This window comes from Rhipicephalus microplus, chromosome 3 (genome assembly GCF_043290135.1).
Source record: "Rhipicephalus microplus isolate Deutch F79 chromosome 3, USDA_Rmic, whole genome shotgun sequence".
Lineage (NCBI taxonomy): Eukaryota > Metazoa > Arthropoda > Arachnida > Ixodida > Ixodidae > Rhipicephalus > Rhipicephalus microplus.
In genome coordinates, this window is record NC_134702.1 from 71775588 (window position 1) to 72019380 (window position 243793).

Genomic DNA, 243793 nt, shown 5'->3' on the forward strand with positions numbered 1-243793 from the left:
CTCTCGTCCAACCTAGAGTTGAAAGCAGCGAACGGGAAGATCATGGTTTCCGCTTGAACCCAAGCAAGTTGCTCGTACCGTTTGATGAAAGGAAGGATGACCTTGACGCGTACCTTCACAGATTTGAGACGATTGCAAGGAGCCCGAATTGGCCGGAACATAAATGGGCAACTGCTTTGAGTACTTGCTTGAGTGGTGAAGCGCTCAGTCTGTACGGTAGGCTGACGCCGACCGATGCAGCCAACTATGCAAAGGTGAAAGCTGCTTTGCTGAAGCGATTTAGATTTACTGTGGAAGGATTCCGGGACAGATTTCGGACAGGAAAGCCAGCTGATGGTGAGACGGCTGCGCAGTATGCCACCCGACTTTGACATTATTTCGACAGATGGATTGAACTGTCAGGGACAGCGCAGGAGTACGATGAGCTTAGAGAGCTCCTAATTAGAGAACAATTTCTTACTAGTTGCCACCCAAGCCTGTCGCTGTACTTGAAAGAGAGGAGAGCTAAGTCACTTGAAGACATGCTTGAATTAGCTGATCAATTCTTGGAAGCGCAAGGTGGCACTAATTTGGCCAAGGTCAAGAAGGAGTGGCTCGAAGATTCTAAGAAATCGGCTCCCGAAGAAAAGAAGCGTGCACCGGAGAGTGTTCCGTGATGTTTTCTGTGTAACCGAGTGGGTCATCGCGCGAACAACTGTCGTACTAACTTTACGAGCCCTACGGTATTAAATTGTTTCAAGTGTAGTCAGACTGGGCACAAAGCAGACGCATGTCGAAACGGAGCGAGTCAAACTCACCAGGTATCCTGTGTGTTAGCAGCACCGAAATCCGATGATAATGCCGTCACCGATGGATTCATAGAGTTGAAAAATGGGGAGAAAATTTCTATTGTGGGTGCTGTAATGACAAAACAGCCAACCGGTGTCACGAAGGGAATGCCAACGCTGCCTGGAAAAGTTGCGGACAAGAAGATTACGGTGTTAAGAGACACCGGTAGCTCCACGGTTATCGTGCGAAAAAATTTGGTACGGGAAAGTGAGTTGACAGGCAGAACGAAACCGGTTTGCCTAATTGACCATACGGTTCGGATGCTTCCCGAAGCAGAGATTGAGGTTGAAACCCTGTACTTCAGCGGGAAGGTTACGGCTCTATGCATGACGACCCCCCTGTACGACCTCGTCATCGGAAACATCGACGGGGCGCGAGGGCCGAATGATCCAGAATGTTTGGGGGAAGACCCGAAGATGGAGCCCCCGCCGACACAGGGACCGCGAGATACAGCGGAGAACAATCCCGCGAAGGATTTCACTCGAGCCCAAGGTGAAGCCTGGGCGCAAGAGACAGTGAATGAGAACATCATCGTATCGAATGAGTTCACGTGCTGGGCAGCTGGGCTTACTTCGGCTCGACCTCAACTGACCGACAATGTAAAGATGACGGAGTCGGCCAGCCAGGCCAAATGTCGGGACATGAACAAGCGGGTGAATAACTGGACAGGATCGGTTGAGCGTCATCACCCGCTAGCGGTGTCGGAAGTGACAACGATGGCCGAGACGCCGCCTCAGATACCGTCGTTGGGAGGGGCTCGCCGGAACAAAACGAGCAGAAACAATAAAAAGAGATTGAGAGAGCACCGCAAAAAAGGGCGCAAGCGCCGCTCGAAATGCACCGGATAGGTGTCGATGTCGATTTGGAATGTGTTTGACAGTGCTATATGTTAAGTTAATGTGATTGTTTCCCTGTGCCACAACTGTATGTCGAGTGAGTCAAAATGTTTGTTACGCTGATGTGATGTATAGTAATGATGTGAGTATAGTAATTGTTGTAATAAGAGAACTTTGTGAAGCATGGAACACCGAGAAGTGGTAAACCCCTTTTACCTTTCCACTCAGCTCATTCAAAATCGGTGAAAAGGGGTATCATTAAAGGTTGCCTGGTAAACGCTCTCAAGAGGTCATGCCCGCACTCGATGCAATACAGTTTCAAAGCACAGATAGAGCGCCTCTTAGGCGCCGGTTACTCGATCGCCCTGATTTCTGCTGTTGCGGAAAAACTTTTGAAACAAATTAAAAATCAACGAGGGCGATCTCAGCCTCAAAGCGTGTCTGTTCCCATGAAATATGTTGCACTTCCGTATCTGCATAACGTGTCGCATCGGCTGAAAAAAATCGGTAAACGCGCTGATGTCACTGTTATTTTTTCCGCCCCAGAAAAGCTTACAAAGCTTTGTAAGCTGGTGAATAATCCAGCTGCTATTAAAAGAAGATGCACTGTGAAACACAGAACCCGCTTTGTACCTTGTGTTATTGGTGTCGTATATCTCATTCCGCTTTCGTGTGGAATGGTATACATAGGGCAAACCGGAAAGTGCCTTAATGACCGTCTAAGAGAGCACAATAACAATGTATACAACGTAGTTCGACACCTCGGAATCCACTGCAGAGACTGCGGCTGCGTGCCGGTTTTTGAGCGTTGCGAGGTATTAAGCAAGCACAACTCGCAGGCCACGCGTGAGATAATTGAAGCTTATCAAATAAACATGTTTGGCGCTAAATGTGTAAGTTGCCCATCGGTTGCGTTGTTGCAAAAGGAAATTGCCTATCTCGATCTTTTTTAAGTTACATATGCATTTGTTTTCTCAGCCCATTCAACAAGAGATAAGAGTTTTGCTGACTTTGTATCGCAGTAGTTGTTCCTGCACCCTTCTACGCATGCCCAATTTTCTCAATTTTCGCCTATATATGTACACCACTCCGATATTAAATCTGTTGAAAGTCAGCGCTCTTTTCTGTCCTTGTTTTTTCGCTTCCGTAGTTACGAAGTAACTACTTGTAGGTTGCGCTGTTCCTTCATTCAGAGAGAACTTTGTACCTTTGTATTGTCTGGAATATGTGATGGAGTGTTGTACTCATGCACCTGTGGTTATATTTCATGTGTTGTGAGATTGAATTGCAATGTACATTTGTATTGAGTGATCTACTGTGAATGTGACGTGCCATGAGCAACGGACTATGTTACAGTATTTAAGTGTGTGGTGACTGTTCGCGCTCGTTTGTGTGGTTTTGAATATTATGAGATAATATTCTTAAAGTGGGGGGCAGTGTCACAAAACGAGCGCTCAAAAAGGGCGCGCCGCCAAATTCTCGCGACGAACCGCCAGAGTGACGCCGCGAGGTCAACCATAAAAAAAGAAAACAAACATCCGACGACTCCCCGGGCGCGCGCCTCTCCTCTCGGAAGCGTAGGTTCGCCAACGAACCTCCTCACCCCACATCGGCGGCTGAGCAAGCTCTGGAAATTTCTAGATGGAAAGGGGCGTGGTGATGCCGGGTTGAGTCATTCGTCGCGAACAGCCTTCAAACCGTCTCGCCCTCTCTCCAGCCTTCGCTGCGCATCGCGCCGACGAAATGATGAGAACTTTCTGGAATCTCGCGCGGAAGGTATTTAATCGAGCAGGCGAGACGAGAAATCAGAAGACGGAAGTTAGCGCAAGAGCGCGTAGGGATTCCGCCGTGTAGTCGGCGAAGGTTTTGTCCGTAGAGACAAAGTAGGAGAAGAAGATGATTTCCACCTGAGGGGTGACGACTCGAGCTACAGGCAAGAGTGTGTGTTTACCGCTATCGAGCGAAGACGCGTGGCAACAGCTGCGTGTGTGAGGCCGACGTGTTTCCGGCGAAGAAGTTTGAAGCTTGGAGAGTGGCCAATTGAAGACGCGAGGTTTCCTGGAAGAGAAACTTCGGCGAGGTTTCCTGGAAGAGAAACTTCGGGGGCAGCGGAACCACAACAACGCTGGACTTTGAGTGAGTGATTCTCGGAAGAGTATCATCCAGACTTTTGTTCCATGAACTTTGGACTGAGTAGGCTTTCTATCTCTTTAGTCTTTAGGTGTCTCGGTTGTTCAATGCATGCGACTACATTGTAGTGCGTATTGTTGTCTGTGTCCGTTGTTTCGAGTGTGGCTGATTGAATTGTGTAGTACGTTGTTTGATTAGCGACATATTGTATTAAACTATTGTGGAGTGTGCATACTTGTGTATTGTTTTGATCTGCCAATATTGAGAATATAATTTTGTTTTGTTTATCAACTCTCGGCTCTGACTTGTTCTTTGGGCCACAGCCGGCGTCCGCTGGCGCGTCAAAAAGGACCACTTCTAAATTGTCCACGCTTTGGTGGTGCGGTTCGGGGGGCCGATACTTCGGCCCTTGGAATTAGCCCGGCGATCGCCACCCTAATTAACGGGACCTGTGACAATATGTGCCCTGATATATGTGCCCTGCGTGCCATGTGTAACCATTCACTCCGACGAAGGCAGGCCCACCTGCCGAAACGTTAGTAAAACTAGTGTGTTTTCGCACGTTTGTCGACCTCTTTTTCTACTATATATATATATAAATATATATATATATATATATATATATATATACATACATATATATATATATAGTTTCAAAAATGCGTTGGCTGGCTTCGTTATCGAGCTCAAGAAAACAACGTCGAGGTTTCGCCTATCCAGTGACATCTAAATTTCTGGCAATTGTTTGATCATATACGGTTAACTGAAAATTACAAAAATGCATAATATTTCTTCATTCTAGCTCTAAGCAAGCCATCTTGAAGAAAAGGGGCACATTATACGAACAGCCTACGGAAATTTCAACACCGTTATGGCGGTACGGAGAAAAGGCCGACAGCTGCAGGCCAACGCAGACTACCGCAGTAATGGCGGTGTGGACGGGGGCTGACCTTTGCCAACGAGGCGTTAGTGTGTTGCATCTCCACAAATATTGTAGGCAATGGTAATTCTACGTACTTGGCAATCTTATATTTATAAAAGGGTACGATATTGTGTGTTGCATAGTTTGAAGTTAACAACAGCATATAAAGCAACGACGAAGGGGGAACGAATGACAAGTCGGCGCTCGTTTTGTAGTTCTTCCTGCCTTCGTTTTTGTTTTACGCACTGTCGTTCACTCATATTGATGTTAAGAAATCAGCGAGACAGTAAACAAAATTATCTTATTTGAGTAATGGTGTTAACCTCATTTAGTTTTGGCATAGTTGGGTGCAAATATCAACATGTGTGAATACAAGACGCAAACGAATAAGGTAAAACACTGTCTTTGAATATCGTTTTGCCGCTGGGTTACCGTACTCTTGATGGTCGCATCGTCTCACCGGAAAAAGACGAACTTTCGTTCCAACTACCAAATGGGCACTATATACGGCACTGATGTGCACAAAACGACGATATGTTAAAAAGATTCACTTGCAGATGTCGTATGCTCGAATTTAATGAACGAATATTATGCATTCTCATGTCGGACGCAACCAGCATCTTTTGTGGAGACTTTCTGTACCACTTCTTTCGTTTTGCGAGTACTCGCTTCAGGCTGCTATAGTCAAGTCTAGGCAACCTGACTTGTTCCTTGCTGCTCTTTGAAAGTACACAATTTGCATATCTTCGTACGCGGCACTCGATCAAGTCGTGCCTAATCTTTGTGCCACTCTGTAAAGCAGCTGAATAGGTTCGCGTAAACATATTTAGACATTTGTCTTGCTTGCGTGCACGTACCACGCCTAGGTCTTGTTTCATCGACAAGCATCGCATACAACCCCGCCATCACACCTACAGTTGTGAGCATAAGGCGCCTGTCTGTGCTCGCGTTAACAATCGCAGTTGGTACTTCGCTACCTCAGTAAGTATTCGTATCGGTTAAATTCAAAGATGACGTAAAGTGCCGTTGCTTTCTTTTCTTTCACTTGCCCGGTGTTTCTAAACACACCTATGTGCCAAACAAGTCCGTGACCGCCGCAACAGGTTCAAGAAGTGCATTGTACATTTACTGCATATTTTTTAATAAGTTTTGAGTCATTGGTATGTAAATCTTATTGCACAGGACGCCGCTGCCTAATACGTGAAGGTGGCTAACCTACATTTACACATGTGTTTAGAAAACGTTTTCGACGACTCAGAGCCTAAGGTACTCAACTATGGGAATGCATTAGGCTGCCCCGTTAGACCTATTTAACCAGGATAATTAACAATAAAGTAAAGTACAATGCAATGACAGGTATAGCCATGCAGCGTTGCTTTCAAAAAGGAGCAGCTATGGTAATTCTGCCCCGCCGCGGTGGTATAGTGGCTAAGGCACTCGGCTGCTGACCCGCAGGTCGCGGGATCAAATCCTGGCTGTGGCAGCTGCATTTCTGATGGAGGCGGAAATGTTGTAGGCCCGTGTGCTCAGATGTGGGTGCACGTTAAAGAATGCTAGGTGGTGGAAATTTCCGGAGCCCTCCAATATGGCGTCTCTTGTAATCATATGGTGGTTTTGGGACGTTAAAGCCAACTTATCAATCAATCAATCAGCCGTGGAAAGTCTACCGCGAGTACAAGATTTTGTCGCTGTTATCACGGCCTTACAAGCAATAACTACTTGAGTATTCACCCAGGCTTCTAAATGAATTTATTTCAAATAAAATTAGCATAAAAATATTACTTGAAAATAAACAAAAGATCATATGGCATTTGCCACTGCATAATACATAACACATAAAATTCCTGAGTGACATACGTGAATGAATTCATCGAAGCGAGCTGCATAAATTACACTCGCGTGTATCTCTCCAATTCTCTAACGTGCCGCAAAGGGAATTATTTGAAGTGCAAGTTCGCAAAAGTGAAAATGGATGAAAGCAGCCCAGTGTTTGCATCCCATGAACTGAATGAACGTTCTTAGCCCAACATTGGTATACATGGCTGCATCGGCTTTGAGAATATTCTTCGATAATCAATTCAAATGAACCAACTTGCACTCGCGTAATTGTTTTCAACATCTAACTTTTAATTCGTTACCAAGTCGGCAAAGGAGCGTGAATGTTGCATTTCAGCACATGTACTTGACACGTGGTTAGAGGCCACCTTTTATCAGTGCATTCAGATGAATTATATTTATCACGTGTGTACGGCGCGTCGTTCACAAGGCTATGTCAGACTATCTCACTAAGGAATATATTTATCGGCTGAGATGGGAAAGATTCTGGGCAACAATACGTGATAACGGCTGCATTGACCTGAAGCTATGTGCAACGTCGACTCAAATACCGATTGTATGATTCGTCAGCCGTACAAGATGAGATACGTGTGCCGTAGAATAGACACCGTTTCTCCCACCTAATTTCGGTCTCGCAATGCAGCGCTCAAGACACGGCCCAAGGCCAGATTGCAATAAGTCAATACACAGACTAACAGGACCCAGGTGTGCTTACGGATATCCGGAATATCGTGCGTCCTTCAAAATCCTACACACCTTGGCGTTCTTACAGCGATGTCAGACTCTATCGCGCAACACTCTTCATATTTACATTTGGTACAAACCTCACACAAGAACTTATGCGGCGTGGCCAAATGTAGGCAATAATGTTCACTGCTTAATGTTTCATCTGTACGACTCAAATCCAAGTCACCCCACCGCGGTGGTCTAATGGCTAACGTACTCGGCTGCTGACCCGTAGGTCGCGGGTCAACAGAGTTAAAACAGAGTTAAAAGCGAGCCCAAACGAATGGAACTACCCGGTCCGCACATATTCGCGTGTTTAGCGAGTTTGCCCAAGGCAAGCCGGTGCGGTTCATTCTGTTATTGTTTGCGTTAAAGAAAATGAAAACATGAGCATCTACTAATCGCCGAAAAAGCGTCCACCATACGTCGCTCTTGCATCGTCGTCCATCACTCCTCTTGACGTTCGCTTTTTTTTTTCATTAAGCACATCACGTGAGATTGAGGTCTGTAGTTGGTAATTTCACAGCTTCTCATTCGCCACTGTGCAGTGTTTGTGAACGCAGCGACGGATAAAACACGCAACACTTCTTAGCCGTTCCAATGGATGCGGCCATGCAGTTCAAGAAGACGCACACAATCCACAGCGGCGACGATGAAAAGGTGAAAGGTGGCTCAGATTCCGTCCACGGTTCCGCCTTTCCTGAAGTCGGAGTTTGCGTACAGGCGTCCATTGTGTTTGTTGACGCCCATCATGATCGAAAATCTTCCTTTTGGGTACGTGACCATGTGACCAAGTCTTCGCAGTTCTTTCACGTAAGCCTGCAATGGAAATAGAACATTCATTGTGTGACACATTACCGTGCGCTGTAGAGCAGCAATAAACAAGTGACAGCTGTATCAAGAATCTGGTGTCAGTTGGTCCATGATTTTGAGTGGCTTTCTTTCAGCTCAAAGCACACCAGAACAGAATAACGAGACAGAAAGAGAGACGGATGAGCGCTGTGTATGTATCTCTTTGTTTTTAGATCTTTCATATTTGTCCGTCTCACGCTGAAATAAAATTGCTCAATAGATTCATCGCTTTGTCGAACGTTCCGTATCGTAAAGTTGTGTAGCTTTCTTTTATATCATGGACTGTCTAACTTCAAAAATGCCCATCATATACTTCACTGCCGAATGCATATTTGGTTCTGTAGACTTCTGGCACCCTAAATGTGTTTCTCATTAACACTGAACATTAAGATATATATGTTATAGTTTGCTCAAAAAGCAGCTAAGTATTGCTGACAATGTCCATATCTAAAGGAAATACAGTCTATGGTAACTAATTAGCATTGCAATAGTTAGTATACATTATTAGACCTGCAATTTTTTCACGTACGTCGATGTATTTAGTATTTCCGTGATGTTGTGTGTATATATCTGCATACTAGAAAATTCTTATATTAACATCAAATAATAAAAAATGTGTACCTTGGGGAAGAATGACTCGACCATAAGATGATTTGGTATCAGCTGATGATGGAGCCTTGGATAATCAATGGCCGCTTTGATACTGTTTCTTTGCCACAGTGTCCGCATGACAACCTAATAGATAACGGGACAAAACCAATACCACATCAAGATAACAGAAACCAAAGAAAAGTGTTCCTAGGGGCAGCTAAATTTTTAAGAATGACCAAATAAGACTTCAAGAAGTCTTCTAGGTCTAAAAAGATCTATGAAAAAATTTCAGGCTAGAGGGAAAAGTGATGAATTTCTTTGAATACATTCATGTACAAAAAAGTAGAAAAAATATTGACACAGATCTACGATTGAAAAAACAACATTATCAAGCTCCCAGTCTCTATTGAGGCTGCAAGCTTACTTTTTTAGGTTCTATGTGTCTTTTAGTGTATTTTTAAGTGCTATGAAACATAAATGATGATCCAGATAATATACCCTCTCTTTCCAGCGTAAAGATCGCAACTTCCTAGTTTTCAAAAAGGCCCAAACGAGTGCTCAGTGAATCACAAGCATAAACGACAGCTCTCAATGACACCTAATTATATTTTATTTATTTATTTATTCATACTGTAAGCTTTAACTCGAGCCTTAGCAGGCTCTTACAGGAGTGGGTCCAAAAGAATACAGAATGGTTACTACATATGACACATTTGCCGAAGAAAAAAAATCAGTAATGGCAACAAAAGGTAATGAAAATCAAAACCAGAAAGGAAAACTACACAGACGTCTAGACTGCTTCATTTTTTCCTGTTTTCGTTTATTTCTATGATAAAGTATTATTGCGAAAAAAGAAATGAGAGCAAGCTCGAAAACACGAAGTCACTTCTGAGGCGCATAACTTCGGTGAGTGTGAAAACGAATGGATTTCGATTACGTTTACTAGTACTACAATTTAGTTTACGAATCTAAAGCTGTACAAACTAACAAGGGCACCTTATATATTTTTTTTACTGTAGTGTTGGCTTACTGGTGAAATCTGTCTGCAAGTCGTATCATATGTTGCTTAAATCATGGTAACCGCTGGGTAGTATGAGTGAAAGTAGGCAACATTTATTATGTGTGGTTGAAAGTCTCCAAACCACCATATGAGTATGAGAGACATCGTAGTGGTGGTGTGCTCCGGTAATTTGGACCACCTGGTGTTCCTTTACGTGCAATAACATCCTACAACATGCGATAAATGCCACGACACCCTATATCTTGCTCACACGATCTGGCGTTGCTCCACGTTACGCAGCGACAAGGAAAATACTGAAGAACGCTGGGACGCAGCTTTGCGCAGTACTACATTAGATGGATAGTTATGGGCATTCCAATGGTCTCATGAAGCGGCTGAAAGGCTAGGTCTTTCACTCCCAACGTGGGAGTGGCCCACTTCTGGCTTGGACTCAAGCACAACCTATAGGACCTTAATACAGTTCTTTCATCGATTCATCTATCGCAACGTACACGAAATTCTACTATATCACCTCCATCTAAATGCGACCGCCGTTACCAGAATCAAACCCACGACCTTGGGGCCAGCAGCCGAGCGACCAAGCCACTGATCCACCGAGAGGGACAGCGCAGGCCACACTGTTCTCAATAAATGCCACTGTAGTGATGCTTCCGCGTATGTATAAATGACATCAGGTGGTCCTGCTTTTTTTTTTCGCGTTCTTGTTCTTTGCGATCGAGAATTCAGCACTCACAAGCGCCACGCCTGAAGTGATCTTCGCACCACCTGTACCACCCAGAGCAAGCTGCACGTCGCCGTTTTCGTCGACGACCACCACTGGTGCCATAGAGGACATGGGCCGCTTCCCGGGGACGATGAAATTAGCTGCAGAGGGCGCCACGCCATAGAAGTTTTTCACGCCTGGCGTCGAGAAGTCGTCCATCTGGTTGTTCATCACCACTCCCGCCGAGGTCCGCAACATGCTGCCAAAGCTGTGTAAAGGAAAAACGCAAATGACGAGTTCGGAGTTTCTATACCTATAGGTGTGCAACTTCTGGTCCCACATATTCAAAGTCAAGGTTGGTGACTGTGAGGTCTACAACCTTGATCGTGTGAAGAAGATTTCAATCGGCAGTACTTTCTGAAGGGCGACTTTTTCGTATACTGGTCCTGTTAGGTATCAAACGACATTTCTGTAGTGTTTATATGAAATCTATATATTATTGATTTATCTCTCTTTCTATCGATCAATCCACTTTATGGGGTATATATGTGGAGAGCGGGGATAGCCGCCGTGGTATCTCAGTTGGTAGATCCTCTAATGCGTCATTTGAAGGTCGCAGGTCCGGTCCCTGCCCACGGCAAGTTATCTTTTCTTCTACATTTTTTCTTCACGTTTACATTGCAATTACTTCTATTAACGTCTTTCAAACTTTATTTGGCATTGTCATATGTTTGACCTCATTAATATTGTACCCATCGTAACATCAGACATCTTGTGTAAAGCAGTTTGGCCTTGTTTGTTGAAACCTCTACTCCTTCTAGAGGTGAGGCAAAGCGAGATAACGAGCGCAACCGATTACGTCATTAGTTTTTAGCAGTTGTTCATGACATTTAACTCGGCACTCTACCGTTTGGATGTGCCGTTACGTTAGGTGTAACGTGGATCGCTCAACCACTAGGTGAATTCTTTTATCAGACAACCAGGTGACAGGTACTTAAAGCACCCGACGAGGAAGCTACCAAGGCGGTGCTTTTTCCGTTTTGAGTTGGGAAAAATAACCATTCGTTTCGGTTTAGCTAACAAGCTAATTGTGTGCTACAGTTAAGCGTTGAATACTTGAGCCGTTTTTAACTAGGAACACAGACCGTGGACTACACTGAGTCACCGATGAAAATACAGCAACACTGAAGAGTCAGATTGTTTTGATTGAGCTTGCATGATTACAGAAGGAGAAAGAAAAGTTGGGGCCTCACTAGTAGTTGACAGTGCTGGAGACGGCGAGTACGTCCCCGTCCGCACCCCAGAAAGTGGCGTGCGCTGTGCCCTTGTCTGGTTTGGAGACCTCGTCCACGAAGCCATAGTAGTGGGGGTCCGAGAAGGTTTGCTCGTCGTCAATCTTGTATCTCGCATTAGCAGCGAAGTGCCTCGAACTCATGTTGCGGACGAGCTGCGGTGCAAGAGGGCACAAAGTGCTATATTTAGCCGTGAGTGTGTGTTTGTGCGGCTAAGTGCATCTTCGCATGTTTGTAGCATGCCTGTGCGTGCGTGCGCGATGCTTCAAACAACGCAACAACGTTGTACACACCTGCCCACAATTCACAAAGTTGAGGTCTCCTAGCAGAGCTCTCTTGGCATAAGCAAACTTGCAAGCTTCAGCAAACCTGCGGCCAAAATAGCATGGACAAAGCTTGAATTTCACTAAAGCATGCCAACCTCTTAAACATACCATTAAAAGCGTAATATAAGGTCAAATAATTGTCTTTAAGAGTGAATAGTTCTGCACATAAATAGCAATTTATCATGCAGTGTAATTAGGCATGTGATTTCACTGCTTTATGAAATATGAATCAGCTCATCAAACAAATGATACAAATTTAACTCGTATTTATAACCTCTCGAAGTGATCAAGAAGAAAGTTGTACGTGAGGGGAAAGGACTGTCTCAGCCCACTGATATCCCATAGACGCTGGTAGATAAAGAACTGTTTCCAACTGCGCAGGTCTTTCCCGAAACCGCGAAATCGGACACTAGTGGTGCGTGTCCACGATTACAACCCGATCAATTTCCGAAGGGTCTCGAAAGAAATTGTCTGGCGTTTCTCGAATTGATGTCAGTTTTTACGTGGCTTATTGAAGATGCATTTGAAATCACTTCTCATCGGCGTTCTATATTCATGTCATTACTTGCCTTCCTTTTCTGAAGTTTATGCCCCGCCGCGCTGGTCTAATGGCTAAGATACTCGGCTGCTGACCCGCAAGTCGGGGGTTCAAATCCCGGCTGCGGCTGCTGCATTTCCGATGGAGGCAGAAATGCTGTAGGCCCGTGTGCTAAGATTTGAGTGCACGTTAAAGAACTCCAAGAGGTCGGAATTTCCGGAACCCTCCACTATGGCGTCTGTCATAATCATATGGTAGTTTTGGGACGTTAAAGCTCATATATCAATTGATTTCCTGCAGCTTAGTGCCTATACCCCTACCTTCATAAACAGTAAACGCCACTGTGTGCTTCGAATGTGCACGTCAACAGATTTGGGTGCACATTAAGGAACCCCAGGTGGTCAAAATTTCTGGAGCCCTTCATTACGGTGTCTCTCATAATCATATGGTGGTTTTGGGACGTTAAACCCCACTAATCAATCAATCAATCAATCAAATGTGCATGTCAAGTGCTTGCGTACGCCTTTACAAACAGATGCTGAAGAATCACCCAGAGAAACTGTTTCACTTGTCACATTCAATGCGTTACATCAGGATGCAAGTTAACCATTCTGTGCACTGGATTATTTATGCGGTGCAGTGGTCTCGCATGTTGATACCTGTGAAGAGTGGTCACAGTGTCGTCCAGGACTGAACCCGACGATGGCCGGAAGGCGTCCATTATGCCCAAGATGTACGCTAGGACGGCGCCACTCGCTGGTGGTGGTGCCGAGTACATGGTCATGCCGCCCTTGAAACGCGCCGTCACGGGCTTCTCCCACTGGACACTGTAGTTCCTCAGGTCCTGCATCGTCAGCACGCCACCTGAAAAAAGGATGATGAACAGATGTCATTCAAATGAAAGTGGGGAGCCACGAGAAAGAATTCTATGGCAGCATTTAGGGTTCCACGTCCCAAAACCACGATAATATTACGAGGAACGCTGCAGTGCTGGGCTCAGGATAGTTCGACCATCTGGCGTTCTTCAACGTGCCCTTACATCGCGCAGTATGCGGGACCCTATAGCATTTCGCCGCCATCCAGATGTGACCCCACGGCTGGAAACGAACCCGTTGCCTTCAGTTCAGTAGCCGACCGCCGCAAGCACTGTTTGAAACTCAAAAAATAAAGTTGGCTATGACGTAAGTACTTATTAAGAAGCCATTAGCACTGACTGTGCCATGAGGATTTTTTTACGCGATTTTAACGAAGGTTTTTGTTTATTTTGGCTAATCATACAACTTTCAGTAGCTCCGACAGCATCTTCGACACAGTACCTTCGACATCTTCGAGCCGTCTTTTAATTTATTTATTTATTTATTTATTTATTTATTTATTTATTTATTTATTTATTTATTTATTTATTTATTTATTTATTTATTTATACCTAGGTGCTGAAGCCGACAAGCGAGAGCACATTGCGTATAGTTCTGTAGAGTTTTCAATCAGTCAATCAATCAATAAATCGATCACTCAATCAATGGACATGGTCTCCATCCCGGCGGGCGCAGAGTGTCCACACCAACGCCTCCTAGAAAAATTATGACTGGAACGTGAGCCGCGGACGCACCACCCTACCCTCAAATTTTACCCTTCCCCTCCGGTACGGAGGTGACCGCCTGTGGCGTTCGCCCCCTGCGAGTGGAGGCAACTGTGAGGCAATGCTCTCACAGTTGCCTCCGAGCAGCTGTGATGTCATGTGACAGCAGCGGTACAGTAATGTCACGGGACAATGCGGTACGGAGGCGAGCAATCCCACGCGGCGGATGGTCGCAACACGCGGTAGTAGGCATGGCCTTCAAGATTTTGTGCTGGCAGCAAGCTCTCAATTGAAGAGAGAGCCACGTTCCAAGCATAGTTTTTCTAGGAGGCGTTGGTCCACACATATACTATTTTTCTTACACCGTGTAAAATTTATACGTTGGAAGAACGACAACGATGACGAAGTCTTCAAAGCATACGAAGCAGCAAGGGTGTGTGTTCGCAAGGTTCTAGAGAGATCGAAGCACGAGCAACTATCCGAAAAGAATGAAGAAGCCGAGCGGGCTGAGATTGTCTGCAGGGGAGGACTCGGCAAGAGTAAGTCGCATCGCCAGCTAAGTACGCGCGAAGGGTGCGACGGACGTTCGGGCCTGATGCCTGAGACGCGGGCGTGCCAATGTAGCTGGCGAAATTGACGGTGGTCGAAAGGAGGCTGACGCAGCAGTCGTGCCCAGAAAGGCCGATCATTTCGGTGATAGCAAGACCCGTTCCAGGCGCCCCGAATTCATTGTATTCAATATGAATTCGGAATATTCATGCTGCCAAAACCACAATATGGTTATGTCTCACGGCACACTCCATGTTGTAGACCTACGAATTAATGTGAATTCCCCGGGATTAATTAACGTGCATTTAAATATAAGCACACACATGTCTTTCGCATCTCACCCCCATCGCAATGTGCCCGCCGCGACAGGGGATTGAACCGCTCTCCACGCTGTTAGTAGCACTACCTGTATGCCACTAAGAAGCCACGGCGAGTAAAAAAGCTGCAGCAACGATACATTTAAATAAATAATGTATCAAGTTCCATGCTTTCATGTACTGCAATTTACACACTGTTAGGTTACTGTGACAGTTTGCTGTCAATGTTGCAGCCGTGTGTATTAGTATGGTGCACCAGTCACTACATTTTTTTTTTGATACTGTCCCAAACTCTTCCTCTTTCATTTTTGTGCACCCCTTTTCTTCTTTTCTCAAGTACAGAATAGCAAACTGGAGCCTTGCTCTTGTAAACATCCATCTTTCTTTTATTTCTTAGTTAGATTCCAGCTAAAATGCTAGTTATAGCTGGAAAACTAAACAAAAAGGGTGTAAAGTCATGGCTATATCCATCTCTTCACGCAGGGCATGATTAACAGAATACTGTACGCTATCGGTGATTTTTGCTTTCGAGTGAGCGTACGACCGCTGTTCTGCACACCGTTCATCATTTAGTTGCACGTGCCTTAATGCCCACAATCAACAAACTCATTAATCCTGTAACCAATCAAGTTGGAAGCATGAGTGTTTACAAACATTCGAAGTTAACAAAAGAAGCAAACTTGCCATTCTCCTGGACTTCTCTGACGAGTCTCTCGGCGAACTCTCCTTCGTAAAAGTAGTCCGGCCCATTTTCGGCTATCATTTCAAGCGTATCAGCAAGATCCTTGAGTGTCACGAGCTCCCCTTCGGCCAACAGTTCTCCGGTCTCGGGATTTGTGAAGGTTTTCCTAAGACCAGAAAAAATGTAAACGTCTTAGCCAGCAGGAGCATGAGCTTCCTTGCTGTTTCACTGCGTTGCTCGGCTGGAAGACGCTGGATCGATTTCGCGGTGGTTGGCTTTTAAATGTCGCCCGAATACGAGCGTCACAAGGCAAGAGTGTTCGATGTCATTTACGTACCCACTGGCGTTCCAAATCTCCTGCGTTGTCACACCTCTGGGATGTCATAGAACAAAATGCCTCACAATTATAGCATCGTAACCGTAACCTGTATATCGGGTTGAACTCCCAATGCGAGCAAGTTAATCTTGCACACAATGTTCATCTCATGTCACGCATTAGTATGTTCATTCTTTGTTAGTGGAAATTAGGTCACGGACAACGCTGCTCTTGTGTACGCAGGGCCTACGTAACATGTCGGCTTATTCAGTTCAACATGTGTCTTCCTATTGGTGGAATAAATGCTACATATGTAATTAAGCTCACTCTCGCTTCTATGCAGAAAGTCAATCAATGCACCCCAGTAACCCGTACAAACACGTAGAGGCCATAGTGCGATTAGGTCCAGCTCTTCACAAAGCACAGTTTGGACTAGGGGAACTGCGGACTGTCATCAAATTAAATGCCTACACACTCGTTATTGGGCCTATAGTGATCATTCGTTTTCGAAACAAGTACATCATCATACCTTGATACGTTCAAACGTTAACTCACAACACTAGATCTGCTCACGTCTCTCATCGAGCACTAGTAATCTTATTATTCTTGTCGAGAGCACATTGTCATTTTTTTATTTTGTGCTCTCGTTTGCTGCTCCCCCAGATTAAGTTATACTACCTATCACAAACAGTAGTTGTATTACCAATGATTAACAGGTAATTGTATTTGTTCTGGCAGTGGTCTTTAAGATTACCACTGCGAATGTATTGAATACTTATAAACAGAGAAAACTCATGATGTGGTTTTAATGAATACGAGGACTGTTTTCAATATTGCATGACTTGTCTCTATATACTCTCGTGTCAACTGTTGTTTTTTGCATTATTTCCATGTTGCTATAAATCAGGGAAACATGGTTTTATCTCCCTGTCCTTTAAATTTAGGCTTACCTTTTATTCCGCACGCAGTTTTTGCGTCGCCTAATCCCTTGCATTCTCAAATACAAGACACGTTCAACTGCCCTCGAGCCCTACGAATTAAGGAGCCCATCGAAACAGTCTTGAAGTTTCAGCCGCAGAACAACGTATTTGTGACAATGAGGGATAAGAACTCGCTGGAAGACAGACCTAATTTGGCGCCGCACTATACTTCAGCGTCTAGACCCCTACCTGATGTTTTCTTTCAAGACAGGATCCGCTTTCTGCGATTCTCGCAGAGCGTTGGCCAGGTGGGCGCCCATGGGGTAACCATGCCTTGCTAGCCGGATGGCGTCCGTGAACAACTCCTTCCAGGGCAGCACGCCCTTCAGGCGCTGATGCAGTTCGTAGTACCCTCGAAGCTCTCCCGGAACTGCGACGGCGAGGCCTCCTGCTCGTACAATAAAAAGTGTCAGTCTGAATTATTCGTAATTACAGACTAACCCGCTAAACAACGGAATTCATTTCAACATATCGTATCGATATGAGTATGTTGAATAGTTTACAATTTTTTCTCAAGGCAATTTCTAGGGGCATTCGATGACTAAAATTTAGAGCAGAATCTGGGACGAAATTGAAGGGAGTCCAATACTACTCTAAAAGCTTTTGAATAGTAATGCAATCATATTACATGCAGCCATAAAGTTAAACAACTGTTTATTTCAAACCAGCGTTCTCAAACGCTAGCACATCAGCATGCCCATTGACTACACCGAGAAAAGATACGACAATTACTTAAACCGAGCGAAGCCCGTATACAGTATAGTGACTAGAGCCTTCGAGGCTTATTTAAACTGCAGGACCGATACAGCGTTACTTCAGAGCTCAATATGGTACTTGAACTTGAACACTGAACTTTTAACACCGGCTTTAAAACTTGAAGATAAATATTCTCTCGCAGATGAGCATCACGAGTCTCACGATAATACGATAGTGACGTGAGGGCGCATTCACTTCGGCGACACCGGAGTTTAAAGCAAAAATTCCATCCAGTGACGACGAGTAAAGCTTCGACAGGCACGTAAAAGTTTCAACCGCATGCATCTTGCCAATTCACCGATTAGGACAAAAAAATATCATCCTTCGCTCTTCCAGCGCGTTGTTTCATAAGAGTTTTACCGTGGATGCTGACTATTCAAAAAGTATTCCATTCAATCTTAAAGAACGACTTCGCGGAAGTGCGTATTTCTTCAGGACATATGTAATCACGGTAGAACAGTTCTCTATTGCTGTGAAACCACCATTTTGATGAGTTGCATTATAATTTGGTTTTGAATACTTCGAAGTTTACAATGTATTAAATCGAATCGAAGCAATAATATTTGTTCTAATATTTGAAGTGCTTGAATATGTGCAGAGGTCTACAGCTAGGTTCTTCCATTTTGTGGCACAATTCGCTCGCAGGATTTCAAGCTGGACGGTTGGGCCCTCGCGATCTCCGACTTCAGCGTAGCTCCCGCCGACTGGTTCGCCCTCCGCGGTCTCCTGAAGCCGTGCAGCTCTCGCATTGTGGCACCCCGCCCTTGGACTGCTTCGACCGGATCCCCACTTTCCTATCTCCTTCTTTTTCCCTCTCGTTGGCTGGCTTCTTCTCCGTCTATTTTCCTTCTATTCTTTTATCCCTCCTTCTTTTTCCCTATATCTTTTATTCCCCATATCCCATTCCTCTGCTGACCTGTTGAGGTGTCCTCGTAAGGAGAGACAGTTACGGGTCGGCACCTTTCTTTTCTTTTCTTCTGATATAACCACTTATATATATATATATATATATTGTGGCAGCCATTGTGTTGGCGAAGGGAGAAGAGAAGAAAGCGGTTCCCTTCTATAAAAAGTTCCCTTCCATCGGCATAAGCTAAGGCTTTATCAGGGAAAGCAAACTTCTTGAAGCGTATCGTACTGCCCGACGTTTGATGTAGCCGTAAGTTTACCTCTACGTAGATGTTGAGGCATTGCCAAGTACAAGAATAGTAAGATAAAAAGTGTAATTCTACTTTCCCGACATAACCCGATTCGTCTGTATGAAGATCTCTTCATCTCGGCATAGTTCTCAGTTCGCCCTCTCTGCTTGTGTGCTGCTCCCAGGACATCAATTGAACTACCACTTGAATGAATGAAATGAATGAATGAATGATTGAATGAATGAATGAATGAATGAATGAATGAATGAATGAATGAATGAATGAATGAATGAATGAATGAATGAATGAATGAATGAGTCATTAAGCCATAGGAATATCCCAGCCGTTTTCTTTGGGTGCAGTAGTAAAAAAGGGATTCACCCCAGCCCCGTCCCACCCTCCGTCGATTATGATAGTGGTGCCTCAGGTGACGGCTCGAAGTCCCAGCACCCGGGAGGCATCTCCAGCTTGCCAGACGGCCCAAAGCTGGTCGGAGCTGATCACTAGTGGGTGAACTCAGTCGAAATCTCGAAAACAAGCTTTGTCCATCCCCCACTATAACAAAAAAGAAACAAGGTCGCCGCCCAAGCAGTCCGTACAGATGGTTAACCAGTGAAGCTGAAACATGCGGTCACAGTTGCAGACGTGACACGTTGAAGCCAAAAAGAAAGTGCTTCTCAAGAAACTCAGAAGAAACGAGCGTTGGGTGAGTTGGAATTGCATTGTGGGTGGGAATTTGCGCAATAAAGAACACGAACAAGAACACAGAGAGCATGGACGGGCAGCTCTCTCTTTTTGTTTGTGTTTTTTTTTCGCTAATATTTATCCTCAAGATACTCCCTCCGAAAGCGGGTTTGGGCATCGGTGAACTTGTTTCCACCATTTCCACGTTGACGCTGTTCTGCCTGCAACGCCACTCCCTCAGCTCGCCGTTTTCGCTTGCTTGGCTCGAAAGGCTGCCGATGCTCGGTGCACAGTTGCTGCTTGCACTTCACCTCCCGGGCCTGTTGTTGTACCCGGAGTACTCCATCGGCCCGGCGAATAAGAATTCTCTCGCAGATCAGCAGTCAGCGCTCTTGAAAAGTGGTCGTACGATCCATACCCTCCCCATGTGGAAGTTTTAAGTTGAAACTGCTGTGCGCGGGTTCAGAAGCATGACGGCGAAAGTACGAACGATTTCAGTGACGATGCAGCCAATGGCACACGTGTGAGCATTTGGGTGTGACTTGAAAAACGACGTACCTGATGGCGCAGCCATTGGATGCCCTTATCATTTCTCATGGTGAGCGGTTTTTCGTTGGGCCTAGCCATATACTGCATTCGCTTTCATATACTGCTTTCACCTAGCTGGTCCTGGCTTTGCTATAAGCTTTTACCCCCTCACTTGTCTGTTTCGCAGCCCATACGTCACTTTGTTTCGGGATACTGGAATAGTTATACTATACAGTGCTGTCCTTACTCTCTTTCCTGTAGGGCGCATTTGCCATAAATATTGGGCACATCCCACTACTCATTGATGCTCTGGGCCAGTAAAAATTAAGGGAACATGAAGAGGGGGATACCAATGAAGAACTGCACGTTTCAGCTTTTCATGTTGACCGTATACCGAGTGCTTGGGTCGTCATCGAGCGAGTGCCAGTTTATGATGATCCTTTTCTACCTAAGACACACGGCAAACCTCCACCGTAACAGGTCTGTAACAGCCTTATATCCACTGCCAGGTGAAGGCTTCTTCTGAAACTATTGCCCATTTACCCTGTCATGCGCTAGCCGATTTCACGCCCACGAGCGTACAACTGCATCACGAGAGTTAATTTTATGTAGACCTCAGCTGTGCTTCTAGTCTCTTCGCACCTAATCCGTTGTTCTAGATGGTCAACAGCTATCTGCACTATGCATTACACGGCTTTCCAAAGTTCATATTTTTTCTTTTCACCTCAAGTAGAATACCGTCTACACCTGTTGGCCCTTTTATTCTCTCTGTGGTCTTCCTGATTGTTAGTGAATGCATTGAGAGCAGGTCGGCCTGACTTACCAAATAAGCTTCCCTTTTTGTTGTTCACATACATGTCCGTTGAAGCTCCCGCAGGAGCCACTTCTCGGGCAACCAGCACCTGGGCTTCTTTCTGGGACCTGAGAAAAATGAACGTTTTCTCAATTGGAGTGGATAAGCGTTTGTATAGTATGAATAAGGTGGGTGGCTGTGTGTGTGTGTGTGCATGTTTATATATATATATATATATATATATATATATATATATATATATATATATATATATATATATATATATATATATATATATATATATATATATATTTATAGGCAGGCATGGTGGTTGAGTGGCCGTAGCGTTGCATATAGTCTAGTAGATCCTCCGTGAGCGGTCACAACGTGGTTTATTTCGACGTTTCGGCCTAGAGTCTGGCCTTCATCAGGAATAAAGATACAGTTTGTCGGTGCTCAACTTTATACAATCTCAAATCAGAGGGCAAGGTAAGAGGAGAAAGAAAAAAAAAGAAAAGAAAAGGAAGGAAAAAAAGAAAAAAGATAAAAATAATATACGGTGAACGCCCCTCGGGTGCCCCCCTTCCACTTTTCCCTCCACTCCCCCCCAACTCTCTCCCCCCTCTCCCCTTCACCTTTCTGATGTCAGCGGTCTGTGTATGTTTCCGTTCACTAGCGCATTCCTCCCGATCAGACGGTCCCTCCTGGCACTGACGGTTCGGTGTGGGGCAAAAAAGAGCTTTTCAGGAAGTCCTAAGCCTTTAACTGCTCGGGGTCCCGTAAACAATTCGTCGTAGAAGGACGGGGGCCGCGTATTGTGGCAGAGGCTGGTCAGCGGGCATTTTAGGAAGTTCTAAGCCTCTAACTACTCCGCGCCCTGTCAACATTTCGTCGTAAAAATAGGGGTGCCCCGTATTGCGGTAGGCTGTGCAAGCGCGTACAATGCGAATTCCTGGCCCGCTTCTAAATTACGCGTGTCGTGGGGGCCTCCCGGCTGTGCACATGGTTGCTGTTGGGCATGTCGTGCATGGCACAATTGATTGGGTAGTAAAATAAAACAGAAAACAGACGACAGCTGCACTTAGGAAGAGTAGTTACACTTGGAATTGTTTTAGGTTGTCCAGTGCCCTTCGCAGCTGCAGTGCCGTGAACTCAGTTACTATTTTCATCGTTGCCGTTATTGTTTTCTAATGCTTTAATTGCTGCAAGTGTACCAGGATTCTCATTTATTCCTCTATCGAGGGTGTTAAATCGGTGGATAAGGTATGACTCTCGTTGTTCACGTTCTCGATTTGATTTAAATCCCGTCTCTAAGAGCGTTACTGATAGTTTGTCGAATGCATGGTCGGGAAGATTGAGATGTTTTGATAGAGGTAGACTTGGAGCTGATTTCGCATGGGCTCTGTGATTATTGAAGCGAATCCTAAATGGTGTTTCTGTTTGTCCGATGTACTGCATACCACACACGTTGCATTCGAGTAGGTACACCACATTAGAAGAATCGCATGTTAGGTTTCCTCGTATGTTAATCGAAAACTTGGATTGCGTGCTGGTTGCTTTGTCTGTTTCTCGCATCACCTTACATACAAGACATCGTGGCTTTAAGCAAGGGTGGCATGAATTATTGGGGGGTGATGTGTTAATTTGGGAGTGGACAAGGGTGTCTTTGAGGTTACGTGGTCGTCGGTAAACGACGCCTGGAGCGGATGGGAATGCGCGTTTCAGACGTTCACTTTGTTCCAGAATGTTGTAAACCACGTTGTGACCGCTCACGGAGGATCTACTAGACTATATTTATTTATATATATATATATATATATATATATATATTTCCCCAATGCTATTTACCGCGTGCTTACACGAGGTTTTCAGAAGCCTAGAATGGGAGCAGTTAGGGATAAGAGTCAATGGAGAATACCTTAGTAACCTGCGCTTCGCCGATGACATTGCATTGCTGAGTAACTCGGGGGACGAATTGCAACTCATGATTACGGAGTTAGACAAGGAGAGCAGAAAGGTGGGTCTTAAAATTAATCTGCAGAAAACGAAAGTAATGTACAACAACCTCGGCAAGGAGCAGCGCTTCGAGATAGGTAATAGTGCACTTGAAGTTGTAAAAGACTATGTCTACTTAGGGCAGGTAATAACCGCAGAGCCGAACCACGAGATTGAAGTAACTAGAAGAATAAGAATGGGGTGGAGCACATTCGGCAAGCACTCTCAAATTATGACAGGTAGATTGCCACTATCCCTCAAGAGGAAGGTATATAACAGCTGTATCTTGCCGGTACTTAGCTACGGAGCAGAAACCTGGAGACTTACAAAGAGGGTTCAGCTTAAATTGAGGACGACGCAGCGAGCAATGGAAAGAAAAATGGTAGGTGTAACCTTAAGAGACAAGAAGAGAGCAGAGTGGATTAGGGAACAAATGGGGGTTAAGGATATCATAGCTGAAATCAAGATGAAGAAATGGACATGGGCAGGGCATGTAGCGCGTAGACAGGATAACCGCTGGTCATTAAGGGTAACTGACTGGAGTCCCAGAGAAGGGAAGCGGGTTAGGGGGAGACAGAAGGTTAGGTGGGCAGATGAGATTAAGAAGTTTGCGGGTATAAATTGGCAGCAGCAAGCACAGGACCGGGTTAACTGGCGGAACATGGGAGAGGCCTTTGTCCTGCAGTGGACGTAGTCAGGCTGATGATGATGATGATATATATATATATATATATATATATATATATATATATATATATATATATATATATATATATATATATATATATATATATATATATATATATATATATATATATATATATATATATATATACTGGTGACTGGGACGGGTATCGAAACCATGTTTGTTCTAGCCACCAGCAGAGCACCGTAACCAACGATCCTCCGCGGAAGTGGTGGTGGAAGCGCGCACGTGTATGCGTGTGTTGTGGACGATTCTTTGAAATACGTCACTTACCGTGAATAGACGGTCGCTATGAAGCCTCCACCGATTCCCATAGAGTGAGGTATGACCACACCCATACAAAGCAGGGTTGCGATGGCAGCGTCCACTGTCTTGCCGCCTTTTTGGAATATCCGTCTGGGAAGAGAAAAATGGGCGGTTGGGGGGTTGCACCCACCTAAGACTTCCACTACCCTTCACAATGAAAGCATTTCTCTTAATCAATGCAGACAAAATGAAGTAAATTCTTTTTCACATCTTGATCCCTAACATGATCCTTGCAAAAGGATTGCAGAAGGAAGTAATTTCTTCACGTGTGACCTTGGTGGGCCTTAAAAGAGATGATTGCCCAAAGGGGAAATGTTGAATCTGCCTTTCGTTAATATTTTTTTGCATAGTACACTTTAGGAATGTAATCCTTGAATGGTTGCGGGTGACTATATAGAAAACGACGCCAGTCTTGAGACCACCAGCTGCATCCTATAATATGCCTGAAAATTTTCTTATCTATCTGAAGCCCCATATTTTTGTGCTCGGTCAGACAATTTCTCTTTCATCATTACAGAGACTTTTCCCTAAAATACACCCACAACTATACCATAGATCAAACCATCTACAACGATGTCTTTTTTCATGTCAGATATAATATAAGGCACATGGGTTCTCTCATTACATCGGTCACGCCCCCATCATCAGGCCCCTCAAAAGTTCTCGTGCCTTTATTTTTTCTGTTTTTTGTTTTGTCAAGAATTTCGACGTCCACATCTCTACGAATATGTTACTGTTCCACAAATTCGAGCTACCCCGTCTCCGAATATAAATGAAGAAAATTGTCTGTTTAACCCTCTATCATACAAAGCAAATTAAATGCTTATTTTGACTTTAGTTATTCGGCAGACACACCCTGGAAGCAAGCGCACGAACCGTATGTCCATATGTGTTTTGGTCGACATCAGCCTTGCATTACGCCGCTTCGCACTTCGTGATTGTATACTTCAACATCTTTCCCTACGTCACTTGCGGCCGATTCCTATACTTCTGATACGACTTTTTAGATTTGGTTAAAATGTCACGCACTCATTCCGATTATATGGCATACCAACTGAAACAATTCACATATCAGCATGGCAGCGATCCCTTTGATGGAGTCCCTTACCTGGCGACTGGCGTGCATGGTGCGGCGTCTGTAGAGACGGCCCACTGGCTGAAGTTGCCGAGTGCCGACGCCGAAGGGGTGACCTCGACTTGTACGGGGCCCGGAAGGCAGCGGATGCGTAGATTGTCTTTCGCGTAGAGTGTCACCAACACACTGGTGGCGCTCACCACGGCCACGACCACGAGGAAGATGCAGCATAGCAGAATAGGCCTCGCTGTCAAGGTAGTGCTGTGAAGAAAGAAGGGGGAAGAAAGGTTAGGATATCGGCTGTACATGAAACGCTATATCGCCAATGACAGGATCGCGCTTACCGTCGACATCGATAAGTAAATTTCTTCTGGCAGCAATGACAGCATCAGTGATGACACTTCCCTGCGTTTAGCGATACCTAATGGGTTCGTATGTGAAGAAAGTTACCGCTTCAGCGTTCGTATATTCGTGAAAGAGAAGCGATACTAGTAATATGATGTTATTTTCATATCGACAAGCATCCAAACGCCTTCACTGTAAAAAGAACGTAATGATATATCTTACAATCCCTACTTTAGTATTAGTATGATGGGTTCTCACATGTGTGAACCATGGTACCATTTCGAAGCACCATACTAGACGGAACTCCAATTTAAACCATCTGGGTGGGGTTCTTTACGCGCACCTTAATCAAACCACAACGTTCTTACATTTCGCTCTCATTCAATTGTGGCCGGTATTACAGGAAATCAAATCTGCGTTAAAAGCTTAGAAATGCGACACCTAACTCACTAAGCTGCCAGGGATGATAGATATTTTCCACGATGGTAACATATATATCGCATATTTCGGTTGCGCGAATCATGACGCAGAGCAAGGAGTAATTAATATACAAGTTCGTCAAGGTGTTTCATTTCAAACCTACCAAAATAACTGTTAATGTTTCACTTTTCAAAACCATGGCATGATAATGAGAGTCACCGTAATGGCAAACTTCGGAAATGTCTACCACCTGAGAATTCTCTTACGTGCTCTCTTACGTGCACCTGGGCCTCCAGTATATCGCTTCCGTCTAAATGCAGCCGTAACGGCCGAGATTCGATCCCGCGACCTTTTAATCACAGGTATTTCGAACAGTCGGCATCTTCCTGAGCGACGGTGTGACGGCCAGATTCTGTACATACAGCCATTAGCAAAAGCTTAGAGAGTGCTGGAGGCCACGCCGAAATCGCCGCCTGCGCTGCCCGAGCCATCTACTGTCACTGTTCTGACGGAATCGCTATCAAAAGCGTTGCTCTGACGAAACTTGTCAAAAAAATGATCTCGACGTTAGCTGGCTTGCCAGACGGTTCGAAGTGACTTTGAAAAGATGGAAAAATGAAGAAATAAGCGCAGTTTCATTACTGGCTCTCTTGATGGAGGGCACCTCCACAGCTCTGCGCAGGGAATGGGGGAAGGGGAATTAAAGAAGCAGAAGGAAGGGGTGAGAGAAGGGTGGTAAAAAGCATTCGATCGCTTGCATCACGCACGCGCGTAAGAAACCAAACGCACCACACGCAATCCAGCCAGACGGTTCAAACGGCACAATTGCACGGATGGCAGTGGTTTGCTGATGGGTGAAGGGGGCCCGCCTTTTGAACAACCGATAGCGACGAGACAGTTGTACACCTGAGGCACACCCCAACCGTATGTTGACGTAGAGTTTCCGAAGCTCTACAGGGCTGCCTGTGCCATGTGGGAACACGTAACATATGGTTGCACTGCCGCCGCAGCGCATTTTTTTGTAGCGTTAGCTACACTGGCCTCGCCAAGCCAATTTTGCGTAGCACTGGTCTGCGCATGCGCAATGATACTCCGCCGCCACCGCACGCGGCTCGCCGCCGGTGTGCGCGTGATTCGATGCGCTGCGCAGACGATCAGTGGTGTCACGCACCGGAGCCCGCACCTCCCTCGCACTCGGCCGCGGCCGCGCGTGACTCGCCGCCGCCGGTGTGCGCTTTCCAGAGGAGTGCCGTCATAGCCTTGGTAGACATATGGACACCGATGCGCGCGCCTTCCCTGTGCAGTCGCCATCTGACACTGCGCTGGAGCCGCTTGATAGCACCTCTGACTGGCGTTTGCCACTGTGGTATAGCCATGGAGAAGGAAAGTGCAAATGCCGCTCAACGGTGCAGTAGTGCGGAGAAGCTTAACTCATCGGATCCCGAAGTAGTTGCCCGGCAAACTAAATATACATGTGCCACATAATACGTATACCGTGTGTGTGTCATTGGAACAGCTGTAAGCATGATATCTGGAAAGCTAAGAATAATCAGCTGAACCTTTGCTAACGTTACGTATATCCTGGCATAGCTAAGCTAAGCCACTGCCATTATTTTGTATAGCCTTCACCCGTCTGTCCTTGTGACGCCGGTTCACGTGATGTATGGCTCGGCTGACGCACGTGTATTATAAGTGTGCCTCCGTCAGCATAATGACAGATTTTATGAGCGCTAAAACACGGAACACCTATAGATTGAGACACATCATGCAAGACGGTTATCTCACCCCTGATTTATTATTTCAAACGCATGGTCTCTTAAAGACGATAGTCTTTCTTGGGGACCTTCGGCGCAAAAATTTTGCTGTGCCTGTCTGTCTGTACATTTGTCTGTTTGTCCACTCTTAACAACATCGGGTACTTGAAACGGCCTACACCATCTGCTGCGCCCACCAATATAGCTCACGATTCAGCGTTCATACTTGTGTGATTTTCAACTAAAAAGCCAATATTACGCTTATCTGAGGCACAATAACAACACGCCAATATTTTGTATGTTTGTCTTTTACTAGAAAAGACATACATAAGTAATTCTAAGGACCGTAGTGTTTATTACGCTGCGCTGACCAAGCAACGCTTGCACGAACAGGAGAATGTTTCCAACACTTTGCTAAAACGAGACGGTAGTTGCACCTACCCGTCGCCTTGCGTTCTACACCTTATCACCTCTGAGACAGGCGCGCACACCCGTCTTAGAGCCACGCGCTTTGTTTTCCAAGAAAACTGCCAGATGGCGCACATGTTTCACGTTTGACGTCATTTGATGCGCTCGTTCGCCTCCACTGCACGCTCGAGGCCCTCTAACGCCGGGTTTCTTGAATACCATTCACCGATTTTCTTGCGCAGAACATCAAATAAATGTTACATTCACTCTCTCCATACGCAAGACTCGTCTTTCGACGACATTTGCAGATTACCATGCAGATACCGGGCCATTTTTTTAGGAGCACATCAAGGCAATGGAAAGATTATACTAGATGAGATGAAACGATTAAAATGCGTCGTGAGAACAGGTTCTTGAAAAGACATTCAAGGAATGGTTACAGCAAAGCTCTTTAAAAACCAAGCGCGCCACTGATATACGAAACGAAAGTAAAAAAATACAATTAAACCTAAAACCATCCTGTAAACACGATAAAGCGAAACAAGCCATAGAAGTTAGACGAAACAAATCTTTCACCAAGAATTTGAGCTACCTGTGAAATTTCTCCAACAAATCGGTGGACAATGCTTCTGCGATCCCCTCCCCAAGAAGAAAATACACTACGTACAGCGCATACCTGTTCAATGTATTCGTGTTCTCCTGTTTTTTAAGCTTTTTTATCTTTGTTTTATGTTATTGTCTCGGCTTGTCTGACTGTTTGTCGGTCAGTTTTAGGTTTGATATATAAAGGGCGTGCTTAATATTTTAAGAATTTCGACTGTGCTGTCACCATTGATTGAATGTCTTTTACGGCAATCTGTTGTCAAGGGACATTTTTATCCCTTCCTTTCATCCAGTAATTTTTTTCTTTGCCTTGATGCGCACTATAAAAATAACCTTGTGTTCAAATAAATCAGTTGTGGGATCTACGTTGCACGAGTATTTTTCTATATCTTGGAGTTTCGACTTTTTGCAATGATAAAACCTGTCACATACATGAAACAATTAAATCGCCCAAGCAACAGTTTCAGCACATGTGAACTCTCACTTGAGTGAACTTCAAGGGTCCCAAGCGAACAGTACATTTAACTGAGAGCTCACTAAACCGAATAATCACTGAAATACGGAACAGCATTGTGCACAAAAGATTTCAAATAAAAGATGTGAAGTACTATTTCTTTTGGAAACAATTTTGTAATTCTGATTTGGACTGGCGCCCTTAACTACATATCTGCGCACTGACTCGGGCACAGCTTGCTGCTGCAACACGACATCTCACAACTTTCTAATATATTATACAGCATCGGCTATAGAAATACCCGATGTGAGCCTGAAACTTCTTCGTCACACTCTTCCGCTTTCGATTTCTGACGAACAATGCAAACAATTTTCCCAACTGATATTTCTGCGCAGGTGCTGAAGAGCACACGGTTCTTTTTGATCTGTCGCGCAACCTCTTAGCTTCGATGGCTACGCATTCACAAGCGATGTTGCACCAGCACGTAATGGACGGGCGAATAAAGGGCGGGACGCAGCAGTGGCTGTGCTTGTGCTGCTGAGTGCGATACTTCATTGAATCGACCTCAAAAATGAGCCCGTGTCCTCATATCAAGTTTGTTCAACTGAAATATTTTTTGCATATAATTATGAGAAGACCACCGGGGATTCTTTAGAAGTTCCTTATTCTGAAATATTCAATGAGCCGACGTTCACACAAGTAAGAGTTAAATGATTAGCCTACTCACTGTAGTCAGTTGCTAATGTATATGCGGCGCAAGACGGAACTCGGGCCAGCTGGTAATGATTGATCGTTGAGTACGAAACAGCTCAGAAGACAAACAAGCAAGCATGAAGAGCAAAAAAAAAAAGTTCACAGCATACAGTGTTGCCATCAGTGGCATATAACTTGTTAGGTGGAGAGGAGGGTTCGATTTCCCTCTCACCACCTACATTTCTCACTTTTGTGCACATGATACCCGCGAAAAGATACACGCACGCACGAACGTGCATAAAGTGAAGTGGAACCCCACCATGAAAACAAAAAATCCAGCTATGCCCAGTTTGCCAAGTTTGTTTCTGTTGGTCGTGTATCACCTCTGCGGTTGCGCTGTTTCATACTGCACGTTGAATATAGACGGTTGTAGGGGCGAAGCTCTTTATAGCGGCACCCGTTCCTCCCCCGTAGTATGTAACAAGTATAACATTGTGACCTCCAAGGTGGTGCCGGTGAGAGACTTCTTCTGTGCAATGTTGAACAATAAAAAATAGTGCTCAATGTACATGTCAATGGCTGCTAATGGGGAATGAGAGACAGGAGCATTCGGCTTTTAGTTAACGCGCAGGCTGAGATCACCATTAGCAGCCATTGGCATGTACATTAAGCACTATCTGACAAGAAAGGGTTGCTACGTTATACTCGCTGGGTGTAACCTCCTTAGCTTTAGAAAGGTTTAGCGAGCGTTGAGCCGCAGTGCCATGAATACAATGAACTTGTATATACCATGAATGAACTCGAGGTGGTTAAAAATGAGAAGTAGATACGAAGCGTAAGCCGTAAGAAAGTAAAAGCCGAATTCTCCGCCTCTCATTTCCCATTAGCAGCCATTGGCATGTTCATATAGCACTATCTGATTGAAAAAGTTTGCTACATCATACTCGCTGGGCGTAACCTCCTTGGTTTTCGAAAGGTTTAGCGAGCGTTCGGCCGCAGTGCCATGAATACAGTGACTAGTGCATACCATGAACTCGGGGTGGTTAAAGGTGGGAAGTGGACCCGAAGCGCAAGCCGTAAGAAAGTGTGCGTGTGCCACCTCTCGTTTAGTCCTTGGAATGTCCACTGAATGGCGGTGCTTCTATATGGGGAATATATAAAAAGATGCGAGATAGTGGGACTAGGAGTGTTGAATAGATGGACGAACGGACACACAGACAGATGCATGGATGGACGCATGAACGGACGCAGGGGCGGATGCATCAACGAACGCAGGGACGGGCACACGAACAGACGCATGGATGGTCACACAGACGGACGCATGGACGGACGTCTCCAATTGGCGACGCTATTTCACCCTCCGGAGCCTCGCCAGTTGGCTTATTTGTCCCCCGCTTGCGTGCGGCAGGGGTCCCGGCACGTGCGTTGCGGCAGTGCGGGAAGCGCGTGGAACGGCCCTTACGGTGGTGGTAGAGGTCAAAAGAAGGCGCACGGCGCAGCGCGTGAGGGGATAACAGCTTTTCTGTCTGGTCACAGCGGCTTCTTGTTTTTTTTTTTTCTACGCTTGTGTTTTCTTTGTCCTGGTGGATTGTCCGGTCGCTCAGTGATCCACTTTTGCGAGCCGGTTTCCTTTCTTAAAGGTCTGCTCTAGCTTTTCCTTCCTTGCCACCCATCCTCCGGGATAGCCGTGATCATAGCCGCAATAACCCAGGTTCGAATCCTGGTCGCGGCAGATTTTTTTGTTTCCATTTGAATGCTTAGTTTTTAGCGGGAATGAGAGAATGGCTTGCGTGTATGTGTGTCACAGTTTCCGACTGACTCCTAGCCGAACATTATAGCCGCTTTCATGTATGTATTTTTATTATGCAGCCGTATTAACTGAGATATTTATTATTTTTCTGCTTTTTATTTTTTGCGTTCATTTTTTGCTGCCATGGCATTTTTGTTGCGCTCCTTTCGAGAACGCCCCGCCCCGCAGGTCATGGGATCGAATCCCGGTGGCGGTGACTGCATTTTCGATGGAGGCGAAAATTCTGTCGGCCCGTGTGCTCAGATTTGGGTGAGCGTTAAAGAATTCCAGGTGGTCCGCGTTTCCTGAGCCCTCCCCTACGGCGTGACTCATAAACATATGGTTGTTTTGGGACGTTAAAACCCACACATCGATCCCTTCGACAACATCAGTCACGTAAATCATGTTGGATGGCGTACTTTGTATAACCGGAAAGCCGTGATCACTATCTGACAGTGGTTCGTTACGTTTTCACGGTACATAATGTTGTTAAGATGTTTCACCTATTTATGTCCTTCACAGAACACTTTGCTCCGCACGAATCTGCATTGACAGGCAGCTGATTTTTGTTTGGCACTTCTTCTGACGTTTGCAGCATTCTACTAATTCACCACACCATGCTTACTTTCGTTTTACTTTCATGTACTTACTCAGAACTGCATTCAGTGCAGCGCGTATACCGTGAGCTCCAATCGAAAGTATTCATGACGGTGATCATGATTTATGCTGGTCACGGCAGACCTTTTCCAACACTCGCAGTAAGAAATTATAGAAGCACATTCATGAACGCCGGTGAGCAATGAATGAAACGCCGGAGAGAAATGAGCGCCGGCGAGCACGCGCACGGCGTCACGTCGAAGTGCATTGGCGCCTTGACTGTGGCATGTAGTCATGTTCTCACATGAAACGCATCTCATGATCATCATGTTTCCACCAGTCACATACCTTCGTCGTCCATTGGCGTCACGTAATACCAAATTTGGCATATGTCAAGCTAGCGAAACGGCTGCGAGCGCATCATGAGCGTAGCATGTAGTCATGTTACATGACGCGCATCTCATGTTTATCAAGTTTGCACCAGTCACATACCTTAGTCATTCATTCATGCACTGTAATACCACATTCGGTATATGTGACGCTAGCGAAACGGGCGCGGACGTATCATTAGCGTGGCATGTAGCCATGTTGTTACATGACACGAATGTCATGATTTTCATGTTAGGGTTTGTCGCTTGTGCTTGCCATGCAATCATGTCATACCATTCCAGTTTTGAAACGTGCCATGTGAACGAAACCACCGCAAGAGCTGAAGGACCATGAAATGTAAATGATTATATTCGTGACATACATGTCATGGTTTTCATGTTATGACTAGTCAAATATGGTCTTCATACAGTCATATTATGCAATACCAAGTTTGGTATCGATACCATGATCGAAACGGCCAGGAGAGCTAAAAGTCGTAGGGCGGCTAGATAGATAGATAGATAGATAGATAGATAGATAGATAGATAGATAGATAGATAGATAGATAGATAGATAGATAGATAGATAGATAGATAGATAGATAGATAGATAGATAGATAGATAGATAGATAGATAGATAGATAGATAGATAGATAGATAGATAGATAGATAGATAGATAGATAGATAGATAGATAGATAGATAGATAGATAGATAGATAGATAGATAGATAGATAGATAGATAGATAGATAGATAGATAGATAGATAGATAGATAGATAGATAGATAGATAGATAGATAGATAGATAGATAGATAGATAGATAGATAGATAGATAGATAGATAGATACGCTCAAAATCGCCGAAGACCGCTAAGAAACGCTTCGCATTTAAAACAAGACATTTCAGTGATTAGAAAATATGCGTAATCAACAGGAGGTACAACATGAGGACCCACGCGGAGTGTGAATGCCAGAATAAACAACACGGAATGTATAGAAATCTTTTCCTAACAATTTTGTGTGTCTGTGCATGTTGTGTTCCGCAGAAATGTTCTCTACAAGAGTAATTGATGTCCACTATTTGTGAGTTTTCTGAGAACACACACGCTCGTTAAATATGCGAATGGGGTGAACTGACCCAATAAGAAAAAAGTTATCTAAGATCAGAGGAGCGGCACAGAAGAAGACCCGGAAGTTCACACCGCAGATTTGAGAAGGCAGTAATTTCCATTTTTCAAACCCGTTCTGGACGGTGACACATCAGGCGGCAGTGAAAAATGAAAGCGTTGGTTAGCTATAATGAACACCAGCTCTTTATCACGAGTTTGTGTGCGTCCGAAACTGTGAGTGACGTGCAAATTAATACGTACCTAGATCATGGCCTAGGATATGTCTGAAATCACTCTTGAAGCTTCTGTCACTGAAGAATTTTGCGTTGAGTGTGATCATTCATTCATTTGGTCGAGCGTGATTGAAAGCTGCCTGTGCTAAAAACATTGCGACATGGCGTTGCTGATGTCGCAAGGGTTTCACGGCGCACAGTGGCAATGCACGCAAGGTGCGAGCATTCCGAAGCCTCGAACGTGTGTATTTGTACTGACGGCTGGCACGGTGCCGAGGTTCAGCCGTTTTGCCTGGCACAGTCAGCCAAAGCCACGAGTGTTAGAACGTATCGGTTAGGCAAGAAAGAAAAAGAAAGAAAAAGAAAGAAAGAATAAGAAAGAAAAAGAAAGAAAGAATAAGAAAGTAAGGAAAAGTAAGAAGGAAAGAAAAAGAAAGAGAGAAACAAAGAAAGAAAGAAACGAAAAGAAAGAAGGAAATAAAGAAAGAAAAAGAAAGAAAGGAAGAAAGAAAGAAGTGGGGGACAGAAGGGAGAGACAGAGACGGCAGGTGGGAGGAACGCGGTGCGTGAAGTAAAAGAATAGCTTGAATGAATCTTCCGGCGACTGGCAGCAGAGTATGCCACGAGCACGTGTCCACTTTCAGCTGACAGGGGAACTGCTGATATTAATTTTGGGATCTCTGCGAGTCCGACGGGATGGCTTTATGCTATCCCATAACAGAGTACCTGGCACTCTGAATTGTTACCTACGCTTTTTTTTTTTAAGTACACAATTACTCACCACCGATAAATACCGCCCGGCTAGCTCAGTCGGTAGAGCATGAGACTCTTAATCTCAGGGTCGTGGGTTCGAGCCCCACGTTGGGCGCATTTTTTTTGTTCACATTAACTTTTCTTTTTTTTTCTTAAAGAATGTTCAAAAGCACAGAACACGCAATCATTGGTGCAGTAACGGTTTGATCGCCCTTGTTTTCTTCTGGCAAACAATTCGTGTTCGTCCCCCCCCCCACGGCATTTCTTATCACCATGCTAGTTCATAATCAACATCATCATCATCATAATCAACAACAACAACAACCACGACGACGACGACGTCAACATAATAATAATAATAATAATAATAATAATAATAATAATAATTTGACCTTTAGCCCATCGTAAACGCTCGCGTCAGCAGAGGGGTAAGAAGGCGGGGTGCCAACTTTCCTCGAACCAAGCCTCCACCACCACTTTCCCCTGACCCATGGCGCACGAGGTACGATAAATCAAGCGATCCAGGATACGGACTAAAGCTATCATTGCTTACACTGCATGTAAAGCATATACCGACATATGAACAAAAAAAAAAGTTGACAAAAAAATTTGCCGTGACCAGGATTCGAACCTGGGTTATTGCGGCCACAACGCAAGGTACTAACCACTATACGATCACGGCTGCCCGGCTGGACGGCTCTTCGAGTAGAAAAAAAGTGACACGTTCCTCGGAGCAACACCACCGATGTAAAACTAGATCACCGTGAATGTGTGCCAGGGAGAGAAAGGAGAGAGAGAGGGAGAGAGAGAGAGAGAGAGAAAAGCAACTGACGAAAACTCTCCGAGCAAAGGACACACTGTGTTGGCATTGTGCACCCGTTTCGTCTATTCGAACGTTGCGGCTCCGCTGCCTCTGAGCTATCTACGGGTAATTTTCATGCGTATTTTTCAAACGAGAGCCTAGTTCTGTGTACGCGATCGCATTTGTAGTTTGCTCTCATCAAAACGTTGGCGTTGTCGCGTGAAACGAACCCACCACTTCCAGGACAGTGAAAAACTCACGGGCTTCGCACGACTCAAAGGAAGGCAGTAAGGCGAAATGGGCTTGCTGGTTTATGTTGCCTTCGCGATGCGCTACCGGCAGGAAGACTTAGAAGTGTGGCAGCTCGGGCTAGTTGGTATTACATCACGATAGTTATAGCGCGAGAACAGAACGACGACACAGAGACAAGAAGTGTGTCCTTCTTGTCTCTGTGTCCTTCTTGTCCTTCGTGTCCTTCTTGTCTCTGTGTCGTCGTTCTGTTCTCGCGCTATAACTATCACCAGGTAGGAAGACGTTACGAAAGTCTGGTTACCAAAAAAGAAAAAGAACACTCGCTCTGTGTTTTGTGTACCCTGTAATCAGTCCTTCGCGAAGCCTAGCCGACTAAAACGTGAAAGCCAACTTCTTTTAGGGGCGAAGCTCCTTATGGCGTGGCTTGTGCGTCCCTCGTAGTACGTAGCCACCAGTGGCACATACCCGAAATAGGTATAACATTTGACCTCCAAGGTGGTGCCGGGGAGAGATTTCTTCTGTGCGTTGTTTAACAATAAAAAATAGTGCTCAATGTACATGCCAATGGCTGCTAATGGGGAATGAGAGACAGGAGCATTCGGTTTTTAATCAACGCGCACGCTGCGATCCCCATTAGCAGCCATTGGCATGTACATTGAGCACTATCAGACAAGAAAGGGTTGCTACATTATACTCGCTGGGTGTAACCTCCTTAGTTTTAGAAAGGTTTAGCGAGCGTTGACCCGCAGGGCCATGAATACAATGAACTAGTATATACCATGAATGAATTCGAGGTGGTTAAAGGGGGGAAGCAGATACGAAGCGCAAGCAGTAAGAAATTAAAAGCTGAATCCTCCTGTCTCTTATTTCACATTAGCAGCCACTGGCATGTACATTGAGCACTATCTGACAGGAAAAGGTCGCTACGTTATACTCGCTGGGCGTAACCTCCTTGGTTTTAGAAAGGTTTAGCGAGCATTGGGCCGCAGTGCCATGAATACAGTGAACTACTATATACCATGAACTCAAGGTGGTTGAAGGTGGGAAGTAGACCCGAAGCGCAAGCCGTAAGAAAGTGTGCGTGTGCCACCTCTCGTTTAGTCCTTGGAATGTCCGCTGGATGGCGGTGCTTCTATATGGGGAATATATGATGAAAAGATGCGAGATGGTGGTACTTGGAGTGTTGAATAGATGGACGAACGGACACATAGACAGATGCATTGATGGACGCATGAACGGACGCAGGGGCGGCTGCATGGACAAACGCAGGGACGGACGCACGAAAAGACGCACGCACGGACGGGCTGATGGACGCATGGACGGTCACACTGACGGACGCATGGACGGACGGAAACAAGAACGAATGAACGGACGAAGTCTTCGCCCCGCTCTCGATCATTCACTCCGTGGATATTCTGCCATTTTTTTTTTCGCAGCGGTGAACGGGTGCTGTCACGTTTGAACGCGTGTTCTAATGGCCTTCTTTCCACTTCTTCACCGTCGCCGCCAATGGCCGGCCGATTTGCCCCCGCCATTCCTGGGTTGATGGCCAGCAAAGTGGGCACAGTGCATAGTCCGTGCTGCCCGTTTCTCTCTTTTAAAGGGGATAGTCTTTCTTGGGGACCTACGACGCAAAAATTTTGGTCTATCTGTCTGCCTGTAGATTAGTCTGTTTGTCCACCCTTATTAACAATACCCCAAACGGCCAACCCCATTCGCAGCGCCCACCAATATTGCTCAAGTTTCTGCGTTTATACATTTGCGATTGTCAATTAAAAAGCAATCGTTACGCATATCTGAGGCACCATAACAACACGTCAATATTCTGTATGTGTACTTTTATACTGAAAAAAGCATACATAAGTAATTCTAAGAACAGTAGCGTTTATCACGCTGCGCTGAAAATGCAATGCTTGCACCAAAAGGGAAGTATTTTCAACGCTTTGTTAACACTAGAGTTACTTTATATGCTACCTTTAGGTAGCAGAGTTACGCTACTGTTTTCTGGGCACCGCTCACCCGGCTTTTGGAGATTCCAACAACGCTATTGGTCGCGCGCCATCACGTGCTCATGGGTGGTTCCAATGCGCTGCGGAGAAGCCAACACTACGCAAATGACACCGTTGCTTCTCAGTGTTATGAGCGTGCAAGTGCCCTTCGCACACACACCGAGTGCGTCCATCACGAACACTGGGTGCGTCCTTTACAGGCACTGGGCGCGTCCCACAGAAACGGTGGACGTGTCTCAATGGTGGTGCTGCCCCCTCCTCTTTCAGCATATCGCCGCCTGTAAAGGCCGGCGCCTCTAGCGTCGGAGGCTTCCTCGTCCACGTTCTGCACACACCACATTGTAAATGTATTTTTTTAGGGGGGGGGGGGGGGTTCCTTTAGTTTTCTATTGCCTTTCCACAGCCTAGATGCTTCCTGCCGGTGTAGGCCCTCAGGAAAAACAAAAAAGCGAAAAAATAAAAACGACACCGTATCTGCATGTTACACTGCAAAGATCGTCGAAAGACGATAGTCTTGCATCTATAGAGAGTGGACATAACATTTATTTGATGTTCTGCGCAAAAAAAAAATCGGTGAGTGATATTCTGGAGGTGCTATGTTAGAGTGCCTCGAGCGTGCAGCGGAGGCGAACGAGCGCATCAAGCCGCGTCACACGTGATACATGAGCGCGATCTGGCAGTTATCTTCGAAAACGAAGCGTGCGCGCCCGTCTCGGTTATGATAAGGTATAGAACGTAAGGCGACGGATAGGTGTCACCGCCGGGTCGTCTTAGTAAAGCGTTGAAAACACTTGTTTCGTGCAAGCGTTGCATGGTCAGCGCAGCGTAATAAACACTACGGTCCTTAAAATTACTTATGTATGTCTTTTCTAGTAAAAGACAAACATACAAAATATTGGCGTGTTGTTATTGTGCCTCAGATAAGCGTAATAATGGCTTTTTAATTGAAAGTCACACAAGTATGAACGCTGAATCGTGAGCAATATTGGTGGCCGCTGCGGATGGGGTAGGCCGTTTGGAACGTCGTCTGGTGACGTTTGGTGAACCGGTAAGGGCGGACAAACATACAAATGTACAGACCGAAAGACAGACCAAAAGTTTTGCGTCGAAGTTCCCTAAGAAAGACTTTCGTGTTTAAAAAAGCGACGTTTGTACTGTGAAGCACGAGCGCTGCTTCCACGCGGGTCGTGAGTGGCTTTCCCGCAGGACATTTGAACCCAAGATAACGTACCTTGGCGGAACTCTGCTACCTAAAGGTAGCCTATACAGTAACTTTAGCTAAGACGACACGTTGGTGGCATCTGCCCGTCGCCTTGCATTCTACACTTTATCACCTCTGAGACGGGCGCACACGCCACGCGCTTCCTTTTACCAAGATGACTGCCAGATGGCGCTCATGTCTCACGTGTGACGTGATTCGATAGGCTCGTTCGCCTCTGCTGTAAACTTGAGGCACTCTAACGCAGCGCCTCCAGAATAGCATTCACCGATTTTCTTGCGCAGAACATCAAATAAACGTTTTTTTTTTTTTTCACTATCTCCACACAAAAGACTACCGTCTTTCGACGACATTTGCAGTGTAACATGCAGATACGAGGTCATTTTTTTTTTCTCTTAGGCACTGCGCCGTGTCGCCTTATGGCTGACAGAAATTAGGTGTCTTTCCCTTCTTCAAGAATCAGTACCACCACCGTTTCACGCCGTAGGCTGCAGGGCAACGTCCACCACACGCCACATCACGGCCGCACCGCCGAGAAGGCCATGGCGCTTCCGTGCGGTGGCGCCATCTCGTTTTGCAAAGACAAACTAGCTGCTAAAAACTGTCTATAAGAGCACCGTATCCGCAAGGCATTGTCCTTAGCATAAACATATTGTTTGTAGTTTTCCGCATAGTTGCTACCGCTTTCGTTTCATTGCTTGAATACTTGAATACTTATATAAACCCGTCTTACTAACTTCGGGACTATAAACACCTTTAAACCTCGTACTGTGAATGCATGTTTCTAAGAGCCGAGTGAGGCACCTCAAGTGCTTTGAAGGGCGAACTTCAGCACGAAAGGCTCACAGGGTAGCGCTTTCGAGCAGTTGCAACGCGTTTTAATGTGATTGTAGTCGCCACTTGTCATAATGACAATATTTCAACGCGGCACAATACGCCCATCATTACTGCAGGTGGAGTATTCGGTACATCTTCATCATATATGATGCCTCCGCATATAATTTGCGATTGCGCTTTTAGTATGCTTGACAGCTAAGTAAAAGAATCAATGATCAGCTTGTTTCCATGAGTAGTGGGGTTGTTTTTTTTTTCTTAACAAGAACTAGACAATGGGCTGGTCAATTACACAATATGAACCTTTGTTGCGCAAGCTTTACGAAAAAACCAAAAATAACTCAGACCAGCAAAGAAAGACATACGAAACACATCAGCCCAAACTAACAACACACTTGTTAGCAGTTTGCGGTCATGTGCTTTGTACGTCTTTCACCACTGTCTTGAGCACTCTATAACGTGTATGTGTGTGTACGCTAATTTTGCACAAAGAACATTGATCTTTTCTCTATGCTTACAAACTTCGCTGAGATATCACATCAACCCTTTCAAACAAAGCTACTTCTGGGCCCAAGAAAAATATTACAAATTTGAATTGAAACTCAGACCGATTGATTGGTGGGACTTCGTGATTCATATCGAATGCACACATTAGTTCGACCGTTTGTGTCCTCCATGGGTTATCAGCTGACAGACGTCGCTTATCTATAATCCGCACCAGTGCTTCGTGGCCCTCTGCACCATTGATAATCACTCAGCGTATTGTATATTTTTATGCTTCAGAAGCAACCACGACATGCGCGGACTCCTATAGTGACAGCGTAGATACAACACTATAGGTTATCGAGTTCGTGAAATATATACTTGGGCGTAGGTCTCCCTGTCTTGTCATCCTCGGGGAAAAGTGGCTCGTAAGTCGTTTCCTGGTCACCGCGATACCTTGGAAGGAACATGGTAGACCACTGTCTCCACCAGAGGAAAGAAGAAACAAAAGTTATGGGTGCTCTCAGTCAAAGCGCGCTATATACCTCACAGCAGGACTATAATGCACGACGTTGAAAAAAGTAAATGAGAAAATATACCATGGCAAGCAAATAAAATTAGAACCTCCGTTTCGACGCCAGAGAATGGCAAAAAAACTGCGAATTGCCAGCACTATATGCCCTGGAGTGGTAATAACGAGGCTATTCCTCAAGTTCCTATCACGATTTCGCTGAAAAAAAGCAACAGAATTCTGACTAATATCCACGCTATCTGTGATAAGCCAGGCAGTCCTGTAAAGGTATACTAGTGGATATAGTGCTTGAATACCAACGCACCTTTGAAAGTTCAGCATCTTAGGCATTCAGAAATTTTAAAAATGTCATGCAGTAGTAAAAATTCACACATACCACACCATCAGTAGTTCACAGAATATTCTGTGGTCAAACTATTTATGGTGTAACCTGTAATTACGTTCGGCTTTGATCATTTCTAACTGTGCAATAAACCAAGATGGTATACCAGCTATTTACAGCTGCGACTTTATAACACGTCCTAAGTTTGATGTAAATAAATGTGCAGTGCCCTGTTTAACCGCACAAACCCGCCAAAATGGTCTATTGGTTATGGTTATAGTGTACCAGAATATAGTTATGGTGTTCGACTGCTGACCCGAAACGTCGCCAGATCGAATTCTCGCCGTGGCAGCCGTATTTCGAAAGATCCGGAATCCTAAAGGCCTGCGTATTTACATTAAGGTCCACGTTAAAGAACACCAAATCATCAAAATATCTGGAGCCCTCCACTTCGTCCTCTCTCATAAATTAATATAACGGGCTGTTCACCCATGAAAGCGATCCCGTTGCTTTTACCGTGTTCAGTGCCAGCACAATTATCACTTGTGAGTTGACCCTACATAAGCGTGCTATTTTATTTTTTTATTGCATCTATCTCTCTCTCTCTCTCATTTTTCACACATGCGGTGCGTCATAGGCAAACTTTGTAAACCTTTTTCCAGCGTAAAGCAGCATTTCATAGCCGGTGCTCTTTGACCGGACCTTTGGGCATTCATTTGGTTGCGCGGATAGCCGCGTCGCACAACTTTTCAGTGCCTTCCGAGAAGTTGCACGACTCGTTCCACCAGCCACGATTGAGCTTATACGTAAATCTGCCTTCGGCAAGTTTCAACGGCATTACGTGAGTTCGCAGCTTTTATAATGCTTTCAGTAGAGGTGAAAATATCTCAAGACAGGGTCAGTGCATCGGCCCCTCCAAAACTTTGGCAGGTCGTATTGCACATATAGCGTCGAACAGCGTACCTAAACTATTTAGGCATTTCGCAATGATCTGTGTTTTAGAGGACGAAATAAAAGTTTATTCAATGCAATATCATAGCTTGCGAGAGTGCTGCATTGCATGCATGAAAGTGTTTGGCTGTTCTGTTTTAAAAGCGGTGCGTTTCTTAGTTGCACGATGTCACACGTCGTGCGCCGGCGGCAATGTCCACACCCCCATTGCCCATGCTCGGGCCTCGCGTATACTGTGCCGTATGCTTGCGTCTCGTGCCAGCTGTTTGCATCCCCCCCTCTCTCGCGCCTCGCAAGGCCAACGCAGGCAGAGTCTGCTTGTAAAAACCGACTGCGCGACCTGCGCAACCATTCACTGGCCACCCCGTACATGAAGGCACTGGATCGCACATCAGCATTTCACCACTCATTGAAGGCAACGCTTCCCCTTCATTCAATAAATAAGAAAAATTAACACAAAACAACGACTACGCATTCCTTTAAGCCACACCTAATTACGCAACATTCACATGATACCCCCACCACTCTGCGACGCATTTATTTGCTGGAGTTCCCCTCCGTAGAAGATGAAGGCGGCATTTTTTTTCCTGGACTGGAGCGCGACTTGCCACATGAAACTGCCTGAACTCTTCCGTTCTTCGAGCGTCATTCGAGTGACACACCTTTGACCGTGCGATGCTTTCCTGTGATGATGCCGTCCCTTGACGCCACTATGAAGTGATGTGACATCATAGCGAAGTGATAAATTTTGCTAATATGTGAAATCACGAGATTTAATCATCAAGCCGTGATCTCTGATTGTACAGATGCACCACTAGTGTTGATGCCATCACCGAGGGTCACTTTTCTCGTTTGATCAGTCGTCTAATATGTAAATATCCCCTTGAACTAGAGCCATTCGTTTCGTTCCCGTTCGCGGAAACGCATCTCAGATGCCACGTGGAAAGAATTGCGTGGTTAAGGTTAGCTCCGCCAGGTGTCACGCGCAATGATCCCACTAGCTCATAATCTTACAGCGCACAGATTCTATTAACTTTTTTTTATCTTGGCAGTTAATTAGTCTTTACCTTAAGTATGCCCATGCTCTGATATCATATGTGTCCAATACAACTGTTAACTGGAAGCAGAACCAGCGGCTGCCATTTTGTGATGACTTTTTATAAACAATTGGAAAACCATAAGTAAATGCCCGACAGGATAGGCTTGAAACATAATCAATGGTGTGGCCAGTACTCATGCCACAAAAACCTAGTGAGTATGCAGCTTGTTGATACATAGTGTCACGCGGTCTCTGATGCATCTGCCTAAAATATGATTCGAAGGAGAAAGCCACATTTTTCTTCCCATTCCATCATACTAATCTCCCCCTCCCCCAAAATGCAACTTTAGCTTTGCTCTACCTCCGCGATTAGTGGAGTTGGGAGCTTCCTGTATCTCAAGTAGTTTTTAAAAGCCTCCGGGATCAACCCTACTTTAACAAACCGATATATCATGTGACGACGTAATCATGTGGCTTCGCGTTAGGTGGCATCAGAGTGACGTGATTGTGACGCAACAAATTTTCGGTGAGCTGTGACGTCATGATAATGTCATCACATGATAATTTTCATCATCAATCGTACCGACGCTGACGGTCACTTTTCGCGTTTGAGGAGGCATCTAAGATTTTTGTCATAATTAAATCACTATCAATACGAAGCACTGATCCTTCTGTTTGTACGGTCATTAGTTGCTCAGATTCGTCGTAATTCATAGACAACCTCCTTGGTCATGTATATACCAAGATTATGTACAGCTTTTCATACAAGCACCTCACCGCAACCTAACTCCGCAAACTGAACAACCTCCTTCGAGCCATCACGCGTGTAACCCTTCGGGTGACAATCTATACACCAAGTGCTTTCGTGGATGCGATAGCTATATCGAACGACTTGAGCGAAAGACTTAGTTATGCACCAAGAAAGTCAAACACATCACCTGACAACTTCCAACCAAGGCCGGAGCTTACTGGAACTTCTGGGGCCAAGTACCACCAGTGTGACCCCTGTACCACCACTAGCTCCTCCATGGGACTCAATTCCTTATATTGACGCTGTACCAATACCGAAGCAAATGCACATTGAAAGATCTGTTGCAAGACGCCAATCACGCTGCCGACCACTGCAAACTGATCCAACCTCCTACCACGCCGACGCCAGCTTTTTAGCCGGAAACACAGTCACAGCAATAATGGACCCACGTAGTCAAAATATACTCGCCACAACACAAGCCATCACTCAGCATGAGCACGTCTTTCAAAAACTCATGATCAGAACACACTCGCAGACAACCTTACTCCAGAACTAACTACCGACAAGAATACTAGCTGAGCTAGCTACTCATGGACATCATAACCTCGCTATACTAGTCCACCTATCGTGGACGCCAGGTCACTCTTCTTCCTTGGGGAACTCCCGGACTCACGATGAGGCCTTGATATCTTGGTGTTCACATACTTCCCAGGGTTCACCTGATAGTTATCTGCCGACAATGGACTACGCAGAAAGCCATAAGAAAAAAGGGCCCGCTCGAAATCTCTCCGGATAGCCCGAAGAGAGCTCCCTAGACTGTCCGAGGCTATGGAAAAGAAACCGTGCTCTTGATGCAAGCACAAGCACATACCCTGCTGAAATATTTTACACTGCGCAAAATACAACAGGCCCCGATTACAGTTCATTGCCAAGTGTGAGGTTCAGTACAAACACTATTCCAACCATACTGGCACTGTTCTTGAGCCAATACATCACAACGCCAATCACTTTACTCTAACATACTTACATGAAAGGCCTGGGTCGCGAATCTGGGCGAAACAACCTTCTCGTAGACAAATCTTAGGGGAGGTCAGTAAAGCGTTTGTAAAGCCTCACCTTAGAGCTCTGACCCGGACTTGGGTTTCAAAATAGAAGTTTTTTCTCTCTCTCTCTTTCCTTGGTCACAAACAAGCTCTATGGTGCACCAGAGGGTGACTAGTGGTCGCTAGGAAAGAACACCGTTCAGCTCTTGAAGATAGCTTCAAGCCAGACAATGATACAATGCTCGTTGAAATTTCGAGTGCTAAGTTCAATGTAGGATAAAAGCGCCATAGTCGCATCTTAATATTATTTATCCTCATAAACGATATGATGTGTTTATGTGAATAAATTAAACTTTTTTAAATTTAACTACTGAAAAGTGTGAGCTGGGTTGCGGGACATGTGAGAACATTAAAGCCCCTACGATACGCTGCGTTAAGTTTCAATAACGGTACCCCTTCAACTGTCTGATCGGTTGCTCTGTTACTGATGAGAAAAACAGAGATGAAGGCCCAGCAAGTGGAAGATTTGGCAAAACAACCACGTACCCGAACTCGTTATATAATTTGATTGGCTGCAGCGGTGGGACGCGTTGCCCATTTGTCGGAAACTATCACAGTGAGGCGTCGTTCCTAGGGTGACCTAGTCGTTCCCAATAATCACTGCCCTAACTGCGGCAAAAAAGAAACGATCCGCCATACGAAGTTTGAATGCGTGGCTGCCAAAGGCATGTGGTAGGCACGTCGTGCGTCGTCAATTCGGAGTCTCAGTTCCTTCGGGCGGACAGCGCAGAAGGGGGCTTATTCGAGCAACTCGTACTTTACGTCGCGATGTTGGTCTTGTGGCGTCGGCGCTGTATGCACGTCGACGACCCCAACGAGCTTCATACCCAGCGTTACATATATAAGATTACACTGACCATGGCTCGGTACCTTACCGAACAGATTGAAACACGGGGTGAAGAAGCTGTCACCAAAAGATGCACACACGTTTTTTTTTTTTTTTAGGGGCGAAGCTTTTGTTCGTCTCTCATAGCCGTTTTAGTATGTAACAAGTATAACATTTGACCTCCAAGGTGGTGCCGGTGAGAGGTTTCTTCTGTGCGTTGTTGAACAATAAAAAATAGTGCTCACTGTACATGCCAATGGCTGCTAATGGGGAATCAGAGAAAGGAGCATCCGGCTTTTAGTTAACGCGCACGCTGCGATCCCCATTAGCAGCCATTGGCATGTACATTCAGCACTATCTGACAAGAAAGGGTTGCTACGTTATACTCGCTGAGTGTAACCTCCTTAGTTTTAGAAAGGTTTAGCGAGCGCTGAGCCACAGTGCCACGAATACAATGAACTAGTATATACCATGAATGAACTCGATGTGGTTAAAGGTGGGAAATAGATACGAAGCGCAAGCTGGAAGAAAGTAAAAGCCAAATTCTCCTGTCTCTCATTTCCCATTAGCAGCCATTTTCATGTACATTGAGCACTATCTGACAGGAAAAATGTTGCTACGTTATACTCGCTGGGCGTAACCTCCTTGGTTTTAGAAAAGTTTAGCGAGCACTGGGCCACAGTGCCATGAATACAGTGAACTAGTATATACCATGAACTCGAGGGGGTTAAAGGTGGGAAGTAGACCCGAAGCGCAAGCCGTAACGAAGTGTGCGTGTGCCACCTCTTGTTTAGTCCTTGGAATGTCCGCTGGATAGCGGTGCTTCTGTATGGGCAATATATGATGAAAAGATGCGAGATGGTGGTACTTAGAGTGTTGAATAGATGGACGAACAGACACACAGACAGATGCATGGATGGATGCATGAACGGACGCAGGGGCGGATGCATGAACGAACGCGGGGACGGACGCACGAACAGACGCACGCACGGACGGGCAGATGGACGAAGGAATGGTCACACAGACGGACGCATGAACGGACGGAATCAAGAACGAATGGACGGACGAATGCTTCTACCCACTCTCCATCATTCACTCCATCGATATGCTGCCATTTTTTTTTTTGAGTGCGGAATGGTAATATTAAATTTCCTTTACTGTCGTTTTAGAACTTACTGGCAGCCCCGCCGCGGTGGTCTAGTGGCTATGGTACTCGGCTGCTGACCCGCAGGGCGCGGGTTCAAATACCGGCTGCGGCGGCTGCATTTCCGATGGAGGCGGAAATGTTGTAGGCCCGTGTGCTTAGATTTAGGTGCACGTTAAAGAACCCCAGGTGGTCGAAATTTCCGGAGCCCTCCACTACGGCGTCTCTCATAATCATGTAGTGGTTTTGGGACGTTAAACCCCATATATCAATCAGAACTTACTGGCAAGGACAAAAAAATATGGCTTCTCGTCACAATATTATGTGACTCTCTTCAAACTTAGTGCTTGTTGTGTTTACTTTTCTCTTTGTTTTCTTTAGTGATTCGTGATCTGTGAGAGTATTGCAGTGCTGTAAGTTGAATCGTGTGATTGTTATTTTGTTTCTGCGTGCCACTCAAGTGGTTTTGTTACACAAGGCGGTTGCACTCGCCTGAAGTGCTGTTACTATAGTATGCAATAAACTTTCCTATTTCTATCTATGCAAGCATATATTTGCGCGCTTCTTTCAGCAGTAACAGTTTGTGAGCTGAACGCTGCTATTCTTGTGCTCTTTCGGAGCCCTAATTTTTGTCGATACGGCCTCGCCAAGTGCGAGGATCACGGGTCGGCTTTCAGCTCTCCCATAGTATAGTACGAAGTACTCCGAATCTCTAAACACTTTTTTAAACAAACAAGTGGTATTCATGTCTGTGAAAATAAATTGCTTAGTCGCACGATATCACGCATGATGCGTTTCCGGCGATGTGTGCCCACCCACTGTGCATGCTCGCGCCTCGCGTATCGTGCCTGATTCAGTCTTCAAAAAAAGAATTGTAATCGTAGAATATTCTCGCTACCAAAAGAGCCTCTCCGAAATATTCATTATCATGCATATGTCCGTAAGCTCTCCTCCTAATTCCACCGAGGCATTCAATTAGTGGTGGGCGAAAAGATCGTTGTCGCAATGCGCACGTGGTTGTAATGTCCCACTCCGAGTATAAACAGCGAGATTCAAAGTAGGGCATTTACTTCTAACTGAGTTCAGGCACAAAGATGAACTGCACGCCTTCTACATGCCACGAAACTATGCATAACGAATCACGTGATTAACGTCTTGGCTAGCTGAAAGAGAACGAGTGCCAATTTTATACGAAAATAGAGCGTGATGTGTGCACCCGAAGCATGGTCACGTGCGCGTGCATTTGCGAGAACGTTCTTCTGCACAGAATAAAGCGTAAACTAGATAACCATCATGAAGGATATTTGCATCTACCATGCTCTCGCTATAAGCTTTATCTGCATGCCGAGTAAAGGTGCATGCAACTACAGCTGTTCGCAACCACGTACATGACTTCGACCTTTGATCTTTGAGACAGGTGGGTAGTACCATTCAGACGCACAAATTATCTTATGCAGTTACTACGACATAGCCTACCTTCGTTTTTAAATAAAGTGGAAGGAGAAAGATTTATTCCAAATACTTTGACTCGCAAACAAAGGAGAGAATACTTTTGTAAATCGGAATGAACGTATAAAAGACATCGTTATTACATTTTTGCATTTTCCGTTGTATTATCTACTTCGCGCTCAATGTTTCAATATATAAAGTATCATCATATTGTGCATCATGGTCATATTTATAGCAGTGATTTTCTTAGTGTTGTAAATACTATTGTTTCTGATGTATCACAATGTATTGTCACATCTCACATATGTATTACAATTCTATGTTCTTTAACACTAGGAAATAACTAGTGTTATTTAACAAGTTGCAAATTCCTTGTTTCAATTAAAATGGTGTATTGTATTTGGATATATGCTGAAAATCTGTATTTATGTTGGTTTTAGTATTACTGCTGCCATGCGAGGGCCTTCAGGCATATTTAAGATGTACTATGCAGCTTTTCGCCTAAAGGACTCCCAACAATTTCATTGGAAAATAGAAGCATTTCTGAAAAGCATTTCATCTTCGAACTTGTACCCGGTAAATTTCGTTGCTGCGCTTCGTGGCGGTGTTTGTTATTCGAAGTAAGATTGGAAACCCAATGTAATCTTGCTGGAAGTTTTCGTTTTAACACGCCTGCGGCTTCGAATGCCCACTAGTTGATTTTATATTAGGCATGCCTATATTGTAAGTCTAACGCATTCGTGCTGCTTATTTGAGCCGCACACACAGCATAGTCTGTTGTTTTCGTGTTAATATACGCAAGTGAAACCAAACGCCTGTTTCCCGGAGCCGATCTCTTATCTCTTGTGTTTAGACGTGAACGGCATTGTATCATCGACGCATGCATCCTTGTAGGGCATAAATTTAATTTACGACACCTACAAAATCTGCCAAGCCGTCCCTCGGCAGTACTGAGCTGACAAGCAATAATTGCCTTCTAGAAAGTACCCTCCGAAACAGCTGTCCAAGTTCTTGAGACCACAGAAGCCATGTTATAATATCAGCTATGAATTATCTCTCAAGAAGGTCTATCATAGTCCTTACTGAATACTCCACTACAGCTCGACAATATTTGAGTTGTCGTCGCTGCCACAAGCAACACCAAAATTTTTTTATATCGGAAACACTAACTCCTGCGTACCCTCGAAAACAAGCGGTTGTCTAAGGCAAATGAATAAATAAAAATGTGCAGCCAATAGCATGTTACTGCGGTGGTTGGTGTTGTAATAAAGTGTCATGGAGTCACCAAAGACATGACTATATAAATGTCAGCAATTAAATCTCCAAGAACTAACCCTCTCATGCCCGTTTTGTTTCTTTCGATCCCTAACACAGTTCGGAAATCCAGCACAGTCTAAATCATGCAATGAACCTCATTGAACTTTGTATTTATTACAATTGAAAGTAGTCGCACATTCTTCTAGTCTGAATTATTAATAATGCCATAGCAATCGCCTGATCTCGCTTTTACCAGCTTCTGCAGCATAACTTTTTCTTAGTTAGTGGTGTTTTTATCCATTATCTTGTGTTCCCCTCGGCCCCCTTCTCCTAGCACAGGGCACCCAGCCTGTCTAAGAACTAGCTAACGTCTCTGTTTTTGCATTAATTCCCTCTTTCCCTTGTGCTGTCTGTAATTTTATGCACGCACAAACCACTTCATTCAACGTCAATTCCCCGCTTCTTCCATGGTGCAAAATATCACCGTCATACGCATGCGTAATCATTTCTATAGCATGAGTCATCGTTTGCAGTCACAACTGCACAACAACATCCAGAAAAGCCCTCGTTTATCTACAGCAACACGGCACATAAAATATCATACTTAATAAAGAGAAGAAAATAAAAAGCAAGCAATGCGTCCCGACGTCCACGACAACTGGGCTTCCCTTGTGAGCAACTGGCGCGTCTGTTCAGGAACATGCAGCAAACGAACATCCGCCCTTCGACTGCATTTAATTGCATCCTCAGTGCTAAAGCGGATGGCTATCAGTGTGTTTTTTTTTTTTTTTCAATAAACCTGCGCAGATATCAGGCACCGACATTCTTTCATCTTCTTGTGTGCCCCCCCCCCCCCTTTTTTTTTCTACACAGCAGTATGCCTAAAGCCGTTGTCGACGGTTAGCTCAGCCTTGGAGATTTATTGAGAATCCACTGCCGACCTTAATTCCGCAGTGCCCTTAATACCGTAGTTTAAAGCCGAATTGTACTTTGCAGTAATAGGTTGAAAAACTAAAGGGTACCCTGAACCGAGCCTCCGCTGGTTTGTGAGGCTCCGTGTGCATTGTCAAGCGCAGCCGCTTTTCGCTCTTGATCATCGCTCACAAGCCGTGCAGTACCCATCGCTGCATATCAAGTGGCGTTTCGTCCTCAGTGTGCGTTAGTTTTGTGTAGCCTGGGTCAAGGATACTCGAAAGCAGCGTCACGAAATAGGACGAGAACAGTGAATAACACACAAACTCCATACCGTCTCCCTCGTTTCGAACTAATCAATCACAACCAGCTCTACCAATAGTGAGTTACACTGAGAGCACATCCACATAGCCCCTTTTACTAAAAACCAGAACCTTAGGGCAGCCTACAGAGATTTGTGCTCGAGGCAGGCATTATATCCACTCTTGTTCTGTTTGTCTGAAGATGTATTATATGCTGTCACTGACAGAGTCAAAATGAAAAAAATCACGTGTCAGGACCTATACGGGTTCTTTGTTCACACAAGAAGCAAAGAGCCGAACGTCGGTTTTTTATGCTCATAAAAATCGACATACGGCTTTCGCCGGCTTAGTGTGAACAAGAAACCCGTATGGGTCCCGACACGTTGCTGTGTGTGTGTTCTTTTGTTTTTTGCTTTTTACCTCGGCTTGGTCAGTGACCGCCTCTACATCATGATGGTGACTGACCAGACAAACTTTCGTAGAACTTTTGACGGCATATGCGTCTGTTTCCGCGAGCGCAACGAAAGGGCGAAGCCGGCGGAGTCCAAATCCAAGCTGGTATGCTTGCATAGCACAGGGGCAGCTGCCAGGCTGTATCAAAAGCACGAGCAGAGCTCGAGCCCTGATGAGCGAGAAAGGAAGATGAAAATGGAAGGACTCCATCTACTTACGAGCACTCGACTGCCGATAACGCGACCGCCGTGAGCAAAAGGACGGCTCCGCGTGCGACAGTACAGCGACGCTAACTGGCCTGGCGTCTGTTGTTGCGCCCTCGTCCTGTCACGTGGCCGGCTTCGAAGCTCGGCTGCAACTCGTGCCACTTGGGCAGCTGCTCGACAGAAATACGAGGAGCGAAAAAGGACAAGCCGCTGTTTCGAAAAGGCCACATGCTGTGAACTGCGAGCGCGTGTGGGCAGTCTTTACTTTTTACACGCGCCCTATACTTTTTTTTTCGCTGCGGTATGCACATATACTTGAAACCTAAGCCGCTTGAAATTTTGTTCTCTCTGTGTCGTAGAAAGCATAATATTGGTCCTAACTGACAATATCAAATATCATACTTTACATTTTACGTTCTTCTCGTTCTTCCATCAACCTTCGCTGTTGTCTGTGTAATAAATATCGCTCGCGTTTCGCGTTGTGCGTCGGTTCAATTTGGGCATTTTCTATTTCTTGTGACTCAACTGATACATCTGAATTTGTATGCCATGCATATCACCAGGTTAACGTGTAATGCCGTCCTTTGGGAAGGTAAGCAAGTGTAAATTGAAGGGATCGTTTCTTTTCTTGCACACGATATTAATGGCAACTAACAGACAATAATGCCCAAGATAGCATAGGAGGTTTTGTTAGAGAGAGAGAGATATATATATAGAGAGAGAGAAAAGGGGAAGGCCGGGAGGTTAACCAGATATTGGCATCTGGTTTGCTACCCAGCACTGGGGGCGGGGAAATAGGGGCAAAAAAGAGGGGGTAGATGAAAAAAAAAACGCACGCGCACTCATGTGAAAACGAAAACACACACAGGAAGGGCGTCCTAGCTACAACCGTTCAGTAAGGCCGGTCGATCGCAAAAAGTGTAGTAGCGCTTTCAGAGCCTTCTTCTGTGAAGTTGCATCTTGTCGATATTATAAAATTCCTTGCTCTGACAGAGGTTGATTATCTAATTTGCTGAGTTCCGTGCGAAGGCATAGTCGTTGTTTAATATACTCTAGGCAGTCACAAAGAATATGTAGGATCGTTTCTTCTTTGCCACAGTGGCCACAGGCTGCGGTGTCGGCCACCCTAATGCGGAAAGCGTAGGCGTTGGTAAACGCAACGCCCAACCACAGCCTAAATAACAGGGTCTGGTCTGCTCAGCAAAGCCTTTACGGGACTTGAAGACCTAGCGTAGGGTCAAGCGAGTACAGTCGTGCATGCTTGAAGTGTGGCTGTTTCCATTTTGATGTGGTTTGCCGGCGAGCAAGCCTGCGGAGCTTTCGTGCAGCATCTGTCCTAGAAAGTGGTAGTCGTAGTTTATTATCTTCTGTGTGGGCTGAGCGGGCAGCTTGATCGGCCCGTTAATTGCCGATGATTCCGCAGTGATTGGGTAACCACTGAAATGTAATTGGGTGCTCTTTCTCAGTCAGGTGGTGTATAACCTCTGCTATCTCTAGTACCAGCTGCTCGTGTGGTCCACGGCGTAAGGCTGATAGTAGAGACTGCAGTGCCGCCTTCGAGTCGCAGAAAATAGTCAACTTGCGTGTAGGTTGATCAACGACACATTGCAGCGCGGCACGAAGTGCTGCCAATTCTGCTGCCGTTGATGTTGTTGCGTGAGATGTCTTGAATTCAATTGTCGTAGCCAACCTTGGTATCACTATTGCTCCTATAGAGCTGTCCGGCTGAACCGATCCGTCAGTGTATATATGTGTGGAGTCTTGGTATTTCTTATACAAGAGAAGTAGTGTGAGCTGTTTAAGAGCCGGTTACGACAAATTGGCCTTTTTCTGGACACCAGGTATGTTAATATTAATCATTGATTGAGCGAGACACCATGGCGGGTCACAGGTCTAGCGGCAGGAGAGAACGAAGTTGGGATCGACTCACCATGTGCGGTCACTGTTTTGCAGTATAAGATGTGCATGGTCGGTCTACTGTTAAAAATGGTAGGCGATGTCGAGGAGATCGAGCAAGGTGTCGTATAAGTGTCCTCAGCACTTCAACATTAATGTGGGTCTTGATGAGGTAGTTCCTTGTGATGGCGATAGTTGCCGCTGTTGATGCACTTTGGGGCAAGCCTAAACAAATCCGGAGTGCTTGAGCCTGGACACTTTGAAGCATTTGTATGCTTGTTTTACTTGCGTTGGTTAACGCAGGTGTCACAAAACGAGCGCTCAAAAAGGGCGCGCCACCAAATTCTCGCGACGAAGCGCCAGAGAGACGCCTCGAGGTCAACGGTAAATAAAGAAAACAAGCATTCAAAGACTCCCCGGGCGCTCGTTCCTCTCCCCTCTCGGAAGCGTGGGTTGGCCGACGAACCTCCTCACATCGGCGGCCGAGCAAGCCTTGGAAATTTGTCGATGGAAAGGGGCGTGGTGATGCCGGGTTGCGTCATCTGTCGTGGACGGCCGTCGAACCGTCTCGCGCTTTCCCCCAGCCTTCGCGGTGCATCGCGCCGACGAAATGATGAGAATTTTCTGGAATCTCGCGCGGAAGGTATTTAACCGAGCAGCAGAGATGGGATATCAGGAGAAGAAGAAAGTTAGCGCCAGTGTGCGTGGGGTTATTCCGCCGTGTCTTCGGCGAAGGTTTGGCGAAGCCTTTTGTCCTCAGTGACAAAGGAGGAGAAGAAGAGGATTTCCACCTGAGGGGTGAAGACTCGAGCTACAGGCAAGAGTGTGTGTCGACCGCCAGCGAGCGAAGACGCGTGGCAACAGCTGCGTGTGGGAAGCCGACGCGTTACCGGCGAAGAAGTTTGGAGCCTGGAGAGCGGTTAATTGAAGACGCGAGGTTTCCTGGAAGAGAAACTTCGGGGGCAGCGGAACGACAACAACACTGGACTTTGAGTGAGTGTTCTCGGAAGAGTATCATTCAGACTTTTGTTCTAAGAACTTTGGACTGAATAAGTTTTCTAACTCTTTAGTCTTTAAGTGTCTTGGTTGTTCGATGCATGCGACTGCATTGTAGTGCGTATTGTTGTCTGTGTCCGTTGTTTCGAGTGTAGCTGATTGTACTGTGTAGTACATTGTTTGATTGGTGACACATTGTAATCAACTATTGTCGAGTGTGCATACTTGTGTATCGTTTTGATCTGCCATAATTGAGAATATAATTTTGTTTTGTTTATCAACTCTCGGCTCTGACTTGTTCTTTGGGCCACAGCCGGCGTCCGCTGGCGCGCCAAATAGGACCACTTCTAAATTGTCCACGCTTTCGTGGTGCGGTTCGGGGGGCCGATACTTCGGCCCTTGGAATTAGCCCGGCGATCACCTCCCTAATTAACGGGACTCGTGACAGCAGGTATAGGCTGTACCGAAGGAATCCAAGGAAAAGAATCCTATATAGTCGCCACATAGCAGTTGTGGACATTCCCCAGTTCCTTCCAGCGAAGAACTTGAATAAATGACAGATGCCTGCCAATCGCCTTTTCATGTATGATACATGTGGACTCTATGAGAGGTCTCTGTCAATGATAACACCTAGGAACTTGTATGATCGGGGGTGACGTATCCTTTCGCTGTTTATCAGAATGCTGTACTTCTGCATTGGTTTGCGCGTAAATGCCACAAGCGCACATTTCTCAGAGGAAATTTCCAGACCTCGTTGACGGAGGTAAATAGCAACTTGAGTGGCAGCTCTCTGAATTCGCGCTCGCAGCTGTAGACGTGTTACTGCAGACGTCCAAACGCAGATGTCGTCCGCGTACATTGACAATCTGACAGTACTTGGCAGATGCTCATTAAGCGCTATTAGCGTCAGGTTGAATAGTACAGGGCTAAGTATGCCACCCTGGGGAATACAAAAAAGGATTGCTCAGAGAGATAGCTGCGTAGCCACTGAAACATTCGACCGCCCACTCCTACCTCGTTGAGAGTGGTGAGGACAGCTTCATGTGTGACGTTATCGTACGCCCCTTTAACATCAAGAAATAAAGAAGCGCAGAGACACTTACGCCCGATTGTACTGGCTAGTTGCTTGGGCAAAGTGACGGAGAGGATGGTACTAGGACGGCTAGAATGGTTCCTGGAGCATCACAACATCTACCCGGACTATATGACGGGTTTTTGCCGTGGCCGGTCATCAATGGATAGCGTCATAGACCTAGTCAGCTACGTGCGACACGAAAAAGGTTTTGTTAGAAATAATTGTATTGTAAATGTGAAGAAAGAGAAATGGATGAGAAGATAACTTGCCAACGGAAGGATCCCAACCTGCGACCTTCGATTAACACGTCTGATGCTCTACCAACTGTGCTCCCACGCCAGCTATATCTTAGGGTACGTATGTGGAATAATGTTTTGGTATGTGGGGTTTAACGTCTCAAAACCACCATATGAGAGACGCCGTAGTGGAGGGCTCCGGAAATTTCGATCACCTGGGGTTCTTTAACGTGCACCCAAATCTGAGCACACGGGCCTACAACATTTCCGCCTCCATCAGAAATGCAGCCGGGATTCGAACCCGCGACCTGCGGGTCAGCAGCCGAGTACCTAGGCCACTAAACCACTATGGTGGGGCATGTATGTGAATTAAACGGAGAAGTAGAGAGCCTTCATGTGCGCACGCACATGAAGGCTTCCTGGCTTGAAACATATTCATACATGACCTTCCTAACATAAACATACATGACCTTCCTGGCTTGAAACATATTCGTAGGCAGGATCCCCGACAGATTGGACACTGTCCGCACAAAACGCTCTTTTTCGTATACCTGTGAGGTGCCCATTTACGTTGCATCGAAAACTGGTTTTACGTTCGAGTGTACTACCAAGTTTTCAAAACGGTTCATCTTTTTTTCTACCATCGCTTTCGTTTTATTTCTCGGATTCATATATATGCGCGGGTTTGTCGATGATTTACGTGAAAGTTTATGGCGTTCCAGATATCCGCCTTATCTCCCCGTTTGGACTAGGTATTTCGTTCGAAAACAACCTTTATCTCAAAGACGGGCGCCACACACTTTATGGAAACTTCCGGGTTGACAACCTTTTCTCACGGCTTACCTCTCCCTCATTAGCATACTTATCTCAAGCGGATACAATGACCCTCCGACTAAAAGCAAACAGCTATACTGTGTGCCAATAGCATGCCGATGAACTTGATTACTAAAGAACTGTTATCGTTGTTGCTGGACGTGGTTTGCAACAACATTATAAAAACCGTATGTGTGTTTATATGACCAAGCATTTCCTACCGTATATTTCCTTGGCCAGGCAGTTTTTTAAACTTCTTTTTTGACTATCTTTATGGCTTATGACTCGCCAAGTATATTACTTTGTTTGAAGGCACACGTTACGTCAATTTTGAAATCATTGTACTTTCGTTGGAGGGTCATTTAACTCAAGAGAGAGTTGACGTGTATCTTTAAAAAGAGTCATATACTGGGCGAGGTAGGACTAACCAAAAAACATTAGAGATACCCCTTTTTTTCCTGTTTGAGTGCAATGACGTGAAGTGCAACTTTCTCAGAAAGCCCGTTCTCGTAGTCACATTTCACCTTCTGTGGGACGGTTTTGCGCTCTCCCATAGCAGAGTACACAGTGCCCTAAAGCGTTTAACACTTGTCCTATACACATCACTTAACTTTAGTTGGTTTATGCGAACACAAGGTAGACACACGTCGAGAATTAGAACAGTAGGCACGGATGCAACACGGATGCAGCGTTGGGCCGCAGTGCCATGAATACAGTGAACTAGTATATAACATGAACTCTAGATGGTTAAAGGTCGGAAGTATACCCGAAGCGCAAGCAATAAGAAAGTGTGCGTGTGCCACCTCTCATTTAGTTCTTGGAATGTCCGCTGGATGGCGGTGCTTCTATATGGGGAATATGCGATGAAAAAATGCGAGATGGTGGTACTTGGAGTGTTGAATAGATGGACGAACGGACACACAGACATATGAATGGATGGACGCATGAACGGACGCAGGGGCGGATGCATGGACGAACGCAGGGACGGATGCAAGAACAGACGCACGAACGGACGGGCGGATGGACGCATGGACGGTCACACAGACGGACGCATGGACGGACGGAAGCAAAAACGAATCGACGGACGAATGCTTCGCCCCACTCTCCATCATTCACTCCATGGATATGCTGCCATTTTTTTTTCATAGCATTTGACAGCAAATGGATTGTCCACTAATTTTCAAATTGGTTGTTTGTGTGCATCAATATATTTAAATGGGAAGAATTTCTTAGCGAGCTTCGGCGACTTTGAGCGTATCTATCTATCTATCTATCTATCTATCTATCTATCTATCTATCTATCTATCTATCTATCATCTATCTATCTATATATCTATCTATCTATCTATCTAGCTATCTATCTATCTATCTAGCCACCTACGACATGTCGCACTTCGCGCCGGTTGCCGTCGGGCCGCGCCGACGGACGCTCGTTGCGCCTGGCGTCAGACTATAGAGTTCTCGCGTTTTGCTAACGTCCGTCACTGTGCCCAGTGTGTGCGCGCGCCAACGCTGCAATGCAGTACATTGGGCCCTTCATGATGTTTTCGCGGTCATTTCTCTAGCTCCACATATACAAAATTTGGTGTTACGTGATGTCAGTGGATGACGAAATATATTACTACTGCAAAGATAATAATTCTGACGCGCGTGTCTTGTAAGAACGTGACAATATGCCATGCTCATAGCGGGCTCGCGGCCGTTTCACTAGCTCCACATATTTTCTATTTCTGTTAGTAGTACGAAAGGTGTGCTGATGCGAGATTGTTCACTTTCGTCGATTGCGATGTCTTCTGAAAGTTCACGCGTTAGCTTCTCTTTGTCGTTTACTAAAATCTGCATGTCGTGCAGCTTGACGGTGCACTTACGTTGGCGAATGTGTGAATATTCACACGTGATCACTTACTTTCGTTGTTTTTTTTTAAGTGTGAATACACTATATAAGCGACCCCAAACCATCCACCGTCGTCGGCGGCGTCCGCAGTCTTCTCTCTATCTTTAAAGGAAAGAGGACTTGGCGGGCCACAGCGCGACGCTCTACCGAATAAGCCACGGACGCGATGCTGATAGTCCCCTTCCCCCTTCGCTCGCTCCTCCGCTCTCCTCGCTCGCTGCAGCTGCGCGCGCAACCCTCTCTCTCGCGCGCCCGCCTTCTCTCTCAGTCTCCCGTCGGGAGCGGGTAGTGCGATGGATGTCCCGGAGGCAACGCTACCATCTGGATATAAGGCGCGTTACTGACACCGATATCAGCGTCGCCAACGAATTTTAACTTTACTCCCCCTCATAGCATCACCCCGTGCATTCGCACTTAACCATGTTCACCCTCGGGGAAATGCTTGGGAGTTTTTTCCGCTAGTACTCTCGATGTCATCATCGTTTCGGCTTGCTTGCTTTAAGTGAGGCTGAACAATCGTTCACGACCACACAGTTCACGGCCCGAAACAGTGCTCTATATTCCTTGCGGAAACTGTTGTTGCTTCATCTGTCTATAACGGTACCTCCTAATTGTATTCTCTGAACGTCCCTTAGCTTAAAATAAGTCTGCACGTGCACACCAGAAATCCGGTCTGGCATAAAGTCTTACACGAGGAAGCGCGATGCTTTTCCAGTGTTCGTAAATGTAAAGATATAAGGAGGGAACGAGCCCTAAGGAGGCCAAGAACTTCTCTTCATCCGTAAAGCAGCTGAAGAGCTTGCCTAATCTCTACGCTTACTCAGTAACGATCATTCGCCACTAGATCACTGATCAGTGATCGCTATCAGACCAATGATCGACTGAATGATCAACTGTTGCATTTGCTTAGTTGTGAACTAGCGCAATAAAGTGGATTCGATTTCCGGCCCCCAACGACACGTGCCGATTGCGGCGGAATGCGATAAACATTTATGTAGAGCGCTTAACAAAAACACTGAATTCTGATCAATATTAAAACGGAGCCCTTCACCACCGGTTTTGCATTATAACAGTACAATTTACGCCCCCCAAATTTACTTCTCTCATAATCATATGGTGGTTTTCGGACGTTAAACCCCGCATATCAATCATCATACCCCAAATTGAACGTATAGATGGAATACTTAAGCATCGGAGCGGCGTAATGTCCCATCTGCTCTTCTTTTTCGGTGTGCCGCACAGCGTTACCCAATCTTTCGTTCGCTCTGCGCCGTCGGATTGCCCGTTGTCGCATCACTGAACAATAAAAAGCGGCCAGCCGATGGTCATGTTGAATTCGTGAGCTTCTATCCGCTGTTCAGAGGGGCAAAAAAAAGCAATAATATTCAAATACGCAGCATGTCGCATATGCCGCTTAGTTTTTTGATCGTGCGTGCGTGTTACGTGTCAAACAGATAGCAGAGGTATTGAAATAAAGAAAGCGCTGCCTACAAGGACACTACTTCGCAGCTTGCAGTATTATATGCATCGCAGCTGCGCCTTTGTTATATGGTAACGCAGCTGACAAAACAAACTAAGATCAACGACCTGCACTGTCACGTTTTTTTTTTTTAACGTTTCGTTAAGTGGGAAGTCCGCAAAGAGTTCAGTTAAACATGACGCAAATTAGCGTAAAAATAAAAAAATAGCTGAGGTAATAAGTGTAACGATAAAGAAAGATGAAAAACAAGAACCTGCCTCTGCAGAAGTTAGTCAACAGCAAAGGTGAAGGGTGAAATAAAGGACAGACGGGACGCAAAAGAATCACACTTTCCCCCAATGGTGAAGCTACTAAAGCAACACTAACGAATAGACTGGAATATTCTACAATGAAAGACTAGCATTTAACTTCTTTTGATGCCGTCTCGCGTAACTCTGGAAAGCGATTGCTTAAGCCAATACTATCACTCCAGGGAGCGAAACAGCTTTGATCTCAAGCGGAAGCATGCATGGACTGAACATCACACATTCGGACATGATGACTGTCAATTGAGCATCCGTGACAGCACTCGCGAACACGCCCTTATACGATCAAAGTTCGAAGTTTATACTCGAGCAACGCAACCCCCCCCCCCAACCTCCTCCTTTCTCTCTCCCCATTCAGTGGGGAGGGGGTGAGGGTTCTTCGCAACGTCCCTTCTTCCTATTAAGTCAATTTATAGGGCAGACATTACACCCCCACCCTGTCTGTAACAAGTGCAAGCTGTTGCCCTCCTGCCCCCCCCCCCCTTACTCCTTTGCTCACGACTACGGTTATGGCGTTGCTAGTTGCTACTAAAGAATTCGCACAACATCAAGACACAAACACAGTATACATGCCACCTTTCATAGCTCATAACTATTGTTTCAGGTACAGTATCATTCCTAGGACAATTCAAAAGTCGAATTCATTGCCTGATCCGGTTGTGAAAACTAAATTATTTTCTCAGTTTTTAGAAGCCACAAGCCCCACGGTGTTTTCTGATTTCATGCATTAAATTGAAATGGCTTGTGTAAATTATATGCCTTGTAATCAAGCTATGATATTTAATATGTGTTTTGATAAGTTGTATAATATATGTTTCAGCACTGATACTCACTTTCCTTGTTTTACTGGGGAGCTTATAATTATAATACTTTTATTATATCAATTTCGATTCATGCCATGAAGGAATATATATTTCAGTAACAAATATTTTTCCGTGTTTCTTTTATACACATTTCTGTTTAAATGTGATTTTTTTCCACTCCTGTGATCACCCTACAGAAAGGGCTGACACTTTCAATAAATGAAATGAAATGAAATGTCCTTCCTATGCATCCATCCTAATTTGCGTCAACTATTTTATAGCCGCCTTAAAAAACAGTCCCCTACGAGGTATACTTCTGCGTACTAATTAACGTAAGCATATCTTCCATTGCGATATCCGGCCAACGTCCCAAGTCTGCGTCGGTGTCAGCACGAGTGATCGAAAAGTATATTCACATGATGGCGTCACAATATCGTTACACATTGCCAAAATTTGTGATGTCATGTGTCAAGACGTCTCATGCTAAAGTCATCAAATGCATCGGTCAACGGTGTGCCGATCACGGAGGCAGTGCAAAACCGCGTCGAGTGTACAGAGCTTTCAGAGCGGGGTGGTGCAAGAACAATAGATCAACCGAGAACAAAAAGAAGTTGGCTTTCACCTTTTAGTCGGCTAGGCTTCGCGAAGGGCTGTTTATAAGGAACACAAAACACAGAGTTCACAGAATGAGTGTTCGTTTTCTTTTTTGGTAATCAGATATTCGTAACGTCTTCCTACCTGATGATAGTTATAGCGCGAGAACAGAACGACGACACAGGCACAAGAAAGACACGAAGGACAAGAAGGACACAGAGACAAGAAGGACACACTTCTTGTCTCTGTGTCGTCGTTCTGTTCTCGCGCTATAACTATCGTGATGTCATACCAACTAGCCCGAGCTGCCACACTTCTAAGTCTTCCTACCGGTAGCACATCGCGAAGGCAACATAAACCAGCAAGCCCATTTCACCTTACTGCCTTCCTTTGAGTCGTGCGAAGCCCGTGAGTTTTTTGCTGTGCTGGAAGTGGTGGGTTCGTTTCACGCGACAACGCCAACGTTTTGATGAGAGCAAACTACAAGTGCGATCGCGTACACAGACATAGGTTCTCGTTTGAAAAATACGCATAAAAATTACCCGTAGATAGCTCAGAGGCAGCGGAGCCGCAATGTTCGAATAGACGAAACGGGCGCGCAATGCCAACACAGTGGTCCTTTGCTCGGAGAGTTTTCTTCAGTTGATTTTCTCTCTCTCTCTCTCTCTCTCTCTCTCTCCTTTCTCTCCCTGGCACACATTCACGGTGATCTAATTTTACATCGGTGGTGTTGCTCCGAGGAACGTGTCACTTTTTTTCTACTCGAACAGCCGTCCTCCCGGATAGCCGTGATCGTATAGTGGTTAGTACCTTGCGTTGTGGCCGCAATAACCCAGGTTCGAATCCTGGTCACGGCAAATTCTTTTGTCAACTTTTTTTTTGTTCATATGTCGGTATATTGTAGCGATGCTGACGCCGACAGGTTAAAAAAACAAGCGACTTTATTAGGGCGAACTTGTGCCCACGATTCTAAAAACTATGGTCGTCAAGTTCGAGTAGCCGAGTGGCACAGATCTGACTAACTTCCTCTTCCTCGTTGTTGAACGTCCGAACGCGTGGCGCATGCCAGCCGAGCCGGGTCTTGCTGGTGCTGGTGACGATGATTGTGGCGGGCTACTTGAATGTGGCGAACCTGTCGCAGCATTGCCCCCCTCCTCAGACGCATCGTCCCGATGCTTAAGACAGTGAAAAGATACACGCGCACTCTCACTCGTTTTTCGGCGATCTGTCATGATAGGGCTTCATGCGGACTACGTGGACCACTTCCGTGGGATTGCGGCTTCTTGAACTCACGTGTCCAGCGGATCTAACTTCATAAGTGACGTTGCTGATACGGTTGAGTACTTCATAAGGGCCGAAGTATCGGCAAAGAAGCTTTTCAGAGAGTCCGCGGTGGCGCACTGGTATCCATATCCACACTTTGTCACCGGGATGATAAAGTGTGTCACTGCGTCGCTTGTTGTAGCGACTAGAATCGACGTGCTGTTGGTGGCGTATTCGGTATCTTGCCATTTGCCGTGCTTCTTCGGCTTTTTGCAAGAAGTCATCTAAGTCAGGTGGATAGCTGCTTTCGTCCTGTAGTGGTAACATGGCATCCAGCGGGGTGGTCACTCTTCGGCCGAATACTAGTTCGAAAGGGGCAACGTGGGTTGTTTCTTGAACGGCTGTATTATATGCGAATGTTACGTAGGGTAATATTTCGTCCCACTGTTTATGTTCAACATCAACATACATTGATAGCATGTCGGTCAGAGTTCTGTTGAGGCGTTCGGTTAAGCCATTTGACTGAGGGTGATACGCCGTTGTTCTTCTGTGATCGGTATTTGTCATGCGCATCAGGCATTGCATTAGGTCTGCAGTAAATGCGGTGCCCCGATCCGTAATAACGACGATTGGCACACCATGTCTGAGCACTATGTTGTTCACAAAGAACTTGGCGACTTCGGCAGCTGTCGCACTGTATAGAGAGTCAGTTTCAGCATAACGGGTGAGATAGTCTGTGGCTACGACTATCCATTTCTTGCCTGCACGCGATGTCGGCAAAGGTCCTAGGAAGCCCATGCCGACTTGTTGGAATGGGGCATCTGGAGGGTCTATTGGCTGGAGAAGGCCGGCTGGTTTTACGGGTGGAGTTTTGCGCCGTTGACATTGACGACAAGTTTTCACGTAGCGCTGCACTGATGCGAGCAACTTAGGCCAATAGTATTTCAGGCGAATCCTGGCGAATGTTCGGCTCACACCCATGTGTCCAGATGTTGGCTCGTCGTGGCATGCGTGCAGAATTTCCTCTCGCATGGCTGTGGGCACGACTAGTAAAAACGTTTCACCATTAGGTTCGAAGTTCCTCCTGTAAAGGACACTTCCTCGAAGGCAGAACGCGGAGAGCCCTCTGGAGAATATGCGAGGGACTTGAACGTCGAGACCCTGCAGGTGTTGTATAAGTGCCAGCAAATCCGGGTCATCTCGTTGTAGTTGAGCGATTTTGGATGTGTCGACAACGCCTAGAAACGGAAAGTCTTCCTCTTCAGGTACACTTGGATCGACAGGAGAGCGTGACAGGCAGTCGGCATCGCTGTGTTTCCTTCCCGATTTGTACACAACCGTAATATCATACTCCTGCAGCCTAAGGCTCCATCTTGCTAGTCGACCTGACGGGTCCTTGAGATTTGCCAGCCAGCATAGAGCATGGTGGTCACTGACAGCTCTGAACGGTCTACCATAAAGGTAGGGTCGAAACTTGTTTATGGCCCAGATGACTGCGAGGCACTCTTTTCAGTTGCAGAGTAGTTTGCCTCAGCTTTTGATAGTTTGTGGCTGGCATAGGCTAACACTTTCTCTTGACCATTTTGCCACTGGACAAGGATGGCGCCGAGGCCGACATTGCTGGCATCGGTATGGACTTCTGTGTCGGCTGTCTCATCAAAATGGGCAAGTATTGGTGAACCCTGTAGTCGTTTCCTTAATTCGTCAAAAGCTTTCTGTTGTTCGCTTTCCCACGTGAAGGGCACGTCCTCTTTTGTCAGTTTTGTAAGAGGTTCCGCAATCTTTGAGAAGTTTTCCACAAATCGTCTATAATAGGCACATAAACCCAAAAATCGACGCACTGACTTTTTGTCTCTGGGTGTAGGGAACCTCTGAACAGCGGCTGTCTTTTCGGGATCGGGGCGAACACCCTCGGAACTAATGACATGTCCAAGGAATCGCAGCTCTTCGAAGCCGAAGTGGCATTTTTCGGGTTTGATCGTCAATTTCGCTGACCGGATGGCTTCCAATACTGTGCGTAGTCGCTCTAGATGTTTGTCGAACGTTGCAGAAAATACCACCACGTCATCCAAATACACTAGGCATGACTGCCATTTCAGTCCGGCGAGGACAGTGTCCATCATTCGCTGGAACGTCGCTGGTGCGGAACAGAGGCCGAATGGAAGCGCTTTGAATTCGTAGAGGCCATCTGGTGTTACGAATGCCGTTTTTTCACGGTCCCGCTCGTCGGCCTCTATTTGCCAATATCCGCTTTTCAGATCTAAGGAGGAGAAAAACTTTGCGGATCGCAACCGATCTAGTGTATCGTCGATACGTGGCAAGGGGTAGACATCTCGTTTAGTCACACTGTTCAGTTTTCTGTAGTCGACGCAGAATCTAAGTGTGTTGTCTTTCTTCTTAACGAGCACTACGGGAGACGCCCATGGACTATTCGAAGGCTGGATGACATCATCAGAAAGCATCTCCTCCACTTGCTTCTTGATAATTTCCCGTTCTTTCTGTGACAACCGATATGGATGCTGGCATATAGGCCTCGTGTCGTCTTGCGTTATAATTCTGTGTTTCGTGATTGACGTGCGCTGGACCTTCGAGGTACTTGAAAAGCAATCAGAGAATTCTTTTACCAAGGCGTAAATATGTTTCTTCTGACTGTCCGGAAGGCTCTGATTGACGGTCACGGATGTGTCGATGTTGCAGGCCACTGGTCGAGTGGTTGATGTCGTTAAGCTGCATAGTTCGGTCGCCATACAGAAGTCGTGTAAATAGGCGATAGCCGTGCCTTGAGCGATGTGTTGAAGCTCATTGGAGAAATTTGTGAGTAAGACATCTGCACGGCCATTCGTCAAGTGAACAAGACCCCTAGCTACGCAGACACCTTTGTTCAAAAACAGTCCTACATTTGTATCCGCTATGCCTTCGCGGTTGTACAATGCATCATTTTCTACGAGCACCATTATACTGCAGCGTGGCGGCACAGTTACGTCATCATGAACAACGCGTAGAGCAGTTAGGCGTCGTTCCTCAGATTCCTCCACAGGTATAGCTCGTTCAGTCGAAAACGACACGCTGGACCTACGCAGGTTTATTACGGCGCCATTAGCTCGCAAAAAATCCATTCCTATAATGAGTTCTCTTGAACATTCTGGCAGCACAATGAAATCGGCCACGTAAATAAAGCCCCGTATTTCAAGTCTTGCGGTGCATCTGCCAAGGGGCGTAATAATGTGACCGCCTGCCGTGCGTACCTGCGATCCACTCCACTGTGTCACAACTTTGTTTAGCTTTTTCACCATCTTGTGACTTATCACTGAATAATCAGCACCGGTGTCGACTAAGGCATTCAGCTCCCATCCTTCCATTCTCAACCGCAAATCTGAAGTAACGTTTTCGTTGCTGCACCCATCTACCGGAAATACACCGTCATCACCCTCAAACCAAATTGGAGGATCTTTGTAACTGACGTTATCAGCGGCCTCACCTCCACAGGTCGCTTGCTTCAGTTTTCCGGGTGTGGACTTGGAGAGCGATGACCAGGCAGCCTTGAAGGTGTACGTGGGCTGGATGACCGGTAGCGCATAGGCGATGGTGACCGTGACCGGTGTTGGCGTAGAGTTGGCGAGTTCTGGCGCGTCGACAAGTACTCCTCAATCTCCGCTGGTCGTTCGCCGTTTCGGGGGCACGGTGCATATGACGGGAAGCCTCTTAATCCAGCCTGTCGGTAAGGACAGAATCTGTACAGATGACCCGCTTCCCCACAATGAAAACACAGAGGCCTGCGCTCGTGATCACGCCAGACGTCGCTTTTCCTGGGCCTACGCTCCACATAGTGATGTGTGCTACGTGCTCCTGGGGGCAGATAGGTAGCTGTCGGTTCCCGTGGACGAGGTGCGCTGCGTGCCGCAGGTGGGAGAGGAGTCGTTGCCATCGCAACTGCTGCATTGCTGTGTACCGTGGGTTGTCTGACAACCTCAGAGTATGTTCGGATAGGTCGAACCGGCTGCAGCTCACGCTCTGGCTCTCGTATCACCTGCCTCAGTTCGTCACGAACAACGTCCATAACAGATAGTGCAGTTGAAGTCTGGGGCATATGCAGTCTGCTCAGTTCTTCTCTGATAACTGATCTAATTAGCTCTCGCAGGGCTTCAACGTCGTTTCGCACGCCTCCGGGAAATACCTGTGCAGATGCGCAGTTAAGATTCCGGTTGTACTGCCGAGCCCGCTGTTCCAGTGTTTTTTTCGATGGCCGTCGCTTCCGAGTAAAACTCAGCAACCGTGCTCGGAGGGTTGCGGACGAGAACGGCGAACAGCTCTTGCTTCACTCCGCGCATTAGATGGCGCACCTTCTTATCCTCAGCCATGTTGTAATCCGCACGCTTGAACAGGCGGACCATGTCCTCAATGTACATAGCAGCACTCTCGTTTGTTAGCTGGTTTCTCGATTGAAGAGCTGCCTCCGCCTTTTCTTTCCTGTCTATGTTCGCGAACGTAGCCACCGCTTGTCGTCGAAATACCTCCCAGGTAGACAACGAGGTTTCATGGTTCTCAAACCATGTCTTCGCGAAGTCTTCCAGGGCGAAGTATACGCGACGGAGCTTCTCTCTTTCGTCCCATCCATTCAAGCTCGCTACTCTCTCGAACAGGTCCAACCAATCTTCAACATCCTCGTACGAGTCGCCGTGGAAAACTGGCGGCTGGTGCGGTTGGCTAATGAACACTTCTGCCGGTGTTACCTGGCTAGTCATAGTGGTGGCATCTATCGTTTGAATTCCCCTTGGTATGAAGTGAAGAGGACCGAACTCAGGTGAGTCACCTCGAAGACGGCGACTTGCCCTCTGGTGTACAGGAGTCACTTCCACGGGGTTGATACGCTGGTCGTCGGGGCTACGCTGTCTTGAGCTCGTGGGGCTTCGATTCAATACCCAGCACCTCCACCAGAAATGTAGCGATGCTGACGCCGACAGGTTAAAAAAACAAGCGACTTTATTAGGGCGAACTTGTGCCCACGATTCTAAAAACTATGGTCGTCAAGTTCGAGTAGCCGAGTGGCACAGATCTGACTAACTTCCTCTTCCTCGTTGTTGAACGTCCGAACGCGTGGCGCATGCCAGCCGAGCCGGGTCTTGCTGGTGCTGGTGACGATGATTGTGGCGGGCTACTTGAATGTGGCGAACCTGTCGCAGCAATATGCTTTACATGCAGTGTAAGCAATGATAGCTTTAGTCCGTATCCTGGATCGCTTGATTTATTGTACCTCGTGCGCCATGGGTCAGGGGAAAGTGGTGGTGGAGGCTTGGTTCGAGGAAAGTTGGCACCCCGCCATTGTACCCCTCTGCTGACGCGAGCGTTTACGATGTGCTAAAGGTCAAATTATTATTTTTATTATTATTATTATTATTATTATTATTATTTTTATTATTATTATTATTATTATTATTATTATTATTATTATTATTATTATTATTATTATTATTATTATTATTATGTTGACGTCATCGTCGTCGTGGTTGTTGTTGTTGATTATGATGATGATGATGTTGATGATGAACTAGCATGGTGATAAAAAAATACCGTGCGGGGGGGGGGGGGGAATGAACACGAATTCTTTGCCAGAAGAAGAAAAGGGCGATCAAACCGCTACTGGACCAATGATTGTGTGTTCTGTGCTTTTGAACATTTTTTAAGAAAAAAAGAGAATTTACAGTGAACAAAAATATGCGCCCAACGTGGGGCTCGAACCCACGACCCTGAGATTAAGAGTCTCATGCTCTACCGACTGAGCTAGCCGGGCGGTATTGACTGCTGGTGAGTAACTGTGCACTTAAAAAAAAACGTAGGTAACAATCCAGCGTGCCAGGTACTCTGTTAAGGGATAGCATAAAGCCATCCCGTGGGACTCGCAGAGATCCCAAAATTAATTTCAGCAGTTCCCCTGTCAGCTGAAAGTGGACACATGCTCGTGGCATACTGTGCTGCCAGTCGCCGGAGGCATTCATTCAAGCTATTCTACTTCACGCACCGCATTCCTTCCACCTGCAGTCTCTGTCTCTCCCTTCTGTCCCCCAATTCTTACTTTCTTTCTTTCGTCTTCTTTTCTTTCTTTTTCTTTCACTCTTTCCTTCTTTAGTTTCCTTTCTTTCTTTCTTCCTTTCTTTCTTCCTTTCTTTCTTTTTTTCTCTCTTTCCTTCTTTCTTTCCCTTTCTTTCTTTCTTTCTTTCTCTTTCTTTTTCTTTCTTTCCTTCTTTCTTTTCCTTTCTTTCTATCTTTCTTTCTGTTTCTTTCTTTTTCTTTGTTACTTCTTTCTTTCTGTTTCTTTCTTTTTCATTCTTTCTTTCTTTCTTGCCTAACCGATCCGTTCTAACACTCGTGGCTTTGGCTGACAGTGCCAGCCAAAACGGCTGCACCTCGGCACCGTGCCAGCCGCCAGTACAAATACACGCGTTCGAGGCTTCGTAATGCTCGTGCCTTGCTGTGCGCCCTGAAACCATTGCGACATCAGCAACGCCATATCGCAATATTTTTAGCACAGGCAGCTTTCAATCACACTAGACCAAATGAATGAATGATCACACTCAACGCGAAATTCTTCAGTGACAGAAGTTTCAAGAGCGATTTCAGACATATCCTAGGCCACTATCTACGTACGTATTAATTTGCACGTCACTCACATTTTCGTACGCACACTAACTTGTAATACAGAGCTGATGTTCAATATATCTAACCAATGCTTTCATTTTTCGCTGGCGTCTGAAGTGGCACCATCCAGAACAGGTTTGAAAAATGGAAATTACTGCCTTCTCAAATCTGCGGTGTGAACTTCCGGGTCTTCTTCCGTGCCGCTCCACGGATGCTTAGATAACTTTTTTTTTCTTATTGGGCCAGTTCACCTCATTCGCATTTTTAACGACCCTGTGTGTTCTCAGAAAACTCACAAATAGTGCACTTCAATTACTACTGTACAGAACATTTCTGCGGAGCACAACATGCACAGACACACAAAATTGCTACGAAAAGATTTCTATACATTCCGTGTTGTTTATTCTCGCATTCACACTCCGCCTAGGTCCTCATGTTGTACCTCCTATTGATTACGCACATTTTCTAATCACTAAATTGTCTAAAATACTAAATGTCTTTTAAATGCGAAGATTTTGAGCGTATCTATCTATCTATCTATCTATCTATCTATCTATCTATCTATCTATCTATCTATCTATCTATCCGCTTATGACTTTTAGCTCTCCGGGTCGTTTAGATATTGGTATCGATACGAAACTTACTATGGCATAGCATGAGTGTATGAAAAACTTATTTGACTAGTCATAACATGAAGAGCGTGATATGAATGTCATGATTGTCATGATTTGCATTTCATGGTTCTGCAAATCTTGCGGCGGTTTCGTTCACATCGCATGTTTCAAAACTAGAAGGGTTTGACATGATTGCATGGCAAGCACAAGCGACAAACCCTAATATGAAAATCACGACACGCGTGTCATATAACAACATGACTGCACACTACGCTAATAATACGTTCGCGCCCGTTTCACTAGCGTCACATATACCAAATGCTTTATTACAGTACATGAATGAATGACGAGGGTATGTGACTGGTGCAAACATGATGAACATGAGATGCACGTCATGTAACATGACTACATGCTACGCTCATGATGCGCTCGCGGCCGTTTTGCTAGCTCCACATATTCAAAATTCGGTGTTACGTGTTGTCAATGGATGATGAAATATATGACTGCTGCAAACATGATAATCCTGACACGCGTGTCATGTAGGAACACGACAATATACCACGCTCATAGCGTACACGCGGCCGTTTCACTAGCTCCACATATACTAAATTTGGTATCACGTGACGTGAATAGAAGGTGAAGGTAAACGACTCATCCAAACATGATAATCATGACATGGAAGTCATGTACAGCATCATTCATCTCCACCTCGTAACGTTGTGCTGATTTTGAAGTGACATGTCAACATGTTTCATTCGTGCTTCGCATATCATCGATTCCCACTGTACGTGGAATCTGCCTTTTTTTTTTTTAGACGCGTCCTCGGCACGCAATGGCGAGGCGCTCTACATACTAAGCTACACTGAAAATGAGGCAGTGACGCTTGTCCCTATCTATCAACGTAAATGGGGAGACTCTACAATTCATTTGCAGCGAAGGCAACAGCGACGACCATTTATTTCTGCGAAGTTTTCCCTTCATCACCCCAGAGAATCAAGTGGCATCAGGAATTTATATGTTCGTACAGGGGGTAGTGGTTAGGAATAGAGTAGCGAAGCTTCCAGTCGCATGGCTTTTCGAGAATAGCTGGGAATGCATCGACGTTACACGTACGAAGCACGTGGAGCTATAAATAAACAAATTCAAGAGAGCGACGAAAGTTTTTCTAAGGTCTTACACACAGCGCGTCATGCAAACGTGGCCATCTTTTTTCCCACTGTCGACAGCAAAGATAAAATGGTGCTCCGCCGATGCTAGCGCAGCGGAACTACCGCGAATATTGCCATTCCACGTACAAAGTCCTCTCCGTCTTTGCATTTCAAAATACGGCGGCATGAATGTGCTTCTATAATTTCTTACCGCGACCGTTGGAAAAAATCTGCCGTGACCAGCATAAATGTACTTATTCAGTATGCAGTTCAGAATAAGTACATGAAAGTAACATGAAATTAAGCATGGTGCGGTGAATAAGTAGAATGTTGCAAACGTCTGGAGAAGTGCAAACAAAAATCAGTTGCCCGTCAATGCAGATTCGTGCGGAGCAGAGTGTTCTGCAAAGGACATAAGTAGGAGCGACATCCTAACAACAATATGTACCGTGAAAACGTAACGAACCACTGCACGATCACGGCTTTTCGGTTATACAAAGTAACGCCATCCAACATGATTTACGTGACTGATGTTGTCGATGGGATTGATGTGTGGGTTTTAACGTCCCAAAACCACCAAATATTTATGAGAGACGCCGTAGGGGAGGGCTCCGGAAATTCGGACCACCTGGAATTATTTAACGCTCACCCAAATCTGAGCACACGGGCGTACAGCATTTTCGCCTCCATCGAAAATGCAGTCGCCGCTGCCGGGATTCGACCCCGTGACCTCCAGGGCGGAGCGTTCTCGAAAGGAGTGCAACAAAAATGCCATGGCAGTGTAAAACGAACACAAAAATTAAAAAGCAGAAAAGTAATAAATATCTCAGTTTGTACGGCTGCATAATAAGAAGGCATAAATGAAAGCGACTATAATGTCTGGCTAGGAGTCAGTCGGAAACTTTTCACACACATACACGCAAGCCATTCTCTCATTCCCGCAAAAAACTAAGCACGGAAATTGAAAAAAAAAATTTGCCGTGACCAGGATTCGAACCTGGGTTATTGCGGCCACAACGCAAGGTACTAACCACTATACGATCACGGCTATCCCGGAGGACGGGTGACGTGGAAGTAAAAGCCAGAGCAGAGCTCTTAGAAAGAAACCGGTTCGCAAAAGTGGATCACTGAGTGACGGGACAATCCACCAGCACAAAGAAAAGGCAAAAGTAGAAAAAAAAAACTGCTCTTCCCAGACGGAGCAGCTATGTTCCTCTCAGCCCCCCATAACAGAGAGAGAGTGAGAGAATTGGGAAGGAGAATACTGCGCTAGAGGGATTAAAAAAGTGCACCTTTTTGAACCTTTCCCTGCTGAATGAATTTCATGGTTTTGGCATTGAACTCTGCCGTGCAGAAAAAGAGTTTAAAAAAAAACAACTATGCATCAGCCTTTAAAGATCACCTTTTTTTTTCAGTTTTAAGGAATTGTTCGAATGGTTTTTTGTTCTTGTTGTTGTTGTTGAAGTTGTTAGACGCACCTAATGAAACCGACAACCATGAAAAGCATATGAGACGTGATTCATAACTTGAAATGGCGGTATCCTAATTATCTAAAGCAAGATTGAAAGTAATTACACCCACACTTAAAAAAACTTCTTTCGGTCAAGGTTTAAATCATTGCGGTGCTTTTAGAAAGCATTAAATAGCGTCCACTGTGATATATGTGGTTTATTTGAGGGTCCTTTCTCTTTTGAGAATGTACGCAAGTTGCCATGTGAAAACGGCACAGGCAATCTCGTGTTCATCTCACTCCTCGTCGGTTCTTCCACATCTCCACAACCTCCACTACCACACACATTATCATTTTTTTCCTACATTTCATACTTTACTTTGGCTGATAATCATTTTTCGTGGCGTAAATGCAGCTCAAATATCGCTTTGCATCGATGACAAGTGCTTCTGATAACGTATCGCTGCACGATAAAAGCGCTTCCTGCATTGATAATGAGAAAAAACTTAAATGGTACGTGCTCATATATTGGCGCTATCGCAACGATAAAACACTTTATCTATCTGGATGTGTGTTTAACGTACAAAGCAGCAAACCTACTGTAAGTACTACATACCCACTAAAACCATTCATCCTCATCCAAAGTTGTTGGTCACTGATTGACGCACGAATATCGCATTTCTTTTTGTCCCTTTATGAAGCATTATTAACTGATATTGATAATCTTCAGAATCTCTACTTTTGACGGTTTCCATCGGCAGGATGCAAGCTAGATAAATTGGTGGCTTTCCAGATTTGCTATCCTAATGAATTGGTAGGTGGGGTACTGCCCATCATTTTTTCGTGGTTATACGCTTCCCCTAATGCTTTGACTTTATAGTTGTTGCTGTGGTTCACCTCCAACTGCGGCTCACACCCACTGGGGGGGGGGGGGGGAGGGAATTATCTGAGAGTTGAGTGAACGCTGCAGCCCGTGTGTGTAGATTTAGGTGAACGTTAAAGAACCTCAGGTGGCCGAAATTTGCGGAGCCATTTATTACGGCCTCTCTCATAATCATACGACGAATTGGGATGTTAAAACCACCCCGCCACAGTGGTCTAGTCGCTAAGGCACTCGGCTGCTGACCCGCAGGTCGCAGGATTGAATTTCGTTTGTGGAGGCTGCATTTTCGATGGAGGCAAAAATTATGTATAAGCCCGTGTGCTCAGATTTGGGTGCACGTCAAAGAACCCCCGTGGTCGAAATTCCCGGAGCTCTCCCCTACGGCAGTTCTGGTGGTATTGGGATGGTAAAGCCCAAATATCAATCAAATGAATTGAAATGTTAAATCCCACCCATAATTAATTATTATTATGAATTGATTGATTGTATAAAACGGTATACAAATTTACGACAAGGTAAGCTGTAGAACAGAAACATAAATTATACAGGTGATTTAGGTGCTTGGCCTAACGTATAAAAAACGGAGCTGTCTCTTTTACACTAGTATTTTAGAAAATCTATTTATTCAATACCATAATTCATTGTTTAAAACACCTTGTTCTCGTTTAATTTGTTGCTCTGAACGGTACCCGCTACGGGAAAACGGACCAAGAAGTAGCCGGTGTTGCGGTTTACAATCGTTCGTATCGTCGTACTCATACGGAAATTTTCTACCCAAGTATTATATATGCGTAAGCAAGATGAAGGTTGCCACTACTTTTGCTGTTAAATAGCAATCGTAATTAATCATACAAATAAATAATATCTTATTTCTCTTAATTTATCAAGTAGTCTCCTTTGACTCTGATAATGTTGCAAATAAGACTCACTTGATAGATATTGTGACGAAATTTCATTCGCGATGTCCCAGGTGAAAAAACGATCGTTGAAGACAGCGCCAGTTTGGTTTGATGGAATGAAATTTCTCAAATTCAGCTGCATTGTCAATTAGTACGATTGAGGCCTCTAGGGCCTGTGCACTTAGGCCTAGGTGCGTGTAAAAGAACTCCAGATAGTCGAAATTTGCGGAGCCTTCTATGCGCATCCCTTATAATGATACTAAAGTTTCGGAACGTTAAAAACCATCCATTTTGATATCCATTTCACCCAATGAAATAAATAAAAATTTAAAATGGTCATTTTTCTCAGGCACGCTATACCGAGTTATAGAGGCTACAAAAGCAAAATAATAGGGGCTTCTCATGTCCGTCCGTCTTTGCGATACTTTCCGATTTGTACAAGGCTCCTTCATCCCATTCTTTTTCATTGTCCTTCTAGCAAGATAAACATTTGAAGATAATATCGTTCTTGAGATACTTGAACGCAGAAATTTTAGTAAATGTGTCTTTTAATCTGTCTGTCTGTCTGTCATCGATACTTGTGAACATAGTCGATCAAAAAGCAAATAACACGCTTATCGGAGGCGTAACATCAATACGTAAGTATTAAGTGTTCCTTTAGTAGAAAATAGGTATTTACGTAATTTTATAGGACATAGTGTTTCTTAGGCTGCACTGAAAATGTGACGCTATGTACGAATGAAGGCCAGCAGAACACTACCGTCTTTAGACGACATTTGCAGCGAAGCACGCAAATACATGGCTATTTTTTTTTTACCTATTTTTCCACGCGAAGCACATTTTCTCGTAAGGCTGCTGACCTATCTCGAGTGACGTTCAAGGGTCTGAAAAGGAGGTCGTGGCTTCACGCTAGACCGACAACACCGTAAAAGAGATACACTACAGTGCCAGTAACTGAAGAGAGAATTTCAAAGTGCAGATGTACTCAACTAGCGGTCTTAACGTCGGCTATGTAACACATCTATCAGATGAACGCGAGTAGCAGTTGGTGCGGGGACATCATTTTCACAGTAGCCGGACTCTTGCTATGGTTCGCCTAAAACTGCCGTAATAACGTGTTATAAGGTCACTTTGTTTACCGCACCTCATGTGCCTCATAAAGGTGGTGAAAAAGCACTGGTGAGGCTTGTTGGGAGTGAAGGGAGAGGAAGTTTGCATCTCCCTTTCGTACCACCCGCCGACGCTTATTATTACAGAGGGTTAAGCCTAATATTAGTCTTAATGAATGAATGAATGAATGAATGAATGAATGAATGAATGAATGAATGAATGAATGAATGAGACCTTTGTTAAAGGAAAGGGCGATTCTTGGCAGCTGTAGTAGATGAGGTGGGAAAGGGGCAAGGAAAAGGGGCATAAAGGGTGAGTAGGAGCTCCACGTCACGCCTTCGCATGGGTCAGGTGACCTGTCGTATACACTGCTCGAAGCAGGCCACTTTGACTACCGTAGACCGCGAGAGCTTTCTGTGCTTCGTGGTCTGACTTTATTAAATTCCGTGCAGTGGTCACGTCGTCTGGCAACCATTGTTGAATGGGCCGTCTGCCTTTTGAGAATGTTGCGCATGTCCTAATCAGGTAAATTGCCCCAATCTGCTCGGCAGTGTCTGACAGTGTTTACCGCGTAGAAGTATTCACACTCGAAGGTCTGTTATCGTGCTGCCATTCGTCTAGTGTGTGTGGTGAGTATGCAAACCTGGTCATCACTTTGTTCAAACATTTTTCTTGCTGACGCGTAAACCCACCTTTGTATATATATCATACACGCTGGTGTAGCTTCCAAGAGCCGATTTTTCGCTGTCCTATTTAATTTTAGTGCGAATGTAATTCATCAGTGCTCTGCTAGTCAAATCCGCCCAATTGAGCGTAGCCTACATAAGTGCCCCAGTTTGCCCCTTCCAAGCCAGTGTGCCCTGGTGTCCCGAGAAATTCAACATTTGTCCCGGTGTCTTGAAATCTTTTGATTGTTTGATTGATTGATTGATTGATTGATTGATTGATTGATAAGTGGGGTTTAACGTCCCAAAACCACTATATGATTATGAGAGACGCCGTAGTGGAGGGCTCCGGAAATTTAGACCACCCGGGGTTCTTTAACGTGCACCCAAGTCTGGGCACACGGGCCTACAACATTTCCGCCTCCATTGGAAATGCAGCCGCTGCAGCCGGGATTCGATCCAGCGCCCTGCGGGTCAGCAGCCGAGTACCTTAGCCACTAGACCACCGCGGCGGGGCTTGAAATCTTTAGAATAAAATGAAATATTGCGATGATAAAGCAATACCAGGATGAACGGAACACGTGTTGCTTAACAGTGAACAACATGGGCGACAAAACCAATGCTGCACAGATAATTGTGTGCTCTGTGCCCATCAACAGAGAGTTTTGATATTTAAAAAACTGGCAGATTCCACGTACAATGAAAATCAATGATATGCGAAGTATGAATGACGAAGTTTCATATGTCACTTTAAAATCAGAACAGCATTACGAGGTGGACGTAAATTATGCCTTACATGACCTCCATGTCATGATGATCCTGTTCGCGCTAGGCATTTGTGTTTGTCGTCCTTTCACGTCACATGATACCAAATTTCGTATATGCTAAGCTAGCGAAACGGCTGTAAGCGCACTATGAGCGTAGCATGATGATGATGATGAACAAACTTTATTCAATTAGCAGAAAGGTCCACTTCCCCTCTCAGGTGCGAGAGGAGAAGGGAGGATCAAACCTAGACGACGGCCATGATCCCATGGGCCCTGGCGGCGTCTTCGGCCTGCCGTATTAAGCGGGCTTGTGTAGAAATATTTTACATGACACGCATGTTGTTTATGTGTCTCGACTTGTCTTATGCCTTCGTGGTCTCTTTATGTCACGTTATACCAAATTTATTATGTGAAGCTAGGGAAACGGCAGCGAGTGCATCATCAGCGTGGCATGTAGTCATGTTTTGTCGTACGAATTTTGGTATATATACTATTATCGAAATGGCAGGAGAGCTATAGCTCGTAGGCGGCAAGACAGATAAAGAGATAGATAGACAGATGCGGTGAAAGTCGCCTATGTGCCCAAGAAAATGCTTCGCATTTAAAAAAAAAAGAGTTGTTGTGCCGAAAAAAATAAAGCGCCCAACGTGGGGCTCGAACCCACGACCCTGAGATTAAGAGTCTCATGCTCTACCGACTGAGCTAGCCGGGCGACACGAAGAGCGAGCTACCTATAGATAGATGTTGTGTCAGACCTTACTGCCAGTAACCGGGAGCATTTATTCACACTTTTTCCCGCTCTCAATAACCGCATTCCTTCCACCTTCCGTTTGTTACTCTCTGTCTGTCTGTCTGTCTGTCTGTCCCTTTTGCCCCAAACACTTCTTCTTCTTCTTCTTCTTCTTCTTCTTCTTCTTCTTCTTCTTCTTCTTCTTCTTCTTCTTCTTCTTCTTCTTCTTCTTCTTCTTCTACTTCTTCATCTTCTTCTACTTCTTCTTTTTCTTCTTCTGCTTCTTCTTCTTCTTCTGCTTCTTCTTCTTCTTCTTCTCCTTCTTCTTCTTCTTCTTCTTCTTCTTCTTCTTCTTCTTCTTCTTCTTCTTCTTCTACTACTTCTTCATCTTCTTCTACTTCTTCTTTTTCTTCATCTTCTTCTACTTCTTCTTTTTCTTCTTCTGCTTCTTCTTCTTCTTCTGCTTCTTCTTCTTCTGCTCCTTCTTTTTCTTCTTCTTCTGCTTCTTCTTCTTCTTCTTTTGCTTCTTCTTCTTCTTCTTCTTCTTCTTCTTCTTCTTCTTCTTCTTCTTCTTCTTCTTCTTCTTCTTCTTCTTCTTCTTCTTCTTCTTCTTCTGCTTCTTCTTCTTCTTCTTCTCTCTCCTTTCATTCTTTTTTTTTTCTTTCTCCCTCCTTCAATGGTTCCTTTCTTTTTCCTTTCTATTTCTCTCTCTCCTTCCTTCATTCTTTTTTTCTTTCTCCTTCCTTCAATGCTTCCTTTCTTCTTTCTTTTTTTTCTTTTTCTTTTCTTGTTTTCTTTTTTCGTTCTTTCCTTTCTTTTCTTCTCGCTTTCATTTTTCTCTATTTTTTATTTCTTTTTTTTGTTTCTTTCTTTCATACCCAGTACATTCTGGCAAGCTTTGTTTCGGCTGACAACGATAGCGGAAGCGGTTGCATTTTGGCATACTGCCAATCGTCAGCCACTAATACACACGTGCAGGCCTTTTGGATACTCGAGCCTTGCGGGCATTCCTACTATGCGCCGAGTGACCATCACGACAGTACCAATCTCACATCGCAATATTTTTCGCTTAGACAAATATCAATCACGCTATTCTAATGAATAAATAAATGAATGAATGAAGACATTCATCATGAAATTCTCTCGTGAAAGAAGCTTCCAGAGCTAATTCAGATATGTCCTTACAACAATGTAGGTACGTATTATATTGCACATCAATCACAGCTTGAACGCACGCCAACTCGTGTTACCAGGCTGATCTATTATACTATCTACGTGCCTCGATATTCGTTTGCGTCTGAAGTGGCACCATACAGCATGGTCTTGAAAAATGAATAGTACTACCTTCTCAAATCGCGGCCTAGACATCTGGGTCTTCTTTGATCACGCTCCTCTGATTCCAAAATAACTTTTCTCGTTCGGTCAGCTCGCACCATTCGCATTTTTAAGGATCTTGTTTGTGTTTCTGCGTTTTTTATTCTCGTATTTCTACTCCGCGTGGATGCTTCTGCCGTATCTCCCACTGAGTACAGACATTTCCTCATCGCTTCACGGTCTAGTTATTTCATTTTTTTTTTCTTGTCACGCAAAAGTGGCGTGATATACACACTAAAGCTACACTGAAAGTGTGGCAGTGACACTTGTCCCTATTTGAAAGAGTGAACAACTTCAATAACCGTAAAGGCGACAGCCATGCATATCCACTTCAGCAAAGTTTTTCTTTACCACGCCAGAGACTCGATAAGCATCGCGGAAGAGTTGTACAAGGGTGGAATGGTTGGGAATAGAGTAGAGAATACCTGGAAATTGGGGTGGGAATAGAAAGGAAAAGGGAAGAGAGTAGAGAATAGATGAGAATGCATCGAAGTTATTTGGCGTTAACCCCCAAATATCATCATCGAAGTTACGCATACGAATCTCATGGATCTCAAAATAAACAAATTTACAAGCGCGATATCGCTCGGCAAAAGTTTTTCAAGAAGTTAAACACAGCGCGTCATGCAAACGTGCCCAACTATTTCCCACTGCCGACACAAGAGATAGAACAGCACTCCACAAATGCTGACGCAGAGAAACCACCGTGATAATTGTCGTTTCGCGTGCAAAGTCCTGTGCCACCATTACATTTCAAGATTCTCAAGGCAACGGCAGCATGAATGTGCCTCTATAATTTCTTACCGCTGTAGTGGTGAAAAAGGTATTACGTGACCAGCACAAATAATGATCACCGCCACGGATATTGTAAATTCGAGCGCACGCCATACGCACCGCTCTGAATAAGTACATAATAGTACATGATAGTAAAACAAAGTTAAATATGCTCTTTTTAATTAATTGAATGTTGCGAACGTCCGGAGAGCTGCAAATAAAAGTCAGTTACTCATCAACGCTGATTCGTGCGATGCAGCCTGAATGTTCTGGGAAGACTGTAAATAGGCGCTGCAATGTTTAAAAATGTGTATTGCGAAAAGGTAGCGAACCGCTGCACGACGATGGCTTTTCGGTTAGACAGGCATGCCATCCAACCTGATTTCCGCTAGTTATTTCTTCGAAGGGAACGCAAGAAAAAAAAATGCCATGATGCCGAAAAACCAACACAAAGAATGAAATGCTGAAAAATAAGCATACTCTATTTAATATGGAACCGTAATTAAAAAAAACGGTCCAAATTGAAGCGACTATAATGGACGGCCAGGAGTCAGCCAAAAACTCTTCACACAGGCACACGCAAGTCACTCTAATTCTCACTAAAAATTTAAAAAATTTGATTTAAAAAAAGAAATTGCCGTGACCAGCATTCGAACCTGGGTTATTGCGGCCACAACGCAAGGTACTAACCACCATACGATGACGGCTATTTCGAAGGACGGGTGACGAAGAAGCAAAAGCTGAAGCATACCTCGAAGAAAAACAAAACTGGCTCGCAAAAGAGGATGACTGAGTGACGGGACGAACCACCAGGACAAAGAAAAGGCAAACGTAGAAAAAAAAACCTATCTACCCAGACGGAGCAGCGATAGATAGATAGATAGATAGATAGATAGATAGATAGATAGATAGATAGATAGATAGATAGGTAGATAGATAGATAGATAGATAGATAGATAGATAGATGCGGTGAAAGTCGCGGAAGTTCGTTAGAAAATTATAAAAAAGAAAAGTTACTGTAAAGAAAAATATTCGCCCAACGTGGGGCTCGAACCCACGACCCTGAGATTAAGAGTCTCATGCTCTACCGACTGAGCTAGCCGGGCGTTACGGCAGAGCCAGTCAGACCTCGCTGTCAACAACTGGGAGCTTTCATTCACACTTCTCTCCGCTTTCACGAACCGCCTTCCTTCCACCTGCCTTTTCTTATTCTCTGTCTGTCCCTAGTGTCCCCCACTTTTTCATTCATTCATTCATTCATTCATTCTTTCTTCCCTTCTTTCTTTCTTTTTTTCTTTCTTTCTTTCAGTCATTCTTTTTTCATTCTTTCTTTCTTTCTTTCATTCTTTCTTTCATGCTTTCTTTCCTGCTTTCTTTCCTGCTTTCTTTCATTCATTCTTCATTCATTCTTTCAATAGTTCTTTCAATACTTCTTTCTTTCATTCATTTTTTATTTCATTATTTTTTCGTTCATTCTTTCTTTTTTTTCTTTCTTTCTTTCTTTCTTTATTTCTTTTTTTCATTCATTCATCCTTTCTTTCTTTCTCAGTCCATAAGCGTTCATAAAGAGTCCGGAACAAATGCAATATTTGTGCGTCAATCAATGACCAACAACTTTGGATGAGGATGAATGCTTTTTGTAAGTAGTACATCAAGTAGGTGTAGTGCATTGCACAGTCAAAAACACATCCCGATAGATAAAGTGTTTTATCGTTGCAACTGCGCCACTATATGAGCACGTGCCATTCAAGTTTTTTCTCATCAATGCAGAAAACACTTTCATCGCGCAGCGATACGTTATCAGAAGCACTTATCGTCAATTCAAAGTGCTAATTGAGCTGCGTTTACGCTGCGAAAAATAATTATCAGCCAAAGTGAAATGCTCGTCGCAGTGGTCCAGTGGCTAAGGTACTCGACTGCTGAACAGCAGGCCGTGGGATCGAAACGTGGCTGCGGTGGCCGCATTTTCGATGGAGGCGAAAATGCTGTATCCCCTCAGATTTGGGTGAACGGTAAAGAACCCCAGGTTGTCAAAATGTCCGGAGTCCTCCGCTACGGTGTCTCTCATAATAGCATGGTGGTTTTGGGAAGTTAAACCACACATAATAATCTATCATCAGGCAAAGTGAAATATGATATATCAGCCAAAAATCATAATGTGTTGGGTAGGGGAGGGTGTGGAATAATGGAAGAACCGAGTGGGACGAACGCGAGAATGCCTGTGCCGTAATCTAGTAGGAAACATGCTTACATACTCAAAAGAGAAACAACACCCAATTAAACCACATAAAGCGTAGCGGCTATTGTTTAATGCTTTCTAAGAACACCACAATAATTTGAACCTTGACCAAAAGAACTTTCCTTGTGTTTAGGTAATATTACTTTCAATATCATTTGAAATGATTACCATATGTATACCATTTCAGACAGTGAATCATGTGTTCTATGCTTTTCATGGCTGTTGTTTTCATGGCCAACAACAACAACACAACAACAACATCACTAACAACAACAGTACCACCACCAATAACAACAACAACAACAACAACATTAACAAAAAAAGCATTTCGAACAATTTTCTTAGAACTGAAAAAAGGGTAATCTGTAAAGGCTGATTGATTGTTCGTTTTTTCTCTCTCTCTTTTTCTCCATGGTACAGCTCTCTACCAAAAACATGTAATTCTTTGAGCAGGAAATGGTTCGAATGGTGCACTTTTTTTCTACCTTCAGTGCAGCATTGTCATTCACGATTCCCTCTCTATCCCTATGTATTTTTGTTATGAGGGTGAGAGGATCATAGCTGCTCCTTCTGGGTAGAGCAGGTTTCTTTTCTACTTTTGCCTTTTCTTTGTGCTGGTGGATATTCCCGTCACTCAGACATCCATTTTTGCGAGCCGTTTTTTTTTTTTCTTCGAGGTATGCTCCAGCTTTTACTTCGAAGTCACCCGTCCTCCGGAATAGCCGTGATCGTAGAGTGGTTAGTACCTTGCGTTGTGGCCGCAATAACCCAGGTTCGAATCCTGGTCACGGCAACTTTTTCTTTTCAAATTTTGTTGTTTTGTATTTTTAGTGAGAATTGGAGAGTGACTTGCGTGTGTCTGTGTGAAGAGTTTTCGGCTGACTCCTGGCCGTCCATTATAGTCGCTTCTATTTGTACCCTCTTTATTGCTCGCCCTTCATAACTAGAGTATGCTTATTTTTCAGCATTTTATTCTTTGTGTTCGTTTTCCGGCATTATGGTATTTTTTTTTCTTGCGTTCCCTTCGAAGAAATAACTAGTGCAAATCAGGATAGATGCATGCCTGTCTAACCGAAAAGCCGTCGTCATGCAGCGGTTCGCTACCTTTTCGCAATACACATTTTTAAACATTGCAGCGCCTATTCAGAGTCTTCCCAGAACATTAAGGCTGCATCGCACGAATCAGCGTTGATGGCTAACTGACTTTCATTTGCAGCTCTCCGGACGTTTGCAACATTCTATTAATTCAAAACGCCACGTTTAACTTTGTTTTACTATCATGTACTATCATGTACTTATTCAGAGCGGCGCGTATGGCGTGCGCTCGAATTGACAATATCCGTGGCGGTGATCATGATTTGTGCTGGTCACGGCATACCTTTTTCACCACTATAGCGCTAAGAAATTATAGAGGCACATCCATGCTGCCGTTTTCTTGAGCATCTTGAAATGTAATGGATGACAGTACTTCACCCGCGAAACGGAAATTATCACGACGGTGCACTGAGCATCTGCGCGCAACTCCATTTTATCTCTGCTGTCAGCAGTGGGAAAAAGATAGGCACGTTTGCATGACGCACTGTGTTTAATTTCTTAAAAAACTTTTGTCGAGCGATATCGCTTTTGTAAATTTGTTCATTTATAGCTCCATGTGTTTCGTACGTATAACTTATAGTTGCATTCCCAGGGTTTACCTTCTCTATTCCTTTTACTATACTTTATTCTCAACCATGCCACCCATGTAAAACTACTCCGCCATACTTATTGAGTCTATGACGTGGTGAAGGAAAAGTTTGAAGAAATGGATATGCATGGTTGTCGCCTTTACGGCTAATGAAGTTGTTCACTATCTCCATTTACGGTGTTATCGGTAGGGACAAGAGTAACTGCCTCCCCTTCAGTGTTGCTTTAGTATGTAAAGTGCCTCGCTTGCACGTGAGGAGGAAACGTATAAAAACAACAACACAGTGAAACGAATAGAAAAGGTCTGTACTCTGGTCTGCATCTATCTATCTGCATCTATCTATCTGCATCTATCTATCTATCTATCTATCTATCTATCTATTTATCTATCTATCTATCTATCTATCTATCTATCTATCTATCTATCTATCCGATCTACCTAGACGCCTACGACTTTTACCTCTCCAGGCCGTTTCTTGGTGGTATCTATACCGAAATCCGTACGGCACAAGTGACTAGTCAAACCATGAAAATCATGACATGCAAGCCATGAATGATCTTGCTGCTCTTACAGTCGTTTCGTTCACATGACAAATGGCGAAACTGGTATTGTATGACATGACTGCATGGCAAACATGAATGACAGAACCTAACGTGTAAATCAGGGAAGGCATGTCATGTAAGCCATGACTACACGCCACGTTCCTGGTGCGCTCGCTGTCACTTCACTAGCTTAACAAGTACCAAATTTTATATTACACGGTGTGAATGGATTGCGAATATGACTGGTTCAAACATGATAATTTTGATATGCGTGTCATGTAAGAACATGACTACATAGCACGCTCATGATGAGCTCGCGGTCGTTTCGTTAGCTTCACATATACCAAATTTGGTATCATGTGACGCGAATGGAAGATGAAGGAAAGTAATTAATAAGGCTGCGTAATAAAAAAGGCATAAATCAAAGGGACTCTAACGACGGCCAGGAGTCAGCCGGAAAGTCTCCGCACACACAATCACGCAAGTCATCCTCTAAATCACACTAAAAATTAAAAACGTTAAAATATAAAAAATGTTGCCGTGACCAGGATTCGAACCTGGGTTATTGCGGCCACAACGCAAGGTACTAACCACTATACGATCACGGCTATCCGGGAGGACAGGTGCCGTGGAAGCAAAAGCTGAAGGAGACCTCGAAGAAAGAAAACCGGCTCGCAAAAGTGGATCATACACTGAGCGACTGGACAGTTCACCAGTACAGAGAAAAGGCAAAAGTAGAAAAAAAAGCTGCTCCACCCAGCCGTAACCGCGCGCGCGCGCGAGAGAGAGAGAGAGAGAGAGAGAGAGAGAGAGAGAGAAAATGGGGGGGGGCGTGCAATTAGGAATGGCAGTACTGCCCTAGAAGGAAAAAAAACAGTGCCCCATTTGAACCTTTCCCTGCAAAAAATATACATGGTTATGGTTTTGGTAGAGAGCTGTGCCATGGAAAAAACTACAGAGAAAAAAAACAACGCATCAATATTTACAGATCATCTCTTTTCAGTCTTGAAAATATTGTTCGAGGTTTTTTTTTTTTTTCTTTCTTTCTTGAAACGCATTTATTAAAACCAACAGCCATGGAAAACCTAGCCCTTCCAAAACTTCACTGTGTAGCCTTCCAGTTCATATGACATGACCAAATCTCTACGAATCCCCCAAAGTGGGTATGTGCCATGCGTATGGGAAAACAAGTGAACAAGCGAACATGATCGAGCCATGCAAGCGCACGCCGCATGTGGGCGTGGAACACGTGGCTTTAAGCTTCTAGGGCTCCACCTTGTATATTCTTAGGCTATATGGGTTTCGCAAAACTGTCAGTTGTTTTGTTTCCGGTTTTTTTTTCTACTAACACATAAGAAAAAAAAAGAAGTAAGCTCGGAATCGACAGCTGAAGTTGCGCATCTCGCTGCCCCTTCGTTACACCACAAGCTGATAATTACATCAGCCTTGCATAACTAACCTTAACTTGCTTCATCTTGGCTTAATGACCTAGGTGATTGATCGGCTGTAAATCAGTATACAATAGCTATCAATTTATATTCACTGGCTTAAACCTAATTAAGCTCAGCTACGGTCACCTTGACATAACTAATGCTCAATTGCTTTAGCGTGGTTGATCGACTGATTTGTAGGGTTTAACGTCCCAAAACCACCTTATGATTATGAGAGACGCTGTAGTGGATGGTTCCGGAAATTTAGCCTACCAAGGGTTCCTTATCTGGCAACCAAACATGAGCACACAAGCCTACAGAGTTTTCACATCCTTCGAAAATGCAGCCGCCGTGGCCGGGATTCAATCCCGGGACCTGCGGGTCAGCAGTCGAGTACCTTAGCCACTAGACCACCGCGGCGAGGCACCAGCACAAATCATGATCACCGCCACGGTTACTGTCGATTTGAGCGCAGGTCATAGGCGCCGAACTGTATAACTACATGATAGTACCACAAAGTTGAACATGGTGTTGTGAATTAGTACAATGTGGCAAACGTCCGGAGAATTGCAAATAAAAGTCCGTTACCCATCAAAGCTGATTCGTATGATGCCGAGTCTTCCGGGAAGACTATAAATAGGCACTACAATTTTTAAAAAATGTGTACTACAAAAAATAGCGAATCACTGTATACACGATAACGGCTTTTTGGTTAGACAGGTATGCCATCTTACCTGATTTACAGTAGTTGTCTTCTCGAAGGGAGAACAACAAAAAATTGCCCGCAGCTTCCCTCGGGGGAACACTGAGGAGGATGCGGACCATATAATTGGTTAACGGGGTGTTAAAGTGCGACTTACTTGGGTCGATGGCTAAATTGGTTAACGTGGTTGTGAAATGGGGTGTTAAATTGCGACTTACTTGGGTCGATGGCTAAATTGGTTAACGTGGTTGTAGGAGGGGGTGTTAAATGAGTGAACACGTACACACGTATGCGAAAGGGCGGCGCTGGTCGAAGGGACGTCGATCATTGTGTTTGTGGATTCGTTGGAATTCATTTCACCGCGACCTTGGACGTCGACGCGCCGTACAAACCAACCGACGAGCGGCAACTGAGCGAGTGAGCGCCGACCTTGAGTATATATACAGCACGACGGCGCATGCACTGTCAGCTGTTGAATGTTCTCGAAGCGCGACGCCACATGCGCGTCCACTGGAGAATCAGGAGAATTGTAGATGTCGAACGCGGTGTGTAGAGGAGGAAGGCTGCACAGATGGTGGAGGAGTGAAGCGCGCGCGGTGTGTAGAGGAGGAAGGGATGCACAGATGGTGGAAGAGTGGGCGACGGCGCGACGGCGCATGCGCGCGCGTCAGCTGTCGAATGTTTGAGAAGCGGTGCGGACGGCGCACTACAAGGCGCGAGTATAAGATGCTCCGCATCTAAAACGCCATGACACCGAAAAAGGAACACAAAGAATAAAATGCAGAAAAATGAGTATCCTAGTTAATAACGCTGCGTAATAAAAAGGCACAAATGGAAGTGACTCTAATGGACGGCCAGGAGTCAGCCAGAAACTTTTCACGCTGACACACGTCAGTCACTCTCCAATTCTCACTAAATAAAAAAAAACCACGTTGAAATTGGTAAAAAAATGTTGCCGTAACCAGGATTCGAACCTGGGTTATTGCGGCCACAACGCAAGGCACTAACCACTAAACGATCACGGCTATCCCGGAGGACAGTGACGTTGAAGTAAAAGCCAGAGCAGAGCTCTAAGAAAAGAAACCGCTTCGCAAAAGTGGATCACTGAGTGACGGGACAATCCACCAGCACAAAGAAAAGGCAAAAGTAGACGAAAAAAAAACTGCTCTTCCCAGACGGAGCAGCTATGATCCTCTCAGCCCCCCATAACAAAGAGAGAGCGAGAGAGAGAGAGAGAGAGAGAATTGGGAATGAGAATACTGCGCTGAAGGGAGCAAAAGAGTGCACCTTTTTGAACCTTTCCCTGCTGAATGAATTACATGGTTTTGGTAGAGAACTCTGCCGTGCAGAACAAAAAAATGAAAAAAAGAACAATGCATCAGCCTTTAAAGATCACCTTTTTTTTTTCAGTTTTAAAGAAATTGTTCGAATGGTTTTTTATTGTTGTTGTAGTGGTTGTTAGACGCATCTGATGAAACCGACAACCATGAAGAGCATATAATACATGATTCATAACTTGAAATTGTATCTTAATTATCTGAAACAAGATTGAAAGTACTTATACCCACACTTAAAGAAACTTCTTCCGGCCAAGGTTAAAATCAATGCGGTGCTCTTAGAAAGCATTAAATAATAGCCACTATGCTTTAAAAATGCGGTTTATATGGGTGTTCTTTCTCTTTTGAGAATGTACGCATGTTGCCTACGTGATTACGGCAAAGACAATCACGTGTTCTTCCCACTCCTCCTCGGTTCTTCCACATCGCCACACCCTCCTCTACCACACACATTACCATTTTTTGCCTATATTTCATATTTTACTTTGGCTGATAATCATTTTTGTGGTATAAATGCAGCTCAAATATCGCTTTGCATCGATGACAAGTGCTTCTAATAACGTATCGCTGCACGATAAAAACGCTTCCTGCATTGACAATGAGAAAAAACTTAAATGGTACGTGCTCATATATTGGCGCTATCACGGCGATAAAACACTTTATCTATCTGGATGTGTGTTTGAACGTACAATGCAGTAAACCAATTGTAAGCACTACCCACTAAAAGCATTCATCCTCATCCAAAGTCGTCGGCCACTAATTTACGCGCACATATCGTATTTCTTTCTGTCTCTTTATGAAGGATTATTAATGGATATTGATAATCTTCAGAATCGCCACTTTTGACAGCTTCCATCGGCAGGATGCAAGCTAGACAAATTGGTGGCTTTCCAGATTTGCTATCCTAATGAATTGGTAGGTGGGGTACTGCCCAGCAAATTCTCTTGGTTATACGCTTTCCTCTAATGCTTTGGCTTTGATGTTGTTGCCGTGGTTCACCTCCAACTGCGGCTCACACCCACTATGGGGGATTTACCAAGAATTTAGTGAACGCTGCAGCCCGTGTGTGTAGATTTAGGTGAATGTTAAAGAACCTCAGGTGGCCGAAATTTGCGCAGCCCTTTATTACGGCGTCTCTCATAATCATACGACGAATTGGGATGTTAAAACCACCCCGCCATGGTGGTCTAGTGGCTAAGGTACTTGGATGCTTAGCCACAGGTCGCAGGATTGAATTCCGGCTGCGGAGGCTGCATTTTCGATGAAGGCAAAAATGATGTACAAGCCCGTGTGCTCAGATTTGGGTGCACGTCAAAAAACCCCGCGTGTTCGAAATTCCCGGAGCCCTCCACTACGGCGGTTTTGGTGGTTTTGGGACGTTAAAGCCCAAATATCAATCAAATGAATTGAAATGTTAAACGCCACCCATTATTAACTATTATTATGAATTGGGTGATTGTATAAAACGGTATACAAGTTTACGACAAGGTAAGCTGTAGAACAGAAACATGAATTATACAGGTGATTTGAGTGCTTGGCCAAACGTATAAAAAACGGAGCTGTCTCTTTTATACTAGCAGTAGAAGATCCATTCATTCAATACCATAATTTATCATTTAAAACATCTTGTTCTCGTTTAATTTGTCGCTATGAACGATACCCGCTACGGGAAAGGGGACCAAGAAGTAGCCGGTGTTGCAGTTTGACTGATTAGTGAATTTATTGGCGCAAGGGCCAGATATGGCTAAAGAGCGCCAGAGCGATGATAATGAGCTGTGCTATGTGCAGTGTGGATAAAACAGATGTGACGTGGCTGTAAATGGGCCTAAAAAACAGTCGCTGAAGGTGCGTAAAAATATACATATAGGAAAATTATGGCAATGACAAATGATGTGAGCTATGGAGACATAAAATGGTTTAAAAGTGATATGTATGTGAAATAAAAACTCTGCATGGAGCACCAGTGCCTCGACAGAGCCTTTAAAACAAGAGCATAGAGGCCTGGGCTCATTGAAGGCTGCTATCACAGCGGCATCCTCTGAACAGAGGATACGCTTTGAACCTGTTGGGCTAAAAACATTCAATGTTGGGCTAAAAACATTCAATACTACATCCTTTAAAAAGCTTTGAACTGATTTTGCATCAAAAAGCGGCTGTACGCCGAGAAACATAATCGGATGTAAAGGAAGATGATAGCGGTATGCTAAAGCAAAATATTTCTTTCTCTCACTTTCAGCTTCCGGACACTCCAGGAGGACGTGGAGGACGGTTAACCAGTCGCCACATCTACCACAAGTAGGAGGTTCATCGCCAGTCAGAAGAAAGCTATGGGTACCGTAAGTGTGTCCTATTCTGAGGCGGCCGAATAGGACATCAGTTCACCGTGTTCTTGTAGCGGAGGGCCAGTAACCCAACCACGGTTTAATCACGTGAAGCTTATTATTTATTTCTGTGTCCCACAAGCGTTGCCAGTGGCTTCGCAGTTTCTTGCGTAGGAAGCGTTTTAGATCTATTGCAGGGACAGTAGCGATAGAATTAATAGTGCGCAATATAATTGACGTGGCCATTTGGTCAGCTAACACATTGCCCTCGATGCTTCTATGGCCAGGTACCCAGCAAATAGTAACGTGCTGGTTGGACATATACGCAGTACACAGGACGGAATACAGCTCAATTAGTACCGGATTTCTGAATCTGAAAAGGGAGCTTAATGCATTTACGACGCTTAACGAGTCTGTGAATATAATTGATTTTTGTATGTTTGATTTCTGTATGTGCTTCACAGCCGACAACAGTGCATAACCCTCAGCCGTAAATATACTTGTTTCCGGGTGCAGTACACCGGATTCCGAGAAGGATGGTCCAACGGCTCCATAATCCACTCCTGCATAAGACTTAGAAGCGTCGGTATAAAACTCTACGCATGAGTAGTTGGATTGAAGTGGTCGGAAATGCATTTTAATATGTGCTTCTGGTGCGTGTTTAGTAATCTCGGCAAATGAAGTGTCACAATGTATAAGCTGCCACTGCCACGGCGGTAAATGTTTTGTTGTGGGAATAGGACAAAGTTTTAGCAGCGGAACACCCATTTCCTCACTCAAGTTTCGCACACGCAAAGAGAACGGCTTTCTCGCTGCGGGTCGATTATGGAAGAGGGTGGCAGCAGTCATATCAATTATAGCTGAATAAGAAGGATGCTTGATGTTTGCGCGTACCTTTATAAAATAAGTGAAACTGCTATAGGATCGCTGCAGGTGAAGTGACCACTGATTCGACTCTACATACAGGCTCTGGATCGGACTTGTCCTGGAAGCACCGGTCGCATGACGGATACCCAGATGGTGAACGGGGTCTAGGATTTTAAAAGCACTTGGCGTTGCGGAATGATAAATTATGGAGGCATAATCAAGGCGCGACCAGACAAGGCTTTTGTACAAGTTCAAGAGACACTTCCGATCACTATCTCATGTTGTACGTGATAGGAGCTTTAGGAGGTTCATCTCTTTCAGACATTTCATTTTTACATATTTAATATGGGGAATAAATGTGAGCTTATAATATAAAGTGGTTCCCAGGAATTTATGCTCGCTGCTCACAGAGAGTTGGTCTCCGTTGATCGCAATATTTGGTAGTGGCATTACCCCTCGTTTGTTGAGGAAGAGTACGCAAGTACTTTTCTGGGTGTTTATTTTAAAACCATTCTCATCCACCCATTTAGACAGTTTATTCATTCCAAGCTGCACTTGTCGTTCGCAGATAGTTATCTTGCATGATTTGAAACTCATCTGCACATCATCAACATACACGGAATAAAACATCGCGCTTGGAATTACTGACTGCAGGGAGTTCATTTTCACAAGGAAGAGTGTGCAACTAAGCACGCCCCCTTGCGGAACACCAGTCTCTTGGGTAAATGATCTAGAGAGAGCATTTCCCACTTTAACGCGAAAGGTTCAATTAGACAAACAGCTTTCAGTTGTGTTTAGCATGTTCCCATGGATGCCCATGGCGGCAAGATCGCGTAGAATCTCGAATCGCCATGTGGTATCGTACGCTTTCTCCAGGTCTAAGAATACCGAAAGTACAAACTGCCCATGAACAAATGCATCTCTGATGTATGTCTCTATGCGAACAAGGTGGTCTGTTGTCGACCTCCCCTCTCTGAAACCACACTGAAGGGGGTCTAGTATATTGTTACTTTCTAAAAAGTGGATTAAGCGCCGGTTTATCATTTTCTCATATAGTTTGCATAGACAGCTTGTTAGCGCTATTGGCATGTAGCTGGCGGCCAAAGACGGATCTTTGCCTTGTTTAAGTACTGGGATGACTATAGCTTCTTTCCATGACAATGGAATATACATAGCTGCCCACATGTTATTGAAGAGAGTTAGGAGTGTTTTTTAGTGCTTCGGGGTGAAGGTACTTGACCATTTCGTATGTTATACGATCAACACCTGGCGCTGAGTTGTTGCAGCACGCAAGAGATGCCTTAAGTTAAGCTAATGTAAATGGGCAGTTGTAAGACTCTCTGGATGGACGTTTACATTTGAGGGGCTGTCGCTCTTCGCGTTCTTTGAATTTTAAGAAAGTTTCTGTATAGTTTGATGCACTTGAGACATATTCAAAGTGTTCGCCTAGGCAGTCCGCCTGCTCCTCTAGGCTCTCACCTCGGCAACTTACCAAGGGTAGGGGGTGTGACTCCCGACCCAATAACCTATTTACCCTATTCCAAATCTTCGTTTCGTCGGTGTAAGAATTTATACTGGAGATGTACCTATTCCAACTTTCTCTCTTTGCAAGACGACGCGTTCTTCTAGCTTGTGACTTCACCTGTTTAAAATTGTCGAGGTTTTCAGCCGTTGGGTAATTTCGGAGTAATCTCCAAGCTTTATTTTGACTATTTCGCGCTTTCCGACAATTGTCATTCCACCATGGAATGCGACGCTTATTAGACATTCCTTTAGTTTGCTTAATACATTTCGCTGCAGCGTCAATAATAAAATCTGTTAGGTATGCCGCAGCATCGTCTATATTAAAGTCAGCAATGTCATCTCCGTCTAAAAATGTAATTTCTCGGAACAGTTCCCAGTTGGCTGACTTGGGGTTCCAATAAGGAAAGTCAGGCGAGCATGTATCTTCTTTTATTAATTTCAACATAATCAGGAAGTGGTCACTCCCAAAGGGGTTCTTGAGAACGAACCACTCCAGATATGGAATCAATGTACTCGAGACAATACTCAGGTCAATAGAAGAGTATGTGTTGTCTGTAGTGCTATAATACGTTGGTTCTTTTTTGTTTAGTAGACATGCACCTGACGAAAACAGAAAGTGTTCTATTAGGCATCCTCGCGCCTCTAAACGGGAGTCGCCCCATAGGGGATTATGTGCATTTAGATCACCAACGACTATATATGGCGGAGGAAGTTCATCAATGAAGCTTTGAAATTGTGTCTTTGAAAGTAGATAGCACGGGGGAATGTAAATAGAGGTAATTGTTAGTAGCTTCCCGAACAGCACTGCTCGGACAGCAACTGCCTCAAGAGAAGTTCGGAGGTTTAATTGCTTACAGGCAACACCTTTATCAACTATTATAGCGACACCACCCGACGAAGCGGCAGTGTCGTCACGGTCTTTGCGGAAGATGGCATATTGCTTTAGAAAGTTTGTTTGTGTGGTCTTGAGATGTGTTTCCTGAACACACAGCACCTTTGGAGTATGTTTATTAAGAAGTTCTCTAATATCATCGAGGTTATCGAGAAGTGCTCTCACATTCCACTGTAAGATCTGTGTGTCCATTTTAGATGTGTTGTGTGCTGTGTGCTCAAGGATGTAAAGTTAGCTCACGGACCCTTTCCAGGGGCCGTGACACGAGATTTTTCTTTTTTGGATCGGTCGACGGAGTCGCGCCGATCCTTAGGCGCTGGCTGCGCCCTCACGCTCGGTGTTGTGTGGATTGTCTCTTGCGAGGCGCTGGACAAGCGCTCTTGCGAGCGCTGCGTTTGTTTTGAGCGCCTCGCCTCAAAAAACGAGACCTTCGCGGCCACCAGCCCGGAGGTTGGTGGGTCTTTCTTGGATGGCGGAGCAGCACTTGCTGCAACCGCCGAGGGGCGGATGGCGTCACCGCTGGCTCACTACGCGTGTGTCAGACAGGCGCCGGGGGCCGTCGTGGCGCTGCCCCGTGACGCGCCACTTCGGCAAAGCTGGTTTCCGGCAGAGAGGACACCTGCCTTCATGCCGCCCTAAATGAAATGTTTTGTTTTACTTTAATTGGGACAATTTCCTTTTCTTTTTTCCAGCATGGGCATGACCGTGAGTATGCGGCATCTCCCCATTACAGTTCGCACAGTGAAGAGAGTTTTCACAGGCATCAGATGTGCGTTCTTCAGCACTGCATTTCGCGCAAGTTTGGCGGCCTCGGCAGTTCTGTGAACTGTGGCCGAACCGCTGGCATTTCAAACATCGCATATATGGCCTCACTCGAAGCTTGATGTACCCAGCCTCAACGGAGTCGGGCAGTACACTTGAATTAAAGGTAAGTATCAGGTGCTTAGTCTGGACTTCTTTGCCATCAAGTCTCATCATAGTTCGTTTCACGTTGATGACATTCTGTTCGCTGAAACCCTCCAGGAGTTCAGCCTCCGTCAGCCCTAACAGGTCATCGTCTGAAACAACACCACGGGTGGTGTTCATGGTTCGGTGTGGGGTTACTATTAATTTGGCATCTCCGAATTTCACTAGATTAGGCAGTCTCTCATATTGTTTCTCGTCGCGGAGCTCCAACAGGAGGTCACCACTTGCCATTCTCGATGCTTTATATCCTGGGCCAAAGATTTCCGTCAAAGACTTTGAAACTAGAAAAGGTGAAAGCGTTCGCACTGATTTGCCGGGTGTGTCAGCGTGGATAACGTGGAATCTGGGAAAAAATACTTTCTGGTGACCAAAAAACTGGAAGACTTCATCAGTGCATCCTCTTTTCTGAGGGCGATCAGGGAGAGGATGGAAGAAACTAGCCATATGTAAATGTTTATTTTCAGCAGCGACGCCAGCCACCCACCATGGAGTCCTACAAAGGGACGCTGCAGGGTCTGTAAGTTGTGGGGGTGCGGACACCCCCCCCCCCCCCCCCTGTAAAGTTGTCTGCGCTGCGTGGCGCACGTGTCTCACCCCAACGCTTTGTTTCGGTGGTGACCACCGCCGGGCGATAGATGGCGTTGTGTTCGCTTTGAGTACCACTGTTGGTAGAGTTGTAGCGCCGGCGGTCGCCCCTGGCGGAAGGAAGGCCTTGGTGGTGGGCGAGAGTTGAGCGAGCCTCTTCTGCGCGTGGCGGCTGCCGCGAACGGTTGTCTGTAGCGTGGGTCCCCGGTGCTCGGCACCGCGGGCTTCGCGCCGGGGTCCCACGTGGAAAGTCAGGCGTTGGCGACGCCGCCTTGGGTATGTGTTAGTGTGTTGGGTGTGTTAGTGTGTGTATCATGTTATTGTGTGTTTAGTGTGTCATTGCGTTATGTTGTTTGTATGGTAGCGTGTTAATCAAAATTGATGTATCATTCGGCGGACGATATCGTCGTCTAAACTACTTAATAAATGTATGTATGTTGTGTGCTTTGTACCGACCGCGTCTGCCGTGTCCGTTCACTCCAAGAGCGAGGCGTAGCGATGCGCTAGTTCGCCTCACCGAGACCCATTTGTACAAGCTTACTTGTACTTTCCCATTTGTACAAGGCCCCTTCATCCCACTCTTTATCTTTGTCCTTCTAGCAAGATAAACTTTTGAAGATAATATCTTTCTTGGGATACTTGAACGCAGAAATTTTGGTAAATGTGTCTTTTAGTTTGTCTGTCTGTCCCTCACCGATACTTGTGAACATAGTCGATCAAAAAGCAAATACCTCACATATCGGAGGCGTAACATCAATACGTAAATATTACGGGTTCTTTTAGTAGAAAATATGTATTTACATAATTCTAGAGGACATAGTGTTTCTTAGGCTGCACTGAAAATGTGATGCTATGCACGAATGAAGGCCGGCAGAACACTATCGTCTTTAGACAACATTTCAATCAATCAATCATTTTATTTCCTTTAGATAAGGTGGAGGACAGGACTAAAAGCTCAAGAGCTTGACCAGGTCCTGACATTTGCAGTGAAGCACTCAAATACATGGCTATTTTTTTTACCTGTTTTTCCACACGAAGCGCATTTTCTCGTAAGGCTGCTGACCTATCTCGAGTGACGTTCAAGGGTCTGAAAAGGAGCTCGTGGCTTCACGCTAGACCGACAACACCGTAAAAAATATACACTACAGTGCCAGTAACCGAAGAAAGTATTTCAAAGTGCAGATGTACTCAACTAGCGGTCTTAACGTCGGCTATGTAACACATCTATGAGATGAACGCGAGTAGCAGTTGGTGCGGGGACATCATTTTCACAGTAGCCGTACTCTTGCTATGGTTCGCCTAAAACTGCCGTAATAACGTGTTATAAGGTCACTTTGTTTACCGCACCTCATATGCCTCATAAAGGTGGTGAAAAAGCCCTGGTGAAGCTTGTTGGGAGTGAAGGGAGAGGACGTTTGCATCTCCCTTTCGTACCACCCGCCGACGCTTATGATTACAGAGGGTTAAGCCTAATATAAGTCTGAATGAATGAATGAGACCTTTGTTAAAGGAAAGGACGATTCTTGGCAGCTGTAGTAGATGAGGTGCGAAAGGAGCAAGGAAAAGGGGCATAAAGGGTGAAGAGCAGCTCCACGTCACGCCTTCGCATGGGTCAGGTGACCTGTCGTATACACTGCTCGAAGCAGGCCACTTTGACTACCGTAGACCGCGAGAGCTTTCTGTGCTTCGTGGTCTGACCTTATTAAATTCCGTGCAGTGGTCACGTCGTCCGGCAACAATTGTTGAATGGGCCGTCTGCCTTTTGAGAATGTTGCGCATGTCCTAATCAGGTAAGTTGCCTAAATCTGCTCGGCAGTGTCTGACAGTGTTTACCGCGTAGAAGCATTCACACTCGAAGGTCTGTTATCGTGCTGCCATTCGTCTAGTATGTGTGGTGAGTATGCAAACCTGGTCATCACTTTGTTCAGACATTTTTCTTGCTGACGCGTAAACCCAGCTTTGTATATATATCATACACGCTGGTGTAGCTTCCAATAGCCGATTTTTCGCTGTCCTATTTAATTTTAGTGCGAATGTAATTCATCAGTGCTCTGCTAGTCAAATCCGCCCAATTGAGCGTAGCCTACATAAGTGCCCCAGTTTGCCCCTTCCAAGCCAGTGTGCCCTGGTGTCCCGAGAAATTCAACATTTGTGCCGGTGTCTTGAAATCTTTTGATTGATTGATTGATTGATTGATTGATTGATTGATTGATATATAAGTGTGGTTTAACGTCCCAAAACCACTATATGATTATGAGAGACGCCGTAGTGGAGGGCTCCGGAAATTTTGACCACCTGGAATTCTTTAACATGCACCCAAATCTGAGCACACGGGCCTACAACATTTCCGCCTCCACACGCTGGTGTAGCTTCCAAGAGCCGATTTCTTGCTGTCCTATTTAATTTTAGTGCGAATGTAATTCATCAGTGCTCTGCTAGTCAAATCCGCCCACTTGACCGTAGCCTACATAAGTGCCCCAGTTTGCCCCTTCCAAGCCAGTGTGCCCTGGTGTCCCGAGAAATTCAACATTCGTCCCGGTGTCTTCAAATCTTTTTAATAAAATGAAATATTGCGAGGATAAAGCAATACCAGGATGAATGGAACACGTGTTGCTTAACAGTGAACAAGATGGGCGACAAAACCAATGCTGCACAGATAATTGTGTGCTCTGTGCCCATCAACAGAGAGTTTTGATATTTAAAAAAAACTGGCAGATTCCACGTACAATCAAAATCAATGATATGTGAAGTACGAATGACGAAGTTTAATATGTCACTTTAAAATCAGAACAGCATTACGAGGTGGACGTATATTATGCCATACATGACCTCCATTTCATGATGATCCTGTTCGCGCTAGGCATTTGTGTTTGTCGTCCTTTCACGTCACATGATGCCAAATTTCGTATATGCTAAGCTAGCGAAACGGTCGGGAGCGCACTATGAGCGTAGCATGTAGAAATATTTTACATGACACGCATGTTGTTTATGTGTCTCGACTTGTCTTATACCTTCATGGTCTATTTATGTCACGTGATACCAAATTTAGTATGTGAAGCTAGGGAAACGGCAGCGAACGCATCATCAGCGTGGCATGTAGTCATGTTTTGTCGTACGAATTTTGGTATATATACTATTATTGAAATGGCGGGAGAGCTATAACTCGTAGGCGGCAAGACAGATAAAGAGATAGATAGATAGATGCGGTGAAAGTCGCCTAAGTTTTTGTGCCGAAAAAAATAAAGCGCCCAACGTGGGGCTCGAACCCACGACCCTGAGATTAAGAGTCTCATGCTCTACCGACTGAGCTAGCCGGGCGATACGGAGAGCGAGCTATCTATAGACAAATGTTGTGTCAGACCTTACTGCCAGTCACCGGGAGCATTCATTCACACTTTTTCCCGCTCTCAATAACCGCAATCCTTCCACCTTTCGTTTCTTACTCTCTGTCTGTCTGTCCCTACCGCCCCCAACACTACTACTTCTTCTTCTTCTTCTCCTTCTCCTTCTTCTTCTTCTCCTTCTTCTTCTTCTTCTTCTTCTTCTTCTACTACTTCTTCTTCTTCTTCTTCTTCTTCTTCTTCTTTCTTTCTTTTTCTTTTTTTCCTTCTTTTTTTCTTTTTTTCTCTCTCTCCTTCTTCATTCTTTTTTTCTTTCTCCTTCCTTCAATGCTTCCTTTCTTTTTTCTTTTTTTCTTTTTTTTTCTTGTTTTCTTTTTTCGTTCTTTCCTTTCTTTTCTTCTCGCTTTTGTTCTTTCTTTCTTTCTCTTTTTTATTTCTTTTTTTTGTTTCTTTCTTTCTTACCCAGTACATTCTGACAAGCTTTGTTTCGGCTGACAACGATAGCGGAAGCGGTTGCATATTGGCCTACTGCCAATCGTCAGCCACTAATACACACGTGCAAGCCTTTTGGATACTCGAGCCCTGCGGGCATTCCTACTATGCGCCGAGTGACCATCACGACAGTACCAATCTCACATCGCAATATTTTTCGCTTAGACAAATATCAATCACGCTATTCTAATGAATAAATAAATGAATGAATGAAGACATTCATCATGAAATTCTCTCGTGAAAGAAGCTTCCAGAGCTAATTCAGATATGTCCTTACAACAATGTAGGTACGTATTATATTGCACATCAATCACAGCTTGAACGCACGCCAACTCGTGTTACCAGGCTGATCTATTATACTATCTACGTGCCTCGATATTCGTTTGCGTCTGAAGTGGCACCATACAGCATGGTCTTGAAAAATGAATAGTACTACCTTCTCAAATCGCGGCCTAGACATCTGGGTCTTCTTTGATCACGCTCCTCTGATTCCAAAATAACTTTTCTCGTTCGGTCAGCTCACACCATTCGCATTTTTAAGGATCTTGTTTGTGTTTCTGCGTTTTTTATTCTCGTATTTCTAATCCACGTGGATGCTTCTGCCGTATATCTCATTGAGTACAGACCTTTTCTATTCATTTCACTGTCTTGTTTTTTTATGCGTTTCTTCCTCACGTGCAAGCGAAGTACTTTACATACTGAAGCAACATTGAAGGGGAGGCAGTGACTCTTGTCCCTACCGATAACACCGTAAATGGAGAGAATGAACAACTTCATTAGCCGTAAAGGCGACAGCCATGCATATCTATTTCTTCAAATTTTTCCTTCACCACGTCACAGACTCAATAAGTATGGCGGAGTAGTTTTACATGGGTGGCATGGTTGAGAATAAAGTATAGAGAAGGGAATAGAGAAGGTAAACCCTGGGAATGCAACTATACGTTATACGTACGAAGCACATAGAGCTATAAATATACAAATTTACAAGAGCGATATTGTTCGACAAAAGTTTTTCAAGTAGTTAAACACAGCGCATCATGCAAACGTGCCTATCTTTTTCCCACTGCCGACAGCAGAGATAAAATGGAGTTGCGCAGACGCTCAACGAACCATCGTGATAATTTCCGTTTCGCGTGCAAAGTCCTGTCCCACCATTGCATTTCAAGATTCTCAAGGAAACGGCAGCATGGATGTGCCTCTATAAATTCTTACCGCTATAGTGGTGAAAAAGGTATGCCGTGACCAGCACAAATCATGATCACCGCCACGGATATTGTCAATTCGAGCGCACGCCATACGCGCCGCTCTGAATAAGTACATGATAGTACATGATAGTAAAACAATGTTAAACGTGGCGTTTTTAATTAATATAATGTTGCAAACGTCCGGAGAGCTGCAAAGTCAGTTAGCCACAAACGCTGATTCGTGCGATGCAGCCAGAATGTTCTGGAAAGACTCTAAGTAGGCGCTACAATTTTTAAAAATGTGTATTGCGAAAAGGTAGCGAACCGCTGCACGACGATGGCTTTTCAGTTAGACAGGCATGGCATCCCACCTGATTTCCAATAGTTATTTTTTCGAAGGGAACGCAAGAAAAAAAAATTCCATGATGCCGAAAAACGAACACAAAGAATGAAATGCTGAAAAATAAGCATACTCTATTTAATAAAGAAACGTAATTAAAAAAGGGTACAAATTGAAGTGACTATAATGGACGGCCAGGAGTCAGCCGAAAACTCTTCACACAGACACACGCAAGTCACTCTTATTCTAACTAAAAATTAAAAAAAAACAAATTTAAAAAAGTTTGCCGTGACCAGGATTCGAACCTGGGTTATTGCGGCCACAACGCAAGGTACTAACCACTATACGATCACGGCTGTCCCGGAGGACGGGTGACTGTGAAGCAAAAGCTGAATCAGAAAAAAAATGAAGAAAAAGAAACGAGCTCGCAAAAGTGGATGACTGAGTGACGGGACGAGCCACCAGGACAAAGAAAAGCAAAAGTTGAAAAAAAAACCTGACCTACCCAGACGGAGCAGCTATAGATAGATAGATAGATAGATAGATAGATAGATAGATAGATAGATAGATAGATAGATAGATAGATAGATAGATAGATAGATAGATAGATAGATAGATAGATAGATAGATAGATAGATAGATAGATAGATAGATAGATGCGGTGAAAGTCGCGGAAGTTCACTAGAATATGCTTCGCACTATAGAAAAAAAAAAGAAAAGTTACCGTACAGAAAAAAAAGTTCGCCCAACGTGGGGCTCGAACCCACGACCCTGAGATTAAGAGTCTCATGCTCTACCGACTGAGCTAGCCGGGCTTTATGGCGAGGCTCGTCTGACCTGGTTGTCGGCAACTGGGAGCGTTCATTCACACTTCTCTCCGCTTTCACGAACCGCCTTCCTTCCACCTGCCTTTTCTTATTTTCAGTCTGTCCCTAGTGTCCCCCCCCCCCACTTTTTCTTCCTTTCTTTCTTTCTTTCTTTCTTTCTTTTTTCTTTATTTCTTCCTTCTTTCTTTCCTTTTTCTTTCCTTCTCTCTTTCCCTCCTTATTTTCTTCTTTCTTTCTTTCTTTCTTTTTTTCTTTCTCAGTCCATAAGTAGCAGCCATAAGCGTTCATAAAGGGACCGAAACAAATGCGATATTTGTGCGTCAATCAATGACCAACAACTTTGGATGAGGATGAATGCTTTTTTTTTTTTTGTAAGTAGTACTTAATGTAGGTGCGGCGCATTCTACAGTCCAGATAGATAAAGCGTTTTATCGTTGCAATAGCGCCACTATATGAGCACGTGCCATTCAAGTTTTTTCTCATCAATGCACGAAACGCTTTCATCGCGCAGCGTTACGTTATCAGAAGCACTTATCGTCAATGCAAAGTGCTAATTGAGCTGCGTTTACGCTGCGAAAATGAATTATCAGCCAAAGTGAAATGCCCCGTCGCAGTGGTCCAGTGGCTAAGGTACTGACTGCTGAACTACAGGCCGTGGGATCGAAACGTGGCTGCGGTGGCTGCATTTTCGATGGAGGCGAAAAGGCTGTATCCCCTCATATTTGCGTGAACGTTAAAGAACCCCAGGTTGTCAAAATGTCCGGAGTCCTCTGCTACGGTGTCTCTCATAATAGCGTGGTGGTGGCTTTGGGAGGTCGTGGGTTCAAATCCACATGCCGCCGGATACCCACCGATATTTCAAAATGGGCACAGGCGCCCCCCCGCCCGATCGGCTACCTACAGGGGTGAAACGTCTGGGAAAGGCAGCCTACGCCATTCAAATCCCGTCGAAACATGTGAGCACGATGAGTTGATAATAATCTATCATCAGGCAAAGTGAAATATGAAATATCAGCCAAAAATCATATTGTGTTGGGTAGGGGAGGGTGTGGACATATGGAAGAACCGAGTGGGACGAACGTGAGAATGCCTGTGCCGTAATCTTGTAGGAAACATCCTTACATACTCAAAAGAGAAACAACACCCAATTAAACCATATAAAGCATAGCGCCTATCATTTATTGCTTTCTAAGAGCACCGCAATAATTTAACCTTGACCAAAAGAGCTTTCCTTGTGTTTAGGTAATATTACTTTCAATAACATTTCAAATAATTACCATATGTATACCATTTCAGGCTGTGAATCATGTGTTCTATGCTTTTCATGGCTGTTGTTTACATGGCCAACAACAACAACACCACTAACAACAACAACAACAACAACAACAACAATAAAAACAACACCAAAAACAACATTAAGAAAAAAGCAATTCGAACAATTCCCTAAGAACTGAAAAAAAGGGTAATCTGTAAAGGCCGATTCATTGTTTGTTCTCTCTTTCTCTCTCTCTTTCTCTATGGTACAGCTCTCTACCAAAACAATGTAATCCTTTGAGCAGGAAAAGGTTCCAATGGTGCACTCTTTTTTCTACGTTCAGTGCAGTATTGTCATTCACAGTTCCCTCTCTCTCTCTCTCCCTCTCTCTCTCTATGTATCTTTGTTATGGGGGTGAGGGGATCTTGCTGCTCCGTCTGGATAGAGCAGGTTTCTTTTCTACTTTTGCCTTTTCTTTGTCCTGGTGGGTTGTCGTGGCACTCAGTCAACCACTTTTGCGAGCCGGTTTTTCTTTTTTTTTTCTTCGAGGTATGCTTCAGCTTTTGCTTCACAGTCACCCGTCCTCCAGGATAGCCGTGTTCAATTTCTGTTATCTGATTACGACGCGCATGAGGTCAGCGATGTCGCAGATGTTACCGAGCGTGCTTTCTTTGAGCACTTCAATGGTTTATTCGCCGCCAGCTCAGTTGATGTCGATCGTTTCAAAAAAGATTTTTTACCGCTGATGCCGAAACTTGACAATAATGCAAAAGAATTATTGGAGGAACCCATTTCGGAAGAGGAAGTTAACAGTGCTATTGAAAGTATGCATCCCGGGAAATCGCCTGGCCCTGATGGCCTGACTTCCGCCTTTTATAAGTGTTTCAAGTTTGAAATAACACCAGTCTTAGCCGACGTTTATAATGAGGCATTCGAGCTGAAAATATTACCCCCGTCCTTTTCATCCTCTCACACTGTTCTTATACCAAAATCGGAAGACCCCGTTGCACTGCGCAAAGTAAATTCTTACCGCCCAATCTGCCTCACTAATGGAGATTACAAGATATTCATGAAAATCCTAGCTAAAAGGTTGCAAACAGTCATTACGGAGCTCGTGGGGCCGCATCAGACGTGCGGCATTAAAGGTCGAACTATCCTCACGAATATACACGCAGCCCGGAGCATCCTCGAATGTTGCGACGCTATTGGTGCGCGAGTCGCAATGCTGCAAATCGACCTCGAGAAGGCTTTTGACAGGGTGCCTCATGAAATTCTGCTGTGCATCCTAGATTATGTGAATTTAGGAAAAATAATCAAAGAGGGGGTTGTCATGGCGTACCGAGACTGCTCAACGCGGCTAATCGTTAACAAGGTGGTGGGGAAGCGCATCCCAGTCAAGCGTTCGGTCCGTCAGGGCTGTCCTCTCTCACCGTTATTGTTTTGTTTGTACATAGAGTCCTTTTGTTTGAGTGTCATAGAGAATGACTGTGTCCGTGGGTTTAAGCTGCACGAGGTTGAAGTCCGACTGTTGGCTTATGCGGACGATATTGCCATTTTTTGCGCGGACTGTGACAGCATTGCAGATGCTGTCAAATGCATTACTAATTTCTGTGCTGCAAGTGGCAGCGCTGTAAACTGGGGAAAATGCCTTGGCTTTTGGCACGGTGACTGGGCTGAAACCCCAGACTGTTTTGCCAGCATAAGGTTTGTTACGACACCGGTGAAATACTTGGGTGCCCCCCTCGAATGCTACAAAGACAGCGACTCGTACTGGAGGAGCCAAGTGGATAACCTGCGGGAAAGAGTGAACAAGTGGAATGGCTGGAATTGGTCTATGTTTTCTAAAGCCACAATTTGCAACATATTCTTAGTGAGTAAAATTTGGTATATCTTACAAGTCTTACATTGTTCAAGGGTAAACATCCAAAAATTTCACCGTGTGTTCGCTGTCTTTGTGTGGGAATCGTCTTGGGAAAGATCGAGTCGAACCAATTTATTTCTTCGAGTGCGAAATGGAGGACTCGGCTTGTCGCATTTGTTTTTAAGACAGGTAGTCAATCGATTTTGTTTCTTTAGAGACGTCGACAACCCATTCCTTCGCACTGTCTGTCAACTTCGCCTGTGGCAACACTTGCCTAACATGGTTGTATCAACCTGCAGCGTACCTGGTGGTGTTTATGGCTTTCTCCGCGAAGTTGTACTTTCTTGTAGGTTTCTGTCAGTGCGGTTTTCACTTGAATACTTGAGTCAAGTCCGACGAAGAAAGTTGTACAAGGACCTATGTGATGTGTTTTTACCAGTGCCTTTGTATCGGTCCCTTTACAATGTATGCCATGGCCACACTGTACTAAAGCGCGTCAAGGCGATGAAAATATCGCCAGGTGCTAAGAATTTCTTTTTTAAATTACATACCGGTACGCTGACCGTCAAAACCTGGATGGCTGCAAAGGGGTTTTACGTTCCTTGGGGCACGCATTGCATAATATGCAGAAAGGAGGAGACAATTGAGCATGCATTCATTGACTGCTGGGATGCTGTTTTTCTTTGGGACGTGCTCCAGCGCACGATCAAAAAAGATTTCCCCATTGATGCACATGGCATCCGCTACTTGCGAATACAAAGTGACGACGGTACTCCATATGATATGATAATGCTTATGGCTCTTCATAGCATTTGGAAATCCAGGATGGCAGCCATGCACTTTGATGTAGATGCACGAGCACCCACCCAGTACTTCAAGGAGTATATAAGAAATTTTGTGGATGAACAAAAGTTGGAGGAATTCCCCCCAGAATGGTTGCCGCGCGTCGAATTACTATCGACGATAAAAACATTTTAACAGATGCGTGGCCACATCTTTGAGCCACGGTTTTTACAATGTTTTGGATTGTGTTGTGTATCAGTTGATATGTGTATTGTTTACGTGAGCCGAAAACAGGCAATAAAGAAAAAAAAATCCAGGATAGCCGTGATCGTATAGTGGTTAGTACCTTCCGTTGTGGCCGCAATAACCCAGGTTCGAATCCTGGTCACGGCACTTTTTTTTTTCAAATTTCGTTGTTTTTTTATTTTCAGTGAGCATTAGAGAGTGACTTGCGTGTTTCTGTGTGAACAGTTTTCGGCTGACTTCTGGCCGTCCATTATAGTGGCTTCCATTTGTACCCTTTTTATTACTCACCCTTATTGACTAGAGTATGCTTATTTTTCAGCATTTTATTTTTTGTGTTCGTTTATCGGCATCATTGCATTTTTTTTTCTTGCGTTTCCTTTGAAAAAAAAAAAACTAGTGCAAATCAGGATGGATGGCATGCCTGTCTAACCGAAAAGCCGTCATCATGCAGCAGTTCGCTACCTTTTCGGAATGCACATTTTAAAACATTGCAGCGCCTATTCAGAGTCTTCCCAGAACATTAAGGCTGCATCGCACGAATCAGCGTTGATGGCTAACTGACTTTTATTTGCAGCTCTCCGGACCTTTGCAACATTCTATTAATTAAAAACGCCGCGTTTAACTTTGTTTTACTATCATGTACTATCATGTACTTATTCACAGAAGTGCGTATGGCTTGTGCTCGAATTGACAATATCCGTGGCGGTGATCATGATTTGTGCTGGTCACAGCATACTTATTTCCCCAATATAGCGGTAAGAAATTATAGAGGCACATACATGCTGCCGTTGTCTTGCTCACATTGAAATGCCATTGCTGACAGGACTTTGCCCGCGAAACGCAAATTATCACGGCGGTTCGCAGAGCATCTGCGTAACTCCATTTAATCTCTGCTGTCGGCAGTGGGAAAAAGATAGGCACGTTTGCATGATGCGCTGTGTTTAAATTCTTAAAAACACTTTTGTCGAGCGATATCGCTTTTGTAAATTTGTTTATTTATAGCTCCATGTGTTTCGTACGTGTAACTTGTAGTTGCATTCCCAGGGTTTACCTTCTCTATTCCCTTCTCTATACTTTATTCTCAACCATGCCACCCATGTAAAACTACTCCGCCATACTTATTGAGTCTATGACGTGGTGAAGGAAAAATTTGAAGAAATGGATATGCATGGCTGTCGCCTTTACGGCTAATGAAGTTGTACACTCTCTCCATTTACGGTGTTATCGGCAGGGACAAGATTCACTGCCTCCCCTTCAATGTTGCTTCAGTATGTAAAGTACTTCGCTTGCACGTGAGGAAGAAACGCATAAAAAAAAACACAGTGACACGAATAGGAAAGGTCTGTACTCTGTGGGAGATACGGCAGGAGCATCTACGAGGAGTGGAAATACGTGAATAAAAAAACGCAGTAGCGCACATAAAATTCTTGAAAACGCGAATGGGACGAGCTAGCCTAATAAAAGAAAAGGTTATCTAAGCATCAGAGGGACGGGACGGAAGAAGAATCAGAAGTCTATGCCACGATTTGAGAAGGCAGTAATTTCCATTTTTTCAAACTCGTCCGGGATGGTGCCACTTCCGGCGCAAGTAAACATCAAGGCACGTAGAGATCGTGTAACATCAGTCTGGTAACACGAGTTGACGTGCGTCGGAAGCTGTGACTGACGTGCAAGGTAATACGTACTTGGATTGTGGTAAGGACATATATGAATTCGCTCTGTAAACTTCTTTCACTGAAGCATTTTGTGTTGAATGTATTCATTCATTCATTTATTCATTCATTTATTTACTCATTCATTTGGCCTAGAATCATTTAAAGCTGTTTGTGCTAAAAATATTGCGATGTGAAGTCGTTGCTGTCTTACTGGTCACACGGCGCACTGTGGAAATGCCCGCAAGGCGGGAGCATTCAAAAGCCGTGCCCATGTGTGTGTGGCTCACGGTTGGCACGATGCCGAGTCGCAACCACTTTGGCTGTCACTGTCAGATAAAAAAAAAGCCTGTCAAAACGTATCGGGAAAAAATAAGAAAGAAAGAAAGAAAGAAAGAAAGAAAACAAAGAAAGAAAGAAAGAAAACAAAGAAAGAAAACAAAGAAAGAAAGAAAGAAAACAAAGAAAGAAAGGAAAGAAAGGAAACAAAGACAGAAAACAAAGAAAGAAAACAAAGAAAGAAAGAAAGAAAACAAAGAAAGAATGAAAGAAAGAAAGATAGATAGATAGATAGATAGATAGATAGATAGATAGATAGATAGATAGATAGATAGATAGATAGATAGATAGATAGATAGATAGATAGATAGATAGATAGATAGATAGATAGATAGATAGATAGATAGATAGATAGATAGATAGATAGATAGATAGATAGATAGATAGATAGATAGATAGATATAGAAAGAAATAAATAGAGAAAAAAGAACTAGTGGACAGTAGGGACACACAAAGAATGAGAGACGACTGGTGGGAGAAATGTAGTTCGTGAAAGTGGAGACGAAAGGGGCCACCCTAACCAAAGAGAATGAATGCTCCCAACGACTGGTAGCGAGGTCTGACACGTGCAACTATATGTAGATTACATCAGCGGTTATAACGCCCGGCTAGCTCAGTCGGTAGAGCATGAGACTCTTAATCTCAGGGTCGTGGGTTCGGGCCCCACGTTGGGCGAAATTTTTTTCCTGTACTATCTTTTCTTTTTGTATTACGAAGCATTTTCTAGCGAACTTCTGCAACTTTCTCCGCATCTATCTATCTATCTATCTATCTATCTATCTATCTATCTATCTATCTATCTATCTATATATCTATCTATCTATCTATCTACCTACCTACCTACCTACCTACCTACTTGTCTATCTATCTATCTATCTATCTATCTATTTATCTATCTATCTATCTATCTATTTATATCTATCTATTTATATCTATCTATCTATCTATCTATCTATCTATCTATCTATCTATCTCTCTAACTAGACGCCTACGACTTTTAGCTCTCCTGGCCGTTTCTTAGGGGTATCTATACTAAAATTGGTACGGCACAACATGACTGTATGACGTGCATAAGTGATTATTCAAACCATGAAAATCAAGACATGCATGTCATGAATGGTCTTGCTGCTCTTACAGTCGTTTCGTTCACATGACATATGGTGAAACTGGTATTGTATGACATGACTGCAAGGCAAACATGAATGACAGAACCTAACGTGTAAATCAGGATATGCATGTCGTGTAAGCCATGACTACACGCCACGTTCATGGTGCGCTCGCTGTCATTTCGCTAGCTTAACAAGTACCAAATTTTATATCACAGGACATGAATGGATTGCGAATATGACTGGTTCAAACATGATAATTTTGATATGCGTGTCATGTAAGAACGTGACTACATGCCACTCTCATGATGAGCTCGCGGTTGGTTCGTTAGCTTAACATATACCAAATTTGGTATCACGTGACGCGAATGGAAGATGAAGGAAAGTAATTAATACGGCTGCGTAATAAAAAAGCCGGAATATAAAGGGACTGTAATGACGGCCAGGAGTCAGCCGGAAACTCTCCGCAGACGCACACACGCAAGTCATCCTCTAATTCTTGCTAAAAATTAAAAACTTTGAAATATAAAAACGTTGCCGTGACCAGGATTCGAACCTGGGTTATTGCGGCCACAACGCAAGGTACTAACCACTATACGATCACGGCTATCCCGGAGGACGGGTGACTGTGAAGCAAAAGCTGAAGCAGACCTCGAAGAAAGAAAACCGGCTTGCGAAAGTGGATCATACACTGAGCGACGGGACAAGACGCCAGGACAAACAGGTACAAAAGTAAAAAAAAGCTTCTCCGTCCAGATGGAGAAGCTATGATGCCCTCTCCCCCATAACTGCGCGCACGAGAGAGAGAGAGAGAATTAGGAGGGGGAATTAGGAGTGACAATACAACGCTGCAGGAAAAAAAAAAGAGTGGACCGTTTGAACCTTTGCACAAAAATATACATGGTTATGGTTTTTGGAGAGAGCTGTGCCATGGAGAAAAAGACAGAAAAAAAAACAACGCATCAATATTTACAGATCATCTCTTTTCGGTCCTGAAAAAATTGTTCGAGGTTTTTTTTTTTTTTCCTTGAGGTGCATTTAACAAAACAACACCCATGGAAAGCCTATATAGCCCTTCAATTACTTCTTTGTTTAGCCTTCCAGTTCATATGAAATGACCAAATCTCTGCAAATCCCCCAAAGTGGGTATGTGCCATGCGTATGGGAAAACAAGTGGACAAGCGAACATGATCGAGCCATGCAAGGGCACGCTGCACGTGGGCAGTGAACGCGTGGCTTTAAGCTTCTAGGGCTCCACCTCCTATATTCTTAGGCTATATGGGTTTCGCAAAACTGTCAGTTTTCTCAATTCCTTTTTTTTTTTGTACTAACACATGAGAAAAAAAATTGGCAGCATATCCACGGAGTGAATGATGGAGAGTGTGGCGAAGCATTCGTCCGTCCATTCGTTCTTGCTTCCGTCCGTCCATGCGTCTGTCTGTGTGACCGTCCATGCGTCCATCTGCCCATCCGTGCGTGCGTCTGTTCGTGCGTCCGTCCCTGCGTTCGTCCATGCATCCGCCCCTGCGTCCGTTCATGCCTCCATCTACGCATCCATGTATTCAATCCTCCAAGTACCACCATCTCGCATCTTTTCATCATAAATTCCCCATATAGAAACACCGCCATCCAGCGGACAGTCCAAGGACTAAACTAGAGGTGACACACGCACACTTTCTTACGGCTTGCGCTTCGTATCTACTTCCCACCTTTAACCACCTCGAGTTCATAGTATATACTATGTAGTTCACTGTATTCATGACACTGTGGCCCAACGCTCGCTAAACCTTTCTAAAACCAAGGAGGTTACGCCCAGCGAGTATAACGTAGCAACCCTTTCTTGTCTGATAGTGCTCAGTGTACATGCCAATGGCTGCTAATGGGGATTGCAGCGTGCGCGTTAACTAAAAGCCGAATGATCGTGTCTCTCATTCTACATTACCAGCAATTGGCATGAACTTTGAGCACTATTTTCATTGTTCAACAACGCACAGAAGACTTCTTTCACCGGCACCACCATGGAGGCCAAAAATTTATACTTGTTACATACTACAACGGTTACGAGGGACAAACGGGTGTCGTTATAAAAAGCTTCGCCACTAAAAAAGAAGAAAGTAAGCTCGCCGTTGAAAGCTGAAGTTGCGCATCTCGCTGCCCCTTCGTTACACCTCATGCTGATAATTACATCAGCTCGGCATAACTAAGCTTAACTTGCTTTATCTTGGCTTAATGACCTAGGCTGTTGATCAGCTATAAATCAATATACAATGGCTATCAATTTATATTCACTGGCTTAAGCCTAATTAATCTGAGCTACGGTCACATTGACGTAACTAATGCTTATAGATTTAGCGTGGTTCTTCGACTTCTTTGTAGGGTTTAACGTCTCAAAACCGCCATATGATTATGAGAGACGCCATGGTGGAGGGTTCCGGAAATTTAGGCTACCAAGGGTTCTTTAACTGGTACCCAAATCTGAGCACACGGGCCTACAGAATTTTCACATCCTTCGAAAATGCAGCCGCTGCAGACGGGATTCGATCCCGCGACCTGCACGTCAGCAGCCGAGTACCTTAGCCACTATAGACCAGCATGGTGGGGCTCATCAATTTTACCTTTTTTAAGCTATTGCAAACTGGGCTAATTTTTTTTTTATGACGCCACACTGACTAACGAAAAGCTACTGTAAAATTGAGGCCTACCGACTATCCTAAAATCACGTTGCTCAAGTGTCGTCACTAGGCCTCAATCGTTTGTAATGACCAGTGTGTGGCGATTTTGTTGCCGTAATTTTCAACAACAGTTCTCCACAACCCTAACTCTAAGCAACTCAACAGCATTTAAAAACCACTGAATTGCACTAGATGCAATGAGAAAGTTTTAAAAGGACGCCTATCATAGTTTTCTTAAGATATTTCCATTTTTCGGAACCACGACTTTCAAGAAAAAAGGCATGCATATACATGGTAACACCAAATAGATATACATTGCATAAGCTTTATTTTACATTTCTTAAAGGCCGTGGTCTCTTGAAGGTACTCAAGCCTACCTTTAACAGCACCAAAATTGGGAATCCTGTTTCTTGCAGACAAACGCCCTGCGTGGCTCATCGCATCTCTGGGAATTCGCTAAACCTCCAAGCCTTTGTTATATGTGCAGAGCAGATGTTGTAAAAAAAAAAGGGGGGAGGGGGGAAGCATGGCGTAAGCCTGCGCCGAGAGTACGTGTATAACGACTGCCGTGTTCCGAGCGCGCAAATTCCTCACTTTATTCCGTTCTGATTATAGGACTAGGCATCACTCAGTGGATGCACCCTATACACCTTCATGAGACATTTCTTTTTTAATTACGCTTCAAGTGAACAGAAAAATTTCCCACAACGTGGGGCTCGTACCCACGACCCTTAGATTAAGAGTCTCATGCTCTACCGACTGAGCTAGCCGGGCAATTTTTTTTTTGGTTGCTTTATTGCCGAGCATATCTAGACTGTGTATTTTGTGACGCACTTGTATTTTGACCCATATAAGAAATGAGCTAGCCGGGCGAAACAGCGCGTTTCTTATGAGTGGGTTAGGCAATTATTCAGGGTGCCTCTAATATGCATGCATATTTTTTTTTTCTCAGAGTTGGTAGAAGCATCGCATATCAAATGAATATATGTGAATGTGAGTTTTTTTTTTTTTTTTTTGCGGGCATAAAGTGTTGCTTGGGAGATATAATGTTAACGGTCAACAGAAAAAAAAGAAGCTCACAACGGCGCACTCAATAAAACAGCGAATTTTTTTTTTTTCAGTCTCACTTCCCCAAAGCGTTCGTATATTATATCAGCCAGCGAGATCGATAAACTAGGTTGTTTTCACGAAAAAAAAAGACGATAAAATATTTGCCGTGACCAGGATTCGAACCTGGGTTATTGCGGCCACAACGCAAGGTACTAACCACTATACGATCACGGCTATCCCGAATTTTTTTTTCTTTATTGCCTGTTTTCGGCTCACGTAAACAATACACATATTAACAGATAATTACACAACACAATCCAAAACATTGTAAAAACCGTGGCTCAAATGATGTGGCCACGCATCAGTTAAAATGTTTTTATCGTCGATAGTAATTCGACGCGCGGCAACCATTCTGGGGTGAATTCCTGCAACTTTTGTTCATCTACGAAATTTCTGATATATTCTTTGAAGTACTGCGTGGGTGCTCGTGCATCTACATCAAAGTGCATGGCTGCCATCCTGGATTTCCAAATGCTATGAAGAGCCATAAGCATTATCATATCATATGGGGTACCGTCGTCACTTTGTATTTGCAAATAGCGGATGCCATATGCATCAATGGGGAAATCTTTTTTGATCGTGCGCTGGAGCACGTCCCAAAGAAAGATAGCATCCCAGCAGTCAATGAATACATGCTCAATTGTCTCCTCCTTTCTGCATATTATGCAATGCGTGCCCCAAGGAACGTAAAACCCCTTTGCAGCCATCCAGGTTTTGACGGTCAGCGTACCGGTATGTAATTTAAAAAAGAAATTCTTAGCACCTGGCGATATTTTCATCGCCTTGACGCGCTTTAGTACAGTGTGGCCATGGCATACATTGTAAAGGGACCGATACAAAGGCACTGGTAAAAACACATCACATAGGTCCTTGTACAACTTTCTTCGTCGGACTTGACTCAAGTATTCAAGTGAAAACCGCACTGACAGAAACCTACAAGAAAGTACAACTTCGCGGAGAAAGCCATAAACACCACCAGGTACGCTGCAGGTTGATACAACCACGTTAGGCAAGTGTTGCCCCAGGCGAAGTTGACAGACAGTGCGAAGGATTGGGTTGTCGACGTCTCTAAAGAAACAAAATCGATTGACTATCTGTCTTAAAAACAAATGTGACAAGCCCAGTCCTCCATTTCGCACTCGAAGGAATAAATTGGTCCGACTCGATCTTTCCGAAGACGATTCCCACACAAAGACAGCAAACACACGGTGAAATTTTTGGATGTTTACCCTTGAACAATGTAAGACTTGTAAGATATACCAAATTTTACTCACTAAGAATATGTTGCAAATTGTGGCTTTAGAAAACATAGACCAATTCTAGCCATTCCACTTGTTCACTCTTTCCCGCAGGTTATCCACTTGGCTCCTCCAGTACAAATCGCTGTCTTTGTAGCATTCGAGGGGGGCACCCAAGTATTTCACCGGTGTCGTAACAAACCTCAAGCTGGCATAACTGTCTGGGGTTTCTGCCCAGTCACCGTGCCAAAAGCCAAGGCATTTTCCCCAGTTTACAGCGCTGCCACTTGCAGCACAGAAGTTAGTAACACATTTGACAGCATCTGCAATGCTGTCACAGTCCGCGCAAAAAATGGCAATATCGTCCGCATAAGCCAACAGCCGGACTTCAACCTCGTGCAGCTTAAACCCACGGACACAGTCATTCTCTATGACACTCAAACAAAAGGACTTTATGTACAAACGAAACAATAGTGGTGAGAGAGGACAACCCTGACGGACCGAACGCTTGACTGGGATGCGCTTCCCCACCACCTTGTTAACGATTAGCCGCGTTGAGCAGTCTCGGTACGCCATGGCAACCCCCTCTTTGATTATTTTCCCTAAATTCACATAATCTAGGATGCACAGCAGAATTTCATGAGGCACCCTGTCAAAAGCCTTCTCGAGGTCGATTTGCAGCATTGCGACTCGCGCACCAATAGCGTCGCAACATTCGAGGATGCTCCGGGCTGCGTGTATATTCGTGAGGATAGTTCGACCTTTAATGCCGCACGTCTGATGCGGCCCCACGAGCTCCGTAATGACTGTTTGCAACCTTTTAGCTAGGATTTTCATGAATATCTTGTAATCTCCATTAGTGAGGCAGATTGGGCGGTAAGAATTTACTCTGCACAGTGCAACGGGGTCTTCCGATTTTGGTATAAGAACAGTGTGAGATGATGAAAAGGACGGGGGTAATATTTTCAGCTCGAATGCCTCATTATAAACGTCAGCTAAGACTGGTGTTATTTCTAACTTGAAACACTTATAAAAGGCGGAAGTCAGACCCCCAGGGCCAGGCGATTTCCCGGGATGCATACTTTCAATAGCACTGTTAACTTCCTCTTCCGAAATGGGTTCCTCCAATGATTCTTTTGCATTATTGTCAAGCTTTGGCATCAGCGGTAAAAAATCTTTTTTAAAGCGATCGACATCAACTGAGCTGGCGGCGAATAAACCATTGAAGTGCTCAAAGAAAGCACGCTCGGTAACATCTGCGACATCGCTGACTTCACCCTCATGTTCAATTTCTGTTATCTGATTACGACGTGCATGCCACATTTCTGAGCCCAACACCCTTTTTGACGGTGCTTCTGCCGTTATCAGTCGCTCGGCTCTTGCCCGAACCATAGCACCGCGGTATCTTTCGACATCGAACCGCTCAATTTTACTTTTCAACGCGCGAATATCTTCAAGAAACATGCCGGGCATTCTACATTCTTCGAGGAGCAATTTTTCCAGGTTTCTGCGCATGAGCTTTTCTTCTGCTCCTTTTTCTCTGCTTAAAGCGCTTGACCGTTCCAAAGCCTTCAATTTAACGACCTGCTTGAAGTTCTCCCATTTTTCTCTAAACGTCTTTTTACTGCGAACTTTCATTTTTTCAACTTCCGTCATTACTTCCTCCATAAAGTTTTCATCACTCAGCAGATTCGAATTCAATTTCCATAGTTGCCACTCGAAGGCCCTTTTCGTTTCTTTCGTGCTAGCTACTACAAAGCTAACCAAGCAGTGGTCACTAAATGAAACGGCGTTAACACGGTATGCCTTGCAAAGCGGTACCAATTCTACACTCACGTACGCCCTATCTAGTCGTCTGGACGGGTAGTATGCAGAAAAAAACTGGAGCAGATCTCGGAACATCGTATGTGTGACCAACGGGCGAGAAACTGGATCACCACGAACGGCACGCGCGCACGAGAGAGAGGGAGAAAGAGAGTCAAATAAAGCTAAACAAAATATGCTCCCTAAATAAAGCCAGGATGCAGCCGTGCCAAGATGGCGCGTTCATTACCTTTCTGGTGCCTTGGATATAGACAGAGACTGCTACAAAAGTTACTAGAAAGAACACTTGTACTACGATCGAACGCAGGCTACAAACGTGGCAGTGATTTCTTTATTCGCGGACAGTGGTGCTTGGGATAATTGCGGCAGTGATGAAACGACAGAGCACGTTGTGTATTACTGCCCTCGTTGCAGCGTACAAAGACCGCCGCTAGCTGCTGCGTTGGCCCGCCTTGATGACAGACCCATGAACGAACAGGCAGTGCTCGAAAGCCGACGTGATTTCTCTTCGCACACAAAATCAGTGAAGGCCTTATTGAACTTTTTGCTTGGTAGTGGCCTATTGAATAGGCTTAGCATCCCTGCTCTCTTTTTTTTTCGCCCTTCTATTTTGTTGCAGTTTGTGTGTCCACAATATTCCGTAAATCATGAGTTAGTTTGAAAGGTGCTTGCTCACCTCATGTTCTTTTGAATGTTCAGTGGGTGACTGGTGCGACTATTGATGGCGTGAATATTTATTAAACCAGTATATTGTGCACTATATAAAATAAAAGTCTTTAATGCAACCTTCCGCCTAGTTTTTTCCAACTCACGCATTTTGAAGATTGCGTTGGCTTCTACTAGAAACTCATTCACACATATACACGTACGCATGTTGTCAAAAGGCATCGTTTGGAAGACAGTGTTAGTGACTGTCGTGGGGAGTTAGTTCTTACGGTTCTTGGCTGTTGATCGTAAAGATGGGGTTTCTACCTTCGGCGTTAAGTTCGCATTTCGACGGAGAATTAATGTTAGAGGCGTGCCAAATTAGGCGATGTTATCCAGAGCTCTCCATACAGCGTCGTGAATTGCTACCGGACGCTAAGCCTCATAGACGAACCAACAAACCGTTTACAAAGCGTTCAATACAACGGTTGTAACCATCTTCTAACAGACTGTTCTAAAACACAAGTTACTAGATGGTTAACGGGCTGCTCGCGGACAGACTTTCCATTTCAGAGAATGTTTTTAGGGTGTCTATTGAACAATATTGACAGGGCGTTGCTACGTGGTCAACAGACAGCCTATAAGGGACTTTCTTTTCATAGAATGTTACCAGGGTGTCTATTAACATTTTTGACAGTCCGTTACTACGTGGTCAACAGACTGCTTATCACAGACTTTCTTTTGAGAGAATGCTACTAGGGCACCTATTGAACACTGAGGACAGGGCGTTATTACGTGGTCAATTAACAGCCTATGAACGCGATTTTGTTCAATGTTGGTGGCCAATTGCAGCCAAAGGGTTGCCAGATAGTTGGGTACAGCAGTCTAAAGACAGTTGATGGACACTTTTTTGATTCTTGGTAGGTTCTAGTAACAATCGTCTTTAGACAGTACACTTATTGTTATTAAACACTCTTGTAAGGGCCATACGCGCCAGCGTTCACGGGTCACCACGGTAACGTTAACAAACACGGCGAAAACGATCCGGATGTCGTCGTCTTGGACGCCGCGAAGCACCCAATGTAGACGAAGCTTCACCTGCTAGTCTCCAGGGTCAAGCAAAAGACACCGGTGGCCTTTGACCTTCAGCCCTTTCACCATGGAAAGTTTCTTCGTTGTTCTTCGCTGGTAAAGGTCACTGCTCGGGCATGGTTAATCTGGTACGCCCCTAACGTGGCGACGTCAGGCAGCACACCAGCAGTCGCGAGGGCGTGTCTGAAGTCCTCGACCTTGTAAAGCCCCTCACTCACGTCTCCGTGCAAAAACAAAGTGTTGTGAACAACACGGCCAGTCGGCAGGGCAGGCAGCCCAACTCGTAATCGCTGTCGCCATCGGCAGTCATCCTGTTTCCGTGGCCAGCACGGGCCGCTATCACCGCTCCATCATGAACCTGCCTGCGTCCATTGGCTATCGTGGCTGGAATAAGAATGACGCCACAGAGCGTACGTTGTATGGTATGATAACGGCAAGCCATTTATATTCACCATAAACTATTTGGCAGTCCTCAGAGCTTCGAAACTTTGGCGTGTTTTCGTTATTAGGGGCGAGATGGCAATACAGGCTCGTGTTGCGCGTGCTGTAAAGGTCCGCTTCTCCACGAAGTGCCGCCTCCACGGAATGTGGTCTTTCATGCGCGTGCGCTAATCAGACTTGTAATTCGGAAGAGGACGAAGGCCACTTCGCATGCTGCCACGGCCGCGTTTGCAAAAGTAGCGCGCTGCTGACAAACGGCGCAGAAAGAATTGCCACAGTTGTTCGCGTTTGCCCTGTGTATCCCGTGCGCTCGTTTTGCGCGTCTTCCTTTCTGTTTGAACACTGTGACAGTTGTTAGTCTGCGTTCGTCCTGTGTACGCCAACTTCCGCAATTTCGTGTGTGCTTTAAGTTTCGAGCTGCTTGTCATTCCTAACCTGACTTTGATATTTGTCGCTGTTGCTGAAACAATGCACAATAAACGCTGAACAACTTCTGTAAAGACACGTTTCACTTTTGCGTTATACTGATTCCAATATAGAAGAATCAGCCACGTCTTATTTATTATATTTCGGCGATTGTTCTTAAGGCGCTTGGAGCGCGCACCCAAAGGCACTCGAGATAAATACAGCCAGAAAAAAAATTGCTGCGTGATCCTCGCCTTGCTATAACGTTCGATCATTTCGCATGTCCTTTGCATTCTTTGCCGACATTCATATGCAACATCTATAAGGCAAAGGTGTCGGCGAAAATTTTTTTCGGTAAGGCACCTCCTTGGTTTCGGAGAGAAGAAGAGAGGGGGGGGGAGGCTTTTTGTAATGGTCATTTTTCACTCTGTATGCCTGGTGGCCGCTGCGTGCGTCTGCTACAATTGATTGATTGATTGATTGATTGATTGATTGATTGATTGATTGATTGATTGATTGATTGATTGATTGATTGATGAGGTAGCTCCCTAAGTGGGGGACGCCGACCAGTACGCGCTAAGCGCGTACTGCAGGGCGAAACTTGAATTTTAACATTCCATTCCATTCACTGTGTGCGCCAAAAAGACATTTTCGGGGGTGCGGGAATTATGGCCCGGTGTGCCACCCCCTGGCTACGCAAATGCTGAGTGGTGTCTAGGAACTTAATAAAATCACACTTGTACAGCACCGCTATTATTCAAACGTGCCGTAATCAGATATGTCATAGTCAACTGCAGGTCATCATTCACATTAAATTTATTTCGGATGGTGAGGCAGCAATTTCTGCAAAATTTATGCCGGTCAAGATGTCGTGCTACACAGCAAGATTAGCCACATTTTGTTGCATTTTGATAGCTGTGATTGTATAGAGCAAAGGTTAGCAACCTGTACGCCACGGGCTGCATGCCACCCGCGAGGCAGTATTATGAGCGCCCAGGCACGGTTTTTTTTTTTTCGGAAAGAATGCAAATAATAATTGATCTACAAAGAGAAGAAAATTTGTCGTGACCAGGATTCGAACCAGGGTTATTGCGGCCACAACGCAAGGTAATGATTACTGTAGAATTTAGGCTGGCCAGCTGAGGCTGTTTCCAACGGCTACCGTGACGGTTATAGGTTAGTCTGAATGTGAGCCTAAATTGAACGGTAAATGTAGTAGGTAATGAAAATAGCAACACAATGCAAACGCAATAAGTACGCTGGAACAAAATGTATTGACTGCGATGATGCGCATGAAAATCCCAAGCGCCTGGTTGAGAACTGCAATCAAAAACCCATTATGCGTCAGTCTTGTGTCAGGTGACGAAAGGTGCCATTTCGAGGAAGAATACAAAAAATAACGGAAAGAAAAAAAAACGATAAAAAATTTTGCCGTGACCAGGATTCGAACCTGGGTTATTGCGGCCACAACGCAAGGTAATGATTACTATAGAATTTAGGCTGGCCGGCTTTTTTTTTTATTTCCGGTAAACTTCACATGCGGGTTGCTACGCTTAATATATTACAATTCACATTGAGCAATACAAAAAACTGGAAAATAACTAAGCCCGTCCAGCATTACTATAACACATCACGTTCTAGAATTCCTTCATGGTCAGTAGGGCTTCTACCCTTTCTACCCATAAAGGTACACATTCATCTGTTCTTACTACCTCGAGTAATCTTGAGATGCTTTCTTTAAAATACTCTCTTGCTGGTCTTCTGTCTGGGTCACAATGAAATCCAGCCATTCTAGAGCGCCATATACTGTGCAAGGCAGTCATCATAAAAAAATCGAAAGGTAATCCATCATCATTCTCTATATCCAAATACCTGATCCCATGAGGATCTAACGGGAACTCTTTTTTGATTGTCCTTTGTAATACGTCCCAAAAATAAACTCCTTCCCAACAGTGCAGAAAAACATGGTCAATTGTTTCCGGTTTCTTACAGATCAGACAGTGAGATCCCCAAGGCATATAAAACCCACGCTCCTCTAGGAAGGTTCTTACAGGAAGTGTTCCAGTGTGTAATTTGAAAAAGAACGTTTTCGCACTTGGAGCTGCTGGCATTTTTTTAACTCGTTTAAGTACATTCTGGCCCTTGCGTGCTGTATATAGCGCTCTGTACAATGGGACGGGGAGCATCGTGTCACATAAATCTTTGTACAGTTTTTTCTTTCCAACAGACCACAGGTAGTCAGTTGAAAACCGAACACACAAAAACCGCACGCTGGCCACAACTTCCTTCATGTATCCTTGCGCAGCCCCTGTGGTAACTTGAGTGCTCACGACAAACTCGGGCAACAGTCTACTTAGTCTTGTTTGACACACTGTTAGTAGGAAAGGATCTCTTGTCTCGCGAAAAAAGAAAAACCTATTTACTAACTGCTTGATAAACAGATGTCCTAGCCCAAGGCCTCCACACTTCACCCGTCTAAACAAATTCGTGCGACTGCACCTTTCCCAGTTAGAACCCCACACAAATACTGCAAACACCCGATGTAATTTTTGCACATTGACCCGGGAACAGTACAGCACTTGCATCACATACCACAGCTTTGACACAAAAAACCAGTTGCATGCAGTAGCCCTTGCAAACATGGACAGATAGGTTGCATTCCACCTATTCGCTTTCTCTTTAATTTCTTTCGTTTGCTGTGTCCAATATTCATCAGTACTTTTGTATGACTCAAGCGGTACTCCGAGATATTTAACTGGCGTTCTTGTCCATTTAATTGCTGCAAAAAATTCTGGTGTTGAAGGCCAATATCCATGCCAGAAGCCGAGGCATTTACCCCAGTTTATGTGGCTTCCTGTAACTTCGGCGAAAGATTTAGAAACTCTGATTGATTCTTCAATACCTACATAGGAAGTGCTACAAATAGCAACATCATCAGCGTATGCGAGTAGCTTGACCTCTGAAGATTGTACTCTAAACCCATTAATGATGTCATCCTGCAATATCGACCTACATAAAGTTTCAATATAGATGCAAAACAAAAGTGGACTAACAGGGCAACCTTGACGCACTGAGCGCTCAATTCTAATGGGGGGGCCCAATGTCTTGTTAATAATTAGTCTCGTACTACCATTCCGGTATGCCATGGCTACTCCGTCAATAATTATCTTACCAACATTAATGTGCTCCTATACTGCAAACAAAAGAGCGTGGGCAACGCAATAAAACGCTTTCTCCAGATCCAGCTGAAGTATGGCCACACGAGCTTGACTGGTGTCAACACATTCGAGCACGGATCGCATTTTATGAACATTTGTAGCTATTGACCGCCCTTTGATTCCACACGTTTGGTGTGGACCAACGATATCTTTTATAACTGACTGAAGTCTAGCTGCCAAAATTTTCATTAATATTTTGTAGTCTACATTTGTCAGTGCGATTGGCCTGTACGCTGTGACGTGCCTGAGCTTTTCGACCTCGTCTGTTTTCGGAATCAGAACGGTACGCGATTCACCAAAGGATGGTGGTAATTTCTTTTCCTGATATGCCTCATTAAATACGCCCGCAAGTATTGAAGACAATTCACTTTTAAAACATTTGTACCACTTGGCACAAAGACCATCTGGTCCTGGAGATTTCCCGGGATTTAACTTATCAATCGCCCGTTCAACTTCAGATGCAGATATAGATAATTCCAAAGCGTTTTTCACTTCCTCATTCACTTGCGGCATGCGTCCTAAATATTCGTCTTTAAATCTTTCTAGGTTTACCTGTCTACACGCAAAAAGGGTTTCAAAATGACTTGAAAATACGGATAAAATGCTGTCCGTATCAGTTACTTCGTGACCGTCTTTCTCTATTTTTTCGATATGATTCCGTCGAGCGTTCGTTTTCTCCACGCCTAACGCTCTTTTGGTCGGCGTCTCTCCAGCCGCTAATGCCTCAGCCCTAGCACGGACGAGAGCACCGCGGTAGCGTTCCTCGTCAAACAGAGCAAGTTTCTGCTTAATATTGCGTATGTCAATTTTATACTCTCCCGGTTTTTTGCACTCCAAGTCTATTAGTCTTTCCAAAGTCTTTCGGAGTTCTTTTTCTTTCTTTTTCCTTTCGTAACTCAATGCGCAAGAACGATCAATAGCTTTTATTTTTATTCGCTGCTTGAACTGTTCCCATTGTTCTGCAAGTTTAACTTCATCATCCATTTTTATTTCATTGATACAGTTCATTACCTGATCTAAGAAATACTCGTCAGTGATCAAAGTGGAATTCATCTTCCACAGCTCCTATGAGAAAGTTCCACCTTTTGTTTTCTCTCCCATATCACATTTAACTAAACAATGATCGCTAAATTGTATTGGGTAAACAGCATAGGTCTTGCAGTGGGCTATTAATTCAAGCGACACGTAAATGCGATCAAGGCGCGCATGGCTATTCCCCTGAAAATGTGTGAAACGCACATCCCGCGTTCCCTCCATACAGCTGCCCACGTCTTCTAACTCGAATTCAGTAACTACGTCCGCTAGCGTCCTACTACTTTTATCGTAAATGGCGCGTCCGTTTGCTCGATCTCGCCCATTGAGGACGCAGTTAAAATCACCCAGTAATACATATTTCCTTTCCAAAGTGAAGTGCTGCTTTAGGCTGGAAAAAAAACATTGCTCGCTCCTCGCAAATGGTTGGTGCATAAATACACACTATACGCCACTGACATTCATTGAATACTAAATCACAGGAAACCAATCTACCAGACGGGCAAGAAAAGGTATCTTGCACTACCAGACCCGGTACCTTCTTAATGAACAAAACACAGCCTGCAGAAGTGCCTATTGCTTGAGTTACAATTGCGTAGTAACGCGTCGTGAACCTCAGCACCATGCCCCGGGCCTCCTCCTCACCGTCTACTTTTGTTTCTTGTACAGCTAGTATATCCAAATCATGATCCACGAGCAGCCTGTAGACTTGGCTCTGTTTCCGCTTGGCGGCAAGACCTCGAACATTTAACGTTGCCACTCTAAGTTTCGGTACAACAGCCATGTCTACATAGTTAAGAAGTTAGCCCGGGGCATGGTGCTTACCTTCGGCGTCTAGCATAGAGCTAGACATCTTCGGAGCCTCCAGGTGGACCCGTGCCACTGGAGGACAAAGGTGGCCAGTGATTGTCCGATATCGGGTTGGGACGCAGCCTTGTGCTGCTGCGTCTGAACGAAGTTGCCGCCTTCGCAGGTGGCCCCTCTTCTTGCTTTTCGCTGGACGCCTCACGCCGTCCTGCAGACTGCTCGCGGGGTCTTTTGCTTGGCGCCCCACCACTGATACTCTCGCACGACACTGGAAGTTCGGTTAATTCACCCGGCTCAGGCTCCTTCGATGGGGTGCTTGTGAAGCCTTCTTCGGTTTGGCCGGCTGGCTTTTGAGTAACCACCTCCCCAGATGCTATGTCCGCTTTGGCTGCTGGTTCATCACCGCCAGTCGGTGTAACTGTACCTGTTGAAGCTTCTGGGTTCACCGCGTCGCCCGCGCCTTTCGCCGCGTCTTCAGCCTCGGTCACGTCCATCACCAACTCTGCTGTGTCTTCACCTTCGGCTGGTCCGATAGCCGATGCGTACGTGCGCATGCACGCATCTTCGCTGTGGCCGAACCGCCGACAACGCGAGCATCGGGGTACCTTACACTCTCTTCTAACATGGCCGGTACCTTGGCAGCGCAGACACTGCATTGGCCGACCAGGTGCAACCACAAGTGCCAGTTCACCGGCCACCCTGATTTGATGCGGAAGATCTTCAACCTTCACGCCACTCTTGAGCTTAAGAAGCACAGTCCGTGTGGTTGAACCCTTGTCGCTGACACCTTGAACACGCCATTGCTCCCTTGTGACTTGTACGACCTTCCCAAAAGCCGCCAACGCCGTTCGCACGTCTTCATCGTTGACGCCGTACAGCAGCCAATGAAGACGCAGCCGCACCTGCTGATCCTGGGGGTCTACGATGATGCAGCGTCGGCCCTTGACTTTCAGCTCCTACACGTCCAGCAAGCGTTTCGTAGCGTCCGCGTTGTTCATGGTGACTGCCCAGACATGATTTATCTGGTAGGCCCCCAGTGCCAACACCTCCGGCAGCAGTCCTGTAGGTCCGAGCGCGTCTCGGAAATCTTCGACTCGATACGGTCTGCCGCGCACATCACCGTGTAAAAACACGGTGTTTTGCGCGACGCGTCCCTTGGGCAGTGGTGGCAAAATAATCTCATATCCTGCGTCTTGGTCTTCGGTCATCCTGTTACCGCGGCTAGTATGTGCCGCAAACGCCGCTCCTACGGAGCACATGATTCTTGCGTCCGACGCGCGTGAGAGCCGACGAAAGAATGATTTAGGCTGGCCGGCTGAGGCTCTTTCCAACGGCTACCGTGACGGTTATAGGTTAGTCTGAATGTGAGCCTAAATTGGACGGTAAATGTAGTAGGTAATGAAAATAGCAACACAATGCAAACGCAATAAGTACGCTGAAATAAAATGTATTGACTGCTATGATGCGCATCAAAATCCCAAGCGCCTGGTTCAGAACTGCAATCAAAAACCCATTATGCGTCAGTCTTGTGTCAGGTGATGAAAGGTGCCATTTTGAGGAAGAATACAAAAAATAACGGAAAGAAAAAAAACGATTAAAAATTTTGCCGTGACCAGGATTCGAACCTGGGTTATTGCGGCCACAACGCAAGGTACTAACCACTATACGATCACGGCTGCCCGATGGGACGGGTGTCAGTGCGCAAAAACTAGACCCCACCCTAAAGAAATAAAACCGGTTCGCCGAAGTAGATCAACAGGAGGAGCGCCAAATTCAAATGCCGTTGTACCAAGTGGTCGTGTATCGGCTTCTTGTCACTCGTTACCATCTTTACAAATGAATCAGCCTGGATTTCCCTGCATAATCAAGTGAACTATATTACCCGAAAACAACGCTATAAGACGGGACTAAATGTTCGAACACATGCTAGTTTTCTGTGGTCTGTGTTCTTGTTTCTTTATCAGCCAGATGTCTGTACCATTGTTAACGGGGTATAGCCGTGAAACAAACGGACATATGCGTACGGTTCTGAAGCCAACTTTATTTGGTTTTTCTCTAATCTGGTCTGATCTAATCTAATCTAATCTAGTGTAGTCGGATAATTTTCTTTCACCACACGTGTTCTCGTTACCGCATATATATTGTAACGGTAGGATGAGAACGACGAAGAAGACAAAGAGGAGGACGATGTTGTCAGATCTGTGAGCCAACTGGGCGCCATCTTGTCCACCACCGAGTTTATTCCTCGTTTTATAAAGTAAAGTTATTCTCCCGTAACATCATTGGTGGAGGTGCTGGGTACTCACTTCACGCAAAACGGAGCTTCGTAGCGGGCGCCTAGTGGTCTCCCCCATGGCGACTGCAGTCAACAATGCCGACCCTTCCCCGACTACCGTGCCTTCTCCAACTACGTCCGTGCTTTCTCCAACTGGACCGTCAACCCTCATCTTGGAGCCCCCGAGAGATCCAGGTACCTTTTCTGGCACTGATGGCATTGACGTAGAAGCCTGGCTGAAGTCATACGAACGAGTGGGTGTACGTATGCGATGGGATCCAACGCTCATGCTGGCCAACGTGATTTTTTATCTCAGAGGTACCGCAAAGGTCTGGTACGAGACGCACGAGGAAGAACTGACTAGCTGGGAGTTATGCAAGCAAAAGCTCCGGGAGCTATTTGGCAGGCCTGTGGGAAGTCAACGCGCCGCCCAAAACGAGCTCGCACGTCGAGTTCAGACGTGCACCGAATCATACCTCACGTACATTCAGGACGTGCTCGCTTTGTGCCGCAAGGTAGACTCGCAGATGTCCGAAGCCGATAAGGTTGGCCATATTATTAAGGGCATAGCAGATGACGCCTTTCACCTTCTTGTGTTCAAGAATTCATCTACGGTCCACGACATTATTTCTGAATGCCGGCGCTTTGAAGAAGCGAAGAGCCGCCGTGTTCTCCACCAGTTTGCCCGGCTTCCAAACACGGCTGCAACGTCCACATGCGAAGACCCTCGCCTGCCTTCTACGGAAAGTCCCGGTGACGTTGTCCGTATTGTCCGTCGGGAAATAGAAGCCGCAGCTCCACTCGTGTCAGCCTCCCCCAACTCCGAAAGCTATCACGCCACCGTCTCTCTCATACAGACCGTCGTGAGGCAAGAACTGGCCAACGCCGGCTTAAACGTCTGCTCCATTCATCGTCCAGACTACGCCACACCAAATCCACCCGTGACTGTTCCGCCCAACCGACGTTTTTCTGCCAGCCCACATTATCGCGACCCGGCGGTATGGCGCACCCCAGACGACCGGCCGATATGCTTCAATTGCGGTCGTATAGGCCACATTTCGCGTCACTGCCGTGCTTGGTCCAGCTCTGCTCCGTGGCCTCACCCTCCGCCCCATCGCCCACCTGTCTGGAATTCACGCTCATCACCGAAAACAGAGCCGCTAACGCCTGAGAATTCCTCGCGCCCCCGATCCAGCCGCTCCCCTTCGCCACAACGCCGTTTCTCCCGCTCGCCCCCATCTCGCCGATCGCCGTCCCCAAGCTCGTTCCGGCGTTCACCTCCGGAAAACTGACGGGAGCAGCTCTTGGAGGTGATGCTGCAATACCGACCCGATCCCAAAATCCTCTACTGACCTTGCCCGCACATCAGAACCTTATCAATGTTGACGTCGACGGTGTACCTACTACAGCCCTCATTGACACTGGCGCACACGTGTCTATCATGAACGCTGACCTTAGAGCACGGCTGAAGAAAGTCCTTACTCCTGGCCCAACTCCTGTGGTCCGAACGGCCGATGGTGGAAAAGTCGCCGTAATTGGTGTGTGCTCAGCTCGCGTCAGCGTCGCCGGACACCACACATCAGTTCTGTTTTATGTTTTAGAACACTGCCCTAATGACATAATTTTGGGCCAAGACTTTTTGTCTGAACATTCGGCCTTGATAGACTGCTCTGCCGGTATAGTGCAACTCGCTCTACCTAATGTTGTTGATCCTCCAAGTTGCCCTCCAAGTCGGCTTTGTTCTACAGAACACCTGCGTCTCCCTCAACGAACAGTAGCTTACATAGGCGTCTCCCCTGTTCCACCTGTCCCAGACGGTGTTTATATTGTGTCCCCCAATGTTGACGTCCTGCTTTCGCACAACGTTGCGTTTCCTCACACCGTCATCACTATTACGGCCAATGCATCCTGCCTACCCTTAGTGAATTTTTCACTAGGTACACAAGTCCTCCCTCGTGGTATATCTCTAGCCGAGATCGTGCCGGCGGCAGAGTGCCATATTTGCACTCTAAGTTATGACAGCATCCCGAGTGCCGAAAAAACTTCGTCTACTCCTCCATCAGACCAAAGTGTGTTAACCAAGATGATTGCCCCCGACTTGCCGAAAGAACAAGCTAACGACCTGCGTCCCCTGCTTGCATCTTTTTGGGACATCTTCGACCTTGGCGACCGCCCACTCGGCCAGACGTCCGTTGTTAAGCACCGGATTGATACAGGCGATACGAGTCCCATCCATCGGAGACCCTACCGTGTTTCCCATGCAGAGCGGCGCATCATCCAACAGGAGGTCGACAAAATGCTTTCTCGGAATATCATCGAGCCTTCATGCAGTCCCTGGGCGTCCCCTGTTGTACTTGTAAAGAAGAAGGACAACAGCTGGAGATTTTGCGTCGATTATCGCCATTTAAACAAAATAACGAAGAAGGACGTCTACCCTTTACCACGCATAGACGATGCCCTCGATTGCCTTCACGGCGCAAAATATTTTTCCTCCATTGACCTCCGCTCTGGGTACTGGCAGATTGCCGTTGATGACATGGACCGTGAGAAGACGGCGTTTATCACTCCCGACGGCCTTTACGAGTTTAAAGTGATGCCATTCGGTTTATGTAATGCGCCCGCCACATTCGAACGTATGATGGACGCTCTGTTGCACGGCTTCAAGTGGTCCATCTGCCTGTGCTACCTGGACGACGTTATCGTTTTTTCGCCTTCTTTTGCGACGCACCTTGAAAGGCTATCGAAAATCCTATCTGTCTTTCGTAAGGCGGGCCTGCAACTCAATTCGGCAAAGTGCCACTTCGGCCGTCGTGAAATTTCTGTCCTCGGACACCTCGTTGATTCCGTGGGGGTTCGCCCTGATCAAGATAAAATACGCGCAGTAAGAGATTTCCCTGTACCAACCTGTACCAAAGACGTTCGCAGTTTCGTTGGCCTCTGTTCTTACTTCCGCCGCTTTGTTAAAAACTTCGCCGACGTAGCACGCCCTCTCACTCAACTTCTCAAAAAAGACGCTGGCTTCATCTGGGGCCCTGAGCAAGCAGATGCGTTTCAAAATCTAGTGTGTCTGCTTACGTCTCCGCCTATCCTCGCCCACTTTGATATTTCATCTCCAACAGAAGTTCGTACAGACGCAAGTGGCTATGGCATCGGTGCAGTCCTCGCCCAGAAACAACAAGGACGAGACCGTGTTGTTGCTTATGCCAGCCGCCTTCTTTCGCCTGCTGAAAGAAAATATTCAATAACCGAACGGGAATGTTTGGCACTTGTTTGGGCAGTCGGTAAATTTCGTCCCTATTTGTACGGCCGGCCATTCACAGTAATCACAGATCACCACGCCTTGTGCTGGCTTTCGTCCCTTAAAGACCCTTCAGGCCGTCTTGGCCGTTGGGCGCTGCGCCTTCAAGAATTTGATTACTCAGTCCTGTATAAAACCGGCCGCCTGCATCAAGATGCGGACTGCTTGTCCCGGTATCCTGTCGACCCTCCAGACGGCGACTCCTCTACAACCACCCTTCCTATCGACGTTTTCTCTCTATCCGCGTTTCATGACATTGGAATCGAGCAGCGACGAGATACTTTCTTGGACGGTATTATCCGAAGGCTCACATCGGTGAGGCCCGACTCTTCCCTTCGAATGTTTGAAATACATGATGGTGTATTGTACCGTTGCAATATGCGTCCTGACGGCCCCGAAAGACTACTCGTCGTTCCCATTCAATTGCGTCACACTGTTCTCGCCCAGCTTCATGATGCACCTACAGCGGGTCACCTCGGCGTGTCACGGACCTACGACAGAGTTCGCCGGCGCTTCTTCTGGCCTGGCATGTACCGCGACGTCTGCCGTTATATTGCAGCCTGCGACCCTTGTCAACGACGGAAAAAACCAAATGCCCCTCCGGCCGGACGTCTTCAGCCACTGCACATCCCACAAGACCCATTCTACCGTGTTGGCGTGGACCTGCTTGGCCCTTTTCCTACGTCAGCTGCGGGTAATCGGTGGATTGCAGTAGCAACCGATTATGCTACCCGATACGCGATCACACGGGCCCTTCCAACCAGCTGTGCAACTGACGTGGCCGATTTCCTTTTGGAGGACGTCATCTTACATCATGGCGCCCCTCGACAACTCCTTACCGACCGAGGCAGCTACTTCCTTTCCAAAGTGGTTGATGACCTCCTCCGCTCCTGCGCCACTAAACACAAGCTCTCGACTGCTTACCATCCACAAACAAATGGTCTAACGGAGCGCCTCAATCGCACTCTCACCGACATGCTCTCCATGTATGTCTCCGCCGATCACCGCGACTGGGACACTACGTTACCGTTTGTAACATTCGCGTACAATTCTTCCAGACACGACACCGCTGGGTTCTCTCCTTTTTTTCTGTTGTTCGGCCGTGACCCTGCGCTACCTTTCGACACCCTCCTGCCGGCCGGACTAAATGACAAGTCTCAGTACGCTCGTGATGCAATAATGAAGGCCCAAGCGGCACGCCAAGTTGCTCGACGACGCTTACTGGACTCCCAGGACTATCAGAAGAGCGTATACGACGCCCGCCATCGTGACGTCCACTTCACACCCGGAGATCTCGTTCTGTTATGGTTCCCCTCGCGCCGCGTTGGACTTTCGGAGAAGCTACTCCCACGCTATTCAGGTCCCTACCGTATCTTACGCCAAGTAACTGACGTCACATACGAAATCACCCCTACGGACCCCGCCATCCTTCACCCTCACACTGACGTAGTGCATGTTACGCGACTCAAACCGTATTACTCCAGTGCCTCCTGATTAGCACCGGGTCGGTGCTCCAGCCGCCGGGGAAATCATGTAACGGTAGGATGAGAACGACGAAGAAGACAAAGAGGAGGACGATGTTGTCAGATCTGTGAGCCAACTGGGCGCCATCTTGTCCACCACCGAGTTTATTCCTCGTTTTATAAAGTAAAGTTATTCTCCCGTAACAATATGTCTGTTTTCTCCAATAAAGTTTCAGTTGTTAGTGTGCTCTGTGTTCATGTGTCTTCTTTTTGTACTTCAATTTTTTTTTTTCGCATAACTCTGTATAGGGGAATTACCAACTCACCCAGCAGTCCGTGCTTCTCAAGTTTATTTGGTAGTTCGTTTTCGTAAGCTCAGCGTTGTACATTTCAAAGTCCTTCTATACGCTATAGAGCCCTTCTATTTTCGTGATCTTGAAACTACGCTCGTAAATGGCAATCATCATCATCATCATCATCATCAGCCTGACTACGTCCACTGCAGGACAAAGGCCTCTCCCATGTTCCACCAGTCAACCCGGTCCTGTGCTTGCTGCTGCCAATTTATACCCGCAAACTTCTTAATCTCATCTGCCCACCTAACCTTCTGTCTCCCCCTAACCCGCTTCCCTCCTCTGGGAATCCAGTCAGTTACCCTTAATAACCAGCGGTTATCCTGTCTACGCGCTACATGCCCTGCCCATGTCCATTTCTTTTTCTTGATTTCAGCTATGATATCCTTAACCCCCGTTTGTTCCCTAATCCACTCTGCTCTCTTCTTGTCTCTTAAGGTTACACCTACCATTTTTCTTTCCATTGCTCGCGGCGTCGTCCTCAATTTAAGCTGAACCCTCTTTGTAAGTCTCCAGGTTTCTGCTCCGTAGCTAAGTACCGGCAAGATACAGCTGTTATATACCTTTCTCTTGAGGGATAGTGGCAATCTACCTGTCATAATTTGAGAGTTCTTATTCTTATTCTTCTAGTTACTTCAATCTCGTGGTTCGGCTCTGCGGTTATTACCTGCCATAAGTAGACATAGTCTTTTACAAGTTCAAGTGCACTATTACCTATCTCGAAGCGCTGCTCCTTGCCGAGGTTGTTGTACATTACTTTCGTTTTCTGCACATTAATTTTAAGACCCACCTTTCTGCTCTCCTTGTCTAACTCCGTAATCATGAGTTCCAATTCGTCCCCCGAGTTACTCAGCAATGCAATGTCATTGGCGAAGCGCAGGTTACTAAGGTATTCTCCATTGACTCTTATCCCTAACTGTTCCCATTCTAGGCTTCTGAAAACCTCCTGTAAGCACGCGGTAAATAGCATTGGGGAAATTGTGTCCCCCTGCCTTACGCCCTTCTTGATTGGTATTCTGTTGCTTTCTTTATGAAGTGCTATGGTAGCAGTTGATCCCCTGTAGATTTCTTCCAGTATGTTTATATATACTTCATCTACGCCCTGATTCCGCAGTGTTTGCATGACGGCTGATATTTCTACTGAATCAAACGCCTTCTCGTGATCTGTGAAATGGCAACACTATCTTTTAAATGCGGCATTTCTTAGCGAACTTCGGTGACTTTGAGCGTATCTATCTATCTATCTATCTATCTATCTATCTATCTATCTATCTATCTATCTATCTATCTATCTATCTATCTATCCATCTATCTATCTATCTATCTATCTATCTATCTATCTATCTATCTATCTATCTATCTATCTATCTATCTATCTAGCCGCCTACGACTTTTCGCTCTCCTGGCCGTTCCGATAAAGGTATTGATACCAAACTTGGTATCGCCTTAGATGACTGTACGAAAAACATATTTCAGTGGTCATAACATGAAAATCATGGCACGTATGTCAAGAATGTCATGATTTACATTTCATGGTCCTGCAGCTCTTGCGGTGGTTTCGTTATCATGGCATCTTGTTATGCTTTTTTGGTATGACATGAATGCAATGCGAACACAAGTGACAGGCCCTAACATGAAGATCATGACATGCGCGTCATGTAACAACATGACTACATGCCACGCTCATGATGCGCTCGCAGCCGTTTCGCTAGCGTCACATATACCAAATTTATTATTACTGTACGTGAATGGATGATGAAGGTATGTGACTGGTGCAAACATAATAATAATCGTGAGATGCATGTCATGTGAGAACATGACTACATGCCACACTCAACGCGCCAGTACATTTCGACATGACGTAGTGCGCGTGCTCGCCGGCGTTTATTTCGTGGCATCAAGCCGGCGTTGCCACGGCGGGCGCCGGTCCTACTAAATACTCGCAGGTGCGCGCCGCACTGCGTTTCTTTGACGCATGCGTGTTTCAGCGCGTCCGGTGTACCTCCGTCACGAAAAGAGGGAGACGCAGTGTTGTCTGGGTAACCCATCGGTATTGAATTGGATTGGATAAACTTTTATTTGGTCCTCCAAAACACAGATTACTGTGTTGCGGGCAGCTCTCACGTGGGGACTGAGATGCCAAGCTCCTCAGCCGCCTCGCGGGCTTGGTGGACAGCCCAGAGCTGATCTGCCAAGGACGAGCTGCGGATTGCCGCCTCCCATCTGGCAGAAGTGATGTGCGATAAATGAGCGAATTTATTGCACTGCCAGAGCATGTGTTCTAATGAAGCTATTTCCCCACAATGTGGACAAAGATTACTTGGGTATAGGTCAGGGTACATGATGTGTAACATTTTCAAAGTAGGGTACATCCGCGTTTGCAAAAGCCTTAATGTAAGTTCTTGGGGCCGGGTTAGATTTTTGTGAGGTGGAGGGAAAATCCTTCTAGACAGGTAGAAATGTTTAGTGAGCTCGTTATATGTTGTAAGAATTTCCCGGTTATCCCCTTCACCGGTAGAACGCAACCCCGGGGAGGCGCGGTTGGAGAGTTCTCGCGCCGCCTCGTGTGCTGCTTCGTTAAGATTGGGAGGGGAATCGTTGATTTGCCCAAGGTGAGCTGGGAACCAACTCAGAAGATGATGCGTTATGTTCTTGCCTTGCAGTATTTTCAGCGTTTGTTCACAGACCGTCCCCTTGGCGAACGCCCGTAGTGCTGCCATGGAATCACTGTAGACGACTTCAATGTTATCCATCTTGAGTGCTAAGGCGATGGCCACTTGTTCCGCAATGATTGGGTCTTTCGTCCTGAGCGTCGCTGAGTTGACGACATGGCCAGCCCCATCGACTGCCACTGCCACAAACGCTTTCCCATTGGCGTAGGAAGCCGCGTCAACAAATACGACCCCTCGTTCCTCGTTTGAGACTTGACGAAGTATAGTCCTGGCCCTCGCTGCTCTTCTTCCGACGTTGTGTTCTGGATGCATGTTTCTCGGTATAGGAGATACCGTGATAGTCTCCCTGATGTTGTAAGGGATATAATTGTAATTGCGTCTGATTGATATTGGGTGTTGGCCCAGTTCCTGCTCCCCGACCTTGTAGTAGATAACCTTGCAAACTGTGCTCTCTCTTGGGCTTCTGCTATTTCTTCAAGCGTGTTGTGTATGCCAAGCTCAAGCAGACGCTCGGTGCTGGTAAACCCATCGGTATAGAGTAATGTTACTCTATGGCATCAGCGCGAAATGCAGTATGTCGCATTTCGCGCTGGTTGCCGTCGGGCCGAACCAACGAACTCTGGTCGCGCCTGGCGTATGAGTGCTCGCGTTTTGCTAACGTAGCGTCGCTGTGTAAAGTGTGCGCGCGCGTCAACGCTACATTGGAGTATATTGGGCCCTTAATGGTGCACTCACGGCCGTTTTGCTATAGCTCCACATATACCAAATTCGGTGTTACGCGACGTCCATGGATAACGAAATATATGACTGGTGCAAACATGATAATCCTGACACGTGTGTCATGTAAGAACATGAGAGAGAGAGAATAAACTTTATTGAAGAATTAAAATTACGTGACTAATCCCGGGTGGAGCCCTCTTGTAGAGCCCCACTGGCCACAGCGGCTCGCCGGGCCTGGGCTATGGTCACCAGTTGGCTCCCCAGTGCCAGCTCGGAAAGCCATGCCTCCCAAGACCACGTTGTGAGTGTTTGTAGTGAGCGCACCAACCTAGATACTGCATTGGCTGGCCGCTCGGTACATTGGTAGGTTATGTGTGTAAGTGTGGCTGTGTGGTTACTACACCATGGGCACACCCCTGTTGTGTATATCTGTGGAAAAATTGCGTGTAGTTTTGATATGTGGGGGTATGTGTTCGTTTGGAGGCGGCGCCAATCCCGGGCTTGTTGGCTGCTTAAGTTCGGATGTGGAGGGGCGTACGTGCGTTTTGTAAGGCATTGGTTTTCCAATATCTGCCTGCTTGTTACACTTTGCTCTTCATGATGCCCTGTGAGGTGTCCTGAGGAGAGTCCTGCGTCTCGGCCAGTAAGTCCGCGAGCTATTTTGGGGTCCATGTTGATGACGGCCTGGGGGGGAACGAGGATGTAAGAGCATGATAACATACCACGCTCATAGCGTACTCGTGGCTGTTTCGCTAGCTCCACTTACACTAAATTTGGTATCACGTGACGTGAATGGATGACGAAGGTAAACGACACATCCAAGCATGATAATTATGACACGGAATTCATGTACGGCATCTTTACCTCCTCCACCTCGCAACGTTGTGCTGATTTTAAAGTGACATATCAACATTTCTCATTTATGCTTCGCATACCACCGATTGCCACTGTACGTGGGATCTGCCTTTTTTTTTCGTTGCCTGCGAAGTAGCCATGGAAAACGTGTTACGGCCTTATTTTTGTCGTCTCTTTTCCTGGAAACAGGAACCCATTTCATCTAGAAGGTAGTGTTCGCTGCACGTGACAAGAAGAGTACGTGATGTAGGTCTCGAACATCCGGAGTCAACAAAAGACTTCATGACTGTGATTCGGCAAGAGAGCCCGTCGCCCATTATTCGATCTTGATAACTTTCCTTATACTTGTGCAAGTATAAAGAAATATTCACCTTTTGTTTTTGAGAGAAAGTTCGAAACACGGTTACACTCTAACTAGAGATCGTGACATCATCCGTATATATAGCAGTAAAATAAATTAGTTTTTCAAACTCGCGTTGCACCAGCCCACTGCGTGGAATGACTTGCAGATCGAGTGATATTTGCACTCGGTTCTCTGCTCGTCACAGAAGCACGTGTCATCCCGATAGCTTTCTGCGATACCATTACTGCACCGGGAGCCAGAAGTACAGATACTTTAGATACTTCGTGAATTCAACAACATGGCGGTGGCTAATGTTTTCCGCCACAAAGACCACTCCACAACAATCTAATTGTCCACTGAAAGGAGACAGAAACTAAAAGCTCTCTGGAAACAAATATCTATGATATACTAGAACTAAGAGTGATGTCTGTTGCAGAATCGTAGAAAGACGGCTAACAAAGAGCTGGTCAGATTGGGCGCACCAATGCTGACTCGGAATATCGCTTCCGTGTGCGACAAGAACAGCCCGCACAGTTTGTACCGGGCCAATCCCAACTCTTGTTAACTTAAAGTAATGACTTCCTTCGAAGCCGTACGTTCAACTTCCTGGGTGCGTTACTACAAAACAAAAACAAAGAATGCTTACCTAAAGGCTGTACGTACTGCCACAAAGAGTTTTGGAACGAGCACATCTAGGAAAAGCTAGAGCCAATGCACTTTCATATTATGCACATTGGAAGATGTACTACGGCTCACGTCGACTCCTGCCTCAAGAAGTTTGGGGGACTTTTATGGCGACATGGGGACGATTGTGATATGCCACTGCGGCCGCGTCAACACCACCGCGTCAACACAGTCTTATCAGACATTGAACAACAGAATGCCCAATTAAACCATCATTGATAAAGCGCAAGGCAGGCAACATGTGCGATACTTGCGACGTCGCATCTTGGACATGGTACTGCTCGCCGATAACCACCGCACGTGGGCCGGTCTCGGAGGCTAAGTATATAAGAAGGCTGTTCCCTGAGAAATACGTCGTATTCCAGCAATATAATGGAGAGGAATATAGCGGTAAAGTGGATAAAATGTGTCTATTATTGACGTATATTGTCTGTGCATTGCGTAATTTACGCGATCGCCATGCCCTCTGGCGTACTTAAAGCAAACCATAACTATAGATATACCTGCAGCCACTTACGCTAAGCGCAAACGAGACATAATTGCTTGGTGCTTCGCCAGGATACTCACCCTATCTGACGTCCCTGCGCCTGCGCCATCGCGGCTGGAGCTGTGGCTAGTGTCCTGGCTTCGTCGCGTCCTTCTCGTCCACTGGCGTCGAGCTCAACGTCGTCGGAGCCGGCGGCACCACGCACTCCGAGCCAGCGGTGCTGCGACGAGAGTAACGGCACGCAATAAACAAATGGTCGAGCCCGTCTCTGCAGCCGCAGTCAGCGTGGGAGACCACACTAGACATGCGGTATACATTCACTAACTGTGACGCGTGTCGTTACGGAACGGAGGCAGCGATACGGAGGAAACTCCAAGTAAGATAACGCACACGCGACAGACACCGTTGCCTCAGATAAGGTGGCGCGAAGAACCGTAAGTGGCGGGCCGTGGGCGGGTGGGTAAACCAACACCACGGGCTGGGATAACTGCCTCCGTTGAGGCTTGGCGAATGCGTTCTCCGTCTACAAGTTCATCAAAGCCACAGTGAAAGTGATATGTGTTTACTGCGCCAATAGCTCAGATGAAGGCTGTAAATTCAGAGAGAGAGAGAAAGAAAAGAAGGCAAGGAGACTATAGAGAGGAGTGAATAAGACTCTGCTGAGATTACGCTTTCGTGTTACAACTATCCCACTCACGGAAGGTGCCGCTTTCGTGTTACAACTATCCCTCTCAAGGAGTGTGCGATAAATATTTAACAGGAATATAAATCAGCGTGAAACGAAACGAATGGAGAAGCACGAGGCAGAGGGGTGGACAGTGAAGGGCAGCGGGGCCCACAGGACTTGTCCTTTGCTCTCTCTCTCGTCCACTGTCACGGTTTTTTCAGATGCGGAGCAACTTGTGGTGAAGTTCAATCCAGTGTGGTGTGACTACCCTTACTACGCACGCGCAACAGCTGGACCAAGCACTGCCAGAACACACTCATGAGCCAATGTGAGTGCCTGTGCAAAGAGGCTGTGGCCTCTCCCCTTTTGCATTCTCTAGGCAATCACGTGGGGCCGTCGAGAAACGATATTTTGCAGACGCGCGATGAACGCATGCGCCTCCGCATGGCGTGCTCCAAGAAGAGTTCGGCACGAGTAACAACAACAGAGACTACAGTGAATTCCTGGCGTGCTCCACTTGCAAGGACGCGTCGACATCGGGCAAGGTGCCCGTGATGAAAGGAACATTAGGTCGACTCATGCGCTGCTTCGCATGCTACTCCCGGTTCTAAATTTTAATCAGCCTTACTTATGAAAAATTATATGTCAAATATATCTATTATAGAAGAGCCACAAAAAGGCATTATGTACAGAGGCGAAAACAAGGTACCGAACTGATTAAGAGTCATGTGAATTTGAATATTTCACGCATCTAGTATATCGGCGGGTAGAAGGTAATATTCGTTTTTTGGTGTTTTACCCGCCAAAATAACGATGATATTTGGAGATAAAGTGCAGTGAGGGACTCTGAATCAATTGTGACCATTTTGTTAATTTTTATTCGCCTGCCTTGCTAATTTGCTGCAATTTACTGCGTTTGTTGTAATTGAGAGACTCTATTTCAATGCGTGTAGAACTTGCTTATGCTTCGTTAACTTGTGCTTGTTCGTTTCGACAATATCAGAATGACACTTACATATATCAGTTGCGTAATTTAAAACAAAATGTTTTTTGCTCTATCCGTGGATATCTTCTGCACCATTATTTTATTTTAAAAGGATACGTCGAGAAGATTCTTCTCATAAATTACCAACAATTGGACAGTCAAAAGCCGGGTAGCGAAAAGTTAGTAACGGGGCAAGAAAGTTAATAACGGCTGCAGTTACTACTTCTTTCGTTACAGTTATACTGTTTACTAACCTAAGTAGTAAAAAAGTAGCAAAAAGCTAGTAACGCTTGCAGCTAGTAACTGTTTACTAACTTATGTAATAAACAGGTAGCAAAAGCTTAGTAAAGGTCCAAGAAAGATAGTAAGGGTTGCAGTTAATATGCCCATTTCCTAGCACTTGCTACCTTTTTACTAGATTTTTAAAGAGTGTTCAGCTATCGTGTTAAACTCCTAACAGAGAAGCTTAAGGATCCCCAAATTTTTCTTGAGAGAGGAGCCGACTTACATATGTTGCTAATTGTACTTTATGGGGCTTTTAGTCACGCACTCTGTCGTGCTTCGCCTGCTGCGCCCATCCAAGCGTCGGAAAACGCCTTTGAAATGCAAAAGCTTTAGATCAGACGCGTAAATTTACGCGACAACGGCCTTTCTGAGAAACAAGGTGTCGTGAAACTTGCGAAACGTTCTCAGAATCGCAGTTTACACATGAATAGAGCGGAAAGAAGAGGAGAAGGAAGAGACAAGAAGAAAGAGAGGGCAGCCTTACTCCCGTATTCACAATCGCTCCTTCACTGAAGCGCTCTCTTGGACTCTAAAAAGTCGATGGGAGCGCCGTTTCTTGGCCGAACATGTCACTGCATATCGGCAATACTCTGCAGCGATTCTTGAGAAGCGCAGCGTCAATTTCAGTCGAGCAGCGGCGCAGTGCTCAACTCACTCGAGTGAAGGATGGAATTCCGAGACGAGCAGCGTTTCTGAATACGGGGGTTAGTACATCGGCCAACATTCTTTTTAAGTGTGAGAATGACCACCACAAAAAGGTCGATGGACGGGGACAGGCGCATACTTGCACCAAAGATTTATTCCAGATGTACAGGCGCATTCAAGCAGTGCGCGTGCCTGGCCAAAACGTTATCACAACAGAATATTTACTCTGTTCTGCATCACCCCAAAGCTTATCTACGCTTTTCAGTGAACTTTATCTCGCCGAGGTATCGCTGATGCAGTCAATGTCCTTTCTTTGTTAAGTGACACGCTTATCGTATCATTCGTCCTCTGCAATCCTGGCACCGACACAAAATCACAAGCTCTTTGAGAATCAGCCTATTCTCTACTCAATGCATTAGAAAACAGGCGTCTGTATTCTTTTTTTTTTTTTGCCGTGGTGGATCAGGTGCTAGTGTTGTCGGCTGCTGAGCCGATGGTCATGGGTTCCGTCCCGGCCCCGGCAGTTGTATTTTGATGGGGCCCGAATTGTAGAAGCCCTTGTACTGTGCGATGCCAGTGCGAGTTAAAGAACACCAGATGGTCCGAATTTCCGGAGCTCTATACTACGGCGTCTCACGTAGTGATATCGTTGTTTTCAGACGTAAAACCCCACATATTATTATCCTAATTATATACTCAAGTTCACGTAAGTGAAGCAGAGGCGAGCGCTATACGAAAGGCCTACCTTATAAGAAGAAAAGCTTAGGACTGTGTCAGTGATACCTTTGCAAACTTGCACAGCAGTGAAATGTTGTTCATTGAACAGCGTAGATAGCCCACGTGATGACGTATAGGAGGCAATGAAATCTTTGGATGATTGCAGTTTTTCTGCACACGCAGTGGTTTATTTTTTGGGTGTGCTCATACGTTACCTTTAAAGGTTAGTTGCAAGTCTGCGCCTGTGCTTGTCTATTTTTCTCTTTGTGGTCCTTATGCATGCAGTTATGAAATGTTTGCTAAGGTAAACCTACTTGTCGGAGATAAAGATCTACGCACATCAGCCGTTGGCACTTTGATAATAATATCTGAGGTTTAACGTCCAAGAACCATGATTAAAATACGAGAGACGCCGTAATGGAGGGTAAAAAGTTCTGAATGGCTAGTGTTCTTTAACATGCACTGAACTCGCACAGTACACAGCACTTCACAGTTTCGTCACCATCGAAATGCCACTGCCGCGGGCGGGAACGAGCGCGTGACCTTTGGGTGAACAGCCGAGCACTTTAACACCACCGCGGCGGACACCTGTTACCGCTTCCGTGTCTTCGCGAGAACGTATGTGCGATCTTGTGGTCTCTCTGCCTTTCCGTCTTTCGCGAAAGGTCCTCAGTTATACCGGTGGTTGTGAGCGTGCCCAATTAGGGTCTTTCGTATTGTCGGCCACTCTTTATAATCTGGTATTCATTTTTAATGGACCACTACAATCTGCTCCGTGCAGAAAAAAAACGGGACCCTGAGAATCTGTGGTGAGTTAAAAGACAGTTATACATAGAAGAATGGAGAGGAAAAGTAGAAGGGTTAACCAAGTTTAGCTCGGTTGGCTGCCTTCTACTTGGGGTTGGGGAAAGAGGGAATAATAGAACGCAAATAGGTAGAGAGAAAAGAAGAGTAAGAAGGAGATGGATAAGTAGTCAGCGCGAGACTGCACAGCGCAATCTCACACTGTTCTTTCACAGGCACCCGTGAAGTAAGACGGTCTTGAAGAACAAGAGCGATTTTGTGGCTTTGCGCGTAGAGAGATCGTCGACCAAGGTCCCAGCATCTTATTTTTTGTAAGTAGTCATGAATCCACGTGAGTTAAGATTCCCACTGAACCCAGCTTGTGAAGCAAAGCCCTATAGGGCTTTGCTATATCGAATAGAGGGTATACCCTCTACTCGAGATAGCCCTGACAATCGCATAAACCTGTACTTGTACGCGTGTTGCCTATGGTATTCCCAGGTTGCGCACGAAATTGACAGTTATGAACTCCTATAAGTGACTCATCCAGTACAACAGGCTTTCTTTTGGCATTGCTTCTTACCGACGACCCTTCAGGGAACGATAGAAACAGTACTTGAAGCACTATCATGAGTTCAGTCATGTCCTGACCATATTCTTATATCACAAAGAAGCGGCAAGTGCCATAACTTCAAAGAAGTCTTGCTACTCAAGTATGATATATTGCTTCATTCAGAGAAATGCCGTATGAGTGAGCACTCGACATCTAGTATCTGTTATCACATGGATGGAGAGGGCTGACACCAAATCTAGACGAAACGTCGAGATCCGTAGATTACCATACGTGGCTCGAGATGTCAGTGTCCTTCTTTCATTCTATACAAGGTCCCATTTTCTAACAACTTCCTGGCTACCTTGGCCACCATTCCGGTGCCGTTGAGCAAGTTTCAGGCAAACAAGTCAGACGAGTATAGTGTGCGATAAAACAAACAACGTTATGAAGTTCTTTAAAGACCTGGCGTTTTTACCACCTGTTCAGAACACCCTGTCTCATTGTGATCAGAGCCTAGCGTCACGACTGAAACTTGATGCATCACCTTACGACACCGTTGCTGCTCCGTTACACCTCATTCATAGCAAGCAAAGAGGACCTATCGATCTCAGTCATCGGGCGTTGACAGAGGTCGAAAGAATTTTTTGGGCGAAATGAGATTGAACTTCTGGCGTTTGTGCTTGTTGTGACGAGTTGTCGAGGCTACTTTCCGGTACGGAAATTTATACTAACTAATGAGCAGCCGTTACTGTTATTAAGAAGACCACACCACTGAACAACGACAATGGCCGCAACGAGAATCTATAAACGAGTTGTTTTCAATGGCACTCGCATCACCTGCAATAAAACTCCAGCACCCAGCTTGCAGCAGGCAACTTAATGAGTAATTCGCCTGAATTCATGACGCGCTAGGTGGTCGTTGAAAAAGACGGAATGATGTGCGTGCTCACGATGCTCCAGCACAACGAGCCGGTTGTTCCTTTGAAGAAATCGGAAACATCCACATCGAAAAAGATTATGCTTTCTACAGCATACAAGTATGTATGTTGTTCAGCATAAGCTATAGAAAGCTGACTGCTTTTTGTGATGCTACAGGTTGTGTACCAGACAATCTGCACGAGCTTTCGGTTCATCAGGTGTCGTTGAACAGGGTCCATGTGCAGGAACCATTGTACAGAGACTGTTTGGTTATGGGGACAGTGGCCTGTGCAATTATTTTATGTTGCTCATCACTGGGTTCCCGCCTTGAAGCTGGTTACAAGTTCGAAGTTCTGGCGGCTTCGACTTAACAAAATTATCAGAGCTTTATCCATCGAGAGGAAGGTTCAGTCACCTTGCTACGGACATTGATCAACACTACCCTGTGTGCCATGAGGGGTATCGCCCGTCAGGTCTCGTGTTCTGGCAATGCTCGGCTTTACAAAATGCCTCTTTTAATAATCAAGAGAACTGGGAGGAAGTCCTCAGAAACGGCGACCTCCACGAACAACTAAGGGCTGTCCAAAGGGCCCGCGAACGAGCGGGGGATTGTGGTGTTGCGGCTCCAACGTGGGCGTGGTTCGCAACTACGACTCTGTTGTTTTTAGGACCCAAATGAACTTTGTTGACTGACTGACTGACTGACTGACTGACTGACTGACTGACTGACTGACTGACTGACTGACTGACTGACTGACTGACTGACTGACTGACTGACTGACTGACTGACTGACTGACTGACTGACTGACTGACTGACTGACTGACTGACTGACTGACTGACTGACTGACTGACTGACTGACTGACTGACTGACTGACTGACTGACTGACTGACTGACTGACTGACTGACTGACTGACTGACTGACTGACTGACTGACTGACTGACTGACTGACTGACTGACTGACTGACTGACTGACTGACTGACTGACTGACTGACTGACTGACTGACTGACTGACTGACTGACTGACTGACTGACTGACTGACTGACTGACTGACTGACTGACTGACTGACTGACTGACTGACTGACTGACTGACTGACTGATTGACTTATGTGGCGCGAGGTGAGTATCTAGGCAAGATGGAAAATCCTGCGCAACCTGATAATCGCACAGACCTGCACTCGTACGCGTGCTGCCTATGGGATTGCCAGGCTGCTTATGGTTTTCTTTTTCGTTAATTACCAGAGCTTCGTTTCTTGCCAAAGTGAGTTCGATTGGTGGCCATGCCACCTGCGCAGGTACGTTCAGTTGCCTGAAGCGGTAGTCTGTCGGCTAAACATCGCCTTCATGAAAACTATTGGAAATAAAATGCTGTTAATAGTCACATGCTCACAAAGATGGTGGCTAGAACTCATGTTTTTTTTTGCGTCAGGCAACATACGCATGCAGAACCACTGTATAGGGCACAGCCACGTCTATGTATATACTACATCGCGCCCTTACTTTTCCTCCATGGCCAATCAGCGCGCATCTGAGGCGACACTTCTGCTACTTTCACCTAAGCCCTGCGCACATTTTTCAGGTGGTTCTACTCCGCAAAGTTGCTTGAGGCAACGGCACGCAATTTTTCGGTTAGAAACTAGTTGAAATTGCGCAAAGTAGTTTTGCGCTATTCATATTCGAACCACGTGCACTCCCTACTGTATCGAAAAAGTAGGCGGGCAAACAAAGGAAGCAACCGACGTACACGAGTGCGGTGCATATCTTTCCATCAGTCGTTCGGTGAATTAAGAAAAGGTAACGTCTGGTACTGGATCATTTTTAAGCTTTTTCTCCCGCTAACTGGTATCTTCTCTTGGTCATATACTGTATGCGGCCTTTTCTTAGTTTATCTCGCGTACGTTGAATCATCGTGTAATTACTCTGCATAAGTGCACCCTTAAGATGATAAAGAGGTGCATATTCTGCTAAAAGTAACAAGACAGCTAAAATGAAAAGAAAGACAGCTAGAAAAAGTGGCTGCACGTCTGCAAGAGAATCTGCTCTTCTTGAGAGAAAGGGAGAAACTGAACAAGTACAGACAAAAAGATGACAAGGTAACCTCGTTTGATGTAATACCTTATCAGTTGCACCCACGACTTTTCAGCTGCGTCGACCGGATTTCGTACGCATGGCAAGGTAAAGATTAACAACAATGTAACGGAGCATTGTCGAATGTTATAAACTCAAGGCGCGCATATTCTTCAGCATTTCATTAGGTTCCCGAGTCATCACGGTACTTGACTGCTGAGCCGTAGATAGATGGATCAAATTCCGATCACGCCGGCCATTTTTTTTTTTTTGATAAAAGAGAGATGCCAGAAGTCAATGTACTTACATTTAGGTGCATGTTAAGTAACTCCAAGTGGTCAAAGTTTTGGAAGCTTTCCCATACGGCGTTTCTCACAATCATATCATGGTTTCGGTACGTAAAAGCCCACCGCTTTTTAATTACGGCGATATGCTAACACCTTCCATTTCAATATATTTGTTTTACACTTTTTACGCCATCTTCAAGCCCTCCCAGCTGAAGGAGAATATCATAATATCGCAGAAAACGAACGAATCCTGGAATTTCTCACAAGTCAACATCTTGACCTCGGAATACTTTTTTTTTGCTACGTTGAGTCTCTTCTCGTCGCCAACCAACTGCATTACTGGCGTATCGTATTTGTTTTCGGTGTGTCTCGCTTGCGTGGCTTGTGACAGAGAAGCGTTCAATGCATACTAGCGTCACAAATTACGGGCTAGGTGACAAGGTCGCACAAAGAGCCCAGCATACCGATGGAAGCGAAGCAACGCGCTGCCGTCATAGTGGTTACGACAGGCAGTCACACAAGAGTTGCTGCATCCCGCTACGCGACGTCACCTTTCACGTGCATGGCCGCAAGAGAGACACGTGGTGACTATGTCTGCAACAGTTCGCAGCTTACGTCATACAAAATTATCTCTGTATGAAAGAAGGGCAATTTTAAGAGCTAGTCTTTCTTCGCTACACACCTCACTAGTTGTAACTAACAGACAAGATAGAGGGAAGAAATATAGGAAAGATAGGGTGATTAACTTGGCTGCGTTCACTCTGCTAGCTTTACACATGTATGGGGAGGGGAGTAAAGGAGTAAAAGATAGAGAAAGAAGGCGATGCACATTGCACGCCACAAACAGTGCACGGTTTCACGGTTGGTCGCTCCGTGATGCTGCAGTACTTCAAGAGTGCTTGTATGGCTTCCAGCGCCGATGTTCTGCGAAACCATGCTCCCAAGATCTTTTCTTGAGTAAAGAGACAATAAGCGAGTCTCCTTCAGGCACACTGGAGAGGCCGAAGCTTTCGTTCCTAATAAAGACAGTGGCACAAGAGATGGCCATTTAATAAAATGCTTTGTTGTACGCATCGACATTTGAGTGAAAAAAAGCACGAGATTCGAGAAGACAACTAAATGAGCGCTCCTGTATAGCCGTCTTCTATTCTTGTGTCTCGTCCAATTTCGCGCTCAGATGTATTGAAGAGGTAGTCTTAGACTAGTCTCAACATGGTCAGTAGCCTCAACACAGTCGCAGCTCTCGTACTTGGATGAGTCAACTATGCCGATGTGGTAGTTGAATGGGTTATTAAACTCTACACCAGCACGTAGCCTACACAGCATTGTCGCGTCATGATATTGATTGAATGATATGTCGAGTTTAACGTCCCAAAATCACCATACAACTTATGAGAGACGCCGTATTGGCGAGCCCCGGAAATCCCGACGACCTGGGGTTCTTTAACGTGCACCCAAACCTGAGCATTCTCACCTCCATCGAAAATGCAGCCGCCGATGCCGGGATTTGACCCCGCGACCTACGGGTCAGCAGCCGAGTACCTTAGCCACTAGACCACCGTGGCTGGGCCGTTCTCGCGTCATGCCGCGAAAGCCAAGAAAATTGTCGGGGATGTTATTTTGTAGTGCTTTTAGTTTAGAAAGTATAAAGTGGTCCAAAAGATCATTTCCGACTGTTTGGGACCGACTGCCCTCCCTTTGTTCACTCATAGCAAACGTCTCATTCTGGCCGACTGAATGTCTTGGGGTAGTATTCAAGGGATCATTGGTCTGCTGCCAGCTCGCAAAAACAGAGCGTGCTTCATGACGACAGAAGGCAGAGCGCTCCGCACTCGCTTTCATGGCCACTAGCTGCGTCGACTGTTTGAAATGCACTCATATAAGCCATAAAGGAGACGGCGGGATGAATGACGTGATAGCTGACTTCGCAGAGCATGGTACGCTTTATTCGAAGGTCACATGTTCGGTTCAGGTCAGTGGCAAGCCGTTTTTTCGTGCACTTTACTTTCTAGGTATTTAAAATTACTACAAAAACAACATCTCTTACTCTTTTTGGGCCTTTTTAGTTCTAATTCACGTAATTTCTCAGGTTTAACGTGCGAAACTCATGGCATATATATGATTATAAGGCGTGCCGTAGAGGGGAGCTCCAGATTGATCAGCTTTTTCTATTTTCCAGTACTAGCCTATGCTGCTTTGGAAGAGGCAGGACAACCGGCATCGGCAGAACGGAAGCATCCGAGAACAGAAGGCGTTTCACGACTTAGGTGCTAGGGAAAGGTCACATGGCATCGCAAAAAGGGCGGATTTTTCGATCGCGTATACTTCAACGTGCACTTGAAACCAAGTGCACGGGTGCGACGATAGTTTTAGCGCGAGAACAGAACGGTGACACAGAGACAAGGACACGAAGGACACGAAGGTCCTTCTTGTCTCTGTGTCGTCGTTCTGTTCTCGCGCTATGGCTATCGTCATGCCATACCAACTAGCCCAAGCTGCCACACTTCTAAGGCACGGGTGCGCTTGCGTTACTGTCCCGTGGAAATGCGACCGTCATGTCTGGGCAGTGGACTCGTTAACTCGTCCTATAAAATGACACATATGGAAACTGGGTGTAAATTCTAGATTTCCGAGCATCTCTTGCTGTTCTATTTTAGTGCCAGCGGTATCGTACGCAAACTTGTGTTCGAAAGCACTGTAGCGGAATGGAAACTGACTTGCGAAGTTTGGAGTCGTTTAAGGCGCTCACCTCTCAGAACACCCATTTTCGGCATGCTTTCCCACCATCGAGACTTATTGTTGCCCTTATATTCTCAAGGTCGCAGGCTATCGATGTTTTTCCTGACAACCAAGCTCACGGATGCAGTATATTCGCGTTGTGTCCATGTCAGCGTTCGCATTGACGGGCGAATACAAAAATGGCCTTTTTTGTTGCCCGCCATAAAGATATACAGCCTATTCAAGTATCGCAGTCAGGACACAACGCATGTGTTTTATGCGGCTGTCGCTTTGCTCGGCAAATAGAGAGCGTCTCGTGACACATATTGCGAGGTTTATTGAAGATATCCTACGTCAACTTAAAGAAGAAGGCCCGCATGACACAACAAGAGCCCCTATACGTGGCATATGAAAAAAAAGGAGCCCCAATTTAGGATTATTTGTTGTGTTTTCACGACCCATAACCATGATATGATTATGGGGGACGCTGTAGTGGACGGCTTCGGAAATTCTCGCCATTGACTGTCCTTTAACGTTCCCTCACATTTACGTACACAGAACTCTGGCATTTCACCTCAGTCAAAATGCGGCCGGTATTCGGACCTGCTACCAACCGGTCAGCAGTCAAGGGTCATAACCACTAGATCCCCCCGTCGGGTGGTGAGTGTCCGAATTTAAAATAACATACTGCTCTGACACTGTTTTCAAAAGAAGACTTTAACCAATCGTAATTCTTGCATACAAGTATTATTAGCGAAAGCAGACAGCGGGCTTCGCATCTAAAAGATCTGTCAATTATTCATCGTGTTAGCACTGTTGCACCTATTTATGACATTGTTCCAGCAATGTAACGAATAGGTGCAATAATGCTAACTACGACTCTGCAGTTAGTTAATTATAAAATTTGTTTACTGACTGATTGATTGCATTCCGCACATACCGCGAAACCGGAGAGAAAATATTCCCGCGAATTGTAGGAATTGCGTGTACCATCGCACTTTACATGGCCACGTAGGAGATGAATGAGTCGCTCCCCTTGCCCATGTCCATACATAGCTGACGTGTAGCTTTGTGGGCTGCGCCAGCGGGGTTTCCTCGGTACACTTCAGAAGGTTCCAACGCCAGCTATTCTTTATTCATTTCAAGTGTGGGGCGCATTGCGGGCATGGGCTGTCGTGTGCTGTCATCGCTTGCGTAACGCGGGCAAGATGACGTGTGAAAGCAGAACGATAGACGAAGGAGGCGAGAAATAGACAAACGGAGAAAGAAAGCGGAGAAAAATGTAAAGGAAAATTGATGTTCTGCGCAAGAAACTCTGAAATTGTATTCTGGAGGCGCTGTTTTCTTTAGAGTGCCTCGAGCGTGTAGCGGAGGCGAATGAGCGCATCGAGGCACGTTAGACAAAAGCGCCATCTGGCTGTTATCTTCGAAAACGAAGGCGTGCAGCCAGCGGAGAAAGATGCGCACCAGTATCGGAGGTGATAAGGCGAAGCGACGGACAGGTGCCACCACCGTGACGTCGTAGCAAAGCGTTGGAAACGCCTTTTTGAGCTTCGCGTTGCACTGTCAGCGCAGCGCGATAAACGCTACATTCCTTAGAGATACTTGTGTGTGCCTCTTATAATGTAAAAGCAGACATACAAAACTTCGGAGTGTTGTTATGGCGCCTGATATATGCGCAATAGTTGCTTTTTAATTGACAATCGCACAACTATATGAACGCTAAACTTTGAGCAATAATGGTGGGCGCTGTGAATGGGGTTGGCCGTTTGGTGCCGTTTGAGGTATCGTTAGTGCGGATAAACAGACAAATGTACAGACAGACAGACAGACAGACAGACAGACAGACAGACAGACAGACAGACGAAAATTTTTCCGTCGAAGGTTACCAAAAAAAAGACTATCGTCTTTAATTGAAATGGATGGTTGAATGAATAAATGAACTTTATTAGGTCCATCGGAACGTGCTTTAGCACGTTGCGGGCCGCTTCCACGTCGGAACAGATAGAGAAAGTTTCTCTGCTGCGTCGCGGGCCCAGTGGAATGTCCATTGCTGTTGTTCAAGTTCAAAAACTTTAAAAGAGAGAGAGAGAACAAAATAGAGGAGGAAAGAAAGAGAAAACTGTAGAGAAACAAAGGCCGCATTTCCTCCAGGCTTTACACCACTGGTGTGAATCAGCTGTAATTTGTTTTCTTTATTGAATCAACTTCGTCGACGGAGATGTCCTGTCTTGGTAACCTTCGAATCACTGTAAGGACCCGGCTCAACAAAGTGGTTTAAAGATATCGTGCGCTGGGACCTCTTTAGCAGCACCGCACTGTTCATGCGCAAGCCATATATCATGAGATACGGAGTGCAGTCATTCTCTCATTAAGTGTACCGACATTCGAGTCAGGTCACCTTTTCTGCCACTATTGGTGAAGAGAGTGCGTACGTAGGCCGCGACAATCCTCAGGTGTGTGACATTATCCGTAAACGTACCGTTTTATTTATGCTGGTTGTGATATATTGGCGCTTTATTTATGCTAATTGTGAAATAGTACCGCCTGTACCCTGCTCTATATTCCGTAGTACGTGTAGTTCCGAACACAGCGGAAGACAACAGCAGGACATACCACTAAATACGTTGCAATGTATGTATGTATGTATGTATGTATGTATGTATGTATGTATGTATGTATGTATGTATGTATGTATGTATGTATGTATGTATGTATGTATGTATGTATGTATGTATGTATGTATGTACGTGTGTGTGTGTGCGTGTGTGTGTGCGTGCGTGCGTGCGTGTGTGCGTGCCTGTGTGTGCGTGTGTGCGTGTGTGCGTGCGTGTGTGTGTGTGTGTGTGTGTTTATGTGATAGTATTATTTCGATGTAGTGGTACCACGACCAGATAAACACAACTAAGGCTCCTCGCATGATCGGTAAACTACCATGTCCTAGTTGTATACTTACCAACAACACGCAAGTACATGGCCTAGAGCCTCTTCTTTTTTTTAACAACCAAGTCGCTCTAAAACGCTGCATTCACACAGCATTTAATAGTCCTCATGTTTGAGAGAATGCCAAGAGCAGTTAGCGATGTGCTTGAACCAGAAAGCGGCACCCAATCTGAAATTATTCTGGTGAATGGAGGGTACGACGACAATCAACAGCACTCTAGAAAGTTGCGCTTGCCGATCTTATTACGATACATTAGCAGCCGAGCAAGGCCAAATGCTTTCGTACGTCGTTTCAGGCATACGTAGAAACCGCTACACTCGCGCTGACATCACCGGGAGAGCCACACTTTGAGAATTTGCATGACGTACGCGCACATAGAAACACAAGGTGGCTAGCAGACGACGCATGGCGCAATCCACACTTCGCCATTTCGGCCAGTTGTCGCCAGGTGGCGACTCTGCTTGATGTTGCGGCCAATGGAGTCTTTTTTCAAATGCGTTTCGAGCACGGAGGAAGGAAAAGATGCGTTTCGTGCGTTTCGAGCATCAGCGTGATTTTGTGATGGAATACTAGACTGCCACGCCGAGGGCCCGGGTTCAAGTCCAATTTCATCCGGGACATTTTTGTCTTAATTCACTTCATGTGTATCGGTTACGCCACCTACTGAAACGGTGACACTGCTCAACGCAGGAGCAGGCCTAAGAACTGTGCTCCTGAATGTGAGCAAGCTATATTTTGCCGAGAGTTACCGCGGATACACGTGACGGGATTCGCATCTGCATCACCGCTCGCTGGATTTCGTGCCGACTGGTTGTGCCCCCGCGATCTCCGACAGCAGCGCAGCTCTGGCCGACGGGGTTCGCCTTACGCCACCTCCTGTCGCCGACAAGTGCTCTCGCCAGTGGTGTCCCGTCCTCGGACTCCTGCGACCATCTCCATCTTTCCTATCTTCTCGTTACTTTCGTATCTTGCAGGCCGTGCGCCTCGCTTTCCCCCTCCTCTCTCTCTCTATCTCTTTACCTTTTAATCCTATTTTTTTAATCCCTCCTTTACCCCCCTCGTGAGCTGCTGTTGAGGTGTCCTCCCCCTGAGAGACAGTTACGGGGCCCACTTTTCTCTTCTTTCATTTAAAATCACTTCCACGTGTACGCACAGATATCGCCCGAGAAATGACAGCGCATGCACAGGCATTGCTGCCGTTGCTTTCCCCCTATTTATAACGCAATGGTGCTCAAACAATGGTAAAAGTTATATATATTCAAGAAATGAAATTAGCTAAGGCCCGTTGCCAGGCCAGTTGGTTGGTGCTCATCATTCATATGGGTATAGCGCACCACGGCATGGACACAAAAGAGAGACGCACACACGGTGAGTTGGTGTGCGTCTCTCTGTTGTGTCCTTGCCGTTGTGCGTTGTACCGATATGAATGATGAACGTTTTCAAGCTCATACGGATGTGGACTAAAGAACCGCCTGTAGCCTGTGGTTCTACCAGAAGCTGCTTTAACAAAACTTTTTTCTGTCGTCACTGCGTCTTTTTATTGGTCATTCATATTCACTATTTACATGTCCCGCACCGGGATTGGCTGAGATGTTTGCAGAAATTATCAGCGTGTTGATTATTTTTCACGTTCTGGGCTGGGACAAGGAAACGAAGAAGAAGAAGAGCGCGAGCGAGGGACGCGGGGACGCTCAAGTGACAGCAGAGCGCTTCCGAACGCAGTTAAATAAACAAGTGTTTTTTGCCTTATACTTTAAAGACGGAGTTGAGTCTGATCGCAGTGTCGGGAACGCCATCGTCTAAACATTGGTGTCGAAACCCGGAATTGAAAACCAGGACCCTACGGACGGCTACCAGTCAACTGCAGCAGCATGGAGCGACTGAAGTCGAAGCGGACGGCGCGGCGAGCACAGAACACGAGGATTATAAACGAGGCAAGTGAGCTCCTCGCTAACGACTCTGCCTCCTATGACCAGCTCGACTCCATATATGAGAGGCTGATGGCTAATAACGAAGAGCTTGAAAACCTGAACAACGAGATTGAGCCGCATATACCTGACGAGGAGTTCGAGGTCGAGTACAACGCTGTCTTAGAATACGAGGACGTTGCTACGCGCATTCTCGCTGAGATTCTCAGCAAGAAAGATTGCATGCTAAGGACATCGACCGGAACTCAAGAAACAGTTGCCCAGACAGTCGTAGCACCATCAGACGGAACTGGAGTTGAATTGCCTAAACTGACAATAGCTCCTTTTTTGGAGATATATGCAAGTGGACCGAATTTTGGGAACAATTTTACCAAATTGTTCATAGTAACAATCGCATCACTGCCACAGAGAAGTTCCATTACCTGCGACTGTATCTTAAAGGAGACGCTGCATCAGTAATTGCGGGCCTTCCGACGACAGAAAGTTGCTACAGTGACGCCATCAAAATGCTACAGAAGTGATTTGGGAACAAGACGCGCCTGGAGCAAGAATATTTTGCCAAGCTACGGATGTTAAGCCCTGTCCGTTCATCGACTGACACCAAAGCGCTACGCAGCTTGTACGACCAAGTTCTCGTGAATATCCGAGGCTTAGAGACTTTGGGTGTGCACAAGTCGTCCTTTTCGTCAATGCTCTGCGACATCCTACTGCGTGCTCTTCCACGGGATATCGTATAGTCGTGCAGTATCATCGATCATGTGCCGTCCAGTTGGCATATGACTCGAGAACTGAAGCTACACCCGTGGGACTGGACCGTGTGCTCAACTTCCTGTGTATCGAGCTGGAAAGCCTGGAGAAGAGTGATTTTAAGGATGCCAAAGGACGAGAACATGGAACACTCCCCGTGGCCAGTCAGTCGACGTACTCTCGGCGTGGGAAACCGACGTCATCTGTGCTTCACAGCAACTCGGTACGAGAAAAAAACGACAACTGCGTATTCTGCTCGTCCAGCCATCATGGATCGGAAGCCTGCACAGCTGACTTGTCACTGACGCAGAAGAAAGAACTGCTTTCCAACGACAAAAGGTGTTTCCGCTGCACCACCAAAGGACATCGGGCACGGGACTGCAAAAAAAGGATTTCCTGCTCGAAATGCCAAGCTCGACACGCTACAAGCATGTGCGATCCCGATAGGTGTTCGCGGAAGTCAGACTATGCTAACAAGAACCACGAAAAAAATACGACAGTCTGTGCATCACTTGGAAGAAGACCCGTCAAGGAAGACTCTACCACTTCCGTTTTTCTTCAGACTTTCAAAGCATGGGCCATGAATGATGACACCTGCCGCTACATACGAGGCGTTTTCGATGGTGGCAGTCAGAGGACTTTCGTAACTGAAGATCTGTCCAAGCACCTCAAGCTGAAAAGCGTGGGAGCAACTCGAATAGCCTTCAATACTTTCGCAAATACATCGGACCAAGAGGCTAAGAGGCGTCGCATAGTAGAACTACGACTGCGAAGCCAGTTTTCCGACGCGGAAATAGTCTTAACTGCAATAGAGATCCCAAGCATCTGCCAAGACATCGCAGAGACTGCAATGGACGTAGCCTTCGTTGCGTCTTTCAAGAAGCTGGGAAACGATGTTGCTGATGAGCTCCAACATCCATCTATCATAACTAAGAGTGGCATCAGCGTACTTATCGGGTCCGATCAGATGTGGAAAGTGTTGACCGGCGAAGTTTCACGGTGCGAAAGCAACGAATCATTGATCGCACTGAACTCCAAGCTTGGATGGACCTTCCAGGGAAGCACATCGCACTTGGTGTCCCACCCAACTACTTCACAAATGATGGTGTGCGTGCTAAAAGCCCAAGCTACCGATTCCGACGAAATATTGCGCTCCTTTTGGGAACTTGAAAACATAGGAATTACGGACGCGATAAACAAGCCACCTGAAATGAGCGACACCGTGAGGCATTTTGAGCAAACGATTAGCTTCAAAAAACGGAAGATATGAAGTGACCCTCTCTTGGAAGGATAATTTCGAGCTTGCAAGCAACAGGCAAGTAGCCGTTACTCGACTGGACAAGCTTGTCAACCGTCTCAACTCCAGAAAAAGACTGCTCGAAACGTATGGCCATACCATAAGGGAGTACTTGAGGGCAGGACACGCCGAAGTAGTCAGTGACGTACCTGCAGAGGTGACGAAATTATATTACATGCCGCACAAGGAAGTCATGCGTGAACAAGCACTGACGACAAAAATGAGAGTGGTGTTTGACGCTTCGTCACATGCCAAGGGATGCAAGTCCCTTAATGACTGCCTTCAAAAGGGAGACAACTTATACCAAGACCTCGTGCAAATTCTGCTACGCTTCAGAACGCACCCGGTGGCAGTTATCGCGGACATAGAAAAGGCATTCCTTCAAATTGCGCTTCGGGAGGACGACAGACGCTTTCCGCTTTCTCTGGTTTGCAGAAGGAGATTTATCCAAGGGCAAGCTGCAAGAGTGGAGGATGACATGAGTGCCCTTTGGAGCCACATGTAGCCCATTTTTGCTCACAGCTACTATTCTCTACCACGTGAAAAGAGCACCGGCTGTCATGGCACAAACTGCGCAATCTCTTGCCGAGTCGTTTTACGTGGATTACTTAGTCACTGGTGCCGACAGAGAAGAGGAAGCCGCTAAACTATGCTGAGAAGCGCGCACAATAATGAAATCGGCCGGCATGACATTGCGAAAATGGACAACAAATTCAGCAAATTTGATGCGTACGCTTGAAAATCAAGTGGAATCTACTAGTAATGAGATGGTCGTTCTTCACGAAACGTCGGTCAAGGTCCTGGGTTTGGTTTGGAATCCTGCAAAGGATGAATTCAACTTTTCGGTTGAAAATCTACTCCGGTTTTTGACAGCACAGACGGGTACAAAACGATTTGTCTTGCAGTCAGCATCAAGAATATTTGACCCGTTGGGATTTGTAGTACCATATACTATTGTCATACGAATATTGTTTCACAGACTGTGGATACGAGGAATTGGCTGGGATGAAGTCCTACCCAATGACCTGCAAAAAGAATGGAATTATTGGGTCATCCAGCTGCCGCAACTGCAAGACGTCGTCGTTCCTCGCTATCTGGGCGGCGGAGCAAGAAAGACCAATGTGCTTCAAGTACATGTTTTCTGCGATGCCAGTCCAGCGGCATACGGAACAGCGATGATATACGTCGTATCAAGTCCTGAGGAGCCGATACTGTTGATTGCGAAGTCCCGTGTAGCACCCATTAAGAAGACAACGCTGCTGCGATTGGAACTGCTGGCTGCCTTAATCGGCTGAAGAATGTTGGCATACGTGAAAAGGGCTTTGAGGAATGTTCAAGTTGACTACACGATGTGGACAGATTCCGCCATTGTGTTGTCATGGATAAAAGGTGACGTCAAAAAGTGGAAACAGTTCATAGCCAACAGAGTCAATGAAATTAGGTGCACTACAGATCCATCAAAGTGGAGATACTGTCCTGGAACGGACAACCCGGCTGACCTACTCACACGTGGCGCGACGCTTGAAATACTGATGTGCAGCTCGAAATGGTGGCATGGTCCCGAGTGGCTAACTAAACCGATGTCTGAATGGCCCCTACAGTTCTGTGAACTAGACATAGCGGAAGCCACCCAAGGTGAAGTTACAACAGTCCACGTCGCACTAATGACACGCTTCTCAGTTCCGATAATTGATATTCAACTGTACAGCAGGCTTCAACAGCTACTCAGAGTCACTGCGTGGATTTTCAGATTTACTGACCGATGCAGAAAAAGAAGTAATCATACAGGACATCTCGTGGCAACATAAATCCTGAACGCTGAACAGTATTGGACAAGATGTACACAAGAGCAAGGCTTTCTTGAAGAACTCACCACTTTGACCAACGGCCAACCAGTCGAGTCTACATCTCGAATCGCCGAACTACGCCCTTACATAGACAAAGACGGAATTCTTCGGGTTGGAGGCCGTTTATCCCTCATGCATTCCACACAAGATGTCAAGCACCCAATCATAATGCCGTCAAGCCACCACTTTTCGACACTTTTGGCAAACAGAGCCCATCTTCAAGTCTTACATGGAGGAGTTAGAGATACACTTACGCAGCTTCGGGAACGCTACTGGATTTGTCGAGCTCGCTCTTAGGTAAAAAGAGTGCTGCATGGCTGCAATATATGCAAGCGTTTCAGTGCAGGCCCAGGAACTGCTGAGACTGCTCCGTTAACAAGTCATCGAGTGACACCAACGAACCCGTTCGAAGTTGTAGGAGTCGACTTCGCGGGCCCTCTGTATGCACGCACGGAGAAAGGGGACACGATAGGCTACGTTGCACTTTTTACGTGCGCCGTATCTAGAACCGTGCATCTCGAGCTTGTCTCGGAAATGACATCCGAGGCTTTCCTGCTGTGCCTACGACGATTTGCAGCTCGGAGAGGATTACCTAGGGTGATCTATTCTGACAACGCACGAAGCTTTCACAAGACATCGGCAGACATAAAGCGGCTAAACCGAATGTTCTCTGAAGAGGACGTCGCTGGTCACCTCAGCACCAACGGCATTTCGTGGAAGTTTATAGCACCAAATGCTCCTTGGTGGGGTGGATGATGGGAGCGCCTTGTACGATCAGTGAAGCTTCCGCTGCGAAAAATTATCGGCAAAGCTCGTCTGAACTACGAAGAAATATCGACAGTGCTGGCGGAGGTTGAAGCAGTCGTAAACTCTAGGCCTCTGACTTTCATCGAGACAGATGCAGGAGAACCTTGCACTTTGACGCCAGCTGAACTTCTCCTTGGACGAATATTGACTTCCATACCGTATGCGACCGCTGACGAAGTCAACGATCAGACGCCATACGCAGACACAACTACAGGAAGCTGCTGGTTGAAAGTTTTTGGAAGCGTTGGCAAAAAGAATACCTGTTGCAATTACGATCTGCACACTTTGCCGACACGAAATCAAATACAGCATTGAAGCAAGGGGACATCGTTCTCGTGCATGCGGACAACACTCCACGCCAGCTATGGAAGCTTGCAAGGGTCACGGAAGTGTACCACAGTGCAGACGGTGTCATTCGTTCTTGCAAGATCAAGTTGCAAGGCGGTCACCTTGCGATCAGGCCGATACAAAGACTGTACCCACTTGAACTATGTGTTTAACTTTGCGTGGCCGGGAACGTTGATTATTTGTCACGTTCTGGGCTGGGACAAGGAAACGAAGAAGAAGAAGAGCGCGAGCGAGGGACGCGGGGACGCTCAAGTGACAGCAGAGCGCTTCCGAACGCAGTTAAATAAACAAGTGTTTTTTGCCTTATACCTTAAAGACGGAGTTGAGTCTGATCGCAGTGTCTGGAACGCCATCGTCTAAACTAAACAAGCGTAAGACGTTCTCGCGAATGAGAAACACAGATCTACATGTTGGGGCTGAATTGTAAATGTGGAAGCCTTTTTGGGGCTGCTTCACCCGAGTCGTCCCACCTACCAGCATCCATAAAGTTCACATTCACACGGTTAACCCTAATAGTCATGCGTCGTTACTTTCGTGCGCGTCGCGGTTCTGAAAGCCACAAACTTTTCGAACCGAACAAAGTCGATGAAGACTGATTTGTGCATGACGAGAACATCAAAAAACATTGACGAACGTCTTCAAAGATACAACTATTCGGTGTACTTGCCGTTCATATTCCTAATGTCACAACACCATTCAAAAAAGTAGGAACGTCTTCCAACGGCAGCCCATGTTCACTTGCCATCTAGGTATTATTTTTTTATTTATTTATTTATTTATTTATTTATTTGCTTGTTTGTTTGTTTGTTTGTTTATTTATTTATTTCGGGCTCTATGAAAATGATGTATTCGTGGGCGCCTAAGCTGATGCACGTTCGCGATAATAGATCGCTGTTGCGACAGTATCTTCTCGACGTGCAGCTCATGCTCGCAAGGCAAAATTGCCCGCTTTCGCTTTCCGAGCTATGGTTTCACCGAGTCTGACTGATCCGTCGTCCCTTCTTTTACGAAAATTGCCACGCACTAGCCCACTTTGACACTCCTTAACTCCGCGAAAGAAAAAAAAAGCTAGAGAACCGACAAACAAGCCCCCCTCGGGGCTATTTCGCGCACCCATCAATACCAACGTGCCCACCTATTTCTTTTTTTTTTCGTCGTTGATGCATTAATCATCTTTAATCGGTGGTAATTACTCGTGCCAAAGTTCGAGGTTGACGCGTGTAGTCGGTAAGGATGATATGCTGGCTCTCGTCCAATATGTTGTATTGTTATTGTTTCAGCAATGGCTGCACTAATCGCGGTGTAGCTCACTTGTCGGGCTTATTTGCTTCAGCGCCTCAACGCGGATGCGTCCTCCTCGTGAGAGCCTTTCAATTACACGATACGGGCAAAACAACCGGCGAAAAAGAAACGTTCCTTTTGGTTGATAATTCTAGTGACAATCATGTGTTACGTTTCACCTGTGAGCGTCGCTGAAGTGGTGACCAACAACAGCAGTTCACCCCCCCCCCCTTTTTTCGCGGGGGGGGGGGGTGCTTCAATGATGTTCTATCACACCTACCTTTCACATACATACGAAAAGTCAACTGAAGCTTCTTGATTTGAGCCCCGCGGGACACCTAGCTTATGTAGGTCTCGCGAGACGCGATATCCAATCCTTAAGAGAAGGAGCAGGCAGAGGGGGATGTAGGCTGAAAGCACATGTAGCCTTCGGATCGAAGTATACAAGCAATCCAACTTTTCTACTTTTCTGTGCTGCCCTTTGTCGTTTTGATAGGGTTTCGGTAGGGGCTGGGAGAACCGGTTTTGCTAAAACGAAGGCCTCCGAGACCAGTAGGGGTTTCGCAACTTTCTCGCTGAGAAAAGAGTGCATGCACCGTGGCGTGGGGAAAAATGCAGATTATGCCTGGTTTTCTCGTGTCAGGTTATACGTTAAAACATGACCAGTTCTAAAAGCCTGGCTACCAAGAAGGCACGCAGTGCAACACAGCGAAGCACGTGCCAGTGCCATGCCGGTCCCCCTTATCACTTCGCGCCGCATCACACTCCAATACAAGCCTATAGCCCCACTCACACGCGAGGTTTGTAACGTTCGTGAACATCTGAAGTAGTCGCGACACCTGCTTTTTGAGTGCCCATATTCAAACAGGAAACACCATATCATTCACAGTGTTGTGGGCGAGTCTAAACGTTGCAGTGCTTCAAAGAAGCATTGTTGTTCTTGAACGGGTTGGGGCCAGCTTGGGCGGGCTTTTGACGCAGTTACTAGACCACGGGAGCTGGTCTGGGCTCGCAATCAGAAATACGGCCCGTGCCAACCGTACAACGAACTATGACGTATAGTTGTTGATAGCTACGTCGATAAAACGGTTGCAGTTGGTCTTCCTGCAGCACGATTCAATTCAATAGTTGTCCTTCGTACCTGTGTAAAGTATTTGTTGATAAAAAATTGCAATACAAGCCTATAGCCCCACTCACACGTGAGGTTTGTAACGTTCGTGAACATCTGAAGTAGTCGCGACACCTGCTTTTTGAGTGCCCAGATTCAACCAGGAAACACCATACCATTCACACTGTCATGGGTGAGTCTAAACATTGCAGTGCTTCAAAGAAGCATTGTCGATTTTGAACGGGTTAGGGCCAGCTTGGGCGGGCTTTTGACGCAGTTACTAGACACCTGGAGCCTGTCCGGGCTCGCAATCAGAAATACGGCCCGTGCCAACCGTACAACGAACTATGACGTATAGTTGTTGATAGCTACGTCGATAAAACGGTTGCTGTTGGTCTTCCTGCAGCACGATTCAATTCAATAGTTGTCCTTCGTACCTGTGTAAAGTATTTGTTGATAAAAAATTGCAATACAAGCCTATAGCCCCACTCACACGTGAGGTTTGTAACGTTCGTGAACATCTGAAGTAGTCGCGACACCTGCTTTTTGAGTGCCCAGATTCAACCAGGAAACACCATACCATTCACACTGTCATGGGTGAGTCTAAACATTGCAGTGCTTCAAAGAAGCATTGTCGATTTTTAACGGGTTAGGGCCAGCTTGGGCGGGCTTTTGACGCAGTTACTAGACACCTGGAGCCTGTCCGGGCTCGCAATCAGAAATACGGCCCGTGCCAACCGTACAACGAACTATGACGTATAGTTGTTGATAGCTACGTCGATAAAACGGTTGCTGTTGGTCTTCCTGCAGCACGATTCAATTCAATAGTTGTCCTTCGTACCTGTGTAAAGTATTTGTTGATAAAAAATTGCAATACAAGCCTATAGCCCCACTCACACGTGAGGTTTGTAACGTTCGTGAACATCTGAAGTAGTCGCGACACCTGCTTTTTGAGTGCCCAGATTCAACCAGGAAACACCATACCATTCACACTGTCATGGGTGAGTCTAAACATTGCAGTGCTTCAAAGAAGCATTGTCGATATTGAACGGGTTAGGGCCAGCTTGGGCGGGCTTTTGACGCAGTTACTAGACACCTGGGGCCTGTCCGGGCTCGCAATCAGAAATACGGCCCGTGCCAACCGTACAACGAACTATGACGTATAGTTGTTGATAGCTACGTCGATAAAACGGTTGCTGTTGGTCTTCCTGCAGCACGATTCAATTCAATAGTTGTCCTTCGTACCTGTGTAAAGTATTTGTTGATAAAAAATTGCAATACAAGCCTATAGCCCCACTCACACGTGAGGTTTGTAACGTTCGTGAACATCTGAAGTAGTCGCGACACCTGCTTTTTGGCCCCGCCGCGGTGGTCTAGTGGCTAAGGTACTCGGCTGCTGACCCGCAGGTCGCGGGTTCGATTCCCGGCTGCGGCGGCTGCATTTCCGATGAAGGCGGAAATGTTGGAGGCCCGTGTACTCAGATTTGGGTGCACGTTAAAGAACCCCAGGTGGTCCAAATTTCCGGAGTCCTCCACTACGGCGTCTCTCATAATCAAATGGTGGTTTTGGGACGTTAAACCCCACAAATCAAATCACCTGCTTTTTGAGTGCCCAGATTCAACCAGGAAACACCATACCATTCACACTGTCGTGGGTGAGTCTAAACGTTGCAGTGCTTCAAAGAAGCATTGTCGATTTTGAACGGGTTAAGGCCAGCTTGGACGGGCTTTTGACGCAGTTACTAGACACCTGGAGCCTGTCCGGGCTCGCAATCAGAAATACAGCCCGTGCCAACCGTACAACGAACTATGACGTATAGTTGTTGATAGCTACGTCGATAAAACGGTTGCTGTTGGTCTTCCTGCAGCACGATTCAATTCAATAGTTCTCATTCGTACCTGTGTAAGGTATACGTGAAATCAACTGTTATTACGAAGCACAAGTCAGCGTAATAAGGTAGGGCGAAATTTCGCGAAACGAGCGACTTCACGGACAATGCGGTTGGCTGGCGTCGGTTCTTACGACCAAAAGAAGGCATAAGCTAAATGTCAGGGTTCCAGCTGGAATTGAACCGAAGAATTCTGCGTGGGAATGAAGAATTCTACCACAAAGCTATACGCCAAGCCTCGGAACTACTTTTCAAATAGACGCCAATATTCGTGAAACGTTATTAGAGGACGCAGTGCTGCCTACCCAATTTTATAAACATTACGTATGTACTCCTTTGGTACAGCCGTCACGTCGGGTTAACGTCAATTGTGGTTAGGTGTCATTCGCTGAAGTTTATTTGTGCAGCAGTGTCAAGGGCCAGCATCTCCGCGAGCATCAGCGCTTCATATCAGCTTCTGGTGTTGGTAATACGCATGTTCCAGTTGGCATCGTAGCGCAAGTGGTTATATAACTGGTTATATAAACAATGGTTATATAAACATCTGCAACTCTTCAACATTAGTCTGTGCGTGCAAAATTGATACTTATATTAAGCATCATTTCATGATTTGTTGCTACAAAATTGCAACACGGTCACCATCCCTCCACATGCTTCGCATAATGTCGATTCCCAGGTACGTGGGAGTCTGCCAAATGTTTCTCTCCCGGTGTTTCCCGTCTTAGTGGCAATATTAGTGACACCAGCAGTTGGTTGCTATGACGTCAGGATGTAATAGGCTCTCTATTCGTCGATATGTGAAACATATATGTTGTGAATGGTCTCCTACAGCCTGCTTTGTCACGCAGTCGCATACCTGTTATTCCTTGTTCCGTAAGACCACCAGGCTCGATAAACTAATTTTACTTCATTTCCTGCGCTTGCGGCTGCGCGAGCGGAGATAGCATGCAGCGTGTAGTCGAAAATGCGAAATCCTGACTGGCTTAGTGCTCAAAGTGGGTCTCACATTGGCTTAGTGCTCACATTGGTACATCGGGCCTTCGAAAATACAATCTAAGGTCTCGAGGCTCCCCAGACACTCGCCGCGTAGCAGGATGTATGGACAAGCAGAGACGTTGCACGCATAAAGTACCGCCGAACCATTCGAAAAGTTGATGACGGCAAACGGGAGGACGATGGTTCGGTGGTGCACAATAGCTATAGTTGGTTGGAACAGGAGTGTCGAGTTAGTGGCAGCAGGAGAAAACACAGGCACTAGGACGGCGGAGAAAAGCGAGATGGGGACATCAGTGGTGGCAAACACTTTCGAGGGACTGTGGTGGTCGATATCAAGGCACGGATTCGTCAACGTGAGTTCAGCACGAGCGCAGTCGATGAGGGCCTGATGGCTAGAAAGTAAATCCCATCCTACTATGACGTCGTAAGATGAACGTGGAAGAACAACAAAGTTGACGGCGTACCAAACATCTTGAATAAGAACTTGTGCTGTGCACTGAGCTGTCGGCACGATGAAATGGGAGGTGCTGTACGTAGAGCAAGATTCGTAAGCAGCGTTGTGACTTTTCTTAAATGGTGACACTCTTTTTCACTAATTACAGAAACGACGGTGCCTGTGTCGACAAGTGCACGTATACAGCAACACCTTCTACTAGCACATTAATTTCGTTGGACAGGCAAAGAGGAGGTCTTAGAGAGTTAAACGACGACGCAGTTCTTGCTTCCTCAACGGCGGCTGTCAGTTTTCCTCTCGAGTGGTGCTCGTGCGTCGAAACATCGGGGATGCGGATAGGCGACGGGGCGGTAATGACCGGCGAGAGTCGACAGGGCGTCGTGGGGACAACGAGTTGACGATAGGGGAAGATGGTCGCTGGGGATTCTGGGCAGCCTGGTAATTTGCAGAATTCCCACGGTCCGGAGGCTTGAAGTTGCGACGGCAGCAATAGCGTGCTATATGTCCCACAAAACCGCATGCAAAGCAGATGGGTTAATGACAGAAGGTGCAGGGGGCGAAGTATGATGGGGTGCCGTGTATGTAGGCAGCGTCGTAGGGTAGGAGGACCCGGTGCCCCGGTATGCGCCAGAAACAGGTGAGGCTGGGGGTCTAGCAGCGACGGCAGCGTAGGTCAGCGGCATAGGGACAGATGACGATGAAGGCAGTGCCTGCGTGACCTGTGTCTCAATGACCTGGCGTAGACGTGGGTCTAACGAGGTCACTGGCTCTGATGCTTCGGCCACAAGAGAAAGTTGACGCGCAACTTCTTCATGAATGAATTGTTTTATGTGGGGCAGTAAAACGGTGTGATCAGCAGCGACGTCGTGCATAAGGGTGGAAACTTCAGTAATATCTTCAGCGGCCCTGCGCGTCGAGACACGCTGCTTACGCAACTCTTCGTAGTCCTGACAGAGCTGCACAACGTCGGTGACAGTCTGTGGGCTCCTAGCGACGAGCATCTGGAAGGTATCTGCATCAACTCCTTTGATAATGTGCTTGATTTTGTCGTGTTTGGTTAGAGATGCATCGACGCGCTTGAAAAGAGCCAAGACATCTTCGATGTGGCTTGTAAAGGTCTCGTCCCTGTGCTGGACTCGACTACGCAGACGCTGTTCCGCGCGAAGCCGGCGCACGGTGGGACGACCAAAGACCGCGGCGATGGGGGTCTTGAAGGCGGACTAGTTGGTGATTTCACCTTCGTTGTTTTTGAACCAGAGGCTGGCCACATCATCGAGGTAAAAGCGCACGTTCGTGAGCTGGTCGCAGACGTTCCATTTGTTGGAAGCGCTTACGATTTCGTACTTGACGAGCCAGTCCTCGACGTCTTGTTCGTCGTCGCCACGAAAAATTGGTGGGTCGCATTGCCGAGGAACGCCAGTACAGAAGACTGTCGTTGATGGGGCAGCTTGAGAAGGACCGGGGGAAGTCATGGTTAACGGTAAAGGTAGCGTCCGATTGTGAAGTTCCAAGTTGATGGGAACGCCGGCACCTCCACCACCTAAAATTGAGGTGCTGTACGTCGAGAAAGGTTCAGACACAGCTTAGAGAAAGGAGCTTTATGAGGCAGGCCTGGCTACTGGCGAGCGGCGTGCGCGAGCTACTACTACTGCCACCGATCGTCATCGTCTTTTTCAGTAACAGCAGAGCGTCCGTTATACAGATTGATTACTATATATATATATATATATATATATATATATATATATATATATATATATATATATATATATATATATATATATATATATATATATATATATATATATATATATATATATATATATATATATATATATATATATATATATATATATATATATATATATACTAGGAGAGAGAGAACTTGCAGGTTATTTAGATCTACGCATATATTTTGCCCTACGGAGCAGAAACCTGGAGACTTACAAAGAGGGTTCAGCTTAAATTGAGGACGACGCAGCGAGCAATGGAAAGAAAAATGGTAGGTGTAACCTTAAGAGACAAGAAGAGAGCAGAGTGGATTAGGGAACAAACGGGGGTTAAGGATATCATAGCTGAAATCAAGAAGAAGAAATGGACATGGGCAGGGCATGTAGCGCGTAGACAGGATAACCGCTGGTCATTAAGAGTAACTGACTGGATTCCCAGAGAAGGGAAGCGGGTTAGGGGGAGACAGAAGGTTAGGTGGGCAGATGAGATTAAGAAGTTTGCGGGTATAAATTGGCAGCAGCAAGCACAGGACCGGGTTAACTGGCGGAACATGGGAGAGGCCTTTGTCCTGCAGTGGACGTAGTCAGGCTGATGATGATGATGATGATGATGATATATTTTGCCTGCACCCTGTGCCACTGAACTAATACAGTTGCACCACGACCCCATCAATGCCCCTAAAATAAGTCACTTAAGCTGCGAAATTTCCTTTCCTTCCTATTTAGGGGCTAGTTTAAGAGAACTTTATTTCCGTATATATCATACACAGCCTATGTGCACACATAAAAATGGACAATGGTGAACAAAGCGTATGTACAATGCAAGCTGTTATATACAGCGAAAGAACTTATAGCGTATGCAGTGACGTACAATGCAAAAATTGTTCAAAAAAGACAGGACATGCTTGCCATCGAGATGATTAAACTTAAATAGACAGTAAGGCTATATGAACAAACAAGGGGAGAACATTCACAATGAAGGGTGATGTTTTGCATTCACCTGTGAGGACAATTTGCTCTCGCGCTCACGAACAGTATTGCACAAAAGGACATGTTTCTAAGGAAGAAAAGAAAAATGCACACTGTAATGTTACAGTGGTACAAGCTCTAGCCCACCTCCTCAATAGGGGAGGAATGGCATGGACACTCTTGTTTTTTACGATAATAAATCGCGTATACCAGCGTCGGAGGAAAGCCTCCTCTCCCAGCATGACTAGTTCTGCGTTAAGATGCATAAGCATTATGTTTCTTAGCCGATGTAGTAGGGGAAACGTGGCTCTCTGGGGGCGTCCCCTCAGACGGGCCAGTCCCCTTCGTTTCCATAAGACGAAGGCTCCGATAGCCATTAAGAGCACGACAAAGTTATCCCTGTGGCTAGACTTCCACTGCATACTTGTTTGGAACATTCTGGTAACCGTGCACCAAAAGGTGCGTGCTACTGTACATTCATGCAAGACATGGTTCAGTGTTTCGACACGACCGCATTGCGGGGGCATGCGGCGGAGGGCGCCACGCCCCACGCCGCAAGGCGGTCGGCCGCTGGTAAAGCCTCCCATTAATGCCCTAAGCCAGTTTAGGTAACGGACCTCGGGGGGGGAGAGACGTGTTTGTAAGAGTCCAGCGTCTTTTCGCCCGGCATTTCCGGCGTTGTTCTTCAGATAGGCTTTTAAATGCTATTAATTCCCTCATGTCGGTGGGGGACATTTCAATAAGTTCTTGAACTGAAAAATCGTTTCGCCATTCTTGCAAAGATTTTATAACATGTGTGTAATACACCGGTGGCTGTTCGGCAGCTGGTCCCGTACCGTTTGCTAAACCGAAAAATCTTCTAGAGGTTCCTAGCAGATACACTAGGAGTTGCCTGCGTTGATACGATGAGTTCTCTAAGAGTGTCCAGGTGTTTTTGAGAGCCAACATGCGGCACATTACATCAAGGTTGGGTACACTGAGCCCTCCCCATTTTACTGGTAGGCGGACCAAGGCTCTGGCAACAGCTTCCGCGTGGCCATCCCAAAAAAAGGAGCCGCACGCAGTAGCCCCTCTCAGCAGAACCCGACGAGGTGGTCGATCAATTCTGGCTACATAAAACAGTGGCGCTGTTATGCTGTTTTTAATTAGATAAGCTCTTTCAGTAAAAGGCAGCTGGAACGTTCTGGCAACTTCAATGCGTCTGTCCACTTTGTGTTGGATTTCTTTTCATGTGGTGCGGGCTACCTCGCCAGTCGAGAGGAAAGTTACACCCAAGACTTTGACGCCTTGAACGATTTCGACGCCATCAGGGAACTCTTCAATGTGCATCCCAAAACACAATGCCTTGCTTTTTCCGGGATTAAGACGTGCTCCCGACAGGTAACTATACGTGTGGAATATTCGCAGAAAGGCTCTGTAGCTATCTATTTTCCGAATAAACAACGAGATGTCATCGGCGTATGCCGCTACTTTCACTTCGCCCAAGCCTGGGAGAGGAAAACCGCAGTATCGAAGTGCAGTTCTGGATTTGTTTCAATAATGGATCTATGCATATTACAAAGAGAATTGCGGAGAGGGGACAGCCTTGTCGAATAGGCTCCTTAAAGCGACACCCATTGATTGGTTCCTCGTAGTCGTAGACGTAGTCGTAGTGTGTAACCAGTGTTACATTTTTACCTGCAAGCTGGTGCCGGTGGGAGATTTCTCCTGTGCTTTGTTGAACAAAAAAAAAATCGTGGCGTGTGCGTTAACTAAAAGCTGAATGCTTCTATCTCTTATTTCCCATTAGTAGCCATTGGCATGTACATTGAGCACTATCTGACAGGAAAAGGTTGCTACGTTATACTCGCTGGGCGTAACCTCCTTGGTTTTAGAAAGATTTAGTGAGGTTTTCACCGCAGTGCCATGAATACAGTGAACTAGTATATACCATGAACTCGAGGCGGTTAAAGGTAGGAAGTAGACCCGAAGCGCAAGCCGTAAGAAAGTGTGCGTGTGCCACCCCTCGCTTAGTCCTTGGAATGTCCGCTGGATGGCGCTGCATCTGTATGGGGAATATATGATGAAAAGATGCGAGATGGTGGTACTTGGAGTGTTCAATAGATAGACGAACGGACACACAGGCAGATGCATGGATGGACGCAGGAACGGAAGCAGGGGCGGATGCATGGACGAACGCAGGGACGGACGCACGAACAGACGCACGCACGGACGGGCGGATGGACGCACGGACGGTCACACAGATGGACGCATGGACGGACGGAAGCAAGAACGAATGGACGGACGAATGCTTCGGCCCACTCTTCATCATTGACTCTGTGGATATGCTGCCATTTTTTTTTTTGGAACATCGCTGCAACTGCAGCACAGGCTACAGTGAAGCTCTTTACCTCATAGCATCGCTTCGATTCTGTAAATTGCTGTCACGCATCACTAGCGATGGCATGGCGTCACAATGCCTGCTTCAAGACGGACTTGAGTGATTTCTCAATGCACGCAAATCTCAATCAGAATATTTGGCAGCAATAATAATAATAATAATAATAATAATAATACCTTTCATTTCTTCAAATATTTTAACACAAAAGCATTTCATGCTGAGGTTCACTACGACTTCAGTGATGTATTTTCGACTCGGTATTAACTTTGAAAAAGAAATGGCAGATCCCACGTACAGTGGGAATCGATGATATGCGAAGCACGAACGAGGAAGGTTTATATGTCCGTTAAAAATCAGAACAACTCTACGAGGCGGGGGTAAATTATGCCATACATAACTTCCGTGTCGTAATTATTGTTTGGACGTGTCATTTACCTTCACCATCTATTCACGCCACCTGATACCAAATTTGGTATATGTGGAGCTAGCGAAATGACCGCGAGCGTGCTATGAGCGTAGCCTGTAGTCATGTTTTACATGACAAGCATATCAATATAATCATGTTTGGACATGACATTCAACTTCGCCGTCTATTGACGTCATGCTATACCGATTTGGTGTATGTGAAGCGAGAGAAACGACAGCGAGCGCACCATGAGCGTGGCATGTAGTCGTGTTGTTACATGACACGCATCTCTTGATTATCATGTTTGCACCAGTCACATACCATCGCCGTCCATTCACGTCCCGTAATACCAAACTTTGAATATGTGAAGCTAGCGAAACGGTGGGGAGCGCATCATGAAGGGCCCAATATACTGCGACGTAACGTTGACGAGCCACACGCGCCCCGCCGCGGTGGTCTAGTGGCTAAGGTACTCGGCTGCTGACCCGCAGGTCGCGGGTTCATATCCCGGCTGCGGCGGCTGCATTTCCGATGGAGGCGGAAATGTTGTAGGCCCGTGTACTCAGATTTGGGTGCACGTTAAAGAACCCCAGGTGGTCTAAATTTCCGGAGCCCTCCACTACGGCGTCTCTCATAATCATATAGTGGTTTTGGTACGTTAAACCCCACATATAAAAAAAAACGAGCCACACGCTAGGCACAGCGACGCTACGCTAGCAAAACACGGACACTCTATAGTCTGAAACCAGACGCGACCAGCGTCTGTCGGCACAGCGCGGCGGCAACCGGTGCAGAATGCGACATGCTGCATTTCGCATCAACCACGTTACCAAGATTGCACCGCGTCTGCTGAGCTTCTTGACGAAGGGACGCCGGGCGTGCTCAAACGCGCATGCGTCAAAGCAACGCAGCACGGCACGTGCCTACGAGTATATACCAGGCAGATCGGCACCTCGCGTGGCATCGCCGGCATGACGCGACGAAACGAACGCTGGAGCACACGAGCACCGGGTCATGTCTAAGTGTATTGACGCCTTGAGTGTGGCATGTAGTCATGTTCTTACATGACACGCATCTCATAACTATTATCCTTGCACCAGTCACATACCGCCGTCATCCATTCACGTGACGTAATACCAAATTTGGCATATATGAATTTAGCGAAACGGTCCCGAGCGCATCATGAGTGCAGCATTTAGTCATGTTGTTACATGACACGCATGGCACGATTATCACGTTTGGACATGTCATTTACATATGTCGTCTGTTCACGTCACGTAATACTGAATTTGGTACATGTGAAGCTAGTGAAACGGCCGCGAGCTCATCATGAGCGTAGCATGTAGTTATGTTATTAAATGACACGCATCTCTTGTTTATCATTTTTTGCACCAATATATCATACCTTCGTCATCCATTCACGTCTCCTAATACCAAATTTGGTATAAGTGAAGCTAGCGTAATGGCTGCGAGGGCATCATGAGTGTGGCTGGAAGTCATAATGTCACATGACAAGCATCTCATCATTATCATGTTTGCACCAGTCACATGCCTAAGTCATCAATTCGAATCACGTAACGCCGAATTTGGTATATGTGAAGCTAGCGAGACGGCTGCATGCGCATCATGAGCGTGGCGTGTAGTTATGACTCATGACTTACATGACTTGCATGTCATGATTTCCACGTTAGGGTCTGTCGCTTGTGTTCGCCATGCAAACATGTCATGCCATACCAGTTTCGAAACATGCCATGTGAACGAGACCACCGCAAGGGCAGCAAGACCATGAAATGTATATCATGACATTCATGACATACATGTCATGATTTTCTTGTTATTAGTAGTCATTTATGTTTTCCATACAGTCATGTTACGCCATACCAAGTTTGGTATCGATACCATAATCCAAACGGCCAGGAGAGCTAAAAGTCGTAAGCGGCTAGATAGATAGATATGCTCAAAGTCGCCGAAGTTCGCTAAAAAATGCTTCGCATTTAAAATCATAGCATATCCACGAGCTGAATGATGACGAGTGAGGCGAAGCACGAACGGACGCATGGACACACGGTTTGACACATGGTTGGACAGACGGATGGACGGAAGCACGGACGGACCTACGGACGCTTCGCCCCACTCATTATCGTTCACTCCTTGGATATGCTGTGACACCGCTTTTATTGACATGCAATGCCATGCAACTGGCTACTACGACGACTACGACGGCATGGGACATACGACCCATGGCGTAAGGAGCTTCGCCCCTTAAAAGGCACACGATCAGCAGACAAAAAAAAAGATGTTTGCGTTTCTGCAAAAGCTAAGCACCTTTAAGCCTAAGCTATTAACTGCACAAGCTTCCCGCATTCCCTGTTTTTGTTTTGTTTCTCTGCAATTTAAGGACTGAGGCATATAAGCAAAATATTGTCACGTGCTCCAAGGAAATCTATGGAGGTCATGCACCGTGACATAACCATGTGTTGCAGAGTATTCTTGGCTGCAATGCTGACAACTATATACAGCATCGGTTCTCCAGTATGAGGCATTAAGAGCTGCCTCCTGTTTTTATTGGGACAGCTTTTCGCTCTCCCATAGTACACTACAGAGTATCAAGTACTCCAAAGCGTTAAACACTTTTTTGACATCCCACGCAGGGCCGCATCAACTATGAGGCCCACGTGACGGCTTCCTGCTCTGCCATAGCAGAATACCTGGAACTCTAAATTGTTACCCACTTTTAAATGCGACGAGGGGACTCGCTCGCTGGATTCCGTGCCGACCGGTTGTGCCCTCGCGATCTCGCCACCGTTTTGCTAGCTTCACGTAAACCAAGTTTCGTATTACGGGTCGTGAATGGACGACGAAGGTATGAGACACGTCCAAACATGATAATCATGATGTTCGTGTCGTGTAAAACATTACTACATGCTACGCTCATAGCATGATCGCGGCCGTTTCGCTAGCTGCAAATATACCATATTTAATATCAGGTGACGTGAATAGATTACCAAGGTAAATGACACGTCCAAACGTGATAATCATGACATGAAAGTCACGTATGGCATCAGTTACTTCCGCCTCGTATTGTTGTGCTGATTTTAAAGTTACATATCAAGCTTCCTAATTCCTGCTTCGCCTATCAGCGATTCCCACTGTACGTGGGATCTGCCAATTTTAAATGCGAAGCATTTCTTGGCGAACTTCGGCGACTTTGAGCGTATCTATCTATCTATCTATCTATCTATCTATCTATCTATCTATCTATCTATCTATCTATCTATCTATCTATCTATCTAGCTGCCTACGACTTTTAGCTCTCCTGGGCGTTTCGTTAATGGTATCAATACCAAATTTAGTATGGCATAACATGACTGTATGACGAGCATAATTGACCAGTCATGACTATCTTGACATGTATGTCATTGAATTCGATTGTATAAACCTTTATTTGGTCCTCCAAAACACAGATCATTGTGTTATGGGCAGCTCCCACGTGGGGACTGAGATGCCAAGCTCCTGAGCCGCCTCGTGGGCTTGGTGGACAGCCCAGAGCTGATCTGCCAAAGAAAAGCTGCGGATTGCCGCCTCCCATCTGGCAGAGGGTGATGTTCGATAAATGAGCGAATTCGGTGCACTGCCAGAGCATATGTTCTAATGAAGCTATTTCCCCACAATGTGGACAAAGATTACTTGGGTATAGGTCAGGGTACATGATGAGTAACATTTTCAAAGTAGGGTACATCCGCGTTTGCGAAAGCCTTAATGTAAGTGCTTGGGGCCGGGTTAGATTTTTGTGAGGTGGAGGGAAAATCTTTCAAGACAGGTAGAAATATTTAGTGAGCTCGTTATATTTTGTAAGAATTTCCCGGTTATCCCCTTCACTGGTAGAACGCATCCACGGAGAAACGCGGTTGGAGAGGTCTCGCGCCGCCTCGTGCGCTGCTTCATTGAGATGGGGAGGGGAGCCGTTGATTTGTCCAAGGTGAGCTGGGAACCAACTCAGAAAATGATGCGTTATGTTCTTGCCTTGCAGTATTCTCAGCGTTTGTTCAGAGAACGTCCCCTTGGCGAAGGCCCGTAGTGCTGCCATGGAATCTCTGTAAACGACTGCAATGTTATCCATCTTGAGTGCTAAGGCGATGGCCACCTGTTCCGCAACGATTGGGACTTTCGTCCTGACCGTCGCTGAGTTGACGACACGGCCATCCCCATCGACCACCACTGCCACAAACGCTTTCCCGTTGGCGTAGAAAGCCGCGTCAACATATACGACCCCTCGTTCCTCGTTTGAGACTTGATGAAGTATAGTCCTGGCCCTCCCTACTCTTCTTCCGCTGTTGTGTTCTGGATGCATGTTTCTTGGTATCGGAGATATCGTGATATTCTCCTTGATGTGGTCCGGGATATCATTGTAATTGCGTCTGATTGCCATTGGGTGTTGGCCCAGCTCTTGCAGGATCATTCTCCCCGACCTTGTTGTAGATAACCTTGCAAACTGTGCTCTTTCTTGAGCTTCTGCTATTTCTTCGAGCTCGTTGTGAATGCCAAGTTCAAGCAGACGCTCGGTGCTGATATGTATGGGTAGGCACAGGACCTTCTTGATAACTTTCCTGAGGAGCATATTCAGTGTCTCGGACTCTGCTCTTGACAAGTTGTGCATTGCTGCCTCGTACGTGAAGTGGCTTAGAACAAAGGCATGCATCAACCTGATGAGGTTGTCTTCCTTGGTCCCATTTCTTTTGTTGGCCACTCTGCGTATGAGGTGCACCGCACTGTCTGTTTTCCAAGTTAACTTGGCTATAGATTTGCTGTTGGCGCCGGTACACTCTATCAGCATGCCCAGGACTTTGATGGAGTCGACCCTCTGGATGGCATCCCCTTGATTTGTTCGGAGGTGGATGTCTATCTGGTTTAACGGCTCCCATCCCCTGGGCTTCGGTACCCGGCGTGCAGTCCGATACACTAAAAGTTCTGACTTACTCTAGGAGCATTTGAGCCCAGAAAGACGAAGGTACTCTTCTAAGGTGTCAATCGCCTCTTGCAGGGCGCTCTCAATCTGATTCACGCTTCCACCTGTGCACCAGATGGTAATGTCATCTGCGTAGATGCTGTGCTTCAATTCTTCAATGCTCAATAATTTCTTTGACAGTCCAATCATGGCAATGTTATATATGTCATTATATGTCATGAGTTATATTTCAAAGTCTTGCTGCTCTTGCGGTGGTTTCGTTCACATAACCTGTTAAGAAATTGGCATGGTATGACATGACTGCATAGCGAACACAAGTTACAGACCCTAACGTGGAAATCATGACATGCATGTCATGTAAGTCATTATTCATGACTACGCGCCAGGCTCATGGTACGCTCACCGTCGTTTCGCTTGCTTCACGTATACCAAATTTGGTGTTGCGGAACGTGAATGAATGACGAAGGTATGTGACTGGTGCAAACATGGTAATCATGATATGCGTGTCATGTAAAAACATGACTACATGCCACACTCGTGATGCGCTTGTGGCCGTTTCACTAGCTTCACATACACCAAAATTGGTATTACGGGACGTGATTAGATGACGAAGGTATATGACTGGCTCAAACATGATTATCATGAGACGCGTGTCATGTAACAACATGACTACATGCCAAACTCATCATACGCTCACGGCCGTTTCGCTAGCTTCACATGTGCCGAATTCGGTGTTACGTGACGCGAATATATGACATGGGTAAATGACACGTCCAAAGATGATAATCATGACATGCGTGTCATGTAACAACAAGACTACATGCCACACTCATGATGCGCTCACGGCCGTTTCGCTAGCTTCACATGTGCCAAATTGGGTAATACGTCACGTGAATGGAGGGTCAAGGTATATGACTTGTGCAAACATGGTAATCATGAGATGCGTGTCATGTAAGAACATCACTACGTGCCACATTCAAAGCGCCAAAACACTTCGACGTGACCCGGCGTGCGTGTGGTTCGTTTCGACGCGTCACGCTGGTGATGCCACGCCAGGCGCCAATCTGCCTGGCATATACTCGCAGGCGCACGTCGCGGTGCGTTGCTCTGACGCATGCGCGTTTGAGCGCGCCCGGCGTCCTTCCGTTACGAAGCTAAGCAGACGCGGTGCTTTCTAGGTAATGTCGTCGGCGCGAAGTGCAGCACGTCGCATTTCCAGACGGTTGCCGCCGGGAATCGCTAGCAGACGCTGGTCGCGGCTGTTGTAAGACTAAAGAGTGCTCGCATTTTGCTAACGTAGCATCGCTGCGCCCAGCATGGGCGCGTGTCAACGTTACGTACACTCGCCGCCGTTTCCCTAGCTTTACATAAACCAGTTTCGTATTACAGGACGTGAATGGACGACGAAGGTATGGGACACGTTCGAATATGATAATCATGATGTTCGTGTCGTGTAAAACATTACTACATGCTACGCTCATAGCGTGATCACGGCCTTTTCGCTTGCTGCAAATATACCAAATTCGATATCAAGTGACGTGAATAGGGGACCAATGTAAACGACACGTCCAAACGTGACAATCATGACATGAAAGTCACGTATGGCAGCATTTACTTCCACCTCGTATTGTTGTGCTGATTTTAAAGTTACATATCAAGCTTCCTAATTCGTGCTTCGCCTATCAGCAATTCCCACTGTACGTGGGATCTGCCAATTTTAAATGCGAAGCATTTCTTTGCGAACTTCGGCGACTTTGAGCGTACCTATCTATCTATCTATCTATCTATCTATCTATCTATCTATCTATCTATCTATCTATCTATCTAATATATATATATATATATATATATATATATATATATATATATATATATATATATATATATATATATATATATATATATATATATAGCCCCGCTTACGACTTTCAGCTCTCCTGGCCGTGTCGATAATGGTATTGATACCAAACTTGGTATGACATTACATGACTGTATGAAGAACACATTTGACTAGTCATAACACTAAAATCATGACATTTAAGTCATTATTGTCATGATTTACAATTCATGGTCCTGCTGCGCTTGCGGTGGTTTTCTTCCCATTGCACGTTCCAAAACTGGTATAGTATGGCATCATTGCATGGCGTTCACAAGCGACAGACCCTAACATGAAAACTATTATATGCCTGTCATGTAACAACATGACGACATGTCACGCTCATGATGCACTCGCGGCAATTTCGCTTGCGTGACATATACCAAATTTGGTATTACAGTAAGTGAATGGATGACGAAGGTATGTGACAGGTGCAAACATGATAATCATGAGATGCGTGTCCAGTAACAACATGACTACATTTCGCGCTCATGATGCGCTGACGGCCGTTTCTCTAGCTTAACTTATAATGCATTTGTTATTATGCGAAATGAATGGATGACGAAGGTCTGATACTAGTGCAAACATGTTAAGCATGAGTTGCGCGTCATGTAACAACATTACTACATGCTACGCTCATGATGCGCTTGCGGCCTTTTCACTAGCTTCACATGTAACAGACTTGGTATTACGCGACGCCAATGAATTACGAAGGTATGTGACAGATGCAAGCATGATAATCTGATAATCATGAGATGCGTGTCATGTGAGAACATAGGTACATGTCACAGTGAAGGCGTCGATACATTTTGACGTGACGCGGTGCGCGTGCTCGCCGGCGTTCATTTCGTCGCGTCACGCTAGTGTTGCCACGCCCGGCGCCGGTCCTGCCATAAACTCGCATGCTCGCGCCGCGCTGCGTTGCTTTGACGCATGAGCGTTTCAGCGCGTCCGGCGTCCCTCCATCATGAAAAGAGGGAGACGCAGTGTTGTCTGGGAAACGCATCGGCGCGAAATGCAGCATGTCGCATTTCGCGCCGGTTGCCATCAGGCCGCGCCGACGGACGCTGGTCGCGCCTGGCGTCAGACATAGAATGCTCGTGTTTTGCTAACGTAGCGTCGTTTTGCCCAACGTGCGCGCGCGTCAACGCTACGTTTGAGTATATATTTGGCCCTTCATGATGCACTCGCGGCCGTTTTGCTAGCTCGACACATACCAAATTTGATGTTACGTGACGTCAATTGATTGCGAAATATATGACTGGTGCAGACATAATAATACTGGCACGCGCGTCATGTAAGAACATGACAACGTACCACGCTCATAGCGTGCTCGCAGTTGTTTCGATAGCTCCACATATACTAAATTTGGTATCACGTGACGTGAAGAGATGACGAAGATAAACGACACATTCAAACACTATATACATGACACGGAAGACATGTAAGGCATCATGTACCTTTACCTCGTATCATTGTGCTGATTTGAAAGTGACATATCAACATTTCTCATTCGTGCTTCACATATCATCGATTCCCACTGTACCTGGGATCTGCAATTTTTTTCTAAACACCCGTTTTGAGTGTGAGGCCCACGTTACGGCTATATTCTTTCCCATAGTAGAATACCTCGTACTCTAAATTGTTAACAACGTTTTCTAAACACATCTTTATCTCGATTGCGAGAATTAGCAGTAGCATAATGCTTATTCTTCACACTGTGTGAAGTATTGTTAATTCTTAAAAAAGTTCTCTCTGAACACCTTCATGTGTGTAACTTGGGCGAAACGGGCCACTTCAGTGAGCGGATCAGCTCACCGAAATGAGCCTTTAACGGTTCCTTTCGACGGAGGAAGCAAAGATAATACGAGGCATCGTCACGTGGTTGCCGCTACCTAGGCAAGCTATCCTCCCTTTCACCCCGTCTTGTGCACGGTTCCATGAGATGAAATTTCTTTCTGGCCGGTGGACACCTACGGCAGACATTTATGGCGGACACCTACGCCTGAGGTGGACACCTACGGCGAACACCTCAGGCATAGGGTTACCAACCGTCTAGGGTGTTGCAGGACTGTCCCGCAAGCCTTTCATACAGCGTCTCGAGTCCCACGTCGTTAGGTTACATCGATAGGTTAAAAACTAGTTGATCCTTACGCCAAAGGAATCGCCATAAGACGAAAGTAAAATGAATCCCTAGAGAAGTAGTTGAATGTTTACTGTACGTTGACATTAAAGGTTGTCCAATGCACACTGGTATTTGACAGCTATAGCGCAGTTTAGCGTGGATGCATCCCCGTTGACTTTCGGTGGTATGTCTGTATTATGATGACTAACGTCTATGCTCAATAATCAAGGAAACCCTTGTGATCATAGATGCCTGTGGTCGCACAGTTAGGGCATTATAGGCATGCATTTCCATTCTGCGCAATGAGTCACCAGGAAACCATCAGAGCCTTTTTTTTTACTTTTTGGTTGTATTCAAGTGATTTGGATTATTGGCGATTCATTGCGTAGAATGTAAATGCATGCCGGTATTTGATCAAACAACTGTCTTGGCTAGTCACCTAAAAATAATACTAAGCTCATCACTAAGGTGGTTGTGATAGCAAATCGAAACTGCGTCAGCAAGCCATTCATCACATTAACAAAAAAAGCTAGATTACTTGAAATGATCGGCACGTGGTTTTTCTATACGTAAATTACCTGTTGCTTAGATTTAGTTTGACTTCATGAATTGATTGATATGATTGTGATTTCATGTGAAAGGTACATATTCTTGGTGCTTTGTAATAAAGTTTTAGTTGGAAGTTAGCGCTTGTCTTCGTTGTCCACTTCGTCCGTTGTCTACCTTTATTAACGCGACAGCGTTAAAGAGCTCGTTTCGCAGAAATTCCCGTGTCGGCGGAAATCATCATCTTATGCGTGGCCAAAAAAAACTGAGAATGGTGCAAATAAATTCAGTAAATGATAAAAAGAACCCTGGAGGAGAGTGGGGGACTGAGCCAGGGATGCTGGGGTATGAGTGGGGATCGAAACGTGGTAGTTTGCATGGCAAGCGTATGTTCTACCATACGGCTACGCACTTTTTTATATTTCCTGCTTTTATCAAAACACACATCACATCATGTCTGAATACAAATTTTAGAGACAGGACCTACATCTCGTCCCGTGTAAGTGGAAAGCAGAATGGACATCAGACATGAAAATGAAGCACCAAAAACCACCAAGGTATACCTTCATGAATACTTGATCTACATTAGAGATGTATTACACCAGCTTCGTGAGCCACCTGACTGGCTACCCATGATAGAAAAACTCCTCACAGTGACATGTTAATCAATTAGACACATGGTTACGCCTCTGCTTGTGAAAACAGTGAAAACAACTCCCTCCACTTTGAAATGCAGTGAAAGTAGCTTTCATCGTTCACAAACACACGCATCCTGTATATATGTTGGACAATGCAACATGAAGTATTGCAGTAATAATGCGCGGTCAAGCGTCCATTGCCAACGGGCGTGAGAATACGTGATTGTAACCATGGCTTCATGGTTAAAAGCCGGTACGCATCTACGAAACGCACACAAGCTACGGCGCCTATTCCCTTAAGGCCGCGTTGTGGGTGCATAGCAAATTCGCAAAGGTTTTATACACTATTTTTTTTTTCATATACGCTCTACAAACAGGATGCCGCTATCGCGTTCAAATCCAAGAGACGAAGCTCTAGGTTCTCCTATTTTTTTTAACGCTTCAGCTGTTAAAAACATGTAACTTATAAGCTCACCTTTCATATCTAACAATGTCCCGATTAATTTCATTGATATATGGAATTTAACATCCCAAAACCACCATTTTATGAGAGAAGCCGTAGTGGAGGGCTCCGGAAATTTTTACCACCTAGGGTTCTTTAACTTGCACCCAAGTCTGAGCACACGGACCTACAGCATTTCCGCCTCCATCGTAAATGCAGCCGCCGCAGCCAGGATGCGATCCCGCGACCTGCATTCAGCGGCCGAGTACCTTAGCCAATAGACCACCGCGGCGGGGCATCTAACAATATCCTCTCGCAGTTTTTTGGTAAAGTCAATTTAATGCTTCATGACCATGAAATTTATTATTAGTTCCTTCACCACGCTATTTGTATACGCTTCCGTCCCATTCGGTGCGTATCCAATAGAATATGTGCAATTTTGTCGACGACTTAATACACCACCAGGTGGTGATTTGATTGAATTGCGGGGTTTAAAGTCCCAAAACCAAGATGTGATTATCAGAGACGCCGTAGTGGAGGGCTCCGGAAGTTTCGACCACATGGAGTTCCTTAACATGCACACCAATCTGAGCACACGGGCCTACAACATTTCCGCCTTCATCGGAAATGCAGCAGCCGCAGCCGGGATTTGAACCCGCGACCTGCGGATCAGCAGCCGAGCACCTTAGCCAATAGACCACCGCGGCGGGGCTATCTGCAATCTCGCTTTATTTATTTATGTTCTGCTTTTATAGTGTCGGTTTATGTGTAGTGGCCATTTACGAAGTCATTTATACGGTGACGTCGTAGCGAATGGGTTGAGGGCCCTGAGAGGATTTGAACCCACGCCCCAGAAGTTTTTTTTCAATTTCGCCTGCTTATAAATGCACACGCATACAAACGCCTGCACGAACATACATAAAGCATAAATTAACCCCCCCCCCCTTTTCCCACCTGCCAAAAAAAAATTTGTTACTACGCTACTGGGCGATGTGTGTTTATATGTTGACCTAATTGGTTTCCTTGTAACCTTCGGTCATCTGGTGCTTTTCGGTTATATTATATATATTTTCTTTCCTATTTGTAATGCCGGCTGGACAATCAGTGTATTAAAGAAGTCAATTACCAGAAACAGCTACTTCGTCGGACTTCGAGTGATATTTTTTGTGTTTGTTTGTTTGTTCATCACTGAGAAGTCTTAGGGAATTTATGAGCATAATTTACCATTCTTTTAAATACAGGACTGCAAGTGTTGCAGATCTAGTTGCCTATAGAATGATAATAAGGCGGTAGCGTCAATGTCACAGCAGCGGTTGAAGCCAGGGTAACGAAAATCCACACGGAGCTTCAACTACTTACGGCCTTGCCAGGAGGCCAAAGCATGCTAGCAAATCAATATGACTAAATTATGTCAACATTAGAGGCTTGTTCCTACCAAGATCACAGCGGATGAGGCAGTAATCTCGAAGGCACAAAATTTAGATTGCGAGTCTTGTCAGTAAGAGGTGCGAACAGAGTATACCATCGTGGATAAGTAAAAAAGACAAAGCAAAATATTCTCGCCAAGCTTGACACGCATGAAAGCAATACACTCTTGACCAAACCCCACTTAAAACGCCAGGTTATATCCAAGAAACAGGATAATCTTGGTGTAGTTTCCTTGATATAGCCAGCATTTAGCCAGGACCATGAATAAGCATGCACAGGAGGCCCTCACCACTCCAGCCACGGAGCTAATGTGTTGTGGTGCCGGTTATTCGAGCTTACCTAAGGCGACACTAACAGTATCAATAAACATTCAGGACGTGAGTAACACAGTGATTCCAGAAACAATTCATACACTCGTTATCAACGCAAATACGCAATCACTGAAGTTAGTTCTGAGATGGCAAAACTTTTAAAGACTAATTGGCGATGCTTGTTGTTGACGCCGTATCTCTGCAGAGATCCCAGGTTGCACACATCGCTAACAGCCTCACCTTTTCCGTCACGACCATGGGGAAGTAAAGGTTGGCGCAGGTGCTGGGTGTAACGCCATTGCGTCAACTGAAACGCACAACGCGCACAACGTTCGCACTGCCGGAAACGTCAACATCTGGTGCTTCATTTTCTTTTATTTTTGTTGTTTTTTTTTCACTGTTCTTTGGTTCTTGTTATACCCACTGTTTGACTTTCCGCACAGAACACATTACATACCTTGGTCACTGAAAGTGTTTATCTCGGAATCTGCGCATGTACGCGATGGTGCTGTGTCGGAGCGCATGCCGCCGCGTGTCGCGGTACCAGCGAGCGAAGCAGTGAGCCAGGAGCAGTATAGTACTACATCATTTTACTCCGCGCTGTCTTGCCTTGTAACTGCCCCCCTACCCCTCTGCTCTACCACCACTGATTCTGTCATTGAACACCATCACTTCCTGGGGCATTACTTCAGCTTTGAAATATAAAGTACTCACCTTAAATCTTTTTTCTCTCTTTTTTTGTGTCGCCTTTCAAAAAGAAATAGGCAGTATACAGGGGTTTCAAACTCCCTCCAGCTAGCTAACAGGCCGCCGTAGCTAGCTGGAGTGAGTTTGACATACAGCGTGCCCAGTCCAGCGATGTTAGGTTTCAAAAGTCCCAGATTTGCCACAAAGGCGAAGCAATTAACGCGATAGCAACATAATGGGAGGTCACACGCAGAATGGCAAGCAGACCGAAACGTTCCCCGCGTTTCTCACGCACAAACGACGCATGAAACGTACTCACAAGTACAGATGAACGCGAATAAGCGTCTCAGTTGTTACTCCGCTGTGTCTGAAAAGCGCGCTCTTTTTCGCAAACGGAGACTGTGCAACGATTGCAGTGACCTTTGTGCGCCCGGTGACTACAACATAATCATTCCGGTGAAAGCCAAAGGCCAGCCAAGACGTGCGATCCTTTCCATTGTGAGATAAGGGCGCGCCAGTGAGCGTCCACCTCCTCCTCTCCACGGGGCAAAGAGATAAGAGCACGCGCCGCAACGTCATGACTAAGTGTCGGCGCACGCTCATTGCGCCATCTTGTTGGTAATGCTTAAAGCACGATAGTCACTGATATGCCGATATGCCAGTCACAAGCAATAAGTGGCAGATATAAATATCTTGCCATTTGAACGTTGAAGGAGGTGCTCCTTCATAGCTCAGTCCTTCACCTTTCTCACTGCCTCTCTGTATGCATGCGTACGCATGAGTAATGAAGCTCTTTCGTAGCTCAGTGGATAACGCCTCGCACTCACACTTGAGAGGTCCCACGTTCAATTCCGCGCGCCGGAGTCTTTTCCTGGATTATTTTTCTTTTTTGCGTTTTCGTATATATAGATAGGTATACGGTGAGTGACGGTGACGACGGCGGCAAAATCCAGCCGACAGTGTCCAGATTGCTATTGCGATAAAAAGTGTTCAACGATTTAGAACACTTGGTATTTTACTATGGAAGAGCTGGAATGCCGTCAACATTTCCGCAGGAAGTGTGCTTGAATTGAAAGGTAACTTCAGCAACACGGCACAGAGCGCATTGGTGATTTCAATTACGGTGTCATCCAGACTGATTGTCTTACTTCTTCGAGGACTCGCGCAGCGCCACTTCGAAGTCGCGCGCACGAAAACAGCCTTGTTTCTACGAATGATGTGCAGCAACCACCTTTTACTGCGACGTCTTTCTATACCAGCTGAACAACGTGAAGTATCCCTTTTTGCACAGAGGAAAATGATGCATGAAGCTCACGAGTGGCCAGATGATTTTGTCAACAACCTTGGTTAGACAAGAGATGGCTACCGAGTTACAGGGCTGGATCTCTTAATTGTGTTGAATTATCTCCCCGCTTTTTTTCTCTGCTATTCATTTATGTTTACAGTATTTTTTAGATTATCTTTTCATACCTTTGCACACATCACATTTTTTATGTCTCTAACTGCACCGGCAAGCAATGGATCCACGATAACAGTGGGTAATCAATTTGAAGTATGCGCACTAACTTGGCGTGAAATAAAAGACTATCCTTATTTCAGTCAACGAATTGACATTAAGCTCTTGGACTATGTGTAGGTGCTTTAAGCTGATTTAATGTTGAAATTACGTTTGTATTCAGTTGATTGATTGATTGATTGATTGATTGATTGATTGATTGATTGATCGATCGATTGATTGGTCGATCGATTGGTCGATCGATTGGTCGATCGATTGGTCGGTCGGTCGGTCGGTCGGTCGGTCGGTCGGTCGGTCGGTCGGTCGGTCGGTCGGTCGGTCGGTCGGTCGGTCGGTCGGTCGGTCGGTCGGTCGGTCGGTCGGTTGGTTGGTTGGTTGGTTGGTTGGTTGGTTGATTGATTGATTGCTTGACATTGGGGTTTAACGTCCCAAAACCACCATATATATTTATGAGAGACGCCGTAGTGGCTTCGGAAATTTCGACCACTTGGGGTTCTTTAACTTGCACCAAATTTTGAGCAGACGGGTCTACATCATTTTCGCCTCCATCGAAAATGCCGCCGCCGCAACTGGGGTTTGATCCCGCGACCTAAGGGTCAGCAGAGACCACCGCGGCGTAACAAAGTTTGTATTCAGTTAATTCGTTTCTAGAAGCATCCCAAAGTCTTGCTATTTGCATGTAATGTCTATATACCTTCGAAACTGTCGCGGCAAGATTACACTGTACCATTAATTCTACAAGGAGTGGTCACACGCAGCAGATATATCGCATTATCTACGAGAGAAATCATAAATTTTTAGGAAATGCTACCAAATTCTAAGGATTTCCGTGCACTGCGTAAATCATGCACCAAGAGTGCAGAACATGATCACTTGTCTAAACTGAGGACAAAATTGGAACGAAAAATTTTTCTATGTCATTTAAAGAGATGTTGGCGCGCAGATAGGGTGCCGGGTACTCCTGATCCCTTAAAAGCGTCTAATAACAAAGTTCACGGGTGGTGAAAGTTTTCAAGTGTAGAAAGTCTATAGCAAATACAATGTATAATTTAGCGTAACACTTAGGACATGATATTTCGAAAGTACGTATTAACAATCACATATACGTGCATATACGGTGATAAATAATAAAAAAATCGGCAGATCCCATCTACCTGGAAATCGACATTATGCAAAACATGCGGAGAGAAGATGACCGCGGTAGCATTGTTTTATTGAGTGACAGGTCATGATATGGCGCTAAATGTATGTACAAATGTTGCACGCACAGACATAGGTTGAAGAGTTGCAGATGTTTATATAACCAGTTACTTGCACTTGCGCCACCATGCCAACTGGAACATGCGTATTAGCAGCACCAGAAGTGATATGATGCGCTGATGCTCGCGAAGATGCTGTCCCTGGACATTGCTACATCAATTCACTTCAGCGCATGGAACCTAATCACAATTGACGTTAAACCGACGTGACGGCAGTCTCAAAGGTGTCAATATGTAATGTTTATAAAATTGGGTAGGCAGCTCTGCAACCACTACGTTTCACGAAGATTAGCGTCTATTTGAAAAGTAGTTCAAAGACCTATAGCGTAGCTCTATGGTAGAATGCTCGACTGCCACGCAGAATGCTTGGGTTCGATTCCTGCTGAGACGCTGAAATTTATTATTTGCATTCGTCGGGGAGTAAACGCTACCTATGTGAGGTTTCTCTGAACACTGACATTTATTTAATGCCTTCGTTGGTTCGAAGCTACCAATGTCGAGTATTTCTTAACGCTCACGCGTTGAAATTGCCCATGTGTGCTCTCGTCGTTCCTCAGTATACTGAACGTCAATCACCTGTGGCACGTACCCGCATACCAGCGGCACATACCCGCCCGTGGGTATGTGCCGCTGCCTGGTGGGAAGTGTTTGACGACGTACACGAAGTATTGCGACAATGTTCATATCTTGACCAGCGTGTCACATTCGTCAAACCATCTTATCACTCCATGCTAATTTTGGTTCACACCAAGGGGGTGACCACGAGATTACACAAACGTAAGCGGATAGATAGATAGATAGATAGATAGATAGATAGATAGATAGATAGATAGATAGATAGATAGATACGCTCAATTTCACCGAAACAGCTCCAGTGCGTTAGACTCCACAAAACCGCTACTGACACTCTAACGGGCCACTGGCTTGAACGAAACGCTGTAAATAGTGCAGTGAGTGTGAGTGACTGTCTGTGTTATGTGACTGTTATGCATGCATGTACCTGTATGTGTTCTGTGTTCTTCATTGTGTATATTATTGTCATTACCAGGCACCTGGAGAAGCCTATCAGGTGAAAAAGCCGACAAACCTCTCCAGCTCCCCATTAAAATATTTCTCTCTCTCTCTCTCTCTCAAGGTCGCTGAGGTTCGCTAAGAAATGCTTCGCATTTAAAAAAGAACAGAAGCCACTGCGAACAGTTGAACATTCACATAATAGTTAGCGCAGCAGTCACATAGTTGTTAACACAACAGTCAACAGTTCAACAAATACGCACTGTCACTTAAAACAACTGAATTGCACTAGTTTCGGCCAAGAACGCCACTTCCTTTCAGGAAAACGTTCAATGTTCTTGCGGCGCACTTCTGTAAACCTCTTGTTGGCCACGGGTCCAAAAGCATCCTTAAACTAAAGTGTCTGCGATATGAAGTGATTAGGGAGGTTTAACATTTGCAGGCGCTTCGGACGTTGCGGGTGTAGCGGGCACCATGTGAGTGTTAGAGTAACGTTTGCCCATCCTAGGAAACAATCTTGCGGCTTTGGCTGCCCTGCAAACTCAAATGCATGGAAACTATACACAGCCTCGACACCAGCGATTGCGGGTCGCATGCGGGCCGCACATGCGGCCCGCTATTTTGAATTTTCTGCAGATGGGCCACGGACGCGAATGGCAGCTTGCGTTACGACGCATCGCAACGACTGCACCGCATGGTCTCGCGGTGCGCTATTCTAAAGCTCCCTATTAAGGATGATCTAAGTCGGCGTCTTGGTGTTTCATGTCGTGGACATTTTATGTATTTATATGCAAATGTCTTTATATGTCTTTACACGTCAATCCACAATCGCATTCTGAAGTTTCAGCGCCGCGAGTCTGTGTAAAGAATGCTTGGTGTAGATAGTACCTAATTTTAATCGATGAATAGAGGTTTGCACACTTTTGTCTAGGGATAGCGGAATTTCAAAGTCGATTAGTGGATTATATGATAAATAACAGAGCTTTTGGATTTTCGGTCAAACCATGCATTTTTGCACATGTTGAGAGATTTTGTTTTTCAAATGCAGCGTAATTCATTTTTTGTTATTGAAATAGAAAGCAAAGCATGTATGTGATGTGCTGGCCGTGCTGCTTCGACGGCTGCTATGTTTTTAGGTATGTTGCAATGTCTTAGTATCCACTGAAACACTATTTCATGGCGCCTTTGGTTTGCCTTTGTGAGCTCTTTAAGTGTTTCGTAAATCAGGCTATCATTTATTGTTTTCGCTTTTGTGTGGCGGAGTGATGTTAGTGCCGCTTGTGAATCACTGAATATCAAACACTTTTTAGCATCTCCTAAATAATTTATCAATTTTAAAGCGCTTAGGATAGTGAACAGTCCAGCTGTTGAAGACGATGTCACGCGAGATAACTTAAAATGAAACTTAGGTATACTGCAAAGGCCTTTTTCCAAAATTCCCTGATTATTTCTGAAATTCAGAGGCAAATTTGTAAAAGCATCAAAAGGTCATTGCTACTCAAACCTTTATGTATACTGCATTTTTCACTGGAGCCTTCCTTATGCGTCTATTTTTCATATAGAGCGACTTATAGCTATTCTCATGAATTAGGTACACGTTTCGTGCATAACATGCGTTTCTTTTAAGGTTCCGCTATTTGTGTATCCCAAGAGCGGTGAGCATATTAATATTAATTGGTGGGTTTAAACGTCCCAAATCCATCATACGATTATGACAGACGCCATAGGGGAGGGCCGCGGAAATTTCGACCACCTGGGGTTCTTTAACGTCCACCTAAATCTAAGCACATGAGACTAAAGCATTAACACTCTCTACTAAAACAGGGGCCGCCACGGCCGGGATTCGATCCCGCTGCCTGCGAGTCAGTAGCTTAGGGGCAACTGCGGTGAGCAGTGATGCGGTAAAGCAGTGAGCGTACAAATCATAACTGTGGCGTAATCACACCGAGAACGACATTTACAGCGTATTACGCCAAGAGAACACACGACATGCCGAATCCGCCGTCCTAAATTAAACTAAACAGGAAGTTAAAAGCAACCCTATACCGTACAAATCATTCGGAAAAGGCATATGAATGGCGTGCAGCTCAAATTTTTACCCGGCTTCTAAGAGCAACTGTGACAACTGTGACAATCTATTCATCATATATTACCAATATAGAAGCACCGCCATCCAGCGGACATTCCAAGGACTCAATGAGAGGTGGCACACGCACACTTTCTTACGGCTTGCGCTTCGTGTCTACTTCCCACCTTTAATCACCTCGAGTTCATTCATTGTATATACTAGTTCATTGTATTAATAGCACTACAACTCAACGCTCCCTAAACCTTTCTAATACCGAGGAGGTCACGCCCAGCAAGTACAACGCAGCAACCTTTTCCTGTCAGATAGTGTTTAATGTACATGCCAATGGCTGCTAATGGGAAATGAGAGACAGGAGAATTAGGCTTTTACTTTCTTACGGCTTGCGCTTCGTATCTACTTCCCACCTTTAATCACCTCGAGTTCATTCATGGTATATACTAGTTCATTGTATTCATAGCACTACGGCTCAACGCTCGCTAAACCTTTCTAATACCGAGGAGGTCACCCCCAGCAAGTATAACGCAGCAACCTTTTCCTGTCAGATAGTGCTCATTATACATGCCAATGGCTGCTAATGGGAAATGAGAGACAGGAGAATTCGGCTTTTACTTTTTTACGGCTAGAGCTTCATATCTACTTCCCACCTTTAATCACCTCGAGTTCATTCATGGTATATACTAGTTCATTGTATTCATGGCACTACGGCTCAACGCTCGCTAAACCTTTCTAATACCGAGGAGGTCACGCCCAGCAAGTATAACGCAACAACCTTTTGCTGTCAGATAGTGCTCAATTTACATGCCAATGGCTGCTAATGGGAAATGAGAGACAGGAGAATTAGGCTTTTACTTTCTTACGGCTTGCGCTTCGTATCTACTTCCCACCTTTAATCACCTCGAGTTCATTCATGGTATATACTAGTTCATTGTATTCATAGCACTACGGCTCAACGCTCGCTAAACCTTTCTAATACCGAGGAGGTCACGCCCAGCAAGTATAACGCAGCAACCTTTTCCTGTCAGATAGTGCTCAATGTACATGCCAATGGCTGCTAATGGGAAATGCAAGACAGGAGAATTAGGCTTTTACTTTCTTACGGCTTGCGCTTCGTATCTACTTCCCACCTTTAATCACCTCGAGTTCATTCATGATATATACTAGTTCATTGTATTCATAGCACTACGGCTCAACGCTCGCTAAACCTTTCTAATACCGAGGAGGTTACACCCAGCGAGTATAACGCAGCAACCTTTTCCTGTCAGATAGTGCTCAATGTACATGCCAATGGCTGCTAATGGGAAATGAAAGACAGGAGAATTAGGCTTTTACTTTCTTACGGCTTGCGCTTCGCATCTACTTCCCACCTTTAATCACCTCGAGTTCATTCATGGTATATACTAGTTCATTGTATTCATAGCACTACGGCTCAACGCTCGCTAAACCTTTCTAATACCGAGGAGGTCACGCCCAGCAAGTATAACGCAACAACCTTTTCCTGTCAGATAGTGCTCAATTTACATGCCAATGGCTGCTAATGGGAAATGAGAGACAGGAGAATTCAGCTTTTACTTTCTTATGGCTTGCGCTTCGTTTCTACTTCCCACCTTTAATCACCTCGAGTTCATTCATGATATATACTAGTTCATTGTATTCATAGCACTACGGCTCAACGCCCGCTACACCTTTCTAATACCGAGAAGGTTACACCCAGCGAGTATAACGCAGCAACCTTTTCCTGTCAGATAGTGCTTAATGTACATGCCAATGGCTGCTAATGGGAAATGAGAGACAGGAGAATTCGGCTTTTACTTTTTTACGGCTTGAGCTTCGTATCTACTTCCCACCTTTAATCACCTCGAGTTCATTCATGGTATATACCAGTTCATTGTATTCATAGCACTACGGCTCAACGCTCGCTAAACCTTTCTAATACCGAGGAGGTTACACCCAGCGAGTATAACGCAGCAACCTTTTCCTGTCAGATAGTGCTCAATGTATATGCCAATGGCTGCTAATGGGAAATGAGAGACAGGAGAATTCGGCTTTTACTTTCTTACGGCTTGAGCTTCGTATTTACTTCCCACCTTTAATCACCTCGAGTTCATTCATGGTATATACCAGTTCATTGTATTCATAGCACTACGGCTCAACGCTCGCAAAACCTTTCTAATACCGAGGAGGTTACACCCAGCGAGTATAACGCAGCAACCTTTTCCTGTCAGATAGTGCTCAATGTACATGCCAATGGCTGTTAATGGGAAATGAGAGACAGGAGAATTCGGCTTTTACATTCTTACGGCTTGAGCTTCGTATTTACTTCCCACCTTTAATCACCTCGAGTTCATTCATGGTATATACCAGTTCATTGTATTCATAGCACTACGGCTCAACGCTCGCTAAACCTTTCTAATACCGAGGAGGTTACACCCAGCGAGTATAACGCAGCAACCTTTTTCTGTCAGATAGTGCTCAATGTACATGCCAATGGCTGCTAATGGGAAATGAGAGACAGGAGAATTCGGCTTTTACTTTCTTACGGCTTGAGCTTCGTATCTACTTCCCACCTTTAATCACCTCGAGTTCATTCATGGTATATACTAGTTCAATGTATTCATAGCACTACGGCTCAACGCTCGCTAAACCTTTCTAATACCGAGGAGGTTACACCCAGTGAGTATAATGCAGCAACCTTTTCCTGTCAGATAGTGCTCAATGTACATGCCAATGGCTGCGAATGGAAAATGAGAGACAGGAGAATTCGGCTTTTACTTTCTTACGGCTTGAGCTTCGTATCTACTTCCCACCTTTAATCACCTCAAGTTCATTCATGGTATATACTAGTTCATTGTATTCATAGCACTATGGCTCAACACTCGCTAAACCTTTCTAATACCGAGGAAATCACGCCCAGCGAGTATAACGCAGCAACCTTTTCCTGTCAGATAGTGCTCATTATACATGCCAATGGCTGCTAATGGGAACTGAGAGACAGGAGAATTCGGCTTTTACTTTCTTACGGCTTGAGCTTCGTATCTACTTGCCACCTTTAATCACCTCGAGTTCATTCATGGTATATACTAATTCATTGTATTCATAGCACTACGGCTCAACACTCGCTAAACCTTTCTAATACCGAGGAGCTCACGCCCAGCGAGTATAACGCAGCAACCTTTTCCTGTCAGATAGTGCTCAATGTACATGCCAATGGCTGCTAATGGGAAATGAGAGACAGGAGAATTCGGCTTTTACTTTCTTACGGCTTGAGCTTCGTATCTACTTCCCACCTTTAATCACCTCGAGTTCATTCATGGTATATACCAGTTCATTGTATTCATAGCACCACGGCTCAACGCTCGCTAAACCTTTCTAATACCGACGCGGTTACACCCAGCGAGTATAACGCAGCAACCTTTTCCTGTCAGATAGTGCTCATTGTACATGCCAATGGCTGCTAATGGGAAATGAGAGACAGGAGAATTCGGCTTTCACTTTCTTACGGCTTGAGCTTCGTATCTACTTCCCTCCTTTAATCACCTCGAGTTCATTCATGGTATATACTAGTTTATTGTATTCATAGCGCTACGGCTCAACGCTCGCTAAACCTTTCTAATACCGAGGCGGTCACGCCCAGCGAGTATAACGCAGCAACCTTTTCCTGTCAGATAGTGCTCAATATACATGCCAATGGCTGCTAATGGGAAATGAGAGACAGGAGAATTCGGCTTTTACTTTTTTACGGCTTGAGCTTCGTATCTACTTCCCACCTTTAATCACCTCGAGTTCATTCATGGTATATACCAGTTCATTGTATTCATAGCACTACGGCTCAACGCTCGCTAAACCTTTCTAATACCGAGGAGGTTACACCCAGCGAGTATAACGCAGCAACCTTTTCCTGTCAGATAGTGCTCAATGTACATGCCAATGGCTGCTAATGGGAAATGAGAGACAGGAGAATTCGGCTTTTACTTTCTTACGGCTTGAGCTTCGTATCTACTTCCCACCTTTAATCACCTCGAGTTCATTCATGGTATATACTAGTTCAATGTATTCATAGCACTACGGCTCAACGCTCGCTAAACCTTTCTAATACCGAGGAGGTTACACCCAGTGAGTATAATGCAGCAACCTTTTCCTGTCAGATAGTGCTCAATGTACATGCCAATGGCTGCTAATGGAAAATGAGAGACAGGAGAATTCGGCTTTTACTTTCTTACGGCTTGAGCTTCGTATCTACTTCCCACCTTTAATCACCTCAAGTTCATTCATGGTATATACTAGTTCATTGTATTCATAGCACTATGGCTCAACACTCGCTAAACCTTTCTAATACCGAGGAAATCACGCCCAGCGAGTATAACGCAGCAACCTTTTCCTGTCAGATAGTGCTCATTATACATGCCAATGGCTGCTAATGGGAACTGAGAGACAGGAGAATTCGGCTTTTACTTTCTTACGGCTTGAGCTTCGTATCTACTTGCCACCTTTAATCACCTCGAGTTCATTCATGGTATATACTAATTCATTGTATTCATAGCACTACGGCTCAACACTCGCTAAACCTTTCTAATACCGAGGAGCTCACGCCCAGCGAGTATAACGCAGCAACCTTTTCCTGTCAGATAGTGCTCAATGTACATGCCAATGGCTGCTAATGGGAAATGAGAGACAGGAGAATTCGGCTTTTACTTTCTTACGGCTTGAGCTTCGTATCTACTTCCCACCTTTAATCACCTCGAGTTCATTCATGGTATATACCAGTTCATTGTATTCATAGCACCACGGCTCAACGCTCGCTAAACCTTTCTAATACCGACGCGGTTACACCCAGCGAGTATAACGCAGCAACCTTTTCCTGTCAGATAGTGCTCATTGTACATGCCAATGGCTGCTAATGGGAAATGAGAGACAGGAGAATTCGGCTTTCACTTTCTTACGGCTTGAGCTTCGTATCTACTTCCCTCCTTTAATCACCTCGAGTTCATTCATGGTATATACTAGTTCATTGTATTCATAGCACTACGGCTCAACGCTCACTAAACCTTTCTAATACCGAGGAGGTCACGCCCAGCGAGTATAACGCAGCAACCTTTTCCTGTCAGATAGTGCTCAATGTACATGCCAATGGCTGCTAATGGGAAATGAGAGACAGGAGAATTCGGCTTTTACTTTCTTACGGCTTGAGCTTCGTATCTACTTCCCACCTTTAATCACCTCGAGTTCATTCATGGTATATACTAGTTTATTGTATTCATAGCGCTACGGCTCAACGCTCGCTAAACCTTTCTAATACCGAGGCGGTCACGCCCAGCGAGTATAACGCAGCAACCTTTTCCTGTCAGATAGTGCTCAATATACATGCCAATGGCTGCTAATGGGAAATGAGAGACAGGAGAATTCGGCTTTTACTTTCTTACGGCTTGAGCTTCGTATCTACTTCCCACCTTTATTCACCTCGAGTTCATTCATGGTATATACTAGTTCATTGTATTCATAGCACTACGGCTCAACGCTTGCAAACCTTTCTAAAACCGAGGAGGTCACGCCCAGCGAGTATAACGCAGCAACCTTTTCCTGTCAGATAGTGCTCAATTTACATGCCAATGGCTGTTAATGGGAAATGAGAGACAGGAGAATTCGGCTTTTACTTTCTTACGGCTTGAGCTTCGTATCTACTTCCCACATTTAATCACCTCGAGTTCATTCATGGTATATACTAGTTCATTGTATTCATAGCACTACGGCTCAACGCTTGCAAACCTTTCTAATACCGAGGAGGTCACGCCCAGCGAGTATAACGCAGCAACCTTTTCCTGTCAGATAGTGCTCAATATACATGCTAATGGCTGCTAATGGGAAATGAGAGACAGGAGAATTCGGCTTTTACTTTCTTACGGCTTGCGCTTCGTATCTACTTCCCACATTTAATCACCTCGAGTTCATTCATGGTATATACTAGTTCATTGTATCCATAGCACTACGGCTCAACGCTTGCAAACCTTTCTAATACCGAGGAGGTCACGCCCAGCGAGTATAACGCAGCAACCTTTTCCTGTCAGATAGTGCTCAATATACATGCTAATGGCTGCTAATGGGAAATGAGAGACAGGAGAATTCGGCTTTTACTTTCTTACGGCTTGCGCTTTGTATCTACTTCCCACCTTTAAACACCTCGAGATCATGGTATATATTATAGTTGATTGTATTCATGGCACTGCGGCTTAACGCTCGCTAAACCTTTCTAAAACTGAGGTTACACCCAGCGAGTATAACGTAGCAACCCTTTCTTGTCAGATAGTGCTCAATGTACATGCCAATGGCTGCTAATGGAAATCGCAGCGTGCCCCTTAACTAAGAGCCGAATGCTCCTGTCTCTCATTCCCCATTAGCAGCCATATACATGTACATTGAGCACTATTTTTTATTGTTCAACAACGCACAGAATAACTCTCTCACCGGCAGCACCTTGGAGGTCGAAATATTATACTTGTTACATAGTACAACGGCTACGAGGGACGAATAGGTGCCGCTATAAGGAACTTTGGCCCTAAAAATAGGAAGGCCAGTGTTGTGCCAGAGATTCAAAGGCAAAAAATTTGAAACGTCCTTTTCTACATGTGAAGTCGTGGTGTCCGGCTGAGGAGCTTGGCATCTCAGTCCCCACGTGGGAGCTGCCCGCAACACCGTGATCTGTGTTTTGGAGGACCAAATAAAAGTTTATCCAATCCAATCCTTCCCTTCTCGCCCGTATTAACAAAAATGCAGGAACCCTACCCTTTGGAGAAGATAGGACTGATATTTGTTTTGTGACGCCTAATTTACTAAATTATTTACTAATTTATTTATTTATTTATTTATTTATTTATTTATTTATTTATTTATTTATTAACAGAAATGGGGTTGAACGTAGGGCGCGCGATAACCTTTCCCTCTAGCCCTCCTAGGAGGAGGGTGCCGCGTTGCACGCACAATAAGGCAACCTACTCCTAGGTTAAAACCTAGGTTTAACCTGCTCCTATGGGTAAAGTCAAACGATGACCTCTGGCGGAGTGTGAGGGCGTGCCTGAGTAACTGGCATCGCGCCAAATGACTCGCGTTCCGGCGCCGTAACGTCGGGTCTTGCTTTCACAATCCAGGCAATAATAGGATATAGCAATGCAAACGGACAAGTGATTTCGATAAAAGATCAGGTCACCACGTCAGTAAATTTCGAAAACCGACCATTTTGAGATTTAGATAGCATTGCTTTTTTGAAAAACAGCGCGTACAAGTACGCATACCACCATGGCCCCTCTAACGAGTCATTGTCGTTGAATTCGAGCGTAGCTTAGCCATAGTTCCGTTTCAGAGCGACCATCTAACAATAAAGTGTTTCGAAAAAAATTTTCTTAAACGAGTTATTTACAGTGTCTCAGGCCCACGGAACGGCTTTCTGCTCTTTCATGGTAGAGTACATCGTACTCTAAATTGATAACTTTTTAAATACGAAGCATTTCTTAGCGAGCTTCGGCAACTTTAAGCGTATCTATCTAGCAGCCTACGACTTTTAGCTCTCCTGGCCGTTTCGTTAATTGTATCAATACCGAATTTAGTATGGCATAATATGACTGTATGAAGAGCATAACTGACTATTCATAGCATGACTCTCATGACATGTATGTCATTAATGTCATGATTTCAATTTCAAAGTCTTGCTGTTCTTGCGGTGGTTACGTTCACATGACATGTTTCGAAATTGGCATGGTATGACATGACTGCATGGCGAGCACAAGTGACAGACCCTGACGTAGAAATCATGACATGCATGTCATGTAAGTCATGATTCATGACTACGCGCCACGCTCATGGTACACTCGCAGTCGTTTCGCTAGCTTACCATATATCAAATTTGGCGTTACGGGACGTGAATGGATGACGAAGGTATATGACAGGTGCAAACTTGATAATCATGACATGCGTGTCATGTAATAACATGACTACATGCCACACTCATGATGCGCTCGTGGCCGTTTCTCTAGCTTCACATACACCAAATTTGGTATTATGGGACGTGAATGGATGACGAAGGTATATGACTAATGCAAACATGATAATCATGAGACGTGTGTCACGTAACATGACTGCATGCCACACTGATGATGCGCTCAAGGCCGTTTCGCTAGCTTCACATGTGCCGAATTCGCTATTACGTGACTCGAGCGGATGACGTATGTACTCGACACGTCCAAACATGACAATCATGACATGCGTGTCATGTAACAACAAGACTGCATGCCACACTCATGATGCGCTCGCGGCCGTTTCGCTAGCTTCACATATGCCAAATTTGAAATTACGTCACGTGAATGGACGGCGAAGGTATGCGACTGGTGCAAACATGGTAATCATGATGTGCGTGTAATATGAGAACATGGCTACGTGCCACACTCAAGGCGCCAAAACACTTCGACGTGACCCGGCGCGCGTCGGCGTTCCTTTCGACGCGTCACGCTGGCGATGCCACGCCAGGCGCCAATCTGCGTGGCATATATATACTCGCAGGCGCACGTCGCGGTGCGTTGCTTTGACGCATGCGCGTTTGAGCGCGCCCGGCGTCCTTCCGTCACGAAGCTAAGCAGACGCGGTGCTGTCTAATTAACATTGCTGGCGTGAAATGCAGCATGTCACATTTCGAGCGGGTTGCCTCCGGGCCTCGTCGAAAGACGCTGGTCGCGCCTAGTGTCAGACTAAGGAGTGCTTGCGTTTCGCTAGCGTATCGTCACTGCACCATGCGTGGGTGTGCGTCTACGCTACTTGCGCTCGCTGCCGTTTCGCTGGCTTCACATATACCAAGTTTGGTATTACGGGACGTGAATGAACGACGAAGGTACGTGACACGTTCAAACATGATAATCATGATGTTCGTGTCATGTAAAACAATACTGCATGCTACGCTCATAGCGTGCTCGCGGCCGTTTCGCTAGCTGCACTTATACCAAATTCGTTATCAGTTGACGTGAATGGATGACGAAGGTAAATGACACGTCCAAATGTGGTAAACATGACATGAAAGTCTCGTATGGCGTCATTTACCTACGCCTCGTATTGTTGTGCTGATTTTAAAGTGACACCTCAGGCTTATTTATTCGTGCTTCGCATATCAGCGATTCCCACAGTACGTGGGATCTGCCAGTTTTCTTATTTGTGCTTCGCATATCATCGATTCCCACTGTACGTGCGATCTGCCAAATTTAAATGCAGGCATTTCTTAGCGAACTTCGGCGACATTGAGCGTATCTATCTATCTATCTATCTATCTATCTATCTATCTATCTATCTATCTATCTATCTATCTATCTGTCTGTCTAGCTATCTATCTATCTAGCCGCCTACGACTTTTTGCTCTCCTGGCCGTTTCGATAATGGTATCGATGCCAAACTTGCTATGACATAACATGACTGTATGAAGAACATGTACGATTAGTCATGACATTACAATCATGGCTTGTATATCATGAATGTCATGATTTACATTTCATGGTCCTGCAGTAGTTGCAGTGGTGTTGTACACCTGGCATGTTGCAAAACTGGTGTGATATGGCGTGATTTCATAGCGAACATAAACGGCAGACCCTAGCATGAGAATCATGACATGCGTGTCATGTAACAACATGACATGCCACGCTCATAATGCACTCGCGGCCATTTTGCTGGCGTCACATATACTAAATTTGGTATTACAATACGTGAATGGATGACGAAGGTATGTGACTGGTGCAAACATGATAATCATGAGATGCGTGTCACGTAAGAACATGACTACGTGCTAAGCTCATGATGCGCTTGCGGCCGTTTCGCTAGCTTCACGTGTACGAAACTCGGTATTACGCAACGCGAATGGATGACATAAGTAAATGACACATCCAAACATTATAATTCCGACATGCGTGTCATGTAACAACGCGACTACATGCCACACTGATGATGCGCTCACGGCCATCTCGCTAGCTTCACATGGTAAATTTGGTATTACGTGACACCAAAAGACGACGAAGGTATGTGACTGCTGCGAACATGATAATCATGAGATGCGTGTCATGTGGGAACATGACTACATGCCACAGTGAAGACTCCAATACATTTAGACGGGATGCGGTGCGCTTGCTCACCGGCGTTCATTTCGTCACGTCACGACGGTGTTGCCACGCCAAGCGCTGGTTCTGTCATATAGTTGCAGGCGCACGCCGAGTTGCGTTGCTTTGACGCATGCGCGTTTCAGTGCGTCCGGTGTACCTCCGTCACGAAAAGAGGGAGACGCAGTGTTGTCTGGGTTACGCATGTCGCGTTACCTGCGGCATGCAACCTGCGCGAAACGCAGCATGTCGCGTTTCGCACTGGTTGCCGTCGGGCCGCGCCGTCGGACGCTGGTCCCGCCTGGAGTCAGACTATAGAGTGCTCGTGTTTTGCTAACGTAGCGTCGCTGTGCCCAGCATACGTGTGCGTCAACGCTACATTGGAGTATATTGGGCCCTTCATGATGCACTCGCGGCCGTTTCGCTAGCCGCACGTATAACAAAATCGGTGTTATGTGACGTCAATGCATGACGAAGGCATATGACTGGTGCAAACATGATAATCATGACACGTGTGTCATATAAGAACGTGAACACATACCACGTTCATAGCGTACTCGCAGCAGTTTCGCTAGATCAACATATACTCAATTTGGCATCACGTGACGTGAATAGAAGACGAAAGGAAATGAAACATTCAAACAGGATAAGCATGACACGGAAGTCATGTACGGAATAATATACCTCCACCTCGTAACGTTGTGGTGATTTTAAAGTGACGTATCAACATTTCTCATCCGTGCTTCGCATATCATCGATTCCCACTGTACGTGGGATCTGCCAGTTTTCTACACACATTGGCAGTGCTACTGCACGTGATGGATGGCGCCCACGGGACGGCTTCTTGCTCTCCTATAGTAGAGTAACAGGTACTCTAAATCGTTAACAACTTTTTCCAAACACACAAGTTGTTTACATTGCTGGATGCGCATATTGCATGCACGGGAATACTTTTGTTTGGACATGGCGTCAGTGACCATCCTCCAGCAGACTCGACCGGGCTCATATTCCACATGCTTTAGAGACATTTGTCTCCGACTTACGTGTTCCACCCATCCCACCTTCGCCTGTGTACATCTCTGACTATCGTCCGATTCTCTTAAAACTAAAAATTCCATTTTCTTTTTCGGAGAAACCGTGGCCTCTTGATGTTCGCGTCCTCCAGGACACGTGCTCTCGGTCAAATTCGTCCTGTGCAATACGGGTGTCACTGGCTGCGTCAGATTCATTTGATTGGGGTGCGCTTAAAACGCAGTGGCGCCTGCACTGCTCATTTGAAAGGCGTTCATTTCGTCGTCGCGTTTCTGAGGAACTGGCCGATACTGCCGCGAAGTTACGCATCGCCATCTCCCCTGATCTTGGCAACAGGAATTACGTGAACGCTTCCACCGTTTGGTTGCCACCTCGTCTCTGGCGGTGGCTGCATGACGTTGTAGGCACAACCCTTGTGCCAACCCTGAGGTGCTACGCTATGCCAGGCTATCGTGTTTTGGGCAGTCACAATCACCTGTTTTTACGACCACGCAAACACCACCTATACAGCCGCTTCTTACGCGTGATTCATCTCTTTTTCTGGCGCATTTTGAAGGGATGTCATGTTCGGCCATGCGGACAAACTGCGATAGATTACCGCCTATGCTTAGAGGTTTGCCTCGCGTTCCTCAACAAGCTGCTGATTCTCTGCACGTCCCTCAATCACTCGAAGAGGTAAAGGCAGCTCTACAATCTATGAAACGGGGGACAACCCCTGGGCCAGACAGTTTTCTAGTCGAATTTTACTTGTCATTTTGGAATGAGCTTGGTACTGCCTTAACCTCGGTTATCCGGTGATGTTTCGAGGATGGTTCTTTTCCATCAAGTTTTCGAGATGGACGCACATGTGCTTATTCTAAAAGGTGATGCTTCCTCTGTTAATCCTGAAGATTGGAGACCTATCACGCTTCTTAACGTTGAATATAAGATATTCACGACGGTTATCGTTCAACGTTTGAGGGCTCCGTTGAACTCCCTGGTGGGTTATCACCAGGCTTCATCTATGCCTGGACGAGAAATGTACAGCTTGTCCTTTACCACCCGGGATATCATAGCCTATACCCTGTCGCGATCTGCGCGTGGTTTACTTGTGTCTTTAGACCAAGAGAAAGCATTTAACCGACTAGAGCACACGTACTTCTTTAAAGTGCTCACAGCCCTTGGTTTTCCTGGTGCCTTTGTTGAATTAATTAGACATATTTACTCTGGTATAAAAAGCACACTAGTTCTAGATGGTTGGGAGAGTGCTGCCTTTTCTATTACACGTGGGGTCCGTCAAGGATGCCCTTTGTCTCCTGTCCTATTTGTCCTCAGCCTTGAGCCATTTTTGTGTGCTCTAGAAGCAGATTCGCATGTCCGGGGTCTTGCGCTTCCCGGCAGCAGTACCGTAAAAGTCACAGCTTTTGCTGACGACATAACCCTGTACCTTTCAGATGAAGATAGTCTTTCTCATAGCCTGCGTTTATTCTTCTAGTATGGGGACATTTCAGGTGCCGCGCTAAACCTCTCTAAATCCCGGTATTTGTTCATCGGCTATCCCAACTCCACACTTAGGTCCACATCTCTTCTTCAGCCGGCTGCCTCTCTTCGCATTTTAGGAATTCTATACAACCACTACGGCGTTTGTAACTCCGTTTGGTCAAACGCCCTCGATAAAGTAAAACAAAAATATGGCAGCATATCCACGGAGTGAACGATGGAGAGTGGGGCGAAGCATCCGTCCGTCCATTCGTTCTTGCTTGCGTCCGTCCATGCGTCCGTCTGTGTGACCGTCCATGCGTCCATCCACCCGTCCATCCGTGCGTATGTTCATGTGTCTGTTCATGCGTCCGCACGACCATCCGTGCGTTCGTCCCTGCGTTCGTCCATGCATCCGCCCCTGCGTCCGTTCATGCGTCCATCTGTCCATGCAGCCATCCATGCGTCCGTCCATGCATCTGTTTGTGTGTCCATTCGTCCATCTAGTCAACACTCCAAGTACTACCATCTGACATCTTTTCATCATATATTCCACATATAGAACCACCGCCATCCAGCGGACATTTTGAGGACTAAACGAGAGGTGACACACGCACACTTTCTTACGGCTTGCGCTTCGTGTATACTTCCCACTTTTAACCACCTCGAGTTTATGGTATGTACTAGTTCACTGTATTCATGGCACTGTGGCCCAACGCTCGCTAATTCTTTCTCAAACCAAGGAGGTTACGCCCAGCGAGTATAACGTAGCAACCTTTTCTTGTCAGATAGTGCTCAATGTACATACCAATGGCTGCTAATGGGGAATGAGAGACAGGAGAATTTGGCTTTTAGTTAACGCGCACGCTGCGAATTTTTTATTGTTCAAAAATTTCACGCTAGCTCAAATAAAAAAATGGACATCCTTCTACGGACAACTGTGAAGGCGGCTCTCGGCTTGTCTCCACACGCATTTACACAACGCCTCCTTCAACTTCGTGTTCACAACACCGTAACCGAACTCATCAAGGCCCAGCCTAACAGTCGGCTCCAACGGCTCAGGCAGACACGTCAGGATTGCGCTATCCTGTCTCGTCTTTGCTACCCGATTAAAAAAAAAACCCTCACAGATACCGCGACATAAACTAGCTTCTACTGTCCGCGCACTCATCAAAGTGCCTCCGATTCAACACAATATGAATCACTCCCGCCACGCCGGTCGTCGACGTGCCCGAGTTCAGGCTATGACACGCGTCTTTGGTGATGGTACCAGAGACTTACAAGTCCTTTACACTGATGTGTCACGCTACCCAGAGAAATCAGCCATGTGTTTAGCCGTGACAGACGACGCAGACGCCCTTGTGCCGTCTGCCACACTTCGCACTACATGCGTCTTTGGTGATGGTACTACAGACTTACAAGTCCTTTACACTGATGTGGCACGCTACCCAGAGAAATCAGCCATGTGTTTAGCCGTGACAGGTGACACAAACGCCCTTGTGCCGTCTGCCACACTTCGCACTACAGACAGTGGTTTGGCAGAGGAGGGAGCTCTCGCTCTGGCAGTTGTTCACGCTAAGAAACTTGTCGCATCACTCCCTTGCCACTATTGTAACAGATTCACAAGCTGCTCGCCGCGCTTTCGCTCAAGGACTTTTGGCTGCACATACACACAATATCCTCTCCTCTGTGTCACCGTCCGCATTTCATCCTGTGCGTATCGTCTGGACTCCTAGACACACCTCTCTTCATGGTAATGAACGCGTTCATGTGGTGGCCCGAGAGCTGACCGGCCGTGCACCATCGGAAGAGCTGTCCAATCCAAACGACGCATCGACAGAGCCACTAAACTATACAACGCTACGATGGAGTACTACCGACAGATCCGTTACACGTATCCTCCCCCTCATCATTCACTTAACAGAGCAGATGCTGTCGCTTGGCGGCAACTACAGACCAATTCATTTCTTTGCCTCTATATGCTAAATCACTTTCATCCTACTCTCTACCCATTTTACTGCCCCTTCTGGAGATGTTTAGCGACACTGTACCACTCCGCGTGCAAATGCTCTGCCCCACAAGGCGTTCCTCTCATTCCCAACCCCACCCCTGCCTCTTGAGAGTCTGCACTGCTCAGCTTACGCCGGCAGGAACAGCAGCAGCTGGTCCAGCGAGCTCGCAGGCTCGCGCAAGGCAATGGAGCGCTGGACTGAGGGCCCAACCCGAGGAAGGCTCAGTGTGCATTTGTTATTATTAAAGGTTTATTCTCTCTCTCTCTCTCTCTCTTATTGTTCAACAACTCACATGAGAAATCTCCCACCGGCACCACCTTGCAGGTCTAAGCGTAAGACATGTTACGTACTATGACGAGGGACGAACGGGTGCCGCTTTAAGGAGCTTCACCCCCGAAATTGAGAACGCCCGGGATTTCTACTCCCCGCTTCTTGAGCGGAGGCACCTTGCGCAGACTGTGTTCTGCGGTCGCATTTCGTACCTTTCTCGCGTGGAGCGGCTACCTTCACGCATCGTAAGGTCATTGCAGTCTGCCTTGTGTTCCTTTTTTTGGTCCGGTGACACTGATGATTGATTGATATGTGGTGTTTAACGTCCCAAAACCACCATATGATTATAAGAGACGCCGTAGTAGAGGACTCCGGAAATTTCGACCACCTGGGGTTCCTTAACGTGCACCCAAATCTGAGCACAGGGCGCTACAACATTTCCGCCTTCATCATAAATGCAGCCGCCGCAGCCGGGATTTGAACCCGCAACTTGCGGGTCAGCAGCCGAGTACCTTAGCCACTAGAACACCGCGGTGGGGTGGTCCAGTTTTAGTACTGCGTACGCTGCGTACGTGGCGGCGTTGCGTACGTAAGGACGCCACGTTCTGCGTAGTGCGCATGCGAAGACCGCAACGCGCACGTATCGCGTTACGTACGCAGCCGCTACGTACGCACGCATGAGATGCGTGCGTGCGTACTTATGAGCTGATCGCGCCGCTCTCGAACAAGTTCGCGACAGCGCGAGACTTCGTTTTGCGAAATGGTGGCATCGAAGGCAAGCACTGACCGGCTCTGTGGCTTAAAATATGGCCATAATCTGGCTATAACACTTGGATTGGCTCACATTGGCTGTCAACAACACGTGCTTCTATTTTGATCTACCAGATGACGCAACACGCTTCACGCTCGTTACGTACGCGGGTACTACGGCGTACTAAAAGCCGATTGGTGTCAAACGACACCACGTAACGCAAGGCGCTTGCGTGATGCGTACGTAGCACCATTCCGCAGTACTAAAACTCTCTACTGAGTTGCTTTCTCGTGCGGCGTTAGGACAGCAGCGTTACCAGGGAGGTTTTGCTTTCCCTTCGGTATCAATACGCTGCCGGCTACTAGCCCTGCGCTTCCTGTTGCACCTCCTACAAAGAGAGGAATCCTCCATGCGAACTCTGACACATCATTTTCTAGGCACTCACCTTAGGTATTTAATGCCTAATGTGCACCTTATTTGGGGCCCACAATCAGTAATACTTCCTTCGTTTTATGCAACAGCTGCCGCGTTTTTTCGTCATATCCAGTCAACTTGCCCTGAGGTAGATGTGTTAGACAATCCTATCGTTGACACAACAGCCGCTTTGTTGCTCCAGTTAGTTCCTCCGGCATGCCGCACCCGCTCTATTCGTGTGTCTTGAAGCACGCTGACGGCATCATTTCTGCCTGGCCACCACCGGGACTTCATGTGGCGGCTGGAGTGCGGCGTTCTTTCTACTCTTAACCGCCTCGAAAGGTGAAGAATGGTCCAGTCAGCAACATGTCCGAACTGCTCCCTACGGGAAACAAATCAGCATGTTTTAAGACAATGCGTCTTTGCTCGTGTTTTCTGGAGGGCCGTTGATGCTGGATTTCGTGGCCTCGGAGTAAACCGCTTTGTCTCTTCTAGATGTAGTTCTCGAGGCCGCTTCGCCTGCCTTCTCATTGTTGCTAGTGCCTACTGTCTTTGGCGTAATCGCTGTGAAGCTGTTGCAGCAGGCCGTCACCGCCGTGCTCCCTTCCCGATTTTGGAGCGACTGTACAGAGAAATACCATCTGTTTTGTCGGAGGAACACTTCTTTCTGGATGAGGAGGAATTCCTTCGACACTGGTCCTGCCCTTTTGTGTTCGTCTGCGAGAGCCGTGTAACACTTATTTTCAGGCCTGCCTGGTCTTGGTAGGTTAATCTTTGTTTAGCACTCGCACAAATACCTTGTAAATACTATGTACATACCTAACATACAGACCTTTACATTTCATTTGTGTGTTCTTCGTTTACCGTGTATTGCGCATATGTAGACATATCATTTTGTAACAATTCTTATGTATCTGTGTATGTTGTGTTACGTGTACATATGTAAACATATTTTTTTGTAACAGCTTTCGGTGTGTCTGGGGATGTTGTGTTCTGTCGCGATGTTCTGTTGGATTGTAATTGATGTTCACTGTTCGTGAGAATAAATTTCTTTAAACAGTTGTTCGACTTACTAAAGGCCCCCGGGATAGCATAACGCTCTCTCATAGTAGGGTACCTAGTACTCTGAATCGTTAACCACTCTTTCTAAAGAACAGTCTTAGTCGTTATTGAATATCCGTCTTCTTGTCTGAGGAGCTCCATCAAATAAGATGCCCATGGGATGGCCCTAGGCTCTCCCATAGTGCAGTACCAAGTACTCAAGATCATTACCCACTTTTTCCAAAGAATCATGAAGCGTCACTGATATCATTTTCACGGGACAGCTTTCAGCTCGCTTATAGTAGAGTACCAAGTACTCTAAATAGTTCACCCATTTTTCTAAACACGTAAAATTGGCATGGCTTATCGCTCTCTCATAGCTGATTACACCCACGGCCGGGATCGTGAATCAGTTTTTTCTAACACAATTCCACTTTAGCAATTTTTTTAAAACCTCCTTGGTTTTAGCAAGGTTTAGCGAGGGTTGGGTGGCCGGGCTCGTCAACCATTTTTGCTAAACACACATTTCCACTCCAGCATTTCTTTAACCTCTTTGGTTTTAGCAAGGTTTAGCGAGGGTTGTACTGCAGTGCCATGGAACTAGCGGCGGCGAAAGGTAGAATCAAGACACGAAGCGCAGGCCATAAGAGAGTGCGCGCGTGCCGCTCCTGTACAGTGATATTTCGTACTACGCCGAATAATTCCCATTCAACGACATGAAAATTCCCTATTTCAGGAATTTTCCCCTGCAAACGTTGACGATATTTCCAGCATATTTCCCTGCACAATGGTACTAATTTCCGCCCCCATTCAAGGACACACATACTATAATTACAAGTGTCTCACATACTGAAGACTTTTGAAGTCACGACTAACCCCTCCACTGCCACACAACAAAAGCACAACTTCATTAATCCATTGATGGATTGATATGTGGGGTTCAACGTCCCAAAACCACCATATGATTATGAGAGACGCCGTAGTGGAGGGCTCCGGAAATTTCGACCACCTGGGGTTCTTTAACGTGCACCCAAATTTGAGCACACGGGCCTACAACATTTCCGCCTCCATCGGAAATGCAGCCGCCGCAGCCGGGATTTGAACCCTTGACCTGCGGGACAGCAGCCGAGTACCTTAGCCACTAGACCACCGCGGCGGGGCAACTTCATTAATCCATGTGCTGTTAGTACGCAGCGCATTGTGGGCTTCAAGTTTAACACCAATAGTGAACCAGAAATCACTCCACGTAAATATCAGAAAGAAATCTCAAAGGCTACGCTTACGTGGTGCAATGGCGAGTGGTGCATACAATGGTACAAATGTTTAAGTTACCTTTTCGTCAGCTTTTCTTTATTTCTTCGCATTTAAATTGCAGTTACTCCTAAAAACGTCCCCTATACTTTCCCTGGACTTAGTGTCTGTTAGCTCTCATCACGGTGTAAGAAACTACTCTTACACCGTGGCTCTCATTGATATTGTGTCCAACAAAGAAAACAAGCCCTTAAAGTTCCACTTCATTCAACGTGGCCGGAAATATTTCCTTTCTCTCTCAGCTGCACGCAACAAATTGCGGCGTGCACTCGATCCGCTCGAACGGGTCGCTAAAATGCGGAAGCAGGAAGGCGAGGCTCACTCTGAACTTATGAAGGTCAAGTGCACGTAGGAAAAAAAAAAAAAGAAAGAAAGAGAAGACCGGAGTGACGTCGGACGAGAAACAAGTCTTCTTGCTCGTGCATGCAGCGCGTGTTTGGCTCCCCCACTTTATGTGCCTGAAGATAAAACAGCTCAATTTTCTCGCTGCTGGGCTCTCACGTTCGATGAGACGCGCGAGGAAGCGCAGTCAAAGTGACCGTGGGAATCCCAAGACGTGGGTTTACGCAAGGCGTCAGCGGAAACCGCAGGCGTCAGGCGTTAGTGGCGAGGGTGAATGTGTAAAAGCCTACCCGCAAATGGAGAGAGTCCACTTAAAGATGAGGCCTAGTGAGCAACACGTAGGAAGTCGTCAGTAAGATAAGACACGAAAGTCAAGGAGGGGCAATGCCGCTGTAACAGCCGCATTTTCCTACTCGCGTGGTGTCACTGGTTTTGACGGCGTGTTCTCTGGTATATACGATCTGTAGTTCTTAACAAAATACGTCATTGTCTTGTAAAAGTACCAGGGTATTTGACCTACAGTGTTGCGTGAACACTTCCCCGTGCCGGAAAGGCTTATTACAAATTAATTACAATTCATTGACGTTGACCTTACCCCTGTACCGGCTGCGAGGTTTTTTGCAAGCACACTTGAAAATGAGAACGAGTAGTGTTTGTTTTCTCCGTAGCTTTACGGGGTTGAGACCGATACTTTCATGAATTCCTGACTGCTTCTTCAGGCCCTGGAAACGGGACGGCTCTAGGCTCTCCCATAGTCGAGTTCTCGGTACTCGAAATCGTTAGCCACTTTTTCTAAACACACTGTTAAACGCCACACAGCATACGTAGTACTCTAAATCGTCCAACATTACTTCCATAACAGATGGCCAGCCTTTTTACGCGCTGAACTAGAACGACGAAGAGCCAGTCGACTCCATAATCCGTAGTGCTTGTAAGGCGGCCTTGTGACTACCTGTAAATACGTCAACCAGCAAATTACTTGAGCTCGGCGTGCACACCACGTATGCCACAGTAAATGCGGCAGCTTTCATCTCTCGAAGAAACCTAAGTAAAACACGGTCTGGCAGAGAGATCCCGACACGGCTAGGTATACCACCATACCCCCAACCCTTGGACGAGAAATTGACAGGCGTGCGAGAAGCCATCCATCGCATTATTTCGGTTGCGATTTTGTTGAAAAATATCACCAGAAAGTAAAACACAAGAAGGAGAGAAGAACGAGTCAAGTGGCTTAACAAACCATGAACAGCGAACACAACAGTCACACACTCGTACGTTGACGCGGCCAGATAAAACTGGGCGAAATCAGTAGCAACAGCAGTTGACTAGAATTTGAAGACGGTCACGAGTGCCTCTCTACGCACTTTCTCAACCGCCAAGGCGGAGTCCTTTGCCTTGGTTATAAGAGAGCAAGAACATAGAGCAGAAGAACAATCAATCATAATATCAGACTCACAAGAAGCATGCCGAATTCGTATTAACAGACGTTTACCCGCAAAAATAACTAAACTGGTTGCACTTTTCTTAATCAAGAGACACCCACTCATTTGGTGCCCCGCACGCTGGCCTAAAGAGGACTGAGAGAGCGGACGCTTTAGCAAGTTTGATGAACCGAGAGCAGCGTATTTTGTATGTGTAAGTGATTCTTAAAAGAAGGAAAATAAGATAAAAGTGAGCCCCATAGCTGTCTGCATCATAGTGCGACACCTCAACAGTAGCTCACGAGGGACGGGGGCAAGCAAAGATTAAAAGGGATAGGGAGGAATAAGAGAGATAGGAATAGAAATATAGATAGGAGCAGGGATAGAGAGACCCACATACGAAAATAAGAAGAAAATGGGAAAGACGGACATGGTCGCAGAAGTGCGAGGACGGGGCACCACTCAGCGAGAGCTCTTGTCGGCGTCGGGCAAGCCAGTCGACCAGAGCTGCGCTGTCGTCGGAGATCGTGGGTCGCAACCGGTCCGCACGAAATCCAGCGAGCGAGTCGAGAGTAGCGTCAGCCTCCCGCAAACGAATCCCACTCAATGGCTCCCCAGGACACCTTGCAAGACATTCTTGCAAAAAAAAATAATTAATGCCCTTCATCCTCCCTCTGTCGCTTGAAGTGGAAGACGCTACGAATCTGCGCAAGGTGCAGACGGGAGTCTTTTTAAATTTATCTCGGCTCAGCAAAATATATTCTACATTGTACCGTGACGCTTGTAAGTGGTGCGGCGGTTTGCCAACTTTATATCACATCTCTTTGGAATATGACCGAAAGCAGGAGAACGTAAAATCTTTTTTTTAGACAGCAGCATTGTTGGAAATTTGGAGCAGTGGGAGGCACAGCTTGCCAGCTAGAACCCAGAGGTGCAATTATCGCTCCTGAGTCAAGTCAGGCGAGCGGCGCAAGCCAGTGGGGCCCCAGCCAACAGGCTTCTAAATAACCCTTTTCTGCCCCTCCCTTAAAATAAAGTTTTCTTCTCCTTGATAGCTGTACCATGGCAGAGTACGAAGTGCTCCAAATCCCGCGCTTGATAAGTCTTGGCAGTTTCGAACCAGCTCGCTGCTCTCGTCGACCACTCTTTCCAAACACACAGGAGAGAGAGAGAAAGAGAGAGAGAGAAAGAGAGAGAGAGAGAGAGAGAGATGGAAGGAAAGGCAGCCGAGTGGCGAACCGGACACACGACCAGTTTGCTACCCTACAGAAGGAAGAGATAAAAGAGGAAAAGAGATAGAAGAGAGGTGGTCGCTCAGATAGGTTGAGTTCAGATACTTTAGTAGCGCTTTAATTGATTTCTGCACTATCGAACATCTTACGAGCAAGAACATTACGGTGATAGTTCAAGCTGCTTAATGATTCACGATTGACTGGGAAGAAACTGACTCACATATAGTTCTATTCTGCATTGTAAACGCGCGCTGCCGCATTTGACGCTCTATATGTTGTTTCTCTGTGGTGTTTTTGCATGCGCTCATACGGGGCGACAGGTTGCAGGTTCGATTCAATGGTCACGGCCTCCTTTTGATTGTCAACAGAGACTGCATGCGAAAACAGTCCTGTATTGGATAGGTTGACAAAGCACATTTGGTATTAATTAACACAAAAGTCCTCGTTTCGACAGGTGAGCTTGGCATTAGAGTCAGCTTTGTAGAACTTGATGCGCAAAAGCTGTTCTGTCGAAGGCTGGTCGATATATGTCACTATTCCGTGTACCTGTGCCCTCCATGGGCGTGGGTTGTCAATTTATAGGCTTTTCAGTAACATGTGGTGCGTATCCTTACATTGTCAAGGGCATAAAATGCGGCGTTGCAGACTGGCTAACTCTCCTACACACTCCGAGACTTCATCTATCTATCTATCTATCTATCTATCTATCTATCTATCTATCTATCTGTTCATCTATCTATCTATCTCTGTATGTTTGCTTAAGCTTCAGCTGTGCTTGATCAAAGGGAGCACGCTAGCGGTTACTTACTACCATACAGGTTGAATTCAACTGGCGCTTCGCCAAGGCGGAAGCCGCTCCTGCTGTTATACATAGATTGAGGCACGTGTAGAAGCCAGTACAAAAACGTACAGACCATTTCGACCTGTAACACGAATATATTGCACCTTTCTTTTCCTTATGCTGAAAAAATAGTGCTGCAGTGGAGCTTGCAATGCTACGCAATGACGCGACAGACGGCGCTATATTGTACACTGTAATATATAGCTTGGGCATTGTATCGCATTGTACCGGGTAGTGTGACGAATAGCATAGGCGCTCGTAATTTGTTTCAGTCAGCAAGGTAGTTCTCCTTTATTATATTTTTTCTGTTTCTTATATGTACGTGCGCTCAGTTTCTCGCAAATCAATTCCCATGATGGTCATCGCGAAGCATCAAAACCCAGAGCGGAAGATAATATTAACAGCTATTGATGTAAAATTTATGTGGGCAAAGCTGTTACACGCATCCGCCTGGCATATTTGACCATCTGTTGTCAGATGCAGTTTGTTCTGGCACGTTCTGCAAAGTACACGCGACCGTGCAAGTTCGTCATTGTCTCCATGCCTACGAACGACCTGAAATCCTGTGCGACGGCAGTGGCACAGACAGCAAACAGCAGAAATTGCCGCCAATGCGTGACACCTCCTAAACATGGCACACCTGCTGCGCATATGGAGGGAGAGTGTTAGCAGCATTACGCAACAGATCCATTCTTTCTCCCTGCCATTATTACTAACACATAAGGATTGTACTGTGGGATATATCACTTGCATATTTATTTGCATCATTTCTGTTAACGTATAGTACCCTTATATAAATGCACACAGCAGCACGCACAGCGCGTTTGCCATGCCACCCGGTGACTGCGTTCCGTAGGAAAGCGTATGGTTATGCTTCTTATATCGCGAATGTCTTCTTTTTTATGTATGTGAATGTCAGCCACGTGTGCTCCGAGCTATCGTGCAAGGCTATGCAACAAGACGATGCTGTACCTATTTCCAAGCTGTTCCCAGACAAATGTCGGTCACGTTTGTCCAAAGAATGACGAGAGATCGTCGCTCACGAATGCGAACGACCGCTCATGCCTTTCTTTGTCTTACATTCTGTGTGACAAGGCCATTTTGTTTTTCGTTTGTGTTTAGCTAGTGCCGAAAATAATAGCAGCTTTGTGCTTCAGCCGGCGCTACAAACGATTGGCACTACAGAAATGGTGGCTTCTGACGCCAGTATTCTGAGAAGTATGTAATAACTCTCATCAAAGCAAGCATATATACTGCAGCAGTATACGGTACGTGTCTCGGACTAGTTGGAATAGCACACTGCGTTTTTGGACACGCTTGACAAATACAAAAGCACAGTGTGGCAAATACACACACACACACACACACACACACACACACACACACACACACACACAAATAAAACGCTTCTGTGTGTGCTGTTCTGTGTGCCTCACAGTGTGCTTGTCTCTATCAGGCGCATCTCAAAATACAGGGGGCGTATACGTAAAACCAGATATGTGTTAATTATTACCCGTATAAATATATCAATCCTTCCTAAAAGGTCAGCTCGTATTTGGCTCATTTCATACATTTCTGTTTGTCATTGACTAACAGTAAAGTACTGTCACTTACCTGTAACGTTCCCTGGCTCCTCTAGAGAGACTGCCCCTCATTCTACCACATCATCTTCTCGCATGCGCGCGTTTGCCGCATCTGAATGAATATATAAAAACGCGCCGACCTAGACGGTCCTCTACGTCGTCACACTATTCTCTGCTGACGCCTCTCTCAGAAACGCCCTTTCTCTCCCCCTTCTCTTTCAGGCTGGCCGGACAATGTCCTCACAGTAGAGTCAACTCCACTTGCTTGATGGACAAGGCTTGATGGACCGAGAGAAGTGCAAACACCCTTTGTTCCTTCCCTCTGTGTGTCTAACGTGCCCCGATTTGGATTCTGCATTGTTCACTTGCGAAGGCTTCCTCGAGAGAAGCGAGTTTGTGGTCCTTCTGTATTACTAGTAGTGCAGCCTTGGAGTCTGTCGTGAGCTACAGCCCCAACGCATCAAGCCTGTCAGTGCCTTGTGTCGACACTGGCACATCGCTCCTGTGTGAACAACAAAGCAGAAACAAACCGAAAAGCCAATAATTGAGGGTAAGACGAAACGAAAGGTCATGACAACCACGTCCACGCCCTGACAATCAAAGGTGCTCTTTGGTACTTTCTAATGAGAGAGAGAGAGAAATAAACGTTTATTTAAAAACAGTGTTCCGAGTGAGGCCCGGTGTCACCCTAAGGTGGGAGGGTTCCCTAGTCCAGGAACCCTATGGCTTCGACTGCCCTCTTGGCCCTGGCGACGAGTGGTCGCTGGTCATCCAGGTCTTCAAGGACGAGCTTGGCCTCCCACGTTTCTATTAGGTGGTCGTCGTTTATTCTTGGGGCTTGGTCTCGCTCTAGTTGCACGTCGTGGTTTGCATGGCACTGACATTCCAGGAGCAAGTGTGCCAGGGTGTCTGGTACGCTGCAGAGCGGGAACATGTAGCCATGTGTCGTTGGGTAGAAGCGGTGCATTGATATGACACGTATGTAAGTGTTGCTTTGTAGGCGTCTGAAAATCACGCTCTCTTCTTTGGTTAGTCTTGGATGAGGTGGACGGTACACCCGTTGCTCCAGTTTGTAGTGTTGAAGTAGCGACGAGTAGGTGTTTTCTACTACCTCCATCCCTGCAGCCACAAATCGGGTATCCTTTGGTCTTATGGCAGCACAGCTGACGTGCTCGCGGGCAGCGGCGTGAGCCGCTTCAGTTCCCTGTAGACCCTCGTGTCCAGGAACCCAGATTACGCAGGTATATGGAAGTGGAGAGCTTCGCCGTTGCAGGATGTTGTTTGCGTCGGCTGAGACGTGGCCCTTCACATTATTCCGGCAAGTGGCTTGCGAGTCAGTGAAAATCACCGCGGCGTCTTTACATGTGGTGGTGGCGAGAGCGATTGCCGCTTCTTCCGCTGCGTCTGACTTGCGTGACTCCCCTGAGAGCAATCGACGCGATCGGACGCGTCTGCACCGAGCTCCGGAGTTTTCCGATGTTTCAGTAGGAAGACGTGCCATAGCTCAAGATTTCTTGTACGAATGGTTTCTGCAAATCATACCGGTCCCGAGGATACAACTTTCCGACAGATATTGGTCACAATTTTCAAGTAAGCTTTTCATCTTTTCACGCCACGCCGGCAAGATCCGCCACTGGACGCCTAAGCCTAGCGACGCTACACCGAACGCCGCTGTCGCGGCCGCTGGGACACTAGCCGACATGGAAATCGAGGTCGACGGCGTCGAAATCTCTCTCGAAGAATGGTCAGACGATTCCTGGACACCACCTCAAGGTTTCCGAGCCCAGGCGAAACGTCACCAGGCACTTAAGCAACAAGCCCAAATGAACGACGCGCAAGTAAGCAAAGCCCCCAAAACTCCACCAACCCCCCGGCCGCCGCCGGAACTGAAACGCCATCCCTTGCCAAGACTGCCGTCGCACACGTACCACATCGTGGGACGCCCCAAGACACCCATTGACCTCACGCGCACATCACCCGGAGACTTGCAGAGAGCACTGCTTAAAGCGGCATCTCTGTGTGACCTGGACCCAGCCAAGCGTGATCAACTACGCATACACCCAAGGAATAACACTTTCACCGTTAGTGTGGCAACCACCGACCGAGCAATCGCGTACCAACGCATCACATCAATCCTCCTCGGAGAAGACCGGCAGATTGAGCTACACATGTACGCCCCGCCACCAGACGACGCGATACGAGGCATTTCTTTCTACGCCCACACGTTCCCCACCGATGATGAGACGCTGAAGGACCTTCAAGACAGCAACCCTGACTACCAAATAGTAGGTGGCCGACGCATGGGAAAAACGAAGAATTTACTTATAACGCTGCTCGGGGACCACCTACCTAGATGGCTTCTACACCGTGGAGGTCTCATTCGAGTATACCCTTTCCATCCCAAAGTAGACGCATGCTTCAACTGCCGGAAGACCGGGCACCGCTCCGATGTGTGCCCTCAACCTAGGCGCCGACGCTGCCCGCGTTGCGGAGAAGACCACGAGCCACCGCCGCAAGGAACGCCACCAACATGCCAAGCACGCTGTATCGTCTGTCAAGGAGGACACATGACGAACAGCTCAAGATGCGAGTACCGCTTCGCCAAAAAGTCTGAACCACTTAACGCAGCACAAGCAGGAAAGACGCTACAAACCGAGTCACCAGCGACGCAGCAAACCTCAAATGACGATAGCCCGCCTGCCTTGGACGAGCGTAACTACCCCAGTTTCGGGACATCACAAACGCCGACGAAACGCGACAGCCGATCGAAGTCACGATCTCGCCAGGGTCAAGCAGCCTCCCACTCTAGGTCCAAATCAAGAACCCGATCATCAAGTCGCATCCCACATGCTGATATATCCAAAGCACCACCAAGCAACCCTAGTGTAGCATGGGCGCCAAGCGCAGCGTCTCCGCTGCCATCATCTCCCCCGCAGCCATCGAAACCGTGCGCCTCAACGCATGACCCGCTCGTCAAGGAACTTACGCAAACAATCAATGCGTTAAAATCCCAAATGGCGACGCAACAAGCTCAGATCGAAGTGCTCCTTGCGCAGAACCGCTCCCTAGAAAGTAAACTGGCAAAGGCCAGCCAGTCCGTGCATAATTCAACTCAACAGCCCCAACCACCCGCAGCAGCCAAACGCAAAGCAACGACTTCCACGGAAACGCTGCAATCCGAAGAGGACATGACGGCGCGAATTATTGAAATGGTCAACGCATCCGTTGCTGAAGCCCTCCGCACGACAGTCCAAACCACGGTCGTCAACGCCGTTCGTGCCGCCGTAACAGAAGCCTTCGCAACCGTAGACTCACGCCTAACGAACATAGAGACACGGTTCTCAAACATGGAAGCCACCGTAAACAACACCGTAGCCGGATTAGAAGCACTCAGAACTGCCACAGACACCAGTTTTGCAGTAATCAAGCAAAGCATGGCCAGAGCACCAGCTATCACACGCAACCGAGTGACCTCTCACTCTTCCACCCAGCACAGCGAACCCACGACGGCCTCAAGTAATGCTCCAGCTGCTGCATCATGGCCAGCACCCACTTGACTATATGGCAGTGGAACTGCAGGGGCTTTCGTAAAAAGAAAGCCCACCTGCAGCTACTCGTACAAGAAACACAACTGCCCAATTGCCAAACGCCTCCAGACGTCATCGCACTACAAGAAACAATGGCTTCTGTCTCACTCCCTGGTTACATCGCTTTCCAACAATTCACCGACTCGCACAACCAAGAAGCCCCAAGTACAGGCACGCTCGTCCACAAGAGCCTCACGGCGAAACAACACGACTTAGAATTCTCGGACATTCCACACACGGTCGTTGAAATTCTTCCGCGAAAACGCTCGCACCAATCAGTCTTCATCCTCAACGTATATTGCGCACCCCGGGCACGCGCCGACGACTTCAACCTGCTCTTCCAGAAAACCACATCGCTTTCTCGAGGCGCACAACTGCTTATACTGGGCGATTTCAACGCCAGGCACCCTGACTGGGGCTACCTGCAGGCGAACAAACGAGGCAAGAAGCTATGGCAACTCGGTCAGGACCTCCGGCTCACTCTACTAAATGACCTGCAGCAGTCACCAACCCGCATAGGAAACAGCGTGTGTAGGGACACGTCACCCGATCTCACATACTGCAAGAATATTGCGCAGGCCAGATGGGAGAACACCTGTCAACTCGCTGGTAGTGACCACTACATCATTGCCATCCAGGTACAGACGTCCGCTGGCAAGAGAGTACACAACGCCCTCGCTCAAATCACGGAGTGGCCAAAATTTAGAGACATCCGTGAAAGTGAAGCCCCAGAACGCATAACAAACCTCAAGGAATGGACAGCCTCCCTAAACGACCACGTGCGACGCACAACGCGCGAAAGTAAAGCAGCAGAGGAAACGCCTGCCACAGACTCTCGTCTTCTCCACATGTGGGACGCACACGCCAGCCTGCTGCGCAGATGGCAGAAGCAGCGCTACAATAAGAAATTGCGTCGCCGCATACAGGCCCTCTCTGAAGAAATTGAGCGACACAGTACCTACCTCGCCCGCCAACAATGGGGCCAGCTGTGCAGCGGACTCAACGGACAGCTAGGCAACAAGAAGACGTGGCACCTGTTACGCCACTTACTGGATCCCGACGACTCGAAAACAGCCGCACGGCACAGACTTAAGCGACTTGTCCACCAACACCCCGGATCAGACGAAGATCTACTAATTGAACTGGCGGACAAATACATCAACCAAGCCCATCAACCAGCGACACCGCTACCACCCTATGAAGGTAAACCAAATCCAACTCTTGATGCCGACATCACAGAAGCCGAAGTGTATGCAGCCATTCTAAAGCTTCGCACAACTTCGGCACCAGGTCCAGACGGCGTCTCGAACAAAACAATCCGCAACCTAGACGCAAGGTCAGTAACTGCCCTTACTGAATATTTCAATGACTGCTGGCATGCCGGAAATATACCAGAAGAATGGAAGCACGCGAAAATAGTGTTTATACCAAAGCCCGGAAAAAAGGCAGACTTATCAAATCTTCGCCCCATCTCGTTAACTTCATGCCTTGGCAAACTATTTGAGCACGTGGTCTTGGCTCGGCTAGAAACACTTGCAGAAGAGCAAGACCTTTTCCCTCCAACCATGCTCGGTTTTCGCGCCCACTTATCTACTCAAGACGCCCTCGTACAAATCTACCACGATTTGTTGAAAGACCCCGTACGTGCGGGCACGCGAGCAATGCTAGGCATAGACCTACGCAAGGCGTTCGATAATGTAACACATGAAGCGATAGCCCAGCACTTGGCTTCAACAAACCCTGGGGAACGTATTTACAACTACGTGTGCTCTTTCCTCCAAGGCCGTACTGTGGAACTTTCCCTGATTGACAGCAACGCCACGAAGAGACTTGCCCTATCCAACAAAGGCACGCCACAGGGAGCTGTTCTTTCACCTTTCCTCTTCAACCTTGTAATGAGCCAACTCCCACAGTTACTAGACTGCATACCCAATATCCGACACACCCTATACGCGGACGACGTGACGGTATGGACCACTACTGGCTCCGACGGACAGATCGAGGAGGCACTGCAACGTGCTGTGGACACAGTGGCCGGATACGTCGCGTGTGCAGGTCTCGAATGCTCAGTGGAGAAATCTGAACTCCTCCTTCTTCGTCCTCCTGACTACCGTAAGGTTAAACACCCGCCACTACCAACCATCACTCTCAGAATGGCCGGATCCGAAATACCGATAGTGCAGCACATGCGGGTACTCGGCCTTCACGTACAAGCCGGCAGGGGCAATACCGTCGCACTAGAGAGGCTTGCGGTCACCGTCACTCAGACTGCCCGTCTGTTAGGAAGAATCTCCGCGCGGAAACACGGCATGAAAGAAAAGGAACTTCTCCAGCTGTTAAACGCCTTCGTAACCACAAGAATAACTTATGCCTTACCGTACCTACGACTCCTCCAGGCTGAAAAAGAAAAAGTAGACAGACTTATTCGCACAGTCCACAAGATCGCTTTGGGCCTCTCCCGCACCACATCGACCATGCACCTCCTCAGCCTTGGAATTCACAATACAATAGATGAACTTATCGAGGCTCACCGAACTGCACAAATTGAACGATTGCGTGGTAGTAAAACCGGAAGATGGATACTTCAACGTATCGGAATTCCCTCGTCACCAAGCGGACAAGACTTGATCTCGCTACCGCCTCTCCTCAGACAGCGCTTCATTGTGCAGCCGCTGCCGAAAAACATGCTGGCCGGCATTCATGACGGTAGACGATCAGCCCGCGCCAGAAACCTTCACAATACCTATGGTACGAACACAAAAGTGGCTCACGTCGACGCGGCAAGCTACCCAACCCCCAAACAAGCCTTTGCAATCAACGTCTCGTCGAAACGTACCCCAGTCGATATAGAGCCTACCACGAGGTGCGCCGGCTCCATACGCACACAAGACCCAACCGAGGCCGAAGAAGCTGCCATAGCACTCGCCGCAATGGCCGGTTTTGAAACAATTATCAGTGACTCCAAATCTGCTATCATCCGATTTGCCCGGGGCACTGTTTCCCCAACCACGGCGCGCATCCTCCGTCCTCTGCCCCGAGCGGCACGCAACGCCTCAGGCGACACTACTGCCAGCAGCACCGACGATGACGATCCTCGTTTAATCCAACTCATCTGGGTCCCAGCGCACGCAGGAAACCCGGGCAACGAAGCCGCCCACAGACAAGCTCGAGGACTCGTATGCCGAGCGGTGGGCCAGACTTCGGACCACGATATCGAAGCAACTGAAGCACTCATCACCTTTCACGACATCACACAGTACTACAAGCTATCAAGGCAAACCAGACCACCCCCGCACCCGGAACTAAACAAAGCTCAACAAATCACTTGGCGGCGGCTTCAAACGAACTCATTCCCTTCCCCGTACATATACAGGCACATATACCCTGCCTTATTCACATCTACGTGCACCCTTTGCAAGACCCAGACCGCAACCTTGGATCACATCATCTGGGGATGCAGCAAGGACCCTCCCCCACCAAACCTCCTAGGACAGTCACCTTCAAGTGAGGCCTGGGAGAGAATCCTCACGACCACAAGCCTGGACACCCAGCTCCGGGCCATCAAACGCGCTGACGAGGTGGCGACCAGGCATGGCCTGACAGCCCTCGCCACTTAGGAAACCGTCAGCTGCCTTAATAAAGTTGTTTACTACTACTACTGACTTGCGTGCCTTGACTGTGGCCGACGCTAACTCTCGGCCTTGAGAGTCAATGACGCTGATAGCGTACGCGTTTCTACGGGGGCACTTGGCCTCGTCGGTATAGCGGGCGTTCGGGTCTTTTCTGACCTTTCGTTGAAAAGTTTCTGCTCTAGCCTTTCGTCTACCTTTGTGGAATGTGGCGTGCATGTTGCGTGGGATAGCCGCGATGGACAGGGACTCTCGAACATCCACAGGGATGCGCATTTTCTGGTCTGCATCCGCAATGTATAATTCGCTGTAGTTGAGATACCGGAGTACCGACCTCCCAGTCGGCGTGAGCGTGAGTCGTTCCAGCTGGCTGTTCTTGTGAGCCTCCGCGAGCGCTTGCCTCGTGTTGTGGACACCCATCTTGAGAAGTTGTGAAGTAGAAGCCATGAGTGGTAGTCCTATGGCGGCTTTGGTTGCCTTTCTTATCATAATAACAAGTTTTACTATTTCCGCGGTTTTTAAACTGAAGTATGGCGTACCGTACGTGATGCGGCTGATGAGTAGTGCTTGCATTATTTGTAGGGTGTCGTGTTCTTTAAGCCCATTGCGTTGGTTTGCGATCCTCTCGACGAGGTGCGTGAGCTGCGAGAGAGTTCTCTCCTGCTGACAAAAGATACGCAGAGAACGAGTTACTGATCGACAGGGATAGACGCACACTGATTGTGTGTTTAGAAAAAGTTAAGGATTTAGAGTACTTGGTACTCTGCTATGGGAGAGCGAAAAGCCGTCCTGTAGGCTTCTGTGTGTTTAGAAAAGTTTGTTAACGATTTAGAGTAGTACTCTACTATGGGAGAGCTGAAAGCCGTTCCGTCTGTAAAACATGACTGTTTTGAAAGAGTGTTTAATGGTTTAAAGTACAACGTGTTTATAAAAATTTGTTAACAAGTTATAGTGCGAGGTACTCGACTATGGGAGAGCATAAAGCTGTCCCGTGGGACTTACACTTGATGAGGCCGTGGCGACAAAAATTACGCCATGAACAAAATTGCCGACGTACGCAGTACTTAAGAATCGCATGAATACTGATTGGCGAATGGATCCCGGTCAATGTGCGTTTATACAAAGTGGGTAACGATTTAGAGTACCATAATTGGTAACAAGCTAAAAATAAAAAAATGGTAGATTCTGATTCCACGTACAGTGGGAATCGATGATATGCGCAGCACTAACGTGAAATATTGATATGTCGCTTTAAAATCATTAAACCTTACGAGGTGGAGGTAAATGATGCTGTACATGACTTCAGTGTCATGATTATGTTTGGATGGGTCGTCTACCTGATACTAAATATAGTGTATGTGGAGCTGCGAAATGGCCGCAAGCACGCCATGAGCGTAGTATGTTGTCATGTTCTTACATGACACGCGTGTGGGAATTATCGTGTTTGCACAAATCATGTATTTTGTCATTCATTGATGTCCCGTAACACCAAATTTGGTATATGTGGAGCTATCAAAACGGCCGCGAGAGTATTATGAAGGGCCCAATATACTCCAATGTAGCGTTGACGCGCGCGCACGCTGGCCACAGCGACGCAACGTTAGCAAAGGGCGAGCACTCCATAGTCTGACGGCAGGCGCGACCAGCGTCCGTCGGTACGGCCCGTTGGCAACTGGCGCGAAATGCGACATGCTGCATTTCGCACCGATGCGTTATCCAGACAACCCGGCGTCTCCCTGTTTTTGTGACGAAGGGACGCCGGACGCGTTGAAACGCACATGCGTCAAAGCAACGCAGCGCGGCTCGCACTGGCGAGAATATGGCAGGACCGGCTCCTGGTGTGACAACACCGGCGTGACGCGACGAAATGAACGCCGGCAAACACGCGCACCCTGTCATGCCGAAATCAATTGGTGCCTTGACTGTGGCATGTAGTCATGTTCTCACATGACACGCATCTGACGATTATAATGTTTGCACCAGTCAGACACCTTCGTCATCCATTGGCTTCACGTAATATTGAATTTGGCATATATGAAGCTAGCAACACGACCGTGAGCGCATCGTAAGCGTAGCATGTAGCCATGTTGCTACATGACACGAATCTTATGTTTATCATGTTTGCACCAGTATCGTACCTTCGTCATCCATTAACGTCCCGTAATGCCAAATTTGGTATAAGTGAAGCTAGCGAAACAGCCACCGGCGCATCATGAGCGTGGCATATAGTCATGTTGTTACATGACACGCATGTCATGATTTTCATGTTAGGGTCTGCTGCCTGTGTTCGTCGTGCAGTCATGCCATACCACCCCAATTTGGCAACATGCCATGTGACCGAAACCACCGCAAGCGCTGCAGGGCCATGAAATGTAAATCGCGACGTTCTTGACATACATGTCATGACTTTCATGTTATCGCTAGTCAGATCTGTTCATCATACAGTCATGTTATGCCATACCAAGTTTGGTGCCGATATCATTAACGAAACGGCCAGGAGAGCTAAATGTTACAGACAGACAGACAGACAGACAGACAGACAGACAGACAGACAGACAGACAGACAGACAGACAGACAGGCAGACAGGCAGACAGACAGACAGACAGACAGACAGACAGACAGACAGACAGACAGACAGACAGACAGACAGACAGACAGACAGATAGATAGATAGATAGATAGATAGATAGATAGATAGATAGATAGATAGATAGATAGATAGATAGATAGATAGATAGATAGATAGATAGATAGATAGATAGATAGATAGATAGATAGATAGATAGATAGACAGACAGACAGACAGACAGACAGACAGACAGACAGACAGACAGACAGACAGACAGACAGACAGACAGACAGACAGATAGATAGATAGATAGATAGATAGATAGATAGATAGATAGATAGATAGATAGATAGATAGATAGATAGATAGATAGATAGATAGATAGATAGATAGATAGATAGATAGATAGATAGATAGATAGATAGATAGATAGATAGATAGATAGATAGATAGATAGATAGATAGATACGCTCAAAGTCGTCGAAGTTCGCTAAAAAATGCTTCGCATTTAAAAAATGGCAGCATATCCACGTGGGGAATGATGGAGAGTAGGGCAAACCATCCGTCCGTCCATTCATTCTTGCTTGCATCTGTCTATGCGTCCGTCTGTGTGAATGTTCGTGCGTCCGTCCGCCCGTCTGTGCGTGCGTCTGTTCGTGCATCCGCACGTCAATCCATGCGTCCATCCCTGCCTTCGTCTATGCATCCACCCCTGCGTCCGTCCGCGCGTCCATTCGTCCGTGCAACCATCCGTGCGTCCGTCCATGCATCTGTCTGTGTGTCGTTTCGTCCATCTAGTCAACACTCCAAGTACCACCATCTCGCATCTTTTGATCATATATTCTGTATATAGAAGCACCGCCATGCAGCGGACATTCCAAGGACTAAACGAGAGGTGACACACGCACACTTTCTTACGGCTTGCGCTTCGTGTCTACTTCCCACCTTTAAACACCTCGAGTTCATGGTATATACTGGTTCACTGAATTCATAGCATTGTGGCCCAACGCTCGCTAAACCTTTCTGAAACCAAAAAGGTTACGCCCAGCAAGTATAACGTAGCGACCCTTTTTTGTCAGATATTGCTCAATGTACATGTCAATGGCTGCTAATAGGGAATAAGAGACAGGAGAATTCGGCTTCTAGTTAACGCGCACGGTGGGAATTTTTTATTGTTAAACAACGCACAGGAGAAATCTCCCACCACCGGCACCACCTTGCAGCTCAAAACGTAAGACTTGTTACACTCTACGACTACGACTACTGCGAGGGACAAACGGGTGCCGCTTTAAGGAGCTGCGCCCCTAAAAAGCAACCGAGAGGATGTGGTAGCGTTACACAGTAGGAGAGTAAACAAAGCAGGTGGGGAGAATATGGATTGGTGTATGCATTAAAATGCAAGTTATGGTCATCGTGTGTGTGTGTAATTATTTTGACGTGTGCCAATTGGCACAGCTTCATAACAGAATTTATTGCAACCGGCTCATAATCACGTGCCAGATGGAAGTGCCTGCTGCGTAAGCGCTTGTCTCACGCTCGAAGCACGAACGCCTTGCATGAAAAACGCCATGCGAGGTTCTTCAAACCGGGAAATGACGCGAGCCATGTAATATCGCTGGATGAATCGTTATCGATGCAGCGATCACAATCGATCACGATCAGTTACATTGATCGTGATCTTCACTAAATCTACGCCGCTAAAACAATTGCTGAGTGAGAAAAAGTGGGACATTTCTTTTTTTAGGACATTGTATCATTTTAAACGATATCATATTAAGAAGTCTTACTTCTCTATTTTTTTCATTTTGCCTGTATTGTGTATTTGTATTACGCATAGAGATAACTTGTTTATAATAAATTGGAGTTTCACGAAAGAAAAAAAATGGGTGCATTGCACTTCCCTGTGAAAGCAATGTCTGGCACGCAATTCACTCGCATTCCCCGGAAAGAGAAAACCCTTTTGCCTGCACACACACACCTTCCCGCAGACACATTGATTGAAGGTATAGTGGCTCCTGTTGCAGCAAACCTGAGCCCCGCTTTGAAAAAGTTTAATATTCAAGGGCTGACGGGGTGATGGCAATACCACGGAGTGAAAGTTCTCGAAGCAAGAAAAAAAAACTTCACCTACAGCTTTTAGTCGCCACCACTTTAGCTGCGCACATCGCCTTGGCCATTACCTTAACGGCAATGATCCCTACTGTTAGGCAAACTGTGTGCTACGTGACTTTATTTTGCTGAAACAAGGCGTTGAATGAAACACGGACGTTTACCTTAAACACGATTGTGGTCGACAACGTGATGACGCGAAGCACGTTGACGTGAAACGCACACTCGATATTTAAGGCAGCACAAGAATCTAAATTCAGAAAGTGAATTTCAGATCGGGAAGATGGTCTAGGTGCCGACCAGTGCGGACGCACGAAGATCAGCTCCTGCTTTCGAGAATGCTTTTCTGTGTAATCCACAAATTTGTCGTCTAGTTTTAGTCACATCATGTGCTTAAGTTCTCAACAAATCAGTAGATACACCGTCGTGCTGGTGAGTGGATTTTAAACTGTTTTGGAGACATTTTTACACGGCAACACCACCGAAGAATTTAAACCTACCCAAGGAGGTGATTGCCGCCGATGCACCGGCCGGGCGCCAACGTGACTCAACGCTATGTGCGGTCCAGGCACTGCAACTGAGAATGGCATACAAAGTAGATGGAGAGCACATTTCTCCAGAGGACCGCATGGAAGACATGGGTTAGAAGGAAGCCGAAGTGAGACGCTCAAGGAATGAGCTAGCCGCGGTTAGCATTCCTGCTGCCAAGGGCTCCACAAGGCTGGCGTTGGGGAAGACACTCGAGTCAGTCGTAGTAGACATGACACCAAGCGCACAATCGTGCGAGCTAGACGCATGCCACCACTACCCAAGGACTTTAGCGAAATTGTGCTACGACCACGTGGAGGATTAGAAATCTAGAGATTAGGCGCTGGAGCCGTGTCAGACGCGGTAGTACTGGCGGCTGGCGTCAAGAAGGAGGAGGTCATGCAAGACATCATCTGTTCCAACTTGCAGCAGAAAATTATGGTGGCAAGCGCTCCGGACCAGGACAGAGCTTCAATATGTCTCAAGGTCAAGAAAATTGACATTGGAGGCAAAGTTATCGAGGTTAGCGCGTACGCCACCGCACCCCACTATACTTGTAAAGGAGTGATTCGCAGGATTCCCATAAGCGATACTCAGGACATTGTGACCCGAAAGATTGTGAACGCGAACAACCCGCTCGCCCTGCTGGCCAAAAAAAAATCAAAGACACTGGAACAATCATCATAGTCTTCGAAGGACACTAAGTGCCGAGATTCGTGAGATATGTTCCTTCACTTTGGCAGTGCTCCATTTACTGCAAAAACATCGACATTTGTTACGTCTGGGGAAACTAAAGACATCGGTCTGACGTCTGTGAGAACCCAACTGAAACCATCTGCAGAGGTTTCGAGATCAAGAAACCAGATAAGCTGCACCAGTGCAATTCAAAATGCAGGCTGTGCGACCGTCACCCTCCCACGACAGACAAGGAGCGCAAGAAAAAGTTCTTTGTGCCACACGTCGTCAGACGCAGATGTTGGGAGAGATCGCGAGCAGCCGCAGAAGCCCGTGACACACCAATGACATCGAGTGCAGACATCAACGATGAGCAGCTAATTCCAGCCATCGGGACCCAAAGCATCCGGACTACACAAGAACAGGAAAGGCGGCCCCACTCCCGGGAAAGGTCACGTTCCTGAAGAGGTTGAAGACCAAAGGCCCACTCCCGATCACGGCGGCACTCGAGTTTTCAAGGTCACTATCTTTGTCAGGAGCAGCCTGGACAGCACTCGAATTGCCAGCTGCCTGGCGTCCAGTTCATAATCACGGCTGCTAACTCGGGGAGGACACCTGCAGTTTCACCGAAAGGCATTTGGGCTGAGCGAGTGCGCAACGAAGCGGCAGAGGTGATGACTGGTAAGCTGCCAGAACATGATAAAATTGCACAGCTAGAGCAAAAAAACGCGAAGCTTACAAAATCGAATGAGAGGCTATCAGCCGAGTTAAGCAAAATAAGAAATCTTCTTACTATGCTAACCAGCACGCAGTCTTCACCGCTAACACCTCAGCCAGTTGACGTCCCTGTGGCTGAAACCTTGGGGCACTCGAGAACCACAAAAAAGAGGGCACTTATGGCAGAACACGTGGAAGCCAACCAAACAACCATGATAGATATGAAAGAGGTCTTTGACACGCTCAGCAAGGTAGTAGCCAATCCTAGCGAATAGGTTAGGTTAATTTGGTTTTTTATGGCGCAAAAGCAGCTAAGGCTATGCTGCGCCAGACACAAGACTTTCAGGAATGGACGCTAAAAAGTTGAGATTTTAAAGCTTATTTAACAGGTTACTTTCTTTCAGAAAGTTTAGCAAGTCAGGCAGAGGTACTAGAGGGTCATCTCCTAGGAACAAAGCAGGGTGTAAAGGTACGTGTTGTTTGTATAGCTTGCTGAAATGTTTTTGTCTCTGTGTTTCAATGGTAGGACATGTGATTAGGATGTGCATAAGTGTTAACGCTTCTTGGCATTTTTCACACGTTGGTTGTTCTTCCTTTGCGAGTAAGAAGTTGTGTGTCAAGTGTGTGTGTCCAATGCGAAGTCGGCATAATACAACTTCAATAAACCGTTGCTGGTGACGGCAGGTCTTCCATTTCCCGAGTGTGGGTTTCGCCAGGTGGAGCTTATTGTTCGTGCAGGTGTCCCATTGCTTTTGCCATTTTGCTAGTAGGGCCAGGCGAATTGTTCTCTGGATATCTTTAAGGGGAATTTTTACTTTTCTTACTGTTTTATGGGCTGCCTGGGAAGCATACTTATCTGCTTTTTCGTTTCCAGGTATCCCAACATGACTTGGGACCCAGCAGAAACGGATGCAGGTTGCCTGGCTGTTTAAGTATACCATGTTTAGAATGTCGCCTACTATAGGCTCACATTCGGATTTTATATGTAGTGCTTTTAGTGTGCTTAGTGAGTCGGTGTATATGATTGCTTTCTTGTATTTTTCGGCGATGATTTTCCGAACTGCTTCACTCAAGGCATAAGCTTCAGCTGAAAAAATGGAAAAACTACGAGGTACTTTCACCGAAATTGCGCTTTTCGTCGTCACAATCCCAATACCCACGTGGTCTTCCGTTTTTGAGCCATCTGTGTAAAATTCTTCGTAATCCCTATATTCGTGCTGAAGTGTATAAAATTCTTGGATTATGTGTTCTGGTGGGGTGGTTTTTTTGTTGAAACGGCTAAGTGAAAATTCGCATAGCTGTGACAGGTCAAACCATGGCGGCAGTCTTGGTGGTTTAATAGCGACATCTAGTGATTCAACAGGGATGGTATAAAAGCGGCAGTATTCCTCGAAACGTAGGACAAGTGGTTTGATTAGGTTCGGTTTGTTGAGATAGTGTGAGCGCAAGTCACATTTTGCGGCAATTTCATAGCAGATGTGTTCAGGTGACGACCTTATTCTTAAAACATATGACAAGGTTAGTAATGCTCTTCGATCACATAGAGGGGGCTCATTGCATTCTACGTATAGACTTTGCACAGGTGATCTTCTGTAAGCACCACTTGACAGACGGAGACCGAGGTTGTGTACAGGGTCAAGACGGCGGATGTATGAGTTTCGCGCCGAGCCGTAGACTATGCATCCGTAGTCTAAAATGCTGCGTACAAGGGATCGGTAAATACGTATAAGGCAGAATCGATCGGAACCCCAGTGTTTATGGGAGAGTACTTTGAGCACATTGAGTGCTCTGTTTGCCTTAGTTTTCAGTGCATTTATGTGTGGCAGAAAGTTTAGTTTTCGGTCGAATGTGATTCCTAGAAATTTGTGTTCTTGTTTTACCGGCATGTTGATGTTGTATAGTTTGAGCGCGGGTTCAGGGAACAGTCCTCTCTTTTGTGTAAAGAGAACAGCTGTGGTTTTTTGGGCTGAAAAGCGGAAACCGTTTTGGTCGGCCCATTTCGTAAGCCGATTTATTGTAATTTGAAGTTGCCTTTCGCAGAATGATAGGCTGGAGGCTCGGCATGCAATTTGTAAATCATCAACATAGATGGAGTGCATGACTGTACGGGGTATAGCCCTGTTGATGGAGTTCATTTTTACTATAAACAGGGTGGTGCTCAAAACGCAGCCCTGTGGTACACCATTTTCTTGGACAAATGTTCGTGACAGTACCGTACCCAAACGTACTTGAAAAGTTCTATTCGATAAAAAATCGTGTAAGCAGTTCAGCATTCTTCCGCGAATCCCTAAGTTAGCTAGATCTCTGAGAATTCCGTATCTCCAAGTTGTGTCATATGCTTTCTCTAGGTCAAAGAAGACCGAGAGACAGAACTGTTTGTGTAGAAATGCTTGTCGTATTTCTTGTTCCAGCCTAACAATGTGATCAGTGGTGGAACAGCCCTTTTTGTATCCGCACTGGTGTGCGTCTATTAAGTGCTCCGATTCCAGAAAGAAGGTAAGTCTAATATTTATGATGCTTTCGTAAGTTTTTGCAAGGCAACTTGTTAATGCAATGGGCCTGTAGCTACTTGGGGTTGTTGGGGGTTTACCAGATTTTAGGAATGGTATGACTATGGCTTTTTTCCAATCTTCAGGCATTCTGCCAGAGTCCCATATTTTGTTGAAGAATTGGAGAAGTGCCCGCGCGGATGTTTGGGATAGGTGTGCCAACATTGCGTAGTGTATCTGGTCAGACCCTGTTGCTGTTTTTTTACCGGCAGAGAGTACCCTGTTCAATTCGTGCAGCGTAAGCGGAAGGTTATAACTTTCATTTGAGGTACTGCTAGTAGGCAATCTTTGTCTTTCTGCATTTTCTTTATATTTCAGGAATGTATTGGTGTAATTTGCTGAGCATGATACCTTATAAAAGTGTTCTCCTAATAGGTTGGCCTGGTCTTCTAGTGTTGATTGTGTGTCTGGACTTGTAAGCAGTGGTATTGTGTAGGAGGAGTACTCTCCCTTGAACTTCCTCACCTGGTCCCAGATGTGTTTAGATGTGACTGAACTGTTAATTGATGATATGTATTTTTGCCATGAATCCTTTTCTGCCTGTCTTCGAATAAATCGGGCTCTGGCTTTTGCCTGTTTGAAGTTGATGAGGTTGGCGTAGGTGGGATATCTTCGTAGAATTCCCCAGGCCTTATTTTGTAGTTTTTTGGCATCAGTACACTCGTTTGTCCACCAAGGGTTGAATTTCTTGGGTACGATGCCGGATGATTGCGGTATTGCTTTTTCTGCTGCTAAGATTAAAACTTTGACGAACTCTTCGTTTAGTTTCTCAACAGAAAGCTCCGATGAGAAAACTTCATCGAGCTTAGCGTTCTCTGTGAAAACTGGCCAGTTCGCGAGCTGTAGTTTCCACCGGCGTGGCCTGCTTGTTAGAGTTGGGTAAGATGGTATGAGTTTTGTGATGCCGGGTTGATGATCACTGCCATAAGATGTGTTGACGACGTCCCATTTAAAATCATTAAAAATACACGATGAACACATGGCGAGATCTAAGCAACTAAAAGTGCGCGACGTTGGTGAAAAGTAGGTAAAAGCACCGGAATTAAGAAGGCAGATGTCATTTGTTAAAATGAAATCTTCCACGGCTTGCCCTCTTGCGTCAGTTTTGTCGCTACCCCAAAGGGTTGAATGAGCATTGAAATCCCCAACTAAGATAAATGGTTTTGGCAACTGTTCCACTAGATTTTCTAGGTTTTTGGTGGTGAAAAGGGTGTGAGGTGGGATATACAGTGAGCAGATGGTGATGGTTTTGTATGATAGGATGGTGACGGCTACGGCCTCGAAAGATGTGTTTATTTGGACATCTCGCGTAGGAGTGCTGCCCTGCACAACTATGGCTACTCCTCCTGAAAGGCGGTTGCAATGTTCGCGGTCCTTTCGGGCAACTTTGAAGCCTTTTAGGAAGTGGCTGTGTTTTGCACCAAGATTTGTCTCTTGGAGGCAAAAGGCTACTGGTGAGAATTTGTTAATGATGTCCTTTATGTCGCCTAAGTTATGAATTAAGCCTCTACAGTTCCAATGTACAATAAAAGCCATGGCAGAATAAAGTTAAGTAAATATACTTGTGGGGATTGATCGGTATAAAAGATGATAGGTGACAATATTAAGAAATAGAAATAGAAAGCAATACGATAACCATTACGGTTATCGCTTACTTATTGTGGTTACTGGGACTTTGTCCTTGTCCTGTTTGGTACGCTCGAGAGAGCGCTTTTCCTTCGGTGTCGACGACACCGGAGTTTTGTGGTCGATCTCCATTGCCTTGTCTGAGGCGCTGGAAGATCGAGAGTGAGGCGCTGAGAAACGGATCTCAGGCCTTGGCGCTCTATTAAGTTTAGGGCCCAGGGAGACCGGAGTCTGCGGGCCCTTTGATGTGCATGGAGCAGCTGGCGCTGCTTCTTTTACGGGGGCGGTTTGAGTCACCATACAACCACTGGGTGTGGTAGCGGTCGACTCCTGAGGCCTTTGTGACGCTGCTCCTGACTGCGTCACATCGGCGTAACTTCTGTGGAAAAGGTATGATAGCCGTGTTCGCGCTTCGCTGAATGATATTTTTTCTTTGACGGTCAGAGCGATCACTTCTTTTTCTTTTTTCCAACATGGGCATGACCGGGAATACGCTGGGTGTTCCCCGTCACAGTTAACACAGTGGGGTGAGGATGAGCAATTTTCTGATTTGTGGTCGTTTGCACTGCATTTTGCGCATGTTTCTTTGCCTCTGCAAGAGTGCGAGGCGTGTCCGAATCTCTGACATTTGAAGCAGCGTCTGGGGCTGGGAATGTAAGGTCTGACATTTATTTTTAAGTACCCAGCCTTAAGAGAGGTGGGCATTTCACATGTTCCAAAGGTTAGTATTACGTGTTTGGTGGGCACTTCCTGATTATTGCGACGGATTACTATTCTTTGAACTTTTATGACATTTTGGTCTTGGAATCCTTCGAGGAGCTCTTCGTCACTAAGGCCTAAGAAGTCTTCCTCAGAGATTACTCCCCTGCTGGTATTTAGAGAGCGATGAACCGAAACGGTGACAGCTGTTTCTCCAATGCTGGTTAGTTGAATAGCTTAGGCACTTGGTCTTTTTCGGTTAGCTCCAAAAGGAGGTCACCGCTTGACATTTTGGATGCTTTGTAAGTGGGTCCTATTTTTTCTTTTAGGCACTTGGCCACCAAAATGGGGATAATTTTCTTAGAGGTGTGCTGTCACTGTGGATAATGTGGTACTTCGCGAAAGTAAATTTGGTTTTTTTCGAGACATGATAACTTGCTTCGGTGCGGCCTCTTTTGCGAGACCGATCAAGGTCGGCGGATGCTTGTAAAGCCATACAAGTATGAATGTGTTCGGTAACAGCGGCGACCACCCACCACGGAGCCCAACAAAGGGACGCGGTTGGACTTGTTGAAACAAGCCCTCCCGACGCCAGCCGTACGCTGTCACTATAACCCAATGTAATTATCCAAGGTGGGATACCTACACAAGGTTAACCCTTGCCGCCATGAATATCGGAAGTAAACGGAAGAGAGTAGAAGACAGGACAGATAAATAGTAAGAGATAAAGACGAAGATGTAGGGAGAGAGAGATAGGAAAAGGCGACTGCCGATTTCCCCTGGGTGGGTCAGCCCAGGGGTGCCGTCTACGTGAAGCCGGGGCCAAAGAGGTGTGTTGCCTCTGCTGGGGGGCCTTAAAGGTCCAATCACCCAGCGTCAGCTCAACCCCCAGGATCCCCTTTTCCCCGGGCACGGCAAAGCCACGCACGGCTAGGCGTGGGAGGGAGTAGAAACTCCCCCGTTAGCTCGGGTCCGTGGTGTCGCTACACACCAAACGCCTACTTGCGCAGGCGCCCCTGCGCAAGCAGCCCCCTGCGCCCCTGCGCCCCTGCGAATAGATGGGCAGGCTACAATCAAGCGTGGCGGCCCTATAATAGCATATGACTTGGCGCATAACAAAGTTCGACGCATATCTGCACAACATAGCAGTGCCTCCACATGCACCAAACTCACCTATTCGGCCCCCAATACTAGTGATACCAAACCTGTCCACAGGTGCATCCGGCCCTGATGGCCCATGTAATAACCATGATGGCAGCGCTAGGTGACGCATTCCTTATGTGGCAATAGAACTGTAGAGGTTACCTCAAAAGGAAGGCAACCCGAAGCAGTATATCAGTAGCAGCCAAGAAAAGTCTCATAATATATTATTGCAAGAAACCCTTTCACCTCAAGCAACTCTGTCTGGATTTCGGCCTATAATAGGGGATACCGAAAGGAGGGGAGTATGCACCTTCGTATGCAACAAACTAACGCACGTAACCCACGTCCTTAAGATAGAAGCAGGCCGGTTGAAACACGTCATGGTAGAGATCGTGCCGGGTACCAGCAACCGTAAGAGCATTTTTGTTCTTAACGTATATAGCAGTCCAAAATAACAAAAGCAAGGGTTCAAGACGGTTCTAAAGAAAGCTGTTGCTATCGCCAGAAAACGTGCACTCGTAATAGCAGGTGATTACAACGCCCCTCATAATACATGGGGTTACAAGTAGAACACTGTAAAAGGAAATGGACTTGGGCAAAGTACCAGTCAACTTGATCTCACCCTAATCACGGAACCCAGCCTTCCAACAAGGCTTGGTACGTCTTGCTCCTGGAATTCCACCCCAGACCTTATACTTGTAAGGAACATCAAGAAGGCCCAGTGGATGAACCTTGCTGTAGACCTCAGGAGGGACCACTTCATTATTGCACCTACCTTCTCCATGGAGCGTAAGAAGCACAGAAAATTCCACTTCACAGACTGGTATAAGTTCAGTAAGTTAAGGATGGAAAGGAAACAAGATGGCCACAGACCAGGCTTTCAGCAGTGGGTCAAACAGATTAAAAAAGACATCAAATCTGTCTCCTCAACCATAACCACAAATTTTCTGGTTGAAAGAGCGGATAGCCGCCTCGCTCATCTTCTTGAGGCAAAGCAAACACTACTGAACCATTGGAAGGGCCAGCGCCTGAACAGAAGACTGAGGAAGAAGATAGCTGAGGTAAACAGATCAGTCGACGAACATTGTCGCACACTATCTAGGCAGCAATGGGACGAAACCTGCAACTCCGTCGATGGTCAGATGCACAATGGCGAGACATGGAATATGTTAAAACATCTCCTGAACGAAAACACCACCAAAACAAATCAAAAGCATGTTATAGCTCGAATTTCGCATAAAGATATAGGGCTCTCTACAGAACAGCAAATGATGCAGCGGCTCGTGCATAAGTACCTCCCCACCAAAACAGGATTGGCACCACCAAGTAGACAGTACCAGGGCACGCCCAGTTCATGTCTTGAAGGTGACTAACATCGAGGAGATCCGAAGAGTCATTATCTCAACGGCAGGTCGGCCCCTCGCCCGGACGGTATATCAAACAAGGCCATTCGTAACCTTGATGACGATTCAATTGAGACCTTGAAGGATATGATCAATGCAGAATGGAGAGAATGCAGGGTGCCAAAGCAGTGGAGCCTGGCCAACAGGATCCTTACACCTAAGCCAGAAAAGTCTCTCATCTTGGACAAAATGAGGCCAACATCCTTGACATAATGTATCGGCAAAGTTGCAGAACGTGCCATACTGCAGAGGATAAACAAGTACTTGGAAGATAACGACATCTATAAACACAATAGGGTTGGATTCAGTACAGGGCTATCCACACAAGACGCAATGAAGCTTACGAAACACCAGGTCATCGACAACGAAACCAGAAACGTGAGAGCTATTCTGTGCCTAGATCTAGAAAAAGCATTTGACAACATCAACCACTCACTCATACTCGAATCAATTTCCAAGCTTGGCATGAGGAAAGCCTTCTATGGCTACGCTTGGTCATTTCTTACAGATTGGAAGGCCGTGATGAAGATTGCAGAAATCGAGACTGCAGCAATCTAGCTAGAAGCAAGGGGTACGCCCCAAGGGGCAGTCATTTCACCGATATTGTTCAACATTGCCGTGATTGGACTGTCAAAGAAATTATCAAGCATCGAAGGATTGAAGGACAGCATCTACGCAGATGACATTGCCATCTGGTGCATTGGGGGGAGTGAGGGGCAGATTGAGAGCACCCTGCAAAAGGCGATTGACACCGTAGATGAGTACCTTCGTCCTTCTGGGCTCAAGTGCTCCTAGAGCAAGTCAGAACTTTTACTGTATCGGACTACGAGCCGGCCGGGGAGCGAAGCTCAGGGGATGGCAGCCGTTAAACCAGATAGATATCCACCTCCGTACAAATCAAGGGGATGCCATCCAGAGCTTCGATTCCGTCAAAGTCCTGGGCATGTTGATATAGTCTACCGGCGTTAACATCAAATCTATAGCAAAGTTAACTTTGAAAACAGACAGTGCGGTGCACGTCATACGCAGAGTGGCCTACAAAAGAAATGGGATCAAGGAAGAGAACATCATCCGGTGGACGCATGCCTTTGTTCTAAGCCACTTCACGTACGAGGCAGCAATGCACCACTGGTATAGAGCAGAGTTCGAGAAACTGAATGTGCTCCTCAGAAAAGTTATCAAGAAGGTCCTGGGCCTACCCTTACACACCAGCACCAGGCGTCTACTTGAGCTTGACATTTACAACACGCTCGAAGAAATGTCGGAAGCCCAAGAGAGAGCACAGTTTGAAAGGTAATCTACAGCAAGGTGGAGCGACTGATCTTGCAGAAGTTGGGTAAGCACCCAATGACAATTATAATCAAGTACAATGATATCTCCGACATCAGAAAGAATATCATGGTATCTCGTATACCACGAAACATGCATCTAGAACACAACATCGGAAGAAGAGTAGCGAGGGCCAGGACTATACTTCGTCAATTCTCAAACGAGGAACGAGGGGTCGTATTTGTTGGCGCGGCTCCCTGCGCCAATGGGAAAGCTTTTGTGGCAGTGGTGGTCGGTGGGTCTGGCCGTGTCGTCAACTCAGCGACGGTCACGACGAAAGACTCAATCATTGCGGAACAGGTGGCCATCGCCTTAGCACTCAAGATGGATAACATTTAAGTCGTCTACAGTGATTTTATGGCAGCACTACGGGTCTTCGCAAAGGGGGCGGTCTCGGAACAAACACTGAGAATAGTACATGGCAAGGGCATAACGCATCATCTTCTGAGTTGGTTCCCAGCTCACCTTGGACAAATCAACAACTCCCCTCCCATTCTCAATGAAGCAGCACACAAGGCAGTGCAAGGCCTCTCTGACCACACCTCCCCGGGCATGCGTTCTACAGGTGAAGGGGATAACCGGGAAATTCTTACAACATATAACGAGCTCACTAAACATTCCTACCTGTCTAGAAGGCTTTTCCCTCCACCTCACATATAACTCGGCCCCAAGCACTTACATTAACGCTTTTGCGAATGCGGATGTATCCTACTTTGAAAATGTTACACATCATGTACCCTGACCTATACACAAGTAATAGTTGCCTACATTGTGGGGAAATAGCTTCATTAGAACATATGCTCTGACTGTGTATCAAATTCACTCATTTATCGAACATCACCTCTGCCAGATGGGAGGTGGCAATTCGCAGCTCGTCCTTGGCAGATCAGCTCTGGGCTGTCCAACAAACCCGTGAGGCGGCTGAAGACCTCGGCATCTCAGTCCCCACGTGGGAGCGACCCGCAACACAGTAATCTGTGTTTTGGAGGACTAACTAACAGGTTATCCAATCCAATTCATTCACAGATAGCTTCTCCATTATTCACTTTGAGATATAGTTGTTATAGTCACAGAAGACAGCGAAGAAATCTGGGAGCAATAGTTTCGTGAAAAAATTGCGAACCACCTAATGAAATATGATTTTTGCCCGTGTTTCATTTTGTAAAAACGCAAAAAAACAATTCCTTAATTGTACACATATTGTTAAATGTGGCATTGTTTGTTTATTACAACCTTAGTTACGACGCAGAAACATCGCCTTCCAGAGATGTGCATTGGTTCTTCATGGACTCAGAGATGAGCACAGTGGGAGGTGCGATTCTATTGTGGTGAGGTTCTTAAGCAGTGCTTGATACAGTTTTCTGTTGTCCCTGTAATACTTAAGAATTGTACCAAAGTTACGGTCTAGGGGCGTTTTATTTTCTATTGCAGTGTGCAAAGAAGCTCGGTGATGTGTGAAGCCTCGAGCCGCCTCCTCCGCAAACTGGTTCCTGGTGACGACCTTGTGCCCTGGCACCCAGATAATGGTCTGGTTGTATTCAATTGAAAAATCTTTATGGGCTTTGCTTAGAATTTGGAATGCTTTTATACATATTCTACCCTTTTCGTAGTTCCTACATGCAGCCTTCGAATCCGTGATTCTTGTCAATGGGGCTTTTCGCTCCCTGCCCTCCTTGATTGCCAGTGTGATCGCTATCTCCTCCAATTCTATTGGAGGCTTGGGCTATGAAGGCACAATTTGTAACGTTTCCTTTTCGGTCTGTCCACGGCCACCGTGTTCCTTGCATTTGTCTAATATGATGCCGCGTCTGTAAATCTCACCGTATTCCAATATTTTGTCTTTTTTCTATGTAAGCGGATCTTGCTTTCGTCTTCCAGCATGTAGAACTGGGTCAATGTTCTTCGGTAGGGGGACATATCTTGTACCAGACTCCGACTGAGCACGACAATTCTTTCGCTCTTCCATGTGCCTGTACTTGTTCACCGAAGCCGATCCTCTGAAGAAGTTCTCAGCTGGTTGGCGTCTGTAGCAGGCGGTTAATCTGAGTGGTTACTTGCGCTTCAGCCAACTCATAAAATGCATTTGTGAAGTCCGAGCACCAATAGCTTCGCAGTTGAAGTGCTTTGTGGTAGTCACAGAGCCGCTTTATACGCCATCCTTATTGTTTCGTCTGCCTTTTCTTTCTCATCTCTATTGAGGTTGTGGTAGGGTAGCGAGTCTGCTGATGACTAAGCTCTTTATCAAACGAAGCGCGTCTTGCTCATTTAGTCCAGCACGATTGTTCGTTATTAGAACCATGATACAAACAATTTGTTTAGCTGTTCGTTTAGGCATATTCACTCTGTGGAGACATCGCTGATGAAACTGTAGCCACATCCCTAAGATTTGAACGGTTGTTTTCTCTAGAATAATATTGCCATCTAGCTTGACCTCGAGGCGGAGGCTCGGGTCTGTCTTTTGTTTTGTTTTTACTCTTGGATAACCGAATAAGTTCCCATTTGTCTTTTTTATTTGTTCCGAATGAGTTCCGATTTGTTTCCGATCAGTCCCCTGTCTTTAGTGTACTCTTCGATTGTTTTAGCTGCTAGTTCGAACCACTCTTCTTTTTCTGTCAAGCTATCCTTGGCAGTCTATATAGTGAAATCATTCGCATAGAAGAAGTGTCGGATGTCTGGAATATCTTCGAGTTTTTTGGCTAGACCCATCATGGCTATGTTGAGAAGCGTAGGCGAGATCACAGCGCCTTGTGGTGTGCTTTTGCTCGGTGGGCGAAAGGCTTTGTATTCGTCTTCTCCTACTTTGATGACAGTGGTTCTTTTAGTAAGGAAGTTTTTAACTTATCGGTACGTCCTTTGACCCCAGTTCATCGCTTCTAGTCTACGTAGTATGGCCTTATGGCTTACGTTGTCAAAAGCGCCTTTTATATCGATGGCCATGACAATGTTTTCTCCTACTTTCGGAACATTTGTTAGTACTTCCTCTTTTAAAAGTAGAAGGATGTCCTGTATTGAGAGGTTTGAGCGGAAAGTAAACATGGTGTTTGGCAACAAGTTATTTATTTCAAGATGCCGTTGAAGTCTGGTATTTATTATTCTCTCGAACACCTTACCTAAGCGTGAGGTAAGAGTTATCAGCCTCGGGTTTTCTATTGTTGATTTCTTTCCTGCATGGTTTGGGTGTCATGATTATCACAGCATGCTTCCGTTGCTGAGGTGTAGTGTCATTTACTCAGTGTTTGTTAATTAAGTTTATAAGCGCAGTTATGACTTCATCATTCATGTTGCGAATCATTGCATTGGTGACTTGATCCGCCCCAGGCACTGTGTTGCGTTTCATGCGGACGATTGCCGCTCTAACCTCGGCATGCGTGAAAGTCACATCCTGCTCCGAGTTTGGGAGACCAGTGTATTTAGCCTGGTAAAGAACTGTGACGGCTATTTTTTTTTTTCGAACGCTGGTTTGAGATAGTTGACGCTGGATCATAACTGAGGATACTTCTGGCGCATATTGAACGAGGACGCATGACACAAAACAACTTCCAAATAATTTTATTCCGCGATGAATAATTTTCATAGCACAAGCAAACCACATGACGATGCACACGCGCATCACAGTCTTTTTTAACAACAGAAGAACCACAACGTGCTGCTGAGGAAACTATTTTTTCACCTCTTTTTTTTAGTCAAGCAGAATATTCACTATCGACAAATGTCGTCGTGAGTGATCCCGAGCGTATGAAATTTTATGGGCGATGCTGAAGCGAGTATAAAAATAACACGTCAAAATCAGCAGGATAGCGTACGTTTATGAAAACGTGCCTTAAATTTCGTGTGGTGTCGTGCTTCAATCAGTCACATGCCGTTCCCGTCACTATGAAACACTGCCTTATATGCATTCGGTCAGACATATACTACGTATTCAGTCTTTTATATCGGTTCCTTGAACTAGGCAACTCTTTTTATTACGATAGCAATTATATGGGCAGTCTCGGCAGGTTTTTGCCGTCATCGTCGCCGCCGCTGGAGCCACCATAATTCGCGTATATTTATTATCGATCACCTTTCGGGAGCTTCTCATCAACCTAACGTGCGACTTCGTCATCAACTCCTGCACTTCAGGCTGGACGATGAGGTTTCTTACCGCCACATTTACCATCCTGACGATGAGCGCTGGGTTCTTGTGCTGCCACGCTCTCTTCGACTTCAGGTGCTCGAAGCCTTCCACTATGACTTTACTGCTGCCCATCTCGGTTTTCAAAAAAACTCTTGCGCGTTTATCTCGTGAGCGAACGGGGGGAGGGGGGCTATGGTTGCCGCGCTATCACGGCAACGATCAGCGCGCGGCTTGTGCCCCGCACCAGGCGGGAGCTTCTACGGGCTGTACTCTCAACATGAAAAAACGGTGCCAAAAGTGTACCCGGAGCAGCTGTGTTCTCTTACACCATCATTTTGTAGAGTTACGTGAGATTGAATCTAAATGAGTGGGCTGCCAGCGTCACTTCATATAACATTGACATTTCTCGCTATCTCATTCATTGCTTCACATTTCGGATGAACTGATTTTGTGCCATCATCCCTGCCATAGTCGGGAGCTGCACTCGTCCGCATGCGGGTGAGTATACATAACCACCGAGAAAGCTTCTAGAGACACAGCCTGGTATCCAGCGGCTATGCACGTTTTGCAGGTTCTGTACCATTTGTCATGAGTTATTTAGGCCTGATACGCTGAGAAACGATCATCTGAAACCTGTGGTACCACATAAAACCACCTCATGTATTTACGGACAGAGACAAACTAATACCGCAATCGCCTTTATGCCCGTGTCTGCATGACTTACTGACCATGCGCATTTTACTTCGCTTGCATACGTGGACGAACGCCTTTGCCCACATTTCAAAATTTTAGGCTAAACGAAATAAGGTATATGTATACTTATGCCCCTTTTTACGTGCGGATGTTTGCACAGCCGCTTTCGTCGCGTGTGTGCAGCTGCCCATCTTCAATGTATCTTCACGCATGCGCAGAAGCTCGTCTACGTTGCTTTGAGTCGAGCCACCCCGCAGGAAGGACTGTTTCTAACAAACACGGAACAGGACTCCACCATTCACCGTGGTAGAAAAAAATCTGGATCGCACGTTGTCGCAAAAATTTCGCCGATCGGAAACACATCGACTTGATACAATCATCGCCAAGTGCTTGGCCATCCTCCAGTCACCGCACACATTGACAATTTGCAGCATGAACGTACACTCGTTCCCCGCGCACGCCGTCGTTGTCTCGCACGATCAAGTCGTCTGCGGGGCTGTGCTTCACAGACACGTGGACGGCCATTGCCATCGCATTGCCAGGATGCAAGTGCATCAGCCTCACCAAACGGCAAAACCGCCGACCTGCTGGTGTCACCATTTATGAACATTTTGACGTCATAATGCTTTTACCGCGCAGCATTCCAAACCAACTCGATGCGCTGCCCCAAGTGACTTGTGGTCATGCATGTGCCGTGAAAAACATCACACGGCTTCATCGTCACACAAGTTTACATCTGGACGGGAACCTCGCGGAATGACATCATTAAGTTCTTGCTCTACAATCTACAACTTCGGTGCGGTGTATCAAGAGGATGAGCCGGTGATCGTCACAGGAGACTTCGACTGGAATGTTCATACTTCGTTGTTAAAATGAATGGCTTGTGACGTTTCTCGATGCCAAACTTGGACTTGACCTTTTGTGTGACGTCACACAGCCAACTACACGCAACAACACGTGTCCATATATTATTTTCGGAAAGAGTGTTGCATCACGAGTGCACTGTGTGCCATTGCCAACATACTTTAGAGACCACAAGGTGGCTATCGCTGTAATCGAGTGAACTGTGTTTTGTTTTGATATTTAACAGTGATTTTATCGAATAGTGTATTTGATGTCTTAGGCGGAAAATGATGTAGGCTCATGTGCTCAGCTTTGCGTGCACGTTAAAGAACCCCAGGTGGTCAGAATTTCTGGACCCTCCCCTACGGCGTCTTTCATAATCATAGGGTAGTTTTGGGACGTTCAACCCCACATATCAATCAATCCAATTGGTTACTTAGCAGTGGTGACATGTGCTCTGAACGGCGCTGAAATTCTCGCAAGAATAGTTTAGATCAGATATTGAAGTTGTTGTTTTTTATAGTACCATCGCTTTTTCTAAATTCTGCCCAGTCCTACAGTGATGATTAGTCAAAATTCAAACGGTACATATGCGCTAGAAGCATGCAACTGTCGTGTAGAATAACTGATTTCTATTAGGCGTACTGACGATATCTTAGTACACGTATTTTCACCATAGGTGCTTATGCACGCGCTGCACTCAAATGGGGAAAGAGGAGGAAAGCTGTTAATGCCTCGAAATTCGGCAGATTCGCGACCGCCACAGCGCGCTTCATCTCCTAGGTTTCAAGTATATTCTTTTAACGGCCCATTTTGCAGCCGTCTTCTGATCCCGAGGAAACTTGTGAAAAGCGACCTCATCGCGACCGTAAGTGCTGCGACAGCCGTAAGTCGCGCAGAAACTCGGCATCGCGAGTCCACTTCAACCTTGCACAAACACAACTAGTGAATGTCGGATGGCGGAAATCTCTAATCAGAAAAAGAGAACAGTGCAATGGCGAGAAATCCCTGTGAACTGATGCTTCGCCAGGCAGCAGATCGCAGCAGAAACAAGGCTCCACGAAGAAGCAAACAAGCTCAGCTGATTGAGCGACGCAGGCGGCCTGGCACAAAGTTGCCCGCCGGGCGGCAGCTCAACCCTCACTGTGACGTCACCTCCTCACGTGTCTATCTCTCCCGTGCTCCGCCCCTGCGCACTTGCTTGCCGAGGGGGCGTTCCCTTGGTCAAAGTTTGCTCGCTTATAGCGCCATTGTTTAATCGAACCTCGCGAAAAAAACCTCCGTATAATTGTTGTAAGAGGGCGTGGACACCAAATTAGCAACAAATTCGCGAATTCAAAACCTCTTCAGTGTCCCTTTAACGCAGCAGGGTGGTCGCAAAAATGTTATTGAAATGCGCTCCGTCCTCTGCCGTCTTTCGTATAGTATTATCGTTGGTGTTTATTAGTGTAGCGATGTGAGCTTGTGTGTTTATAAAATAGTGTTCAATAATTTCAAGTATTTCGTACTCAACTATAGAAGAGCAGTGAGCCGTCCCGACGTGAACGATGCAAGGTTACCTGTGAAGATCAGCGAGTTTGTTGTGTTTAGCAAAATGTTGTTAAAGATTTTGAGTACTTGGTACTCTACCATGGGCGAGCATAAAGCTGTCCCGCGGGCCTCACACTTGATGAGGCCGTGAGGAGTCTTGCATCTTGGCAGGAATTGACAACTTAAGGAAGAGACACTAGGCACGCAGGCGCTGGAGCTTCGATCTGATATTCCACATGAGTTGCCCAAATTTTTTTTTACATTTTATTGAGGTTGTTACGCCCACATTTCAAGAAATGCACAACACTGATTAGACCCATAGCCATAGGCTAGTAAGGGGTCTAACGAGAGAAAGTATACAAGCAGAATACAATTTGTGTATAAGAAAAAAATCAGAACATAAAAAAACGTTGATTTTTCAACAAACGAACAAAAATACAAGAAGATACACATTGTTGCACTTTGTTCATAAATAATGAAATAATCAAGTATAGACAAAAGATCAAACTATATATTTAAACGGGTCGTTCCCGGAGAATACAGAGGGCTGAGCCCGCGTGATACACGTCAAAATGCCAAAATTTAAACAAGCGTTCCATTTTAATAGGCTTCGTTTGTTAAGACCTAATTATATTCGAACTGGATTTAAAAAAACAGACATTGATGAAAATTATTCGCTGTAACTAACTGTGCATCTCCTTGAACATAATGGCGTTGAATTCCCTGCTCACTGCGCATTCCAGATGACACTTACGCACACGGCGAATGCGCTTTGGTAGCCAAGCCTTGCTGAAATAAGCATAAAGATGGCGGGTTCAATTTATATAAATTTTACACCCGTCATATTACTGATGTGCAACCATTATTGTACCACATTCTCTCCACAATTCTGTAACTTTACACGATATAGTAAAGAGCCGTTTCTATGTACAGTCTTTAACTAAGTACACGGTCAGCGTAAAGGTGCTACGCGCGACGAAGTTGTCAGAACAAATATTGACTACCTATTGTTTAAGAGCAAGTGAACAGATATAGGGGCAAGGTATTGTGGCAAAGGACAAAAGAAACGCTTGTGTTGCCTTTTCCTTTCGCCGTTAACTTGCCTCTAAAAGATGTGTTGCTAACTTGCCTAAGTGGGCTACTAGTGTTGAATATTGGGCTATAGTCGGTTCGTCTTACTTGAACTGGTACAGTGCATTGCGGGAGTCAAGAAACGGTCGAGCAGACCAACGGAAGAAGACAGCGCCAACTTGCAACAAAGCTTTCTTGGCAAATTGCGTCCACTATGGGGACTTGCGCAAGCATAGAAAAAAACCCCCAAAAGTAACGGCAAGATTGCGCAACACCATTTCAACGTTGCAGACCAAAGTTTCATAGATGGTTCACCTGATTAAGAAAGAGCAGTTGATGTTCGGTGTTGATGCATGCGGTCTTGCTAGCATCACATGGAACCACAATGCATATATATATATATATATATATATATATATATATATATATATATATATATATATATATATATATATATATATATATATATATATATATATATATATATATATATATATATATATATATATATATATATATATATATATTTGAGTGATTTGTGGCGGGTGCTTTCCAACCATTTGCCCTTGATCAAACAAAGGGAATACAATGGCAGCAGTGAATTTCAATGTGTCCCCGAATTGCTGTGCGCACATTGCAATGGTACTATTTTAGCATTTCGTTGAGGCAGCGCTCCGTTTGGCCGATACACCTCTTACCACAGAAGGCGTGGCTATTTTACCATCTTTTCTCTCCGTTCGGTCCCTCGATCAGGTTTGCGATCTGCGCCTTTGCCTACTCGAGGCATTTCGACCATCCTGTTCACATCGACTACGATTGTACGCGTGCACAAACAAAAACAACAGCAGGAAGTGCGCATACTCACTCAGCTCCCTGGCACCGGAATTTCGAATGAAGTCGACGGTGGCGATGACCTGAGACGATCCGGTTGGCAGCGTGTCTCGGGGCAAAGACACGTCGTATGCGGGCAGCGTATGAGCCCGCGAAGAGTTGCGACACCACTCTCGATCCTACGACGGAGTTCCCTCGGTCAGATGATCTCGGATATTGTACTAGTCTACGCGTGAGTTTCAGTGGGGGGGGAGGAGCAGGCAGGTCGGCGCGGCAATATATATGTGCAAAGCACGATCTCCGGCTTGGCAGTACAAGCAGTATTTAGCAACTGTAGCTTGACAAAGAGCACCCACGACCATCCGGCGCCCTTAGTTCTTGTCCGTGATTGTTGGAAGCACACACACACGTGTCCAAGTTTGTGATCGATTGCGATCACTAGCGGCGAATCAGTCGGGATGATGAGCGGGACGCGATTGTGTTGCGCGTATTGCCAGCACGCGCGCGAAGAGAGTCCCGCAGTTACCGCAATACACGGCAGTCGTGGACCTGCGGGGAGAGAGGAGCCTGCAACGGTTAGCGGCGGTCGGCGTCTCTCTCTCGTTTTGTCTCTTGTTTCACGCACCGCCTGCTGCTCCTATACCTGTGCCTTTCTTTAGCGGGCTCGTCTGACGGAGCGCTGATTGGCTGCGCCGAAGGCGCACCCGTCGCCTCATGCGAAACACAAGAGTTCTGGGATCGCGGGCGGATGTGAAGACACGTGCGCATCTACGCAATAGAACACCGCTGTTCGAGAAGGCATTCCATTGTCGAGAATTCTTCGGCTAAAGAATGATATAGCTTAGCGAGAGGAGATGATCATGTACTACGATATTTACGGTGAGCGTGTCGGTTTAGGACCCCTAATCCATCCCGTATCCAGCAGGAAGGCCGATCACGCCCCTGTTATGAGACTTACTTAAGCCGAACGTTGCTGATTTGCTTGATTGCCTAGGTGGAGGTCTCAGGATCGAATCATCGCTGGAACGACCCCATTTCGCGAGTAGCGAAATTTTAGAAGCCCGTTTATTTGGCTACACGTAAACAACCTCGTGTGCTCGAAATCTTAGCAGCCCTCCACTGCAGCGTGTCCTCGTAACCATCGACGAGGCTTGCAATGTGAGCTTGTTGGTGATTTATTTGAAAATTTTGGATGTAACGCGAAACGACTCACGGACAGAACAAGACACGTATGTACACACCACAGCGCTACTAGGAACAACACTTTTATTTTCAACATCAAACAGCTTAGAAACCATAATTACCAGATAGAAAGTTCAGCACAAGGGATCAGTCGTGTATACGCATGACACTGTCACTTGGCATTATACCTAATCGAAATTATAACAGATAACACCATGTATCCCTGCTTACGAAGAAAGCCCAAGTCCTTAGGCGGCAATGCTATTTATGGATGCTAATGCGCAATTCACCAGGTGCATCGATAAGCTCGGCTTCTACAGTCAGACGAAAGATCTCATCTTTATGTCGACCAACAATGGTTGTGTTGGGGAAACAAAGGGCGACAACCACATGCATGAATATGAAGAGCGAGAAACCCTTCAGGCGGCAGTTTATTTTCGACTTGTGATTGTGCTCTTCAAGTCGTTCGTTCACGCACCTGCAGGTTTGGCCGACATATTGTTTTCTACCCGAGAATGGAACGCGATAAATAACAAACTTCTCGCACTCAACGAATTTG

At 45.9% G+C, this 243793-nt stretch overlaps 1 protein-coding gene and 15 non-coding genes across 20 annotated transcripts; 3 read left to right on the top strand and 13 right to left on the bottom strand.

The window, feature by feature from the left end:
- Positions 1–6447: 6447 nt before the first annotated feature.
- Positions 6448–242651, bottom strand: LOC119160983 (scoloptoxin SSD14-like). 5 transcript variants are annotated; one of them, XM_075889793.1, is made up of 14 exons: positions 210438–210574; positions 136012–136151; positions 40514–40611; positions 25040–25267; positions 23899–24021; positions 20955–21052; positions 17214–17412; positions 15731–15894; positions 13261–13465; positions 12031–12106; positions 11699–11892; positions 10476–10713; positions 8752–8865; positions 6448–8097 (listed from the first exon to the last, which is right to left on the bottom strand). In XM_075889793.1, exons 3-14 carry the CDS (start codon positions 40600–40602, stop codon positions 7951–7953), a joined length of 1875 nt encoding a protein of 624 aa, XP_075745908.1. In that variant the 5' UTR covers positions 40603–40611; positions 136012–136151; positions 210438–210574; the 3' UTR covers positions 6448–7950. The 5 variants fall into 5 exon arrangements, with proteins under 5 accessions (XP_075745908.1, XP_075745910.1, XP_075745907.1 ...); XM_075889795.1 differs by lacking the exons at positions 40514–40611; positions 210438–210574 and adding an exon at positions 242087–242651; XM_075889792.1 differs by lacking the exon at positions 210438–210574 and having other exon boundaries at positions 136012–136273.
- Positions 34576–34648, top strand: TRNAK-CUU (transfer RNA methionine (anticodon CAU)). Its single transcript has one exon. It is a non-coding gene; the product is annotated as a tRNA-Lys (tRNA).
- Positions 35144–35215, bottom strand: TRNAH-GUG (transfer RNA histidin (anticodon GUG)). The gene has a single exon. It is a non-coding gene; the product is annotated as a tRNA-His (tRNA).
- TRNAH-GUG (transfer RNA histidin (anticodon GUG)) lies at positions 62257–62328 on the top strand. The gene has a single exon. It is a non-coding gene; the product is annotated as a tRNA-His (tRNA).
- Positions 68450–68522, bottom strand: TRNAK-CUU (transfer RNA lysine (anticodon CUU)). The gene has a single exon. It is a non-coding gene; the product is annotated as a tRNA-Lys (tRNA).
- TRNAH-GUG (transfer RNA histidin (anticodon GUG)) lies at positions 72106–72177 on the bottom strand. The gene has a single exon. It is a non-coding gene; the product is annotated as a tRNA-His (tRNA).
- Positions 77543–77615, bottom strand: TRNAK-CUU (transfer RNA lysine (anticodon CUU)). The gene has a single exon. It is a non-coding gene; the product is annotated as a tRNA-Lys (tRNA).
- Positions 80815–80887, bottom strand: TRNAK-CUU (transfer RNA lysine (anticodon CUU)). Its single transcript has one exon. It is a non-coding gene; the product is annotated as a tRNA-Lys (tRNA).
- TRNAH-GUG (transfer RNA histidin (anticodon GUG)) lies at positions 84783–84854 on the bottom strand. The gene has a single exon. It is a non-coding gene; the product is annotated as a tRNA-His (tRNA).
- TRNAK-CUU (transfer RNA lysine (anticodon CUU)) lies at positions 98117–98189 on the bottom strand. The gene has a single exon. It is a non-coding gene; the product is annotated as a tRNA-Lys (tRNA).
- Positions 100513–100584, bottom strand: TRNAH-GUG (transfer RNA histidin (anticodon GUG)). Its single transcript has one exon. It is a non-coding gene; the product is annotated as a tRNA-His (tRNA).
- On the bottom strand, positions 100971–101043 carry TRNAK-CUU (transfer RNA lysine (anticodon CUU)). The gene has a single exon. It is a non-coding gene; the product is annotated as a tRNA-Lys (tRNA).
- On the top strand, positions 107794–107866 carry TRNAK-CUU (transfer RNA lysine (anticodon CUU)). Its single transcript has one exon. It is a non-coding gene; the product is annotated as a tRNA-Lys (tRNA).
- Positions 108833–108904, bottom strand: TRNAH-GUG (transfer RNA histidin (anticodon GUG)). The gene has a single exon. It is a non-coding gene; the product is annotated as a tRNA-His (tRNA).
- TRNAH-GUG (transfer RNA histidin (anticodon GUG)) lies at positions 112182–112253 on the bottom strand. The gene has a single exon. It is a non-coding gene; the product is annotated as a tRNA-His (tRNA).
- Positions 124386–124457, bottom strand: TRNAH-GUG (transfer RNA histidin (anticodon GUG)). Its single transcript has one exon. It is a non-coding gene; the product is annotated as a tRNA-His (tRNA).
- Positions 242652–243793: the final 1142 nt, after the last annotated feature.

Excerpts from the sequence above, each read along its gene's own strand:
- LOC119160983 (XM_075889793.1), bottom strand. The coding sequence starts at position 40,602 with ATGTTCCTTCCAAGGTATCGCGGTGACCAGGAAACGACTTACGAGCCA. Across the intron at positions 12,107-13,260 it reads ACTGTGACCACTCTTCACAG|GTTTGCTGAAGCTTGCAAGT; the intron begins GTATCAACATGC and ends TTTTGGCCGCAG. Across the intron at positions 8,098-8,751 it reads TCGAGTCATTCTTCCCCAAG|GCTTACGTGAAAGAACTGCG; the intron begins GTACACATTTTT and ends TTTCCATTGCAG.